At 44.4% G+C, this 286686-nt stretch overlaps 7 protein-coding genes and 4 long non-coding RNA genes across 20 annotated transcripts; 6 read left to right on the forward strand and 5 right to left on the reverse strand.

The window, feature by feature from the left end:
• Window positions 1-30356: 30356 nt before the first annotated feature.
• On the forward strand, window positions 30357-39724 carry SPATA24 (spermatogenesis associated 24). Its single transcript, XM_083435505.1, has 6 exons — window positions 30357-30525; window positions 33377-33442; window positions 34094-34224; window positions 35365-35435; window positions 36950-37052; window positions 38215-39724. Exons 1-6 carry the CDS (start codon window positions 30445-30447, stop codon window positions 38303-38305), a joined length of 543 nt encoding a protein of 180 aa, XP_083291631.1. The 5' UTR covers window positions 30357-30444; the 3' UTR covers window positions 38306-39724.
• Window positions 34659-68402, reverse strand: LOC310675243. 3 transcript variants are annotated; one of them, XR_014509985.1, is made up of 4 exons: window positions 68185-68402; window positions 56860-57121; window positions 47000-47473; window positions 34659-34903 (listed from the first exon to the last, which is right to left on the reverse strand). It is a non-coding gene; the product is annotated as an uncharacterized lncRNA (long non-coding RNA). The 3 variants fall into 3 exon arrangements; XR_014509986.1 differs by lacking the exons at window positions 34659-34903; window positions 47000-47473 and adding an exon at window positions 38070-38225 and having other exon boundaries at window positions 68185-68392; XR_014509987.1 differs by lacking the exons at window positions 34659-34903; window positions 47000-47473 and adding an exon at window positions 54642-54695 and having other exon boundaries at window positions 68185-68391.
• On the forward strand, window positions 47470-52804 carry PROB1 (proline rich basic protein 1). The gene has a single exon (XM_083435282.1). The coding sequence runs from the start codon at window positions 47788-47790 to the stop codon at window positions 52309-52311; it is 4524 nt and encodes a 1507-aa protein (XP_083291408.1). The 5' UTR covers window positions 47470-47787; the 3' UTR covers window positions 52312-52804.
• Window positions 68403-68449: 47 nt separating the features above from the next.
• Window positions 68450-83552, forward strand: LRRC63 (leucine rich repeat containing 63). 2 transcript variants are annotated; one of them, XM_083435356.1, is made up of 10 exons: window positions 68450-68548; window positions 69982-70095; window positions 71320-71805; window positions 75071-75217; window positions 79247-79440; window positions 80311-80409; window positions 80836-80972; window positions 81551-81634; window positions 82251-82490; window positions 83281-83552. In XM_083435356.1, exons 1-10 carry the CDS (start codon window positions 68473-68475, stop codon window positions 83480-83482), a joined length of 1779 nt encoding a protein of 592 aa, XP_083291482.1. In that variant the 5' UTR covers window positions 68450-68472; the 3' UTR covers window positions 83483-83552. The 2 variants fall into 2 exon arrangements, with proteins under 2 accessions (XP_083291482.1, XP_083291483.1); XM_083435357.1 differs by lacking the exon at window positions 69982-70095 and having other exon boundaries at window positions 68458-68548.
• A 1915-nt stretch (window positions 83553-85467) lies between these two features.
• Window positions 85468-101005, reverse strand: ESD (esterase D). 3 transcript variants are annotated; one of them, XM_083435473.1, is made up of 9 exons: window positions 100813-101005; window positions 97778-97853; window positions 96636-96724; window positions 93684-93782; window positions 92309-92433; window positions 91489-91608; window positions 90498-90596; window positions 88819-88986; window positions 85468-85681 (listed from the first exon to the last, which is right to left on the reverse strand). In XM_083435473.1, exons 2-9 carry the CDS (start codon window positions 97843-97845, stop codon window positions 85601-85603), a joined length of 849 nt encoding a protein of 282 aa, XP_083291599.1. In that variant the 5' UTR covers window positions 97846-97853; window positions 100813-101005; the 3' UTR covers window positions 85468-85600. The 3 variants fall into 3 exon arrangements, with proteins under 3 accessions (XP_083291599.1, XP_083291600.1, XP_083291601.1); XM_083435474.1 differs by having other exon boundaries at window positions 97778-97850; window positions 100813-100968; XM_083435475.1 differs by lacking the exon at window positions 96636-96724 and having other exon boundaries at window positions 100813-100922.
• LOC310675276 lies at window positions 94253-95869 on the reverse strand. Its single transcript, XR_014510021.1, has 2 exons — window positions 94967-95869; window positions 94253-94541 (listed from the first exon to the last, which is right to left on the reverse strand). It is a non-coding gene; the product is annotated as an uncharacterized lncRNA (long non-coding RNA).
• A 37-nt stretch (window positions 101006-101042) lies between the features above and the next one.
• On the forward strand, window positions 101043-115775 carry NHLRC3 (NHL repeat containing 3). 3 transcript variants are annotated; one of them, XM_083435456.1, is made up of 7 exons: window positions 101043-101241; window positions 105244-105390; window positions 107671-107821; window positions 108469-108669; window positions 110472-110563; window positions 111954-112066; window positions 114751-115775. In XM_083435456.1, exons 1-7 carry the CDS (start codon window positions 101134-101136, stop codon window positions 114977-114979), a joined length of 1041 nt encoding a protein of 346 aa, XP_083291582.1. In that variant the 5' UTR covers window positions 101043-101133; the 3' UTR covers window positions 114980-115775. The 3 variants fall into 3 exon arrangements, with proteins under 3 accessions (XP_083291582.1, XP_083291581.1, XP_083291583.1); XM_083435455.1 differs by having other exon boundaries at window positions 101096-101253; XM_083435457.1 differs by lacking the exon at window positions 101043-101241 and adding an exon at window positions 104250-104270.
• Window positions 115776-121102: 5327 nt separating this feature from the next.
• On the reverse strand, window positions 121103-146095 carry LHFPL6 (LHFPL tetraspan subfamily member 6). Its single transcript, XM_083435486.1, has 4 exons — window positions 145944-146095; window positions 141872-142504; window positions 123589-123687; window positions 121103-122046 (listed from the first exon to the last, which is right to left on the reverse strand). Exons 2-4 carry the CDS (start codon window positions 142266-142268, stop codon window positions 121928-121930), a joined length of 615 nt encoding a protein of 204 aa, XP_083291612.1. The 5' UTR covers window positions 142269-142504; window positions 145944-146095; the 3' UTR covers window positions 121103-121927.
• A 3070-nt stretch (window positions 146096-149165) lies between these two features.
• LOC310675262 lies at window positions 149166-152217 on the forward strand. Its single transcript, XR_014510009.1, has 3 exons — window positions 149166-149508; window positions 150545-151475; window positions 151850-152217. It is a non-coding gene; the product is annotated as an uncharacterized lncRNA (long non-coding RNA).
• A 4945-nt stretch (window positions 152218-157162) lies between these two features.
• On the forward strand, window positions 157163-231671 carry COG6 (component of oligomeric golgi complex 6). Of its 3 annotated transcripts, XR_014509979.1 has the most exons (21): window positions 157163-157370; window positions 158554-158697; window positions 160808-160879; window positions 162921-162979; window positions 164055-164166; window positions 168381-168463; window positions 168652-168722; window positions 170949-171042; window positions 172933-173061; window positions 173153-173244; window positions 175145-175209; window positions 176425-176516; window positions 177779-177896; window positions 181041-181172; window positions 182620-182787; window positions 187000-187107; window positions 188348-188401; window positions 191327-191406; window positions 193692-193972; window positions 194347-195039; window positions 195300-196185. XR_014509979.1 is itself a non-coding variant. In XM_083435352.1 (20 exons), the coding sequence occupies exons 1-19, from the start codon at window positions 157194-157196 to the stop codon at window positions 193837-193839; spliced, it is 1998 nt and encodes a 665-aa protein (XP_083291478.1). In that variant the 5' UTR covers window positions 157163-157193; the 3' UTR covers window positions 193840-193872; window positions 230957-231671. The 3 variants fall into 3 exon arrangements, 2 of the variants coding, with proteins under 2 accessions (XP_083291478.1, XP_083291477.1); XM_083435352.1 differs by lacking the exons at window positions 194347-195039; window positions 195300-196185 and adding an exon at window positions 230957-231671 and having other exon boundaries at window positions 193692-193872; XM_083435351.1 differs by lacking the exons at window positions 194347-195039; window positions 195300-196185 and adding an exon at window positions 197489-197674 and having other exon boundaries at window positions 193692-193872.
• Window positions 173710-175138, reverse strand: LOC310675271. The gene is made up of 2 exons (XR_014510016.1): window positions 174685-175138; window positions 173710-174172 (listed from the first exon to the last, which is right to left on the reverse strand). It is a non-coding gene; the product is annotated as an uncharacterized lncRNA (long non-coding RNA).
• Window positions 231672-286686: the final 55015 nt, after the last annotated feature.

A 286686-nucleotide genomic window follows, 5' to 3' on the forward strand; every position in this document is an offset into this window, starting at 1 on the left:
CAGCTTTTTTTGAAAAAATCCCTAAGCCGCGCGGTCACAATTTCAGCAAAAATCTGACGTTCTGCAATTCACTCAAAAAAGGTGCCAAAGTGTTGCAAACGATCCCCTGAAACCTTTTTCGGTGGAGACAGATGGGTTTTTATCATGGGAAACAGAATTAGCCCTCGACGTCTGAACACCTTTTTTTGAAAAAATCCCTAAGCCGCGCGCGGTCACAATTTCAGCAAAAATCTGACGTTCTGCCATTCACTCAAAAATGGTGCCAAAGTGTTGCAAACAATCTCCTGAAAGCTTTTTCGGTGGAAACAGGTGGGTTTTTATCATGGGAAACAGAATTAGCCCTTTACGTCTGAACAACTTTTTTTGAAAAAATCCCTAAGCCGCGCGGTCACAATTTCAGCAAAACTCTGACGTTCTGCAATTCACTCAAAAATGGTGCCAAAGTGTTGCAAACGATCCCCTGAAAGCTTTTTCGGCGGAAACAGATTGGTTTTTATCATGGGAAACAGAATTAGCCCTTTACGTCGGAACAACTTTTTTTGAAAAAAATCCCTAAGCCGCGGTCACAATTTCAGCAAAAATCTGACGTTCTGCAATTCACTCAAAAATGGTGACAAAGTGTTGCAAACGATCCCCTGAAAGCTTTTTCGGTGGAAACAGATGGGTTTTTATCATGGGAAACAGAATTAGCCCTTTACGTCTGAACAACTTTTTTTGAAAAAATCCCTAAGCCGCACGGTCACAATTTCAGCAAAAATCTGACGTTCTGCAATTCACTCAAAAATGGTGCCAAAGTGTTGCAAACGATCCCCTGAAAGCTTTTTCGGTGGAAACAGATGGGTTTTTACTATGGGAAACAGAATTAGCCCTCGACGTCTGAACAACTTTTTTTGAAAAAATCCCTAAGCCGCGCGGTCACAATTTCAGCAAAAATCTGACGTTCTGCAATTCACTCAAAAATGGTGCCAAAGTGTTGCAAACAATCCCCTGAAAGCTTTTTCGGTGGAAACAGATGGGTTTTAATCATGGGAAACAGAATTAGCCCTTTACGTCTGAACAACTTTTTTTGAAAAAATCCCTAAGCCGCGCGGTCACAATTTCAGCAAAAATCTGACGTTCTGCAATTCACTCAAAAATGGTGCCAAAGTGTTGCAAACGATCCCCTGAAAGCTTTTTCGGTGGAAACAGATGGGTTTTTACTATGGGAAACAGAATTAGCCCTCGACGTCTGAACAACTTTTTTTGAAAAAATCCCTAAGCCGCGCGGTCACAATTTCAGCAAAAATCTGACGTTCTGCAATTCACTCAAAAATGGTGCCAAAGTGTTGCAAACGATCCCCTGAAAGCTTTTTCGGTGGAAACAGATGGGTTTTTATCATGGGAAACATAATTAGCCCTTTACGTCTGAACAACTTTTTTTGAAAAAATCCCTAAGCCGCGCGGTCACAATTTCAGCAAAAATCTGACGTTCTGCAATTCACTCAAAAAAGGTGCCAAAGTGTTGCAAACGATCCCCTGAAACCTTTTTCGGTGGAGACAGATGGGTTTTTATCATGGGAAACAGAATTAGCCCTCGACGTCTGAACAACTTTTTTTGAAAAAATCCCTAAGCCGCGTGGGGTCACAATTTCAGCAAAAATCTGACGTTCTGCCATTCACTCAAAAATGGTGCCAAAGTGTTGCAAACAATCTCCTGAAAGCTTTTTCGGTGGAAACAGGTGCGTTTTTATCATGGGAAACAGAATTAGCCCTTTACGTCTGAACAACTTTTTTTGAAAAAATCCCTAAGCCGCGCGGTCACAATTTCAGCAAAACTCTGACGTTCTGCAATTCACTCAAAAATGGTGCCAAAGTGTTGCAAACGATCCCCTGAAAGCTTTTTCGGTGGAAACAGATGGGTTTTTACTATGGGAAACAGAATTAGCCCTCAAAGTCAGAACAACTTTTTTTGAAAAAATCCCTAAGCCGCGCGGTCACAATTTCAGCAAAAATCTGACGTTCTGCAATTCACTCAAAAATGGTGCCAAAGTGTTGCAAACGATCCCCTGAAAGCTTTTTCGGCGGAAACAGATTGGTTTTTATCATGGGAAACAGAATTAGCCCTTTACGTCGGAACAACTTTTTTTGAAAAAAATCCCTAAGCCGCGGTCACAATTTCAGCAAAAATCTGACGTTCTGCAATTCACTCAAAAATGGTGACAAAGTGTTGCAAACGATCCCCTGAAAGCTTTTTCGGTGGAAACAGATGGGTTTTTATCATGGGAAACAGAATTAGCCCTTTACGTCTGAACAACTTTTTTTGAAAAAATCCCTAAGCCGCACGGTCACAATTTCAGCAAAAATCTGACGTTCTGCAATTCACTCAAAAATGGTGCCAAAGTGTTGCAAACGATCCCCTGAAAGCTTTTTCGGTGGAAACAGATGGGTTTTTACTATGGGAAACAGAATTAGCCCTCGACGTCTGAACAACTTTTTTTGAAAAAATCCCTAAGCCGCGCGGTCACAATTTCAGCAAAAATCTGACGTTCTGCAATTCACTCAAAAATGGTGCCAAAGTGTTGCAAACAATCTCCTGAAAGCTTTTTCGGCGGAAACAGATGGGTTTTTATCATGGGAAACAGAATTAGCCCTCGACGTCTGAACAACTTTTTTTGAAAAAATCCCTAAGCCGCGCGGTCACAATTTCAGCAAAAATCTGACGTTCTGCAATTCACTCAAAAATGGTGCCAAAGTGTTGCAAACAATCCCCTGAAAGCTTTTTCGGTGGAAACAGATGGGTTTTAATCATGGGAAACAGAATTAGCCCTTTACGTCTGAACAACTTTTTTTGAAAAAATCCCTAAGCCGCGCGGTCACAATTTCAGCAAAAATCTGACGTTCTGCAATTCACTCAAAAATGGTGCCAAAGTGTTGCAAACGATCCCCTGAAAGCTTTTTCGGTGGAAACAGATGGGTTTTTACTATGGGAAACAGAATTAGCCCTCGACGTCTGAACAACTTTTTTTGAAAAAATCCCTAAGCCGCGCGGTCACAATTTCAGCAAAAATCTGACGTTCTGCAATTCACTCAAAAATGGTGCCAAAGTGTTGCAAACGATCCCCTGAAAGCTTTTTCGGTGGAAACAGATGGGTTTTTATCATGGGAAACATAATTAGCCCTTTACGTCTGAACAACTTTTTTTGAAAAAATCCCTAAGCCGCGCGGTCACAATTTCAGCAAAAATCTGACGTTCTGCAATTCACTCAAAAATGGTGCCAAAGTGTTGCAAACGATCCCCTGAAAGCTTTTTCGGTGGAAACAGATGGGTTTTTACTATGGGAAACAGAATTAGCCCTCGACGTCTGAACAACTTTTTTTGAAAAAATCCCTAAGCCGCGCGGTCACAATTTCAGCAAAAATCTGACGTTCTGCAATTCACTCAAAAATGGTGACAAAGTGTTGCAAACGATCCCCTGAAAGCTTTTTCGGTGGAAACAGATGGGTTTTTACTATGGGAAACAGAATTAGCCCTCGACGTCTGAACAACTTTTTTTGAAAAAATCCCTAAGCCGCGCGGTCACAATTTCAGCAAAAATCTGACGTTCTGCAATTCACTCAAAAATGGTGCCAAAGTGTTGCAAACGATCCCCTGAAAGCTTTTTCGGTGGAAACAGATGGGTTTTTATCATGGGAAACATAATTAGCCCTCGACGTCTGAACAACTTTTTTTGAAAAAATCCCTAAGCCGCGCGGTCACAATTTCAGCAAAAATCTGACGTTCTGCAATTCACTCAAAAAAGGTGCCAAAGTGTTGCAAACGATCCCCTGAAACCTTTTTCGGTGGAGACAGATGGGTTTTTATCATGGGAAACAGAATTAGCCCTCGACGTCTGAACAACTTTTTTTGAAAAAATCCCTAAGCCGCGCGCGGTCACAATTTCAGCAAAAATCTGACGTTCTGCCATTCACTCAAAAATGGTGCCAAAGTGTTGCAAACAATCTCCTGAAAGCTTTTTCGGTGGAAACAGGTGGGTTTTTATCATGGGAAACAGAATTAGCCCTTTACGTCTGAACAACTTTTTTTGAAAAAATCCCTAAGCCGCGCGGTCACAATTTCAGCAAAACTCTGACGTTCTGCAATTCACTCAAAAATGGTGCCAAAGTGTTGCAAACGATCCCCTGAAAGCTTTTTCGGTGGAAACAGATGGGTTTTTACTATGGGAAACAGAATTAGCCCTCGACGTCTGAACAGCTTTTTTTGAAAAAATCCCTAAGCCGCGCGGTCACAATTTCAGCAAAAATCTGACGTTCTGCAATTCACTCAAAAATGGTGACAAAGTGTTGCAAACGATCCCCTGAAAGCTTTTTCGGTGGAAACAGATGGGTTTTTATCATGGGAAACAGAATTAGCCCTTTACGTCTGAACAACTTTTTTTGAAAAAATCCCTAAGCCGCGCGGTCACAATTTCAGCAAAAATCTGACGTTCTGCAATTCACTCAAAAATGGTGCCAAAGTGTTGCAAACGATCCCCTGAAAGCTTTTTCGGTGGAAACAGATGGGTTTTTACTATGGGAAACAGAATTAGCCCTCGACGTCTGAACAACTTTTTTTGAAAAAATCCCTAAGCCGCGCGGTCACAATTTCAGCAAAAATCTGACGTTCTGCAATTCACTCAAAAATGGTGCCAAAGTGTTGCAAACAATCTCCTGAAAGCTTTTTCGGTGGAAACAGATGGGTTTTTATCATGGGAAACAGAATTAGCCCTTTACGTCTGAACAACTTTTTTTGAAAAAATCCCTAAGCCGCGCGGTCACAATTTCAGGAAAAATCTGACGTTCTGCAATTCACTCAAAAATGGTGCCAAAGTGTTGCAAACGATCCCCTGAACGCTTTTTCGGCGGAAACAGATGGGTTTTTATCATGGGAAACAGAATTAGCCCTCGAGGTCTGAACAACTTTTTTTGAAAAAATCCCTAAGCCGCGCGGTCACAATTTCAGCAAAAATCTGACGTTCTGCAATCCACTCAAAAATGGTGACAAAGTGTTGCAAACGATCCCCTGAAAGCTTCTTCGGTGGAAACAGATGGGTTTTTATCATGGGAAACAGAATTAGCCCTTTACGTCTGAACAACTTTTTTTGAAAAAATCCCTAAGCCGCGCGGTCACAATTTCAGCAAAAATCTGACGTTCTGCAATTCACTCAAAAATGGTGCCAAAGTGTTGCAAACGATCCCCTGAAAGCTTTTTCGGTGGAAACAGATGGGTTTTTACTATGGGAAACAGAATTAGCCCTCGACGTCTGAACAACTTTTTTTGAAAAAATCCCTAAGCCGCGCGGTCACAATTTCAGCAAAAATCTGACGTTCTGCAATTCACTCAAAAATGGTGCCAAAGTGTTGCAAACGATCCCCTGAAAGCTTTTTCGGTGGAAACAGATGGGTTTTTATCATGGGAAACAGAATTAGCCCTTTACGTCTGAACAACTTTTTTTGAAAAAATCCCTAAGCCGCGCGGTCACAATTTCAGCAAAAATCTGACGTTCTGCAATTCACTCAAAAATGGTGACAAAGTGTTGCAAACGATCCCCTGAAAGCTTTTTCGGTGGAAACAGATGGGTTTTTACTATGGGAAACAGAATTAGCCCTCGACGTCTGAACAACTTTTTTTGAAAAAATCCCTAAGCCGCGCGGTCACAATTTCAGCAAAAATCTGACGTTCTGCAATTCACTCAAAAAAGGTGCCAAAGTGTTGCAAACGATCCCCTGAACGCTTTTTCGGCGGAAACAGATGGGTTTTTATCATGGGAAACAGAATTAGCCCTCGACGTCTGAACAACTTTTTTTGAAAAAATCCCTAAGCCGCGCGGTCACAATTTCAGCAAAAATCTGACGTTCTGCAATTCACTCAGAAATGGTGCCAAAGTGTTGCAAACGATCCCCTGAAAGCTTTTTCGGTGGAAAAAGATGGGTTTTTATCATGGGAAACAGAATTAGCCCTTTACGTCGGAACAACTTTTTTTGAAAAGATCCCTAAGCCGCGCGGTCACAATTTCAGCAAAAATCTGACGTTCTGCAATTCACTCAAAAATGGTGCCAAAGTGTTGCAAACAATCTCCTGAAAGCTTTTTCGGTGGAAACAGATGGGTTTTTATCATGGGAAACAGAATTAGCCCTCGACGTCTGAACAACTTTTTTTGAAAAAATCCCTAAGCCGCGCGGTCACAATTTCAGCAAAAATCTGACGTTCTGCAATTCACTCAAAAAAGGTGCCAAAGTGTTGCAAACGATCCCCTGAAACCTTTTTCGGTGGAGACAGATGGGTTTTTATCATGGGAAAAAGAATTAGCCCTCGACGTCTGAACAACTTTTTTTGAAAAAATCCCTAAGCCGCGTGGTCACAATTTCAGCAAAAATCTGACGATCTGCAATTCACTCAAAAAAGGTGCCAAAGTGTTGCAAACGATCCCCTGAAAGCTTTTTCGGCGGAAACAGATGGGTTTTCATCATGGGAAACAGAATTAGCCCTTTATGTCGGAACAACTTTTTTTTGAAAAAATCCCTAAGGCGCGCGGTCACAATTTCAGCAAAAATCTGAGGTTCTGCAATTCACTCAAAAATGGTGACAAAGTGTTGCAAACGATCCCCTGAAAGCTTTTTCGGTGGAAACAGATGGGTTTTTACTATGGGAAACAGAATTAGCCCTCAAAGTCAGAACAACTTTTTTTGAAAAAATCCCTAAGCCGCGCGGTCACAATTTCAGCAAAAATCTGACGTTCTGCAATTCACTCAAAAAAGGTGCCAAAGTGTTGCAAACGATCCCCTGAAACCTTTTTCGGTGGAGACAGATGGGTTTTTATCATGGGAAACAGAATTAGCCCTTTACGTCTGAACAACTTTTTTTGAAAAAATCCCTAAGCCGCGCGGTCACAATTTCAGCAAAAATCTGACGTTCTGCAATTCACTCAAAAATGGTGCCAAAGTGTTGCAAACGATCCCCTGAAAGCTTTTTCGGTGGAAACAGATAGGTTTTTACTATGGGAAACAGAATTAGCCCTCGACGTCTGAACAACTTTTTTTGAAAAAATCCCTAAGCCGCGCGGTCACAATTTCAGCAAAAATCTGACGTTCTGCAATTCACTCAAAAATGGTGCCAAAGTGTTGCAAACGATCCCCTGAAAGCTTTTTCGGTGGAAACAGATGGGTTTTTATCATGGGAAACAGAATTAGCCCTTTACGTCTGAACAACTTTTTTTGAAAAAATCCCTAAGCCGCGCGGTCACAATTTCAGGAAAAATCTGACGTTCTGCAATTCACTCAAAAATGGTGCCAAAGTGTTGCAAACGATCCCCTGAAAGCTTTTTCGGTGGAAACAGATGGGTTTTTACTATGGGAAACAGAATTAGCCCTCGACGTCTGAACAACTTTTTTTGAAAAAATCCCTAAGCCGCGCGGTCACAATTTCAGCAAAAATCTGACGTTCTGCAATTCACTCAAAAATGGTGCCAAAGTGTTGCAAACAATCTCCTGAAAGCTTTTTCGGTGGAAACAGATGGGTTTTTATCATGGGAAACAGAATTAGCCCTCGACGTCTGAACAACTTTTTTTGAAAAAATCCCTAAGCCGCGCGGTCACAATTTCATCAAAAATCTGACGTTCTGCAATTCACTCAAAAATGGTGCCAAAGTGTTGCAAACAATCTCCTGAAAGCTTTTTCGGTGGAAACAGATGGGTTTTTATCATGGGAAAGAGAATTAGCCCTCGACGTCTGAACAACTTTTTTTGAAAAAATCCCTAAGCCGCGCGGTCACAATTTCAGCAAAAATCTGACGTTCTGCAATTCACTCAAAAATGGTGCCAAAGTGTTGCAAACAATCTCCTGAAAGCTTTTTCGGCGGAAACAGATGGGTTTTTATCATGGGAAACAGAATTAGCCCTCGACGTCTGAACAACTTTTTTTGAAAATAACCCTAAGCCGCGCGGTCACAATTTCAGCAAAAATCTGACGTTCTGCAATTCACTCAAAAATGGTGCCAAAGTGTTGCAAACGATCCCCTGAAAGCTTTTTCGGTGGAAACAGATGGGTTTTTGCTATGGGAAACAGAATTAGCCCTCGACGTCTGAACAGCTTTTTTTGAAAAAATCCCTAAGCCGCGCGGTCACAATTTCAGCAAAAATCTGACGTTCTGCAATTCACTCAAAAAAGGTGCCAAAGTGTTGCAAACGATCCCCTGAAAGCTTTTTCGGCGGAAACAGATGGGTTTTCATCATGTGAAACAGAATTAGCCCTTTACGTCGGAACAACTTTTTTTGAAAAAATCCCTAAGGCGCGCGGTCACAATTTCAGCAAAAATCTGACGTTCTGCAATTCACTCAAAAATGGTGACAAAGTGTTGTAAACGATCCCCTGAAAGCTTTTTCGGGGGAAACAGATGGGTTTTTACTATGGGAAACAGAATTAGCCCTCAAAGTCAGAACAACTTTTTTTGAAAAAATCCCTAAGCCGCGCGGTCACAATTTCAGCAAAAATCTGACGTTCTGCAATTCACTCAAAAATGGTGCCAAAGTGTTGCAAACGATCCCCTGAAACCTTTTTCGGTGGAAAAAGATGGGTTTTTATCATGGGAAACAGAATTAGCCCTTTACGTCGGAACAACTTTTTTTGAAAAAATCCCTAAGCCGCGCGGTCACAATTTCAGCAAAAATCTGACGTTCTGCAATTCACTCAAAAATGGTGACAAAGTGTTGCAAACGATCCCCTGAAAGCTTTTTCGGTGGAAACAGATGGGTTTTTTCTATGGGAAACAGAATTAGCCCTCAAAGTCAGAACAACTTTTTTTGAAAAAATCCCTAAGCCGCGCGGTCACAATTGTTGGTGAAAGCAGAGTTCCGTGCCCAGCGGAAGGATGAGGAGTACGTGCTGCATACTCTTGGTTGCTTTATTTACAGTTCAAAGCAGTTATATTACAGAAAGACATCTTGCCTCTGCAGGAGCAGAAAAGCATCCTCTCTCCTCGACAGCTTGGAGAGAAACACCACAGTGAAAAACAGGAAACCAGTGTACGTCACATCCAGTCTCCCTTTCCCGTGAGAAACTCCAACAGTACAGTACAGACTGTGGAATGTAAACACCTGTCTCGTGACAAGCCCTTTCGCTGCACAGTGAAGGAAAACAGAAACCAACATCCTCCCCCTTTCTGTGAACATCACTGGGCAGCGTGTTCGTACAATATCAGTACAAACCCAACTTCTGCACATAGGTACAGTGTTGATCCCTTGATACAATCTTGGATAATACATCAGCAGGAATTTTATTACCTGGCATATAGGACACCGTTACGAGTCCCTTCTGAATACATTCCCTAGCATGCTGCAATTTTAATTGCAAGTGCTTCGTGCTTTGCTTACAACCTTCAGACTTCAGCAAAGCCAAACATGCTTTGTTGTCCTGGTAAACCTGGATTGGACATTTGACAGGAATTTTCATATCTTTGCACAATTGTATCAACCATTCACAATCTTTAAGTGAATAAGACAGTGCATTCAGTTCAGCTTCACAAGTACTTAAGCTAACTGTTGTTTGCTTCTTGCATGACCAATCAAACAGACCCTGATTGTACATGTAGCAAACTCCAGACGTACTTTTCCTGTCTTCAGTGTCACTTCCAAAACTTGCATCTGCAAACATCTCAAGACCACCAGACTTCTGATTGTTAAATCTCAGTCTGTAATGCATAGTGCCTTTCAAATACCGCGCTATGCGTTTCAGAGCTTTCCAATCCTTGACACTAGGATTGTTGACTTGTCTGCTTAGCAAATTACAGCTAACAGCAATGTCTGGTCTTGAACATCTGGCAATGAAGTTTAGCTTGCCTAGCACACTTCTGTACAGTGTAGAGTCAGAAAATGCTTCTCCAGTGTCATCTACCTGATAACCTGTTGTCATCGGTGTGTCCACAGGGTTAGCATCCATCAGGTTTAGTTTGCTTAACACATCAGCAATCTTCCGTGACTGGTGTACTAGAATGTTACCATCTTGATCTCTTTCTATTTCCAGAGATAGGTAGTTGTTTACCTCACCAAGATCTTTCATGTCAAAGTGCTCTTTCAGTTGAGCTAGGGCGTTATTGTACATTGCGACATCTTTCCAAAAGAATAATAAATCATCAACATAAAACAAACAGTACAGTTTCTTTTGCCCCTCCTCTTTGACAAATACACATGGATCAGCTTTCCCTTGCTGAAAACCTAGAGAAAACAATACTTCAGTGAGTTTTGTGTGCCAACACCGTGCACTTTGTTTGAGACCATAAAGGGATTTCTTCAGAGCACAAACAAATCCCTGTTTTACCTGTACGCCATCAGGTGGAAGCATATAAAGTGATTCATCCAGAGATCCGTACAGAAAAGCTGTATTAATATCATGGTGACTAATGTGTAGATTTTCCTCTGCAGCTAGCTTGAGCATAAGCCTAATGCTTTCATACCTCACTGTGGGTGAGTAGGTCTCGTGATAGTCTTCACCTGGTACTTGTGCAAAACCTCTGGCTACCAATCTGGCTTTGTGTCTGACTATCTTGCCATTTTGATCAGTCTTCGCTTTGAAGACCCATTTGCTTCCAAGCAGTTTCATTCCTGGAACTACTGGAACTAGCTCCCATGTTTTGTTCCTTTCCAAGGAATCAAGCTCAGCCTTCATGGCATTTAACCATGGTTCAGCTTCCTTTGAATCCAAACCCTGGATTTCTTGGAAACTTGAAGGTTCAAATACCTTCTTGGAGCTTTTAACAGCTGTTACTGCTATCGTAGCAAATTCATCAGCAAATCTCTTTGGAGGTTTGCCTTTTGTGGCTCTCTGTGACCTACGAATTAGCCTTAAGTCTTCAACACTCTCCTCTTCCTTCTTAGGAGAAAAGCGACCTATTGTGAACAATGGTTCTTCCAATTCTTGATCAGAGCTTTCAGAGGGTCGCATAGAGGCTTTCGCACTCTTGAAATCCTCTGAATCACCCGATTCAGTTTCAGATTCAGACTCAGAACCTTCATCAGTGGGTGTGGGTTGTTGTGGTTGCTTCTGACTATCCTCAGTCTCATCACTGTCATCAGGATAACATTGGAAAATTCCCACATTCTCCCCCCACTTTGCATTGTATTCAACACTTCTCGTGAGCTTAATTGTCTTAGAGTCAGTCATCATTATTCTGTAAGACCCTTTCTGATAACCTAGAAAGATACCATGCAATCCACGCTTGTCTAACTTTGAATTTTGTGGTGAATGAACCCACATGTCAGAACCAAAAATTTTCATGTGTTTGATGTATGGCTTCTTGCCAAACATCTTCTCATAGGGGGTACAACCAATCGCTGAAGATAACCTGCGATTGTAACTGTAAACAAAACACGAGAGAGATTCGGCCCAATAACTCTCTGGAAGATTGGCATCATGCAGCAAGGTTTTTAACCCTTGAAGCAATGTCTGATTTGCCCGTTCCGCAAGTCCATTCTGCCATGGCGAGCGAGGACTAGACAAATCGTGTTGAATTCCTTTCTCAGTCAGAAAAGCTTCAAACTGCTGAGAAGTGAATTCTCCCCCGCGATCACTGAAAAGAGTCTTTATCTTCTTACCATGCACATTTTCCAACCAAGCACAGAATTCCTTGAACCTAGGAAAAGCCTCTGATTTCTGCTTGAGATTGTACACAAAAATATATCTAGAAAATGCGTCAATGAGAACCATGAAGTACCTATTTCCACCCAAAGAGGGCGCTAGTGGTCCAACCAAATCAGCATGAATAATCTGGTATGGTTCCGTAGCTTGCCTACTAGACACTTTACCTTTCGCAGCCATTTTCACCTTGTTTGCTGCGCATGCTTTGCACTTCATGTGGTACCTGCAGGGTCTAATAGTCATACCTTCAACCAAGGCAGGCATTTTAGATACTGCCTCAAAATGCAAATGACCAAATTTTCGATGAAAATCATGAATACATCCTGCATGCAAACTTTTGTTAGAACCTGCAATGCAACAAGTGTCATCCTGCACAACATCATCATAATACAAAACAAACAAACGATCAACATATTCAGCATGCAATTCATAGTCATTTTTCTTTGTGATGATGCACTTCTTGTTCTTGAAGGAAACGTCAATGTTCCGCTCATTCAGTTGTCCAACGCTGAGCAGATTATGTTTGGCGTCTGGCACGTAAAGGACATTCTGTATCGATAAGTCCAAACTGTGAAGAACAACAGTTCCGTAGCCTTTACTGGGAATAGTGTGGTCATCCGCCTGGTGAATCGCACCTTCCTGCGGTGTAAAAGACACAAAAAGTCTCTTATCGTTGCACATGTGGTGGGTCGCCGCCGAATCAACAACGAAGAAAGATCTAGACGTCTTCTGGACCTCTGCAACCTTTGGAGTGAAGCGTGAAACCATAGCCTTGTGCTGCGTTGTCCTAGACACCGGACCTTTGCCTTTGCCTCGGCCTTTTCCACGCGATGAGCTTTCGCTGCGCTGCTCTGTCTTGGCCCTGGGATATCTGCATTCCCTCTTCATATGGCCTAGACGTCCACACGAGTAGCATTTCACTGCCTTCAAAGCTTTGGCGCCATCTGGTGGTTCCACTGCACTATGGGATGACGTCTGTGAAGACTCCCCCTTGCCCATGCAGCTAGCACCCCGGCGATCTGCTTCATTTAACACCACGGCAGTAACAAAGTCCACTGTTAGCTGAGCTGTTGGCTGCACAGCAATCTGGGTTGCAACAGACTCCCAACCTGAACCCAAAGATTGTAGTATCATGAAAGAATACACAGCCTCTGGAAAGTTGAGTCCTCTCTGTTGCAGCTCATGTCTCAGATTTTGCATCTCCATCAGATGTAAACGCACATCTCCACCTTCAGCAAGAGCCATATTATGCAGCTTGTTAAAGTAAAACATAGTAGATCCAGCTTCTGTCCTTAAGTGAGCCTCTCTCAAAGAATCCCAAATTTCTCTGGCTGAGGTCTTATCACGCAATAGACAGAGCTCTTCTGGGGATACTATCAATGTAAGTGTTCCCCGTGCTTTGGAATCCTTAACTTTCCATGCATCTGTAACTGGAGCTGGGGGGGTTTCTGTAATGACCTCAAACAAACCCTCTTTCCGCAGAATTGCCTCTGCATACAAAACCCAGTCGGCATAATTTTTCTTGTTGAGCTTAGGAATCCCACAAGCATCCTGAAGGGCCATCATGACTCTGGCATTAGCCTTCAGCGTCATATATGCTGCTTTAAATCTTGCTGCGTCACTGCTGCACCTGCTTTATTCCAAAAGCGCACTTAAAAGTTACTTTCGATTTCCCCAGCATAGTAACTTGAGCCTGGGAGCCATTTTCCTATTCCCGGCAAAACGGCTTTAACAGTTCAAAGTCCAGCCATAAAGCCATTAACTAGAAGCTGGCAGGCTGCCCGGAGCAGTAGCAACATACCTCATCAATCATGTTTATGCGCAGAGCAGATTCCAATCCGATCTGTCCCTCTGCATTCCGATCCTTTGCCGGCACTCCGATTCGACTTCTGGAGCCCATAACCACGTGTTGGTGAAAGCAGAGTTCCGTGCCCAGCGGAAGGATGAGGAGTACGTGCTGCATACTCTTGGTTGCTTTATTTACAGTTCAAAGCAGTTATATTACAGAAAGACATCTTGCCTCTGCAGGAGCAGAAAAGCATCCTCTCTCCTCGACAGCTTGGAGAGAAACACCACAGTGAAAAACAGGAAACCAGTGTACGTCACATCCAGTCTCCCTTTCCCGTGAGAAACTCCAACAGTACAGTACAGACTGTGGAATGTAAACACCTGTCTCGTGACAAGCCCTTTCGCTGCACAGTGAAGGAAAACAGAAACCAACAACAATTTCAGCAAAAATCTGACGTTCTGCAATTCACTCAAAAATGGTGCCAAAGTGTTGCAAACAATCTCCTGAAAGCTTTTTCGGTGGAAACAGATGGGTTTTTATCATGGGAAACAGAATTAGCCCTTTACGTCTGAACAACTTTTTTTGAAAATATCCCTAAGCCGCGCGGTCACAATTTCAGCAAAAATCTGACGTTCTGCAATTCACTCAAAAATGGTGCCAAAGTGTTGCAAACGATCCCCTGAAAGCTTTTTCGGTGGAAACAGATGGGTTTTTACTATGGGAAACAGAATTAGCCCTCGACGTCTGAACAGCTTTTTTTGAAAAAATCCCTAAGCCGCGCGGTCACAATTTCAGCAAAAATCTGACGTTCTGCAATTCACTCAAAAAAGGTGCCAAAGTGTTGCAAACGATCCCCTGAAAGCTTTTTCGGCGGAAACAGATGGGTTTTCATCATGGGAAACAGAATTAGCCCTTTACGTCGGAACAACTTTTTTTGAAAAAATCCCTAAGCCGCGCGGTCACAATTTCAGCAAAAATCTGACGTTGTGCAATTCACTCAAAAATGGTGACAAAGTGTTGCAAACGATCCCCTGAAAGCTTTTTCGGTGGAAACAGATGGGTTTTTACTATGGGAAACAGAATTAGCCCTTTACGTCGGAACAACTTTTTTTGAAAAAATCCCTAAGCCGCGCGGTCACAATTTCAGCAAAAATCTGACGTTCTGCAATTCACTCAAAAATGGTGCCAAAGTGTTGCAAACAATCTCCTGAAAGCTTTTTCGGTGGAAACAGATGGGTTTTTATCATGGGAAACAGAATTAGCCCTCGACGTCTGAACAACTTTTTTTGAAAAAATCCCTAAGCCGCGCGGTCACAATTTCAGCAAAAATCTGACGTTCTGCAATTCACTCAAAAAAGGTGCCAAAGTGTTGCAAACGATCCCCTGAAAGCTTTTTCGGCGGAAACAGATGGGTTTTCATCATGGGAAACAGAATTAGAACTTTACCTCGGAACAACTTTTTTTGAAAAAATCCCTAAGCCGCGCGGTCACAATTTCAGCAAAAATCTGACGTTCTGCTATTCACTCAAAAATGGTGACAAAGTGTTGCAAACGATCCCCTGAAAGCTTTCTCGGTGGAAACAGATGGGTTTTTAGTATGGGAAACAGAATTAGCCCTCAAAGTCAGAACAACTTTTTTTGAAAAAATCCCTAAGCCGCGCGGTCACAATTTCAGCAAAAATCTGACGTTCTGCAATTCACTCAAAAAAGGTGCCAAAGTGTTGCAAACGATCCCCTGAAACCTTTTTCGGTGGAGACAGATGGGTTTTTATCATGGGAAACAGAATTAGCCCTCGACGTCTGAACAACTTTTTTTGAAAAAATCCCTAAGCCGCGCGCGGTCACAATTTCAGCAAAAATCTGACGTTCTGCCATTCACTCAAAAATGGTGCCAAAGTGTTGCAAACGATCCCCTGAAAGCTTTTTCGGTGGAAACAGATGGGTTTTTACTATGGGAAACAGAATTAGCCCTCGACGTCTGAACAGCTTTTTTTGAAAAAATCCCTAAGCCGCGCGGTCACAATTTCAGCAAAAATCTGACGTTCTGCAATTCACTCAAAAATGGTGACAAAGTGTTGCAAACGATCCCCTGAAAGCTTTTTCGGTGGAAACAGATGGGTTTTTACTATGGGAAACAGAATTAGCCCTCGACGTCTGAACAACTTTTTTTGAAAAAATCCCTAAGCCGCGCGGTCACAATTTCAGCAAAAATCTGACGTTCTGCAATTCACTCAAAAACGGTGCCAAAGTGTTGCAAACGATCCCCTGAAAGCTTTTTCGGTGGAAACAGATGGGTTTTTATCATGGGAAACATAATTAGCCCTCGACGTCTGAACAACTTTTTTTGAAAAAATCCCTAAGCCGCGCGGTCACAATTTCAGCAAAAATCTGACGTTCTGCAATTCACTCAAAAAAGGTGCCAAAGTGTTGCAAACGATCCCCTGAAACCTTTTTCGGTGGAGACAGATGGGTTTTTATCATGGGAAACAGAATTAGCCCTCGACGTCTGAACAACTTTTTTTGAAAAAATCCCTAAGCCGCGCGCGGTCACAATTTCAGCAAAAATCTGACGTTCTGCCATTCACTCAAAAATGGTGCCAAAGTGTTGCAAACAATCTCCTGAAAGCTTTTTCGGTGGAAACAGGTGGGTTTTTATCATGGGAAACAGAATTAGCCCTTTACGTCTGAACAACTTTTTTTGAAAAAATCCCTAAGCCGCGCGGTCACAATTTCAGCAAAACTCTGACGTTCTGCAATTCACTCAAAAATGGTGCCAAAGTGTTGCAAACGATCCCCTGAAAGCTTTTTCGGTGGAAACAGATGGGTTTTTACTATGGGAAACAGAATTAGCCCTCGACGTCTGAACAGCTTTTTTTGAAAAAATCCCTAAGCCGCGCGGTCACAATTTCAGCAAAAATCTGACGTTCTGCAATTCACTCAAAAATGGTGACAAAGTGTTGCAAACGATCCCCTGAAAGCTTTTTCGGTGGAAACAGATGGGTTTTTATCATGGGAAACAGAATTAGCCCTTTACGTCTGAACAACTTTTTTTGAAAAAATCCCTAAGCCGCGCGGTCACAATTTCAGCAAAAATCTGACGTTCTGCAATTCACTCAAAGATGGTGCCAAAGTGTTGCAAACGATCCCCTGAAAGCTTTTTCGGTGGAAACAGATGGGTTTTTACTATGGGAAACAGAATTAGCCCTCGACGTCTGAACAACTTTTTTTGAAAAAATCCCTAAGCCGCGCGGTCACAATTTCAGCAAAAATCTGACGTTCTGCAATTCACTCAAAAATGGTGCCAAAGTGTTGCAAACAATCTCCTGAAAGCTTTTTCGGTGGAAACAGATGGGTTTTTATCATGGGAAACAGAATTAGCCCTTTACGTCTGAACAACTTTTTTTGAAAAAATCCCTAAGCCGCGCGGTCACAATTTCAGGAAAAATCTGACGTTCTGCAATTCACTCAAAAATGGTGCCAAAGTGTTGCAAACGATCCCCTGAACGCTTTTTCGGCGGAAACAGATGGGTTTTTATCATGGGAAACAGAATTAGCCCTCGACGTCTGAACAACTTTTTTTGAAAAAATCCCTAAGCCGCGCGGTCACAATTTCAGCAAAAATCTGACGTTCTGCAATTCACTCAAAAATGGTGACAAAGTGTTGCAAACGATCCCCTGAAAGCTTCTTCGGTGGAAACAGATGGGTTTTTATCATGGGAAACAGAATTAGCCCTTTACGTCTGAACAACTTTTTTTGAAAAAATCCCTAAGCCGCGCGGTCACAATTTCAGCAAAAATCTGACGTTCTGCAATTCACTCAAAAATGGTGCCAAAGTGTTGCAAACGATCCCCTGAAAGCTTTTTCGGTGGAAACAGATGGGTTTTTACTATGGGAAACAGAATTAGCCCTCGACGTCTGAAGAACTTTTTTTGAAAAAATCCCTAAGCCGCGCGGTCACAATTTCAGCAAAAATCTGACGTTCTGCAATTCACTCAAAAATGGTGCCAAAGTGTTGCAAACGATCCCCTGAAAGCTTTTTCGGTGGAAACAGATGGGTTTTTATCATGGGAAACATAATTAGCCCTTTACGTCTGAACAACTTTTTTTGAAAAAATCCCTAAGCCGCGCGGTCACAATTTCAGGAAAAATCTGACGTTCTGCAATTCACTCAAAAATGGTGACAAAGTGTTGCAAACGATCCCCTGAAAGCTTTTTCGGTGGAAACAGATGGGTTTTTACTATGGGAAACAGAATTAGCCCTCGACGTCTGAACAACTTTTTTTGAAAAAATCCCTAAGCCGCGCGGTCACAATTTCAGCAAAAATCTGACGTTCTGCAATTCACTCAAAAAAGGTGCCAAAGTGTTGCAAACGATCCCCTGAACGCTTTTTCGGCGGAAACAGATGGGTTTTTATCATGGGAAACAGAATTAGCCCTCGACGTCTGAACAACTTTTTTTGAAAAAATCCCTAAGCCGCGCGGTCACAATTTCAGCAAAAATCTGACGTTCTGCAATTCACTCAAAAATGGTGCCAAAGTGTTGCAAACGATCCCCTGAAAGCTTTTTCGGTGGAAAAAGATGGGTTTTTATCATGGGAAACAGAATTAGCCCTTTACGCCGGAACAACTTTTTTTGAAAAAATCCCTAAGCCGCGCGGTCACAATTTCAGCAAAAATCTGACGTTCTGCAATTCACTCAAAAATGGTGCCAAAGTGTTGCAAACAATCTCCTGAAAGCTTTTTCGGTGGAAACAGATGGGTTTTTATCATGGGAAACAGAATTAGCCCTCGACGTCTGAACAACTTTTTTTCAAAAAATCCCTAAGCCGCGCGGTCACAATTTCAGCAAAAATCTGACGTTCTGCAATTCACTCAAAAAAGGTGCCAAAGTGTTGCAAACGATCCCCTGAAACCTTTTTCGGTGGAGACAGATGGGTTTTTATCATGGGAAACAGAATTAGCCCTCGACGTCTGAACAACTTTTTTTGAAAAAATCCCTAAGCCGCGTGGTCACAATTTCAGCAAAAATCTGACGATCTGCAATTCACTCAAAAAAGGTGCCAAAGTGTTGCAAACGATCCCCTGAAAGCTTTTTCGGCGGAAACAGATGGGTTTTCATCATGGGAAACAGAATTAGCCCTTTATGTCGGAACAACTTTTTTTTGAAAAAATCCCTAAGGCGCGCGGTCACAATTTCAGCAAAAATCTGAGGTTCTGCAATTCACTCAAAAATGGTGACAAAGTGTTGCAAACGATCCCCTGAAAGCTTTTTCGGTGGAAACAGATGGGTTTTTACTATGGGAAACAGAATTAGCCCTCAAAGTCAGAACAACTTTTTTTGAAAAAATCCCTAAGCCGCGCGGTCACAATTTCAGCAAAAATCTGACGTTCTGCAATTCACTCAAAAATGGTGCCAAAGTGTTGCAAACAATCTCCTGAAAGCTTTTTCGGTGGAAACAGATGGGTTTTTATCATGGGAAACAGAATTAGCCCTCGACGTCTGAACAACTTTTTTTGAAAAAATCCCTAAGCCGCGCGGTCACAATTTCAGCAAAAATCTGACGTTCTGCAATTCACTCAAAAATGGTGACAAAGTGTTGCAAACGATCCCCTGAAAGCTTCTTCGGTGGAAACAGATGGGTTTTTATCATGGGAAACAGAATTAGCCCTTTACGTCGGAACAACTTTTTTTGAAAAAATCCCTAAGCCGCGCGGTCACAATTTCAGCAAAAATCTGACGTTCTGCAATTCACTCAAAAATGGTGCCAAAGTGTTGCAAACGATCCCCTGAAAGCTTTTTCGGTGGAAACAGATGGGTTTTTACTATGGGAAACAGAATTAGCCCTCGACGTCTGAACAACTTTTTTTGAAAAAATCCCTAAGCCGCGCGGTCACAATTTCAGCAAAAATCTGACGTTCTGCAATTCACTCAAAAATGGTGCCAAAGTGTTGCAAACGATCCCCTGAAAGCTTTTTCGGTGGAAACAGATGGGTTTTTATCATGGGAAACAGAATTAGCCCTTTACGTCTGAACAACTTTTTTTGAAAAAATCCCTAAGCCGCGCGGTCACAATTTCAGGAAAAATCTGACGTTCTGCAATTCACTCAAAAATGGTGCCAAAGTGTTGCAAACGATCCCCTGAAAGCTTTTTCGGTGGAAACAGATGGGTTTTTACTATGGGAAACAGAATTAGCCCTCGACGTCTGAACAACTTTTTTTGAAAAAATCCCTAAGCCGCGCGGTCACAATTTCAGCAAAAATCTGACGTTCTGCAATTCACTCAAAAAAGGTGCCAAAGTGTTGCAAACGATCCCCTGAACGCTTTTTCGGCGGAAACAGATGGGTTTTTATCATGGGAAACAGAATTAGCCCTCGACGTCTGAACAACTTTTTTTGAAAAAATCCCTAAGCCGCGCGGTCACAATTTCAGCAAAAATCTGACGTTCTGCAATTCACTCAAAAATGGTGCCAAAGTGTTGCAAACGATCCCCTGAAAGCTTTTTCGGTGGAAAAAGATGGGTTTTTATCATGGGAAACAGAATTAGCCCTTTACGTCGGAACAACTTTTTTTGAAAAAATCCCTAAGCCGCGCGGTCACAATTTCAGCAAAAATCTGACGTTCTGCAATTCACTCAAAAATGGTGCCAAAGTGTTGCAAACGATCTCCTGAAAGCTTTTTCGGTGGAAACAGATGGGTTTTTATCATGGGAAACAGAATTAGCCCTCGACGTCTGAACAACTTTTTTTGAAAAAATCCCTAAGCCGCGCGGTCACAATTTCAGCAAAAATCTGACGTTCTGCAATTCACTCAAAAAAGGTGCCAAAGTGTTGCAAACGATCCCCTGAAACCTTTTTCGGTGGAGACAGATGGGTTTTTATCATGGGAAACAGAATTAGCCCTCGACGTCTGAACAACTTTTTTTGAAAAAATCCCTAAGCCGCGTGGTCACAATTTCAGCAAAAATCTGACGATCTGCAATTCACTCAAAAAAGGTGCCAAAGTGTTGCAAACGATCCCCTGAAAGCTTTTTCGGCGGAAACAGATGGGTTTTCATCATGGGAAACAGAATTAGCCCTTTATGTCGGAACAACTTTTTTTTGAAAAAATCCCTAAGGCGCGCGGTCACAATTTCAGCAAAAATCTGAGGTTCTGCAATTCACTCAAAAATGGTGACAAAGTGTTGCAAACGATCCCCTGAAAGCTTTTTCGGTGGAAACAGATGGGTTTTTACTATGGGAAACAGAATTAGCCCTCAAAGTCAGAACAACTTTTTTTGAAAAAATCCCTAAGCCGCGCGGTCACAATTTCAGCAAAAATCTGACGTTCTGCAATTCACTCAAAAATGGTGCCAAAGTGTTGCAAACAATCTCCTGAAAGCTTTTTCGGTGGAAACAGATGGGTTTTTATCATGGGAAACAGAATTAGCCCTCGACGTCTGAACAACTTTTTTTGAAAAAATCCCTAAGCCGCGCGGTCACAATTTCAGCAAAAATCTGACGTTCTGCAATTCACTCAAAAATGGTGCCAAAGTGTTGCAAACAATCTCCTGAAAGCTTTTTCGGTGGAAACAGATGGGTTTTTATCATGGGAAAGAGAATTAGCCCTCGACGTCTGAACAACTTTTTTTGAAAAAATCCCTAAGCCGCGCGGTCACAATTTCAGCAAAAATCTGACGTTCTGCAATTCACTCAAAAATGGTGCCAAAGTGTTGCAAACAATATCCTGAAAGCTTTTTCGGCGGAAACAGATGGGTTTTTATCATGGGAAACAGAATTAGCCCTCGACGTCTGAACAACTTTTTTTGAAAATAACCCTAAGCCGCGCGGTCACAATTTCAGCAAAAATCTGACGTTCTGCAATTCACTCAAAAATGGTGCCAAAGTGTTGCAAACGATCTCCTGAAAGCTTTTTCGGTGGAAACAGATGGGTTTTTACTATGGGAAACAGAATTAGCCCTCGACGTCTGAACAGCTTTTTTTGAAAAAATCCCTAAGCCGCGCGGTCACAATTTCAGCAAAAATCTGACGTTCTGCAATTCACTCAAAAAAGGTGCCAAAGTGTTGCAAACGATCCCCTGAAAGCTTTTTCGGCGGAAACAGATGGGTTTTCATCATGTGAAACAGAATTAGCCCTTTACGTCGGAACAACTTTTTTTGAAAAAATCCCTAAGGAGCGCGGTCACAATTTCAGCAAAAATCTGACGTTCTGCAATTCACTCAAAAATGGTGACAAAGTGTTGTAAACGATCCCCTGAAAGCTTTTTCGGGGGAAACAGATGGGTTTTTACTATGGGAAACAGAATTAGCCCTCAAAGTCAGAACAACTTTTTTTGAAAAAATCCCTAAGCCGCGCGGTCACAATTTCAGCAAAAATCTGACGTTCTGTTATTCACTCAAAAATGGTGACAAACTGTTGCAAACGATCCCCTGAAAGCTTTCTCGGTGGAAACAGATGGGTTTTTAGTATGGGAAACAGAATTAGCCCTCAAAGTCAGAACAACTTTTTTTGAAAAAATCCCTAAGCCGCGCGGTCACAATTTCAGCAAAAATCTGACGTTCTGCAATTCACTCAAAAATGGTGCCAAAGTGTTGCAAACGATCCCCTGAAAGCTTTTTCGGTGGAAAAAGATGGGTTTTTATCATGGGAAACAGAATTAGCCCTTTACGTCGGAACAACTTTTTTTGAAAAAATCCCTAAGCCGCGCGGTCACAATTTCAGCAAAAATCTGACGTTCTGCAATTCACTCAAAAATGGTGACAAAGTGTTGCAAACGATCCCCTGAAAGCTTTTTCGGTGGAAACAGATGGGTTTTTTCTATGGGAAACAGAATTAGCCCTCAAAGTCAGAACAACTTTTTTTGAAAAAATCCCTAAGCCGCGCGGTCACAATTTCAGCAAAAATCTGACGTTCTGCAATTCACTCAAAAATGGTGCCAAAGTGTTGCAAACAATCTCCTGAAAGCTTTTTCGGTGGAAACAGATGGGTTTTTATCATGGGAAACAGAATTAGCCCTTTACGTCTGAACAACTTTTTTTGAAAATATGCCTAAGCCGCGCGGTCACAATTTCAGCAAAAATCTGACGTTCTGCAATTCACTCAAAAATGGTGCCAAAGTGTTGCAAACGATCCCCTGAAAGCTTTTTCGGTGGAAACAGATGGGTTTTTACTATGGGAAACAGAATTAGCCCTCGACGTCTGAACAGCTTTTTTTGAAAAAATCCCTAAGCCGCGCGGTCACAATTTCAGCAAAAATCTGACGTTCTGCAATTCACTCAAAAAAGGTGCCAAAGTGTTGCAAACGATCCCCTGAAAGCTTTTTCGGCGGAAACAGATGGGTTTTCATCATGGGAAACAGAATTAGCCCTTTACGTCGGAACAACTTTTTTTGAAAAAATCCCTAAGCCGCGCGGTCACAATTTCAGCAAAAATCTGACGTTGTGCAATTCACTCAAAAATGGTGCAAAGTGTTGCAAACGATCCCCTGAAAGCTTTTTCGGTGGAAACAGATGGGTTTTTACTATGGGAAACAGAATTAGCCCTTTACGTCGGAACAACTTTTTTTGAAAAAATCCCTAAGCCGCGCGGTCACAATTTCAGCAAAAATCTGACGTTCTGCAATTCACTCAAAAATGGTGCCAAAGTGTTGCAAACAATCTCCTGAAAGCTTTTTCGGTGGAAACAGATGGGTTTTTATCATGGGAAACAGAATTAGCCCTTTACGTCTGAACAACTTTTTTTGAAAATATCCCTAAGCCGCGCGGTCACAATTTCAGCAAAAATCTGACGTTCTGCAATTCACTCAAAAATGGTGCCAAAGTGTTGCAAACGATCTCCTGAAAGCTTTTTCGGTGGAAACAGATGGGTTTTTATCATGGGAAACAGAATTAGCCCTCGAAGTCTGAACAACTTTTTTTGAAAAAGTCCCTAAGCCGCGCGGTCACAATTTCAGCAAAAATCTGAGGTTCTGCAATTCACTCAAAAAAGGTGCCAAAGTGTTGCAAACGATCCCCTGAAAGCTTTTTCGGCGGAAACAGATGGGTTTTCATCATGGGAAACAGAATTAGCCCTTTACGTCGGAACAACTTTTTTTGAAAAAATCCCTAAGCCGCGCGGTCACAATTTCAGCAAAAATCTGACGTTCTGCAATTCACTCAAAAATGGTGACAAAGTGTTGCAAACGATCCCCTGAAAGCTTTCTCGGTGGAAACAGATGGGTTTTTAGTATGGGAAACAGAATTAGCCCTCAAAGTCAGAACAACTTTTTTTGAAAAAATCCCTAAGCCGCGCGGTCACAATTTCAGCAAAAATCTGACGTTCTGCAATTCACTCAAAAATGGTGCCAAAGTGTTGCAAACGATCCCCTGAAAGCTTTTTCGGTGGAAAAAGATGGGTTTTTATCATGGGAAACAGAATTAGCCCTTTACGTCGGAACAACTTTTTTTGAAAAAATCCCTAAGCCGCGCGGTCACAATTTCAGCAAAAATCTGACGTTCTGCAATTCACTCAAAAATGGTGACAAAGTGTTGCAAACGATCACCTGAAAGCTTTTTCGGTGGAAACAGATGGGTTTTTACTATGGGAAACAGAATTAGCCCTCAAAGTCAGAACAACTTTTTTTGAAAAAATCCCTAAGCCGCGCGGTCACAATTTCAGCAAAAATCTGACGTTCTGCAATTCACTCAAAAATGGTGCCAAAGTGTTGCAAACAATCTCCTGAAAGCTTTTTCGGTGGAAACAGATGGGTTTTTATCATGGGAAACAGAATTAGCCCTTTACGTCTGAACAACTTTTTTTGAAAATATCCCTAAGCCGCGCGGTCACAATTTCAGCAAAAATCTGACGTTCTGCAATTCACTCAAAAATGGTGCCAAAGTGTTGCAAACGATCCCCTGAAAGCTTTTTCGGTGGAAACAGATGGGTTTTTACTATGGGAAACAGAATTAGCCCTCGACGTCTGAACAGCTTTTTTTGAAAAAATCCCTAAGCCGCGCGGTCACAATTTCAGCAAAAATCTGACGTTGTGCAATTCACTCAAAAATGGTGCCAAAGTGTTGCAAACGATCCCCTGAAAGCTTTTTCGGCGGAAACAGATGGGTTTTCATCATGGGAAACAGAATTAGCCCTTTACGTCGGAACAACTTTTTTTGAAAAAAATCCCTAAGCCGCGGTCACAATTTCAGCAAAAATCTGAGGTTCTGCAATTCACTCAAAAATGGTGCCAAAGTGTTGCAAACAATCTCCTGAAAGCTTTTTCGGTGGAAACAGATGGGTTTTTATCATGGGAAACAGAATTAGACCTCGGCGTCTGAACAACTTTTTTTGAAAAAATCCCTAAGGCGCGCGGTCACAATTTCAGCAAAAATCTGACGTTCTGCAATTCACTCAAAAATGGTGACAAAGTGTTGCAAACGATCCCCTGAAAGCTTTTTCGGTGGAAACAGATGGGTTTTTACTATGGGAAACAGAATTAGCCCTCAAAGTCAGAACAACTTTTTTTGAAAAAATCCCTAAGCCGCGCGGTCACAATTTCAGCAAAAATCTGACGTTCTGCAATTCGCTCAAAAATGGTGCCAAAGTGTTGCAAACAATCTCCTGAAAGCTTTTTCGGTGGAAACAGATGGGTTTTTATCATGGGAAACAGAATTAGCCCTCGGCGTCTGAACAACTTTTTTTGAAAAAATCCCTAAGCCGCGCGGTCACAATTTCAGCAAAAATCTGACGTTCTGCAATTCACTCAAAAAAGGTGCCAAAGTGTTGCAAACGATCCCCTGAAAGCTTTTTCGGTGGAAACAGATGGGTTTCTCTCATGGGAAACAGAATTAGCCCTTTACGTCTGAACAACTTTTTTTGAAAAAATCCCTAAGCCGCGCGGTCACAATTTCAGCAAAAATCAGACGTTCTGCAATTCACTCAAAAATGGTGCCAAAGTGTTGCAAACGATCCCCTGAAAGCTTTTTCGGTGGAAACAGATGGGTTTCTCTCATGGGAAACAGAATTAGCCCTTTACGTCTGAACAACTTTTTTTGAAAAAATCCCTAAGCCGCGCGGTCACAATTTCAGCAAAAATCTGACGTTCTGCAATTCACTCAAAAATGGTGCCATACTGTTGCAAACGATCTCCTGAAAGCTTTTTCGGTGGAAACAGATGGGTTTTTATCATGGGAAACAGAATTAGCCCTCAACATCTGAACAACTTTTTTTGAAAAAATCCCTAAGCCGCGCGGTCACAATTTCAGCAAAAATCTGACGTTCTGCAATTCACTCAAAAATGGTGCCAAAGTGTTGCAAACGATCCCCTGAACGCTTTTTCGGTGGAAACAGATGGGTTTTTACTATGGGAAACAGAATTAGCCCTCAAAGTCAGAACAACTTTTTTTGAAAAAATCCCTAAGCCGCGCGGTCACAATTTCAGCAAAAATCTGACGTTCTGCAATTCACTCAAAAATGGTGCCAAAGTGTTGCAAACAATCTCCTGAAAGCTTTTTCGGTGGAAACAGATGGGTTTTTATCATGGGAAACAGAATTAGCCCTTTACGTCTGAACAACTTTTTTTGAAAATATCCCTAAGCCGCGCGGTCACAATTTCAGCAAAAATCTGACGTTCTGCAATTCACTCAAAAATGGTGCCAAAGTGTTGCAAACGATCCCCTGAAAGCTTTTTCGGTGGAAACAGATGGGTTTTTACTATGGGAAACAGAATTGGCCCTCGACGTCTGAACAGCTTTTTTTGAAAAAATCCCAAAGCCGCGCGGTCACAATTTCAGCAAAAATCTGACGTTCTGCAATTCACTCAAAAAAGGTGCCAAAGTGTTGCAAACGATCCCCTGAAAGCTTTTTCGGCGGAAACAGATGGGTTTTCATCATGGGAAACAGAATTAGCCCTTTACGTCGGAACAACTTTTTTTGAAAAAATCCCTAAGCCGCGCGGTCACAATTTCAGCAAAAATCTGACGTGCAATTCACTCAAAAATGGTGACAAAGTGTTGTAAACGATCCCCTGAAAGCTTTTTCGGTGGAAACAGATGGGTTTTTACTATGGGAAACAGAATTAGCCCTTTACGTCGGAACAACTTTTTTTGAAAAAATCCCTAAGCCGCGCGGTCACAATTTCAGCAAAAATCTGACGTTCTGCAATTCACTCAAAAATGGTGCCAAAGTGTTGCAAACAATCTCCTGAAAGCTTTTTCGGTGGAAACAGATGGGTTTTTATCATGGGAAACAGAATTAGCCCTCGACGTCTGAACAGCTTTTTTTGAAAAAATCCCTAAGCCGCGCGGTCACAATTTCAGCAAAAATCTGACGTTCTGCAATTCACTCAAAAAAGGTGCCAAAGTGTTGCAAACGATCCCCTGAAAGCTTTTTCGGCGGAAACAAATGGGTTTTCATCATGGGAAACAGAATTAGCCCTTTACGTCGGAACAACTTTTTTTGAAAAAAATCCCTAAGCCGCGGTCACAATTTCAGCAAAAATCTGACGTTCTGCAATTCACTCAAAAATGGTGACAAAGTGTTGCAAACGATCCCCTGAAAGCTTTTTCGGTGGAAACAGATGGGTTTTTACTATGGGAAACAGAATTAGCCCTCAAAGTCAGAACAACTTTTTTTGAAAAAATCCCTAAGCCGCGCGGTCACAATTTCAGCAAAAATCTGACGTTCTGCAATTCACTCAAAAATGGTGCCAAAGTGTTGCAAACAATCTCCTGAAAGCTTTTTCGGTGGAAACAGATGGGTTTTTATCATGGGAAACAGAATTAGCCCTCGGCGTCTGAACAACTTTTTTTGAAAAAATCCCTAAGGCGCGCGGTCACAATTTCAGCAAAAATCTGACGTTCTGCAATTCACTCAAAAATGGTGACAAAGTGTTGCAAACGATCCCCTGAAAGCTTTTTCGGTGGAAACAGATGGGTTTTTACTATGGGAAACAGAATTAGCCCTCAAAGTCAGAACAACTTTTTTTGAAAAAATCCCTAAGCCGCGCGGTCACAATTTCAGCAAAAATCTGACGTTCTGCAATTCGCTCAAAAATGGTGCCAAAGTGTTGCAAACAATCTCCTGAAAGCTTTTTCGGTGGAAACAGATGGGTTTTTATCATGGGAAACAGAATTAGCCCTCGGCGTCTGAACAACTTTTTTTGAAAAAATCCCTAAGCCGCGCGGTCACAATTTCAGCAAAAATCTGACGTTCTGCAATTCACTCAAAAAAGGTGCCAAAGTGTTGCAAACGATCCCCTGAAAGCTTTTTCGGTGGAAACAGATGGGTTTCTCTCATGGGAAACAGAATTAGCCCTTTACGTCTGAACAACTTTTTTTGAAAAAATCCCTAAGCCGCGCGGTCACAATTTCAGCAAAAATCTGACGTTCTGCAATTCACTCAAAAATGGTGCCAAAGTGTTGCAAACTATCCCCTGAAAGCTTTTTCGGTGGAAACAGATGGGTTTCTCTCATGGGAAACAGAATTAGCCCTTTACGTCTGAACAACTTTTTTTGAAAAAATCCCTAAGCCGCGCGGTCACAATTTCAGCAAAAATCTGACGTTCTGCAATTCACTCAAAAATGGTGCCATACTGTTGCAAACGATCTCCTGAAAGCTTTTTCGGTGGAAGCAGATGGGTTTTTATCATGGGAAACAGAATTAGCCCTCAACATCTGAACAACTTTTTTTGAAAAAATCCCTAAGCCGCGCGGTCACAATTTCAGCAAAAATCTGACGTTCTGCAATTCACTCAAAAATGGTGCCAAAGTGTTGCAAACGATCCCCTGAACGCTTTTTCGGTGGAAACAGATGGGTTTTTACTATGGGAAACAGAATTAGCCCTCAAAGTCAGAACAACTTTTTTTGAAAAAATCCCTAAGCCGCGCGGTCACAATTTCAGCAAAAATCTGACGTTCTGGAATTCATTCACAAATGGTGCCAAACTGTTGCAAATGATCCCCTGAAAGCTTTTTCGGTGGAAACAGATGGGTTTTTATCATGGGAAACAGAATTAGCCCTCGACGTCTGAACAACATTTTTTTGAAAAAATGGGGTGCTCCCGCCAACTTAGCAGTTCGAAAGCACGTCAAAGTGCAAGTAGATAAATAGGTACCACTCTGGCGGGAATGTAAATGGCGTTTCCGTGCGCTCCTCTGGTTTGCCAGAAGCGGTATAGTCATGCTGGCCACATGACGCAGAAGCTGTACGCCGGCTGCCTCAGCCAATAAAGCGAGATGAGCGCTCCAACCCCAGAGTCGGCCACGACTGGACCTAATGGTCAGGGGTCCTTTACGTTTTTATGTATATTAAGCAGGCCCCACCCTTTCGGGGCTTTGCTCAGCTTTTGGAGAGTGATCCCACTGAGCCTTTAGTTTCAAGTTAGGTAATTATGGACAACAAACCTCTGGCAGATTTCTTTTTAACTTGCTTTGTAACCACAGAAAGTCACAAGAGTGCCGGAAAAAATGAAACGATACATTGTTTATCTCTATGCCAACATAGTGCTTTACCTTATGAGTACCATTTAAAAGTAAAAAAAAACAGTGATGGGGTGAGGGTGGAGGAGGATCTGAAGAAGAATGCCCCATGGTAGGAGCTGTGCAAAAGATGAATAATTTGGAACTGGAGTTCTGGATAGTCACAGGTCAGCGAAGAAAGCAAAAGTGAAAATTGTTGCAGTAACCAACACTTGTTGTTGTTGTTTAGTCGTTCAGTCGTGTCTGACTCTTCGTGACCCCATGGACCAGAGCACGCCAGGCACTCCTGTCTTCCACTGCCACCCGCAGTTTGGTCAGATTCATGTTTGTAGCTTCGAGAACACTGTCTAACCATCTCGTCCTCCGTCCTCCCCTTCTCCTTGTGATCTTTCCCAACATCAGAGTCTTTTCCAGTGAGTCTTCTCTTCTCATGAGGTGGCCAAAGTATTGGAGCCTCAGCTTCACGATCTGTCCTTCCAGTGAGCACTCAGGGCTGATTTCCTTAAGAATGGATGCATTTGATCTTCTTGCAGTCCATGGGACTCTCCAGAGTTTCCTCCAGCACCATAATTCAAAAGCGTCAATTCTTCGGCGATCAACCTTCTTTATGGTCCAGCTCTCACTTCCATACATCACTACTGGGAAAACCATAGCTTTTACTATACTATACTATACTATACTATACTATACTATACAGACCTTTGTTGGCAAGGTGATGTCTCTACTTTTTAAAATGCTGTCTAGGTTTGTCATTGCTTTCCTCCCAAGAAGCAGGCGTCTTTTAATTTCGTGGCTGCTGTCACCATCTGCAGTGATCATGGAGCCCAAGAAAGTAAAATCTCTCACTGCCTCCATTTCCTCCCCTTCTATTTGCCAGGAGGTGATGGGACCAGTGGCCATGATCTTCAACACTGTATTATCAACACTGTATTATCACTGTAACCAACACTGTATTATCACAAAACATGTTTATTTATTTGGGTTGTGTGTGTTTTTTAACCGCCCTTCATCACAAAGCAGATTTTTAAGTACGAGTGTGCAGAAACGTCCAGGTGGCTTTTTGCAAGGAGAAGCAACACAACTTGGCAACTGACTGACTTTTTAATAATTCCTACCTTCCCCAAAGATTACAAGGTAAAAACAAGGCTGAATATACATGATCAGCAGGATGGCAGCTTCGTGGATGAGTGGGGATTTCAACCCTGGTCTCACAGGTCCTACTCCAACGCTCAAACCTTTACACCACACACACACACACACTCTGTGTGTGTCTTTTTGTGAATGTTTGTCCATCCATCTCTAAGCCTGCATTAGGGGAATTACGGTTTTTTTTCTCTCAGAGCCTGCATTAGGGGAATTACGGTACTCGCTGGACTCTAGACAGAGCTCTGGCCCCGCCCCTCCCTTGTTCTGATGCGACTGGGCGGAAGGGGCGGGCGAAGAAGTCTCGCGAGGGCGAAGCTCCCGTGATTCACGTTCGGCGCCGCTGCGTGATTGGCCGGAGGGGGGAAGCGCGCGCACTTCCAACGGCCGGTGAAGGAGTGGGGGGGAGAAACAAAATGGCGTCGTCCGTGGCCTTCCAGCAGCTGCGAGACCTGATCGAGACGCAGGAGGCTCTGCTGGAGAGGCTGAGGCGACAGGTGGGGCTGGAGGCGCCCGGGGCGGCCGCGCCGTCTCTTCTCCCTCCAGTAAAGGGTTGTGGGAAGGGGCGCGCTGGTTCCCTTCGGCGGTCGCCGGCCACCGAGCTGGGCAGCAGCCTGTGGGAAACGTTGGCCAAAAGCCTCGCGGATGTAGCCCTCTGCAGGCCCACCCCCCTCTGTGCCTCCCCAACACTCTGCGCATAAAAATCCCTATTATTATTATTACTATTAGTTTAGACACTGAGCAAGAACTACCACTGCTGCAATTCCTACTCCTCGCCATTGACTGTATGGTAGTTTCATAAAGCCCTATCTGTTCAAAGGCAGTAATTAATAATTATTATTATATTATTATTATTGTTATTAAACAATAATATACGGTAATATTATTATTATCATTATTAGTTTAGACACCGAGAAAGAACACTGCCACTACTGCACGTCCTACTTCTTGCCTTTGACTACCATGCTTTACAGTTTCATAAAACCCTATGTGTTCAAAGGCAGTAATTACAGTGGTACCTCGGGTTAAGTACTTAATTCGTTCCGGAGGTCTGTTCTTAACCCGAAACTGTTCTTAACCTGAAGCACCACTTTAGCTAATGGGGCCTCCCGCTGCCGCCGGAGCATGATTTCTGTTCTCATCCTGAAGCAAAATTCTTAACCTGAAGCACTATTTCTGGGTTAGCGGAGTCTGTAACCTGAAGCGTATGTAACCCGAGGTACCACTGTAATAATAATAATACTAAATTTTATTTATTCCCCGGGCAGAGCGGGCTCAGGGCGGCTAGCACCAATAAAATCACAGTAAAAACATAATAGGAAAAAAAGCCAACCAATTTAAAATACAGGTTAAAATGCTGCCTCATTTTAAAAGTAGCCCATAGATCAAAACCATAAGGGGAGGGAAACATAAGGGTCCGACTGAGTCCAAACCAAAGGCCAGGTGGAACAGCTCTGTCTTGCAGGCCCTGCGGAAAGATGTCAAGTCCCGCAGGGCCCTAGTCTCTTGTGACAGAGTGTTCCACCAAGTCAGGGGCCAGTGCTGAAAAGGCCCTGGCCCTAGCTGAGACCAATCTAAGCACCTTGCGACTTGGGACCTCCAAAATGTTGTCATTTGTGGACCTTAAGGACCTCTGCTTGGCATACCAGGAGAGGCGGTCCCGTAGGTAGGCTGCTGAATACCAGTTTCTGGGAGTGCGAACAATGGAGGATTGTTTATTTCGTGCCCTTTCTGCTGGAAACAGGATTCTGGATTAGATAGGAGTTTTAGTCTGATCCAGCAGAACATAGGGAATTAAACATAGTGTGTGTGTTTGTATCTCCAGATAGAACCTCCAGCCTCAAAGGCAGTGTACCTTTAAAGACCAGTTGCTGGAGGGCAGGGATGACCATGTGGGTTTTCTAGCGCCATATAGCTGGCTGCTGTTGGAAACCAGATGGAAGGCTAAATGGACATTTGGTGTAATTCTGCAGGGTTTTTCATTATTCCATGTGTGCCGTCATGGCTCTGAAATGGAAGCAATTGCCTCCAAGAACACAATGAGATTATATCTCTGGTTTTATTTAAGGTGGTTGCCAAATTAAGATTTCAGCCAGGACCCTCAACATGATGTAAGGTAAAGGTAAAGAGACCCCTGATCATTAGGTCCAGTCGTGACCGACTCTGGGGTTGCGGCGCTCATCTCGCTTTACTGGCCGAGGGAGCCGGCGTACAGCTTCCAGCTCATGTGGCCAGCATGACTAAGCCGCTTCTGGCGAACCAGAGCAGCGCACAGAAACACCGTTTACCTTCCTGCCGGAGCAGTACCTATTTATCTACTTGCACTTTGACGTGCTTTCGAACTGCTCAGTTGGCAGGAGCAGGGACCGAGTAACGGGAGCTCACCCCATTGCGGGGATTTGAACCGCTGACCTTCTGATCGGCAAATCCTAGGCTCTGTGGTTTAACCCACAGTGCCACCCGCATATCTAAAATAAAGCACACCAGTCATATGTGTGTAGTGCTTGTTGTAGGAACCTCAAGGTAAATACTGCAATGTGTTCTATGTAAGGCTGCCCTTAGGCCTAGTGTAGAAGCTCCAGCTAGGGCAGACTGCTGCGACTAGGCTGCTGCTGCAGTTGGATGGCCAGGCTGCCCATATGCTACTGGAGCAGATTAAGGATTTTGGATTGATACACAGAGCCCTGAACAACTTGGATCCAGGATTGCCTGAGCCCTTATATCCTAGCCTTGCCCAGTTACCAAGAACACTCCTACAGGAGCTCAACTCAATCAGAAGTTGGGCAATTACTGTTGCTGGTCCCATTCTGTGGAACACTCTTCAAGCAGAGATTTGGCAGGCAACCTCACTTTTAAAGACCTTTCTATACCGACAAGCCTATGCAGTTGATTAAAAATCATGAAACTGCATCAGTGGCTGACATATAAGTACTTTTGTAAATAAAATTGTAGTTAGTCGTAAAATGAGCAGAAGCTGTAATGCAATAGCCATAAAACAGAGTGAGCCTATCTAGATAAAGATATACCTAGAGAGGTGAAGGTTTGGAAAAACAAAAAAATGAAACCGTGCCCCCCCAACTGTTTTTCTGTTTGTTGTTGTTGTTGGTTTGGTTGCTTCCAAAATGGGGACAGAAAAATAGGGTGGGGTGGGTTTTCCACAATTTTTTCTTTTTTCTGCATGCTTTCACATCTCTAGATATGCCTAAGCCCACTGCAATCAGTAGACATAGATTGACCTAACTCAGCATAGGATCAGACTGCAAAAATAACTAATATACATTCAGCATTCCCCCCCCCAATAGTAATTCACAAACAACTAATCTATAAAATATAACATTCTTTTAACAGATAGCAATGCAGAAAGAGAACTCTGTAAGCAAGGTGGAATATGAGGCTATTATAAGGAAACTGCAGGTATGTGGCCTTCATTTAATAATTTATTTCTGATATTTTTACTCTTTTGTTAAACATAATCAAGGCAGCAGTAGAGATTGCACATTCTCAAAGATTTGTGCAAGTTCCCCTGTAGATTCATGTCTTGTGACAATGTCGGTTTTTAATATCAGAAGTTAGTATCTGAATATTTGAGAGTGAGGGGACTCGAGTGGTGCTGTGGTCTAAGCCTCTTGGGCTTGCTGATCGGAAGGTCAGCAGTTCAAATCAGCGCAACTGGGTGAGCTTCCATTCCTCTGTCCCAGCTTCTGCCAAACTAGCAGTTCAAAAACATACCAATGCTAGTAGATAGTGCTGCGGCGTTTCCATGTGCTCTGGCACTCATCACGGTGTCCCATTGTGCCAGAAGCGGTTTAGTCATGCTGGCCACATAACCCAGAAAGCTGTCTGTGGACAAACACCGGCTCCCTCGGCCTGAAGCGAGATGAGCACTGCAGCCCATAGTCAATGTTTGACTGGATTTAACCAGCTGGGGTCCTTTTACTTTACACCAGAGTTGTGGCATATTTTCTTTGCCTGCTGATGCAGTTGAATACTTCCTTTTTTATAATGTTGGTTTACCTGTTAGGCAATCTAAGAACTTAGATTTTTCAACTGTATTCTAATTTACAGAAGGAAGAGGAAGAACATGCAAAGACGAAGAGTAATCTAGCGATGGAATCCGAACAGCTGGAATTCGCCCTTGGGGAGATTGATGTTCTGTCAAAGCAACTTGAGAGGGAGAAACAAGCTTTTGACACTGCGTATGCTTGTAGATTGGTGTGGGAGTCTCTGTGAAGAGAACGGGCTCAGGTTTTCTTGTCTAGAAAGGGGAGTTGGTGAAATGATAGTTACAGTTCCCCAGAAGACCACGGACTAGCCAGTTCCCAAGGGACCAGCCGCTGCCTCTCCCCCAACCTCTGAACAGCCAGGCACGTGCAAGAAAGGAACAGTAGCGGCTCTGGATAAAGGCAGCTCTATCTCTTTCTGCTCTTGACCACTTCGGGCAGTTCAGAGGCTGGAAGGAACGAGAAATCTGTATCCTAGCACCTGTTTCAACAACTGACCAGCTGCTCCCTGAGTCTTCATCCTCCATTATAAGCAGGTGCTAAGATTTAGCAACTGCTGGATAAGACCAGAGTATACAGCAGCAGGCTACGTGAGCCAGTAGCCTGACTGAGCTGGAAGTAGGGTTAGTATTGTTGGGCGTGCCAGAATTTTCCAAGCTAAGAGGCTTGTTTGCTGCAATGCTAAGCATGTTTTCTCGTAATTACGCCCTTGTAGAATTGCAGTCACACTGCGTGCTAGCCCTAGAGCAGTGTCCTCTACCATGATGTTTCGTTCAGTTCCCGTTTTTTTATTCCCACCACCCAACCCATCAGCGTTCTGTGCTCACTGAGAATATTCAAAATAAAATAAAATAAAAATTCTTTCCAGTAGCCCCTTACTGTTTGGGGTTTCCCCCCTTAGGGCTGGCTATCTATTTTTACTTCTGTAAATGTTAGTACTCCCTCAAGCCTCATGTGTGTGGATGGTTATTTCTGTGATGTTTTGGTTATACAAGGAACGGATCCACACTCTTGAGAGTGAGTTCAGTATAAAAGAGAAAGTTTGGATCCTGTGAAATGGTTATGTGGATCTTTTCAAGTCACTGCAACAACATAACAGAAGCTTAAAGGGGATCAGTGCAACGTACACACTTAAATCTGTAGCCTAACTAGCACTGTTCTACAGATCGGTCGGCTCCATAATTACAAAGGTCAAGTTTCCAAAGGTGCATAAGGGGCACGTATGACTTGCTCCTGATCATCTTATCTGACAGATAACAACATTTGAACTACTTATTCCAGCTGTATTTAAAGGTATTGACATGTGTGACTAAAATAATATTCCTTCTGTTGTAGACTTTCTCGGGTAAAAAGCAAAGTGCAGAAGGAATCGATCCAAAAAGACAAGCTGTTGAGCAAATGCGCTGGTAAATTCACTAGATTGTTTTATCGTCTCAGACTGAGGATTACTTGAGAAATTAACCCCTTTAGGCACTTTAGCCTGTGTGGTGTAGTGGTTAAGAGACTCGTAATCTGGTGAACCGGGTTTGCGTCTCCGCTCCTCCACCTGCAGCTGCTAGCAGGGTGACCTTGGGCCAGTCACACTTCTCTGAAGTCTCTCAGCCCCACTCACCTCACAGAGTGCTTGTTGTGGGGGAGGAAGGGAAAGGAGAATGTGAGCCGCTTTGAGATTCCTTTGGGTAGTGATAAAGCGGGATATCAAATCCAAACTCCTCCTCTTCTTCTTCTTCTTAAAAGGAATGCCTAAAAGTCTAATTCCTCAAGTAAAAATGTATACTTAAAAATGTTGGCAAGCGGGCAAGCTTGAAAACAGGTACACTATAGATAGATAGATAGATAGATAGATAGATAGATAGATAGATAGATAGATACAGTAGTACCTCTGGTTACGTACTTAATTCGTTCCGGAGGTCCGTACTTAACCTGAAACTGTTCTTAACCTAGAGCACCACTTTAGCTAATGGGGCCTCCCGCTGTTGCCGAGCCGCCAGAGCAGGGATTTCTGTTCTCATCCTGAAGCAAAGTTCTTAACCCAAGGTACTATTTCTGGGTTGGCGGAGTCTGTAACCTGAAGCGTATGTAACCCGAGGTACCACTGTATAGATATATAGATACAGATATGTTTGGCAGCAGCTCCCTATCGTCCTGCGCTCAGGGGCATAGATGCATTTGCCTCCACTTTTTCTGCACCTTGTGTATTCTGTCAGTGTCATGGGCCCCTCAGTAGGTCTGGATCTGGTTAGTGCCTAGATGGGTAACTACCCTCAGGCACTTAAACTGCTGGAAGAAAGGCAGGATATAAATGTAAGAAAATAAATAAATATGTCTATTTTTTTTATCCTGGGCACAGAATTCAGTTTCTAGAGCATGTAGTGTTGGGATACTGCCAGGGAGACAAAGTCCATCATGACTTCACGTCGTCTCCGGACGTCCATCGATCTCCCATAGACACGCAGTATCAGCAATTAGCGACACGAGCTCCAGAAATAGCTTGCCACATTCCAGAGCCGTGCACGCTCTTATCAGCAGATAATGCACAGCGAAAGATGCACTCAGGAGAGCATTATTTACAAGTTTATTTCTGTGTTGATCAGAACAAAGAAAAACATGACTGCCTGCTTCAGTGTTCCGGCTCCGAGAGAGAGAGAAACGAAAGCAAAGACACAACAGAAACATCCTGTGAAACAGGAAATGCGCAGGCTGTGACACAAACATCCTGCTCCCTTTTAAGGTGGAACGGAAATATCCTAACATGTAGTACCTATAGCATTACCTATTTGGGTTGACTATAACCGAACCAGGATAATACAGTTTGAGACTTTGCTGGTAATTCTTTGTACATAACTTTGTTTTGTGCCCTTTGATTTTGATATTTAGAAAGCAAAAGCACAAATCAGTGATTTCCAAATTCCTCCTACAGAAATTGAGACCCATATTCAAAAACAGGAAGACGTTCTGAACTACAAAGAAAACGAGATCAGGGAGCTGCAGAACTTCATCAACAACCAGAAGCAAACATTAAAGTAAGTATATGTTTTTATCGAAGACACTTTTACTAGATTCTTTGAAAATATGTAGGTAACTGAGTTAACTATTTCCCTTTTATTATTACTATTATTAAATTTATATATTGCCCTTCAAGAGATCCCAGGGTGGTTCACAAAATGCAATACAAGATAAAACACAAGTAAATAATTAAAACAAAACAAAACAATACCCACCTTCCCACAGATACATTTAAAGGCTGTAGGATCCAAGTATTTCTTTTCATTTTTAATCACAATTTTCCTCCGCCTGATGCTTCCCCAGATCTTGGGGTGTGGTGTGAAATAGAGAATATTGCTTACTGAGACATTTACACCCTTCCTTTAGAATCACTGTCAAAGTAGTTATTTTTACAGTTATCCTCAAACTTGTTTCGTACTTGTGGCATCCCCTCCTTTTTTGTTTGTGTGTATGCTTTCCTCCATTGCTTCTTCAAAGGTCCAGTTTGGATATCCCAATAAACTTCAAGGCAGAAGCTTTCACATCCATTAAAAAAAAATTAATGGCAGTTTAGCATTATGTTTGAACTCTAAACTGTGGTTAATTTTAATTGTGGTTTGTAGAAATAAACCAACTTCATAAGCCAGCTTTGTTGGTTTCTTCCCCTGGGGTATTTTCCTGCTTTCTTAACTGTTCCATTCTTTCTGGGTTGCTGTGCTGCTAGCGATTGCTTAGTACTGTAGCTGTGGTAAATGCTGATTATAGAAACCAGTGATCTGTTTGATAAGGCATGTGTTTCTAATGGAGTAGGTGGAAGCAGTAACTGATTTGAAGACCCCATGGCAAAGAATGGGTGGTATCTAGCTAAGTTTTACTCAGAGTAGGTTCATTGAAATTAATGAACATTAATCCAGCAGTCCATTAATTTCAGTGGGTCTACTATGAATAAATTTCGTTGAATACCACCCGGTGAAATTATCATAGGAAGTCCAACATTCTGTTTTTCTTTATCAATTGGTTGTATGTTGAAAGGATTGTTCAGGAGTCGGCACACACATAATAGCGTTGCATTTATTTTCCTGATATTTCACACGTGCCACAGATCAGTAAGTACTTAGATGTCTATTTTCACAAAGAAAATTGCATGGCAAATGTTCTTACAATGTGCTTTCTGGTTTTTGTTGTTGTTTTGTTTTGCAGGAAACAAGCATCTGAATTCAAGATACAAAAACAACAGGAAAGTTACATAGCAAAAGTGCTTGGGAGAAAGAACAAGAAGGATTTGAAATAACCGTAGAAGCATTCCCTCAAGTCACTTGATTCTAATCTTACTCTTAGATGTGTTGAAATAAAAAATGAACTTCTAAGTTTTTCCACCAAGAAATTACTCTGCCGGTAATTTAAGTGAGATATTCACCTCTAAATGCCAACTTTCCCTACTTCATTCTGTCCAGTGGGACCAATGTATGAACTACTGTACATCTTTAGGTGGACAAAGACTACTGCATTGGATTCTGTATATTTAAGCATAAGGCACCATCTTTTTCACCCGGATATGAAAGGCAGTCAAGACCCCAATGATCTTTAAAGCATCTGTGGGTTTTAATAAAATCACTACTACATAGTGTGGTAATTCAGTAACTATGTATTTATGGTACTTTAATTTGTTGTTCCTGGTGTGGGTGGGACTATGAGGTTACCATTGCAGCCATGTACATGTCTACTCAGAAGTAGGTCACACTGAGTTCAAAAGATGCGAAGGTAAGCGAGTAAAGAATTGCAGGAGCTCATTTCTAAGCTAGCACATGCCATTCAAGGCTGTCTATCATTTTCCTTCTTTAGCTGTTTAGAAACATTTTCAAGGAAAGTGGCAACAAATGGAAGAGAACAACAAATAGCTTCAAACAATTAAAAGGCTGCCACGTGGTATGTCTTCTCAAAGCCACACTCTTCTTTCCCTGGTTTTAATTTAAGATGAGGCTGCAGAGGGGGAGTCTTTGCAGATGCAGCTGGAAGCTTACGCCTTAGCTGCAAAGATTCCTCCCAAAAATGGGTCTTGAATTCAGCGCTGAATTTGCAGCAAGGATTGGATGGGAGCTCTAGCCAGTGGAACCAGGAGTAAATTAGGACCCCTATTGCACCTGATGGGGCCAGAGGTAACCCACGTCTGTGCTAGATACTCATTGGCGAGCGAAAGACTCTTGTGTACATGCGCCAGGGCATTTGTATCACATATTCCAGGATTGTGCTGCAGGCTGCAATCCTAAACACTATTGCTAGGAAATAATTCTTACTGAACTCTCTTGAACATCTGAGTTCCATGCATAAGATTGCACCAATCTTTATAGCTTCTCTTTGGCCCTTTCTGCATGATCTTTTTAAAAACATACAGTTGTTAGTTCTTCTTTTATCCCCTTAAACTGGTGCTTCTTTTGTAAAGAACATTTATTTTCCAAACACTAAAGTACAATGTTTTGTACCTGGGATTATGCACTGCCAACTCTAGGATTGGTATGTATCCTTTGCTGTTGTCCTTGTAAACTTAACCTGTTTATGTGGGTATTGTGGGAACCAATTATTGTGATGTTAAGTGATAGGTAAACTTTTTAGTTTGAAAACTCAACTATGAAACTTAGTGCTGTGTGTGTATTTGTATAGCAAATTCTTACCTTTCCAAAAGCAAAATAAATACCCACTTATCTTCTCTGAAGTACACTGACTGGATTTCTTGTTTTTCTACAACCCTACAACCTTTAAAGCCCTAAACGGCCTCGGTCCAGTATATCTGAAGGAGCGTCTCCACCCCCATTGTTCTACCCGGACACTGAGGTCCAGCATCGAGGGCCTTCTGGCAGTTCCCTCACTGCGAGAAGCCAAGTTACAGGGAACCAGGCAGAGGGCCTTCTCGGTAGTGGCGCCCTCCCTGTGGAACGCCCTCCCACCAGATGTCAAAGAGAACAACAACTACCAGACTTTTAGAAGACATCTGAAGGCAGCTCTGTTTAGGGAAGCTTTTAATGTTTGATATATTGCAGTGTTTTAATATATATATTTTTGGAAGCCGCCCAGAGTGGCTGGGGAAGCCCAGCCAGATGGGCGGGGTATAAATAATAAATTATTATTATTATTAGAAGAAGATTAAAAAAATAATAGAAGAGAGAGAAAATAGATGAAGTACTGAATTGTATTAGTCCTTTCTTAGCCTGCTAACCACATGTACTTGTATGTTTCAGGATACATTCAAAAACATTTGCAGTGTTTGAAGACCCTCTCATGTAGTTAATTTGAACATATCCAGCTGCCACTCACTTGTGTTCAGTGGGATTCTTGACTTTGTTATCACCCCGTTTGCCTTAAAGGGAAGATTTCTTTTTAAAAATATATTAAATTATTACTGTTAGGTCACCAACCTGGTGCTAAATAGGAGCTACTGAAGGGCAATTCCCTAAGGCATGTAACTGAAGTCTCAGTAGTCTGTTCTTATTGTTTTTGTCTAGCAGTCAGTAGGAGTAGAGTTCCATACTACTGATTTTACCCAAAAAATTACAATCTTTGGTTTTAATTTTTGTTTGCTGTTTGATTTTATAGAAAAGATAATAGATTGCAGGGGAGCCCATGCAAAAGCAAAACTACCACATTACCTAATTCATACTGTGGCAGGTGGGATTTCATATGATGGCATTGGTCAGGTGTTGACAGTACTATGTAAAGGATAACGTGATTGAGGTAACACTTTATTCATAAGAGGAATACCGTAGCAGCTACGCTGGGCTATGTGTAAAAGAACAGACATCTAGCCAGACACAAAGATTAGGAACATTAATCTGTTAATTACATCCCCAGCTGTGGACTGAGCTCATCAGTTGTTTTAAGGCTGGGCAGCACTGGCTTTTATTTAAGTAGTTCTGTACCACCATTTCACACATACAAATTGTATCACAAACAATACCCTGTTAATTTTCTGGTTCTGGTGGGGCTACCTTGTATCACAAACAATACCCAGTTAATTTTCTGGTTCTGGTGGGGCTACCTTGCCTACAACTCCTGGATTTCCTATTTCTTACTGTTGTTGTTGTTGTTTAGTCGTGTCCGACTCTTCGTGACCCCATGGACCAGAGCACGCCAGGCACTCCTGTCTTCCGCTGCCTCCCTCAGTTTGGTCAAACTCATGCTGGTAGCTTCGCGAACACTGTCCAACCATCTCGTCCTCTGTCGTCCCCTTCTCCTTGTACCCTCCATCTTTCCCAACATCAGGGTCTTTTCCAGGGAGTCTTCTCTTCTCATGAGATGGCCAAAGTATTGGAGCCTAAGCTTCAGGATCTGTCCTTCCAGTGAGCACTCAGGGCTGATTTCCTAGTGCCCTGTATATTTGCAGAGAAACAGTTTGGTTATGAACGCCTGGTTACCTTTTAACACAGGTTATGGCCCCATACCTGGTGAGGCTATAGAGTCAAAAATTCTCTTAGAAGATGGGTAAATTCCAAACGGGAATGAACTACAGCTGCTTGGTTCAGCCTCCGCTGGCTGATGTCCCAGACCTAGTGAATGCCTGGTATTTGGCACTGACTCCATCTGGAATGCCTACAGTAACGGGGAATTGACCCTCACAATTCATTTGGGTCTTGTACACTTGCACCTATACGAATATCTGTGTGGCACTTTTCACAGTGTATTGTTTTTGAGCCCAGCTTTTGGCAACGTGCCTTGAACAATACAGGCACAAGATTGTTGGCATCCGTCTGTCTTGGAAATGCACCTTTGGGGCATTCAGTCAAGCTGTTGGAAGGTTGCAGCGCCTGGGAGAGACATGTTTCATTGCAAGTGGGGCAGATGAAGGTGTTCAGTTTTGCTGCTGCAGATGCACCATGGCGTTCCTTCTCTCTGCTTTCCTCCCAGCAGTCATTCCTCCTCTGGTCACTGCTGTAGATACACGGACCTGACTGTCTATCTTCAGGCACTGAGATCGCCTGCAAGGGATTCCCACACAGGGTTGATGCTGCTAGCATTCATGTCAAGTTTGCAGACACCTTTGTAACAAAGCTCACATTTGGCTTTCAGTTTAAAGGGTTAATTGACACGCCACTTTTTCTGATTTTCATTTTTGATTTTTTTAATTCCCAAGACTTTAAATTTAGCTCCATTGGTGAACCGATCTGACCTAGCGTATCCAGTAGCTTACAGTCTTGGCATGCCCCCAGTGGATTAACACCTCCTGCTGTTACTTTGCTGATCTTTTTAAATAAATAAATTGGTTTACTGTAGTTTTCAGCAAGATCAGGTCATTGCAGCTTATTCTGCACATTTTTTATCTATCTGCAATGTCTTTGTTTGTGCTCCAGTTCAAGAATGGTTTTCTTTTGAACAGGAAAAAGGCAGGGGACTTTATTTATTTGACTTTTTTTATTTTGTGGATGTGGAATCTGGAAGGTTATTTTAGACTCTTTTAGAATCTAAACGCAACTCATAGCTAAGAATTAAAACAGGTTTGGCACTCTCTTTGGGATCAGACAGATTGGATCCCTCTACTGCGAATCGGCCAGCTCAGTCTGTGTTAGATATACTTCAGCTACCTTGGCAACATTTCAGTTTTGTGATGATGCTTGGGGAGTTGGATCGATGAAGCCTTCTGACATTTAGACACTGAAATATTCACAAGAACTCACGTTGCACTAATAGTAGGAGTGCTTCCAATGGTAATTTTAACCTTAATTTAGCAGCTGCTTGTCAATAAAGAGTTTTTGTTGCTGGTACTGCTGGAGTAAACTTCAATGCTCGGGAGTTATTTTGGTTGGCCCTGAAATAACTAAGTGCTTTAAGCTACTTGAGACAATGGGAAGTGAAAAATTAAATGATGCAAGGAAAGCATCTTTTTAAAGTGTGTTTAGTGGAGCTTACTTGGGCTCATGGGACTTGCTAGGGCTGGTGGAATTTGTAAATCAGCAACACCTGGAGGGACAAAGGTTCTCCACTCCTTTATATAATGAGATTATGGAAGTCTCCAGAACTGAGCTATAAAAGTCTGCATTCATTTAGGGCTGAGGGCTTTTGAAACCTTAAGTCATTGAGATCCATTTCACACACACACACACACACACACACAGAAAAACAATTTAAAACACATCTGAATATTTGGGCTGCAATGCAGTTTGATTTAGTCCACGCTGGTCTTTTTAACAGAGGAAGATATGCAATGATAGAAAAGGAGAAATGAGACAGTTCACAAAGATAAGAATTCTATGTGGGGCAAAAGTCAAGTTCAGCTTTGATACCACAGCAGTACTCTCACTCCTTGTGAAATGTGCAAAGATTATTCTCTAGGGACAGGCTTTCCAGCTCCAATATCTACCAGTGGCAGCTAGTGGGGGCAGGGAGGAAGGCAAATAAACTGAACATATCAATGGAAGTCATGAAAGCAGAGAGATAAAGAGCCACCTGATATTCAAGGACAGCAGTTGACCTCAGAAATACACGTTTTAGTTACCCAGATATTTTCCCAACAGGACCTGCATGACTTGCAGGCAGTGATTACTCAAAGCACCCATTTATTTCAACGTAATCTGCTGCCATGCAAGTATGTTTAGGATTGTAAGGTAAAGGTAAAGGGACCCCTGACCATTAGGTCCAGTCGTGGCCGACTCTGGAGTTGCGGCGCTCATCTCGCTTTATTGGCTGAGGGAGCCAGCATACAGCTTCCAGGTCATGTGGCCAGCATGACTAAGCCTCTTCTGGCAAACCAGAGCAGCGCACGGAAACGCCGTTTACCTTCCCACTGGAGCGGTACCTATTTATCTACTTGCACTTTGACGTGCTTTCGAACTGCTAGGTGGGCAGGAGCTAGGTTAGGATTGTAGCCTGTGCATTAAAAAAATACATCCCAAGGGTGCATACCCACAGAGCATCAGAACTGCTCATGAGTTAAGTCCTCCAATCAGCTTTGTGAGGAGGCATGCTGAGCTCACTCTTCTGAGTAGAGAGCTGGTGGTAAGTACTTTTCTGTGACTAAGCCACTTTTGGTGAACCAGAGCAGCACACGGAAACGCCGTTTACCTTCCCGCTGGAGCGGTACCTATTTATCTACTTGCACTTTGACGTGCTTTCGAACTGCTAGGTTGGCAGGAGCAAGGACCCAGTAACGGGAGCTCACCCCGTTGCGGGGATTCGAACCGCCGATCTTCTAATCGGCAAGTCCTAGGTTCTGTGGTTTAACCCACAGTGAATACAGTAAATAAAAGCCAGAATCAAGAATTTTAAAAATCAATAAAAAGAGATGAGAAAAACAAACAATAAAACTGAGGTTTTAAAAGCCATTAAATTAATAATAACATTATCACCAAATCAGGGCATCACTGTCACAATTACGTTAATATGTGCCGTATATATATTCGTATTAATCACTGTGAAGAAGAAACAGCCTTTTTTCCCTCTCCTGTGCATTCTTTTCTTCTTTTCTCTTTTTTTGCAGCTAGTGACAGTTGTAATACATTCAGAAGAGACAAATTTGGGGCTATGAGAACATGAAATCATTAGGAGACTAGGACCTTAATAAAATTTGACCTTGGTTTGTTGGCAGTTCATGCAATTCAAAATGAGCTTTTTCCTCATAGGAAAGTTAGAAAATGTCCCTCTAGGGCTGGACTAATCCTAAGAATATTACACTGACATCTAGAGATCTTAAAGATTTAGCCCTGTGTTTGAGAGCTTTGTGGGATAATGACAGCACCTTGAATGGTGCACAGAAGGTTACAGGAAGTCAGTAAAAATATAGCGGTGCTTATATAATGCTGTTGTCAGGCAGACAGCTGCATTTTGTGCCAAGCCTGGGCTCTGAGCAGTCCCAAAGGGCAGATCATGTAGACCACATTGCAAGTGTCTATCACCAAGGTTGTAATTATGTGAACGATTTTCGCAAGATCCATATCTGCAAACTAGCCAAAGCTTTCCCAGAGAAGATACCGTGTGTGAAAAGCTCTGTTGCCCATCTCCGTTATTTCAGTCTAAGGGGCAGCTGTGGATTAAGTGGGACACCAATCCTAAAAGGGGGCTGGCCGTATGACTTGTCTGCAATTCATCTCAGACTCCCTTATCTATCTAGTTTTGTTAAGTTGTGGGTGAACATGTCAGACGACACAGCGATTCTTCAAACAGCTCTTGTTTATTCACAGGCCCAGAACAGAACTGGGCTGAAGGGTTCAGCCAGCCTGCTTATATAGAGCTCCAGTACAACGTAACTGTAACAATTTTCTAAAACTATCCAATCACTGAACGTCACTTTCGATCCCTTATTTGCATAACTATCTACAGTATTCCCCTGCTGGCCCAGGGTGAGAACTTCAGTACATAACAAGTTTGTCTTTCAATTAGCAGATTGCTTCCCTTGATTAGAAGTGCAACCCAAAATAATTTTCCAGTGGTATCCTGACTTACCCCACAAAAGCTAAACAAGTTCTGCAGGGCAAATGTGTGCGGTGATTGGAAATGCAAAATGATAGGTGCAAACTTCATTCCTATTGGGTTACACCTCAAGAACAGAGCTATTGAAAACTGCTCCGAGGACCACACAGGGACTTCACACTTCAATCAGTTAGAGGTAAATGGGAAGGGGTGGAGAGATTTTCCAGCAGCAAATGGCCAGTTTCTGCTGTTGTTGTTATTATTATTATATATTAAATTTCTATACCACCCTTCATCCGAAGATCACAGAGCAGTTTATACTATAAAAACACATAAACACATACCATAATAACAAACGAAAACACTAATCCCTCCACACACAGTATTGTTGTGCTATCAGCTTCAGTCTTTGAAAGGAGACAGAGTTAAGGAGTAGAGACGAATGGAGGAGACAGAAATGGAAGTCTGAAGCAAGCAGCGATAATCAACACTGCAATAATAATAATAATAATAATAATAATAATAATAATAATAATAATAAATAATTTATTTATACCCCGCCCATCTAGCTGGGTTACCCCAGCCACTCTGGGTGGCTTCCAACAGAACACTAAAATACAATAACCTATTAAACATTAAAAGCTTCCCTAAACAGGGCTGCCTTCAGATGTCTTCTAAAGGTTTGGTAGTTATTTTTCTCTTTGACATCTGGTAGGAGGGCGTTCCACAGGGCGGGTGCCACTACCGAGAAGGCCCTCTGCCTGGTTCCCTGTAACTTGGCTTCTCGTAGCAAGGGAACCGCCAGAAGGCCCTCGGCGCTGGACCTCAGTGTCTGGGCAGAACGATGGAGGTGGAGACGCTCCTTCAAGTATAAAGGACCGAGGCCATTCAGGGCTTTCAAGGTCAGCACCAACACTTTGAATTGCGCTCAGAAACGTACTGGGAGCCAGTATAGGTCTTTCAAGTTATATGGTCTCAGCGGCCGCTCCCAGTCGCCATTCTAGCTAGAAGACTGGAGGCACAGCAACCATCCCAACCACTCCGGAAGCAGTAGATGTTGCCAGTCCACCTATGTTGCTGTGCAAGCAAAGGTATTAAATCAAGGGTAGCCAACATGGTGCCTTCTATTTGTTGAACTACAAATCCCATCATCCCTGACCATTGGCCATGCTGACTGGCACTCATGGGAATTGCAGTCTAACAACACCTGGCAGGCAATGCATTGGTTGTCCTTCGTCTAAGTCAGGGTTTCCCAAACTTGGGTCGCCAGCTGATTTTGGACTACAATTCCCATCATCCCTGACCTCTGTTCCTGCTAGCTAGGGATGGTGGGAATTGTAGTCCAAAAAACAGCTGAAAACCCAAGTTTGGGAAACCCTGGTCTGAGTGAAAGCTGTTGCCTTAAAGTGGGAATGTTGCGTTGCTTTTGAACCCCTCCGTCAACAGTATTAACAACTGTTAGAACTGCAGCCTTTAATCGAATACGTGGGAAACTCTTGCTTTAATTAATGTTAAATTATTTTAAGTTACAGGTAGGTAGCTGTGCTGGTCTGCCGTAGTCGAAACAAAATAAAAAAAATCCTTCCAGTAGCACCTTAGAGACCAACTAAGTTTCTTATTGGTATGAGCTTTCGTGTGCATGCACACTTCTTCAGATACCATGTTTAAATTATTTTAAATATGTGTACTTATCGAAGTTGCAGAGGGCAAGAAATCCCAGAATATGCTTTCCTCCTCCTCTCTCACATAGGAAGAAATGTGCCTTCTAAGATGGCACCAGCCCCAGCATAGACATGTCCTACCTAATTTCCTTCAAGATCGGTGTATTACACATATACAATTGTATTTGTTTTTAAGTGATGAATTTATTCAGCCATTTAGGTGATTAAAGGACTAAAACTTATTTTATCAGACAACAGCTGTAGCAAGCATGCTAACACGCTTGGATTTTTAATCTTTTATTTTTATTTCTCTAATGTCGCTGGTGCCTCCTGGAGTACTTTGTTCTGCAAGCCATAACGCATTTTGAAACTAGCTGCTCTGTATCTCAACTTCTGGCTGAGTTGCTCTGGAGAGAAGGAAAGCAAATATAGCCCTGATATTTTGTTTTCTGTTTACTGATGCTTGTGTTTTTATAGCACGCTGCATGTGTGTGTTTCTATTTTCTTCGGCATGCCTCCCTCAAACAGGCACATGACATAACCAGAGGTTTCGCTTTTTTATCATGACTGGATTAAACAGGGAGAGGGTGGAATATGAGCTTCGCCCAGAAGATCAAGTTCGCAAGTGTGAGTGGGAACAGACCCAGCTGCAACAGCGATAAAACAGGATCCAGACTTCCATTGTTCCAGCTCAGATCTGAATGGCTTATGCAGCGTAAAAATGTTCCCCTGCGTGACGAGAAGCAGTCAACTTTCTCCTGAACCTGATGGTCCGGACAGAGAACAAATCAACAACTACAGCTGCAGACTCCATTCTCCTCCAGAGAAAGACTGCCACGTTCCGAGCAATTCCAAAGGAGACCGCACCTCGGACACGTCTAGTTCTTCTTACCGTTCAGCGCCGGGTTCAGAGGAAGCGGAGAGTTTCAAGGACTGTGTCGAATTCTTTGAAGAAGCTGGAGATTGTCTTGAGGAGTGCACTTACTGCGACTCAGAACATGAGCAAGGAAGCGTAACAGCAACGCCGGTCCTTCCTGCAGCTCAGACAAGCCCTGCTGATAGGATTTCCAAGGTTACAGCCAGCCAACTCCATGGGACTTTGAATAGCTCCAGCGACGTCTTACGAGAGGGCCTGTGCGGCGCAAAAGGGAATACTTATGCTGCTACATCTGGAGGATCTCGAGCTCATTTTCCTTTACGCAGGAGCGAGACATATGGGGAGTCGTTGCCAGTCCAAGAGGCGAGAGCACCGAGCCTGCAGGCAGACCCCAAGGGTACTATAAAAGATCAAACCTGCAGAGACAAACTCTGTTCCAGTGGGAAGGAAAAGCAACAGGTTCAGATGCCAATCAAAGCTAAGAATAGCTCAGACCCAGTGTGCAGTGGTAGAATGGGGCTAGTCACACGGAGGCTGCAGCCAGGAGACAGCGGATCGAAGTATTTGGATCATCCTGCACAATTCAGTTCCGACAAATCCAAGGAAATGTTACCCAGTGCACGCAAGCCGAAGAAAAGCAGCCTTGGCAGCCGAGTGCATGGTCCTGTAAGTAGCAAACCAGCATGCCCCAAATATTTTGTTGAAAACCCCTGTGTTTTGAGTGACTCTGATGAGGCTGATAACGAAGTAGAGAAGCTTACTGCTCTGTCCTTCCAGAGTCTCTCATGCCCACAAGGCAGCTACCTAGATATGTATAGTTCCAGTAACAGGACATCCTCCAGCCTGTCCAATTCCTTGCCAGAAGATAGTAATGGAATGAACAGGTGGCCATTATGCAGTGATCAGAGGAAAACACTGGTGGCCGGCCACGCGAAAGGAAGCCGGCTATTCCCAACAGCCAGCAAAGCCCCAGATGCAGGACTGCTCAGTGGCGTCTTGGGGAAGGAGCACGCTGAGTGCATCGATGTCGCCCTAGAGACTGCTGATGGCAAAAAGAGCCTCTCTAAAAAGAGAATGGTGCCCAAGCGTCAGATCCAGTTAAGGCGGAAGGAAAAGAAGGAGGCAGGTTTTTGTGCTGCTGGGGACTGCGCTGCCCTCCAGCCATTCACACAACCACGAAAAGAGTCGTGTGTGAAAGCGAGAAACATCAGCGATGAGTTTAGGCTGAATTATAAGCAATTTCTGAAAGCCGCCTCTTTGAACAATGCTTACAGCAAAACGAGGGTGGCTTCCAGCCTGGTGAAAAACGTTTTGGCTAAAAAAATGCAGTACGAACACAGGATTAAAATGGAACAAGCGTCCGTCCGGGGGAGCTCAACCTCTTCTGTCCCTTCATCCATAAGCACTGACCTCCCAGGGGACAGTTTAGAAGGCAAGTCAAGTTCTCTGTCTAAGTCGGACTGCAGTTTTTCAACGGAGGATGTGCAGAGCCATTCCACCAGTGAGAGGTCAGAGCCCATCACAGTGAATCAAGACGGCGTGGACGCCTTGAGGCCAACGAAAGGAGTTGTGCTCAACGAGCAACTAAGGGAGAATGTCTGCAAACTGAAAGATACATTTAACGAGCTGAACGAGAGACTGAAGTATCAAGAAGTCACTCAGCTGAAAAGACTCCCCATTTTGGCAGACAGGGCTGTGAATGTCATAGAATCAAGCAACACCAGGAAGCAGGCCGCTGGGGTAAGGAAAGAATACAGGAGAGCCCGAGCTGTGTTTGAGTCCATGGAGGCTGATACGGAAAGCTTGGCTGCAGTTCCGAAATTTGCAAAGCCACAAAAGCCATGGCCAAATCTGAAGCAGCGAGCCATTCGTCAGAGCAAGCACACACAGTCAAAGGAAGAAAAATTCCCCCTGAAACCGAAAAGCCTTGTGGTACCCAAAGATACTCCCAGTAACATCTTCACATCCAAAACCAAAGAAATGAAACTCATCCCTCAGATCAAGAATGAGCATAATGTTCCAAATGCTTCTAGGCACAAATCTTTGGACAGAGTTTCCAATGAGCGGAGGCTGCCTACATTTCAGAGCATGAAACTTTCATCTGTGGCTTTTCCAGCTTCTGTCAAATCACACAGTGGTGAAAAATCAAATCCCCCAAAAACACCTCACACAGGGGAGACAATTCAAACGGAAAGCAAAGAGAAGGCAAGAATACATCAGCCCAGAGGTGTAAGAAAATTAGTGAAGGACACATATAATCTTGGCTTTAAATCTTCAGACAGCTCCAGTGTAGATCAGGCGTCCTATTCTGAAAGCAAAAGTGATAACAGCTTAATTGTGCTACCAAAGGAGCCCCCAGCTGTTTCACCTCTGTTCATACGCTGCACATCAATATGTCGGAAAGATGATATGCAAACAGCAAATAATGCACAAGAGAATAAGCAAGACCAAATTGGGGACATTGATGTGTCAACGCTTTCTCTACATGATCAGAGCACAAGGAGCAAGGAGTCCACTGATAATTCTAATCCCACAATACAGACACACGAAAATGTACCTGTATGTCATCCAGAAAGCAAATGTTCTTCAGTGGGTGAACCTGCAGTGCACATTACTACAATTCAGTCCAAGAAACTGGTTGAAAATAAAGAATTTCCGACGCAAGTTGAAAACAAACAAGTGCCTTATGAGCGGAGTGAATTAAATGTCAGGCCTTCTTCTACAACCGCCAAGAAAGAATCTCAACTTAATATTAAAGTCAACAGTTCTCTCTCCAAACAGTCACACAAAACTGAAACTGACTATTTTCCAGCTTCTAGTTGCTCCAGACTGGATGAAAGGACCATGAAAGATTCAGTGCCACAGTCTAAACATAGTTTGTTGAGAGAAACCCAAGATGCTGCTTCATCTGAGTCTCTTAGGATCCCATCTTCTACCTATGTACGGGAAATCACAAGGAGAGATAATGGCTATGGAACCACAAGCTATATTAATGACCCTTGCAAAACCCAAGAAGCTGAGTTGCCCTATCAGAAACATTTATCCAGCGAGTTCTTCTCAGTGGCTTCCAATAACCTTCTGAAAGATGAAAATATGTTTCCAGAATCTGGATCATCTCATGGAAGCTGTAGGTACCCACAAGCCATCAGGCCTCCAATGACAAGCACCCAAAATATTCACACCCAGACTCAAGAAAATAGTAATTTTGCAGATGGTAGATATGACTCTACAGTACAGGAAGACACCAGACCCTTGGACAAACACAACAGAATACAGTCTGATTGTGTGATTTCAAACAGTCCACTAGCACCAACAGAGTACACTGAAGGAATCAAGGTAATATCAAACTCCTCTTTTACTCCATCAACCTCTTATGGAAAGCTCCACGACCCAGGGTGTGACAACTTCAACAAACACCAGGCAACAAATGAACAGTATTTTTCAGCTACCCAGGCTGACAACACAAATTACTTAACGATTCCTGTGAAAACCCATCAATCTGAAGCGACTGTTAAACACCCAGCGCCTTTGAACACTGACAACTCTTTCACCTCCAATGTCTCCTTCCAGCCGAGTGGAGAAGCATCGGGAAATAAAATAAGCCATGAGCTTTTCCCACCAAAACAAATGGAGAGGAAGGCACCCTCCGATAACGTGCTATACAGTCACCCAAGCCATGGGCAACTCCCCCTAAGACTTGAAGAGTCTCCTAGCTTCACAAGAAGAAATGAAGGAATTTCGCCATCTGGTAAGAGTGCCCCAAGCCCAACAAGGCACTTTCATCCTCATCCTCCTCCTCCTCCTCCTGCTGCTGCTGCTGCTGCAGGTCCTCCTCCTCCTCCTCCTCCTCTACAGGGACACAGAAAAATGTTGGTTGATCCAGAGAGTGGAAAATGCTACTATGTGGAACCGCCGAGGCAGCCTCAATTAAAGATGCTTTATGACCCAGAAACAGGGCAGTATATTGAGGTCCTGATACCCCCAGTCCCACTATCGCCACATAGCGGGCTTTACCAGTCTCCTTTCTCACCAGTGGTCATGAATCCAGGAGGTTATGGACCACCTTATATGTCATACTCTGGGTTTCCTGGGTTCCCCCCTCCCCCTCCAGCGATGCCCCCCGCCAACCTGGATCTTCAAGACCAACAACCCGCTCAAGAAAATGCGAACCTCAACGAAAATTACAGCCATTTTTCGAAGAGCGATGTTCCTCCAGCTACCCAAACCGCCGACGGCAACTACATGGAGAGTTTGTACTATATTCCCACTGGAATGAATTCAAGTCCTAATCCCAACCAAACTTTATTTTCCCCACCTTCAAGTTCTGGTCCTTCTGGAACTGAAAAGGGGCCCTTCCTTAGGATGTGAAGGGCAGTGCGACAAGGGCAACTGGGAAAACTGTTTTTGTATTTCAGATAATTCTGTTCTTTTCTTTTTTTAAAGAAAGGTCAAACCCAACCTCCTTTCCTGGAATCTGTGAAAAAGGAATGAAAGGGAGAGGGAAAGCTTGGTTCCCTTTAGTTCAGTTTATTCTGCTGTTTGGGCTCTGAAGGACCCAAAAGAGATAATGGGGCTCCAAAAGTTTACAGTGCACCTCACTGGCTTAGTAAATTTGATTTTAATGTAAACATCCCTGGCAGTAAAGGGCCATATTCTGGTGCTAATTGAAGCCAATGGGAGTTAGGTGTTGACTTCAACGGGACCAGGATTCAGCCTGTGAGGTTGTCCTCCTTTGCAACTATCAAGTTTGTTCCTTAAGGCGTGCTAAAAGGTATATGATTGTAATGCTAAGTTTATTTCCTGAGGAGTCCAGTTAGCCAAAGCTCTTGACTCTTCTGCAGAAATTAAATGTTCATCCAAACTTTTTGAGATTTGATACTTTTGTATATTTATGCACGAATCAACAACATGTTCGGGCTTCCTTAAATTTTCATGGTACCTCACTTCACTTTTGCCATCAGAGCCCAGTCGACACTAGCATGTTTCTATCAGCGTAAATGTTTTGAAGATGGGTGGGGTAGAGATATGTGTAGGCAGCTGGGAACGGCAGACATGGCTTCTCCTCAGAGCTTCACATTTTGCTAGAGTTGTGCGCTGAAGAGGCTGGCTGCATCGTTGGCTTGGTAAGTGTCAAAACAAAACTTATTTGCTAGCCGTCAAGAGGGCCCGATGGAAAAGGAAAGCAGCATTTTTAAATATTTGTCTCGAAGAGGGCATTTCAGCAGGTGCCGATTGTCATGCAAGCTACACCTTCTGAAATCCCCTCTTCTGCGCAACTATTACAAATGGCCTCTTTGGGGCCACATCTATTTAAAGCACCATTGTACCTCTTTAGCTTCTCCCAAAGAATCCTGGGTTTGTTATGGGTGCAGGCAAATGTCTCTTTGTGAGGGGTCTCCTAGCAACTCCAAGCACCCTTAAACAACAGTTTCTGTAGTTCTTTGGTGGAAGCAAAGTGCTTTAAATGCATGTGGAGATGTGACATTGGTCTATGACCACTCTTGTCAGCCTCAGTACTCAGAAGGCAAGCTAGGCCCTTCCATGCAATATATGAGAGTGTTTAATGGAACAGAAGAAGGGAGCAGGCGCACACAGAATGTTTCACAGTCAATCATGGTTGACAGACTAAAATATATGTTTTGTGCACAAGGACAAAGCTGTGTACACCCTCTCAAAGGGTCTGGTGAGTGGCTAGATGGGAGATGTATGGAGAATTTATATGTGCATCTTGAGTTACTCCATAGAAGAAAGGTGAAATAAAAGTGTAATCTATTCTTTAAAAGTAAAAAAGTTCAGCACATTTAATTCCTAAACCTAATTTCTCAAACAGTGATTTAGTGAGTGTGAGTGAGTAAGTCAGTGAATAAGTGTGCAAGCCAGAGCAAAAATCACTGCTGCTTTGCTCCTTCTTTGGTCCTGTTGCTACGGCACTACCTAGAGGTAAGCTATGGTTTGGCTTAGCATTATGGGCAGACCTGAGCTTGTTATTTGTCTCTTCCAGAAAAACCATGAATGGTAAGCCAAGAAGAAAACCTTGGTTACAGTTTGTGGTTTTCTAGGAACGAGGCAAACCGTGAGCTCTGGTTTGTGCGTAACCCTAAGCCAAACCGTGATTTAGCTTCAGGGAGCACAGCAGCAAGGCGACTGAGGGAGATGAGAAGCAGCCGTGATTTTCACTTTATTCACACTAAAGCCATAGTTTGGCTTAGCATTAAATCTAAACTGGACCCTCGTCAAGAAGACTCCACTGAGGAGCAAACTGTTGACGTCTGTTTGGTATTAGTCTGGTAATTTGCACAACTGAAAAGTATTTCACAAGTTAACAACAATTGTTCCAGAGACTTCAGAAAAGAGTTTGGGATTAGTAATGCTTTCATTGTCAAGTTACATCTGGGAAAGTGATGGCTTTGAAATGGAGTTAGACAAAGGCTAGCAGTGGCTACTAGTGGCTACCATCTGGTTGGCCACTGTGAGAACAGGTCGTTGGATGGGATGGACCATTGGCTGGGCTTGCGTTTTTGTAAAGGGTCCCTGGGGTGAGCTGCATGATTGTGAAGCCGCAAGCCTACAGGCTACTCTTTTCTCCCTCTCTGCAGACTACTGTAGCACAGGAAACAAAGGGGAGGAGAGGACTGAGGGGGGCTCTCAGTGGCAACAATATCTGAAGCCACAGATAAAGGGTAGAAGTAAAATCAAGCCAGGTGCTGCTGTCTGTTCTTGTTGTTATCTCCTGCCCAGAACAGTGAACCTAGCTGCAAAAGTTAGGGTAGGGTCCATTAGGATCAGGCTTTCCCTTGCTTTTCTCACTATGTGGTAGATCCAGAGGGCCTGTTTGTAAAATTACTGTATTTTTCACTCCATAAGACACACTTTTTTCCTCCTAAAAGGTAAGGGGAAATGTCTGTGCGTCTTATGGAGCAAATGTGTGGTCCCTGAAGCCGAATTACCCAGGGGCAAAAAGCAAATCGTGCTTCTTCTTTTTTTTTTTTTTTTTAAAGAGGGAAGGGGGTGTTGAAACAAAGCCGCTGAGCAGCTGATCAGCAAGCGATCAGGAGGGGAGATAAGGGACTCTAGCGATAAAGGAGGCTGCCTGGGAGGGGGGAGGTAAAAGCACATGGATCCTCAGGATTTTTGCATTGGGTCACCCCAAATTCACCATCAGATCACATAGCATGCCCATGGCTATAGCCGGCACAAAAAAACCCCACGCATCCACTGTTTCGTGGGGCCGCAATGGCACAAAAACGTGGTTACAAAGCACGGATCCACATGGCTGCTCAGGATTTTTGCATTGGGTCAACCCAAATTCACCATCAGATCACGTAGCATGTCTGGGGCCACAGCTTGAACCACAAAAATCAAACATCCACTGTTCAGAATATTTTTTTTCTTGTTTTCCTCCTCTAAAAACTAGGTGTGTCTTATGGTCAGGTGCATCTTATGGAGCGAAAATACGGTAACCTCTCTCCCCTCTTTGCTGCTTAGGGGTTTCCAAGTCCCAACGTTGACAGCACCCTTGTGCTTTTAAGAGACTTCCACGAGGTCTGGCTTCTCTAATTCTAACACAGCAGCAATGGCAGAAACTCCACAATGAGCAGGGTTTTCCCTGCTCTGCGCCTCTTTTATGCAGAGCTGCCTCATCTATGCAGTTGTCACCTTTTGTTCCACTCCTGCTTCTTTTGCTTTTACCTGCATTATGAAATTCAGTTCTTTGTGTCTTTAGGGTAGGGGTGGGGCAGACATTTGATGCAGTTCACATTTCAAGGCAAATCGACCCAGATCACGCTTTTCAAAACAATAAGTAAAGGTAAAGGTACCCCTGCCCGTACGGGCCAGTCTTGACAGTCTTGACAGACTCTAGGGTTGTGCGCCCCTGCCCGTACGGGCCAGTCTTGACAGACTCTAGGGTTGTGCGCCCCTGCCCGTACGGGCCAGTCTTGACAGTCTTGACAGACTCTAGGGTTGTGCGCCCATCTCACTCAAGAGGCCGGGGGCCAGCGCTGTCCGGAGACACTTCCAGGTCACGTGGCCAGCGTGACGAAGCTGCTCTGGTGAGCCAGAGCCGCACACGGAAACGCCGTTTACCTTCCCACCAGAGTGGTACCTATTTATCTACCTGCACTTTGACTTGCTTTCGAACTGCTAGTTTGGCAGGCGCTGGGACCGAACAACGGGAGCGCACCCCGCCGCGGGGATTCGAACCGCCGACCTTTCGATCGGCAAGCCCTAGGCGCTGAGGCTTTTACCCACAGCGCCACCCGCGTCCCAAAGCAATATGCAAATGGAAATACAGCCGTCCTTCGAAATTTGCAACAGTGCAGTGCAGTTCTCCCGCTAAGTAATGCTTATAGCTGTGCATATACTAAGGTAACATGTGAGTAAATATGCACATATTTGCCAAAATAAAAAATTGCATTGCATTCAGGGAAAATATACCGTATTTTTCGCTCTATAAGACGCACCAGACCACAAGACGCACCTAGTTTTGGGAGGAGGAAAACAAGAAAAAAAATATTCTGAATCTCAGAAGCCAGAACAGCAAGAGGGATTGCTGCACAGTGAAAGCAGCAGTCCCTCTTGCTGTTCTGGCTTCTGGGATAGCTGCGCAGCCTGCATTCGCTCCATAAGACGCACACACATTTCCCCTTACTTTTTAGGAGGGAAAAAGTGAGTCTTATAGAGCAAAAAAATACGGTAAATATTGGGGGGGGGGGAGGGAGCACGCTTTGCAAAAATGTGTGTTAGCACTAATATGCCGATGAATTTTCATAGATCCATAGAAGTGTAGGCCTGGAAGGGCCCGGGAGCATCACCACGAAGACTTCTTAGATAACGAAACCCCAAAACCAATGTGGGGATTTGGGGGACTGAGCTTAAGAATGGGAAGATGAGAAACTGAGAGAACCCAAAACTTACAGATGCAGCTACCCCAAGTTAAGGGGCGTGAGCAGAGCCAGGCAGAAAGTGGCAACCCTGCTTGTCCATCCGCATGCTTCCTCCCTCACGCGAAGACGCCCTGCCAATGGCTCAGCTTCTTTCCAGCACGGCTTTATGACTCTCAAAACTGCAGGGTGGGCAAGAATGTAACAGCTGAAGCTCTTCCCAGCATCAACGGTGACCGCGGTGAGGGGGAAACGGCAGCTGTTATGTTTCTGCCAGTCATGAAGACGCAAGAGACCTGCCAAAACAAAAAAGGCGAAACCCTAACCCTTCTTGAACTTGATTTTTTGCATCGCCTGCTCTTTGTTCCTCTGTGTGACTCCATTATCGCTCATTGCTCCTTTACGTCCTTGCATAGGAACCAACTCCGAGGGGCTGAGGTACCTTCTCCCCCCAACCCCCAATAAAACATCTGAGGGGGGTCCCCAAAGGTGATGGTGTTGTAAACAAAAATTGCCCTTTTCCGTTATGGGGTATCCAAGAGCCCATATAGAGTCCTTAGGTAGGTTCCCTATTGGTAGGAGAAAATACAGTGGTGCCTCGCAAGACGAAAAGAATCCGTTCCGTGAGTCTCTTTGTCTAGCGGTTTTTTCGCCTTGCAAAGCAAGCCCATTGACGGAGTAGCGCTATTAGCGGTTTAGCGGCTATTAAAGGTTTAAGGGATTAGCGGATTAGCTGCTAAAAGGCTATTAGCAGCTTAGTGCCTTAGAAAAAGGGGGTGGGGAGCGAAAAGAAAATCGCAAGAACTCACAAGACGTTTTCGTCTTGCAAAGCAAGCCCATAGGAAATTCGTTCTGCGAAGCACCTCCAAAACGGAAAACCCTTTCGTCTAGCGGGTTTTCCGTCTTGCGAGGTATTCGTCTTGCGGGGCACCACTGTAACAGAGGCCAACCAGAGAATATTGAGAAGTAAAGCAGCTAGTAAGCTTGATCTTTATTGATCTGTTGCAACAGGGTGCTCCTCTCACCCGCAGGAGAGGAGGAGGAACCCAGAACAATGGAGCACAAGGCCTTATAAAGACTTTTGAAATTGCCACCCTGTAACCTAAGACCACCCCCCAGATCCATCATACCTACATCACAGAAAAGGTGGTCTAAAACAGAAATTTGAATGTTGTTTTTCCTGTTTACCAGGTTATCTGATTGCCTTTCCTGATAGTCTGTCACCCATTAAAATGCTGATTACTCCTGAGACAATGGGAAGGCTCCCTGACTCCCGCCTCCCTCCTTGCAGGGAAAACATTTGGTCAGTTTGGGAATCAAAATGGTTTCAGGTCGGTCTTCCTGTGCTGATCTATGTACGTGCTTGGTTGGTACGCTTATGAACATTACCATGTATCTAAGACCTCAAAATTCCTATCACAATGGGCATTGCCATTCAAATGACGTATGTGCACTGTGTAATGTGATCGATTATGCGAAGCGGGGGCCCATATTTTATTCAAGTTGGCACTGTTGGGTCCTTATTTTTCCTCCTATAGTCTACTCAGTCCTGTTTGCTCCTTCAGCATCTCTGGCCTCCAGTACAGGAAAGGATAACCTGTGGTCCAGCCCTCCATATATTATTGGACTACAACCCAAATATAAGCCGCACACGAATATAATCCACACCTTTGAAATTAAAGTCGGAAAAAGAAAAAAAAGACAATAACCGAATATAAACCGCTCCCTTAAAATTCCGCAGGCACTCACACCCGTTCCGTTTTACTGTATGTCTGTTTCAGCAGTGATACCATAAAAGCCAATTTTTGTAAGGTCGAGAATTTAAGCTGCACTTTAAAGTCAGAATTTGGGGGAATAATGTGAGGCTTATATTCCGGCCAATACAGCATTTAAGACATTTTAGCACCACCCTTCAGTTTTAACAAAAGTCTTAGGGTGCTTTGCTCAGTTATAAAAACAGTATCAAGGTGTTTGGGTGTGAGGGATGTGCTTAAATATACAAAATGTAGCAGAACAGAAAAATTTGATCAGTGGTTTAGAAAACAAATCAGCAAAACCATCAGATTTAAAGCCAGTTTAAGATGGCATGCTGGGGGAATTTGACCCAAAATTCAAATTCACTTCAAAAATCCAGTGCACGTCTTACTTGGAATAGAAGGGCTGGGCAGGGGGCAGTGTGTTTTTGTGTTCAAGTAAGAAATCCTAGTTGGATTTAATGAGCAAGCATGCCTTAAAAATTGGATGGGGTGTGTTAAGTCTGCATTTCTTTACTGGCTTCTCTAGAGCATGGACTGGGTTCTCACTGCTGCACAGCTTGCATGTGACGTTTTGTCTGAGGAGGTTTATTCAGGGAGTAAGACTTCTTAGGTACATGCATGACAATTTAAAATACATGAATCCAGGTCATACTATTGCCAGGTGAAGCCTAATTCTCTGAGATGACTGGCCAATGTTCAGTTTGGGGGCTTTAAAAAAGGTAAAGGTAAAGGTACCCCTGCCCGTACGGGCCAGTCGTGTCCGACTCTGGGGTTGTGCGCCCATCTCACTTAAGAGGCCGGGAGCCAGCGCTGTCCGAAGACACTTCCGGGACACGTGGCCAGTGTGACAAGCTGCATCTGGCGAGCCAGCGCAGCACACGGAAACGCCGTTTACCTTCCCGCTAGTAAGCGGTCCCTATTTATCTACTTTGCACCCGAGGGTGCTTTCGAACTGCTAGTTTGGCAGGCGCTGGGACCGAGCAACGGGAGTGCACCCTGCTGCGGGGATTCGAACTGCCGACCTGATGATCGGCAAGACCACAGCGCCACCTGCGTCCCCTTGGGGGCTTTACTTCCAGGTAAATGCAGGAAAGGTAGAGGAAATTCAGCTCTGCAGCGAGGGAAAGCCTTCGTTACAAAGCAAATCCTATGAATGGCTGCTCAGAAAAGCACACTTATTTTAATGGGACCTACTCTCAGGTAAGGGACGCGGGTGGCGCTGTGGGTTAAACCACAGAGCCTAGGACTTGCCGATCAGAAGGTCAGCGGTTTGAATCCCCGCAACGGGGTGAGCTCCCATTGCTCCTGCCAACCTAGCAGTTCGAAAGCACGTCAAAGTGCAAGTAGATAAATAGGTACCGCTCTGGCGGGAAGGTAAACGGCGTTTCCGTGCACTGCTCTGGTTTGCCAGAAGCGGCTTAGTCATGCTGGCCACATGACTTAGAAGCTGTATGCCAGCTCTCTTGGCCAATAAAGCGAGATGAGCGCCGCAACTCCAGAGTCGGTCACGACCAGACCTTAATGGTCAGGGGTCCCTTTACCTTTTTACTCTCAGGTAACTATGCACAGGACGCCAGCTTTAATAGTTCAGTGTGGATTTGGAAGTGTAGACATTTAGTTGGTTTTTTAAAAAAGAATTGTAAAATGGAAAGACTTCACAAACTAAAAGAGCGGGGGTGGAACATTTTGTTTCGGAACTGCAGGTATATGTTGCTTCTGTGTGTGAGAAGCTACGGAGTTTCTTCAAACTTCATCATCCATCAAAGGGGCAAAAAGAACAGCTACCACCCATATTAGGTTCTGAGAATGGTGAAACCTCCCCAGAAATCCAGTTGATTTTGATTTCAGGCAAGTTGACATTAGGAGGCACAGAGAGGTGAATTAGAGCTGCAGAGAAGGTGAATTAAAGTGAGGAGAGTAAAAAGAGGAGACAAAAAGGAAATACCAGCAGGTACAAAGGAAGCAGAAGGTGAGAAAAAGAAAGGATAGAAATGTTTGAGAAGGTAAAGAGAATGTGGAAGAAGACATGAGGAAAGGGGCAATAGGGTGGTGATAGAAAGGATAGCAAAAGAAAGTGAGATGAGAGCAAGTATTGTAACAACGGGAAAAAGGACTGAGAATTTTGCAATGAAGCAAAGAGAAGGCAGGAGGTGAAAGACCCCAGAAATCAAAGAGAGGATGCAGTTATTAAACAGGTTCAAAAGTCTGACCAACAAAATAAATGAAATATGGGTTCACTTGTACTGGGGGGAAAATAGCACACTAATATTTTTGTGTGTGACAGGTGGTGAGGTGCTAGCACTGTGATGCAGAAATTAAATGGGTCCCAAATTAATGAGTCAAGGTCAAAGGTGGGGGTTTTTTTAATCCTCTTTCCTTAGCCCCTCCCCATCCATTCTTTCTCTTCCCCAGTGGTCATCTCGAAATTAACACCAGAGGTGGCATTAGAAGCTGAATGTCACTTAACAATTACTTGTCCTTAATAACAAGTAAAAATTAGATAATTATTAAAAGCAGCCCTCTGAGATGTAAGATTATTAAGTGTTTTTGCAAAAATATTAAGTGTTTTTGCAACCCCAAAAGGAGCCAGAGAAGGGAGGGAAACCCAAAACCACACCCCAAAATGACCAGGCTTGATCTTAAGCAAATCTAGATGGCTTGGAGCCAAAGTAGGTACCACTCCCACCATTAGCAACTGGTGTGAATGGCTCTTCAACAGGAAATAGTAGGTGTCAGAGAAGGACCCCCCCCCCATGGGAATGAGGCAGCCTTAACCCTTTGTCCCCTGTTGTAGTCACTGGAATAAAAGCTCTCATGTACCCTAATGGATGGTGTGTTTCTCATGCAACTCAAGTAGTGAGGGTGGCTCAGAGGTGCCACTGGGAGCTATCTTCTGTATCTCGCTACCCATACACAATCTGCTTGTGGCTGTTGATTCAGGATTCATGGATACTAAACCTGCATGGGGAATGGGCAGCAAGCTCCCTGTTAAATTGTGGGTGAACATATCAGACGACACAGCGATTCTTCAAACAGCTCTTGTTTATTCACAGGCTAGAAGAGAACTGAACTGAAGGGTTCAGCCAGCCTGCTTATATAGAGCTCCACTACAATGCAACTGTAACCATTTTCTGTAACTATCCAATCACTGAATGTCACTTTCAAACCCTTATTTGAATATGTGGACCTGAGTGAAAACTATCTACAGTATCCCCCTGCTGGCCCAGGGTGAGAACTTCAGTACATAACACTCCCCCCTCCTGCCCCTCTGCCAGAGGTGAACTTTGGTAATATGGCGCCCAGAGCACATGCAACATTTGGTGCACTCCCTAAATATTTATTATTTTCACAATAATTCATTTTGGTACAGTTGCTTTTCATGGATATTCTCGATAGGTATCATATAAATATAGGTATTGTTGTTGTTGTTGTTATTCACACCCTTGGCTCATCACTCTGTGCAGGAGACTCGCCCGCACCCCCCAAAATCTGGTGCTGCCCCAGCCATCTACACAAATTCCTTGGAAAGACTGTAAAGGACCCCAAGTGCATACAACTTTATGCATGGAATGCTCAGTGCACAACACAATGAGGAACTTGCCTTCCTGTATTGACAGTTGTGTGTGCAAAACCCCTTTGTTTGTATGCTTGCATGCTGCAGGGAGCAACCTTCCGCAGAGAGTAGGTCAGAGATGTATCTATGGATACTGGAAGGACTGAAAGGGGCTAATGTTATTCTCCAGGAGGCTGGGGAAAACCTGCCAAGGCCTGCATATCAGTTGGCTGAAGAAGGCAGAAGAGCAAGCCAGGCTAGGTTTTGTTTCCTTGTTTTTATTTTTCCAGACCAGCTGGCAGCCCCGAGGTGGGAGGCACAGTCCGTTCAACTCGCTTTAGAACAAGTAGCAGAATCTCTGGGAACTTCGTGTTCTGCGTAGTTAAGTCAAAGGGGTGTTTTAGAGCTCTGGAGTGCATTATGCTGTCAGCATGCACCCGAAAACAGCATGAGGGTGCATGGCGGCGCCGGCTTCGCACTGCAGGCTGTGTGTTGGATGGTTCCTTAATGATGATAAATACTTGCAACCTGCTCTTCAGTCCCCAAGAATTCCAGGGCAGCTTATGGTTAGGTAAAGGTAAAGGGACGCTTGACCATTAGGTCCAGTCGTGACCGACTCTTGGGTTGCAGCGCTCAACTTGCTTTATTGGCCGAGGGAGCCAGCGTACAGCTTCTGGGTCATGTGGCCAGCATGACTAAGCCGCTTCTGGCGAACCAGAGCAGCTCACGGAAACGCCGTTTACCTTCCCGCCGGAGCAGTACTTATTTATCTACTTGCACTTTGACGTGCTTTCAAACTGCTAGGTTGGCAGAAGCAGGGACCGAACAAAGGGAGCTCACGCCGTAGCAGGGATTCGAACCCCCAACCTTCCGATCGGCAAGTCCTAGGCTCTGTGGTTTAACCCACAGCGCCACCCGCATCCCTAGATTGAGGCATACTAATAGTCAGTTAATTGTTATCCCGTTCTTCTGCTAAAAGTAAGCAGAGCAGTATAAGGCATGATCAAAAAACTAGGTAGAATAACCAGTAAAAATGCTGATAACAATCCTTTATCCAAGGTAGCTGGATGAATTTTTCTCAATTCTTTCATGGACTAAGACAGTAATAGAAAATATATGCAGGATCAAACCAAGAGCTAAGATTAAATTAGGCAGAGGAAGCCCATAAATTGGGAGTGGGAGGCGTCACGAGAGCAATTCCAGGGATAATCCGACAAATAGGTCTGGCTGCTGTTATGGTCTGAGAAAAGAAATCAGTGCAACACATTTTCCAGGTACCAACAGCTAAGTGACTGTCTCTCTTGCTGTGTCCTGGAAGCTGAGCTTTGCCAGGATGCTAATATACATGGATTGCTATTGAGTATAAGAGGGAGTAAGGAAACCTAGCCCTGATCTTCTAGTTTAACCTTTCTATAATAATTCTTACATACCCGCCAACATTTCTCTAATAAAAATAGCAGTGTCCTATTCCATCATTCATCATCATTTTACTATATATACCCTCCCATTTCACTAGGTTGCCCCAGCCACTCTGGGCGGATTCCAACATATATAAAAACATTTAAAAAGAAACATTTAAAAACTTCCCTATACAGGGCTGTCTTCAGATGGTTTGGGGGGTCAGGTAACTCCATACCCACCAACATTTCTCCGATGAAAATAGGGACATCCTAAGGCAAAGCAGGACATTCTGGGATCAAATCAGAAACCAAAACAGTTTCTGTAAATCCGGGACTGTCCCTGGAAAATAGGGACACTTGGAGGGTTTGTTATTAGCTGTGTATTCTCAGTACAATTGAGATATGTTTTGAATGTAATTTTTACTTTGCTATGGGCTGTCTTCAGCCCCCAACCACTAGTTTAGCTAAACCCTGAATGGAACATGCTAAGTTTCTCAAATGTTACAGGCTGCATCTCTTTCTTTGCAATGCCTCTTAGCATCACTCTTTACATTTGTTCTGTATCGCTCTCTGTGTGTACACAGATACATATGCATGTATAATTCTGCCAACTAAGAACATACTTTATGCATCTGATGGCCTCTAGTCCACAAAAGCTAATGCACTGCTGTGAGAAATCTATTAAGCTGCAGTCCTAACCCTACTTACCTGTGAGTAAGCCCCACCTAATTCAATGGGACTTACTTTTCTAACTAGATATGGTTAGGATTCTGCCGTTGCTCTTTCATGTGCTGCAAGAGTCTTATTTGTACTTTCTCAAGTGTTAATTGAACCTATTTATTTATATTTTGTTTGCGGTGCAGAAACCATTTAAAAAAAATTGTTACAGATATTTTTGGTAGGTTTTGAATGGGTTCATGTACTTTGGGAAGTGGAGCTGAGATACCGACTGTGAAGAACAGGAAAGTGAATAAAGAATATCATTTTGTAGTACTGTATTTAAATGATAGGCCCTCATAGTTTTTTGGGATAGCATCTAACGGAATTCGTTCTTCCTCTTAAGTGTTTTACTGCATGGCTGAACAGTAGCAGGTTGTTTTACAATGCTGGGATATAGTTAACAAGCTCAGTGTTTGTTCGGAGGATTGTCATATCTGTGATATGCAAAAAAAAAATATTGTAGTGACATGCAATGTTTATAAGATTTCTTATGTTTCTACATCTTTTCTTCGTCCTTGATAAAGGTCATAAGACCCAAAGTAAAGCAGGTATTTTATATAAAAACAGAAAAGTCTATTTTTAAGCTTGAATGGAGACTGTAGTCTGACAATAAAGAATTTATATTGTTTTAGGCTACCAACTCAGCTGTTTTCTATGGACAAAAAAAATCATGCTTGGAGCCTATGTGAACTTAGGGTTGTGCCAAGCATTCATCACTTTCAATTATTAGGTCAAAATAAATAATTGTAGTTTTCCGTCTATAAGACGCCCCCATGTATAAGACACCTCCTATTTTTGGGGACTCCGATTTAAGAAAATGGGGGGAGATGGCCAAGAGTTGTTGAGTGTTGACCTTTTTTTTTTTTTGGAGTGGGTTGCCCACAATTTTTGAGGCTTTTTTGGGGGGGGGATTGTCAAAAATCGCTCACCTTCAGCCGTCAATCGACCACGCTATTGCCACAGAGCCAGCCTATCGCAAACAGCCTTTCACACAGCCACCAATCACCTGCATTATTGCTGCTGAAAATCTTGCGCCTGCAACCAGTCACCCAATCCCCCTCTGCACTACCCATGTGTAAGACGAGGACAAATTTTAAAGCTAATTTTTAAAGAAAAAACCCTAGTCTTATACGCGGAAAAGTACGGTATTTTCTACCCAAATACACCAGCAGTACAATCCTATACGTGTCTACTCAGAAGTCTAATGGAGTTCAACTGAACTTTCTCCCAAGTAAGTAAATATATAGGCATTGTAGCCACCGTAACCTAAAAGACAAAAATGGGGGTTTGAGAAGGGTCAGTTGCAGGGGAGTGAGAAATATCCCTATTTTCACCTGAGGATGTTGGAGGGTGTGCTGTCAGTTAATGTGACCTGGTTGCTCTTTCACAGATTTGAACAAGGAAAAAGGAAAGTCGCGTGTAGAATCGAGGCCATGCTTGTTTGTTATACACGATGGAGCTGAGAAGAGCACCTCTTTAAGACCTAACCACTAATAAACCTAAAAATGACTGCAGCAGCAAACTTTGTGCTTGTGCCAGAATTAACAAAACTGCACATATCTGGCGCAAGGGTTGTGCTTGCTGATGGGTTGGGTTTACAACCTGCATTCCTATGCTGATGTCTATCCTAAGATCAGATGCTCCTGGCCTTGATAGATCAGATTAATGGAATAAGCAGCAGGAGGGAGGACCAAGCCACCCATTTACTATAAATACGTCTTTCAGTTCTGTGCTCAGGATTTTGCACAACTAAAAGCAGCCTCGCACCACACCCTGCCCAAAATGCAGTGAAATCAAGCAGGGCAGAAGAGGGGTTTAACCTTTTTGCACCAGGCTGGTCTCCAGCTGAAAATCATGCTAGTCAGTTATTTGCTCCGAAAGATGCTAATACAGTGGTAAAAAGGTAAAGGTAAAGGTACCCCTGCCCATACGGGCCAGTCTTGACAGACTCTAGGGTTGTGCGCCCATCTCACTCAAAGAGGCCAAGGGCCAGCGCTGTCCGAAGACACTTCCGGGTCACGTGGCCAGCGTGACATCGCTGCTCTGGCTCGCCAGAGCCACACACGGAAACGCCGTTTACCTTCCCGCTAGTAAGCGGTCCCTATTTATCTACTTGCACCCAGGGGTGCTTTCGAACTGCTAGGTTGGCAGGCGCTGGGACCAAACAGCGGGAGCGCACCCCGCCGCGGGGATTCGAACCGCCGACCTTTCAATCGGCAAGCCCTAGGCACTGAGGCTTTAACCCACAGCGCCACCCGCGTCCCTCTAATACAGTGGTACCTCGGGTTAAATACTTAATTCGTTCCGGAGGTCCGTACTTAACCTAAAACTGTTCTTAACCTGAAGCACCACATTAGCTAATGGGGCCTCCTGCTGCTGCTGTGCCGCCAGAGCACAATTTCTGTTCTCATCCTGAAGAAAAGTTCTTAACCTGAAGCACTATTTCTGGGTTAGCGGAGTCTGTAACCTGAAGCGTATGTAACCTGAAACGTATGTAACCCGAGGTACCACTGTAACAGCAAACTGTGTCTGTGTGTAGCCAGGATTTTTGCTGGGGGGCGTGCAGACATTTTTTGGGGGGCAGAATCTCAGTTAGCTATGCATTTTATTGATTTTTATTTATTGGGGCTGCCCCCTGGCTACGCCCATGTGTGTGTGTTAATTTTCAGCAGGGAAAGTTGTGTGTTTGGATTAGGACCACTGTGACAGTTTTGGAAAAAGGGGCTTTAAAATGCATTTAAAGTAACATGTAGTTTGAGTATCTGGCTCATACACACCCTCTACTGTCCTGAGTCCCCTTACTGCATATGAAACATAATATTTGTACTACTAAACTTGGCTGTGTATTTATTTACACACACTCTCTCTCTCTCTCCCTCCCCTGTCATGCATGATTCATTCCCAGACTGAAATGAAGAAGGAAGATAGATCTCAGGGTGTGGGAGAGGCTGGGTATAAATAAATTCAATTAGCCTTGTTCAAATGTTATGTAGGGTTAAGGCATATGAGTAAGGGAACTTTGGAGCCGAAGGTTCACTGTAGCTGCTATTGTGTTGGCTGCCGTCCCTCTGGAAAGAAGTGTTCAATGAGCTTTCAGTCCGGCAAATTTGTTGGAATAAATGCAAGTTTCTTTAAATACTTAAAGAATAAACTCATGAGAAGGGAACCAGACTAAAGTTTTTCAGAAGTGATATTTAAAACTATGTCATCATCCAGCCTTGTAGATGAACCCACAAAAACTACTACCCTGGGAGCAGGGGAATGGTTGATAGAGGAGGGATAGAGAATTCTGTCCCATCTGCAGTAAACCACGGCATTTCTATAGCAGACACAAAGGAAGAATCGAGCTCTGCTGCACCTTCACCAGTAAAGGGACCCCTGACCACTAGGTCCAGTCGCGGACGACTCTAGGGTTGCGGCGCTCATCTCGCTTTATTGGGCGAGGGAGCCGGCATACAGCTTCCGGGTCATGTGGCCAGCATGACTAAGCCGCTTCTGGCGAACCAGAGCAGCACACGGAAATGCCGTTTACCTTCCTGCTGGAGCGGTACCTATTTATCTACTTGCACTTAGATGTGCTTCCAAACTGCTAGGTTGGCAGGAGCAGGGACCGAGCAACGGGAGCTCACCCCACCGCGGGGATTCGAACCGCCAACCTTCTGATCGGCAAGTCCTAGGCTCTGTGGTTTAACCTACAGCGCCACCCGCATCCCTACCTTCACCAGTAGGGTTGGACAAACCTGCCAAAACATTCAGTTTTCCTGACTGTAAGTTCAGTTTTCTACACCAGCTGGCAATTCATTTATTTTCTTAAAGGCCAGTGGTAGTTGTGTTTACTATGGCAGGCTGTGACCTCTTGTGAGAAACATGCTTCCCTCTGCCACAGTTTGTCGCTCCTACAAATTGTACTGGCTGTTCGCTTCGCTTACCCAACCCCTGGGGTGTGTCGGTACACATGCACATTCTCTGTAACTTGCCTTCTCTGTACCACAGGTTGTCCGAATTTGTGCCAGTGGCCCCATCAAATCTCTTGACTGCTAATGAACCAGAGCTGTGCCATCTCTTACATGTAGTGGCAAACGATTCCTCAGCATAGGATGGTTCCTCCATCAATCGTACTGATTCCTCCCCTTGTAGTTCTTTGTAGAATGGAATGGTCATTCTCTAGCCAATCAGAAGGTGGCTCCCACCTTGTTTGTTAGGACTCGTCTCCAAGGATGCCAAGCGACCTTCCTCAGGTGTTGTCTCTGACAGGTCCAGTGAGTCCAGCAAAACATCTATGTCTTGGCCATGGTAGGAAAAACAAAAATGGCGGCCGAGAGGTCATTAACAAGTTATTAATTAGAATCATAGAATCATAGAATCATAGAGTTGGAAGAGACCACAAGGGTCATCGAGTCCAACCCCCTGCCAAGCAGGAAACACCATCAGAGCACTCCTGACATATGGTTGTCAAACCTCTGCTTAAAGACCTCCAAAGAAGGAGACTCCACCACACTCCTTGGCAGCAAATTCCACTGTCGAACAGCTCTTACTGTCAGGAAGTTCTTCCTAATGTTTAGGTGGAATCTTCTTTCTTGTAGTTTGGATCCATTGCTCCGTGTCCGCTTCTCTGGAGCAGCAGAAAACAACCTTTCTCCCTCCTTTATGTGACATCCTTTTATATATTTGAACATGGCTATCATATCACCCCTTAACCTCCTCTTCTCCAGGCTAAACATGCCCAGCTCCCTTAGCCGTTCCTCATAAGGCACCGTTTCCAGGCCTTTGACCATTTTGGTTGCCCTCCTCTGGACACCTTCCAGTTTGTCAGTGTCCTTCTTGAACTGTGGTGCCCAGAACTGGACACAGTACTCCAGGTGAGGTCTGACCAGAGCAGAATACAGTGGCACTATAACTTCCCTTGATCTAGATGCTATACTCCTATTGATGCAGCCCAGCATTGCATTGGCTTTTTTAGCTGCCGCGTCACACTGTTGGCTCATGTCAAGTTTGTGGTCAACCAAGACTCCTAGATCCTTTTCACATGTACTGCTCTCAAGCCAGGTGTCACCCATCTTGTATTTGTGCCTCTCATTTTTTTTGCCCAAGTGCAATACTTTACATTTCTCCCTGTTAAAATTCATCTTGTTTGTTTTGGCCCAGTTCTCTAATCTGTCAAGGTCGTTTTGAAGTGTGATCCTGTCCTCTGGGGTGTTAGCCACCCCTCCCAGTTTGGTGTCATCTGCAAATTTGATCAGGATGCCCTTGAGTCCATCATCCAAGTCGTTGATAAAGATGTTGAATAAGACCGGGCCCAAGACAGAACCCTGTGGCACCCCACTAGTCACTCTTCTCCAGGAGGTTCGAGTACACCCAGGGGCGGCTGTGGGCAGGATCCCTTCCAACTCTAGTGTTTGATGATTTTACATTCTCTCACACACAGAGAGAGGGATGGAAAATCAATTATTTAAAACCAATCTAAAGTTTCACCCCAATTTTTCTGTGTAAGTGCTGCAGGGATGTGGATGCAGCTGCATCAAAGAGTGTCCACATAGCAGATAGTTGATGCTAAGGTTGTTTTTTAAAAATAATAATTTGGTGCTAGGTTGAAAGTTGTGGACATGTGTCCTATAAGGAAGAAAATCTGGAGCAGTACTGAGTACAGAATGTTTGAAGAAAGCTAAGCTTCTGCGTCTCTGCATTCTCATTTTTAAGAACAAAGTACACTCACGTTTCTCACGCAGTTCTACAACAGGATTATAAATCCAGGTCCATGTCTGAACCTAAGTTGCTTCGGAGACCTTTGTCCCCAAAGAGGAAGACTGAACGGGCTGGACCAAGCAGAAAGGGCCGTAAAGGTAATGTGGCACAATGGGTAACCTAGGATTGGGCATACCATTGATTAACCATGGTCTAGTCAATGGTTTGAGGGACGCGGGTGGCACTGTGGGTTAAACCACAGAGCCTAGGACTTGCCGATCAGAAGGTTGGCAGTTCGAATCCCCTGCTCCTGCCAACCTAGCAGTTCGAAAGCACGTCAAAGTGCAAGTAGATAAATAGGTACCGCTCTGGCGGGAAGGTAAACGGTATTTCCGTGCGCTGCTCTGGTTCGCCAGAAGCGGCTTAGTCATGCTGGCCACATGACCCGGAAGCTGTACGCCGGCTCCCTCGGCCAATAAAGCAAGATGAGTGCTGCAACCCCAGGTTCGGCCACGACTGGACCTAATGGTCAGGGGTCCCTTTAACTTTTATTCACTGGTTTACAACTTGAAACTTGGGCAGTGCTCTTCTGGGCATCTATGCCAAGAATGAGTCCACTGTGATCAGTGCAGCTCATTTCTTGGTATGGAGGGAGGGATGTCTGAGAAGAGAGTTCTCCCACCGCTATAGTGCCTTCTCTCCAAAAACACTCAAGGAAGGCACAAAGCACATACTGCTCAACTGGCCCTATTTAAGTGGGACATCCCGGAATTACAGAAGCCATCCCTGCTTCTGACTGAATCCTAGAATGTCCCATTTTTGGGTTCAGCACTCTGGTGCAAGTTGGCGGGCTCGTGCCAGAGCACTGAACCCAAAAGTGCTTATTTTCTGGTCTTGCACCACAGCACTGGACAAAAATGACAATGTTTGTTTTCTGGTCTCATGCTCTGGTCCAAGCTTGCCGGCTCCTGTGACAGCTTGGGACCGAAAAAATTAAGTGTCCCAATTTGGATCAGCCAGATGTTGGAGGATATAAAAGCAGGACTGAAGAGAGTGGCTTGAGCCCCAACAGAGGCCTAGACAGTTGCATTTGGGCCCTGAGCCTGATATTACCTATCTATGCTTTAACACAGCACTCTTAACAAACTGCAATTTCCCAGAGAGTGCCATTTTCTGGTTTGCCTCAGGCAGCAAAATGTCTCGGGCCAGCCCTGCTTTTCACTTCTTCAAAAGGCATTGCAAATTACTGTCTTTTTTTAAATAAGGAAGCAAAATTCCCTCTCCACACCCAAGGCTGAGTTAATTCTATTTAGGAAACATTAGTTTGCACTTTAAATAGCCTGATTTTTCTTTTTGTGTACAACTGTCCTGTTTCATTACAGGTGCTCATGAGGAAGGTACAAAATTCAAAGGAAAACATGGCACTGATTATGGCCAGCTTCATTTGCCTGAGAAGAGCCAAGCAATTTGTTTGAGTTTTCCAGACTTTGGTTCTGAAATCCAAGTTCCAGCGAATATTGAGAGAACGTTTATTATTCCTTCACACCCTAGTGGTCCTCCTAGCTTCCCATTGCAAAAACGCCGTGTACCCTTAAGGATGCAAATGCCATTTCTAGGAGATTACCGGCTGCTTTTACGAAGAGATTTTATATTGAAAGGTCTGGCTATAGTCGCCACTCTTCATGTAAAATGCTTGGACGTTGAAACTACAAGGCCAATTATTTCCCGCCTTAACTATGAAGTACTCACGAATGAGCTGTTTGCTAGGGAAAGAAGAGGCCCAAGAGAACTCCATACTATACTTCTCACAAATGCAGATCTGCCTTTTCCTGAACCACCAAGAAAATCTGAGAGACAAATGGAATTAGGTACAGTACTGTATGCTACAGTTTTATGAATTCTGGCTTGTTTTACACACTCACATTTCTGCATATTCTTTCTCTCCTGTTTTCAATTAATGCCATCCCCAAAGGTCTGTTTCTGTTCTCCAATGCATAGCTGAAAATTTGAGTGGCAACACTGAATTTTACTCTAAGAGAATGTCAGAATTGATATTTTTTTAAAAAAGTGAAAAGGAAAACTCTGCACATTTTCACGCTTACATTGGATTTGATCAGGACTTTCAGGGTCTTCAAATCTCCCACTTAGTCTTCATTTTTAGATCTTTCCCACATACAATTCAGACTGCATTTTAGCACAAAACTCTGCTGTTTTTCAGCATGGTAAAGAATGATACAAGCTTGTTGTAGTAATGAAAACTCTAATCAATTAGGTGTGTAAGAGATCTCCTACTTGGAGATTTCTTACAGTGCAGCCCTAAGGAGTCTGGAAAGTACCGTAAATCCCATTAGGTTCAAAATGGGACTTTCTGGAATGGTAAAAGCGAACATTTTTAAGTAATCATAGGTTGTATGAGGTCTGTTTAATTGTAAATCAACATTTTTAGCGACTATAGCATGCGCTTTCGTAAAAGAATGGTGTAACGTGCCAGGGGGAAAACTTGATTTTAGGATCAGTGATGTAAATCAGTTGTGAAAAGGAAGCAGAGATAGTTTCACACCTCTGTAAATCCGTGGAAGAAACTCCACCAGCAATAAACCAGGCCATGTCGGAGGTCATGCCTCTCCTCAAAATGTGCAGAGATAAAGCAGAAATGCTGAGCCGAAGGCATGCCAGGACTTTTAGTGGCACAGTGGAACTTCCCCACCTTCTCCTATCTCCATGGGACCCATAAATCTGCTTGATGGGGAATGAGAAAGAGGAAAACTGAGAGCAGCCAGAGAGCAAAGACGAGAAGATGAATTGTCAGAACGCTTTCTGTCCTGCTTGGAAAATGAGCTGTTGAAGGGGGTAGAGATAAGAGGGTGCTGCCCTTTTAAGGCAGCATCAAAACAAAGAGTGGGGGGCCCTCACACTTATAGCAAATAGGAAAGGAACAAAAAAATTAGAGACAAGGGCGGGGAGACATAGTAGCAAGTCTGTATCAAGAGTTTGGTGGAACAGAAGGGTGTAAGGAAAGTAGGGGTCGGAATCAGGATGAAGGGAGGGGGGTTATTGTTTTGCTGGTTTGATTTACTTATTTACTTCTTTTTATCCTGTATTTTAGGGACGCGGGTGGCGCTGTGGGTAAAACCTCAGTGCCTAGGACTTGCTGATCGTAAGGTCGGCGGTTCGAATCCCCGCGGCGGGGTGAGCTCCCGTCATTCAGTCCCAGCTCCTGCCAACCTAGCAGTTCAAAAGCACCTCTAAGTGCAAGTAGATAAATAGGGACCGCTTTATAGCGGGAAGGTAAACGGCGTTTCCATGTGCTGCGCTGGTGCTGGCTCGCCAGATGCAGCTTTGTCACGCTGGCCACGTGACCCGGAAGTGTCTTCGGATAGCTCCGGCTCCCGGCCTCTTGAGTGAGATGAGCGTGCAACCCTAGAGGCAGGGTTACCTTACCTTTATTCTGTATTTTATTCTGTGAACCGCCCTGAGCTCTTATGATGATAGGCAGTACATAAATCTAATTAATAATAATACCAATAATAATAGATAAGCTCTGATGAGAAGGGTTTCTGAGCTCTTGTAGCAACTGTTCCACTGAAGTAAAAGTATTAGTGCTCTGAGGATTCTCTACAAACAGTCAATATAATATTAGGCTGGATCTACACAGATATAAAAAATGCTTTGAAAATGCTTTAAAAAACAACACGCGCTCACCAGCGCCATCTAGTGTCACATTTGTATAATGCACTTAAAATGCACTTATAGCTGAGTCCTCAATCTTCTTTCCTGATGATTTAAATTAACCTGCCCTGTAGCAGAATATAGAAGGGTACATACATTCAGTTTGGTACACAAAGAGCAGGATTTCAGACCTTCCAAGTGTCCTTATTTTCCAGGGACAGTCCCGGATTTACAGAAGATATGCCAGTTTCTGATTTGATCCCAGAATGTCCTGCTGTTCCATAAGATGTCTGTTATAGGAATTCTATGGTTTTATATATATAAAATAAATGTACATACATGGTTTAAGGGACGCGGGTGGCGCTGTGGGTTAAAACACAGAGCCTAGGACTTGCCGATCAGAGGGTCGGCAGTTCAAATCCCCGCGGCAGGGTGAGATCCCGTTGCTCAGTCCCTACTCCTGCCAACCTAGCAGTTTGAAAGCACGTCAAAGTGCAAGTAGATAAATAGGTACCGCTCCGGCGGGAAGGTAAACGGTGTTTCCGTGCGCTGCTCTGGTTCACCAGACGTGGCTTAGTCATGCTGGCCACATGATCCGGAAGCTCCCTCGGCCAATAAAGCGAGATGAGCGCCGCAACCCCAGAGTCGGCCACGACTGGACCTAATGGTCAATGGTCCCTTTACTTTTACCTTTACCAATAGAAAACCTACATAAGGGCACTATATAGGCTCTTGGATAAAGAGGGATAAAGGAGCAGTTTTTTCTTATAACAATGTACCTATTTTCAATGGTGAACTGTTGAAGTGTATGGAGATATGTGACCCCCCCCCCCCAAGATATTAAGGGTTTTTAATGTCTGATGTTTTATTGTGTTTTTAATATTCTATTGGAAACCACCCAGAGTGGCTGGGGAAACCCCGCCAGATGGGCGGGGTATAAATAAATTATAATTATAATCATAATCATAATCATAATCATAATTATAATTATAATTAACTATACAACCTTTAGAAGACATCTGAAGGCATCCCTGTATAGGGATGTTTTTTAATGTTTAATGGGTGGCATAATAATAATAATAATAATAATAATGGAATAGGATGTCCCTATTTTCATTGGAGGAATGTTGGACGATATGGGATTCAGCTTAGGAACTCCCATTAGCAGAAACCTTGGACAAGGGCTTCCATCTGTGTTATAATGGAGTTTGCCCCCCCCCCCCCAAGCTTCCTAAAGATAGACCCCAGAACAGCATGTGGTAGGGGGGATAATTCCATGTGGGAACCAGACAGAAAATTTGTAATAATGCAACACTGAAGTCCACCCCCCAAGTGTTTTAAAAGCCTAAACAACAACCAACACACACATCCCAAGAGACACTGATGTTTTGCAAGGGAAGATCGGAAGATATTTATCTCCATATAAACAGAATCCATTCTAATTTGACTCACAATGTTTTTCAGAAAGGTTACTGGAGGAGAGACTGGCGGAGAGACTGGGAGAAAGACTGGGGGAAAGACTGGAAGAAAGACTGTCTCTCCCTGCAGAGGAAAAAGAATTGATTATTGAGGAGGTAAAACCGAGAAAAAAGAAAAGAGTGACTTATGCAGGTAGAAACCATTTTTATATACTCGTGTGTATGTATGTGTGTCCTTTAAAAAGAACCGTTCCTCTTATTCATCTAAAAGCCTTGATGCAGCACACACACCAATATAAAATAAGGTAATAAACAAGCTTTACTGGAAACAGTTGATGATAGACGTGATCAGTGCATAGCTGTCAACTTTCAGATTTGAAAATAAGGGATCAGCAGCCTCACCTGCCCCGGGGACAGTCTATGGGATATCTAACAATCCGGGATAGCAGCGGGAAGCAGCGGGAAACGGCGCTGGAATAAGGGAATTTCCAGGGGGGAAAGGGACAGCTATGGATCAGTGAGCTGTCTTAATCAAATTTTAAACATCATGACAATTCACTAGTTCAGAATCTACAAGCATTTTACTAAAGGTTGCAGCTGCTGCTGCAAACAAGACAGAATTATATGCCATCTAGCAAATAAGCTGCTTTCAAATATATGCTGTGTGTCCTTGCATTCTTATGTAAAGTGAGATGTAAATCTTTAATTTGGGGGTGAATATTCTTGGCAATCCAATTAGCAGGGAAGTAAACTTTCCATCAAGGGATGTGGGTGGCGCTGTGGGTTAAACCACAGAGCCTAGGACTTGCCGATCAGAAGGTTGGCGGTTCGAATCCCCGCGACAGGGTGAGCTCCTGTTGTTCGGTCCCAGCTCCTGCCAACCTAGCAGTTTGAAAGCACGTCAAAGTGCAAGTAGATAAATAGGTACCACTCTGGTGGGAAGGTAATTGGTGTTTCTGTGTGCTGCTCTGGTTCACCAGAAGCGGCTTAGTCATGCTGACCACATGACTCGGAAGCTGTACGCCGGCTCCCTTGGCCAATAAAGCGAGATGAGCACCACAACCCCAGAGTCGGCCACGACTGGACCTAATTGTCAGGGGTCCCGTTACCTTTACCTTAACCTTTCAATCACAAGCCCTCTGTAAAAACACAATACTTTTTTCTACTAAGCACGGGTATCCACAACCATACTTGTCGGCTTACGTTCTGCATATTTATTTCATTAAACATAGCATACACAATTGTATTAATGAAATAAATCATAAGCTTTATGTTGCTAAAGCAGTAAAATAATGAGGTTTGGTAAGAAAGTAAGTTTTCCATATACAGTGGTGCCCCGCAAGACGAATGCCTCGCAAGACGGAAAACCCGCTAGACGAAAGAGTTTTCCGTTTTGGAGGTGCTTCGCAAAACGAATTTCCTATGGGATTGCTTCGCAAGACGAAAATGTCTTGCGAGTTCCTGCGATTTTTTTTCGCTTCCCACCCCCTTTTTCTAAGGCACTAAGCTGCTAATAGCCTTTTAGCAGCTAATCCGCTAATCCCTTAAGCCTTTAATAGCCGCTAATAGCCGCTAAACCGCTAATAGCGCTAATCCGCTAATGGGCTTGCTTCGCAAGACGAAAAAACTGCTAGATGAAGAGACTCGCAGAACGGATTCTTTTCGTCTTGCGAGGCACCACTGTATTTCAGTTCCTTTCCAAATTTCCACATGTTTTTCCCTGAGGGGAAACGCAGGATGAGAACAATGGCTTCAAAATGCCCAGAATTTGTGCATCTCTAATTCAGTCTCTCACATGGCCACTTTCCCCTTGCCTTGTGCTGCTGTGCGCTACTTGTTGGAGTGGAAGATCTGCTATAAATCCTGAGGGAGTTTCATATGTAGAGCAGGCAAGGGGAAAGTGGTAAAAAGGTGCTGTAAAAAGGTAAAGGTAAAGGACCCCTGACAGTTAAGTCCAGTCGCAGACGACTCTGGGGTTGTAGCGCTCATCTCACTTTACAGGCCAAGGGAGCCGGCGTTTGTCCGCAGGCAGTTTTTCCGGGTCATGGGGCCAGCATGACTAAGCCGCTTCTGGCACAACGGAGCACCGAAACCAGAGCAGCGCACGGAAATGCCGTTTTACCTTCCTGCCGGAGCAGTACCTGTTTATTTACTTGCACTTTTAGGCGTGCTTTCAAACTGCTAGGTAGCAGGAGCTGGGACCGAGCAAAGGGAGCTCATCCCATCACGGGGATTCGAACCGCCGACCTTCTGATCGGCAAGCCCAAGAGGCTCAGTGGTTTAGACCACAGCGCCACCCGCATCCCTAGTCAATGCTGTACATCTACATCTCATGAATGGGGTGTTAGCACATACATTGCTTTGCAGCTGATTAGTACCAAATGCCACACTTCTGATAGCATAAACAGAAGCTAGTCAGCCCAGTCAGCTAGTTAGTCACAAGGCACAACTTTGGCCAACCCACGTATTGCTAAACTGTGTGCTGGATTACTAAGAGATCAGTCTGTTATCAGGGGTGGGTTAAGGAAAAAACAGCTTGAAGTGAAGAAGTGGCAAAGACCATTATGAGAGGAGAAGAGTTGGGTTCAGCTAAGTCCTATTCAGAGTAGACCTGTTGAAATGAATGGACGAAGGTTAGACATGTCCATTAACTTCAATGAATCTGCTCTCAGCAGGGCTAGTGTTGAATATCACCCAAAATGATTTGATCTGTGCTATATATAGGGCTGTAACATGCTATGACTGAAAGCTGGAGGAGCAAATGACAGCATTTGTTATTTCTTATGCTATCTAATGCCTGTTACATTGTTCACAATTTATATTTTAATTGTTGTCCTTGTTGGTACCTTAAAGCAGCCGCAGCTATATGTTGTTAGGGTGCAATTCTAGTCATCCTGGACAATTGGCTATGCTGCCTGATGCTGATGGGATGCGTACTCCTACCAGAACAGTTGCTTTAAAGAGATGCTACTGTCCTTCTCGTGGGACGCAGGTGGCGCTGTGGGTTAAACCACAGAGCCTAGGACTTGCCAAGGTCGGCAGTTCGAATCCCCGTGACAGGGTGAGCTCCCGTTGCTCGGTCCCTGCTCCTGCCAACCTAGCAGTTCAAAAGCACGTCAAAGTGCAAGTAGATAAATAGGTACCGCTCTGGCGGGAAGGTAAATGGCGTTTCCCTGCGCTGCTCTGGTTTGCTAGAAGCGGCTTAGTCATGCTGGCCATATTACTGTACGCTGGCTCCCTCAGCCAATAAAGCGAGATGAGTGCCGCAACCCCAGAGTTGGTCACTACTGGACCTAGTGGTCAGGGGTCCCTTTACCTTTTTACTGTCCTTCTCACTTAACAACCTGCACAATGTTTATTGCATTCTCTTTTTTTCAATTGAATTTGTATACCAAATTACAATCTTGATTCGCTGAATATCAGATATTTAAATACTCCAAGCATAATGAAGATTGAGAAGCTAGAGCAGGGATCACAAACCTAAGGCCCATGGGCCAGAAGCAGCCCGTGGAGGTCATTTGACTGGCCGATGAGCTGCCCCCGAACTGAGCACACTGCACTAAACCGGCGCAGTGCAACGTGGCAACTCGCTTCCACGGCACTGGAAATCGCGTCTGCACATGCACAGACGCTGAAAATCGCATCTGTGCAGATGCCAAAAATCGCAGGCGCATGCATGATCCGGCCCACAAAGGGATCTCCGTGGGTCCAATCCGGCCCAGGCAAGATAAACCTTGCTGACCCCTGAGCTAAAGAGTTATGGGAAGATCCTTCCCTGTCAATATGTTCAAAGAAGGTAAGCGAATCTGCATCAGAATTCTGAGATTTAGCCTTTCCTTAGACCACATGTCTGTGTCTGGTCAAGAGTTTTGACAAAGTGGTGTTTCAGACATTGCTGAACCATCAAATGTATCCCTGTTGTGTTTTATGACTTCCTTGATATTGTATGTGAGCTGGAACTGGTCTGTGACCGAAATAATAATTGCATTCATTGCTGAACCATGTCTCACACATTAAAGTGTAAGGAGACTTTCAATAACGGGCAATAACTAATCTGGCAGCCACTAGTAACATTAAGGCTATGTTTTTGCACGTGACTGAGGGGTTGACATCGTTATCTAAAGAGAGAAGAGCCAAAGAGGAACCAGAAACATGTTTTGTCCAGTGATATTTGAAAGTAAACACCCAGGTTAACCATTTTGCATTCCCACCACATATGCAGGAGCGAGATTTATTTCAGAACTAGAACCTCAGCTGGATTATGAACCCGAGCTGGATTATGATGACTCACTTATCTCCGGTATGGGAAGCGAGCCAAAATTAAATCTAGAAGAGGAAGAGACTGAATCGATGTCAGCAGCTTACATGGCGGTACTCTCTTGCCTAATGCATAGAAGAACTGGGCTTAGTCTTAAGGTAATTTCCCTAAAAGTGTGACTGTGTTGCCTTTGACAGTCTTTTCTCTGAGGCACTTACTGGGGCCTCCAGTGGGATTTCCATTTTATCACCATAACAGTCCAAGAGAAGTTAAGCCAAAGGTCACATTGGGAGGTCTATGGTACACTGAGGATTTGAGTCTAAGTCTTCCCAATCAACCACAAATTTATAGGCTACAAAGAGCTACAGAGTGATTTGCTAGACTTCTTTACCCTGTTCTTTATAGAAAGACAGAGTAAAAGTGCTGTTCACACAGAACTCCCAAGTCTGTAGAGCGTGGGGTAGGGACCTGGTGCCGTCCAGATGTTGCCAAACTCCAGATCCCATCAGTGCTGCCAAAAAGACAATGGAAGAAGGGAGCTGTAGTCCAACAACATCTGGAGGGCTAAACAGTCCCCATCCCTATCGTAGAGACTGTGTGAAGTAGTGTGTGCAAGACTACGGGTGCCTGTCTTATCTCTGAAACCACTTCAGATCAACGTTTTACATTCAGTGCCAGGGTTGGCCCTATATGAGTAGTCAAATATGCATGATCACATCGTCAGTTTGAACATGGTTTCCACAGATCAGAAAGGTCTAATCCCTGGTAGATAGTACATCCACAGGCTGCATTCCAGCATATCTTTTAAAGCATAGGTGTATATTATTTTGAATCAAATATGCTGCAGATACCTCCAAAACTGTTTCACCCAATGCATGGAGCGGTTTCCAGGGATGGAAATAGACATGTATTAGCCTGTTCCCTGTTGCTGCTGTAAGAAAGCAGTTCTTTCTTACAGCAGATTATTTATAGAAAATATAAATCTCATGCAGGTTGTCCCCCCTGCCCTTTCTGTGTTTTCTCCGTAGGCATTTTTTCTATTTCAACTTCCAGACCTCTCGCCTTTGGCCGGCTTTTTACTGTACCTTAACCTGTCATTTAACTACTTGTACTTCTTTCCTACAGAGGTAAGTGTGACTGTGGGACATAACAAACAAACAAAATCCTGCCTTGTTTTTATGCAAGTAGCAGGGAAGACATGGCTCCATGCATTATGTGGTGGTTTGACGGGAGATGGCAGCTATCTGAGAGGGTTCTAGTCCCATCTTGGCTCATTTTCTGACAGCAGCAGCAACAGGAGAGAAGCTATGCATCTGCAATTTTCTCAACATGCTCCAGCATACTGAACGTTCACAAAGAACCAGAGTTTATTTGTGACATGCAACCCAAGGTTACTTATCTTTCCTCCTAAGCTGTCCGTTCCCCAGTCACACTCCAAGTCTGTCAACACCTTTGCCCTCCACTTAGAAGATCAACCACCCAGCCTTGGCTTTGTCCCCAGTTTTCTTCATTTTATTGCATTTGCCCATTCAATTTTCTTTTTGATCCCACAGGTATTTTATCTTAAACACTTGGAAGTGCTAAAGCTCCGAAACAACCCCATCAAATTCATCCCAGAAGATATTTGCCGAATGAAGAATCTTAAATTATTGGTTATGTCCTTCAATTTGCTGACTACTCTTCCAGCTGGGTACGGTAGTAGTGCTTTTAGTATCACAAAAGCACAAAAATCACCTGAAAAATACAGCGGTGTGATTCATAAACACCAGCAAACTTAGGGCACTCTGTGACATCACAGAGATTACTCCAGTAATTTTTAAAACTCTATGGTCCTTAACCTCTTCACATACTAACTCGCATTTTGACTCAAATCTCCCACACTAAAGTCCACTTCTTCACATGTAACCACTTGCATCAGTCTATTTGTGCCTGAAGTAGACTATCGTCCACAAAAGCTTTCACCATAACAAAATTATTTGAGATGCCACCAGTCTCTTTGCTTTTATTTACCTATCCGCGACTTAAAAAAAAACCTCTGCCCATTCCTAGGAACTATAATCTTTATCGCATTTTTTTGTGCAAAACAATCCGTCTTTTCAACAGTAACAAATTGGAGGACAAAGAAAGTAGTCTCTTGGTTTAGTGAGGCTTTCTGTGGCAATTTTAGGCCTCCTGAATTACTCAGCACGTATTAGCAGCTGAATAGGTGAGTGATGTGCCGAGTTTCATATGCCTTTGATAAGGTGTGTATTTGCTTTCTTTCTATAGGCTATTTTCATTGCCCAATCTGCAGGGCCTCGATGTTTCCTACAATGAACTTGAATCCATCCCTAATGAAATTGGAAAACTCAGGTATATATTTCAGTCTCCAACTGATTTCTACCGTTTTAGTGTCAACTGTCTGGGGTTTCCTGATCAGATTTTCAAAGCACAAACTCTTGTACCAGCTCTTATTGCAGTGGGACACATTCCATTCTGGGCAAAGTTCACCACATTCCTGTGGTGAGCAGAGCCAGAATCAAAAGTGGGTAGAGCAACAAATGTGACTTTTACCTTCGTACAGTAGGCTAGTTTTACCCTCACTCACACACCCATTGTCAGGGACTGGTTGGACTGGAGGAATGTTGTGAGGAACCAGCTGGGGATGCCAACTGCTTGGTGTAGTGTGGTGTAGTGGTTAAGAGCGATAGACTCGTAATCTGGGGAACCAGGTTCACGTCTCCGCTCCTCCACATGCAGCTGCTGGGTGACCTTGGGCCAGTCACACTTCTCTGAAGTCTCTCAGCCCCACTCACCTCACAGAGTGTTTGTTGTGGGGGAGGAAGGGAAAGGAGAATGCTAGCCACTTTGAGACTCCTTCGGGTAGTGATAAAGTGGGATATCAAATCCAAACTCTTCCTCTTCTTCTAAAGTTGATGAGACATATGTAAGTGACCTGTGGGGTGTCTTTTGGTCTGTGATCCTTTAGAAACCTAGCATATCTGAACGTAGAAGGGAATCTACTGTACGTCTTGCCTTGCGGGCTGCTGAAGCTCAAGCTGAGCTGCCTTAAGGTGGAAAACAACTTCTTGCACGTCTACTTCTGGGATGAAATCTGCCGCCTTGAGCCACAACGACTCACTGACATGGCCGCCTTTTGTTTTGCCCAACACAACCTTTGGAGAGTGTATCGCAAGATCCCGAGGGACATTCACGAGATATTGCTCAAGTAAGTAAGGCGGGGACCTCCATCACAACCACAGGCTTTAAGGGAAACTTTCGATGCAATAGCAGTCAGTCCCCAACCCCTGCGATAACTATGTGACCAAAAAGGTTTCCTTAGGGGTTCTCACAGCCCTGTGCTGGAATAGCACCCACTGGTCCAAAAAAGGTTGGCATCCCCTGTATAAAGATAAGTGGGGGTAAGGTACATGCAATGTCTTGAACAGGTGCGCCAACTCCATGGGGATGAGGCCTCTACAGCCCCCCACAATGTCTGCCGGGACGGGGCTCAGTCCACCAAATCTTGAGAGGGCAGAGGAGACCTGGCAGAATGTCACCCTGGGCAGTGCATTCAGAAGACTCCACGTGGACCAGTGGGGCTTAGCGGGCATCCCTGGCTGGCCTCTCCCAAAGCCACAGTCATCATGCGTGCCACGTGCAACATGTTTGACATCACGTGCATGCACATCACATGCGTGGCGTCAGCCCCCGCAATGTCGGGCGCGACTCAGTGTTTCTGAATGTTCAAGACCACAGGCACCATCTAAATGCTACTTATTAATAAAAGTAGAATATTTCTAATGGGTTTCAAGCGCAAGCTCTGCTCTATAGGTAGACAACATGGTGCTGGCCAGATATTTTGGACTACAACTCCCATCATCCTTGGTAATTTGCCATGCTGGCTAGAGGTGCTAGGGTTGTAAGCCCCACATTGGCCAGCCCTGCTGTACATATTTTTCTCAGTACGTTAAATGTAAAGAACACTTAACATTTCTCTCTCTCTCTCCACATTTTAGCTTTAAAGCCTGCGATTGCTGCACGGGACCCTTGTATGGAAAAGGCCTTCAGTTCCCTCGCATTTTTAGGAATGTCTATGGGCTTAGGCTTCCTTATCTTTTTAGTGCCTGCTCGCCAACCTGCTATTCAAATTATGTCGCTGAAGCTGTTGCAGCTGCTGAAGCTGCGGCAGCTACAGATGCTGCAGCTTCAGTGCAATAGATGTCAATATTTTAACTGACTGAAGCTGAACTGGCAGTCTGTCGAATAAAGTGCCAAACACTGAACTGTACACAGGTCTGTGTCCTGGCCTGTTGATTCCTTTTTTTTAATTTGTTTATACACTTTTCCATTTCCATTTTATACTTCATACAGTGTTTTTGTCTCACATTTTCCCATGTAGACTTCCCAACTTATCCCTTACCGGCATTCAGGATTTGGCTGCAACTCATTTAGTTCTTCCCTACTTTACTCCTATCATTTTTTCTTCTTTTTCTTTTCTTTTGTTAACTGTTGTTCAAAAATGCATCCCTACTTGCAAAGCAGTTTTAATGTCACATCTTTTAAAATATTCACTAAGATATTCCCACTCACCCTTTATTTTCCTCTCATCCAAATTTCTTATTTTAGCTGTCATAGTGGCAAGCTCTGAAAATTCTATCAACTTGTACAGCCATTGATCTTTTGTTGGGATGACCTCTTCTTTCCAATATTTTTGCGTAATCTATTCCTGCAGTTGCTGTTGCATATAAAAACAGATTGTGAGCTTCCTTTGGTAACTCCTCACCTATAATAGCCGATAAAAATGCTTCAGGTTTTTTTGGGAAATGTAAATTTAAACATTTTCTTAAGTTCTTCATAAATCATCTCCCAGTAATTTTTTGCCCGTTTGTGATGCCACCACATGTGTATCGAAGATCCTTCCATTTCTGAACTGGCCTCATGATTCCAATGTAGCTGCTTTGAGTGCAAAAATTAGTTACAGAATAGCCAGTACTTTATCTTTCTGCACTAACGTTTCCAGTAAAAACTACTACACCATATTTTGCTTCATAATCCTGATGAATATTTACACTGGATACAGAGTGCTTTGCAGTTCGCATTGACCACATAAAAACTGCAAATGCAACTGAACCGCACAGAGCAGCAGTGTATGATTTTAACCTTAGGAGAATCCATACTTCCATCATTAATGAAGGACACCATATCTACGCTTTTAACATCCTGATTCAAAGTACAATGGGGTAGTGAAAAAGAGCAAAAAAAAAATAGATTCTGTGTCTGACATCAGCCCAGTTTAGTGGAAGGACATGTGTAAAACGGCAGTTGTTAAATAAAAATGAATAAAGTTGAATGGTGCACAGTAAAACTGAGTGACATGTATTCAGATTCTTGTTCAATGGTGTTATCTTGCAGCTACTTTTAAGGAGACTAAACTATGGGCAGCCAGCAGCTCTCTCACATATATAGAATCATGGATTTGTAGAGTTGGAAGGGACCCCGAAGGTCAGTTGCTCCAATGCCCTGCAATGCACACATCTCAACACGCGGTCCCCCATCCAGTTGGAAACCATGCCGCACCCTGCTTAGCTTTGCAAATGTGCTAGCAGTTTTATTGCTGTAGTAAATGTCTGTTAAACCATAGCCACCCTCACAAGGCTTCCCCAGCACCCTTACTGTGCCAGGGCAAAGCTGTTTGTGTGCTGTCAGTGGGTATACTGAAGGTTACTTATTGTAGGATGACTATGATAGGACATCACGTATAAGCAGCCCAGGATGAAGACATTACTGCTGTGGGGGCAACCACATATTTGAAACGGCAGTGGGGAGAAAGGGAGGGTAGATTTGGGGGGGGGGGAGGTTAAGGCACTACTGTATTCAGCAAGCCTCTCACATACTTTACAAGCTCAAAAATGAATGGGGGGGGGTATGATTCTGTGTGTTCTACCAGGCAGCCTAAATTCTAGTTTTGAATGCAGGATCCAAAATACCACTTTCAAACTATCTTTCCCCCCTGTTACAAGCAGCCTTGCGTTGACACACACAACCATGAGCAAGCCCCACACAAACAGGGGAAGATGTTTGCCAGTTCTATAGTTTGGATAAAGCAGTGTAGCTATAATATAACTAGAAATGCTTTCGGCTTAGAATGGTAGCTTTACAGTGATATTCCCAAACGTGATTAAATTAATTCACATCAGACAAGGCATATTCCAAGTGTTTATTCTGAGGCATAAAATCAGGACTTCATTTCAATACACTGATTATTCACGTACTTTTTCGTTGTTAATTTCCACTGATTATCTTCCAATTGTTTCGTACTGTCAGGAGATACTCAAGTCAAGCATTGAGGTATTTTGCGTGGTGCCTGATATGGTCATTAATGAATGTTGCTATAAAGTAGTAACTGTGATCATAGCCCTGGGAAGGGGAAAAAGAAATCAAATGGTCAAATCTGTAGCCAACATGTCTTCAAAAGCATTGTTTTTTACAGCACTATTCAGAGGCAGCAGTACTCAAGAATGAAGTAGCTGGAAAATTCGCCTTGGGTTCAGCGTACGCATTCAGTGTAATAAATTATCTAACCATCATCTATCTCTCTGTTGACAGAGGAAGGCATCATCTACCTTTAAAGGAAACTTGCCAGAACAACTTAAGAATGTGCCCTTGTAGAGTGACAGAGGGATATAAGTGTACATATTGCACAGTATTGCAATCCTTTGGTACATTAAAGGTAAAGGTAAAGGGACCCCTGACCATTAGGTCCAGTCGTGGCAGACTCTGGGGTTGCGGCGCTCATCTCGCTTTATTGGCCGAGAGAGCCGGCGTACAGCTTCCGGGTCATGTGACCAGCATGACTAAGCCGCTTCTGGCGAACCAGAGCAGCGTACGGAAACACCGTTTACCTTCCCGCTGGAGTGGTACCTATTTATCTACTTGCACTTTGATGTGCTTTCGAACTGCTAGGTTGGCAGGAGCAGGGACCAAGCAATGGGAGCTCACCCCATCGTGGGGATTTGAACCGCCGACCTTCTGATCGGCAAGTCCTAGGCTCTATGGTTTAACCCACAGCGCCCACAATTCAAGAAAAAGGGTTCATCCTGTTCAGTAATGGCTGGCTGTGGCTCTCCAGGGCTTCCAATAAGGGAAGGTTCCCAACCCTACCTGGAGAAGCCGGGGATTGAAACTGCATGCAGAGCAGAACACAGGAACTCAGGAAGCTGCCTTATCCTGATTTACATCACCGACCCATTTACAATGGCTGGTAGCAGCTCTCCGGGGTTTCAGAAATGGGATCATGCCGGCTTTAAGGTTCTTGTATTAATTTACAAAGCCCTGAGCAACTTAGGTCCAGGGTACCTGAGGGATTGGCTGAAACCTTGTATCTCAGCTCAGTCAGGAGCATTGTTATTCATTCCCCAAGCTGGTGAGGCTCGTTGGAGGACAATGAGAAACTGAGCCTTTAATGCCATCAACCCAGTCCTATGAACACCCAGAGGGGAGTGGGTGTTGCTGTGGCCTAATCTGCTGAGCCTCTTGGGCTTGCTGATCGGAAGGCCAGTGGTTCGAATCCGCTTGGCAGGTTAAGCTCCTGTTGCTCTGTCCCAGCTCCTGCCAACCTAGCAGCTTGAAAGCACACCAGTGCAAGTAGATAAATAGGTACTGTAATGGCAGGAAGGTAAATGGCGTTTCCGTGTACTCTGGTTTCTGTCACAGTGTCCCGTTGTGCCAGAAGCGGTTTAGTCCTGCTGGCCACATGATCCAGAAAGCTGTATGTGGACAAACGCTGGCTTCCTCTGCCTGAAAGTGAGATGAGCACCATAACCCCAAAGTCGCCTTTGACTGGACTTAACTGTCCAGGGGTCCTTTACCTTTTTTTACCTATGAACACCCACTCAAGAGAGATCCAGACACCACCTTCTTAGCCAACTAGTAAATGCCTGCTGAAAATGTTTCTATTACACAAGGCCTATGCAGGTTTCCTGCAGGTTCTGATGGGGGTCTTTTTAACTACTGTTCATGGATCCTCTTCCATGAGGAAAAACTGTTTTTATTTTGTCAAGCCGTCAGGAATTAACAAGTAGCATTTGTTTGTTCGTTTACTGTTTGCTCTTTATTTGTTTGAAAGTGTTTTGGGTTGTTTTGCTGATTTATTTTTAATTCTTTAAAATAATGTATCATTCTTTATATTGGTGTAGTGGGGGTTTTTTGGGATGTGAGTGAATGAGAGAGGGGAGCAGACAATATCTAAATAAACCTGAAAATGATAATAATACTGCCTCAGGAGGCAAAAAGAAGCATCATCAACCTTTACTACTGAAAATTTAACACAAGACACAAAACGCTTAGGCTTTAAGGTTTTAATAATAATAATAATAAATTTTATTTATACCCCGCCCTCCCCAGCCAAAGCTGGGCTCAGGGCGGCTAACAACAATCAAAACAATCCAACATTCTAAAAACTTTCCACCATAAAATCAATCAAAAACAAATTGATGGCAACCAGCAAGCAAGACCCTGTGCAGATTGCCAGAGGAGGGGGTCAGGCTGAGCCCTGACCAAAAGCCTGGTGGAACAGCTCTGTCTTACAGGCCCTGCGGAAAGATGTCAAGTCCCGCAGGGCCCTAGTCTCTTGTGACAGAGCGTTCCACCAGATTGGTGCCACAGCCGAGAAAGCTCTGGCTCTAGTTGAGGCCAGCCTAACCTCTCTGAGGCCTGGGACCTTCAGGATGTTTTTATTTGCAGACCGTAGGTTTCTCTGTGGGGCATACCAGGAGAGGCGGTCCCGCAGGTACGAGGGTCCTAGGCCGTATAGGGCTTTAAAGGTTAAAACCAGCACCTTAAACCTGATCCTGTACTCCACCGGGAGCCAGTGCAGCTGGTATAGTACTGGATGAATGTGATCTCGCAGTGACGACCCCATAAGGAGTCTCGCTGCGGCATTCTGCACCCGCTGGAGTTTCTGGGTCAGTCTCAAGGGCAGCCCCACGTAGAGCGAGTTACAATAATCCAGTCCGGAGGTGACCGTTGCGTGGATCACAGTGGCTAGGTCAGGGCGAGAGAGATAAGGAGCCAACTGCTTAGCTTGGCGGAGATGAAAAAATGCCGCCTTTGTTATAGCTGTAATCTGCGCCTCCATAGAGAGGGAGGTATCGAAGATTACACCCAAACTCTTAACGGACGGTGCTGGCACTAGTTGCACCCCCGCAAGAGATGGGAGTTGCCCCCTCAATCCCATATCGCCCCGTCTCAGCCAGAGGACCTCTGTCTTCGAAGGATTTAACTTCAACCGGCTCCCACGAAACCATCCAGCCACAGCTTCCAGGCATCTGGTCAGTGTGTCTGGGGCCGAGTCAGGATGGCCATCCATCAACAGATAGAGTTGGGTGTCATCAGCATACTGATGGCAACCCAGCCCAAAACTCCGGACAAGCTGGGCGAGGGGGCGCATAAAGATGTTAAAAAGCATCGGAGAGAGAATCGCACCCTGAGGCACTCCACACACCAGGGAGTGGCGCAATGACAATTCCCCCCCAAGCGCCATTTTAGGACATTACCTGTTGCATTCTGAAGACCACTGGGATTTTGTGCTCTGTGCAGGCAGCAATGAAATTATCAGGCAGCAATTGTCCTGCTGTAAGGAACTGGTCATCTTTGCCTTGATCAATCAGAATGTCCAAAGAGGGGCCTTTGTAGGACTTCACAATATGTGTAGCATCGTAAGCCTGCAACGGATATAGATACATTCACTTCTAAAAACTGCAGCATCCAGACAAGAGGTTATCCATAGTGACCTTTCCTCCACACTTTCCAGGCATAATCTGCACTTTAAAGCTCTACGTCTGATTGCTCTTTGTAGGCTTCAGAGCTTTCCCTGTAAAAACCGCTCTTCAAAGCGAAAGCAGAGCAAAGGGCAATCCACAGAAAATTCGAATTGCCGTTCATTGCACTTCAGCTTTAAGGAGTGGGTTTTCGCACAGAAACCAGTGGGGGGGGGCAGTGCTTGGATATGCAGCTTTAAAGCATGAGCCTGTGCCTGAAAACAGCAGGGCAAAAGGTAAATGTGGATAAGCCCAAGATCTCACAATACTGGAAAAGCAATGACCAACAGAAAGAATCACAATTCCTATCCAATTTACAGTCAATTCCAAATTCAAATGCAACGCTGACCAGGCTCACGTTCAGTATTCATAACAAAATAAAATAATTTAAAATTAAAAAATCCTTCCAGTAGCACCTTAGAGACCAACTAAGTTAGTTATTGGTATGAGCTCATACCAATAACTAACTTAGTTGGTCTCCAAGGTACCAACATGGCTACCTGCCTGTCTTCAGTATTCATATAACACACACATTTATTTTGCAGTGGACATAACAAATAGAAAGTCAACAGCAGATAAAACGATTTATGCTGATGGGTGGAGTTTCGGACATTCCTTGGTAACAATGACATCACTGTGAGCAACAAAGTGGACTTTTAAGCGTAACAGCAGCAGCCAAAGAGGCAGATTTGCTATAGAGTGAATGTGTTCAGGAGCTCGTTTGCCCTTCCCCATGAAAACTTAACTCTGCCACTATTTCCTAGCCTGTCTTGGAAAATGTTCTGCACCAGAGATTGGGAGCAGCCAAGGAAAGTAACACAATTCTGGCTTGCTTGTTCTTTATGAGCTACCCCATTTTCTTATTTTTCAACTCCAACACGGGAGAATGCTGGAAACATTTCTGCCAGGAACCACCATTCCTCTCGCACTCCAGAAGGCTTTACAGTGTTACAACCACAAGAATGAAATGTAGAGGAGTAAGCAATGCCAGCAAGGGCGCTTCCTTGGGGGAGTTGGGGGGGCTAAGGCCCTCCCATATCTAAGGAGAGGGCCGGGCCCCCTCAAAATTCCATGGCGACTATGCACACATGCCACGCAATGTGCTCACCTCACTTGCACACGCCGTATGACATACTTGCCTCATGCACGCAAGCTGCACCACGTTAAATAAATCATGGCGTTTACCTAATTTTAAGACCTGGTAAGGAACAGACTATTGTTAATATGTCCTGATATGTAAAACCACAGAATCCGAAGAGGGTGCGCTTTCTTTTTCCCATGACTGTATAATTTTATACCCCTTTTCAAGACTGCACCCAACCTGCCTTGCCTTTTTAAAAAAATCTATATTCATGAAGCAGTTTGATGGCGCTTCTGTGGTTATTCTATACCATGCTGATATTTCCAGTACATACCTCCCATTTGGTTACATCCGACCCCAGGTATCCACTAAAAGCTTTCTTCCCCCACGGGCACTGAATTGGGTTGCAGATTGGTGCAAAGGCTGAAACAGACTAGTTAGAAATGGAAGATTCGAGGAAAACAAAGCAACTGTGTTAATATCTGAATCTAGATTTCCCCCAGCAACTATCAATTTTTAAAAACTGCATTTGTAAAGTTGTAAAAAACAGCATGGTTCTAGAAAACAGCTGCTTATTTTCACCTTTTGTCATGTGTAGGAAAGGACAGTGCAAACTCATCTTGTCCTGGTGTACGGACATGTATAGACATAACACAATTTTTATTTACTTTATTTGTTTCTGTCCCCATTTATCAATATATCTTCAAAGGATTGTGCCATACTTCAATTTGCACCGCCTATTAATTGTAAACATCCAGAATGCCAATCTACTATATACAGTGGTACCTCGGTTTTCAAGCATCTTGGAAGCTGAACGTTTCGTTTTTCTAACGCCAAAAACCCGGAAGTAATTGCTTCCATTTTCGAACACTTTTCGGAAGTTGAACAGCTTTCGCTGAGTTTCCCTCCAATTTTCCCCATTTAAATTGCAGACTGCCCTTTGCGCCTCAGTTTTTGAACGTTTCGAAAGTCGAACGGTCTTCCGGAACAGATTACGTTTGAAAACTGATGCACCACTGTATTTTGGAAAGTTGTTTGATATGTATTTGGACATCTCTTAAAATAGCATAACTAAATTTTACATGATGGTTCCTGATATCAAGGAGCAGGTTTTTGTCTATGTTTGGATACAATCAGACAGCAAGATGGTGCACTGACCCTTTCAAAACTGCACTGAATTTGACCACTGATTTAAAAACCGCACTGATAAAGGTGATTGCATCTCTTACTTTTTCAGGGTAAATTTTCTTAACATTATCTCTCTTTGCATCATTATCTAATTCCTTTACTTTATTCGATATACATTAAAGAATTCAGAATCTTACCTTGTATTTTCCGGGATTCTTCAGAGCGAGGATTAGCGCACCATGACCCCCCATTGAATGGCCGGAAATAGAAATCCTCCCAGAGTCAACTGGGAAATTGGCATTTATCAGATTAGGTAACTGGAAGACGTCAATGGGAAGGAAATAGATGTGAGTATATTAACATTTTGACCTACACTTTATCAAACCTTTGCCTTTGTCCAACACATTATCAAACAGCAGCACACATGCTGCCCAATAAGCTTTCTGTGGAATATATTGGCTACAAAGAAACAGAGAAACTATCAGTAAACTACTCAACTTGAGGAGATTTTACTCTAACAGTTTCAGGGGTCTTTGCAAGTATATGAAGGCAGAGCAAGTTTAAAGAAGCAATGCTATTGCCTGCACACTTAAAGAGACACCAGGCCTTTCGTTTGACTTTGGTGATGTTGGGCAAAGTTAGGGAAGATGGTAAGAGTTTATAAGGAATTACAGGGTACCATATTACAGAATTTCTCAGAGCAGAAAATTAGACCCTCAGAGCTTGAGTGCAGGTGAGAAAATGTGTGAGAGGAAATGCAGGACAAATTTACAGGTGTCTTATTTTCTCAGAGACAAAGCGCAAGTACCAATGCCAGATCTTGCCAATACGGACACAGTTGGGTGTCGGATTTTTCTTTCTGAGTCCAGAAGGATACTCATATGTATCTGACCATCAAACTTACAGTAGAAGGATGGGGGAGAAAAAGTTGGGGAACCCACACCTTGTATTATATCCCATTCTATATTTACATCAAGAGAATTGTACACAGGCACAATTAACCAAGCCAAAAGTCACCTCATCCTTTATGTACGAGTACATGCGATAATTCGTTTTCCACGGATCTTCAGTGGCATCCACGTAAAAACCAGCTCCAGTGCCAAAATCCCAGCTCTCATCTTCTCCTTTAATATTGCATCCACCTACCATGGAAAGAAAGTCTACGTTGATAATCACCATTGACAGCAGAGGAGTGGCACTTTTCCTTTATGTTCAAGGGGCTTTATGTGCATGCCTCTCTTTGCTTGGCAAAGGGTTGCCAGGCAGAACAGTCTACCTGGTAACGAGGAACACCTTGCACATTTGGATGGACTTTATTAGATGAAGAGCTAAAAGCGCATGCAACTGTCTAGCCAATTGTGGGGAAATAAAAGGCAGATCTTAAGTGTGTGCTGTTCCCCACCCCACCGCCCAGGAGAAAGATGCATTTACAGGAAAATCTGCTTATCAATACTGTATCTGTGCTGATCTGGCAACTACTAGAACGGCACAGGAAAACATCTGTTGGTTAGGAAGGCCCAACAGAGACTCCATTTTCTCAGGGTCTTGCAAAAGAACAATGTTAAACAAAAATTGATGATCTCCTTCTACCGGGCCACAATAGAAAGTGTCCTTTCATACTGTATAACAGTGTGGTACGCTGGTTTGACAGCCACAGACAGGAAGTCCCTACAGAGGGTGGCGAATACAGCACATGACATCATGGGCTGTCCTCGGAGTTTGCTAGATGACATTGTGGGATGACATCAGGAGAGCAAGGAAAATTCTTAGGGATGACTCACACCCTGGCCAGCACTTCTTTAATCTCCTACCTTTGGGCAGGAGATACAGAAATATAGTCAGCTGCACCAACAGGTTAAAGAACAGTTTTTATCCATGGGCTGTTGGGCTGCTGAATGGGGAAAAATAGTGGTGTACAGTGGCAACTTGGGTTAAGAACTTAATTCGTTCTGGAGGTCCATTCTTAACCTGAAACTGTTCTTAACCTGAAGCACCACTTTAGCTAATGGGAGACCTCCCATTGCCGCTGCGCTGCTGGAGCACAACTTCTGTTCTCATCCTGAAGCAAAGTTCTTAACCCGAGGTACTGTTTCTGGGTTAGCAGAGTCTGTAACCTGAAGCGTATGTAACCCGAGGTACCACTGTAATTGACTTCCGACAAGCACACAGAACACAAACAAGATTGAGTGTAGGGGGGGGGGGTCGTTTAATTTCACTGCACACAGGTGGTGTAGTGACAATAAAGAATTATTATTATTATTATTATTGATACAAATGGACAAGATTCTAGGATTGTATACAAAGTTTGGCTTAACTTACTAGTAATACGCACAGCTACGTAACAGCAATAATTAAAAGCAATTAATTTGATGTTCATTGGCCTAGCACTTACGTGGGCTGGTATCTGGGGCAACCACAACAAGGCCTTGTTCAGCTGCAGCTTGATGGAAACCTGCTTTCGTTATGAAATTTTGTTCTGTGCACGTTAATCCTGAAAAGACAGAAGAGCATTGTAATGGCAAGAGCACTGCCAATAGGGTTCTGACTCAGAAGCTATCCAAGTGAGCGTGTTTTAGCCCAAAAGTAAGAGGATGCACTTTCCACTTTGAACCATTGTTTATATCTTTTGATATTGTTGGGCCTAAGTGTCTAAATTGATTAGCCTCAAAGTATAACTTCAAAAAAACGAATTCCCCCATCCTCCCAGTGATGAATGTTTATATAACAGGGTTTTTTGTTGTTGTTCCAGGTTTTTTCTTTCAGAAAGATTCCAAACATTTTTGCCACTCATTTAGCTGTTTCCCTAGCTAAATGTCTCCCCTAGGAAGAACTGGAAAAGATAAGTAAACCTAGGAACAACAATCGTTTTAATTGCTGTTATACAACTAATTAAGGACAGCTTCTCCCCTTTAATTTTCAGGATTTCCTTACATAAAGGGCCATAACATGCCACTATCAGCCTGTTTGTTTATAATCTGGATTCTCAGATATATAAATTGCATGTGGCAAAGTGGTATATTCAAACCACTCGATTATTTCTCTTCTGTTCTTTCGGTGGAATATGATGGAATAAAATATCTGATTTTTTACAATTTATTTGTAATTCTGCCACCATGCAAAAGTTATTCAATTACGGTTTAACTGCAATTAAATTTTCTTCATTACATTTTTTATCAATGTACCAGTAGACAAAGAAAACAAAAAAGACATTGTGTTGACAGTGAATATTTTTTTTTATTATACATAAGGTCTCATTCATTGCTGAAGAGTAAAGAAAGTTCCACTACCATGAAATGCTACCATGTTTAAATTGATCCTAATAATACCAGTAGCAGGAAGCTAAGAATTTCCACAGGCACATATAAGAAGGGAAAACAGATTTTTATGAAAAGTTCTTTCTTTGCAATCACACTGACCAATTTACTGCTAGTTTTTCTGACTGTGAAGTTTGCCAGTTTTTGGAGTGTCTTCCTTGAGTGGCAGATTTTAAAAGAGCCTACCAATTTTTAGCAATCTTCATAAGGGCAGTTCCTACCAAAAAGTAGGACATGACAAATAATGCTCTGAGGGCTGCTAGTTAGGGAGAGCAGTGCCAAAGTTGGAACAGGGTGTGCAATCCATTAGACTATTACAAAAAAATTGTAAAACATCTTAGACAGAATAAACATCTGGAACTAAAGAACAAACCCACCACATATGGGTGAGTGACCGTCTATTCTTTGTTAATTACCATATGTGGTCTATAAATACCTTAAAGGGCTATGTGGCACCTCATTAGTCATACAGCACCTTTCTCACTGGAGCAAGATGCCACCTGGGTGTGAACTTCAACACTGATTCTCTAAATTCTGGCTGAAGCAGTGTAAGGAAACCTTCTAATTTAACACAAAAGCTTAAGTCTCTTAGGGTGTCAGATTTTGTCCGGCGCCTAACAGCATCTTGCAGAAAGAGATGTGCCACAAATTATCTTATCTATAAGCCTTTATTGAAGCTCAGCTGACAGCAAAAGCAAGGCAGTCTGGCTTTATCGCTGAATCACACATGTATCTAGATCAGGGCAGTCCTGCTTTCATACCAAGTGGACCACAATAGCACTCAGTCATGGAACCTGTGGACTGCAAACTGTTTTGCCACATGGAGCAAGGAGAGCAAGTCAAAATTGAAACTCCTTGTGCTGCCTTCCAAAAAAAAAACCACAAATAAGCAAGGTGTTGGGCTTTGGGAAGGAGGTATGAGGCTCTGGCAAGGGATGTGGGTAGCACTGTGGGTTAAACCACAGAGCCTAGGACTTGCCAATCAGAAGGTCGGCGGTTTGAATCCCGCGACAGGGTGAGCTCCTGTTGCTCGGTCCTTGCTCCTGCCAACCTAGCAGTTCGAAAGCACGTCAAAGTGCAAGCAGATAAATAGGTACCACTCTGGCGGGAAGGTAAATGGCGTTTCCGTGTGCTGCTCTGGTTCGCCAGAAGCGGCTTAGTCATGCTGGCTACATGACCCAGAAGCTGTACACCAGCTCCCTCGGCCAATGAAGTGAGATGAGCGCTGGAACCCCAGAGTCGGCCACGACTAGACCTAATGGTCAGGAGTCCCTTTACCTTTATGAGGCTCTGGCAGGGTCCCAGAGCCCTCCCACCTCCTTCCCAAAGCTGGGAAAGTGCTAACAAGGTTTTGGGAAGGAGGAAGGAGGACTCTAGGACCCTCTCAGAGCCCTCACACCTCCTTCCCAAAGCCTAGAGCCTTGCTTAGCCAGCTTTGGGAAGGAGGTACGAGGGCTGGAGGGGGGGAGCATAAAATGGTGCAGAGGGCTGCCAAAAAAGGCATTGAGGGTTGCGAGTTGGACCAACCTGATCTAGATGATAATCTACAAAAACACTTTGCAATCTTATCTGGGCTATAAGATTGGCGGAGGGGAGCCTTCTTGCTGTCTCCCTGGCAGGTGCTGCTCCCCGTGTAGGGATGCAATATAAGGCTCCCTTGGTATGAAAATTCCCTTTTCCTAGTGGTACAGACAACATTTTTGGTAAGCTTCTGTCACTTCCTCAAGACACTTTTGTTTCCCCAGGCTTCAGACTTATGGTGGGCCCATTTAGCTTGCTGTGATATATGGAGTTTTGACAATGCGGTTTCGTAGAATTTATGTTTTCATTTCTTTTAAACATATTTTATTATTTTATTTGTTGTTTGATCTCTTTCTGGAAAGACTTTGTGATAATTTTTTGATGAAAAGTAGTATACGGATCTCTGAAATAACTATAAGAAGCCTACTGAAATCACACCTACAACATGTTTGAATTAATTTTAACCACCTTTGGCAATATCTTTTTCAAGGGCACTTCAGATTACTCACCTGAGAGCCAGTACAATACAGGGCATTTTTCAGTTTCTGCTTTGGGTGGCAGATAAACCCCAAACTTCATTTTGCATTTCAGCTCAACGCTGTTGACAACAAAATGCAGTTAACATGGACTAACGAAACTCGACAAAATTAATGTCGTTTATAAGAAACCGCAACTTCCAATCAGAGTTGCCAGAGGCTAATACTCAAGCCGCATGCTTTATTTAACTACTTAAGAGTGTTCTTGCTCCCCCATGGAAATCAGTGCAACTAATTCAGTCAAGGCAAGTAGAGGCAGCAGACAATTGGAGCTGCCACAAGAAGGGACAGGGTGCAGATTATCAAAGAGGGTCTACCTGAGCATCCAAGAACGCAAAAGGAGACACAGAGGGACTGAGCATAGAGACTGAAGGGACAGAGTGGAGTACAGTGGGGTGGGTGTGGCCAATCTGCGGCTCTCCAGATATTGGACTACAGCTCCCATCATCCCCGCCCATTGACCATGCTGGTTGGGGCTGATGGGAACTGGAGTTCAACAGCATCTGGAGGGAGACAGCTTTCCCACTCCTGCAATGGACAACTGGACTTTCACTGAAAAAGCAAGGAAGATGTAGTGATGGTTAAGCTACTAAAAACGTAACTGACATTGAAGAACAAAAAGATGTTTTCTCAGTACTTTGGTATGACACCAAAGCCTAAATATCAACAGAACTGCTATATGCAAAATTGCTGTCTGCCAAAAAAATCAGGAAGAGGCAAAAATGAATATGCATTTGTTTAGTAATTAGCTGTTGTCCAGCCCCAAGCACATGGGTTATAGATAGTGGGTAGGTTGCACCCAAAGGCTTCTGCTGTGGCACAGGGCAGGTGCAGGAGAGGGGGAATACCCCCTTGCACTAGTGCTAATCCTCGCACTAGCGTTTTTATTTAGTATTTTTATTTATATTGCCCTGTGGGTATAGGCCTGCAGCATAAAGGTGCTATTCAGTGTTATTCCTACTCAAGAATAGGTCAATTCAAGTTAATGGACATGGCTAACTTAGGTTCATTCATTTCAGAGGGTCTACTCACCTACATAGGACTTAGCTAAATACAACCCTAACCCCAGGGTTGTAAAATATCCTTAAAAAAAATTTCATGAATAAAACATTTACCTGTCATGCTCAAACACTTTCTGAAAACCACCAAAGCATTTATTGCTAGAAATTTCTTTCAAGGCCATGATCTCCGCTGGAAAGAAAGGGGGAAAACTGTTTTAGAGTTGTACTTATTTATTAAATTTGTAAAACACGCTTCACTACATCTAATGGTATTGAATTCCATAGCTGAATTTACAGCAGCTAACAAGAAGATAATTCAGGCTGAAAGTATATACACTTACCTGGGAGTAAGTTGCATTAAACTCAGGTGGGCTTACGTAGGAGTAAGCATGCATGTAAATGCACCATAAAGCTTCTACAACAGATAAAGGATTTTTCCTACCAACCTACAGTTTTTCTTCACAATGCCATCACCCCTAGTTATTCATAACACACAGAGAGAGACATTCTTCAATATATAGATTCAGATTTCAGAAGGCAAAAAACTGAGACATAACTGTGTGCTGTATTTGGGAAGTTTGCCTTTGTTTTCCTGATTTTACAAGCCTGTGTGGCAGAGCCTAGAAAACAGGGTTTCCTTTCTTGGTTCCCAAACTGGTGCCCAGACTTGGTGCCCAGTCTAAGGTCAGTGGTCAGTTTGAGCCAATAAGATCTTTCTCCCTTAATCCAAGGTGCAGCTGGAGGTGGCTGTGCCACTGAAGAGAATTCCAGGACTCAACTTTTACTATTCTATCACATGTTCCTAGCATGGGAGGGGATCTGGAACTGAGCCTGCCAAACTCAAATCGTTCAATTAACCTTTGGCCAGGTTGGAAAAGATTTTGCAAGGACAGGAGTTGTAGTAAATCAGTTTGAGAAGTTGCTGCCAGGGAGTTGAAATTGTGCTGTTTGAGGGCAGGGGAGCATTTTACTGCTTGTGCTCTTTCACGCCCTTTTATTGCCACATATGGTCAGGGCTATCATTAGGCCAACCAGACAACCACCTAAGGTGCAAACCTCCTTTGAGGGGCACAGTTTTATGCAGATTAGCTCATAAATTTCCGACAATATTTTATTTTTAGTTTTTATTTTGAAGAAGTTTATCATTTCTACAAGATGTTCATTTTTGAAAATTGCAGTGAGCAATTTTTGGTGTGCGTGCAAATCGATAGCCTTGCCAAGGGCATAAAATAGCCTGGCAGTGGGCACCGGGCATGGTAACGTATTGTTAAACCTGCATTTTGAAATATTTGTGATTTTTATTGTGGGTTTGACTTTGGTTGGAAATCCTTTCAGGGCTTCTTATCCAGCGGGAATCAAAGAACCGTAGCGTTGCAAGGGACCCCGAGGGTCATCCAGCCATACAGGAATCTCAGCTAAAGCATCTGTGACAGATGGATATTCATGCTCTGCTTTAAAACCTCCAAGGAAGGAGAACCCATCACCTTCTGAGGGAACCCACACCATGGTTGAACAGCTCTTACTGTCAGAAAGTTATTGTTTAGTCGGAAGACCCGGGGTGTGTGCGTGTGGTGCTACGGGTCACTGTGTCTGCCTTCTTTTTTATATTTATCACATTTGTATACTGCTGTTCATGGCATAACAAAACAGAATACAGTGGATGCTCGGGTTGCAAACGTGATCCGTGCGGGTAACACGTTCGCAACCCGCAGCTCCGTGTGTGCACACTCAAGGGTTGCGATTTGGCGCTTCTGCGCATGCCATAGCTGTCAACTTTTCCCTTTTCTTGCGAGGAATCCTATTCGGAATAAGGGAATTTCCCTTTTAAAAAGGGAAATGTTGACAGCTATGGCGCATGCGCAAAGCGCGATTTAGTGCTTCTGCACATGCGCCAAAACCCGGAAGTAACCCGCTATGGTACTTCTGGGTTTGGCGCGGTGCGCAACCCGAAATCGCACAACCCGAAGCGTCTGTAACCCGAGGTATGACTGTAGAAGCACAAAATATGTAATAAAAAACGAGAACAAAAACCCGAAACGAACCAATACCACCCCCACTCCCAAAGGTCTGGGGGTTCGAGACCCCCTTGGGGACAGCTGTGGGCAAAAGATTCCTGCATTTGCAAGGGGCTGGACTAGATGGCCCTTAGGGACCCCTTCCAAAACTACAATTCTCTTAAGTATAAAGGGAAGTGTAAATGGAATAAACCTAAACTTTGCCTGGCCAGCAGTGGACAAACTGGTTCTGTTAAGTTGTGGGTGAGCGTATCAGACGACACAGCGATTCCTCAGACTGATCTTGTTTATTCACAGACCCAGAACAGAACTGGGCTGAAGGGTTCAGCCAGCCTGCTTATATAGAGCTCCACTACAATGCAACAGTAACTACTTTCTGTAACTATCCAATCACTGAACGTCACTTTCAATTCCTTATTTGCATATGCGGACCTGAGTGAAAACTATCCACAGTATCCCCCTGCTGGCCCAGGGTGAGAACTTCAATACATAACAGGTTCCTTTATTAATTCCCCACAACTGTTTATATTCTGTTTTTTCTTTATATTCTTTTTTCTTTTCCTTTTCATTTTATTCTTTTTCTTTTACTATTGTTAACTCTTTTTTGTTACATTTATGTATGAAAAATAATAAATATTATTGTGGGGGGGAGATTAAATAAATAACAAAATGTTCGATAAGAAAAGTTAGGAAATATGATTATGACTGTGATATGGCTTTATGAAATAATGATATTGGAAACTACTATATATAATCACTAAGAAATTCAGATGGAAGAGACTAGAGGAAGTCAAGTAATATGTTTATGAAAATGGATTTTAATTAATTAAGTTTTAGTTTATGTAGTGATTTGATGTATTTTATGCTTTATATTCTTTTTTTCTTTTCGTTTTATTCTTTTTCTTAACTCTCTTTTTTTGTTATGTTTATGTATGAAAAATAATAAATATTATTGTGGGGGGGGGGAATTAATTCCCCAAAACTGACCGACACACAACACACACACACAAAAGCAAGCTTTGCAAACCGCCTCAGCCACAGGCTGCGTCTGCCCGTCGAAGTGAAACCGGCACCAGGGAAAGCAATGGCGGTGTGTGGAAAAGAGGGAGCTATCCTTTCCCTGGAGGCACTTACCGTCCTCCCCAGCTGCCTTTCTGAGCTCCGCAGGTGGGTCAAGCGACACCAAAATTCCCTCAATAAGTTGGCCTTGCCTCTCTCGACGAGGGTCCGTTTGCTTTTACCTCACACACGCGCGCGCGCGCGCTCTCTTTCTCTGGCGCCGCGGGGCTTCATGGGAATTGTAGTCCCTCCGCCATGGACTTCGCCTTGCTCCGAGCGACGGGAGGACTCCACCTCCCAAGAAGCTTTGCTCCGTCCCGAACGCGCGCGCCTCTCTCGCTCGCTCTCGTGGCGGGGGGCGGCGGCTCGGCTCGCGCCCGCGGAGGCTCCTCCTCGATGGCTGCCCGCCGCTATCCCCGGCTCTGCCGCCTTTTGGCGGGCCTCGGAGGGGCCGCCTCGCTGGTGCTGCTGATCAGCCTGTACACGGCGGGGTCTGAGGTGCAGGTGGGTTGGCAGGTACAGAACGGCCCGCCCTCCGCTCCCGCGCCGCGTTTAGCAGGGTCCCGTGGGTCACAACAGCCCTGTGAGGTGGGCCAGGCTGAGGGAGCGACGCCCAGGGAGCTTTGGGCCCGAGCCAGGGTCGGAGGTGGGGGGCGGCCCTTTTCCCTTCACAGCTGTGTGCTGTGTGAATATGCCTACATCTGTGGGGAACTAATCCAAGGTTTCGCAAACTTGGGTCTCTAGCGGTTGTTGTTTTGGACTACAACTCCCATCATCCCTAGCAATAATAATAATAATAATAATAATAATAATAATAATAATAATAATTTATTATTTGTACCCCGCCCTTCTGGCTGGGTTCCCCCAGCCACTCTGGGTGGCTTCCAACCGAATATTAAAATACAGTGGTCTGTTAAACATTAAAAGCTTCCCTAAACAGGGCTGCCTTCACATGTCTTCTAAAAGTCTGGTAGTTGTTCTTCTCTTTGATATCTGGTGGGAGGGCGTTCCACAGGGTGGGCGCCATTACCGAGAAGGCCCTCTGCCTGGTTCCCTGTAGCTTTGCTTCTCGCAATGAGGGAACTGCCAGAAGGCCCTCGGCGCTAGACCTCAGCGTCCGGGCAGAACGATGGAGGTGGAGACGCTCCTTCAGGTATACAGGACTGAGGCCGTTTAGGGCTTTAAAGGTCAGCACCAACACTTTGAATTGTGCTCGGAAACGCACTGGGAGCCAGTGTAGGTCTTTCAAGACCGGTGTTATATGGTCTCGGCGGCTGCTCCCAGTCACCAGTCTTGCTGTCGCATTCTGGGTTAGTTGTAGCTTCCAGGTCACCTTCAAAGGTAGCCCCACATAGAGCGCATTGCAGTAGTCCAAGCAAGAGATAACTAGAGCATGCACCACTCTGGCAAAACAGTCTGCGGGCAGGTAGGGTCTCAGCCTGCGTACCAGGTGGAGTTGGTAGACAGCTGCCCTGGATACAGAATTGACCTGCGCCTCCATGGACAGCTGTGAGTCTAAAATGACTCCCAGGCTGTGCACCTGGTCCTTCAAGGGCACAGTCACCCCATTCAGGACCAGGGAGTCCTCCACACCAGCCCGTCTTGTCAGGATTCAACCTCAATCCATTAGCCGCCATCCATCCTCCAACCGCCTCCAGGCACTCACACAGGACCTTCACCGTCTTCACTGGTTCTGATTTGAAAGAGAGGTAGAGCTGGGTATCATCTGCATTTTGATGGACACCCAGTCCAAACCCCCTGATGATCTCTCCCAGCGGCTTCATATAGATGTTGAAAAGCATGGGGGAGAGGACAGAACCCTGAGGCACCCCACAAGTGAGGGCCCAGGGGTCTGAACACTCGTCCCCCCACCACCACTTTCTGAACACGCCCCAGGAGGAAGGAAGGAAGGAAGGAAGCTAGCAAGGAAGCTAGCTAGCAAGACCAGTGCTCAGGGATGATGGGAATGGGAGTCCAAAAACAGCTGGAGACCCAACTTTGGGAAACCCTGTGACCTAATCGAGTACGATTTCTTTAATGGGGAGGCAGCTTGGATGAAAAGTGTTTGGGGTGTGGTCTTGTATCACAGCTGTCCATGGAGGCGCAGGTTAATTCTGTGTCCAGGGCGGCTGTCTACCAGCTCCACCTGGTACACAGGCTGAGACCCTCCCTGCCCGCAGACTGTCTTGCCAGAGTGGTGCATGCTCTAGTTATCTCCCGCTTGGACTACTGCAATGCACTCTGTGGGGCTACCTTTGAAGGTGACCCGGAAACTGCAATTAATCCAGAATGCGGCAGCTAGACTGGTGACTGGGAGTGGCTGCCGAGACCACATAACACTGGTCCTGAGAGATATGCATTGGCTCCCAGTACGTTTCCGAGCACAATTCAAAGTGTTGGTGCTGACCTTTAAAGCCATAAATGGCCCAGTAGACCTGAAGGAGCGTTTCCACCCCCATCATTCAGCCCAGACACTGAGATCCAGCGCCGAGGACCTTCTGGCGGTTCCCTCATTGTGGGAAGTGAGGTTACAGGGAACCAGACAGAGGGCCTTCTTGGTAGTGGCACCCGCCCTTCATATGTGAAGGAAATAAGCAGCTATCTTCTCTTTAAAAGACATCTGAAGGCAGCCCTGTTTAGGGAAGTTTTTAATATTTAATGCTGTATTGTTTTTAACACTTGATTCGAAGCCGCCCAGAGTGGCTGGGGGAACTCAGCCGGATGGGCGGGGTATAAATAATAAATTATTATTATTATTATCCAAGTCCATGGGAAACCAAGCCATGTTTGGAGGATATTTGTTCTGTCTGAACTGGCCCTGAGACGAACCAGAAAAAGGGCATCTCAATCCCCACTAGGGAAGAAGGGGTGAGTGAAGATTTACAAGGGGCGGGGCATAAAGATCTACATTGGGATCTGTTGCCAGTGTGGATCCTGCCACCAAAGGCATTCACCTCACCTTGCCTCATGGGTGGGCTGGCCCTGCAGACTATACAATAGTCCGTATTACTGAAAAAAATGTGTTTTTAGTTGGCTGTTAAATGATCAATCTGTGGGACGTAATACTTCAGGATACATATTAGTATTTATATCATCCCCCCCCCCTCACGTTACATGAGAACTGCACTGTGAGAATGGACTGTTAGTTTGGAAGGGTCATGAGGCTACCAAAATAAACTTGCACTTTCTGAATTTGTAAATAAAAACAAAACTAAGGGCTTTTAAAAAAAAGAAAAAGCTCTAAAAGGGCCTAACAAGAACCGGTGAGTTTTCGGGAGGTATGGAAAGCTGCTTATGGCAGTTGAACTGAGAAAAAGGAACAGAAATTGTTTACTGTATCACACCTCAGCCACTAGGTTTGTATGGCTAAGAACAGTTGAAGGGTGGAATTTGGAGTGCTGGTTGAAAACAAACAAAAATAGAAAGGAAAATGGAGGGTAGGGTGAAGAGAGGGGTTTGACCTACTCAAGTCCCTGACAGCTTAGCTGTTAAAACATTCATGTTTTGGACTGGCAGCCCTCTAATGCAGTATGGTATGTCAGAGGAGGGCTGGATGTAGGGGGAAGGAAAAATATGTATTTTACCACTTCCCCATTCCTGAAACTTCTCCTTCCCTTTTGAGGCCAGGGGAGCATTGCCATCTACGCAAAACCTGTAAATGAAATTATCCAAGGATTTGGGATGTGGTGTCATCATCAGTACATTGGTGATGACCAGTTCTGCTTCTCTTCTTCATTAAATCTAGATGAAATTATGGAACCAATGTCTGGAATCAATAATGGATTTGGTAAGGGCCAGTAAACTGAAGATCAATCCAGGCAAGATGGATGGCAATGAGGTTTGCAGTTTGGAGTTTTACTTCTGACCTCACCTTTGGAGGCCTGAATGGTTTCTGTAGCTTGAAGTACATTTCACCAGCTTGACTGGTTTGCCAGCTGCAACCCACTCCTAACCACAATAGCCTGGACATGATTATCCATGCTCCAAAGAACGCAAGTGCCCTGTTTACTCCATCCTATTTACCACAGTGGCCAACCATAGGCCTGTGAAAAGTCTACAAGCAAGACATGAGGACAGTCTCACTCTCCAGGGGCTGATGCTCAGAGACATGGTGCCTCTGATCGCTGTTTGTCAGCCTAGCCTACCTGACAGGGTTGTGAGAACAAAAATGGGAAAACCTCAGGCATGCAGTGCTTAGAACAAGGATGAGATAAAAATGTGATAGATAAACGTTAAATACAGTAGTACCTCAGGTTACAGACTCCACTAACCCAGAAATAGTGCTTCAGGTTAAGAACTTTGCTTCAGGATGAGAACAGAAATCGTGCTCCGGCGGCGTGGCAGCAGCAGGAGGCCCCATTAGCTAAAGTGGTGCTTCAGGTTAAGAACAGTTTCAGGTTAAGTACAGACCTCCGGAACAAATTAAGTACTTAACCCGAGGTACCACTGTACTGCTCTCTGGAGATGGCTCATTTAACAGTAATTCTTTTGCCATTTATTTTTAAGGTGTTAAGTGAGTTGACTTTCTTCCCTCTCTGGAGAAGAGAGAAGCCACTCTACAAGCTTGATGTAAACTGGCCTTTGATTCCTTTTTCTGGTCAGACATTTTGTGTTGCTGTGGATGACGTCAATGGATTAGTATACGTGGGACAGGTAAGAAAAGACATTCCTCTGACCAGCAGAGTTGTCCAGTGTGTAGCTTCGATTGTTAGCAGTTCCTGTTTTTACAGCAACCAGACTAGGAACTCTTGCATAGAATACTGGGTGGGGGCTCATCCTTCAATGTCAGAAAAGTCCACATTTCTCTTTATATTTTTCCTTGCTGAATGCATGTGGATCTGTTGAGGAGAGCTTTGTGAGAGCTTTGTGAGGAGCAGACATTCTCATGACTTTTTTCCAGTGTGGGTGAACTTTTTCCATACTGAAAAAAAAATGCCAAAAAAAAAAAAAGTGTAGTGGCAAGAGCTGCCTAAAGGAGTAAATGAATGCTGTTGCTTCTTTCGCTATAAAATACCGTCTTTTCTTCAAAAATTTCCATAACTTGGCATGCTATTTTAACATTCATATCATGTTTACTCTGGAGCTTAGAAGCCTAATGCTAGAATAGGAAGCCAATTGTCATTCCTCTCCTACATTTCCCCTTTACACTCCACTTTTCAGTCTTTATGGTTGACCAAGATTGTTCATTATAACAGTGCCAGTGAAGAAAGCCACAATTATTTTAAGCAGATGACATCAGCAAGTCACTAGGATATCTCCATTAATGACCATTTTCTTTCCAGTGTAGGAAATGCTGGGCTGTGTCTTTGTACTAGGAATTGTGCTTTTATTCTCATGGCATTATGTTTCCCAAAGCTTGGTTGGTCTAAATGGATTCAGAGGCTGAGAGTTCAGCTTTCCTTTTTCTGTAGATCTGGCTGCAAAATCAAGAAAGGCTTTTAAATGTGCCACAGTTCCTCTATACTTGCCCTGCCTATCTGCTGCACATTAGTTCTATTCCATAAGGTGGCTGCATTCTGTCAGACCCTTCCCTCTGCCTTTCTGCCAGTTCTTTGTTTAGTTTCTCACACCTAGACTATGCTTGATCTCTTGTATCCCTGATCTTCCTAGAAACCTTCTCTTCTAGCCTGCATATCCTGTCTCTTTGCTTTCTTAAAAACACACACACACACACACAAAAAAAAAAACCTTGCAGCATCTTTTCCTCAACAGTGCCTTAGATCAGGGATTGCCAACCCGATTAGCCTGCAAAAGCCTTCATTGGTGCCCCCAGGGAGGAGCCCCAGAGTCGGAGCTTTCATTTTAAAAAAAGTAAGTTTCTTGCCCTCTTAAAGAGAAAACTCTGAAGCAAAATGGGAAGATAACTGTCTAAGTGATTTCTGTGAAATAACCAAGCCTGGCTCCTCCTGCCTGTCAGTGGTTTTAGCCAATAAGTGAAGTCAGAGCTGCAACTGATGATTGAGTTGTTTGATGGGCAGGCAATAGGGTCCTAAAGAACTTCTGTTTCCCCTTGTCTTTAATGCACTTTTCTTTCCTGTGTCTTATTTTCCAGGCAGAATTTCAACAGGTTATGCCTTTTCTCACATGGAAATACGATTATGGGGAAAGTGTCACTGTGATTGTACACTGTCCACTTTTGTGTTATGCCATGACCATCTAGATTAAACACTTTTACTCCATTCTTTAGTCAAAAAGGCTATGAGAGTGGCTTTACAAAGATCTTTAGGCTTATAATCTACAATACATGGCACACAAGGAAAAAGAGATGGGGAGGGAGAGGAGGGAAATCACGCTCATGCATCATTTCCTACAGTTCTTAGAATGATCTCTGGGATGGAGGCAATTCACATAGCCTAATGGACTAACGCCTTTTACTAGGTGACAGTTGAGAGGGGGCTAAAGGCAGCTGTTTGGTTGCAGTACAGTGGTACCTCGGGTTACATACGCTTCAGGTTACAGCCTCCACTAACTCAGAAATAGTACCTCGGGTTAAGAACTTTGCTTCAGGATGAGAACAGAAATCGTGCTCCAGCGGCACGTCGGCAGCAGGAGGCCCCCTTAGCTATAGTGGTGCTTCAGGTTAAGAACAGTTTCAGGTTAAGAACGGACCTCCGGAACGAATTAAGTACTTAACCCGAGGTACCACTGTATATGCTGAGGACAAAAATCCACTATCCTTTTGTACCTCTGCATTAAGATTCAGTGAAAGGAAGCCACTGATCAGTTTTTTCCTTGCATGTTTACCAGACATAACAATACTTGGTGGAGCTAATAAGATTTGTGAGACTATATGTATATGTATATGCACATGTATATGTATGTATAGGCAATAAGGAAATGTTATGGAAAAATTCTGGAATTTCATTCTGCAAGATAATAATAATAATAATTGAGATCTGATTGGTTCTCTGTTATCTTTATACACTTTTACAGAGAGGTGATGAAAATGTGCCTAAGGTTGTAGTTTATACCGAGGATGGCTATTTCTTACAAGCATGGAATGCTTCCATTGAAATGCCTCATGGTATCTTTGTGCAGAACACACCCAATGCATCTTCAGTGTGGATCACAGATGTTGGAACTGGTATGTGGAATGATTATTACTAAATAACACCAGAGTGAAACAAAATAGTGTGCTTGTGATGTTTTATGTTAGACGTAAATTTTAGAGGCTGCCTTTCCACAAAAGAACTTGTCTCCATGCTGTCTCATGATATAAAACATGAAAAAATAACACAACAGTCCATTCTAAGACACAAAGGTGAAGCGAGGCAGACTGAAATAACCAGACCGTTCATGTGCCTCTCCTTGCAGTTCCTTCCTTCAGCAGCTTGCTCTTGTATGTTCTTGGGCCTGATATCCAACTGAGTGTTCAATTTAACTACAGTACAGCCCACACAAAGCGCCTAGTACCACCAGGCCATCATCCTAAAAGATACAGCTCTGCACCTGTGCAAATCTTGCAGTTTGTACAAGTTCAGGTGATTAAAAAAGGGAGGAAGATGTTTCTTCCTGGGCGTTCAGTAGGCTGAGGAACAAGAACAGGTTCATGGTAGAAGACCAAGGGCAGTGCACACAGCACAGAGGTTCCACACTTGGAGAACAGTAAATCCAGTTAATGTCCCCTCCACTTTTTTCCCAATTCTTTACAACCTCACTCCTTTTAAAATTATGGTGTTCACAGAGAAAATGTGATCTTACTGAAATATGTCTATTTCCTTCTTCATATAGGCGAATATGGACACACCATTAAACAGTATAGTCCTTCAGGTGAACTTCTTCAAGTCATAGGTACTGCAGGTAGAGCAGGTTCTGGTACAAATCCCTTGCAGTTTGACCAGCCAGCAGAGATTTTTGTGGAAGAAAGCGGAGACATCTACATTGTAGATGGTGATGGAGGACTGAACAACCGCTTGGTCAAATTGACACCAGGTAAGTGAATGAACGTGAATGGCCTATATGTGCAACATTCAGAATTGCTTGGATGTACAGCATCCCCGCAACGGGGTGAGCTCCCGTTGCTCGGTCCTTGCTCCTGCCAACCTAGCAGTTCGAAAGCACATCAAAGTGCAAGTAGATAAATAGGTATCGCTCCGGCGGGAAGGTAAATGGTGTTTCCGTGCGCTGCTCTGGTTCGCCAGAAGCGGCTCAGTCATGCTGGCCACATGACCCGGAAGCTGTACGCCGGCTCCCTCGGCCAATAAAGTGAGATGAGCGCCGCAACCCCAGAGTCGGCCACAACTTGACCTAATAGGCAGGGGTCCCTTTACCTTTTTACAGCAATAGGGAACCTCCAGCCACCAGGCCTAATCAGCCCCAGCTTGTTTGGCCCCCAAGCCCGTTTACAACAAGCTCTCCCCACCTGCCATCACATGTGATGTCAGGTGTGCGGCACATAAAAGGCACAGGTGCCAAGGAACAATTGGGAGTTTAAAATGCTCTCCCAATTGTTCCTTAGCAAATGGGGCTTCTGAATAGCAAATCCCTTTGAAGTCCATTTGCAGGTGTGGTTTGGATCCAAACCACACCTGCAAATTGACATATTTTCCTCTGTGGGCCTGCAGAGCTAGTATGCAGAGGGGAAATGTCTTTTTGCAGGTACAATGCCTGCAAATGGGCCAAGCAAGTCCTGCCGTCAGTGCCAGTCAGCTAGGCAGCCTGTTTGAAATTGTGAGCTGGTTTCATAATGACATACTAGACAAGTAGGTGTCTCCACCCACGTGTCAAAATAGCCTCCAGGGGGTGGGGAATTTCCCAGTGCCTGCGCTAGTGGTTTGTTTTTGTTTTTGCTGTGTTCTCCTAATTTATGTGACTATCATTTCTGTATTTCTTGAGGTCTTTTGTCTCTCCCATATGGGTTTACGCTTTAAGGGCTCTGTTAATTGCAGCATTTGAAATTTCGGTAGAACTTCCACAGTCCGGCTATGATAGAAGGAAATGTGTTTTTTACAGTATTTAGAATATGTTCCTCCACTCTGTTTTTAGGAAGAGGACAGAAAGTTACCCTGTTTTTGAAATCACTAAAGAATTAGAAAGCTGTCGCTGACTTAAACCCTCGTACTTATGGGACCGTCTCTCCTGATATGTCCCGCAGAGGACCCTAAGGTCCATGAATAATAGTAGCTTAAAGGTCCTGGGCCCTAAGGAAGTCAAACTATCCTCCACTAGGGCCAGGGCTTTTTCAGTGAGGGCTCCAACCTAGTGGAATGCTCTGTCCCATGAGACTAGGGCCCTACAGGACTTTATCTCCTTCCGCAGGGCCTGTAAGACAGAGCTATTCCGCCTGGCCTTCAATTTGAATTAGCCTGATCCTCTATTCCCTTTTCCCTTTCCTCTTCTATGAAGAAACCCTTTCTGGGACCCCACATTTAAATTCTTACCCACATACCTCCTTGCTGGCCCTAGTAGGACCAACTTGGCCAGTTAGCCCAGGTGATCATTCGATGTCTATTGACTGGGGTATTTTTTCCCCAAAAATGACCCCTGAATTTTTGAATTTTATTGATATTGATGCTGCATTTTATGCTGTATTCTGTGCTGTTTTATGCTGTTTTTTAAGTTGCATTTTAATCAATGTTTTAATCAATATTTGCTGTTAGCCGCCCTGAGCCCGGTTTTTAAACCGGGAAGGGCATGGTATAAATAAAAATAAATTTATTTATTTATTATGACGTAATGCAGATGTTTTATTATAAAATGCACAGCAATATATGGTGCTTCCTTTCTACCTGCAGACTTTAAGACTCTATGGCTGCATGGAGAAAATGGTTCTGGCACTGCACAGTTCAATATCCCACACAGTGTAACGGTGGATGCTGTCGGACGGGTAAAGTAGCCGTGATCGCTGTAATATAGTTTTATAAATAGCCATCATGACCAGGGCTTGAAATTTTCTCACTTGAATTTAAACTTCCAGTAAATTTACTTGCAGCTTTCAATGAAGTGTTGAGGACCGGTGCTTTAAAGTTTTGGGGCTTTCTCCAATCTTTTATGGCATGTTTCTCTCCCCCGCCCCTTCCTTGCCTGTGAATGAAACATTCCATGCTATTTTTCATCAATGAGTTTTAATTAAACCAAGAAACGAGTGATTCCATGTTAGCATTTTTTTAATAATAAATTTTTATTGGAAATTTTATTTACAACTTAACACAAACCCCCCACCCCCCCCAACACAGAAATCCACCCCCATCAGACACAAGCATAACAAACAACAAGCATAATATACAACAATACACACAACCAAATAAAAGACTTCCTTTATCTTGTTTCTGGCATCCTTATTTACTTCTTATAAGCTGTTTTCCTTTATGAATAATTATTAAGATTTTTCTAATTATACCTTAAATATCCACAATGTCTCCTGCAGACATTAATCGAAACAAGTCCAGGTATGAATTTCAGGGCACTGTTTTGTGAAGTGTTCTCTGCATTTCCCCCGATTCCATGTTAGTATTGTAGGGAAGTACTGGACCAACGTTTTAACTGAAAAACTTACAATTTTCATGTAGAAGGAAAACACGTCTATGATTTTCCTTTGTTTTCTAAACTTAGAAACAAATAATAATCTAAAACAAACGTTCACTTGCTATGAACAAGCTCTGCCTGCTTCTGGGAGAAAAAAACTAGGAGGCTTGGCTTAATATTAACTGCAGACCCACATTAGTGGTTTACTGCTCTTCTTCCAACCGCAATCAAAAGCCGCTCTTCCTGCCTTAACACTCGTGTCATATAGGTATGTTTATTTATTTATTTATTTTTATTTTTAAATTCAATTTTTCCAATACAAAATTTATACAATTCATACATCTTTTTTTATATCCATTCTCAGTTTGACTTCCCTCAACTTGACTGATACTCCTTCCCTTCTTAATTTCTTACACATTTCTAAATCCTTACTTCCATTATTTTTATAAATTAAATCTTATTTTACTCACATTCTAACATTTCTTCTTACAGTGCTTCATTAAAGCTTGCAAGCGTTATGTCATATAGGTATGTTTAGCAGGAAGCTAGGATTAAAGAGCGCGTGCTGTTCTGCAGGTATGGATTCTTCCCTAAAGAGAGTTCAGTAATGTTGGCGAGATCCTATACCAGCCTGCTCAGAATGGCAACATGTAGATCCCCATTTCATGTGATATTAAACATCGTAGAGCATATGCAGGATCGCTGAGGTGGTGTTTAAAAATGGCTGTGAACAGATTTTGTATTTTCAGTAGGTATGGGTTGCTGACAGAGCCAACTGGAGAATCCAGGCTTTTCAGAAAACCACAGGGGAATGGTTGGGCTGTTGGAATAGCTGCTTTACACAAGATGGCCCTTCTTCTGTCAGGTATAGTATCTGTAACTTGCATGCAAATCTGGGTGGTGGGTGGAAGGGGAGACTTTTCAACTGAGCAGGGCTCATGTTGATTATGGAGAACGCCTTGGTTTGTAAGGTGATGAAGAGCTCCAGTGCCAGTGTTAGAGCCATTTTACGTGGCATAGTGGGTGTACCAGTATTTGAGCTACTGTGTCCACTGGAGATACCGTATTTTTTGCTCTATAAGACTCACTTTTTCCCTCCTAAAAAGTAAGGGGAAATGTATATGCGTCTTATGGAGCGAATGTAGGCTGCGCAGCTATCCCAGAAGCCAGAACAGCAAGAGGGATTGCTGCTTTCACTGCGCAGTGATCCCTCTTGCTGTTCTGGCTTCTGAGATTCAGAATTTTTTTTTCTTGTTTTCCTCCTCCAAAAACTAGATGCGTCTTGTGGTTTGGTACGTCTTATAGAGCGAAAAATACAGTATATCTCTGCCTAACAGTGAGATGAAAATGCCAGTGTGTTTGGTGGTGCTGTATAACTTTTACACTGGCTTTCCTCAATGTATCCATCTGGCTCGAAAGATGAGAGGTGGCTCATTAGTGCATCCATCCAAATAATTTTGCATGTTGTATTTCCATAACTTTGCACGAATATCAGATGCTAGACAGATGGTAGATGTTGCCTTTTTTGCGGCCCTTTTATTATCGGAAGGGTTATGGCATGCAAAAGCTTGATTCGGCTGCCAAAGCCTTAAATTAGGCTTTCTAATGGGTGCCTGACTTCTATTTGGATCAGATCCAGCAATTCTGTAAGTGGAATTCTGCTCAAGAAGAAGAAGCTCCTGGCATCTGCAAATAGAAGAGGAAAAGTGATTTTCACAGTACCCCTTGGAAATCTACTCTGCAGAGGAGTGGGTGCTGGCATTTGTCCAGGGGGCTAGCTACGTGCAAGATGAGGAATACGCGAAAAATCATTATTATCATTTATTAAATTCCTGTACCACCCTTCATCCAAGGATCACTGAGCAGTTTAAAACCACAAAAATACATACCATATAAAAACCACAAAATACAATATAAAAACCACAAAAATACATACTATAGTAACGAACGAAAACAATGCCCCCCCCCCCAGTTTAAAAGGCCATTGATTGATTAAGGCTTATGAGAAAAGGAATGTCCTCCCCACTTGCTCCAAGGCCTTTCTGCGAACTGAAGGACTCCTTCCGTGAAAAGAAGGGCACCTTTAGATCCTGCTCATCGGGATCGGGCATTTCCACCATATTTGAACAGTCTGCAGCCATTCAAATTTTACCCCACACAAGCATAATACTGGTTCTGTTCACTTGCACTCGCAGCTGTATGGAAGCTGCTTCCCCATGGGGTAATTCCATGCTGCTTTGGAAATATAGGAATGAGGCTCTCGCATAAGTGTGGTCTTTTCCTTTCATTCATTGGGATATGTGTTCATAGAAATGACTGTGGGTCTAATGAATTCTGATTAATGGTGGATTGTGCCCATCTAGTCTGTGTAAAAGTCTTATCGTGCAGGTTGTGCAAAAACATTTTTTGTTGTTAACTAAGAATGTTGAGGGGGACATGGGTGGCGCTGTGGGTTAAACCACAGAGCCTAGGACTTGCCGATCAGAAGGTTGACAGTTTGAATCCCCACGCCGGGGTGAGCTCCCGTTGCTCGGTCCCAGCTCCTGCCAACCTAGCAGTTTGAAAGCACGTCAAAGTGCAAGTAGATAAATAGGTACCGCTCCGGTGGGAAGGTAAATGGCGTTTCCGTGTGCTGCTCTGGTTCACCAGAAGCGGCTTCGTCATGCTGGCCACATGGCCTGGAAGCTGTCTGCGGACAAACACCGGCTCCCTCGGCCAGTAAAGCGAGATGAGCGCCGCAACCCCAGAGTCGGTCACGACTGGACCTAATGGTCAGGGGTCCCTTTACCTTTAAGAATGTTGAGATTTGAGTTTAGTGCCAAAGAACCTGATGACTGGAAGGGGCTGTCATTCATGGAGGGTGGGATTATGACAGTTCCACCCCCCTTCTTAAAATACTGTATTTTTTGCTCTATAAGACTCACTTTTTCCCTCCTAAAAAGTAAGGGGAAATGTGTGTGCATCTTAGGGAGCGAATGCAGGCTGCACAGCTATCCCAGAAGCCAGAACAGCAAGAGGGATTGCTGCTTTCACTGCGCAGCGATCCCTCTTGCTGTTCTGGCTTCTGAGATTCAGAATATTTTTTTTCTTGTTTTCCTCCTCCCAAAACTAGGTGCGTCTTGTGGTCTGGTGTGTCTTATAGAGCGAAAAATACTGTAAGTCTTAATGGGTTTTCAAGAATAATGAAATAGATAAGCAGAAGAAGTAAGTTATCTACTGAATAAAATATGCTGATGCACTTCACAAACTGCAGTTTCCTATTCTGTCTGAACCCTGATTCCCTGGCCAAAAACTGGCTCAGAAGGCTCACAAAATCCTCCAGATGACACCAGTAGGATGAATTTGGGATTATCAGGAGACCCCCCAGATCAACTTTTCAGGTGGCATGAGGGATATGCAAACAGAAGGTAACCCCCCCCCCAAATGTGAGCAAAAGTGCATTATGTTCATACAGTACTGGAGGATTTTAAATAGGATTTAAAGGATTCTCTTTAAATAGTCTCTCTCTCCGCTTCTCTCTCTCTCTCCCTCCCTCCCTTCCTCCTGTAGATTAACTCCAGATCAAAGGTATATGATCGTCGCACATATAAATATTGACAGGGTGTCAATCTTGGCTGCCCCACCGGTAGGATCAATTGAGGACTGTGTTGTGATGGACACAATTCAGCTTGCAAGCGAAGTTAAGCCCCATCTTGTGGATGTCAGCAAGAAAACTGGAGCAATTTATGTAGCAGAAATTGGAGCCCAGCAAGTACAGAAGTACGTGCCTTTATACTGACAGCATCTTTCACACGGCACAAGGGACTTCCAGAATATTTCCTCTGTTGGATTGCTGTCGGCTGTGTAACACAAGAACTTTTGGATTAACTTTGTTCATTTGAAGTGCACATTTGTTTCACTTTTTGTGCCTATCTCAGGGATTTTAAGTGGCGGCAATTTTTGTGTTAGCTGGTTTTTATAGACTTGTTTGTTTTTGTAAGTCAGTGTCACCAGCGCTGCTAATTTTAAATCATACAAAAGTAAATTTACCACCGCACAAACTGCTAGAAATGCTAGTTTAATGCAGCTTCCATGAGTCATCCCGTGATTGGGAAAAATTTCTTCTTCATGGAGTCAGAATTTTCCGTTTATTTGTAGCAGATTATCTCAGCTAAGGAGCCTGATTGCTTCTTTCCTGTGAATGGAGGAAAAAGAGGCTGGTCTGGTCTGTATGGGAAGATCCTAGAAGATGACTGTGCTGCAAAACAGTCTTGGCTATGCTTATCTCTGGAAATGTCTCCTCCAAGTATGAAAATGCAAGGTCTTTTAGCAATCCTCTTCTCTAGGGAGCCTCAGTTAGCTTTCCACCAGAGTGGTATCTTTTAAAACTCTCTTGGGACTTCTGAAGCTTTGTGAATGACCAAGAAATTCAAGTTTGTTTACTCCTAAAGCAAACTGTCATGTTGTGACTACTCTTACTGTTTGGGGTATTCTTTACATTCCCACTTTTGCGTGTATGCTTTGTTGTGTGAGCCCGGTTTGGCTGGGGAGGGTGGGGTATAAATAAAAATTTATTATTATTATTACTTAGGAAATTTGCAGAATCTAAAAATACCTTTCTTCCATTTTCCTGGAATTGTTTTTTATTATTTGTAAAGCACCCAGTTCAGACTAGTGCTGTAAACATTTGAAGAGCCCCCTCTGCGTTTTAAGGGCTGCTTCATCCTCTATTCAAAGTCTTTGGTGTCCCACCTAAAGGCTATTCCTCAAAAGGTTATGTGAATGCATATATCAACTGGAGAACAGAGATTTGACTGCAGCACCTTGTTTCCTTTTCCCCCCTTTTCTGCCTTAGGCCCACTTCAATTATATGGCAGAAAAAGTGGGATTGGTAGCAAGTGGAACTTCATGGCACTTCAGTTTAACCTCTGCATAGGTTGCCTGAGCCTGTGGACTGCCCTCAACCCTATTGGCTAATGTTGCCCCACCTTTGAGATCCTACATTTAACAGAGCATGTTGAACTTACCGTGAAGTGTGTTTCTGGTCAGCAGAGAGTGGAGCATGCAGGAAAGAGTTAACTCCTCTAGAGTTAGCACTGATTGGCATGATTTGGTCCTGCTGAGCAACAGGAAGGGGAAATACCGTATTTTTCGCTCTATAAGATGCACCAGACCACAAGACTCATCTAGTTTTTGGAGGAGGAAAACAAGAAAAAAATATATTCTGAATCTCAGAAGCCAGAACAGCAAGAGGGATCGCTGCGCAGTGAAAGCAGCAATCCCTCTTGCTGTTCTGGCTTCTGGGATAGCTGCGCAGCCTGCATTCGCTCCATAAGATGTACACACATTTCCCCTTACTTTTTAGGAGGGAAAAAGTGAGTCTTCTAGAGCAAAATATACGTTAGTTTTCTTGCAACCGATCCAACACCCAGTAATAACAATACTGAGAACAGTTCTGTTACAGTAGGACTGAACTGGCCCCAGACATTGAGGAACTTAACGTAACAGAGAGAATGGAGGAGGTCTCTGGGAGTTCCTGTTCTAGGCTGATCAGAGGAGCGAGACCCAAGGAGCCTTAAGGTCTGATCTGGGTGGAGCTGCTTGCTACACTACCCCATTCATCCTGAGTGGGTACGGACTTAGGCTACTCCCTCCAAAGGCTGCATTGGCAGAGGCATATCTGTTCATCTTGAGTGTCAACGTGGAAGGGAATCCTTCTCTAGGGATGCACTTCTGTGGACCGCAGTATGGTGGCTGCCCCTTGATGGAGTGGGCAGTGATACTCCTTGGGAGAACTCTAGCTTTTGAGGTTGAATCCTGACGAGACAGATTGAGGTTGAATCCTGACAAGACAGAAGTACTGTTTTGGGGGGACAGGAGGCAGGCAGGCGGGTGTAGAAGACTGACAAGACAGATTGAGGTTGAATCCTGACAAGACAGAAGTACTGTTTTGGGGGGACAGGAGGCAGGTGTGCGGGTGTAGAAGACTCCCTGGTCCTGAATGGGGTAACTGTGCCCCTGAAGGACAAGGTGCGCAGCCTGGGAGTCATTTTGGACTCACAGCTGTCCATGGAGGCGCAGGTCAATTCTGTGTCCAGGGCAGCTGTTTACCAGCTCCATCTGGTACGTAGGCTGAGACCCTATCTGCCTGCGGACTGTCTCGCCAGAGTGGTGCATGCTCTGGTTATCTCTCGCTTGGATTACTGCAATGCGCTCTATGTGGGGCTACCTTTGAAGGTGACCCGGAAACTACAACTAATCCAGAATACGGCAGCTAGACTGGTGTCTAGGAGCAGCCGCCGAGACCATATAACACCAGTCTTGAAAGACCTACACTGGCTCCCAGTATGTTTCCGAGCACAATTCAAAGTGTTGGTGCTGACCTTTAAAAAGCCCTAAACAGCCTCCGTCTAGTATACCTGAAGGAGCATCTCCAGCTCCATTGTTCTTCCTGGACACTGAGGTCCAGCGCCAAGGGCCTTCTGGCGGTTCCCTCGCTATGAGAAGCCAAGTTACAGGGAAGCAGGCAGAGGGCCTTCTCGGTAGTGGCACCCACCCTCCCATCAGATGTCAAAGAGAACGCCCTCCCAGCAGATGTCAAAGAGAAAAATAACTACCAAACTTTTAGAAGACATCTGAAGGCAGCCCTGTGTAGGGAAGCTTTTAATGTTTAATAGGTTATTATATTTTAGTGTTTTGTTGGAAGCCGCCCAGAGTGGCTGGGGGGACCCAGCCAGATGGGCAGGGTATAAATAATAAATTATTATTATTATTATTATTATTGATGGAGAAAGCCCCCGGCTCAATGTTGACGTCACCGACAGGAATACAGTGGTACCTCGGGTTAAGAACTTAATTCGTTCTGGAGGTCCGTTTTTAAGCTGAAACTGTTCTTAACCTGAGGTACCACTTTAGCTAATGGGGCCTCCCGCCTCCGCCGCTCGATTTCTGTTCTCATCCTGAAGCAAAGTTCTTAACCCGAGGTACTATTTCTGGGTTAGCGGAGTCTGTAACCTAAAGCGTCTGTAACCCTAGGTACCACTGTATAAGTCTTGAAGGAGAGCTCCTTGAGCAGGATGTATCCTTTCCTTTGCTGTCAGGCTTTCAGGCAGCTGCAGATCAGCATGAACATGGCAAGCCTCTCATGTATGGGGCCTTGTGGGAGTTCTTCAAGCACTTTACTTTTCGAGAAAATGAATGTTAGTGTCAGTCCTACCCAGTTCGGTTTGGCAGCCTTTGCAAATGGATATCCTACTTTCAAGGTACAGGCTGACATTTACACTCATCCTGTAAAGCCACAGCTATGAAAGATAGATGAAGAGGAGTACCATATATAAATTTAGTAAGTACAGTGGTACCCCGCATGACGAATGCCTCGGAAGACGAAAAACTCGCTAGACGAAAGGGTTTTTCGTTTTCTGAGGGGCTTCGCAAGATGGATTTTCCTAAGGGCTTGCTTCGCTAGATGAAACGGCCCTGCCTCTCCTGTCATGGCGACGGTCACTGTACGCACGCATGCTCGCTTCCCCGCTCCTCCGGCTCCCTCCCACCTTCCGGCTGACGACTCCTCCGGCTTCCTCCGACCTTCCGGCTGACGGCCGACCTTCCGGCTGCCTCGCGCCGCTGCCCACCCCCCTTGCGCGCTCCTCTGAGAGAGCCATTGCCACCAGCAGCCAGCGTTGCAGCCGGAGTCACGCTCCTGAGCCCCGCCGCCCTCCAGCAGCCGCGTCGCGCGGTGGCCACAAGGCGCAGGTGAGTCCGAGGTACCGGCTGCGGCAGCTGTCCTGCTTCTCCCCCCCCCTCCCCGCCGTTGTCAGTGTTTAAATGCAGTGGTGATTCGCAAGACGGAAAAACTCGCACAACGAAAAAACTCGCGGAACGAATTAATTTCGTCTTGCGAGGCACCACTGTAATAATAAAAAATAAAGGAGGAAGGGAAACTCAACCAGACGGCTGAAGTATCATAGAGAAGACATTTATTTACAGGTTCTAAAATACAAACGATATCGTACATTTCATATTATATTACAAAGATGAATATTAAAATAAACAATACAGCACAATACGTCAATAAGTACCTAGCTATTAGTAACAAAAGTTGGAAGATGCTTGTCGTTGCTCTTGCATAAGTCATAATAGTCTACTGTGCCACACCCACAATTCTCACTGGACAGAACCGTCTCCCTTCCTGCCCTTCATAGAACGTCCCTATCTAAAAGGCTACATACGCTGAGTAAAATATTGCATTTCGGTAAGAAACTTGGAAAAACATTGAGGTTAATAAAATGTATATAGGTCTGAAAAGGCCATTAATAAAACATGAGAACACGTGTACACAGATTATATAAAATACTGGGGGGGAAATGGCCCTTTAGTCCATTAGGGTTTTTGTTTTAGTTTAAAACGTGGTATAATACTGAAATTCATACGATCTAGAGCAGAGCAAAACAAAACAGAAGTGCAAGGAGTATTGATCGCAATTGCTCTGCTCCACAGTGATTTTCTGCGAGTGGCTCATGGCCCGAAGCAGTAATGAAAGTAGTGGTCTCGAAACAAAACTATCCAAGTAAACAAAGAAAGACTTGTCCTCTGTTGCTATTTCTTGGTCTTGTGCAACATCGAGCCGCACAATCTGTGCCAAGGAGAATGCAGACCTTGCAGTGGGCAATGCCCGCGTCTCCTTTTCACATGAAAACTACTAGAGCAGAAGCAAGTCGCTTGCATTTCCTTTGTTGCTACTTTTGATGAACATCTGAAGCTGTGCAGCGAAAGAAGGAAACGAGAAGCAGGAGAGGACATACAGTGGTGCCCCGCAAGACGAATGCCTCGCAAGACGGAAAACCCGCAAGACGAAAGGGTTTTCCGTTTGCAGAGGCGCTTCGCAAGACGAATTTCCCTATGGGCTTGCTTCGCAAGACGAAAATTGACGAAAATTTTTGAGGTTTTTTTCCGCTCCCCAACCCCATTTTCTGAAGCGCTAAGCTGCTAAAAGCATTTTAGCAGCAAAACCACTAATCCCTTAAGCCTTAAAAAGCCGTTTTTAGCCCTTAAACTGTCAATAGCGCTAATAGTGCTAATCCGCCAATGGGCTTGCTTCGCAAGACGAAAAAACCGCAAGACGAAAAGACTCGCGGAACGGATTCTTTTCGTCTTGCGAGGCACCACTGTACTGGTCTTCGTTGCTTCTCTATGGAGTGAATGCAATGAATCAAGAAGAGGAGAGCGTAAAAAAGCATGCCTGAAGAGGAAGTGTATATAAATGGGGTCTGTGGATGTATATGTGCTGTGCTTCGAGGTATGTGTGCATGAATTAACATGGAGGAAGGTGGGGCCGAACAGGCAATCCGTGAGCATTTCCATCTGTGAATGAAGAGAAACCTATGGTGCATAGGTGCGATACTGTGTGAGAAGAACGCCAAATGTACACTTTACAAAATGTCTGCAATAATAGAGTAACGCCCCTTTTTTTGCATCGTGGAATTGTGATGGTGGGATGGAACCAAGCTCAATTCTCCCCACCCGCTATGCCAAAAAAGACTCTACTCACGGCCACAATCCATTCCTGAGGCCCATCTGGAAGTCGAAACGGGTCGCTGGGAGAGACGCCGTTGTGCGCGGGTGGCGATTGCCTGCTCCTGCGCATATGCGAACGGCAATCACCACTCCTGCGCATGCGTGAACAGAGGCAAACCTGCCGGTTATTTCTGGGTTTGCCGCGGACGTTGCGCAAAATGGATGCGAGCAGAGGCGAATGTAAGAAGAGGTTTGACTGTACACACAAATACCTGTAAAAACATATGCAATGTGTACTTTGGCCATATTTCTGCAGGTTACGTGAAAGTAAAGGAGCGAGTTAGCATGTGCATTTGTGAAAGGAGAGAAATGACTTGATGTGGATCTCTGTGCTTTTTTATATATATATATAATGATGAAAGCCCCTTAGCTGCTTTGCCTGAGTATCAGAGCCTTCCGCAGTGAGCTACTACTACAAACTGCTTAATGGTAGGCAGACAGGCAAACAAGTCCAATTGGCTAGAGCCTGGTACATTGTAAAAAAAAAAAATCTCCACATAATCTGCAGTTAGGTGCCGTGTGAAGGAAAAAGTGTCTGTGCAAAAGTAGGCAGATGTGCTTTACAGGAGTCACGTAACAAGTTTCATAGTTAAGTTCACAAAATTAAAACCGCATCAGATTGGCTAATACTTTTAAGGCCTCAAAATAGATGCCATCCACACACACACACACAAGGCAGGTGCTGTAGCTGTGAGCCGACGTGGCTGATCATGTCAGAGAAATCACGTCAGAAAAACCGTGAAGAAATGCCCCCTTTATGTCCAATCCCCTGTCATGTTAAATAATATTTTATAAGGCTACATCCTTGTCTTCCAGCACGTTGTTTTTTCAACCCTTTCAACTGAAGCACTGCTTAAAAACCCTTAATTTCCTCCTCTCTACACATAAGAAAGTGAATACTTCCCTGCATTTTCTACTACACCACAATAGGCTAGGAATAAAGTGGTTAAGAGCATAAGCTCCATGAAATTCCTGGTTTATACCCCTAAGTTACAGAAAACCCCACTGTTCATTCAGTGTCAAACGTCACTGATTCTTGTTTGTATTGATCTGGCTACAGTGAAGAACAGATTGCACCTTTCCAAGAAAGGCTTACATGCACATTTATTTTCCTCTCTCACCCCCCCCCTCCAAATCCCTAAACTGGTTCTCTTTGTGCTGCGTCTTTCGGGTCTCAGTAAGGGTACTGTTTCTGCTTCTTGCCAGAGAAGCAGGCCAGCCAAGTGCAGATCAACATCGCAGCAGCAGCTCCTCCTCCAGTACAATAGTAAGCCCAGCCAATTTCACAGGTGCCTACAGGTAAACAAAAGACAAAGGACAATATTAGATGGGTTTCACCATTATTATTTTTCTCCCCCCCCCTTTAAATTAAAAATGCAAACGGCAATTAATTCAAGGAAACACTGCAAAGAACAAATAAGAGGTGCATTTTTGTTACAAGGCCTGTCGTTGTTTTGGGTGCGCGAATATTAAAACGGGACTTTTCTATCCCAATAACGTCAAGACGGAGAATTATGCACAGCTTCCCATTTCAGTGGGGGGGACATGGGTTGCAATGTCCGCATTGTGTACAAGCTGGTGTCTTGTCACTAGGGATGACCCAAAAGCTAGAATTGCCAGATGATGAATGCTAGTTTTAGGAAAAAGACGCTATGTATTCCTTAGAAATAGGGATGCGGGTGGCACTGTGGGTTAAACCACAGAGCCTAGAACTTGCTGATCAGAAGGTCAGCAGTTCGAATCCCCGCAACGGGGTGAGCTCCTGTTGTTCGGTCCCTGCTCCTGCCAACCTAGCATTTCGAAAGCACGTCAAAGTGCAAGTAGATTAATAGGTACCGCTCCGGAGGGAAGGTAAACGGTGTTTCCGTGCGCTGCTCTGGTTCGCCAGAAGTGGCTTAGTCATGCTGGCCACATGACCTGGAAGCTGTACACAGACTCCCTTGGCCAGTAAAGCAAGCTTAGCGCCGCAACCCCAGAGTCGGCCACAACTGGACCTAATGGTCAGGGGTCCCTTTACCTGTACTTTATTCCTTAGAAATAATAGGCAAAAATTGCATGTCGTCTTATACACGGAAAGCAGAGGGTGATTGGTGGCAGCAGCCAGCAGGAGATTATCAGCGGTGATTGGTTGCTGCAGTGAGGCCTGCTGACAACTGGCTGCAGCAATTGGTTGGTTGATTTACGGCAGTGAGGAGGCGTGCATGCAATTGGCTGTGGTTGCGTCGAGTGGGAAGGTCGAGCGATTGGGGTTGGTGACCACCCCCCAAAAGAAGAAGAGGAGTTTGGATTTGATATCCCGCTTTATCACTACCCTAAGAAGTCTGTAACCTCGGGTTACAAACACTTCAGGTTACAAACTCCGCTAACCCAGAAGTAGTACCTCGGGTTGAGAACTTTACCTCAGGATGAGAACGGAAATCGAGGCCCCATTAGCAAAAGCACACCTCAGGTTTAGAACAGTTTCAGGTTAAGAACGGACCTCCGGAACGAATTAAGTTCTTAACCCGAGGTACCACTGTACTACAATCCCAAATCACCCATCTGCAGCCTCATGGTGTTCTTGCAGACCTCCCAAGCTACTAGTGGGAGGAGACAGGTACCATACCACAAATCAAATACAATAAAATCTTGGCAGTTTCTCAAGAGTAGACAGCAGGCAGACCTTTTACGCTGTAACAGGAGGTTTGGTGGCAACTGTCCTAACTTTGGTGGCGGCGGAATTTCAGTGGTCAGGGCGACAGAAAGGCTTAAGCAGATCATGCAAAGTGCTTCAGCGGACTCAGTCAAAACCGTTAACTTTATTGAAACCTGCTCCATTGGCAGCCGCTTACTTACCCAGCTCAAACTGGTTGGAAAGGTAACCACAGGTCTGCCGGACTTCTTCACTGTCCCAGCCCAGAGGATAAAGAGCACAGCCAGAACCAATTAACAAGCCTGCAGACCAAAAGAAAATGGAGGTCAGGGAGAAGGCAGCAAGAGCTCTTCAGAGAATTGCAAATCAGGGAAGTTAAGCCTTTACAAAGCTGATTTTTCATAAAGAGCAAGCTGAGTGGATACCTTGCTAGCTGCTCATCTTTGAAGAAGCCAGGTGGAGCTTCTGTTACAAATTATTCCAATTATTATCTATTGTATTTACAACTCTAGCTGGAGGTTCCCAGGGCAGTAAATGTTGCCCAGAGTATCATGTATTAAGTATACTAGGGTATGTTGTGCCAAAGAGTATAGCTTTTTTCAGTCTGCGGCAATAATGTTCAACCAGCCTTGGGAGAATACCGATTCATTTTTTGGCCAGTTCACTTGCAGATGCAGATTCTTTCCTGACTCAATGCACACATATTTTATTTATACTCCGCTCGCACAACTATGACGTGGCTTGCCCTTTAAGTCTTCAGCCAGGGCTTTGGAAAAACATGAGGAATGAGGTATGCTTCTGGATGTGACAGTAGGATTCCTGACTCTCTCCCTGCACAATTAGGAATAATCTGTTTACCAGACTGGCCTTCCTTGTCAGTGCAATTATTTACAAGCTGGTGGATGTCTGCTCATGAAAGGCTCATAAATCACACAGCAACAGACTGGAAAACAGCAAGCACACATTTTGCTGGGGATAAAACAAAGGCAAGAAACACAAAAATCCCTGAGGGAGTTCCCAAAGTCCGCTTCGGAGGAGGGAAATGTTATTGGAATTTCATTTTTAGCTTAACCAAGCAAGATCTGGAAGGTAAAGGCCCACATTTAGAATGAAAATAAGCAAAAACTTGGCATGTGTCACTCACGGCTAGGCATGTTTACTTGGAACCGAGCTTCACTGTTTTCAGCAGGGATCTATTCTCAAGTGTGTGCCTCACATACGAATGCTTAACACTAAAAAGCAAGCTGCGTTACAACAATGGTCCCTTATTGAGGGGCGAAGGAAGGTAGACTGCTTGGATGGGTTTTCAAGGTGTGAGCTTAAAATGAGGGGAAAAACATATGCATCCCACTTTGATGAGAATTCCATGCACAATTCCTCACAGGAGATGGTTGCGCATAAGGAATGACCTTTAAAAATCTGGCAGTTCTAGGAATATCCCCCCCCCCCAAGCTCTTAGGCTTCCAAGCAAATTTGCAAGATACTTATATTTTGGGAGTGCTGCCTGGAAACTGCTTCCATCACGGTTCCAGCTGCTCAGTCCCACTCCTCTCACTCGGAGGAACTTGGAGGGAGCTGTTGCCTGGCAATGGCCTATGAGAAAACTTGAAGACAGTTCCCATCTTGTTTGGAGTGAGATCCAGAAGCTCAGGCCCATTCCTTTGCCTCAGAGAAGTTTGGAGAGAGCTCCTGTCTTCCAACTAAGGACATCGGAAAGGGCAGGAAATGTTGCCTGAATAATCCTAGGTCCCTGTGGAGACCATGGGGCGCACCCAACCAAGTCATCCTCTTCGGACAAGGACTTCCATTTGCGCAATGGGACTTCCCGTCCCTCTCCTATCCTTGCGTGAGAGGCAGAGAGAGATTTTACTTTCTTGGGCTCCATGATCACTGCAGATGGTGACAGCAGTCACGAAATTAAAAGACGTCTGCTTCTTGGGAGAAAAACAATGACAAACCTAGACAGCATCTTAAAAAGCAGAGGCATCACCTTGCCAACAAAGATCCGTATAGTTAAAGCTATGGTTTTCCCAGTAGTGATGTATGGAAGTGAGAGCTGGACCATAAAGAAGGCTGGTGGCCGAAGAATTGATGCTTTTGAATTATGGTGCTGGAGGAGACTCTTGAGAGTCCCATGGACTGCAAGAAGATCAAACCTCTCCATTCTTAAGGAAATCAGCCCTGAGTGCTCCCCGGAAGGAAAGATCGTGAAGCTGAGGCTCCAATACTTTGGCCACCTCATGAGAAGAGAAGACTCCCTGGAAAAGACCCTGATGTTGGGAAAGATGGAGGGCAAAAGGAGAAGGGGACGACAGAGGACGAGATGGTTGGACAGTGTTCTCGAAGCTACCAACATGAGTTTGACCAGACTGCGGGAGGCAGTGGAAGACAGGAGTGCCTGGCTTGCTCTGGTCCACGGGGTCACGAAGAGTCGGACACGACTAAACGACTAAACAACAACAAAGATGGGAAAGCATCAAATTTTTGTGGAACTGCACACAATATATTTCGAAAAAAATCCCTTGCCTGCGCAGAGAAGTGACCAATCTACTATCTGATCCTCTGCCTAGAAGCAGCTATAGGTATCAGATCACAACTCTTTATTATTGAATCAATTATTTCTGAACAGCAGGGAAGCAGGAATTAATTTAGTAATATACATTCATGGCTTGCAAAGAACGCAAACAACTCCATATGAGGATAAAAGGCCATGCCAGTAACTGCTGAATTGATTTTTTTTAAGCCCCACTGGCACCAAAGCTCCCATTAAATTGAGTTTTTCTTTCTGCAAAACGAATGTCAGGACTCTATAAAACCCTTTGCTTGTTGGATATCAAAGTGGTGATTAAAGATTCTGCAAACATTCATAATTGCTTCCCAAGTGACCATAGTTCATAAAGATGTCTTATAATGAGTATTCACCGCAGAGTGTTCAGTGCTCCAAATTCGTAATAAAGGTTACATTTAATACCAGGCTCTTCTCAAATTACATTCAAGAGTCGTTAATTAATACATCTCAAATGCAGTAAAAATGGACAAAAAACCAACACTCCTCTGGTAATATAACAGAACATTCACAGCAGAGTCAAATCGTTAAAAGTATTTTAAAAGAAGGGGGGGAGAGAAACACTGGGCTCCATTAGGAAGCAATTCCGCAAAATTAAGGCTGCTAAAAAGAAGATCACACTTCACATCCTAGGCCAGTCAGTATTTCTGGAACTTGGGTCTCCAGCTGTTTTGGGACTAATAATAATAATAATAATAATAATAAAATAAAATTTTATTTATATCTCGCCCTCCCCAGCCGAAGCCGAGCTCAGAGTGGCTAACAACAGTAAAATAACAGAGCATTCTAAAATCAATTCATTATAAAATCAGTTCAAGTCAAATTAATGGCAACCATTGGGCTAGAGTTCTGTGAGGATTGCCAAAGGAGGGGGTAAGACTGTGCCTTGGCCAAAGACCTGGTGGAACAGCTCCATCTTGCAGGCCCTGCGGAAAGATGTCAAGTCCCGCAGGGCCCTAGTCTCTTGTGGCAGAGCGTTCCACCAGATCGGGCCACGGCTGAAAAAGTGATGGCGCCCGCCCTGTGGAACGCCCTCCCACCAGATGTCAAAGAGAAAAACAGCTACCAAACTTTTAGAAGACATCTGAAGGCAGCCCTGTTTAGGGAAGCTTTTAATGTTTAATAGGTTATTGTATTTTAGTGTGCTGTTGGAAGCCGCCCAGAGTGGCTGGGGAAACCCAGCCAGATGGGCGGGGTATAAATAAATTATTATTATTATTTACTGCTGGCTTGCTCCCAACAGGGATGTTAGGCCCTTCTAACTGGGCTACAATTCCCATTATCCCTGACCACTGGCAATGTGGGCTGAGGCTGATGGGAGTTGGAGTCCCAACAACATCCAGAGGTCCACAGGCTGCCCTGGTAGATGCAGACAGCATTTGAAGCAAGGCCTCGTGGAACATTTTAATCAGAGTCAAGACATTCCTTGAGAGCACCAGATTCCAAGGCACTTTGGCTGTCATAGATCAACAGCAGCCCCTGGGGCTGTGTCTGGAAGTGGGTAGCCCATGTCGTTGTTGTGTAACAGCTTTTATTTGCTCCTGCCAGCCCTCTCTCATCAGGACACGGGCCACTGCGCTCTGCGCTAGAACTCCTCAAGGGCAGAGTCATGTCGAGCTGATTGCATACATTCATCATGTGCAGCAGACAGATAAAAACCCCATCACGCGAACAGGGAGAATGCCATTTCTGTTTCTTGACTCCTGGGCAGATGTGCGTGATTTCTGAAAGTATACGGCTAGTGCATTTTTTTTATTTTTATTTTTGCCACCATGCAATCCCTCCCCCACCCAAGTGAATTTCGAGGAACAACAGACCGCTTTCCTTCCGTCAAAGAAACATCCAGCTCTGGCTGGCTCATGGCTTGCGCGCCTGAGCAGCGCTCACTGATGCTGGGAGCATATGGGCCGAATGCATGCGCAATGCTTGCCCGAGGCTGGCTTCAGTGGAGAGGCAGATTATTCTGATCCCCTGATATAGTTCTGCAAGGATAGGAATCTCCTCCGTCAGCAGTTAGGCACAGTGGATGACTCCATGTGTGCAGAGTGATGTACACACACACACACAATTGTTAAATATGTCATTGCTTCTCAGGGAACTCATTGCAATATTCCTAGTCACATGCTAAGCACCACTGCCCAAGGACTCCTCCCCACCTGACCTGCTATAGGGTTCTTTTTAACTACTGTTATCTGAATGTAATGCGCACCTTTTTTGCCAAATTACGTCACAAAAACTAGGGTGTGCATTAGATTCGATGGCACATTAAAGGTAAAGGTAAAGGGACCCCTGACCGTTAGCTTTTGAACTGCTAGGTTGGCAGGAGCAGGGATTCGAACCGCTGACCTTCTGATCGGCAAGTCCTAGGTTCTGTGGTTTAACCCACAGCGCCACCCACGTCCCTCGATGGCGCATTACATTTGGGTAAATACGGTAACTCTGCAGAAACTCTTAACACTCTGCAAAAAGCGTGTTAGTTCTTTGGGATAAAGAAAAACATAATTGCCCTATGTGAAAAATGAGCTTCAGCAGCTGAGATGTCTGAAATGGTAGGATTTGTGCCTCAGGGTTCACGCTGACGGGCTTGTGCCCTCTGACACAGAGATTTAACTTCTAGACCAGCCTTCCCCAATCTTAGGAGTTGTTGGACTATAACTTCCATCATCCCTGAACTTACTGACTAGGGATGATGGGAGTTGTAGTCTAATGAAATCTAGGGACTCAAAGATGCTGTTCTAGAGTGTCTGGGGAAGAGGGCTGAAACTTGAAGAATGGCAAACCCTAGCAATTCATAGCAACATTTTTTTCACGGCACCCCTGTAATCTCTCCCCAAGGCAAAATAAGGACAGCATTTACCTGGGACAGATACCATAAAATCAGGCCTGTAGCTCAAACAGAAACCACAGGAGGAAACGAAATTTAAGAACCTAAGGCAGTTATAGTGTACCCTTCCTAGGTAATTGCCACAATGGCTTCTTAATGATATATCTGAAAGCGTAAATGGGAGACATGATAGAGCGAAGTCAAGCTGCGACACTTCAAAGAGGAAGCACAGCTCACTTGTTCTTCCAGGTTATGTGCTTCCACATAACATACGAAATCAGCCAGGTGCAGAGCTTCAGAAATGTGGGGAAAATATGCAATTTTCCTTTAACACACTTTCTGCTGATCTTTTTTTGGCTCACACCACAATCTGTAAAGGTAAAGGTAAAGGGACCCCTGACCATTAGGTCCAGTCATGACCGACTCGGGTTGCAATGCTCACCTCGCTTTACAGGCCGAGGGAGCCGGCGCACAGCTTCCGGGTCATGTGGCCAGCATGACTAAGCCACTTCTGGCGAACCAGAGCAGCGCACGGAAACGCCGTTTACCTTCCCGCCGGAGCGGTACCTATTTATCTACTTGCACTTTGACATGCTTTCAAACTGCTAGGTGGGCAGGAGCTGGGACCGAGCAACGGGAGCTCACCCTGTCGCGGGGATTCGAACCGCCAACCTTCTGATCAGCAAGTCCTAGGCTCTGTGGTTTAACCCACAGCGCCACCACAATCTGTATCCAACCCCAAAGAGATCTGCATTGCATCTCTGACAACACAATATCCTCTGTGCGTCACGGCACAGAACCTCCAAGTCTCCTGAGGCCTTCACCTTGCGAACAAGGCCCCCTCCTTCCACTCAGCCTCCCATCTGGGTAGTTTGCAGAGTAGCAGCTGGGTACGGTTGATTAGTGCCAAGAGGGTTACAGGCTTCCGTAAATCCTTTTATACACCTGTGAATGCGAGATGCCTCCTAGGGCAACTGGCAGCCATGGGAGCCACACCTGAGGCTGAGTTGATGCTTTGCAGCAAGAATCCAAGTATAAACTGTCAAGAAGGGTAAGAAGGAAGAACAGCTGACATAGAGGTTCATCAACAGCTTCCTGGAATATATACATGTTCATCATCCCATAGCCTGGACTGAGACAACAAGCTAGAAAGTTATTTGGCATTCTGTCTTACAATCAAAGTGTAGAGAACCCAGGCTTGATCGTTTTATGATTTACAAACAAATCTGGGGAAACGGCACTCAGATGAGCCAAAAACATTTCTGAAATTGTGACAGCCTATGTCTACATCGACTTATGCTATAGGGGGAACATCTGATATTGTCTACACAGACTTCCATCATAATTAGGTAATCCGCTGCAATTTGCTTACTGGAGGAAAAACAAGAGGACCATTAAGTACAGTGGTACCTTCAGGTTACACACTCTGCTAACCCAGAAATAGTACCTCGGGTTAAGAACTTTGCTTCAGGATGAGAACAGAAATCGTGTTCTGGCGGTGCGGCGGCAGCGGGAGGCCCCATTAGCTAAAGTGGTGCTTCAGATTAAGAACAGTTTCAGGTTAAGAACAGACCTCCGGAACAAATTAAGTACTTAACCCGAGGTACCACTGTACACTTTTTCTAAAAAGGACTGACAATAAAAAATAAAAATTTGAGCAACATTTTCTGAGCTGCTCACATAGCATATTAAATAATACATATTTCATAAACTCGCATCTATTAGCTTCAAAAATTCAACTGGTGTGGTTTCGTTGCCTTTCCATGCAAGAAACACTACAAGTTTAATATCTGCCAGGCAGCCATTAAAACCATTGCTGGAGAAATACAAGCTGAGCTAGAATGTATATCACAGATCAGTGTCAAGAAGATGCTAGCTTGGTTAATGAACAGAGTCAAAGAAGCTGTTAGTAGCATGAAGTCTTGCTTTTAAAAATGGAAGTATTGTCCAAATGATAATAAAAAGTTAACATAAACTTTGGCAAAAAAAGGCAAGTAGCAATAAGGAATGGGAAAAAGAACGCATTGCTAAAACATTAAGACTAATAATACCGCCCCCCCAAAAAAACCCTATTCAAATACATTAGCAGCCCGAGGTCAGCTAAGGAAGCAGTTGGACTTTTTGGGACAAGGGACTCCAAGGTATGCTAATGGAAGAAAATAGTTTTAAATCAGGGATCAGCAAACTTTTACAGCAGGGGGCCGGTAAACTGTCCCTCAGACCTTGTGGGGGGCCGGACCATATTGTGAAGGAAAAACAATGAATGAATTCCTATGCCCCACATATAACCCAGAGGTGCATTCTAAATAAAAGCACACATTCTACTCATGTAAAAACACACTGATTCACAGACCGTCCATGGGCCAGATTTAGAAGGCGATTGGGCCAGATCCAGCCCCTGGGCCTACCTGTGCGCTAAATAAAATCTTTGCATCTGTCTTCACAGCAGAAGATGTAGGGCAGATCCTTGGGCCTGAACTAATTTTCACAGAAAGTGAGTCTAAGGAACTTAGGGAAATAGTAGGGACAGCAAGCAAAGTTCTAGGCTTTTTTGACAAAATAGTGGGTCTGGATAACATCCACCCAGTAATTATTATTTTTTGAAATTTATTATTTGTACCCCGCCCATCTGGCTGGGCCTCCCCAGCCACTCTGGGCGGCTTCCATAGAAACCAAAAATACACTAATATATCACACGTTAAAAACTTCCCTGAACAGGGCTGCCTTAACATGTCTTCTGAATGTCAGGTAGTTGTTTATCGCTTTGACATCTGCTGGAAGGATGTTCCACAGGGCGGGCGCCACTACCGAGAAGGCCCTCTGCCTGGTTCCCTGTAACTTGGCTTCTCGCAGTGAGGGAACCGCCAGAAGGCCCTCGGCGCTGGACCTCAGTGTCCGGGTAGAATGATGGGGGTGGAGACGCTCCTTCAGGTATACTGGGCCGAGGCTGTTTAGGGCTTTAAAGGTCAGCACCAACACTTTGAATTGTGCTCGGAAACGTACTGGGAGCCAATGTAGGTCTTTCAAGACCGGTGTAATATGGTCTCGGCGGGCGCCCCCGGTCACCAGTCTAGCTGCCGCATTCTGGATTAGTTGTAGTTTCCGAGTCACCTTCAAAGGTAGCCCCACGTAGAGCGCATTGCAGTAGTCCAAGCGGGAGATAACCAGAGCATGCACCACTCTGGCAAGACAGTCCGCGGGCAGGTAGGGTCTCAGCCTACGTACCAGATGGAGCTGGTAAACAGCTGCCCTGGACACAGAATTGACCTGTGCCTCCATGGACAGCTGTGAGTTCTTATTCTTAAATAACTCAAATGTGAAACTGCTGATCTACTAGCCAAAACATGCAACTTGTCCCTAAAATCAGCCCCTCTCTCTGAAAACGAGGGGCGGGCGGGGGGAGCCAATGTAAAACACCCATTTTTTAAAAAAGGGATTCAGAGAGGGGATCTGGGAAATTACAGGAAAGTTAGCTTAATGTATTTTCTGGGGAAACTGGTGGGAATCACTATTAAATATAGAAGAACAAGCCCTGTTGAAGCAGAACCAGGAAGGATATTGCAGAGGTGTAAAAGGTGCAGAAAAGGGCAACCAAAATGACCAAGAGTTTGCAGAAACTGGGGGAGGGACGACAACGACTGCCATATGTCCAGGTTTTCAAAAATTCAATTTTTGTTTGGGGGGGTAAACTCATGGAAGTTGTGATTAACAATGACTGTGCTGCCGCCAATTTACCTGTTCAACTTCTTTTTTTAGTTGCCGTTTTGAAAATAATGATTTATATATCGTTATTTGTTTTATTGATGATTTAAAAATATCTTTTAAAAAATCTTTTAAATGGCTTGTGCTGCATTTGTGGTATTCTGCTGTTTTTCAGTAGATTATGGTTATTTATTGTTTGTAAGCTGCTTTGAGATTCAGCTGAACAAAAAGCAGCATAGACATACAATAAATCAAATCCAATTTAGAGGCAGGGCTTTCCTTACATTCTTAAAAGCTGATTTCGCCTGTAAGCTGGGATACAGCTTTCCATATTCTACGCTTGTGCCATCCATCCCATAATAGATGCCAGGAGCCCATGCAGAGACAATCTGGCCATTCTCACACCATTTGCAATCCCAGAAGATAAGTGGTGTTACTCTGCTGCAGCAAAAATAATGACGAGTCCTGTGGCGCTGGAAAAGTGGTACCCTGAGAACGGCAAGACCGGAGGGATGGGAGATAAATTCCTAAACAAAATAAAAAAATAAAAGAGACTAAAACGTTTAGTATGGCATGAGCTTTTGTAGGCTAGAGACCCTACTTCATAGGTGGGGGTTAGATATATAAATAAAGAGGCTGTGACTCATTCATGGCTAATAACACAGTGGTACCTTGGGATGCCTGTTGTCTTTGTCCATGGAGTTTTCTTGGCAGGGATACTGGAGTGGCTTGCCGGTCAAAATTGGGAAAGGAGTACGACAAGGCTGTATATTGTCTCCCTGGTTATTTAACTTACATGCAGAATTCATCATGCGAAAGGCTGGGCTGGATGAATCCCTAGCCGGAATTAAGATTGCTGGAAGAAATATCAACAACCTCAGATATGCCGATGACACAACCTTGATGGCAGAAAGTGAGGAGGAATTAAAGAACCTTTTATTGAGGATGAAAGAGGAGAGCGCAAAATATGGTCGGAAGCTCAACATCAAAAAAACGAAGATCATGGCCACTGGACCCATCACCTCCTGGCAAACAGAAGGAGAAGAAATGGAGGCAGTGAGAGATTTTACTTTCTTGGGCTCCATGATCACTGCAGATGGTGACAGCAGCCACGAAATTAAGAGACGCCTGCTTCTTGGGAGGAAAGCAATGACCAACCTAGACAGCATCTTAAAAAGTAGAGACATCACCTTGCCAACAAAGGTCCGTATAGTAAAAGCTATGGTTTTCCCAGTAGTGATGTATGGAAGTGAGAGCTGGACCATAAAGAAGGCTGATCGCCGAAGAATTGATGCTTTTGAATTATGGTGCTGGAGGAGACTCTTGAGAGTCCCATGGACTGCAATAAGATCAAACCTATCCATTCTGAAGGAAATCAGCCCTGAGTGCTCACTGGAAGGACAGATCCTGAAGCTGAGGCTCCAATACTTTGGCCACCTCATGAGAAGAGAAGACTCCCTGGAAAAGACCCTGATGTTGGGAAAGATGGAGGGCACAAGGAGAAGGGGACGACAGAGGACGAGATGGTTGGATAGTGTCTTCGAAGCTACAAACATGAGTCTGACCAAGCTGCGGGAGGCAGTGGAAGACAGAAGTGCCTGGCGTGCTCTGGTCCATGGGGTCACGAAGAGTCGGACACGACTAAACGACTAAACAACAACAACCTTGGAATGCAAACGGGATCCGTTCTGGAGCCCCGTTCGCATCCTGAATGGAACACAAGACGTGACGGCGCATCTGCGCGTGTCGCTTTCGCCACTACCTCACATGCGCGTGACGTCATTTTGAGTGTCTGCACATGCGCGAGCAGCGAAACCTGGAAGTAACACACTCCATTACTTCCGGGTTGCTGCGGAGTGCAATTCGAACGCGCTGTCTACTCTGACCGGCTGTTACTCTGACCGGCAGTCTCAGGCAATTTGCCCCATCAGCTCCTTCTGCTTCCTTTTATTTGGATATGCCAGGAATTGAACCTGGAAAAGCACGGGCTCCATTTGCGCTGAGCGGCAGTCCCTCCCCAACACACCTCTTTGTTCTGGCACTGACATGTTGATCTCCCTTTTCTTTCTTTTCGCTCCAGCTCCCTTCCCTTCCCCTTCTGTTGTCTTGTCTTTTTGAGTTTGTAAGCCTGAGGGCGGGGCCTCCTCCTTCTTTTCATTTATGTACCCTGCCTGTCTGGGCACTGTGTGCTGAATTTTAATTGCGGCGAGATGCTTTGAGAGATTTCTTTTTTTGTCTGAAAAGCAGAATAAAAATATAACAAGGGAGAGAGGGAGAGAAAGAGAGAGAAAGAAGGAAGGGAGAGATGTCTCATAACAGAGGCAAACACTCCAACACAGAGCAAACAAAACCACATATGGACGGCACATTGGGCTGTGAGTGTTCCTCTGCCCTTCAGGCACTGTAATGAGCCTTCAGGGGATTTTCCAATATGTGCATCTACAATGCTTGCAGAATAAAAAGCTGCTATTAGTAGCTTTGCTATAGAATGCTCAGGACTGGCTGCCTTGCCTATGTACTCTGAATGCCATGGAACAGGGGTAGGCAACCTAAGGCCCATGGTCCGGATCCGGCCCAATCGCCTTCTAAATCCGGCCCGTAGATGGTCTGGGTATCAGTGTGTTTTTACATGAGTAGAATGTGTGCTTTTATTTAAAATGCATCTCTGGGTTATTTGTGGGGCATAGGAATTTGTTCATTTTCTATTTTTCAAAATAAAAGGTCTGAGGGACGGTGGACCGGCCCCCGGCTGAAAATGGTTGCTGACCCCTGGATTAAAGCTTCACCTGATGAGACGCAGCCCTGAAATTTGGCACACGGGTAGCCCAAAGCGCTCCGACAATTAAAGAAATGTGTGCAAACTTATAATAATAATAAATTTTATTTATACCCCGCCCTCCCCAGCCAAGACCGGGCTCAGGGCGGCTAACACCAAATATAAAAACAATTGATTGAAACGCAACTTAAAAACAAGATTAAAATACAACTTTAAAATGCAGCCTCATTTCAGTAGGAACTCAAATCAAAAACTTTTTGGGGGATGAAAACGGCAAGTCTTTCATTTATTCTACACGAAGCACCCAACATTTGGGCCGTCTCCAGCAAGCAAATTGGACCAAGATGTTTGGAGCCGGGGGTTTTTGTTACGTCTTTTTGACTTGAATTTGCAGGCGGAGGGGCGCTTGAAGTGTCCCTCCACATATGCAAAGCCTGCATTCTGCAAAAGGCACTTGGGTTTGCCTCCTTCCCTCATGCAAATCCTGAACTTTTCATTAGGGTAGCCATGTGTTCCCCACGAGCTACAGCTCTGAAATGTGCTTCAGAGAGTCCAAGGCTACCAACTCCTCCTTTTAGGTAGCCTTGAGGTGGGAGGCATTTTGGGGGGAAAGGAATGGTGGATGGCACTAGGAAAGTGTTTGGAAATAGGAAGATATTTGCACTTGGGCAAAAAAGAAATTTGCACTTGGGCAAAAAAAATGAGAGGCACAAATACAAGATGGGTGACACCTGGCTTGAGAGCAGTACATGTGAAAAGGATCTAGGAGTCTTGGCTGACCACAAACTTGACATGAGCCAACAGTGTGACGCGGCAGCTAAAAAAACCAATGCAATTCTGGGCTGCATCAATAGGAGTATAGCATCTAGATCAAGGGAAGTAATAGTGCCACTGTATTCTGCTCTGGTCAGACCTCACCTGGAGTACTGTGTCCAGTTCTGGGCACCACAGTTCAAGAAGGACACTGACAAACTGGAACGTGTCCAGAGGAGGGCAACCAGGAGGCCATGTTTAGCCTGGAGAAGAGGAGGTTAAGGGGTGATATGATAGCCATGTTCAAATATATAAAAGGATGTCATATAGAGGAGGGAGAAAGGTTGTTTTCTGCTGCTCCAGAGAAGCGGACACGGAGCAATGGATCCAAACTACAAGAAAGAAGATTCCACCTAAACATGAGGAAGAACTTCCTGACAGTAAGAGCTGTTCGACAGTGGAATTTGCTGCCAAGGAGTGTGGTGGAGTCTCCTTCTTTGGAGGTCTTTAAGCAGAGGCTTGACAACCATATGTCAGGAGTGTTCTGATGGTGTTTCCTCCTTGGCGGGGGGTTGGACTCAATGGCCCTTGTGGTCTCTTCCAACTCTATGATTCTATGATTCTATGAAATTTGAGGAAGAGGGAAGCTGGAAGCCACATTTGTTCACCTTAGAGAGGGAGGGATTAGCTCAGGGGTTAGCAAACTTTTTCAGCAGGGGGCCGGTCCACTGTCCCTCAGACCTTGGGGGGGGGGGCTATAATTTTTGGGGAGGGAAATGAACAAATTCCTATGCCCCACAAAAAACCCAGAGATGCATTTTAAATAAAAGGACACATTCTACTCATGCAAAGACACACTGATTCCCGGACCATCCTTGGCCCGGATTTAGAAGGCGATTGGGCCGCATCTATCTACCTCAGGCTATGCTCTATCTTTGTCACCAAACTCTGAGTATAAATCGCACCCTGTATTAATTGACATTGTTTTTTGAGATATTAGTGGCCATGTGATTTTAGCTTATGAATTTTATTGTTTAATGTCTCGATTTGTATATTGGGGTACTTTTATAGCTCTGTTTAGAGTACGCAATGTTTTGATAATATAAATGTTTTAAGTCTTTTGTATCAATCCGGTATATTTTCTTTTAATTGTCGAATGATTCTGTGTACATTTCGGCAGCCTTTGGCTATGTGCAATAAAACTGACTGGCTGGCTGGCATCTGGCCCCTAGGTTGCCTACCCATGGATTAGTTGATATGCAAGTGAGATATGAAAAAGCCAATCTAGAGAACGAGGGAAAGGGAATAGAAAAGCTTGCTAGGGAGGCTTCATAAAGGAAACAACTTTTAAAGTCTCTCCTCTTACAACTTGCTACGTGAGCAGTATCAAAAACAGCAAGAGAGCTCTCCTGTTGTTTTGGCTCTCCAAATTTAGCAGTGCAGCGGCCTGCGCAGGAAATAGCATTTATACCCCTTTTCTCTCTCTCTGAACCCATCCTCCTCCCGGCCTCAGCCAACTTTACATCAGAGGCGTCCCTGAGTGACTCTCTCTCTCTGGTCTCAATATCAAGCCCTACAGTGAACTGCCTGTCCCACGCTAGGGAGGGCAGAGAGAGCAATGGCCCACAAGGGGCACGGATGTGGGTTGCCATGGGAGCAAGCTACCCCTGTTATTTTTCATGCAGGCCGCAGCACTGCCACCGCCGCACGTGCAAGCGCTGAAGAATGGCAGCACGGCCAAGCAAATCTGCTCCACAAAATGGAGCGAAAGCCTGAGTTTGCACCACTTTGTTTTCAAGCGAAACCAGCAACCTCTGGAATGCGTGAGCCCATGCAGGATAAGACAGCACACAGCCAAATATTTCCTTTTCGCAATACCCAAGGGTCTATCTGCTCGCAGATTTCTGTTTTCCAAATCTCTCACTTGACCCCAGAGTGTATCCAACCAAGTATGGTTTTCACTTGCGAAACCACATGCCGTAATAAGTAAGTCTGTGTTACAGGCTCTTGATTTTTAATTTTTTATTTATTTTTGCTAATATTAAGTAATAATGCTATTCTTCTAGAAGCGGGCTGGTAGTTCGGAAGTTATTAATAAGGATTAGGCTAAATCCAGACAAAATAAAAAACCCTTAGGTTAAATATTTTTAAAGGAGCTTAAAGGAATGATTGTTGCATAACTATTTAAAGCATGCATTGTATTTCAACATCAGTAGAACTGGAAGAGAAAAACTTCATTCTCCTATCTTAATGCCACTGTTTTTTCTCCTGTGTAGGTGTCGGCCTTTTCATGAGAAGCACAATTTCTCTTTCATGAGATGTTAAAGAGACCCTCCTAACTTCCTCTTCTCAAATTCCTCTTTTTAGATGTCATGTATGTATAATTGGACTTGTATGAGGTATGTATTTGGATACACATTTCTGAGCACTTCTCCACGTTTTTGAAAATACGCAAGCATTTGAACTCATGGTTCCCAAATTCTGCCACGTTCCCCCATTCCACACACATCCCACTGAGCTACAGGTTGAGAACATCAGGTAGGGAAGGCCTTTTGCTCCCAATTCCCTGGGCATCGCCTAACAGATTATCATTAACAGGGGTTATCATTAACCAGGGTTGCCTTCCTCACAAGACTATTGATTGGTGCTTCTCATTCAGGGGTGTTGTCTGTGGATGATGTTGTGACTGGAGGGGGTCTTTGGGTGGCCGCCATAGTTGCTGCAATTGTCATGCTTGTGGCATAGCTAGTCTTCGGACAAGGGAGCCTAGGATACTTGCTAATCTGCACAGGTGCAACTTCCACCTTAGTGTGTTGTAGAGTAGGGTTGCTTATCAGTTTAGCTTAGGGTTACCAGATGTTCCCGGATTTGCAAATCTGTCCCTGGACAAATTCCGTCCCCGGAATGTCCCCAGATTTACAAATCCCCAGAAAATGTGGCAGCGCCAGCCTGGTAGCACAGTTGGCTCTGGCTGGCTTCAGGATCTGCTTGCTGCCACCACCACTGCCGAGGGGGAACCAGGGACGTCCGGCGGTACAGATCTCCTGCCCCCTTCTCCCTTTGTTTTGACAGATCAGGGGAGGCTCAGGAGTTGCAGGCAGGCGGCCGTTGTCCAGGAGGGGCGCAAGGCGTGCGGTTTCTCTGCCAGGCAAGGTGCAAAACCCTTCTTTCACACCCTGTGAAACATAAATGTGCAGAGTTTTTTAAAATCTGGGAAACCCTGCGACTCCCAAGATCAGTCAAAACAAAGGGGGAAGGGGGAAGGAGATTGGGGGAGGCTCAGTTGCCCAGTTTTTTAAAAACTCAGAATATTTACGTTTCACAGGTTGCGAAAGAAGGGCTTTGCACCTTTATACAATACCTTTATACAATATGCATGTGTGCTTGGGCCCAGGGTCTTTTGCCTCACCATCCTCACTACTGACTCCCTGTTGCTACTCAGCTTCGGGGGGGGGGGGGGGAGTGTCCCAGATTCATTGAAAAAAATCTGGTAACCTAAATGGTGAAATTTGAAGAGATACCCATTATAACATGCAGAAGCCCTAAAACAAACCGGACGGTGTGAGGTCCATATCCTGAATTCATGTCAGACCTTTCAGCTAAACAGGCCTGGAGACCTCTCATTGCTAGAGATGCAAAACTAATTATATAACAAGATTATTTGGTGACAGATTTAAAGCACTGGGGTCCGGTAGCTTCTTTTGAATTTTAGTGCCTTAAAGCACAGAAACAGAGATTGAGAGAGAGAGAGAGAGAGAGAGAGAGAGAGAGAAAAGAGCAGAGGAGAAGAATCTTCCTGTTCTTCCTGTTTGCCCAGATAAACTTCAAATTGCTAAGCTTGCACATGAGGGTACAGCGCTGCGTCACTCTCCAAAAAACAGCATGCCTACAACAACATTCTGACTGTGTAACCATTGTGTAGGACAGGCTGAAGGACAATCACAGGAATGCAAAGCATTGTTAGATACTGTTCAATTAACAGAAAAAGTTAACTGGCCACACATAGCACAGGACAAGGCAGTCTGGAAATCAGACACTTTTGCAGCTTGCAGTCAAAACTCAGGACATGGAATTTATGTTACAACTGAGGGCAATGCTCAGTGCAAGTAAAGCCATACACAAAACAGAATATTGAACTGCGGATGTGGCATTCATTGCCTCTTCAACAGTGTAAGGGGGCTTCTGGTGGATTTTTCCACTGCCCTAAATCGAATAGAGATCTAATTTAACAGCCTTTTTTCAACTTAAATTTTGTAAACAAAGTTAAAAATGCATGCCGTCTTGAATTTTATATACTGTGTTACTATCTGAAGCAATACCCCAAAGCCAAAAGTAGCTGAAAGGAAATACTGTGGGGGGGGGGGGTGTGAAATAAAATGCACTTAGCGTGCTTTGCATATTATGAAATTTGAAGATTTGCTTGGAAACTATTTTTAGAATTACTTGTAAATATTTCAAGACACAACAACTAATAGCACACACTTCCCTGACATTATTTAGATTTTAAGAGGGAAAGTGACAGCACTGAAAACCACTGCCGGTAACTGCTGGAGAAGCTGTAGACATAATTATAGGTACGTCCTCTAGACAGTTACCAAAAAAACTGAACTACAACTTTGATTTTAGATTTGATTAGTACTGCACCCATTCCAGTTGTCCACCTTGACTTATACCGTGTTCATTTTCTTAATGTCACTAAGGAAATGCTACCGCTATCTACCAGTGCATTTCGAAATAATAAAAAATGGGGGGAGATTACAGAAAAATAGTAGTAGGGGGGATTATGCAGAAAATGTTCTGCCTCCACACACCCCATGACTACTTTGCATACACTTTAATCAGGCTTGGATTGGTGAAGAAAATGAACCACCAGTAGCAGCCGGAAACATGTCTCTGTCATTTGTTAGCACCCTCTGGCCTGGTTCATCCTGTACTCAAATTGCAACCCAGAGTTTTCCGCAAAGATAGGTATCTTCAAGAATGCTAGCTAAGGTGGAGGCAATGCAGCTGTTAGGGAGCCAGAATCACTCTTCTCCATTGCAGGATCACAACTTTACCACAAACACAAAGACTACATCGTAAGAACAGGGGAAATTGGAGTTTTTGATCAAGTTTTTCCTTCCACAACAGCAGCTGCAGAGGTTGGAATTAGAAGCAGTTGTGGAGTGGAAGGAACACAAAGAAGCAGGGAGTGCTGTTGCCACAAAAAAAGAGGAAAAGCTAAAATTAAAACCATATGGTCAGAAAAAGTAAAACCGAGTATCCAAGACACTTTTTTTTTTAAATAAAAAGGAGAGGGAAAATATGCAGGATCTACCTACAAAACATGATATGAGCTGCAATCCAATATGTGTTTACCAGTAAGGAAGTCTGCAACTCTACACATGAACCTGACTGAGAGCAAAAAAGTCCTAATAAAACACAGAAGACCTTATTTCCCAGTAAAATGTGGATACAATCGTGCTGCTTGCTTGCCTCATTAAAATCAATAGGGCTTTCTTCCAAACAAACATTAGGACTGGGCGACCAGTCAAATACCCTTTTCCTGTACATACTGTAATGGCGGAAAAAAGGAATCTGCCACTTCATGAGCCGTAGCTTAGGACTAGCTCTGAAACAGCTCCGTTCTTCCATATTGTAAAAAATAAATAAATACAGCACTGTAAAAGCAGCACACTTGCTCGTTTGAGTGTTTAGAAATCGAGATGTGCTGAGAGCAGCCTTTCCCATTCCTAACCGAGTGCAAATTTAACGTACAAATATATTCAAGCCGCAAAGACAATTCCGCAAGGAGAACAACATAGGCACTGTTTTCTGTACTGGCGGAAAGGCGGGTTCCGTGGTCAAAAGTTCACTGTTACTCACCGCCCAAGAACTGGAGTCCTCCAGCTACCCTGCCCACAGTCCTGGAGATAAGCTCTGACACGCAGCAACCCATGAGTGCCGTAAGGGCCACCAGGAGGAGGAGACCGCAGCCCAGACCTGTCACCACCGTGCAGATCCTCCACTCCACGCTTGGGATGGCCTGGAAGGATGCATAGCGTCCACACTGTTCCACCATCACCGTGATCTGGAGGTTCTCGTCTCGTACTGGATAGGAGCATCTCCGGAAAGTGCCAAAGGACACCGATTTCTCCAGCTGAGAGCCCAGAAGCCAGTAAGGCATGAAGAAGCCCACGCAGGAAACTCCGGCACAGAGGAAGGAGAAAAAAGCCCATACTACCCCAGTACAAGTAAGGCTAGACGCCATTTTCCCAGTCATAGCTCCCCGCCCCGCACAGCCGTGTCAAAAAAAGGAGGCCGGGGACACGATTTCGCCGTGAGGGTTAGGAGGACATTTGCGCAAATAACCCAAAGGCCTCTAGTCTCGGTAACATTGCGGTCCAACAGAATCTTCCGGAACAGTCATCGTATTTGGTTCTTTTATCATCCAGAGTCACCTTCCTGGTGCGGTGGAAAGTTTTCTCACTCTTCTCAATGCCTTCTGCCCTGTATTAGCTGTGGTGGTTGTAATAAGAAGCAGTCAGGGAGTGGGGGGGGGGGGAGGGAAGGAAAGGACAAAGGGGAAAAAATATTATCAGCAAATAACATCAACTTGCTCCTGCAACAAAGGAATGGGGAAAGGATACTGGGATGGGAGTGGAATTTTTCAGCATGCGGGTGGTGCTGTGGGTAAAACCTCAGTGCCTAGGGCTTGCCGATCGCATGGTCGGCGGTTCGAATCCCCGCGGCGGGGTGAACTCCCGTCTTTCGGTCCCAGCTCCTGCCCACCTAGCAGTTCCAAAGCACCCCTAAGTGCAAGTAGATAAGTAGGTACCGCTTTATAGAGGGAAGGTAAACGGCGTTTCCGTGTACTGCGCTGGTGCCGGTTCACCAGAGCAGCTTCGTCACGCTGGCCACGTGACCCGGAAGTGTCTCCGGACAGCACTGGCCCCTGGCCTCCTAAGTGAGATGGGCGGACAACCCTAGAGTCGGACACGACTGGCCCGTATGAGCAGGGGTACCTTACCAATTCCAGTTCTGTGTGCTGCTGTTTTCAAAGCAGAGGGGTAGGGGGTTGTGTGAATAATAATAATAATAATAATATTTATATCCCACCCTCCCCATCTGAAGCCGGGCTCAGAGCAGCTAACAACAGTAAAATAATACAACATTCTAAAATCATTTCATTATAAAATCAGTTCAAATCAAATTAATGGCAACTATTGGGCTAGAGTTCTGTGAGGAATGCCAAAGGAGGGGATCAGAACAAAACAAAATTTTATTCATTTTATTTATTTTTATTTACAGAATCAATCAGCAGACTCTCTGCCTGCTCTGCAACAGCTCAGTCAGCCGTCCACCCAGGGCAGCAAACAGACACACACACACACACGGAGACCTGTGCTTTTGACAGCATTGTGATGTGCAGAAATCAGTAGGGGAAGCCTTTCACATAGGACAGACTTCATCACCTGCTAATATCTGCACATCTGGTGGCTGTGGAAGGCAGAGTTAGAGAGGCCGGGTGAAAAGTTGGCAACCCCCCCCCCCGCACCCGCCTCCTGTAAGACAGGGGTCAGAATCAGTGTTTAATTGCATGGGAATCAACAATAGAACAGCAAGGTGATGTCATTTCTCAGAGAACAACTGGGGTACTTAGGAAATAAATCAAAAGAAGGTGGTCTATATGACTGCCTTTTCCCTGCTGCTCATGGATGAGCAGAGGGCCAGGTGGGGCCTTTTTGGGTCCTAAACAAAAATCTGCCCTTGCTTTTCTTCACAAATGTAGAGGGGGGAAATCTGTTACCAGGGCAGAATAAACAAGAGGGGCTTAATTATATTGACTGTACTTCAAAGTGGTGAAAAACAGGCAGGAGAATGAAAGGATGGGCTTGATGGAATTTGGCAACCTTGTGGAGAAAACTTGGCTAATGCCCCTTCCCACAAAAGCGAAGCAAATTAAGACCCAAGGCATACAGTGGAGCCTTCTTTAAGGACCCCACCCCTCCTTTTGTTTTTGAAGCATCTACTTTGGTGGCTAGGGACGCAGGTGGCGCTGTGGGTTAAACCACAGAGCCTAGGACTTGCTGATCAGAAGGTCAGCGGTTCGAATCCCCGCGACGGGGTGAGCTCTTATTGCTCAGTCCCTGCTCCTGCCAACCTAGCAGTTCGAAAGCACATCAACGTGCAAGTAGATAAATAGGTACCGCTCTGGCGGGAAGGTAAAAGGCGTTTCTGTGCGCTGCTCTGGTTCGCCAGAAGCGGCTTAGTCCTGCTGGCCACATGACCCGGAAGCTGTACGCTGGCTCCCTTGGCCAATAAAGCGAGATGAGCGCCGCAACCCCAGAGTCGGTCATGACTGGACCCAATGGTCAGGGGTCCCTTTACCTTACTTTGGTGGCTGCCTAATTTCAAAAATGCTGAGAACTGGGCCAAAACAAACAAGATGAATTTTAACAGGGAGAAATGTAAAGTATTGCACTTGGGCAAAAAAAATGAGAGGCACAAATACAAGATGGGTGACACCTGGCTTGAGAGCAGTACATGTGAAAAGGATCTAGGAGTCTTGGTTGACCACAAACTTAACATGAGCCAACAGTGTGACGCGGCAGCTAAAAAAGCCAATGCAATTCTGGGCTGCATCAATAGGAGTATAGCATCTAGATCAAGGGAAGTTATCGTGCCACTGTATTCTGCTCTGGTCAGACCTCACCTGGAGTACTGTGTCCAGTTCTGGGCACCACAGTTCAAGAAGGACACTGACAAACTAGAACGTGTACAGAGGAGGGCAACCAAAATGGTCAAAGGCCTGGAAACAATGCCTTATGAGGATCGGCTAAGGGAGCTGGGCATGTTTAGCCTGGAGAAGAGGAGGTTAAGGGGTGATATGATAGCCATGTTCAAATATATAAAAGGATGTCACATAGAGGAGGGAGAAAGGTGTTTTCTGCTGCTCCAGAGAAGCGGACACGGAGCAATGGATACAAACTACAAGAAAGAAGATTCCACCTAAACATTAGGAAGAACTTCCTGACAGTAAGAGCTGTTTGACAGTGGAATTTGCTGCCAAGGAGTGTGGTGGAGTCTCCTTCTTTGGAGGTCTTTAAGCAGAGGCTTGACAACCATATGTCAGGAGTGCTCTGATGGTGTTTCCTGCTTGGCAGGGGGTTGGACTCGATGACCCTTGTGGTCTCTTCCAACTCTATGATTCTATGATTCTATTCTATGATTCTGTAATGGTCAGAAATCCCCAGGGCTTCCAGACAACCTGTTTATCCAGCATTCATCCTCATGGGTGCTTAGACGACGCAGGGTATTTCACGAGCATTCGTTGGCGGGGACTTTAGACGACGTCGCCTCCAAGTTCCGCTGCGATCCTCTCCACCCCACACCACCCCCCGCCACTTTCCTTACGGCAAGAAATCCCATCTTCGGGGAAACTTCCCATTGCGCAACCCGACTTCGCCGGCACGCTTTCCAATCCCACCCCCCAAAACTGGAAGCGCCCCTTTCTCGGAAGAATGCGTGAGGGAGACAACTAGAGCAGAGCCGCCTTTGGCAAAGCCTTCAAAGGCGGAGGGGGCGGTGGGGACACCCCCAAAGCCACCAAGCCGTGGCTTTTATCGCAACGCCAACGTGGGTGCAAGCAGCAGCGCCCAGTGGCCAACTGGACTTGCTGGGAAGTTTGATCCCGCCTGTCCCGAGCACGTCAAGGAATGGATCCAGGGCCTGGGATTGAGGGGTGGGGATCGGGGTGGGGTGGGGTGGGGGGCCCGTCCCCCCCTTTGGAAAAACCAGCAGCGCGCCCCCTCCCAGCTTTACGCAGCAGCCCTTCTCCCGGGCCGCTGTGCGCGCTGCCAGCCCGGGGCGTTGGCGAGGGTCCTGGGGGGCTTTGGGGGGGGGGTCCGTCTCCTGCCCGCCCCCCCCCCCCAGGACAACGCGACTCGTCACTAACCTGCCGTCCCCAACACGGGCCCGCATGGACGCTGCCAAGTGCGGCCTTTCTGGGCACCCGAGGAGGAGGTGGAGGAAGCGGTGCCGCCGTTCCTCCGACGATGCTGCTTTCGCTGCCGTCGCCGGGCAGGGCTCTAAGAGGCGTGGGCGGGCCGGGGCAGGGTCCCTAAATCCCGGAGCTCCGCCCCCTGCCATCCCGAGAGGGAGGGAGGGAGGGGGAGAGGGAGAAAGGGGAGGGGGATGCCTGGCGCGCAGCCTTGTAAGGCGAAGAAGGACGGGGAAGCGAGACGCGCGCCCTCGAGGAGGCGGGAAGGCAGGGGCGCATCTCCAGCAGCGCGCCAGCTTATGGGGGGGGGGGAGAGATCGCGTTGAAGAATATTGGGAGGGGGTGTCAATCACCACCACCAAATAGTTACCCCGCCGAAAAAAGCGACGGGGGGGGGGGTGAAGCATGATGACCTCGCGATGGATCGATGCTTTCCCATTTTGCAGAAACGCATTGCCTTGCGCTCCATCGTGGAACGAGTCGGCTGGAATGAATGGCCGGGGGGCGCTGGGGTTTGGAAACGTTGTTCCTGGCTGCTGCTGCTGTTGCTGGCAAAGGGGTACCCAAGGATGGTGGGGGTGGGGGGTGGGAAGAAATTCTGCCAACCTTTCCCCCCCCCCCCCACACCAACTTCATTAAGAAGGGGACCCCGACATTGGGGAGCCCCTCCAAAGCTGCGCCGGAGTTCGGCAGTCGTTTTGCAGCGCTCTGGGTAATTGAGGGGTTCGTAGTGGGCACCCACAAGTCTAACCTTGTCCAAGTCGCTTCAAACCGGTGCCAAAGTTTGGCAGAGAAAACCCCATGTTTTGCAGCGACCTACACACTCAGTAATTGATAGCTATCACCCTAAAACCCAACATTGTCCGATTCATTTCTGGACATGGGTGTAGCCAGGATATATTGTGGGTGAAGGACCAAGATATTGGTCACGCAATTGGTCAGTTAAGCATTTTTATTTATTTACTTTATGGGGGGCAGCTGCACCCCCTGGCTGTGCCCATGGATCCCCCTTTTAGAAACTAATGGTTTGAAAGATCGGTTAATAACAATTAATAATGCATATTATCTTAATTTAGTAAACAATGAAGGCGCTGTGACATTTTTCAACATACCCATTTAGCATGCCCGAAGAGCTGTGTGGATAAATATGTGTTTACTATAGACCTGGAAAAAATGGAATTACAGCTTTGAATGTTCATTTAACACGGATGTTGTGTTCATTCCAGTTGTCATGGACTTACCTTGAAGACCAGAGATTGAATCCCATCACTCAATCAGCCGTGAAACTCAATGGGCGATCTTGGGCCGTCCACCATCTCTTAGCCTCACCTACCTCAAAGGGTTGTTGTGAGGAGGAAATGGAGAGGAGGAAAAGAACCTTGAACACCAGCTTCAGCTCCTTGGAAGAAAAAGAGCATGGTATATACCGTATTTTTCACTCTATAAGACGCACCAGACCACAAGACGCACCTAGTTTTTGGAGGAAGAAAACGAGAAAAAAAATATTCTGGATCTCAGAAGTCAGAACAGCAAGAGGGATCGCTACGCAGTGAAAGCAGCAATCCCTCTTGCTGTTCTGGCTTCTGGGATAGCTGTGCAGCCTGCATTCACTCCATAAGACGCACACACATTTCCCCTTACTTCTTAGGAGGGAAAAAGTGAGTCTTATAGAGCAAAAAATACGGTAAATGTAATAAATAAATAATAGTCAAATATAAAATGTCATTCACATTTTTCAGAGGACTGTTCATAGGAAGAACATATATTTATGTACCTCTAGCATGCTCAAATTGGTACAGGTTTTCAGCGCCTTCCCATTTTTATTTTGAAGCAATGTAAGGGAAGTTCAGAGGGACACAGGTGGCGCTGTGGGTTAAACCACAGGGCCTAGGGCTTGCCAATCAGAAGGTCGGCAGTTCGAATCCCCACAACAGGGTGAGAACCCGTTGCTTGTTCCCAGCTCCTGCCAACCCAGCAGTTTGAAAGCACGTCAAAGTGCAACTAGATAAATAGGAACCCCTCTGGCAGGAAGGTAAACGGTGTTTCCGTGCGCTGCTCTGGTTCACCAGAAGCGGCTTAGTCATGCTGGCCACATGACCCGGAAGCTGTATGCCGGCTCCCTCAGCCAATAAAGCGAGATGAGCGCCGCAACTCCAGAGTCGGTCACGACTGGAGCTAATGGTCAGGGGTCCCTTTACCTTTTTAAGGGAAGTTCGTGGTATTAGTTGTCACATCTTAAAATGTAAAATAAAGTATGTCCAATAAAAAGTATGTCCAAGTAATTTTTAAAATTTGTTTGAAATTAACATATAAACCACATTAAGTATGCTTTCTGTAAGTTGGCCCTAATTAAATATTTTAGTTCATCTACATTGGCTAATGGGAGGAGGGGTCAGAAATACTGCATATAAAATTAACATGGCACTTGTTTAGTTTTTAGTTTTTTTAGTTTATTGAAATTAAGTCAAGCATGCTACATCAGATCTCTCATCAATTTAGAGTGGAGATAAAAATTCCAGGGGGGGAAATCTTGGTTTTCTTTTTTTCATTCAAAATGTTTCAGGAAACACACACAGTCCCTCCCAGGCCAAGCAAAATGACAGGTTTGACCTGCCTCTTTGGCATCCCATATGTAGGTTTGTTAGTTAACACAAAAAAGCTGTTGAGCATGAAGTTACCAGCATGGATTCTGTGCGTGTTTCTACATGCCAAGTTTTAAAACAGGTGTAGGAGGGCGCACTTGAAACACTGTACAGTATGCTGCTTTGAATATGCATACCAATTTTTAAGTCTGATATCACTCTCAGCCTTCAAATCGCATTGTCTCATATTTTGACATCTTGCCTGGCCCCTTTTGGAAGTGGGGATCACACCTTGAGAGAAGTCCAGCAGGCATGTTTACGTTTAAAACATCAATCTACGTTTTAGGTATGTATGGAAGTGAGAGCTGGACCATAAAGAAGGCTGATCGCCGAAGAATTGATGCTTTTGAATTCTGGTGCTGGAGGAGACTCTTGAGAGTCCCATGGACTGCAAGAAGATCAAACCTATCAATTCTGAAGGCAATCAGCCCGGAGTGCTCACCGGAAGGACAGATCCTGAAGCTGAGGCTCCAATACTTTGGCCACCTCATGAGAAGAGACGACTCCCTGGAAAAGACCCTGATGTTGGGAAAGATGGAGGGCACAAGGAGAAGGGGAGGACAGAGGACGAGATGGTTGGACAGTGTTCTCGAAGCTACAAACATGAGTTTGACCAAACCGCGGGAGGCAGTGGAAGACAGGAGTGCTGGCGTGCTCTTGTCCAGGGGGTCACGAAGCGTCGGACACGACTAAACAACAACCAGCTTGAATCCCAAATCTATTTTCAAAAACAGGAGAGAGAAATGTAAAACAGGTGGTAAACGCAGCAATTGAAGTGAGACCTCTTCTTGGATAGTGTTTTTTCCTAGCACATTGAAGCCCACGGTTGATGAGGCAGTTCTGCTGGCCAACCCCGCTGACATTTCATTGTGCCTGAGGTAAATTCTCAGCTGACAGCTGCATTAAATGGGAGTCAAAACCTGCCACCTGAGCTGGTATTTTTAGCTTGTTTTGGGGTAAGATCATCTTTGACTTGGGATCAAATCTGGGAAGGGGAATATGCTGGACTTTTTTTTCAGCCGGAACTCTCCGGAACTCAGTTCCGGCATCTCTCAGATGGGTGCCATTGCCATTATAAGAGAACGAGGGTGAGTTCCAACACCTCTTTTTCTGATCAAGTGCTCCTGCCTGCTGGCCTGGAAGATAGCTAGGGTGGGCTCTCTCTGACTTGTCTATTTCTCTTTGAGTGCAAATGTACAAGTAGCAGCTAGAAAAAGGAGCTCCTCAGGGCGTTACCACATTATCTATTTGCTGAGCATTCACCCTGATTTGTTTGCCGGGAGCTTAGGTGACTGTGGGCTATTTAATGAGCGATCCACCTGATTTGTTTGCGAGGAGACTAAGCGAAATTGTGTAAAAGTGTTAGCCCATGCTTCGCACTGCATTTCCCTGATTGCAAAAAGCCTGGTCTTTTGTTTGTTGCACAAGAGTTCCCAATCAATTATAATTGTGTGACTTATAATTGTGCCCAAAAAATGGAAGCAAGAAGAGTTACCAACGATTGAAGAATGGAGGATGAAGTTAATGGACTATGCAGAATTAGATAAACTAACTGGAAGGATTCGAAACCGGCGAGACCAGAAATTCACGGAAGACTGGAGTAAATTTATGGACTATTTGAAAAGTAATTGTGAAGAACAGACGACATTTGTAGGGTTGCAAGAAGTTTTGTGAGGAGTATTATTAGAAGTATTGTAAAAGTGGACAAGGGGGATGATGATTTGTTAAGAGTTGTAAAGGCAATATAAAGTTAAATGCATAAGAAGTGGTTAAAACGGTGGATCATCAGAGGTGCTGATGGAAGTCTAAAAAGATTGTATAAGTGATAAGTTTTGTGGTACATTTTATAATTTATATGTTAAAATTAATAAAAAATATTATTAAAAAAAATAATTGTGCGACTTGAAATTGCAGGAATATGTGATTGAATCCCACCTGAAAATAGCCATCCTTCTGGAAGTGGCCTCACATCCTTTTGCTAAAAAACAAAAACAAAACAGGAGAAAGGAGAAAGATGCCTACTGAAAATGTCAGTATCACTTCACCCCAATTGACAGGTTCTTATGCTCAGCCACCGGATACACACAGCTTTGTTTGCTGAGATCTCAATCATTCATCAGCCCAACAGATAGGTGGTCTTGTGTGTGTGATCATCCAAGAAAGCGGAGTGAGTTTAGGAAAGCAAACATTTGAGAGACACTCCACTCTAAATGCGCTCTCACAAGGAAGTGTCATTTTCCGCATGGCAACGTTCACAATGTGAACTGCGGAAAGTAGTTCGTCCCATAATTTTTCTGCGTGCCATGAACATTGTACACACACGCACACAAAAAACGCTTCTGGAAAAGCGACAACTTTGGTTGTTTCCACACTCGAGCTCTTGAGGCACTGCTTTTCTACAATTAGAAAAGATGTGCTGTTCTTCAGTTCTTTGTGATGCCAAGGTGAGACATTTGCCGTAAGGGTTGTTGGTGTGACTACACTTGCAAGGGTGACGAGATCATTAAAAGTGATGAGATAGGTGACACTTCTTTACACATCAGAGCACACGAGAAAGCCTTTGAGCACGGATGTGAAAGGAACAATTATTTGAGGCTGAACAGATGTCTGCACAAATTGTTTATGCATACACCATTTTCTGGAGTTCTATAATCCATGCTGAAAGACATGATGAAAAAGCAGCTTGCTTGAAGAATCAGGTTTTGCCAGTCAAACTCTGTAGGTGGCCTGGTATATTCTGATGAGGTGTCTCTTCAACTGGATGCAGAAGCAGTATCTTAAATTTGCCCCTTTGGTAGATAAATTGTTCGGGAAGCAGCTATCGTTTTGCATTGCCATATTGTAGGTAGGAGGGACGTGGGTGGCGCTGTGGGTTAAAGCCTCAGTGCCTAGGACTTGCCGATCGAAAGGTCGGCAGTTCGAATCCCCGCGGCGGGGTGCGCTCCCGCTGTTCGGTCCCAGCGCCTGCCAACTTAGCAGTTTGAAAGCACTCCTGGGTGCAAGTAGATAAATAGGGACCGCTTACTAGCGGGAAGGTAAACGGCGTTTCCGTGTGCGGCTCTGGCTCGCCAGAGCAGCGCTGTCACGCTGGCCACGTGACCCGGAAGTGTCTTCGGACAGCGCTGGCCCCCGGCCTCTTTGAGTGAGATGGGCGCACAACCCTAGAGTCTGTCAAGACTGGCCTGTACGGGCAGGGGTACCTTTACCTTTTTATTGTAGGTAGGCAGTTTCAAAGATTCTGCGAAACTCTCATGCTCAGCACCCACTAACATTATTGTGCCTGACTGACAGTATTGAACTGCTGGATTATGCTATTTTTGATACACCTCTTTTGGGCAACAATTCTTGAATGCTCCTAACAGTACAAAGCAACATGGCCGATTCATAGCTCAGGATATGTGCATTACATGCGTGGTGACTGGAAGGTACCAAAGTGTGGTCAAGAATGAGGAAAATGTACAAGTGACTAGCTCTGAGAACACCTTCTATGACGATGCTGATGAAAATTGGATCTGCCCTGCAGGTGAATAGTCACAAAAGCATGACTTTTGATACTGACTTGAGCCAGCAAACCAAAGCCTAAGTTATTGTTACCGTATTTTTTGCTCTATAAGACTCACTTTTTCCCTCCTAAAAAGTAAGGGGAAGTGTGTGTGTGTCTTATGGAGTGAATGCAGGCTGCGCAGCTATCCCAGAAGCCAGAACAGCAAGAGAGATTGCTGCTTTCACTGCATAGCGATCCCTCTTCCTGTTGTGGCTTCTGAGATTCAGAATATTTTTTGTTTTTGTTTTCCTCCTCCAAAAACTAGGTGCGTCTTGTGCGTCTTATAGAGCGAAAAATACGGTAATTGTTTAAGATGTAAAGTTACATTCATATTATCATGTTTTATGTTTATTGTGGCATTATTGGGGAAATAGCAATCTTACCCCCAACGTTTTTGGCTCTTTGTACATATGATGGACAGGCAGGGACATGGGTGGCGCTGTGGTCTAAACCACAGAGCCTAGGGCTTGCCAATCAGAAGGTCGGCAGTTTGAATCCCTGCAATGGGGTGAGCTCCCTGCTCCTGCCAACCTAGCAGTTCAAAAGCACATCGAAGTGGAAGTAGATAAATAGGTACCACTCTGGCAGGAAGGTAAATGGTGTTTCCGTGTGCTGCTCTGGTTCACCAGAAGCGGCTTAGTCATGCTGGCCACATGACCTGGAAGCTGTCTGCGGACAAACGCCGGCTTCCTTGGCCAGTAAAGCGAGATGAGCACTGCAACCCCTGAGCTGTTCGTGACTAGACCTAACGGTCAGGGGTCCCTTTACCTTTACATATGATGGTCATACCTCTACAGTAGACATTAACTGACAGAAAGCAATTGCAAAGTTGCTAAAAGATTTCAAATTGTTAGGGCTTAAACCGGGGCCAGCCCAAGACATTTTTGTCCTTGAGGTGAACAACGAAATGGCTCTCCCCTGCCACCAGGGAAGAAGGGGTGAGTGTATATGTACATCAGGATGAAGGAGTGGATAAATATCTCCATTGGGAACAGGACTGGGGATCAAATCAATCTTAATCAATGGTTGAAGTGGGAAGTCCAGGAGACACCAGAGGGCAGTCCCTAGGAGTGAGAGGAGGAAGAAGAAGAGTTTGGATTTGATATCCTGCTTTATCACTACCCGAAAGAGTATAAAAGCGGCTGACATTCTCCTTTCCCTTCCTCCCCCACAACAAACACTCTTTGAGGTGAGTGAGGCTGAGAGACTTCAGAGAAGTGTGACTGGCCCAAGGTCACCCAGCAGCTGCATGTGGAGGAGTGGGGAATCGAACCTGGTTCACCAGATTACGAATCTACCACTCTTAACCACTATACCACACTGACCAGCAGCACCTCTTATTTCCTGAGAGGCCACTGTAGAGGCAGCATGGATGTTGCTGAAAGGAGGTGCGAGATATGGCCTCAAAGGACAGCTCTACAGCTGTCCGTGAAACTCTCATGCTCAGCACCCACTAACAATTTGAAATCCCTATTTTCATCAGAGATACGTTGGAGGGTCCATAACTTTTAGTGTCACAAGCTGGTGTAGTAACCAAGAGATTGATTAGGATGTCTCTGGTCTGAATTGTGCTTTTGGTATGAACGTATTAGTTAGCTTTAGGCAAGGCCCTCAAAACCCCACTCCCAGTGCAAGGATAATAATACAGATCTATTTCACAGGGTTAAGGTAAGAATTACTATATAATACACGTGTATACTCCAGAGCACTATATAAATGCTAATTCTTCTAGAGAGGTAGCTGTGTCAGTACGCTGCAGCAGAAGCAAATCTTACTTTGAGCACCGTAATAACTGGCAAATTTATGGTGGCAGAACCTTTCATGACCCACTTTGAGCGCACTTTGTCTAGAGTGAAACAAGTCTCTTAATTAAGACTTAATAAAAAAACAGATATCACATAATGTGCAACACAATATGCCACTACAAATAATATATAACCCAGAGAAAAAAATATACTATTAATACAGGCCGTTCCTAACAATGAATATACATATTTGTGTGTGTGTGTGTGTGTGTTCTGTTCGGTTTTATTCTAGTAATTATTGTTCCATAAAATGATGAAGAGAGTCTGTTTTTCTTTACATTTATTGGCTTGAGGACTGCAAATTATTGAATGCAAAGTATGTTAACTATGGAGACAGCAATTTACCAGATTTTTCTAATCTAATCTCTGGATTTCCAGGAGAATGCTGTTAGGATATTTCCGTTCCACCTTAAAAGGGAGCAGGATGTTTGTGTCACAGCCTGCGTATTTCCTGTTTCACAGGATGTTTCTGTTGTGTCTTTGCTTTCGTTTCTCTCTCGGTGCCGGAACACTGAAGCAGGCAGTCATGTTTTTATTTGTTCTGATCAACGCAGAAATAAACTTGTAAATAATGCTCTCCTGAGTGCATCTTTCGCTGTGCATTATCTGCTGATAGAGCGTGCATCGGTTCTGGAATGTGGCAAGCTCGTGTCGCTAATTGCTGATACTGTGTGTCTATGGGAGATCGTTGGACGTCCAGAGACGACATGGAGTCATGATGGACTTCGTCTCCCTGGCAGTATCCCAACAAATGCAACATCTCTCTTAACCAAGAGATGTTGTTTGCAGATGATGTGGTCTTGACAGTGCACTCTGAGGAAGCTCTAGTGAGACTCATCAACTGTCTTGTGCAAGCCTCCATAGAGTTTGGCCTTGCCATTAGCCTGTCAAAGAGCAACATCCTGGGTCAGGACATCATCAGAACTCCATGCATCAGCATTGGTGACAAGTGTATTGGCAAGGAAAATATGATGCTAACCATCAATACAAAGATGAAGGTCTATGATAAACATAACTGTACAGAACAATCTTAAATTTGCAGAGGAATATATCCTTTGGAATTATATGCTCAAGACATGGAATCTAACAAAGGGACAATATGCATGGGCTTTTCGTGTCCTTACTATGGCAAGAAGACGGGTATTGATGAACTGGGAAAATAAAAACGCAGCTCTCTTTAATGATTGGATTAAAGATACGGTATGTATAAATTCACTACACGTGAACAAGTTGCGCACAAACATAGACTTCCCATGGACAAATTTAACAATTTTTGGAATTAATTTTTGTAAATACCATATTAGATTAAGGTCTGGTTAATTACAATAACAACTCCCCTTTTTGTAATGGACACAATATCTTTTATTGTTCTGTTTTGTTTTCTACATGGGTACTATTTCTTCCATATGTGCTGTCTAAGAAAGATCTGGAGTGTTACATGGCAGGACAGCCTCAAACAAAGATGTGTTCTCCCAAGCCCACATTCCCAGCAAGTCCAGTCAAAGGCAACTATGGGGTGTGGTGTTCATTTCATTTTCAGGCTGAGGGAGCCGGCGTTTATACACAGACAGATTTCTGGGTCATGTGGCCAGCATGACTAAACCGCTTCTGGCACAACGGAACACAGTGACAAGTGCCAGAGAGAACAGAAATGCTGTTTACCTTCCCGCTTCAGCGGTACCTATTTATCTACTTGCGCTGGTATGCTTTCAAACTGCTAGGTTGGCAGAAGCTGGGACAGAGCAACGGGAGCTCACCCCATTGCAGGGATTTGAACTGCAGACATTCCATTTAGCAAGCCCAAGAGCAGGGGTCAGCAGGGGGCCGGTCCACTGTCCCTCAGACCTTGGGGCGGATAGCGGACTATATTTTTTTTTGGGGGGGGGGGATAAATAATTCCTATGCCCCACAAATAACCCAGAGATGCATTTTAAATACAGTGGACACTATGGTTGCGAACGTGATCCGTGCGGGATGCATGTTCGCAACCCGCAGCATTTGCAACCCGCAGCGGTGCATCTGCGCATGCGCAAAGCGCGATTTAGCCATAGCTGTCAACTTTCAGATTTGAAAATAAGGGATCGTCAGCCTCGAAAATAAGGGATCAGCAGCCTCACCTGTCCCGGGGACAGTCTACGGGATATCTAACAATCCGGGATAGCAGCGGGAAACGGCACTAGAATAAGGGAATTTCCCGCAAAAAAAGGGAAGGTTGACAGCTATGGATTTAGTGCTTCTGCGCATGCGTGACCCCCGAAACCTGGACGTAACCCGTACTTCCAGGTTTTGGCGGGTCCGTAACCTGAAAAAACGCAACCTGAAGCGTCTGTAACCCAAGGTATGACTGTAAAAGGACGCATTCAACTCATGTAAAAACACGCTGATTCCTGGACCATCTTTGGGCCGGATTTAGAAGCCAATTGGGCCGGATCCGACCCCTGGGGGTCAGTTTGCCTACCCATGCCCAAGAGGCTCAGTGCTTTAGACCACAGCACCACCCTCCTCCCTCATACAGTGGTACCTCTAGATACGAACGGAATCTGTTCCGGAGCCCCGTTTGCATCTAGAAGCAAACGTAACTAGCGACGGCACGTCTGCGCGCGTCGCTTTTCGTCGCTTCTGCACATGCGCGTGACGTCATTTTGAGCGCATGCGCCGAAACCCAGAAGTAATGCACCCCGTTAATTCCGGGTTGCCGCAGAGTGCAACTCGAACACGCTCAACTCAAAGTGTATTCAACCTGAGGTACCTGTACAGTGGTACCTCGGGTTACATACGCTTCAGGTTACAGACGCTTCAGGTTACAGACTCTGCTAACCCAGAAATAGTACCTCGGGTTAAGAACTTTGCTTCAGGATGAGAACAGAAATTGTATGGCGGCGTGGCAGAGGCAGGAGGCCCCATTAGCTAAAGTGGTGCTCCAGGTTAGGAACAGTTTCAGGTTAAGAACGGACCTCCGGAAGGAATTAAGTACGTAACCAGAGGTACCACTGTACCCAGCTTTCCTTGTTGGACTACAACTCCCAGCATCCCTAGCTACCAGGACCTTTGGTCCAAAAGCAGCAAGAGACCCGAGTTTGAGAAACAGTGCAGGGCGGAACTCTTTGTCTCCGGCCGCGGGGAGGTGGAGGGAACCGGTGCAGCGACGCTCCCGGTCCGGGTGACGGCGCCGCCTCCGCCACGGCGGCCTCAGGGCAGGAGGGAGAGAGCAAAGATGGCGGCGGCGGCTGAAGACCAGCAGCGGCCGCTGCAGCCGTTCGCGGCCGGGGCTGCTGCTTCGTCGGCGGGCGCTTCCTCATCCTCCTCGCAAGGGTCGTCTGGAGGCCCCGGGTCCAACCCTCTCTCTCGCAAGCTCCGCAAAGTGCTGGAGACGCGCTTGGAGACGGACAAGGTGGGCGACCTGTGGTCAGTCCTGCCGTATCTGAGAAATAGGCACCGGCTTTGCGAATCAGAGCCATAGGGAAGGCGTCGTTCGGGTGGTTTCTTTTCTCTAGGGTGGTTCTTTAAAAATGACTGGCTTAGTTGACGGATTCCCCTTTTCTAGCTGGTTAGTGAACAACAGCCCAGCCCTAACCAGGTCTACTCAGAAGTAGGCAACGAGGGGTTCAAATTGATTAAATTATAAATGAGACTTTTTTTTTAAAGACCATTGAAAAGGCAGGGAAATGTAATGAAGTAGAGAGGGATCCTTTTTCCCCACATATGGTGGTCCTGTAAAGGAATCAGGGAATTCTGGGAAGTAATTTACAATGAATTAAAAAGATTTGTTAAAAAACAAACAAACAAACAAAAACCCCAGCCCAAGACAACCCTTTTGGGAACAGTAACAATAGAAGTCCCTAAAAAACAAAATTATTATATGCCACCACTGTGGCTAGAATCTTATTGGCATGGAGAACGAATATGGTACCCACCAAGGAAGAGTGGCAGTTTAAAATGCTTGAATGAGCTGAATTGACAGGCGTTACTGAATTGACTGAATACATCAGCGGTGTCCAGACTTTTTTCAAAGAGGGCCAGATTTGATGAAGTGAACATGTGTGAGGGCCGACCAAAGAAGTTGTTGACCTTTTTTTTAGGATTAAAGTTACTGAGCTTTTTTTTAGGATTTCACTCCAGGAAATAAACTGCCAGGGGCAGGATTAAACCAACCAGCGGGCCAGATTAGGCCCCCCAAACAACAGACTTGAATGCGTGGAATACATCTTTTGCAGAAAGGAATGAGCATTCCCATCTGGAACCCCTAGTTGAATGCAACTCAAGCTGGACTGGTGCCCTAGAATTGGTCTTCACAATAGAGGACAGAGTGTAGCTTTACTTGCAAGTAATTAGTTGATTGAGTTGACTATGGAATAATTATATCAAGTTGATGTTTATATTCAAAAATATGTTGAGTATTTAATCTATATATTTGCTATTGTAAACTATATTGTAAAGATACTTTCGCGTTGTTAAAATGTGATTTATCTGGAAAACTGACGCTGTTTTCTGTTGTCTTCTGATGTGTGTCTTTTTTTAAAAAAAAGTCCATTTTGTATATGAACTGTCAACATGATCTTTATATATTTTTATAGGAGATGTTAGAAGCGCTCAAGGCTCTTTCAGTCTTTTTTGTAGAAAATAGCCTGCGTACCAGAAGAAATTTACGCGGAGATATGGAACATCGCAGCTTAGCTATAAATGAAGAATTTGTCCACATCTTCAAGCAAGTGAAAGAGGTATGCCATTTTTATGCATTAATGCTCTAAATGTCCAGCAGGAAGCTGACAGTCAAGGGCCTCTGTAAACCCCCCTATATGTCCCTGAGGCAAATGACTGGCTGGTAATTCCATTGCTTGGTTCTCTTCCCCTCTACTGTACCTTCAAATCGGAACCAGTGAAGGTGGTGAAGGTCCTATGGTAGTGTCTGGAGGCGGTTGGAGGATGGATGGTGGCTAACAGATTGAGGTTGAATCATGACAAGACAGAAGTGCTGTTTTGGGGGGACAGGGAGCGGGCAGGTGTTGAAGACTCCCTGGTCCTGAGTGGGGTAACTGTGCCCCTGAAGGACCAGGTGCGCAGCCTGGGAGTCATTCTGGACTCACAGCTGTCCATGGAGGCACAGGTTAATTCTGTGTCCAGGGCAGCTGTTTATCAGCTCCATCTGGTACGCAGGCTGAGACCCTACCTGCCCACGGACTGTCTCGTCAGAGTGGTGCATGCTCTGGTTATCTCTCGCTTAGACTACTGCAATGCGCTCTATGTGGGGCTACCTTTGAAGGTGACCTGGAAACTACAATTAATCCAGAATGCGGCAGCTAGACTGGTGACTTGGAGCAGCCACCGAGGCCATATAACACCAGTCTTGAAAGACCTACACTGGCTCCCAGTACATTTCTGAGCACAATTCAAAGTGTTGGTGCTGACCTTGAAAGCCCTAAACGGCCTCGGTCCAGTATACCTGAAGGAGCGTCTCCAACTCCATCGTTCTGCCCGGACACTGAGGTCCAGCGCCGAGGGCCTTCTGGCGGTTCCCTCGCTGTGAGAAGCCAAGTTACAGGGAACCAGGCAGAGGGCCTTCTCGGTAGTGGTGCCTGCCTTTGGAACGCCCTCCCACCAGATGTCAAAGAGAAAAATAACTACCAAACTTTTAGAAGACATCTAAAGGCAGCCCTGTTTAGGGAAGCTTTTAATGTTTAATAGGTTATTGTATTTTAGTGTTTTGTTGGAAGCTGCCCAGAGTGGCTGGGGCAACCCAGCCAGATGGGTGGGGTATAAATAATAAATTATTATTATTATTATTATTATTATTATTATTACCTGGCTAATTTGTGGAGAGATAAAAGAAGCACACAAGATATTATGGGGAAACTGGATTAGACTTGGTTGTGGCTAAATATGTTCATGTTCAGAAAGCAAAAAACAACCACATTGGCCAAACAGGGAACTTGTTAAGACAATCTTGTTAAGAGTAAGATGAGAAGTAGAGTGTCTTGTTTCATGCATACACGTTGGGTTCTAGAAAAAATACTGACAGCTATCCTTTTCCTCCACTTTTCTCTATCAAGGGGTGCCTCTCTCACTGGGCACTCTCATTGGCCACAGTTCAACACCCGCTATGAGCATGTTCACAAAATCTATATAAAATACTACCAGATCTCCATTTGCCACCACAAATTTTCTTTAGATATTACTATTGCTGCCTGCTTTCCTGTACTACAGACTTACCTGGGAGACAGCTTCATTGAAGTCAATGAGTCTTACTCCTGAGTAGACGTGTATAGAGCAACACCGTTAGTTGTATCTCTGGAGCTATCCAGCACTTGTTGTTAAGCACGAATGCTAAAAGTGTGTACCGTGGTACCTCGGGTTACATATGCTTCAGGTTACATATGCTTCAGGTTACAGACTCTGCTAACCCAGAAATAGTACCTTGGGTTAAGAACTTTGCTTCAGGATGAGAACAGAAATTGTGCGGCGGCAGCAGGAGGCCCCATTAGCTAAAGTGGTGCTTCAGGTTAAGAACAGTTTTAGGTTAAGAACAGACCTCCAGAACGAATTAAGTTCTTAACCCGAGGTACCACTGTAATGCTTTCTTATACTGCTGCGCATCCAGTTTCTCCCAACGCTGAAAAACCAAATCTGGAGCTTCAGGGAGGAAGAATCATTGGATATTCTTATCAGTGATTGTATCATATAACAGTGAAGATTATGTTTGTTAGGGAAACTGTCTGATAGTTCTGGTGTTTCAGAAAATGGGGGGGGGGGGGAGAGAGAAATGTGGAATACGCAAATCTCAATATGAGTTCTAGTGTTTTAGGCTACTTGTCTGTTTCTGTGCCCTTTCAGGAACTTGAAAGCATAAATGAAGATGTGAAGTTTATGAGCAACTGCTGCCAGGATATGACCAATCACTTGAAGGTAAAGAATGGTGGTGTGTGCAGATGTGGTCATTTCTGGCACACTGGGACGTGGTAGTTTCAACAGCACAGTACTTTCCCCCAGTACAACACATAGAGATCACTTTTGATCCCAGTGTGAAGATTTCTTTTTTTACAGCCATAGGAATTCTAAGGCACAAAAGGATCCCCTGCATGAAAAGAGGTCCCCATTAATTTCTATGGCAAAAGCAGGTCTGTGTTTGGATCCCTTCACTGTTCAGGAATCTACTCCATCTAGTAAAATTAATAGGACATTTTGGATGCATAAGTGCTCTCTGTGCATGCTATTCTGAGCTTGTGTGTATGTAAATCACCCAGGTAACATCTCTAAAACACTTTTCCTATGAATCATTATGATCAGTTTGATGGGATCATCAATATTGTTGTCAGGTGATGCTTTTAGTTGAGATTCCTACATTTCAGGGGGTTGGGCTAGATGACCATTGGCGTCCCAGCTGAACAACTCTATGATATTTTTTTTTTAAAGTAATATTTATTAGAGGTTTAATGGTTACAGAAAAGAAAAAGAGAAAAAAAACAATAGAAAATTTAACAAACAATACATCAAAAATAGAAATAAAAAACAGTACAACAGAACAAGAAAAAAACAAAAACATTTTAAAAACACATTCAAATTTCATATCTTTATCTTTCATTTGCTTGTTTCCTCGACTTCCTCACACCTCTCTTTTTTGTATTCTAGTTCAAATTAGCTAATTCAGCAAATCCTTTCCCTCTTTCTCAATTTTTTGTTCTATAATTTATCTTAACACGATCTAATTTTAAATTTTCCACTTTAGCCCATTAACAATCAGTTTTTGCATAATTCTTAATAACATTTCTGCTAAAACCATATAACTTCGATTTTTATCCCACCCTTCCTTTAATGGGTTCCCTTTTTATCCACACAAGAATCCTATGCGGTAGATTCGGCTCGGAAAGGGTGACTGATCCAAGTTCATGTCTTAAGTGAAGAGTTGAACCTACATCTCCACAAACCCAAACCAGCACTCTAGCACACTTGCTACACTTCTGTATTGCACTGGGCCCTAGTTCTAGTATTAGGAAGACAGTACTAGGACTTGCCGATCAGAAGGTCGGCGGTTCGAATCCCCGCGACGGGGTGAGCTCCCGTTGCTCGGTCCCTGCTCCTGCCAACCTAGCAGTTTGAAAGCACGTCAAAGTGCAAGTAGATAAATAGGTACCACTCCAGCGGGGAGGTAAATGGCGTTTCCGTGCGCTACTCTGGTTCGCCACATGACCTGGAAGCTGTGCGCCGGCTCCCTCGGGCAATAAAGCGAGATGAGCGCCGCAACCCCAGAGTCGGCCATGACTGGTCAGGGGTCCCTTTACTTTTACCTTACAGTAGACATGCAACTTAAGCACATTTACTTTGTGCACATTTACCTGCTTGGAAAAAAGGGGGTTAAGCAGGCATCCGGAAAAAGAAACTTTGCACCCAGTGTGTTTTGACTATGCACCATTTTGCCTTTATGCACTATTTCTGGAATGAAACCACTGTGTATGTTGCGGGTCTACTGTATATAACAGGGGTCAGCAAACTTTTTCAGCAGGGGGCCAGTCCACTGTCCCTCAGACCTTGTGGGGGGCTGCACTATATTTTTTTGGGGGGGGGGGGATGAACAAATTCCTGTGCCCCACAAATAACCCAGAGATGCATTTTGAATAAAAGGACACATTCTACTCATGTAAAAACACGCTGATTCCCAGACCTTCCGGCGGCCGGATTTAGAAGGTGATTGGGCCAGATCCGGCCCCCAGGCCTTAGTTTGCCTACCCATGGTATATAAATACAGAAGGTGCATATATTGGGTTCTGCCTTTCTGCCAGGTTAAGAAAAATGTAACTTTCTTTGTTTCTGAATCTTAACTGCCTTTCTGTTCACTGTTCTACTGTGCTTAAATGACTTATAATTTGGTTGAAACAGCAAATGAAAAAGTAGAAATATACCTTAAGACCTTAGTGGGGTTTAACTGTAATTATTCTGGTCTGTACTCCAGGCAACCAAGGAGCAAACCCAGGATTTAATAGAAAAGACAACTAAGCTTCAAGCAGAGAAGTATGTATTTGCCCCTTTTTTTATATTTATGTCAAATTAGAATGCTTTTCTGGATTCTCCCACATTTGTACTGAATGAAGTCACCTTCGGGCTGCTTCCAGTGGTCATTTTTATTAAACTGTTCTTCAGATGTTTGCCATGGGATATGCATCTTTCCCTTTTTCTAATCACATAATTTTCAGAATGAAAGAATTTCGCATTAACTTACTTTGCATAATATTGTGTGAGCATTGAAAGTTCCTCCTAGTATAGTTTCTGAACTTTAAAGAAGTATGGTTCTTGGACTTTTCAGTGTCTCAATAAGAATGGATATCTATTCACTACTATTTAAAGTAGACACGATAAGTATCAGGCTATGTTCAGTAAACTCAGTTACGCAATGTAATTTAAAACAAATTAGCTCAGTAATTGAAATTGCCAAGAATGCAAAGGAGTGTAGCAAGTCATTTTTTTTGTTAGAGGCCCAACATCTAGCTTTTACTCACTGAGTACTGATATGTAAGTAAAAAGCTGGTTAAATGACACTCAAGTAGCAGTTTCTTGCAGATGCTTAATTTATTAAGTGGGTATTATTTTCCTGCTTGTTGCATCATTATATTGTTGGATGATTCAATGTGAATCACTGGGGCTACGAATTTAATACACTGAAGTGGCATAGATTGCTGGATGTCTTTCTTCAGTGGATTAAAATTCTATTTCCAGGGTGCTCTCTCTCCCCCCCCCCCCCCGGCGGGAAGGTAAACGGCATTTCCGTGCGCTGCTCTGGTTAGCCAGAAGTGGCTTAGTCATGCTGGCCACATGACCCGGAAGCTGTACGCCGGCTCCCTCAGCCAATAAAGCGAGATGAGCACTGCAACCCCAGAGTCAGCCATATCCGGACCTAATGGTCAGGGGTCCCTTTAACTTTACCTATCTATATATTCTATTTTGAAGTAGTGATGTATAAGGCTCATTCAAGACAAACGTTTCTGGGAGTATACCCCAAAGAACTCATTGGGACTTACTTCTGAGTCAACACACATATATGACTGTGCTAGAAGTATCCCATTTTCAAATTTCAACCTTTTAATTGCAGCCAAAGGTTAGAACTGAAAGCACAGATAGCAGATGCTTTCATAGCAGAATTCCAGCTTTCTCCAGAAGAAATGAATGTCCTTCGAAGCACAAGAGATGGGCCTGTTACAGAGGTAAGTACCATGAGCATGCACAGCGATAATATTCTAGCTTTCGCACTTGAGGTGGAACCTTTCTATTCCATTTACCTTGTATTTCATATTGTGCCTTCCCTATAGCTCCTAATGTATCATAAAGAGTTGTTAATATGATCAAAACCGAGTATTTAACCCAGACATTCACCAGCACTTTCATACTAAAACTCATGGGCTGCACCTCACAACGGTTGGCTGCACCTCACAACGGTTGGGAGGAATGTTTTTGCCAAAAAACTAAGAAACCTCATCAGGAGGGCTTTAAACTGACTAATGTGGGGGAGGGAGACAGTGCTCCTGAAGGTAGGAGTCTATTAATTGATGAAGATGATCATCCAAATGTCATAGACCAAATGGAGCAAACAGCAAGCAGACCTAGTGGTGGGAGGAAAAAATCCTTAAATAAGAGACACGGGGGAATGACTAATGGACTTCAATGTCTGTACACAAATGCACAAAGCATGGGAAATAAACAAGATGAGCTTGAGCTCTTGGTACAGCAAACTAAATATGACATAATAGGCATCACTGAAACCTGGTGGGATAAGTCCCACGATTGGAATGTAAAAATGGAGGGATACAATCTATTTCAGAGAAACAGACCAGACAAGAAAGGAGGAGGAGTGGCGTTATATATCAGGGATGTGTATACCTGTGAAGAGATCCAAGATTTAGAACCTCAAAGCCAAAGTGAGAGCATTTGGGTCAAAATTAAGGGAGAGAAGAATAATAGTGACCTCATTGTGGGAGTTTACTATAGATCCCCAAGCCAAACGGAGGACATAGATGATGCCTTCATGGAACAGATGGCCAAGCATGCAAAAGGAAGGGAGATAGTAGTAATGGGGGACTTCAATTACCCAGATATTTGTTGGATGTCAAACTCAGCCAAGAGCATAAGGTCAAACAGATTCCTCACTGGCCTTGCAGACAACTTCATTGTCCAGAAAGTGGGAGAAGCAACAAGAGGAACAGCCATTTTAGATCTGGTCCTAACCAATGTCGATGACCTGGTTAATGGGGTAGAAGTGGAAGGATCATTAGGCGCAAGTGATCATGCTCTTCTGAAGTTTACTATACAACGGAAAGGAGCAGCCAAGCATACTAGGACTCAATTTCTTGACTTTAAGAAAGCCGACTTCATAAAACTTAGGGAAGTGCTGGGTGAGATCCCATGGACAGTAATACTAAAAGGAAAGGGAGTTCATGATGGCTGGGAGTTTGTTAAGAGGGAGATAGTAAAAGCACAACTTCAGGCAATACCAATGAGACGGAAACATGGAAGGTGCCTAAAGAAGCCAGGGTGGCTATCTAAAGAACTTTTAACTGAGTTAAGATTAAAAAAGGATGTGTACAAAAAATGGAAAAGGGGAGAAACCACCAAAGAGGAATTCAAACAAATAACCAGCACGTGTAGACACAAAGTCAGAAAAGCTAAAGCACAGAATGAACTCAGGCTTGCTAGAGAGGTTAAAAGCAACAAAAAAGGCTTCTATGGGTATGTTCGTAGCAAAAGGAAGAACAAAGAAACAGTGGGGTCACTCAGAGGAGAAGATGGTGAAATGCAAACAGGGGACACAGAAAGGGCTGAACTCCTCAATGCCTTCTTTGCCTCAGTCTTCTCCGATAAAGAAAACAATGCCCGACCTGAAGAATTTGGAGGAAATGATTCAGCAGAGGAAACACAGCCCAGAATAACTAAGGAGATAGTACAAGAATACTTGGCTAGTTTAGATGTATTCAAGTCACCAGGGCCAGATGAACTGCATCCAAGAGTATTAAAAGAACTGGCAGATGTGATCTCAGAACCACTGGCAGTCATCTTTGAGAATTCCTGGAGAACAGGCGAAGTCCCGGCAGACTGGAGGAGGGCAAATGTTGTCCCTATTTTCAAAAAGGGGAAAAGAGAGGACCCAAATAATTACCGCCCAGTCAGTCTAACATCAATACCAGGGAAGATTCTGGAGCAGATCATTAAGCAAACAATCTGTGAGCACCTAGAAAGGAATGCTGTGATCACCAATAGTCAGCATGGATTTCTGAAAAATAAGTCATGTCAGACGAACCTGATCTCATTTTTTGACAGAATTACAAGCCTGGTAGATGAAGGGAACGCAGTGGATGTAGTCTACCTTGATTTCAGCAAGGCATTTGACAAGGTGCCCCATGATATTCTTGTAAAGAAGCTGGTAAAATGCGGTCTTGACTATGCTACCACGCAGTGGATTTGTAACTGGCTGACTGACCGGACCCAAAGGGTGCTCATCAATGGTTCCTCTTCATCCTGGAGAAGAGTGACTAGTGGGGTGCCACAGGGTTCTGTCTTGGGCCCGGTCTTATTCAACATCTTTATCAACGACTTGGATGATGGACTCAAGGGCATCCTGATCAAATTTGCAGATGACACCAAACTGGGAGGGGTGGCTAACACCCCAGAAGACAGGATCACACTTCAAAACGACCTTGACAGATTAGAGAACTGGGCCAAAACAAACAAGATGAATTTTAACAGGGAGAAATGTAAAGTATTGCACTTGGGCAAAAAAAATGAGAGGCACAAATACAAGATGGGTGACACCTGGCTTGAGAGCAGTACATGTGAAAAGGATCTAGGAGTCTTGGTTGACCACAAACTTGACATGAGCCAACAGTGTGACGCGGCAGCTAAAAAAGCCAATGCAATTCTGGGCTGCATCAATAGGAGTATAGCATCTAGATCAAGGGAAGTTATAGTGCCACTGTATTCTGCTCTGGTCAGACCTCACCTGGAGTACTGTGTCCAGTTCTGGGCACCACAGTTCAAGAAGGACACTGACAAACTAGAACGTGTCCAGAGGAGGGCAACCAAAATGGTCAAAGGCCTGGAAATGATGCCTTATGAGGATCGGCTAAGGGAGCTGGGCATGTTTAGCCTGGAGAAAAGGAGGTTAAGGGGTGATATGATAGCCATGTTCAAATATATAAAAGGATGTCACATAGAGGAGGGAGAAAGGTTGTTTTCTGCTGCTCCAGAGAAGCGGACACGGAGCAATGGATACAAACTACAAGAAAGAAGATTCCACCTAAACATTAGGAAGAACTTCCTGACAGTAAGAGCTGTTCGACAGTGGAATTTGCTGCCAAGGAGTGTGGTGGAGTCTCCTTCTTTGGAGGTCTTTAAGCAGAGGCTTGACAACCATATGTCAGGAGTGCTCTGATGGTGTTTCCTGCTTGGCAGGGGGTTGGACTCGATGACCCTTGTGGTCTCTTCCAACTCTATGATTCTATGATTCTATGATTCATGGGCTAAGCATATTAAAGCTGAAATCTGTAAGTTAAACATATTTGTTACTGAAGACTTGTGTTCATCTGTTATATATTTAAAGAGCCTGACAAGCATTCTCTATATGCTAAGCCTTACTTCTTCGTTATGAGTTATAGGTTATGAGTTTTTAACTGCTTATAGGTATATTTTTTGTTTTAGTCCCATAATTTTGTGTCTGCATGATTCCCTGTTCTACCTATAAAAAAATCAAAATACTATCAGCCATTTACACACTCTTTCACACACACTCTTCTAGTCCTACAAATAAAAAGGAAGAAATAAATCTTCAAAAAGTGAAAATCCTGGCACACAAAGGCTGTTGAGGTTTTTGACAAAGTTGTTGAGCTTTCTTTAGTTTTGCCCAAAGTTGTTGCACTTTTTTTTAGTAAAATCTAAAAAAAGAGAGTGAGTGTTTTTGAGCTATTTCTAAATGAAATTTGCCAAAATCTCCTCTATTGGCATGGGCTGCCATATGTCCGGTTTTTCCTGGACATTTCAGTGATTTCCACCTGGACACTGTTTGCAAGGGCTGAGTACTGGCTGTGTTCGCGAAATTGCGTTATGTATGGCAAACCTGCTTCCTTGAAAGGATACAATATGACTTAACTCATAGACCATGCCTAGTGGTTTTCTTTAAATGTAGGCAAAAACATACCTTGATGTGTATTTGGAGAAATTATGTTTGGGATGGTGGTTCTGAAGGAAAAACTCTTGTTTTAGTATTAATAATAGTATTGCAGTGTTTAGCACTGAGATCTTGCCTATCCTCCCACTAGAAATTCCTTTAACTGCAAAGTTTGTGGCCTATAGTATAACGATCTGGGAATATTTCTGTGTGGACAGTTTGCTTTAATAAAATACCAGTGACTTTCAATCTTGTGTTTGCTAGGACTTTTTTAAGGTATTGGGGAGAGTGAAACAAATTCACAACGATGTCAAGATTCTTCTGCGCACAAACCAGCAGAGATCAGGGTGAGTTCTCACTGAACAACTACAAAGCAATGGCTGAAGTAGTAGTGATCATTCAGTTTAAGCTGTATAAAGTGGGCTGTGAATATATTTGGAACGGGGAATTAGCTCTAAAGATTATTATGTGTTTAAAGATTTTTTTATTTTCATAAAACACTTTTTAAAAGCATGTAATTGTTTTAAATTTGCAGCCTAGAAATTATGGAGCAGATGGCTTTGCTTCAAGAGACTGCTTATGAGCAGCTTTACCGATGGGCTCAAGGTACCTTAGTTTTTTGGGATAATGCTTTTTCTTGAAAAGATGCTTATTTAAAGAATGTTAGCAGTGCTTGATATTAACCACAAGGTGGCAGTCTTGGAACACCTACCAAATTCTATAGCCTCAATTTATTCATTACATTCATGTTTAATCCTGGGATATATATTTTTTGTTAATGTGTAAGATTAGCCAGTACTATTTGGTGCACCAAAATCATTATGGTTTTTGGAAACATTTATTTTGCTGTATTTATATATTGTTTTTCAGGAGGACTTTGCATGCATATAAATACATAAAATTATTAAAACAGTAAGCACCAACAACTACACAATAAAACAAAACAGACAAATGGGAGGTCCTCGCTGCGGGATCACATTCACCCAGTGCTATACCAGCTGCACTGACTCCCGGTAGAGTACAGGATCAGGTTTAAGTTGCTGGTTTTAACCTTTAAAGCCCTATACGGCCTAGGACCCTCATACCTACGGGACTGCCTTTCCTGGTATGTCCCACGGAGGACCTTACGGTCTTCAAACAAAAACATATTGGAGGTCCTGGGCCACAGTGAGGTTAGGCTGGCCTCAACCAGAGCCAGGGCTTTTTCGGCTGTGGCTCCAATCTGGTGGAATGCTCTGTCACATGAGACTAGGGCCCTGTGGGACTTGACATCTTTCTGCAGGGACAGAGCTGTTCCACCAGGCCTTTGGTCAGGGCACAGCCTGACCCCCTTCTTCGGCAATCCTCACAGAACTCTAGCCCAATGGTTGCCATTAATCTAATTTGAGCTGATTTTATAATGAAATGATTTTAGAATGTTGTATATTTTACTTTTGTTAGCCGCTCTGAGCCCAGCTTCGGCTGGGGAGGGTGGGCTATAAATAAAATTTTGCTAGTATTATTATTATTATTATTATTATTATTATTATTATTTATTATATGTTTGCAGTCAGCCTAGCAATACCAACTGTATCAGCATTATCTCTTCTTTTTCCCCTATCGTTCAGCCACCTACCCAGCCCACCACAGGAGTAGGTTAATTTTACAACAGGAATGTTTTAATAATAATAAAATTTATTACGGTCCCAGACCAGATTCACATACCATACTAAGCAAACATAAAACACAATAGAATTAAGTTTGAATTGACAATCGAATATGACAATAAACAATAGGAATATGACAGCCATTAGAAATGTGGTTTAGGTCTTAGTCTCTAAAATATTACCTAGAGTTTGCATCTGAGGCCTTAGTCTTTGTAATAGCACAGCTTGTTCCCTGTGCTTTATGGCAGCTGGAATGTTGGAATGTTTTAATGTTCTAATATTTTAAGCTCCCTTATTAGCCCCTAGGCATCCTGATCCAAGACCTGCTGATTTGGAAATAACCCTGTATGACTCAAAATGACAGCCCTGGGGCAGGACTCCTAAGTTTAGTCTCCTAGGCCTTGAGATGAGGAGTTTTAAAATACTGTATTTTTCGCTCTACAAGACGCCCCCGTCCACAAAACGCACCTAGTTTTAGAGGAGGAGAACAAGAAAAAAATATTCTCTCCCTCTTCAGCGAAGTGGCAGGAGAAACGGAAGGGGCTCTTCGCTGAAGGGGTGCTGCGCAGCTTTCCCTCGCTGCACAGCGCCCCTTCAGCGAAGCGGCAGGAGGAACGGAGCCCCTTCCATTTCTTCTCCCGCTTTGCTGAAGGGGCGCTGCGCAGCTTTCCCTCTCTGCACAGAGCCTGAAGAGGTGCTGCGCAGAGAGGGAAAGCTGCGCAGCGCCTCTCCAGCAGAGCGAAGTCAGAACAGCAAGAGGGATCGCTGCACAACGAAAGCAGTTATCCGTCTTGCTGTTCTGGCTTCTGGGATAGCCGTGCCAAGCCTCTTCAGGCTCTTTGCAATGCAAAGCCTCCTGAGCGCAGCGGGAGGAGCGCTCCTGCTGCGCTCGGAAGGCTTTGCGTGGCTATTGCTGAAGCCAGGAGAACAAGAGGGATGAGTGCACACCGATCCTTCTTACTCTCCTGGCTTCTGGGATAGCTGCGCAGCCTGCATTCGCTCCATAAGACACACACACATTTCCCCTTACTTTTTAGGAGGGGAAAAAGTGCATCTTATAGAGCGAAAAATACGGTAAGCGTTTTAGTTACAAATAGGATTGCAACAACGTTCGTTTATTATTTTTAGAACGCTGTAAAGATCAGAAACATTGCTTACTATTGGCCTGATCTTTTCTTCTTTGCAGGCGAATGCAGAACTTTAACCCAAGAATCCTGTGACATTTCTCCAGTTCTAGCTCAAGCAATGGAAGCTTTGCAGGACAGGGCCGTTCTCTATAAGTAGGTTGCCTGTCTTAGTCGCAGAACATAATGTCACCAAGATTAATATTCTGGGGGCTTCATCCTTCTGACCACAAGGTAGCTTAAAAAGTTCATTCATTGTGGAATTGAATATTTCAAGGCGTGGGACTTTCACTCCACTCTACATCTTTTGTGCTAAAGATTTGGGATAACTACCTATCAAATCATAACAGGGAACATGTTATGTTGTTATGTTATGTTATGTTAGGTTAGGTTAGGTTAGGTTATGTTATGTTATGTTATGTTATGTTATGTTATGACTTTCCTTTTTTCAGCAGCAGTTGACTGATTTTTAAGGAATGTTAGCAGTGCTTGATATTAACCAAAAGGTGGCAGCCTTGGTACACCTACCAAATTCTATACCAGGCATAGGCAAACTTGGCCCGTCAGATGTTTTGGGACTACAACTCCCATGATCCCTAGGTAACAGGACCAGTGGTCAGGGATGATGGGAGTTGTAGTCCCAAAACATCTGGAAGGCTGAGTTTGCCTATGCCTGTTCTATAGCATCAACTTTCTTTTCGTTTAATGAAATGCCTTGTTGAAATACATCCTAGTATTATTTCTACATTTTTATGTCTTTATAACACAAAGGCAAAGGGTGGCGCTGTGGGTAAAACCTCAGTGCCTAGGGCTTGCCAATGGCATGGTCGGCGGTTCGAATCCCCAAGGCGGGGTGAGCTCACCGTCTTTCGGTCCCAGCTCCTGCCCACCTAGCAGTTCGAAAGCACGCTTAAGTGCAAGTAGATAAATAGGTACCGCTTTAGAGCGGGAAGATAAACGGCGTTTCCGTGTGCTGCGCTGGTGCTGGCTCACCAGAGCAGCTTCGTCACGCTGGCCACGTGACCCGGAAGTGTCTCCGGACAGCACTGGCCCCCGGCCTCTTGAGTGAGATGGGCGCACAACCCTAGAGTCGGACACGACTGGCTCGTATGGGCAGGGGTACCTTTACCTTTACCTTTTAACACAAAGGCACAGTTCACATGTAACATCAGACTCTGATTTAGTGGTAGTTGGATGAACGTCAGCAAGTTGAAGCAGAACATCAGATTCCTGTAATCCCCTTGCCTTCTCTACCCCCCCCCCCCCGCCCCAAATAAAATAGCTGGGCATTATCAGCACCACACCCTGACCAACTGCGCTATACCTCTGTTAGCAAACTTATTTTCATGGGTTTAAACAAGGACCCCTGATTGAAACCTAATGCTAAACTGGTGTCAGGCAGGCTTAATTTGGCCAATGTGTTGCAGGCTCCCTCCCCTCTTTTAAAAACCCTCTGCCACCAATATAATACAGTGGTACCTTGGTTTATGAACTTCATCCATTCTGGAAGTCCCTTCTTAAACCAAAGCATTCTTAAACCAAGGCGTCCTTTCCCATAGCAGCAGGGGACTCAATTTACAAATGGAACACACTCAACAGGAAGCGGAACATGTTCTGCTTCCAAGGCAAAGTTCACAAACCAAAACACCTGCTTCCTTGTTTCCAGCGTTTTTAATCCAAGTTGTTCATAAACTAAGCTGTTCTTAAACCAAAGTACCACTGTAGTTGCTTATGTTAGCTTCTAGCTTCGGTGGTCATTTCCCATCTGGAACCGCAGATGATTAGCTCATCCACATAGAATTTAATCAGGGAACCTATTGTCTTTTGAAACAAACCACCAGATCCTGTGTTGGGAGGCTGAGGCATCGTACCGACCAATTTCACGCCGTGAAAAGTATTTTTGGAGCTCAATTGGTGAATTATTCAGACAGTTTATTTCTGTGCATAGCATACTTAACATTCCCATAAAGCAAGGCACCTTAATGACTGTAGTGGCAATATAAAGCACATGCATTTTAATAAAGTGCCTCTTCATTTCCACTGTAGATACACTCTTGATGAGTTTGCAACAGCCAGAAGAAGTGCTGTGGTCCGTGGTTTTATCGATGCTCTTACTAGAGGCGGTCCAGGAGGAACCCCCCGGCCTATCGAAATGCATTCCCACGATCCTTTGAGGTACAGCGGTCACGGAAGCGTACACTGCACAGTGCTTTTGCTGCTAGAATAACCATTTAATGCAGCAGGATGTTTTGGTTTTTGGTTTTAGATATGTAGGAGACATGTTGGCTTGGCTGCATCAGGCTACTGCTTCAGAAAAAGAACATCTGGAAGCCCTGTTAAAACATATCACTACTGAAGGTATTGCTCAATTTCAGGAAATGTGTGTTTTAAATCAGTTTTTTTTGGTTTTCATACATATATCATACATTATTCAAACATAACTGAACAATCGTTGTATAAATTCCCCTCTCTCCCTTGGCTTCCCCCCATTTCCGTTTTTGGTTTGTTAAACCACTTGTTGGATTCTGCTGCTTATATATAGTAGTGTATTATCATATTGTTGTCTTTCTTGTTCTCTCTAATTACATTATGTACGTTTATTTAAACCCTGCCAAAGAGTCCATACTTTTACATTGTTTCTGCAAATATGTTACAAAAGGTTCCCATTCTTTTCCAAAGTCACTATTATCTTTTTCACGCAGTTTATCTGTCAATTTTGTTAATTCCTCATATTCCATTAATTTTTCGTGCCATTGTTCTTTGAATGGTATTTCTCCCATCTTCCAGTTTTGTGCTATTAAAATTCTTGCTGCTGTTGTTGCATACATAAATACCGTATTTTTCACTCCATAAGACACACTTTTCCCCTCCTAAAAAGTAAGGGGAAATGTGTGTGTGTCTTATGGAGTGAATGCAGGTGGGAGACTCAGCTCAGCGCTCCCTTTAAAGATCCGTATGGTGTGTGTGTGTGTCTCTTGGGGGCTTTTCCCCAGGAGGGAGAAGGAACTGACGGGCTGCCCTTCTCCCTCCTCGGGGAAAAGCCTTCAAGCGCCACACACACACTCCACGCAGCTCTTTAAAGGGAGCGCTGAGCAGAGCCTGGGATGCATACAGGCTCTGCTCAGTGCTCCCTTTAAATATTATTTTTTCCTGGCATTCCCCCTCTAAAAACTAGGTGCGTCTATGGAGCGAAAAATACGGTAGTGTCCTCAATTCTTTCTTCATATCTTGCCCTAAAATACCCAACAGAAAAGCTTCTGGTTTCTTTACAAATGTTATTTTAAACCTTTTTTTAAAAAAAATTATTAGAGGTTTAATAGTTACAGAAAGAAAAAGAAAAAAAACAATAAAAAATTTAACAGACAATACATCGAAAATAAAAAGAAAGACAAAAAAAAAATACATCAGAACAAAAAGAAAAACAAAAACATTTAAAGACACATCCAATATTTCCATATCTTTACCTTTCATTTACTTGTTTCCTCGACCTCCTCACACCTCCCTTTTTTGTATTCTAGTTCAATTAGCTATTTCAGCAAATCCTTTCCAACTTTCTCAATTTTTTGTTCTATAATTTATCTTAACACAATCTAACTTTAAAATTTCCCACTGTGGCCCATTAACAATCAGTTTTTGCTTAATTCTTTATAACATTTCTGCTAAAACCATATAACTTCATTCCAGCATTCTTCTAACATTCATTAATTTTGCAATATTTCTGTAAATATATTTTAAATTTTTTCCAATCTTCTTCCACCGACTCTTCTCCCTGGTCTCGGATTCTGCCATATTTTAAACCTTTTTTTCAATTCGTTATAGATCATTTCCCAATAATTTTTTACAATCCCACCACATAGGAAATGTGTATTTGGAATCTCCAGGGAAAGATGTATGTGGCGATAAACATGTGCCAGTGTGCTTCAGCTGATATTTGTTCTGTGTAACTGGGGTATGGGGGCATGGAGGATTGTAAAAAAAGTGTTGGCAAGTCCAAGCTGTGCACAGAAAAATGTCGAAAGGAAACAAGTTGGATTTGGGCGGTTTTATATACATAATCATTTTATTTGTGTGCCGACTTTCCATAATTATAACCATGCTCAAGGCAGCTTATAGCATGAGGGGAAAATATACACAATTCTCACAGAATCTGTGATGTGTTAGAGCTGCCTAGGTGTGACTTTTTTCAAGGGAGCGTGTGGTAATGGGAAGCATGGTTGCTGAAATACCTCTGAATAACTCTTGCTATGTTTCCTTTCAGGAGTGGAAAAAAATATGCAAGAAGTGATTGGACACATCACAGAAGGAGTTTGCCGGCCTCTGAAGGTAGGTGGAGTATGTTGGTTTATGTGTGCCCTTGAAATAGGTAAAGGTAAAGGGATCTCTGACCATTAGGTCCAGTCGTGGCTGACTCTGGGGTTGCGGCGCTCATCTCACTTTATTGGCTGGGTCATGTGGCCACCATGACTAAGCTGCTTCTGGCAAACCAGAGCAGCGCACGGAAACGCCGTTTACCTTCCCGCCGGAGTGGTACCTATTTATCTACTTGCACTTCATGCTTTCGAACTGGTAGGTTGGCAGGAGCAGGGACAGAGCAACCAGAGCTCACCCTGTTGCCGGGATTCGAACCGCCGACCTTCTGATCGGCAAGTCCTAGGCTCTGTGGTTTAACCCACAGTGGCACCCGCATCCCCATTGGAATAAGACTGCATTTATTAACAAGGTGCATTTTCCCATATAGCCAATAAACAAAGAGTGGAAAAAGCAAGAAAAAGCAGGACAAAACTTGTTGGAAACTTGTCCGTTGTTCTCGTTATATATTTCATCAAAACAATACTGGCTTCTTCTTTCCCTAAATTATTTCGTCATGATGAATTTTCCAACCTCATTTGAAGCAAAACTTTTATCGTTTCGTGCCTCAAGTTACTGGTCCCAGTAAAACAGGCATGATTAATGGGAGGGCCAAGACTGCAGCCCTGGTTTCCTGCTGCTGAATACTGGGATGGGGCAGCGGCAGGATGAGGGCATCAGCAGAACCAATCCAGCAGTTCTGCTGCCGCACCCATACCTCCCAACCCCCACCCCACCCCTAATGTCTTACCTGCTTGAAGACAACATAAAAAAAGTAAAGGGACCCCTGACCATTAGGTCCAGTCGTGGCCAACTCTGGGGTTGCGGCGCTCATCTCGCTTTATTGGCCGAGGGAGCCAGCGTACAGTGTCCGGGTCATGTGGCCAGCATGACTAAGCTGCTTCTGGAGAACCAGAGCAACGCACGGAAACACTGTTTACCTTCCCGCCGGAAGCTACTTGCACTTTGACATGCTTTCGAACTGCTAGGCAGGAGCAGGGACCAAGCAACGGGAGCTCACCCCGTCGCGGGGATTCGAACCGCCGACCTTCTGATCGGCAAGTCCTAGGCTCTGTGGTTTAACTCATAGCGACACCCGCGTCCCTTTTGAAGACAACATAGACGTTGTCTTCATAATAGGATGTGAAAGATTTCTGCATAACTAATGTTTGTGTCAATCTATTTTATCAGGTTAGGATTGAACAGGTGATCGTAGCTGAACCAGGAGCAGTCCTGCTGTATAAAATTTCTAATCTTCTCAAATTTTACCACCACACCATCAGGTAAACGGAAACAAAAGAGAAAAGCAAATTCCTTGCTTTGCATTACAGTGTTTAGAATTTAGAGTTGGTTTTGCGTTGAGGAGGAAAATAACAAAGTCCTAGTACTGCTTTTAGTAAGTAAGAAATCTTTATTTTATTAAAAAGATAATCTCTATACTATTTATAACTTGTATTCGGAAAAAAAATATTCTGATGTTATCACAACAAAACCCTTTCGATGTGCTTTCAGTTCATTTTGCTCCTTGTTTAAAATTACACCCCTGGGCTCCTGCCCTCTTCAAGCAATGATAGTACCATTATGCTCAGCTTCCAAGGCAACTAGTCAGACCATAATTGGCCATTAGAAAAAGCATCCTTTTGCAAAACACTCAGCTTTGAAGTTGTGCTGCTTTTCCAGTTTTCCTGCAGAATTTCCAAAAGGAGAATAGAATCATGTCAGTTCACTTTACTTCAAAGCCATGTATTCATTGATGAGAGCAAGTACATGTTCCACATTAAACCAGCTGTTATAAGTTATGGAACTCAGTAATATCAGCATCTAGCAGAGCCATGGGAACCCTCGGGCCCTCCATTGATTTCAACTCCATTCAGCTCCAAGCAACATAGCCAGTAGTCAGGGATGATAGTAATAATCCAACAACATTTGGGAGGCCGCACGCTTCCCACTCCTCAGAGTTTGGTGGCCTCTTGCCTTTAAAGGTAAACTGACCCCTGACCGTTAGGTCCAGTTGTGGATGACCCTGGGGTTGTGGCGCTCATCTCGCTTTATTGGCCGAGGGAGCCGGCGTACAGCTTCCGGGTCATGTGGCCAGCATGACTAAGCTGCTTCTGGCAAACCAGAGCAGTGCATGGAAACGCCGTTTACCTTCCCGCTGGAGCGGTACTTATTTATCTACTTGCACTTTGACGTGCTTTCGAACTGTTAGGTTGGCAGGAGCAGGGATCGAGCAACGGGAGCTTACCCCGTCGCAGGGATTCGAACCGCCGACCTTCTGATCTGCAAGTCCTAGGCTCTGTGGTTTAGACCACAGCGCCACCCACGTCTCCTCTTGCCTTTAGAGAACACCTAAAATCACTAGGCAATATATAGGTTTCCTTTACTTACTAGGTGATACTTTTTACTTACTTACTAGGTGATACTTTTTCAGAAGACATTTTGTAGCATTTTATTGGGCTAAATAGCTGGACTTTGATATACAGTATGTCTGCTTTGGTTATCGTGAAATTTCTTACTGCCTCTCTTTCTGTCTCCCAATTTCCAGTAATATTGTGGGGAACACCGCAGCCATGCTGTTAACTACAATGGAAGAGATGCATGTCTTGAGTAAAAAGATATTCTTCAACAGTTTGAGCCTTCATGCAAGCAAACTGATGGATAAGGTCTGTTTCAGGGGTTAGTCAACTCTCCCTTCCCTACTTCTTCAGTTGTAGGTTCTGTAGCATTGTCAGTGGACCCTCTGTGCAGGTATCAAGCTTGGAAGTCCAAATTCTGTACTATCGAAGTGATCGCCAACTTCGCTGTTGGCTTTTGCATTTCATCTGTGCACCGTTGCCTTCTTAGCACCATGTGAAACTCCCTGGTCCATCAGCACCCTTCGCTGCCGAGTATCGCCTATGCTGCTCACCAGACTTCTCTGCCCTTTCCTCATTCTGCACCTTCCCCCTTCCACTGGTCAATACCGTTTACTTCAGTGCCACCTCAAAACTGGCGCTTAAAGCCTTTTGCACTAAAAGAAGTGAAACGAGGCCACTGAGTGACAAACTTAGTATACTTTGCTAAGGAACACCTACCTGAAATGAACGCAGGTCAACAAATCAGTAAACTCACACCGCGTATATTTGCGTTGGGACGCTAAGAGTAAAAGTTGCCAGTTATTCTCTAACTGCCACTACTCAGAGCTCATACATTCTGGTGTAGTCTGTCACTGCTACGCCATGTTGACACTTGGGATCATAGTTGCTGTTACCACCATCGCCGATCCATAGTGGTCAGCAATGGTGGTAACAGCAACTATGATCCCAAGTGTCTACATAGCGTAGCAGTGACAGACTACACCAGAATGTATGAGCTCTCACTATGAAAATCCAGCAACGTTTTTACATCAGTGGTCTAGTGTGCAAGGTGTTTCTCAGTTCTGTCCTGGTGCTCGCACCAGAAATCAGGGCGGGAGGTAGGGAGAATCCTTCGCCCTTTCGTAGTCCTCTGTTTTTGGCCCTGATACGCAAAAGAAAGCTGAGTCAGTGTACTGGATTTCTTGCTACTTGCCCTCGTCCCTTCATGCACTCCCCGGCACCTGCTCCCTTTTTGAGGCATAACTGCCGTGCTCCATAAGACGCACCTGACCATAAGACGCACCTAGTTTTTAGAGGAGGAAAGGGGGAAAGCCCCGTTTTTGGGGGGATCATCTCACAGTTGTGCAGCTTCTTTTGCAAAGGGGAAAAGGCCCACTTTTTTGAGGGTCAGCTCAAAGTTGTGCAGCTTTTGCAAAGGGGGGAAAACCCCTTTTTTTGAGGATCAGCTCAAAGTTGTGCAGCTTCTTTTGCAAAGGGGAAAAATCCTGTTTTTATGGGGTTCAACTCACAGTTCTGCAGCTTCTTTAGGAAAGGAAAGGGAGCCGTTTCTACAGTTTCCAGACACATAATCTAATCAGCCAGTCACATGTCGCTGGGGAAACAAACAGCCTCTGCCTGCAGAACATTCAACAATGGAGGCCTGGGCAAGGGGGCGGGGCTGGAAAGGGACCCAGCGATCGACCACACATTCACTCCATAAGACACACAGACATTTCCCCTTTTTAGAAGGAAAAAAGTGTGTCTTATGGAGCAAAAAATACGGTGCATTTCAGATGGTTCAGTTGTTAGCTGCTTCTAGTTGCTGAGCGTCCTGGTGACCACCCACGAGCTTCTCAGAGTACAGTGTTTTCTGTTGGGATACTGCCAGGGAGACAAAGTCCATCATGACTCCATGTCGTCTCCGGACGTCCATCGATCTCCCGTAGACACGCAGTATCAGCAATTAGCAACACGAGCTCCAGAAATAACTTCCCACATTCCAGAGCCGTGCACGCTCTATCAGCAGATAACGCACAGCGAAAGATGCAGTCAGGAGAGCATTAATTTCAAGTTTATTCAGCGTTCGTCAGAACAAAGAAAAACATGACTGCCTGCTTCAGAGCTCCGGCATAGAGAAACGAAAGCAAAGACACAACATAAACATCCTGTGAAACAGGAAAATACGCAGGCTGTGACACAAACATCCTGCTCCCTTTTAAGGTGGAACGGAAATATCCTAACATTTTCATAGGGAGTCTCACGGCAGATCAGCCAATTTTAAGGAACGGTTTTAGGCTTGCAGTAGACACGTGTGTGGTGCACAATTCCGCCAGGACAATTTCCTACATTAAAACATTGGCTCTTCACCAGTTCACGTGCATCTCCTCAGCTAAGAAATTCACACAGATTTTGTTGATGGGCTGTTCAGGATAACAGAGCAGTTCTCATACGCACTGTGGACAGAGAGCTGTGGTTTTCACTCTCCCAGCATCTGAAAGTAAGGTTGAACAAACACCAGGCCCACACGTCAGAACGAGACCTTGGCTGAAAAAAAAAAAAGAAGAGGATCTTTGCTGGTGGTAAGCAATGCAAAGGGATTAGGTTGTAACAGAGCTATGGAAGGCAGAGGGGCTGGATGTGGCTGTCGCCCCCTTGAAGGGATGCCACCATGGGATGGACAGACATCTGATACATGGTATAGTACACTGATGTGCTTCCTGTATGTTGACAGGCCCACAACATGCCCTTTATATAGGGAGTTTCCAAGCTCTTTACATAGCAAGGTTCATGCTCAATCAATCATCCATAATAATAATAATAATAATTTATTATTTATACCCCGCCCATCTGGCTGGGTTTCCCCAGCCACTCTGGGCGGCTTCCAACAAAACACTAAATTCAATAACCTATTAAACATTAAAAGCTTCCCTAAACAGGGCTGCCTTTAGATGTTTTCTAAAAGTTTGGTAGTTGTTTTTCTCTTTGACATCTGGTGGGAGGGCGTTCCAGAGGGCGGGTGCCACTACCGAGAAGGACCCCTGCCTGGTTCCCTGTAACTTGGCTTCTCGCAGCGAGGGAACCGCCAGAAGGCCCTCAGCGCTGGACCTCAGTGTCCGGGCAGAATGATGCCCCAGACACAACTGCATCCATTCGGTTAGGACTTTCGTGTGCATGCACACTTCTTCAGATACACTGAAACAGAAGTCACCAGACCCTTATCTGTAGTGGGAGGGTGGGGTTGGGTTTTTCTCAGACGGGTAGTAGGAGATGGGTGATTGACTCAATGGGTATGGTAAACCTGTTGACGACTGTTAACAACTTCATTAGTCCTACAGGAAAAAGCAAGGGATAGTATGCAGATGACCAAAAATAGCTTTAGCGTATGTAATGAGACAAGAATCCAATATCTCTATTCAGACCAGGTCTCTCCATAGTTTTCAGTTTAGTAATAAGTTGTAATTTGTTTTGTAGGTTGAACTGCCGCCTGCAGATCTTGGCCCAAGCTCTGCACTGACTCAGACCCTTGCTCTGCTGCGGGAGGTTCTAGCATCGCACGACTCTTGCGTCATTCCTTTGGATACCCGCCAAGCTGACTTTGGGCAGGTAAATTTGGTTGAAATTGCAAGGAGCCACAGCAACTTGAGGGAGGGGCTTTGGGGGGATGGAATGACAGAAACCATGATTCAGACAATTAAATTCCACGCTAGGTTTCCCAATGGAAAAAGAGGAGAAACACTGCTGGATCCGTGGCAGTTTCTAATTATAGCAGAAGTGGCATTGGAAAGGCCTGGAAAGGCCTGGAAACGATGCCTTATGAGGAACGGCTAAGGGAGCTGGGCATGTTTAGCCTGGAGAAGAGGAGGTTAAGGGGTGATATGATAGCCATGTTCAAATATATAAACGGATGTCCCATAGAGGAGGGAGAAAGGTTGTTTTCTGCTGCTCCAGAGAAGCAGACACGGAGCAATGGATCCAAACTACAAGAAAGAAGATTCCACCTAAACATTCGGAAGAACTTCCTGACAGTAAGAGCTGTTGGACAGTGGAATTTGCTGCCAAGGAGTGTGGTGGAGTCTCCTTCTTTGGAGGTCTTTAAGCAGAGGCTTGACAACCATATGTCAGGAGTGCTCTGATGGTGTTTCCTGCTTGGCAGGGGGTTGGACTCGATGGCCCTTGTGGTCTCTTCCAACTCTATGATTCTATGATTCTGCGTAGATCAGGATCAAGAATAGACAGTGGTGAGCAGCTCCTGCAGTTGTGTCTGGGGCTCTACTGCGAGAGGAAACGTTGTTTTATGTTTGGCAGCAGAGATGTCTAACAATGTCACATGGGTAGATCATGTGACCTAGCCCCCACCTCACCTCGTTGAGTGCTGGAGATTCCTCCTCTCTCAATTATTCTCTGTTTTTGCACAGGACAGGTCTTCTCCTTGCTGGCTCTCCCTTGACCTCAGGCCTTACCTTTTCCTGTTTACCTCATTTTAAGTGCCATCTTCGCTGTTTCTCTTCTGTTTAAACAACAGCGATGAGCAGTCTCAGCTTTATTCTGTGGCCCTGTGACGTGACCCTGAGCTTGGATGTCCACCACGCAAGGCACCCCAGACAGTTGCTTGTTGCATTGAAAACCAGGGAGCTGTTGCAGCCTGCCTTGTTGCTGTGCTGCTCCTGATAGGAAGCTGTTGGAACGTTTGGTTTAAATATCCATCTTCCTTGTAATTCGAACCTGCCTTTATCTCTGAGCAAGGCTTGGACATCATAAGCAAGCATCACCAGTTGCCTAAGCTGTTGCGTCTGCATCGGGCTGGCAATGACACTTGCGCAACTTCCCTGTGCAACATCCTTTTCAGACTTTTAACAAGCCAGCTGACTGTGCAGTAGACAGCGCTAATGGCTGGCAATGCTTCTTTGTAGCGCCTGAAGCTCCTTTCGGAGGCAAATGCCATTCCCCCCGTTTCAGCCTCATTCCTCCGCTTTGGGAGATGTAGAGAAAGGGGAATGGACAAGAATTCTCACCAGTTACAGCATTTTTTGCACGCTCTTCTTCCTCTTAGGTTCTCTCTTGTGTCCTGGATCCCCTGTTGCAGATGTGCACTGTGTCTGCCAGTAACTTGGGGTCTGCTGACATGGCAACTTTCATGGTGAATTCGCTTCATATGATGAAGACAACGCTGGCTCTGTTTGAATTCACAGATAAACGGCTAGAAATGTTACAGTACCAGGTAAACGTCCAGTCAACCTCCCAATGCTTTCTTTGCTATCAAACATTATTATTATTATTATTATTATTATTATTATTATTATTATTATTATTTATATCCTGCCCTCCCCAGCCGAAGCCGGGCTCAGGGCGGCTAACAACAATAAAATAATACAACATTCTAAAATCATTTCATTATAAAATTAATTCAAATCAAATTGATGGCAACCATTGGGCTAGAGTTCTTTGGCCCTAGCCAAAGGCTTGGTGGAACAGCTCTATCTTGCAGGCCCTGCAGAAAGATGTCAAATCCCGCAGGGCCCTAGTCTCTTGTGGCAGAGCGTTGCACCAGATCGGAGCCACAGCCGAAAAAGCCCTGGCTCTGGTTGAGGCTAGCCTAACCTCTCTGTGGCCTGGGACCTCCAAGATGTTTTTGTTTGAAGACCGTAAGGTCCTCTGTGGGACATACCAGGAGAGGCGGTCCCGTAGGTACGAGGGTCCTAGGCCATATAGGGCTTTGAAGGTTAAAACCAGCACCTTAAACCTGATCCTGCGCTCCACCGGGAGCCAGTGCAGCTGGTATAGCACTGGGTGAATGTGATCTCGCAGCGAAGACCCCGTAAGGAGTCTCGCTGCAGCATTCTGCACCCGCTGGAGTTTCTGGGTCAGTCTCAAGGGCAGCCCCACGTAGAGCGAGTTACAATAATCCAGTCTGGAGGTGACCGTCGCCTGGATCACAGTGGCTAGGTCAGGGCAAGAGAGGTAAGGCGCCAACTGCTTAGCTTGGCGGAGATGGAAAAATGCCGACAGGGAATGTCGTATGTTTCTGTGTATCGGACAAGGTTCTTTGACTCAAATATCATGTCAAAAAACTGGGGTTGTCCAGTACACGGATAGTGGTAGGAGCGCAACTTCCCCCAATGCCGCAGCAAGCGGGAAACACTCCCTAGATTGTTTCCCGCGCGCAGTGGCATGGAGGAAGTTGTGCTCTCACCAACTGGCTGACTGGGGGGAGCGCAACTTCCCCTGACCTAGGTAGCGTTTCCTGCCCGCGGCGGTGGGGGGAAAAACTCAACAACTTTGGTCCATCTCCCCTCATTTTCTTAAAATTGAGTCTCTAAAAATAAGGGGGGGGGTCTTATACCTGGGAGTGTCTTATAGATGGAAAAATACGGTAAATGTGAAACAAGCTACTCAAAATGTGTGTATCTTCACAGCTTTGTATGTCAAGTCAACATACAAATGTGTACAACCACAGAAACGTAATTTGCGGGAAGCTACAACAAAACAGAGGGACGCGGGTGGCGCTGTGGTCTAAACCACTGAGCCTTGGGCTTGACGATCGGAACGTTAGCAGTTCAAATCCCTGCGCTTGGTCCCTGCTCCTGCCAACCTAGCGGTTTGAAAGCACGTCAAAGTGCAAGTAGATAAAAGGTACCGCTCTGGTGGGAAGGAAAACGGTGTTTCCGTGCCCTGCTCTGGTTCGCCAGAAGCAGCTTCGTCATGCTGACCACATGACCCGGAAGCTGTACACTGGCTCCCTCGGCCAATAAAGCGAGATGAGCTCCGCAACCCCAGAGTCGGCCACGACTGGACCTAATGGTCAGGGGTCCCTTTATCTTTACCTAAGACAAAACAGCAGTAGTGAAGCAGGTAAATGCTTCACCCATTCCTTACAATACAAGCTCCTTTTTTTTCTTTACATGAAGGAAAGGCACCACATACAAACTACGTATATTTTCCCTCTGTGTTAGAATCTTTATTTTTAAATGCCCTCCCTCTTAATATTCGGGTTGGCTGATTTTTTGCATTTCCTAGGTTTTCCTAATAGAGTCCTGATGAGGCAGGGATCCAGTGGAGCTTAGGGAAATGATAGACAGGTACAATCAGGCATCATTGTGCAGGCCTGGGAAGTGATGCTTGAGTTGCAGAGTTCACCAGACTATCTTCGCCATGCATTTAAATTTGTCAAATCCTATTTACAGCAGCTGCCCCTCCTTAGAGCCTTGATAAGCTTTGTTTCGATGGGCAGTGCATATTACGGATGAATAAACGGAGTGAGACGCCGTTCTCCAAATGCACCCTTATTGCGAAAGTGGATTGGATGGATTAGTCTCAGTTGTTGTTCTTTAGTCGTTTAGTCGTGTCCGACTTTTCGTGACCCCCTAGACCAGAGCACGCCAGGCACTCCTGTCTTCCACTGCCTCCCGCAGTTTGGTCAAACTCATGCTGGTAGCTTCGAGAACACTGTCCAACCATCTTGTCCTCTGTCGTCCCCTTCTCCTTGTGCCCTCCATCTTTCCCAGCATCAGGGTCTTTTCCAGGGAGTCTTCTCTTCTCATGAGGTGGCCAAAGTATTGGAGCCTCAGCTTCAGGATCTGTCCTTCCAGTGAGCACTCAGAGCTGATTTCCTTCAGAATGGATAGGTCTCAGTACTGTTCCCAAATTGCATCCTTTTTGGGAGATTGTACTCCTGTTCAAAATCTGAGTGAGGTTATTTTTATTTATTTCATTAAATTCGTACAGCACTTGATGTGTAAAAAACAAAAACAAATCTCAAAAGCAGTTTGCAAAAGATAAAGCAAGATAATCAAGAAATATTTACTATCGTACTTTAAAAAGTTAAAATGCGAAAACAGATTGGAATTATCAAATGGGTATGTATGGTTCTGGAGGTGGATTATGCCCATATTTGGGGGGGGGTGATGTATGTGCTAGTCCTCCATCTGTTTGCAACTCAAAACAAAATAAATCCTATTTGGCCTACTTTGCATATAACAGTAAGCCAAAACATGGCTTAGCAGCAAGGGCCAGCAAACCATTTCAGCAGGGGGCCGGTCCACTGTCCCTCAGACCTTGTGGGGGGCCAGACTATATTTTTTGGGGGGGAAATGAACGAATTCCTATGCCCCACATATAACCCAGAGATGCATTTTAAATAAAAGCACACATTCTACTCATGTAAAAACACCAGGCAGGCCCCCCCCCCCAAATAACCCAGAGATGCATTTTAAATAAAAGCACACATTCAACTCATGTAAAAACACCAGGCAGGCCCCACAAATAACCCAGAGATGCATTTTAAATGAAAGGACACATTCTACTCATGTAAAAACATGCTGATTCCCGGACCGTCCGCGGACTGGATTTAGAAGGCAGTTGGGCCGGATCCAGCCCCCGGGCCTTAGTTTGCCTACCAATGGCTTAGCACAACAAGCATGGGCTCCATGTGAGGAGATTTCAGCCTCTTTAACTCCTCCCTGGTCATTTTGAAACTATGCTACACTGAGCCTAAACCATGGTTTGGCTTGGATTTTCATCCAGATCAGGGCTCATGGCTTGACTCTTTCCAGACAAACCGTGAGCTGTAACCAAGCTTTACCATATGGTTGACAACCTGTGGTTTGTCCGGGAGAGCTGAATCATGAGTCGGGGGGGGGGTGTTTGGCTTTTTGCCTTGGGGACAGTCCAAACCCCTGGGCAGCAATGGCAGGACTTACTGGAGCATCACAGCCCTGCCACTTGCACTAACCAGGTTGGGAGGGCAGGGGTGTGTGGCAACGCATCTTTACTATGCTGGTTTCAGATCCAGGACCTTTCTTTTCCCACCCCATTTTTCCTCCAGCAGTAGCTTCCATCCACCTGTTGGTTGTGAATATGCATTGGAGCATTCACTGCTCTGACTCCCCAATGGGCAGCAGCCACTCAGACCAGCCAATGAAAGCTGGTTCATCTGCTGTTTAGGGGCAGATGGAGGGAAACCTCTGTTTCTTCAAAATCTTTAGTATGGTGGATCAAGTTACAGTGGACCCTCCGGATACGAACTTAATTCGTTCCAGGAGTCCTTACGTACCCCAAAAAGTCCGCAACACGAGGTGCCACTTCTGCGCATGTGCGCGGCGTAATAGAGCGCTTCTGTGCGCAGCACGCAGAGTGCTTCTGCGCATGCATGCACGGCGAAACCCAGAAGTATACACACTTCCAGGTTTGACGCGTTCACAACCCAAAAGTTACGTTATCTGAAGGTAACATAACCCAAGGGACTACTGTATTATTATTATTATTATTATTATTATTGGCCCATATGTAATGCGCTTTGAATGCACTTAATTTCGTAACATAGTCAAGTGCTTCCATTGCATTCAGTGATTTTCTTCCGAATTGCTTTCGCCGACAAGCTGTTTCTTTAGTTACCATTCCGATAAGTAAGAAATGTCTTCCTTCCGTCTTTTAGATTGAAGCGCACTTGGATACCCTTATAAATGAGCAAGCTTCCTATGTATTGAATAGAGTGGGCCTGAGTTACATCTATAACATTGTACAGCAGCACAAACCAGAGCAGGTAAGGAATAATTTGGGGGGAAAATGCGTATAGACCACTTCTGTCCCAAACTGCGAGTAAATAAAACGGTTGTGGTGCAGTTAAGATGTAATCTGATTTATGTGTCAAGGGTAGTGATGTTAAATTCTCAACAATAATCTTTTGGAGAATATTCTCGATTAATGAGAATATTAGAGAATTTTCATTTAAAATAGAATATTCCTTTTAATGCATTGGAAATGATATAATTAGTTAATATACATGTTTATTCATGGGTAAACTTGTTCAGATGGCAACCAAAAACTGTACAGATACTTTTATTCAGTGGGGCAATGCAGTGAGTTCACATCTTTGATTTTTTGCACCAAGCTTGAAATTGAAAATTCAACGTGAATGACTCACGTTAATCACTAAGCCTGCCGCTAACCGTATATTTACCATCAACTTTGAATTCTAATTATGTTGAGTGTGTACGAAATGTAGCTTTTAAAGGAATGTAAAAAAAATCTCAGGTCCACTACATGAGTACGTTCTTTAATAAGCATATCTACAATGAGAATAAGGTCACACCAAAATAGAAAAAAGGCTATTACATATAGTTCAAATACATATGAATTCAAATGTTCATCAAATTAAATGAATAGCATTTTTTAAACTAAAAAAAAAAAAAAGTTTTCTGTAGCTCACATTTCAGAACTGGCAATGGTGAATGACACAATGCCCAGTAATGTAACTGGATAAAAAAAAAAACATTATTCATTACTTACATTGGCAATATTACAGCTTGACTTCTTATTTACTAGATTTTTTAAATGTGGGTTGTCAAACTGGTTCTTACATTAGAATTTACAGTTTGTGGAGAGAATTCTCCGGAGAATATTCTCGAGAATATTCTCATGCTTAATTTTTAGGGAGAGAGATGGTGTCTAATGTATGTAATCCTGCACACTCATTCACACAAAATCAGTACAAGATACATCACATGGGAACTCTGATCAACTGATCAAATACGTTGAATTGCAAATACACATTTACTGTATCTGGATGAGAACCAAAGTGCTACTTTGGGCCTTTGGGCATCATTTTCCTGCCCCAGCCCTTTGAACAGCAGAAAAGCTACTATTGAAAGCCCCCTCAGTTTCAAAAGGGGCTTGCTGTGTGGCACAGAGGTGCCTTCTTTTTGAGATACACAAACCAACGGCACTCCTTAACAGTGATGGTTAAATATTTATTTGTTTGCTTACCATTGCTGTGTTTTTAGGGTCCCTTGGCAAATGTACCCAGTATGGATTCCATGTCATTAAAAGCTGCAATGGTAAGATACTGGAATTTAATTTCTAGCTGTATTTGGGTTTTTTTAGGTGGGGGGAAGTAATTATTAAATAGAAACCAGGGCAAGAGGAGGCAGGGGTAAACAAGGAAGCAATGCACCCTTTTTTCCAATGACATGTGCTTTGGCTCAGTTAGGGTATGGGGATGATAGGGGTATCTTCATAGTCTCAAGAAAGTTTAGAACTGAATGACTTGCCTCTCTTCCAGCTGTTCCACTCCAAATCAATAAATGGGGCTGTGAATGAACCTTGAAGTATGCCCTCGTCATTATTTTTTTGCAAAAGTTGAGCCAAATTGTGCATTCGCTTTGGTTTTATTTTGATGTTTTTCAGAACAATATTTTCGTTGTGCTAAGAGGCCTGAAACACTGCAACATTGCATGAAAATTAAACTATCCCATAAAGTTTTAATGAGACACCACATTGGTGCAGATAACCGAAAAGAATGTTGGCTGTTTATTTGTGTGGTTTTTTTGACACAAACCCTTAGCACAGAAAATTGCTTTGACTAAAGCGAGCATATTCAGTGGTATCTTATGTATCTTATGTAAGGCCATGTAAGAAAGATACCGTATTTTTTGCTCTATAAGAGGCACCAGACCATAGGACACACCTAGTTTTTGGAGGAGGAAAACAAGAAAAAAAATATTCTGAATCTCAGAAGCCAGAACAACAAGAGGGATCGTTGCACAGCGATCCCTCTTGCTGTTCTGGCTTCTGGGATAGCTGCGCAGCCTGCATTCACTCCCTAAGACGCACACACATTTCCCCTTACTTTTTAGGAGGGAAAAGGTGAGTCTTATAGAGCAAAAAATACGGTACTCAGCAAATTCTATTCTGGTGTAAGGTTCTGTTGTATCATTTTGAAATATGTCCAAAAGTTGTTTCTAGTAATTGATAACAGTGGCATTGGTTTAATTTGAGCAGCTGAAATAGATCAGGCTTCCTCAACCTCAGCCCTCCAGATGTTGTAGGCCCAAAATGATCCCTAGATAGCAGAACCAGTGGTCAGGGATGATGGGAATTGTAGTCTCTTTTTTTAAAAAAAATAATATTTATTACTTTTCCAACAATTTAAACACTACATAGAAGAAATAAAAATGGACAATACAATACAATACAAAAACACTACATAACACTAACACCTAACACTAACACATTAAACTAACAAAACAAAACAAAAACAATTTAAAACACATCAAACAATTTCAATATCTTATCTTCCATTCACTTATTTCAGCAACCTCCTCACACCTCCCTTTTTGTATTCCACTTCTATTAATTATTTCAGCAATTCCTTTCCATCTTCCTCTGTTTTCTATCCTATAGTTATCTTAAGACATTCTAACCTTATTTTTTCCTTTAACACTCTATTAATCTATTTAACACTCTATTAATCTATTAACCTTATTTTTTCCTTTAACACTCTATTAATCTATTTTCCTTTAACACTCTATTAATCCTTATAACATTTCTACTAAAGCCATATAACTTCATTCCTACTTTGTTCTAACATTCATTAATTTTACAGTATTTCTGTAGATAGTCTTTAAACTTTTTCCAGTCTTCTTCCACCGACTCTTCTCCCTGGTCTCGGATTCTGCCAGTCATTTCCGCCAATTCCATATAGTCCATCAACTTCATCTGCCATTCTTCCCGGGTGGGTAGATCTTGTGTCTTCCAATACTTCGCGATGAGTATTCTTGCTGCTGTTGTTGCATACGTAAAAAAAGTTCTATCCTTCTTTGGCACCAATTGGCCGACCATGCCCAGGAGAAAGGCCTCTGGTTTCTTCTACTTACCTGACAGGGGAGACACCTTGATCAGGAATTGTAGTCTCAAAACATCTGGAGGGCCGAGGTTGAGGAAGCCTGAAATAGATGATAGACTTGCACACACAGGCATTAAGAGTTAGGGTTAGGGAGCAGGGGAGAAGCAGACACAAGGAAGAGGGGCTCCTGACAGGGAGGACAGGCTAGGATACACAGCCCTGCTTCCCATCCTCTTGTGCATGAACAGCCCTCAAACTCAGACCTCCACCATAGATGGAAATCAAGTGGAGCAGGTAGCCGTCTCCAGCTGCCCATAGTCCCATCCTCTTGCTTCCCTGCTCTTTCGGTGCCAAATTTAGACACGGAGCTAAACGCATTGTTCTGAAACACATCAGGGCTTCCCCCAACCCCAGTAAATAAAGGTATGTGGTGGGGTCTGATTTTCATAAGGATCACAGCAGGCAGGGAGGAGAAGGTCAACCACCCCAGTCACAGCCATTAGTTCCACCATGAAGCTTCTGTCAGCATTGCCCTTGAGCCAGTGCCACTAACTGGACTCATCCACTTCAGCCCCGACTGGGCTAGGCGAGCTGGGTAGCACTTCCAGAGACCACCTTCTGCACAGGAACAGGTCAAAGTGCTGTGGACTCACAGCTTAGAGCTGTGAGCACCGGATTCACTTCCAAAAGTAGACAGTCGTCGCACAGCAGAGTCTAGCAGAGTATATAAACAACTCGGAGAGCAGCTCTGTAGAATATTCTCTTTATTATATAACTACAACTATTATATAACTATATACAGAGCTAAATGAGCCTAAGCATAAATGAATGCTAAACCGCATTGAGTGCCTGCAGCTGCTCTTAGCAGCAACCTTATCTATACACAGGATCTCTAACACTCAGTCTCTCTCTCTCCGACACACTGACTTATTGACTGACTGACCGACTCTTTGATGTGGTGCTGGAGCAGAATAAGTAGAGAGCAGAACACGCCTCCTCCTCTCTGCAGAATCAGCAGACTCCTCAGGAGATTCTTGGATATGGGAGGGGTGAAATCTCCTCAGCTTCTCTCTTGATTCCAGAAAAATTGGGTGAGATGCTTAGTGCCTAATGCCTGTTCTTCTTCTGTTTGCGTTAGGTCCAGTTTGATCGTTATTTGTCGGCTCCCGATGGACTGCTAATGCCACAGATAAACTTTCTTCTAAGTGCTACCGTGAAGTAAGCGTTTTGGCTTTGGGTTTGATTCTTTGGTTGTAGATTCTGATCCAAATCAGAATTCATCATTCCATGTAATAATAATAATAATAATTATACCCTGCTCTCCCCTGCCGGAGCCGGGCTCAGGGCAGCTAACACCAGTAAAATTACAATAAAAACATAATTTTTTGGGGGGGGCAATATAAAATACAGGTTAAAAATACAATTTAAAATGCACCCTCATTTTAATAGTATCCCATAGATCAAAACCAGAAGGGGAGGGAAACGTAAGGGTCAGACTGAGTCCAAACCAAAGGCCAGGCGGAACAGCTCTGTCTTGCCAGCCCTGCGGACCCTAATCTCTTGTGACAGAGCATTCCACCAGGTCGGGGCCAGTACGGAAAAGGCCCTGGCCCTAGTTGAGACCAATCTAAGCACCTTGCGACTTGGGACCTCCAAAGTGTTGTCATTTGTGGACCTTAAGGTCTTCTGCGGGGCATACCAGGAGAGGCAGTCCCGTAGGTACGTGGGTCCTAGGCCGCATAGGGCTTTAAAGGTCAAAACCAGCACCTTCAACCTCTTTATAAGCCACAGTTTGGCAGTGGGCATGCACAGACCCAAACCGGCAGTGTCTTTAGAGTTTTGACCAAAGTCCTCTTGCCCCTGTTCTCTCCACCCTCTTGGTTGACAATTTTGACAGTTGCATCAGAGGATGGCAGCAGGAGGTTCTTGGAAGGACCTTCATCTCAGGACTGCTTGGCCCAAAGTCCTTCCCTTGCAGTCAGTGTTCATTATCCATTATTGAGCTGGTTGTGCCCATCATTTTGTTTGCTCACCTCCCCATCCTCCTCCTGCAACTAGTCAACTGTTTGGGTGGCAAAGGGACAATGCCCACAGCATGCCCTCACCCCCTTTGCTGGGAATTCCATACTGTGCCTATGTGGAGACATAGAGGGATTGATTTCACCATCACACCAAGGGGTTAGCTTTAAACACTTTGAGTGCTGATGCGATTGCCACCTTTTGTGTGGAAAAAGCGTGTCAGAATTTGGGTGCTTTGAGACACTTTTTCCTTTGCATATTTCTGATGTGCTCCCCATGACCCTGGTGACTGAAAATAAGGCCAAGGTATTTAAAGACTTTTAACTTGTTATATCAGCTGATTATCCATATAGTTTCTTGAAAACACCATGACTTTAGTTTTCTTGTAATTCACAGCCAGCTGTTCTCTTTGGCAGTATCCGGAGAATGCCCTCATCAATCTTTTTAGGCCCACTTTTGTTTGAGATAGAAGTACCGCATCATCTACGGATAATAATATAGGGATGGCTTTTGTGGCCAATTTAGGGGCATGATACTCTTGGGATGTTAAACTCTGGACATTATCATTTATATATAAATTAAACAGTGCGGGAGCCAGGATACAACCTTGCTTTGTGGCTGGTACGGATCCTGTGAGCTGTCATTTTGTAGAGCAACGCACTTTCAGCACAGTGTTTTTATATAGATATTTAATCAAGAACAATATTTTATCTATACTGGAAGAGTTCAACTTGTCCCACAGTCTTACACGAGAAATTGAGTCAAATGGCAGCTTTCAGATCAATGAAATATAGCACAGCACCCGGTTTCTTAACATACTTATTTATAAAATGGGCTAGTACAAAGCAATCACACCAATTAACTGCTGATCACTTGAAGCCCAAATTCCATCACTGTGATTTTAAAAAATGGAGAGCTATGAAAATCCATTGGGGTGGGAGATGATTTTGCTTTCTTTCCAATGGCAATTAGCAGTGCTTTGCAGCTGAAATAAAGCAATTGGGCTCAAGAGAGGGCAGACTGCAGTTTGTGGGTCTCCCAGTCCTCCCTCCTTTCTGCACTTTCCTCCCTGACGGCAGTCTGCCCTCTGATCCCCAGGTCTGCAAGAGACGCCCACTTGCTCAGAGTTCTCCCACGGTAGCTTTTGGGGAGGAAAGGGCACTGGCACTTTCTTACCCACTACAGTCAAACCTTGGTTGTTGAACATAATCTGTTCCAGAAGCCCGTTCAGCTTCCGAAATGTTCAACAACCAAGGCACGGCTTCCAATGGGTTGCAGGAGCTTCCTGCACATCAGACGTTCAGCTTCCGAAAAACGTTCCAAAACCGGAACACTTACTTCCGGGTTTGCGGCATTCGGGAGCCGAAATGTTCCGAAATGGAGGCGTTCGGGATCTGAGGTTTGACTGTACTAATTTCTGCAAAGGTGCAGAAGTATGCAAAGAGATATTTTGTTCTCAACACTGTGTTTTTGTTTTGTTTTAGACAGCAGATAATAAAACTGTCCACGGAACTAGTCTGCAGAGCCTATAGCGAAGTATATTCAGCTGTAATGAATCCAGACAATGGCTATAAAGATCCGGAAACGATATTGCCCAGATCTCCTCATCAGGTTCAAGCACTTCTCTCCTAACCTTAGCCAAAATGGAGTTTCTCACTGTTTAAGGTCAGAATATTTTCATGCAAGTACAAGATAGGCAATGATTATTTCTTTCTGTTCTTGAAATCTTGGTGGAAGTTTGGGTGGATGTATGCTTGGGACGCGGGTGGCGCTGTGGGTAAAACCTCAGCGCCTAGGACTTGCCGATCGCATGGTTGGCGGTTCGAATCCCCGCGGCGGGGTGCGCTCCTGTCGTTCGGTCCCAGCGCCTGCCAACCTAGCAGTTCGAAAGCACGTCAAAGTGCAAGTAGATAAATAGGGACCGCTTACTAGCGGGAAGGTAAACGGCGTTCCGTGTGCTGCGCTGGCTTGCCAGATGCAGCTTGTCACGCTGGCCACGTGACCCGGAAGTGTCTGCGGACAGCGCTGGCTCCCGGCCTATAGAGTGAGATGAGCGCACAACCCTAGAGTCTGGCAAGACTGGCCCGTACGGGCAGGGGTACCTTTACCTTTACCTTTACCTTTATGCTTGGGCTACAGCTGTGTAGAAAGTTAGTCTGATGAGATCCCATTGACTTGAACGGGATTTCTGCCGCCTTATTATGTGCAGTACTGTAGACATATTGGTAGACAGAGGCAAGAGGAATTTTCAGATACTAAATTATTTTCATGTTGTTATAAACATGAAAATGGCTTCTTTGGGAAAGAAAGAAAATCCCCGTTAATTTTTTTTATGATTAATCATGTACACCCAAAAAGCTTCCAAGTTCTAGTGATTTAGTCAATATTGGGTTTTGTTCCACCATTCTTCCGCTAACAGTTTGGAGGAAGAGATATCAGCGTTGCGAACAAAAGGAGACGGTTTGGATTGGATACGGGACGAATGTGTGGATGCTTCGATGTGTTGCTTTCTGTCATGGATACTCTCAGCAAAAATAAAAACCCAAGTCTAATCTTTGAAGATCTAATTTATATCACTGGCTAAATACTATTAGGTTTTTGCCATGTATCCGTTACCCAGTTGATGGTTGCCTGGGAGTAAGTCCTGTTGAACGCAGTGGAACTCAATGCACTGTTAATAATGTAAGCAAACCGTGCTCCCATCAGATCCACATTGGTCTGTGACACCTCATGATATCCACATCGGTGACTATTGCACCGTGGAGAATCAGGAAAGTGTGTATACAAACCTGACTTTAAGAAACCTGAAACTTAACCTGCCTGGTAAATACAGTGGTGCCCCGCAAGACAAAATTAATTCATTCTGCGAGTTTTTTCGTTCTACGAGTTTTTTTGTCTTGCGAAGCACCAATGTGTATTGACGGTTTCCCATAGGAATGCATTGGCGGTTTTTTAAAAAAAGGCGCAAGACGTTTCGTCTTGCGAAGCAAGCCCATAGGGAAATCCATCTTGCGAAGCAGCTCAGAAAACGGAAAACTCTTTCGTCTTGCGAGTTTTTCGTCTTCCGGGGCATTCGTCTTGCGAGGCACCAGTGTACCATTCCCCTGAGGGTACATGTCTTTTTAGTTTGGCGTTTGTACTGATTGGAAAAAAGTGAATAAAAACAACAACACCATTCCCCTGAGGGTCTTCCATTGATCATTTTATAGAATCATAGATTTGTAGAGTTGGAAGGGACCCCAAGAGTAATCTAGTCCAACCCCCTGCAATAATGACTCTTGATCCTGTTGGTTGTAGTCAGAGCTGTCTTTCCCATAGGGCTTAGTGGTGCGTTGCGCCAGGGCGCCGGCCTCTCAGGGGCACTCCAGCCAGTGGGGGAGCTGCGCAGCTTTGCTGGTGGCTTCCACTTTCCCTGCACGCCTGCCAGCTGCGCCCCGTCAACCATATGGCTGGCAAGCATGCAACTTGCCTCCCAAGCCTCAGCGGGAGGAGAGCAATCCTTGCAGAGGCTTAGGATGGAAGCTGCGCCCTGCCAACTATATGGCTGGCAGGCACACAGTTTCCCTTCCAAGCCTCTGTGGGGATCGCTCTCCCAAGCGGCATGGGGAAGAGTTGTGGCCCCCCCATGGCCGGCAGTGCACAGCTTCGCCCCCCCAATCTGTGGTAATTTGGGGCGCTGGGTGGATATTTGTACCCAGACGCCTCATCTGCTAAAGATGAAAGATAGCCCTAGTTGCAGTCCTGTACACAATTACCTGGGGTATGTTCCTGTTGAACTCATTGGGGCTTGCTTCATGCATAGAATTGTACTGTTAATATCAATTACGTTTCTAGGGTTGTTGAACACAGAGAAATCTGCAGTCGGTATTTTAATTTAATTTATGGGTTGGGTACTTCCAATTGTCTTTAAACCTGATCAAATGAACTAACAAATGTTTCATGCAACGGATCAATGATTAAAGTAAATAAAACACATAACTGTGTGTCTAATATGTCTGGAAAAACTATAACAAATCTTAGGAAGGTAACCTGGTAAGTGCTAGTTTAGGTACCTGTGGGAAAACAAACATGGGTAGCTACAAAATTTAGAATGTCAGGAAATTCACATTAATAAGTAATGCTACTTAAAAGTAAATAATATACCGTATTTTTCGCTCTATAACACGCACCAGACCATAACACACACGTAGTTTTTAGAGGAGGTAAACAAGGAAAAAAATATTCTAAACGAAATAGTGGATATATGATTTTTGTGGTTCATGCTGTGGCCAAAGACATGTGATCTGACAGTGAGTTTGGAGTAGCCCAATGCAAAAATCCTGAGGATCCATGTGGATCCATGCTTTGTAACCATGGAGGAGGGAAGGAAGGGGAACCATGGATCCTCTGCTCACGACTGCAGCAGAATGCCCGCCACCCGCAGGCATTCGCTCCATAACACGCACAGACATTTCCCCTTACTTTCTAGGAGGAAAAAAGTGAGTGTTATGGTGCAAAAAATACGGTAATTTCTCCCACTTGTTGCTGGTACACCTAGAGCTGGTTGGTTCCAAAGATTTGTTCCAAAGGGGATATGAACATGTGCTGCTTCATGGAATCCATTCCAATTTTTAAAAAATTATTTTCGATCGGGGTGAACTCCCTTAGCTCTTACTGCTCCCAGGATTAGCTCACAAAGAACAGGGTGCATTTCCACCATCAAAACACAACTGTGGGGTTATGTGGACACTGTTTTATGTTAATAGTGCCACCCAACTGGCATCAATGCACTGTTTGGGTACTGTCGCCACAACTGCTAATTCGTTGGATCTTTCCGCTCGTTTTGCAGTGCACAGAGTACCAGTTTAATTTAGCATCAGTGCCGTAGACCTGATCAGCTTCACTTTCGTAAGCCAATGAATAGCTTTTAATCTGGGGAGGTCAGGAGGATGATAATAACGATGCCGATAAAATTAATAATAGGCTTCAGGGGAAATAAAGAATGTTTTCCTCACTTCCTTTGGCTTAGATGTGTTTCTGTACAGAGACTCCCAGCTGCTGGAACAGTGGAAGTTTTGCCTTTGTCCGCTGTAGGATGTTGTAAATAAAATGTTTTTCTGAACTTTGAATACCAGCAGTGGGCATAAAAAATTTCTAAAGAGGCACTGACGTTGTTGGAAGCAGATTTGGCACTACTAGTGCAAAGCTTATCAGCGTTCGAGGGGCCCTCTAAATACATTTGTAAATGACTAGCATATATGGAAGTGAGCAATTTCCTGTAAATCAATGTACTTTGCTTTAGACTTTGACTTCACAACACGACTACCCTTGAAAACAAACGACACACTCATTATTTTTGACCTCAGCATGAAGAATCGTATGCCGCTCTCCCCTCTTCAATCTTGTACTAAGAGGAAATTTCAATTAAACTTCAATTAGACTAAATAAACGGTATAAATGGAAGACCTGAAAATATAAGCCCTGGACAAAATAAATCTTTGGATGCCTTAATTAATAGCTAAAGAACAAATGCTTTTAAAGGTAAGTCGGAAATTAAGAGCTGTATGGTTGCTGTTGACTCTTCTGTTCCACTCCTGCTCTTTGAGTTTCAACAGGGGCTTATTCTGTCCATTAGGGGAAGGAAAATGCAGTCAGCATACGGCTATAAACATCCAGCAACAAAATGAAGAGCCAAAGCCTATTAGCTTTCCTGAGAGCAGGCTAGGGTTCTTTTCCGGTAGAAGTACACTGCTAGATACGGTTCCCATATAGTTCAGGAAGTCAATGGTTACGTCAACTTGCATGCATAACAGGAGTTTAAATAAAGAGCCCGGCATTTTTCATCCATTTAATTTGTTTATTTTAATGCCATCCCAGAAAGCTGGGGCTGGCGAATGGAAAAAGCATTTAAACCCGCGAACAATATAAACAAAATCAGTTTTCGGGCACTAAAATTACATGACAATTCACTAACCGGTCATCAGCTTATCCCTGACCCACACAAGCCAGCACAAAGAGATAAGCTTCTGAAATATGCTCTCGCTTGGAAAGCAGCCAGTTTTCCTGGAAGTGGGTGTTCCATAAACAGAAGATACTTCTTGGTGCATTTTAGCTGTTTGAACATTGAATCGTTACAGGGGCAGCTTCGATCACCCTGGGATTGTGAAGTAGCCTAGGTAATGGTCCCGAAACGGTCTAGACTGTTTTAGGGCTTTAGAAGATCAACAACAGAGCCTTGAATTGGATAAGAAATTCAACAGGAGCACATGTGTAATATGCTCTCAGCATCCCTCCCATTTTAGGAGACAAAGAACCTCACTGTGCACTGGTTGAAGCTTCTAAGCAGCCTATGATGACCAGATAACAAATCTTAAAATGACCAGATGCATGGCTTTAAGTTGCCAGGTGCCATGTCTGACCAAAAAATGGTAGCCTACTCAGGAGACTTAAGTCAGAGAAAGATGGTTCAGGCCATCACCCAACCCAGGCATTGCGGATTCGGCAATTAATCTTGGAGCTAAAAGGTAAAGGGACCCCTGACCATTCGGTCCAGTCGTGGCCAACTCGGGTTGCAGCGCTCATCTCGCTTTATTGGCCAAGGGAGCCAGCGTACAGCTTCCAGGTCACGTGGCCAGCATGACTAAGCCGCTTCTGGCGAACCAGAGCAGCGCACTGAAACGCCGTTTACCTTCCCGCTGGAGCCGTACCTATTTATCTACTTGCACTTTGATGTGCTTTCGAACTGCTAGGTTGGCAGGAGAATCTTGGAGCCGGCCGAGACTATTGGCTTGAGTGACCAGAGGTGACTGGATGTTATCAATCACCGCCATCCCAACCATGCCACACACGCACGTCGTCTGTCAGTCATCATGACTCTGTGTCTGCAAGCACCTGCTGTCGGGTCACACTTACCCAGCTTTCAACTATGACCAGCAAGTAAGATAAAGAGCATGCTGCTCACATGACATTTATTTGTGAGGGAGTGCCCAATTAAAAAAAATAAAATAAAGATTTTCTTGGTTTACAAAACTACATGCCTTGTCGCTCTTTTCAAGTTGTACAGTGCTTTCTACAGATCTTTCACATTTGTTATGAGACATTAGTGTTGAGTATACAGACGCGGGTGGCGCTGTGGGTTAAACCACAGAGCCTAGGACTTGCTGATCAGAAGGTCGGCGGTTCAAATCCCTGCGACGGGGTGAGCTCCCTTTGCTCGGTCCCTTTACCTTTTATACAGTGTAAGGTCAGGACGAAGAGGGGGGAAAAGGAAGGGTGGTAGTGAAATTTATATTTTTTGCAGTGTGTGTGGGGGGGTTGTGTCAGTGTCAACTAGATAGCTTCTTTTTCTGTTTGCTTGTTCCGTTTCCTTGGTAGTGAGAGAGGTTGGGGGCCCAGGGTGTGGTTGGTTGGTTGTGTTTGGCTACAATGAGGTTTGTTGGGTCTTGTTGAGGCTTGTTGGGTCAGGTAAGCCAGATGGATTCGTATGCTGTCGGTGGGTTCTTGTTGTCTTGTTGGGCTATGTATGTGATAAATGGGAGCCATATTGGGATGAAGGCGTCCTCTTCTATTTTTTTTTTTATATTTTTTTTATTAGGTATTTTATAATTATAAAGAAAAAGAACAATGAGGGGGGGGAAATACATAAATTCAACAAACAGTACATTGACAACAAAAAAAAGGAAAAAAGAAAACAATACAACATAAGAAAAAAAAACAAAACAAAAACACACATCCAAATTTTTATATCCAAATCTTTCGTTAGCTTATTACCTCGACTTCCTCACACCTCCCTTTTTTGTATTCTAGTTCTAATCTAGTTCAGATTTTGCTAAATGCAAGGTGCATTTCTGCCCCATCCCTTGGTGGTAACTGCTTTGCTTTTTTAAAAAAACAACAACCACCAGTTGACTGACATAATAGTCCATCGTATTACCAGTTTTTAACCTAACTAGGTCAGTGTTAGGTCTGGTTAATACCTAAATGAGATGCATTACATATAACAGGTAGGAATCAGCTAACAAGGCCTGCTGGTGGAAGCCTGTGCAAGGACTCCTGCTAGCACAACAGGGCTTCCCCCCCCTCAAGCTCCCCCCCCCATTGGATTTGGGAGAGTCAGGAGGTGTATTCCATGTGTCATCTGTCATGCTGAAATTCTTGGCTAATGGAATGATTGCCTAGAGCTATGGTGAATTATTTCCCCCGTACTCCTATAGCAACTCTCAGTTCTGACCGCTAGTTTGGATGCCCATGGTTGGAAAAGTTTGCTTTCAGACCTCTCTTGCCCTCGTGATCCTGGCAAGGAAAGCACACTGCTGTTGGCTCAGCCTCCTGATAACTTTCCCCCTTGTTCTCGAGCAGCCAAGAAGAGAAGGAACTTTAAATTGCTGGGTGTTTGCTTCCGTCTCCTCCTCAACGTCTTGGCTGCTTTCCCCTGCTACTGACTTTGCAGGTGGTGATATGTGGAATTGCAGCGAGGGTGGGGTGTGCCCTTGATTTGGGGCATGGAAATTGTGTGCAATCAGCAAAGCAGAATGAGACATCTCTCCAAGTAGCATTCATCATCACTTTGTTAGTGTCTGAATGATTTCCTTGGGTGAGAATCATACAATTCCCCAGCTTTGCACAGCTGCTGTTTACAGCAGCCCAGAGAACAACGATCTGTTTAATTTCAACCATATTGGATTAAGAATGGCTGCCTGTCTTCACCCTGAAGTGTAGTAGAAGTAGATTTGGCACACACTGCGTTCCAAGTCATTTGTTTCCAGAGATTTGTTTATTTTTTAAATAATATTTAATAGAAATTTAATAGTTACAGAAAGAAAGAAAAGAGAAAAAACAATAAAGAATTTAACAAACAATACATCAAAAAGAAAAACAAAAACAAAAAAATACATCAAAACAACAAGAAAAACAAAAACATTTAAAAACACATCCAATTTCCATATCTTTACCTTTCATTTACTTGTTTCATCGACCTCCTCACACCTCCCTTTTTTGTATTCTAGTTCAATTTAGCTATTTCAGCAAATCCTTTCCATCTTTCTCAATCTTTTTTTCTTGTTGTTCTATAATTTATCTTAACACAATCTAACTTTAAATTTTCCACTTTCGCCCATTAACAATCAGTTTTTACTTAGTTCTTTATAACATTTCTGCTAAAACCATATAACTTCATTCCAGCATTCTTCTAACATTCATTTATTTTGCAGTATTTCTGTAAATATACTTTAATTTTTTCCCAATCTTCTTCCACTGACTCTTCTCCCTGGTCTCGGATTCTGCCAGTCATTTCCGCCATTTCCATGTAGTCCATCAGCTTCATCTGCCGTTCTTCCTGGGTCATTTCTTTCCAGAGTTTTGTGTAGGGTTTGGGTGGGAGACATTCTGCTCCAATCCTGAATTTCTGTCTTTGTCTCTTACCATTATTGATCTATACTAATGTTTTGTTGCTATGCCATATATAAAGGCACCAACATCATTTCATTGCAGAGAAAATACAGTTCATGATCGGGCTGCATATATATAATTGCCATGATTTCTACAATCATGTAAGAGCTGTTCGACAGTGGAATTTGCTGCCAAGGAGTGTGGTGGAGTCTCCTTCTTTGGAGGTCTTTAAGCAGAGGCTTGACAACCATATGTCAGGAGTGCTCTGATGGTGTTTCCTGCTTGGCAGGGGGTTGGACTCGATGGCCCTTGTGGTCTCTTCCAACTCTATGATTCTATGATTCTATGTAATTCGAGCTTTGTCAAGAAATCACTTCGGTGGGGAACCTTTTGCCCTCCAGATTTTGCTAAACTATCGCTACACAGGACCTCCATTCACACTGCCCAGGCTTATGCCCCAGAAAGGTCACTTTGGCACTGCTAACACAGCACAAACAATGCAGGAAGCAGCAGTTACGAGTTACCGGTCTCTGCGGCCGCAGCAGGCACTGTGATTCTCCAGCGGTTTGACTTTGCTCCATTGTCTCTTGAGACAGATGGATGCCAACAACCAGGAGTCATCATTCCTAGCAAGCATGGCCAACTTTCAGGGTTTATAAGAGTTGTAGTTCAACAACATCCGAAGAGCCACATGTTCCCCACTCCGGCCATGACACATCAGAGAAATGTAGCTAAATTACATCATCATCTCACCCAAAGAACAACCAAGAGGGAGAAGAAAAAACAGCTTCAAACTTAACAAAAGCATAGGTAAAGGTAAAGGGACCCCTGACCATTATGTCCAGTCGTGGCTGACTCTGGGGTTGCGGTGCTCATCTCACTTTATTGGCCGAGAGAGCCGGCGTACGGCTTCCGGGTCATGTGGCTAGCATGACTAAGCCGCTTCTGACGAACCAGAACAGTGCACGAAAAAGCCGTTAACCTTCCCTGCTGGAGTGGTACCTATTTATCTACTTGCACTTTGATGTGCTTTTGAACTGCTAGGTTGGCAGGAGCAGGGACTGAGCAACGGGAGCTCACCCCGTCGCGGGGATTCGAACCACCCACCTTCTGATCGGCAAGTCCTAGGCTCTGTGGTTTAACCCACAGTGCCACCTGAGCAATATGTTAAAAATACCCTGTGCTAAGATATTTCTAGTGCTGTTTACAAATGGATCATGAGTAAATTCAGTTTCCCGCAGCATTTGCATCTACCAAAACTTGACTCCTGCTGAGTGTAGCAAAGGCTACTTTGGCTGGAGAGAGATCGGCCGTACAAGAGAGCTATCTGTTTACACAGCTACAACCAGAAGTAGCTCTCCTCATCCCAGTCACAATCTTCAAACACTCTTTCCTTATCTCTACATGGAGATGGACATTTTTCACCACCCATGTGAAAAGTTCTTGGGTATCTTACTCCATGAAGATTGTGTTGCCTTCGGAAAGTTGCACGGTGGTGGTGTCTCAGATCAGCACTGTACCAGATGTTTGGCCGTGTTTCTCAACCAGGTGAGTAGGGTGATTGTTTTCAGAACAAAAATCATTCAGAGTAGCTATACTCGTCCATATGTGTCACGGAGTTGAAGCGGTTTGAGGAACAGTTAGTCTTACTTTCAGCCTGTCACTAGATGGTGCCAAAAATCCATATTGGAACAAAGTATGTCAGATTTCAGCTCTGCATCAACTCTAATGCTGTGGAAAAGGGCTGTCCCCCAGGAGATAGCTGCAGAAGGCATTAATCTCCCTATTCTTTGCAATGCGGTCAGTCCTCCAGATCTGGAAAAGAATTGCCTGAGTTCTGTCTCAGCCAACGTGTTCTGTCTGCACCTTCTCTGGCTTTCATCACGAGTTCTAACTGTAACATGGGAACTTGAGAATACTCTGCTCACTGTACTATAGTAAAATGGGGTGGGACCACTAGTGAGTGGGGTGCTTTCTCAATTTGTTACCAGGCGGGTGAAGTTTACACATAAGAGAATCTACCCTCCTTTCTACCCCAATAATTTGGATGATAGTCTTTCATTTTCTGCCCTTAAAGCCCACCAACTTCTACCTGTTGAAAGTTGGATTTCTTTCATTGCTGGAGTGATATTTTCTAAGTAACAGCCTTTATTTGGCAACATGCCCTTTGTGGATTCATCTTTTCCTTTTTGTATTATATCTCCAGGGTCAGATAGAATCAGGATGTCTGGAATGTCTGTGCCTGTTGCCACAAGTTTCCTTCCTTATTTCCCCAAAGCAGCCATCTTTCCAATGATTCCCTGCTTTGCCCTGCTGTTCATATGTGGCTGAAGGAATTAGACCGGTGTTTCTGAAACCTGTTTTTCCAACTTTTTTTCAGACTACAATTCCCATCATCCCTGACCACCGATCTTGCTAGCTAGGGGGTGATGGGAGTTGTAGTCCAAAAACAGCCAGAGACCCAAGTTTGGGAAACACTGAATTGGGCCAATGCTGTGCTGAAAAAGGAACAAATCTCATTTCCATGCACTGCTGTCTACAGAGTGCTGTCATAGATGGCTGAGGGGCGGACATGTTTTTCACCTTTCTTGGGCTAACGCTTCTTGAATTAATGAAAACATCTTGGTGTCTATTTGCATGAAGTAGCCATCACAACTTGACAGTGATGTGGCGTGGAGGGAGGAGGGAGGCATCTGTGTGAACCACATCAGCACGGAGGCCAGAGACCGTCTTCAGAATTGGGGAGGTACCTGCAGTAAGCAGCCAAGCAATATGGCACCTGAACACACTCGCTGGGTTCCGCCCAACTTTTGGGGAGCTCAGCACATGGATGTGACATACTTCCAAGTAGGGTTGAAAATAAGTTGCAATGGGGATCAATTTGGGACTCCCACAACCAGCTTTACACAAGGCTTTCAAATAATTGGCCAGCCCTCTCTACAAAGTGTTTGGATTTCTGAAAGTTCATTTCATTTACCGTATTTTTCGCTCTATAAGATGCACCAGACCAAAAGACGCACCTAGCTTTTGGAGGAGGAAAACAAGAAAAAAAAAATTTTGAATCCCAGAAGCCAGAACAGCAAAGGAGTTCAGGCTGCAGATTGTTGTTGTTTAGTTGTTTAGTCGTGTCCAACTCTTCGTGACCCCATGGATAGCTGCGCAACCTGCATTCGCTCCAAAAGACGCACACACATTTCCCCTTTTTAGGAGGGAAGAAGTGTGTCTTATAGAGCGAAAAATACGGTATGTTCTGCCTCTCAGACTATGCCAGGCCCATAAAGCGGATCACAGAGCCACCGCCGAAAACGCAATGAAATTAGCAACGTTAAAATCCGTTCGTCACAGAGAGTTAAGGAGGGCCGGATACAAACGTAAGCCATAAAATAAATACATGTATAAGATTTACATGTGATCCTCGGTTAGGCAATCAAACAGCTTTAAGCAGTCCTGGAAAACACATTGCATTCAGCAGTCGTGCTTTAAATTCAATGTGAAGAAAAAGCAGAGTCTAGCCTGTTCCATCCTGCAAGCAGGGGATAGATACAGGCATGGGGTTACCATGTAGTAACCACACAGCCTGTTAATGTATTTCTGATATGATTACAGCTCAACAAATAACTTCTCAGTGGAGCAAGAGGCAAGTCACACCCACAACTCTAGTATAAACAAATCCTCAGGGGGCAAACGTATGTTGTATTTAAACAGGAATTCAAGGGGCAGGAGACCTAAACTTTGATCCTGCGATGTTGAGCAACACGCGCTTGGAATGCTCCCTCTCCGCGCCCCCATTCTGTTTCAATTTGTTTTTGAAGCTGATCTCCGTTTCTCGAAGGCCGCCGTGTCCCGAAGGCACATTGTATAGGCACCCAGAAGAAGGAGGTAGCGGCTTAGGGCGCAAGCAGTAGGAATATGTTGCAGAAATGCAATGCAAAGCGAGGCTACCAGCGGCTAGCGAGAAAAGCAAACAATGTGTTTTCGCAACGCGCTGCAGCCTCCCTGCTTAAGACACTGGAAAAAAGGTCACAAGTGCATTATTATTTTTTTAGCCATTGTGCAAAAGCGATGATCCAGTGAAAATTGCCTGTTACCATGTGACGTTGGAGAGGGCAGCACTGCTGCTATTGGGCCATTTAAAGTTTTGCAACAAGATAAATATCTGGCTTTCCTTGGAGCGCCCTGCTCCTTCTCAGGAATTGTACAGCAGGGCAGGGCAGCGCCTCCAAATTCTTAAAATGCAACAGCAACACTAAATTAACAAGATTTGCAGAAATCAGAACAGGCGTGGAGGCATCAATCATTAATTGAATCGCAACGAAAAGCCCGGTTTTGCCTTTGATTCCTGTTCAGCCACGTCCTATACAGCAGCCGTGTTTACAGTATAATGTAAGGACAGAATATTGTATTCAGCTGTGCAGATCAGAGTTTTACATTATTTGTGGAAGACAGGCTGTTCCTACCTACGCAAATAGCTATAGACTGAGCAGTGCGGGATTTCACTGATCATATGCAAGGATTATTTACATTTCGTAAAGCTAGTTGACAGTTCGCAGTTTCATCATCTTCCTCTGCAGAATGTCAACAAATCTCTAGTCTGAGTAATCTGGAATCTATGTGCTGCCGCCTGGTCAGGGGCCAGGATACCACAAGGACTGCCTTTTCCTATATAAGAACTAGGTCATCTTCTGGGGCCTCTGCCATCTGAGGGCACCACAGGTCAGGGCCTTTTCTAGGTTGGCACCTAAGTTGCAGTATTCTCTTCCTAGGAAAATGTGCCTAGCTCCTCTCAGCAAAGGAGTTCAGGCTGCAGATTGTTGTTGTTTAGTCGTTTAGTCATGTCCGACTCTTCGTGACCCCCTGGACCAGAGCACGCCAGGCACTTTTGTCTTCCACTGCCTCCCGCAGTTTGGTCAAACTTATGCTGGTAGCTTCGTGAACACTGTCCAACCATCTCGTCCTCTGTCGTCCCCTTCTCCTTGTGCCCTCCATCTTTCCCAACATCAGGGTCTTTTCCAGGGAGTTTTCTCTTCTCATGAGGTGGCCAAAGTATTGGAGCCTCAGCTTCAGGATCTGTCCTTCCAGTGAGCACTCAGGGCTGATTTCCTTCAGAATGGAGAGGTTTGATCTTCTTGCAGTCCATGGGACTCTCAAAAGTCTCCTCCAGCACCATAATTCAAAAGCATCAATTCTTCGGCGATCAGCCTTCTTTATAGTCCTTTATGGAAGTGAGAGCTGGACCATAAAGGCTGCAGATTAAGGCCCTGCTATTTCAAAGCACATTCGGAATCAGCACGCCATCGGTTTTCCTGATGCTGTGTCTGGCTTTGACATACTTAAGTGTTCTGTTTGATTTTTAATTGCATTGTAGAGCCTAGTGGAATTGCAATATAGAAATACAGGTGTCTCCCCCCACTTAACATGCAATAGACTCGTGCGCAACTGCTTATCTGCGTGGTGCCGGAAAATAAATAAATAATTTAACTCAGCCCCAGAAATGGCGAGAGAGAGCTGCAGCCGCGTCCCTGCAAGTCCTTCGACCTCCAGCAGGCCCCAGAGTTTCAACTCCAGATATTTTGGTCTGGATTGGGGAGAGTGTGGGAGAGAGAGCTAGAGAGCAGGGAAAAAACATGGGTGTTTGAAGGCTTTTGGAGGGTGTTCCCCACTTTGCACAATTTCAGTTATGCATGCGGGTGCCCAGAACGTAACCCCCTTGTACTTCAATTTTTAAAATAAAATGCATTAGTTACCGTATTTTTCGCTCCATAGGGCGCAACGCCCCATAGGACGCACCTAGGTTTTTTTTGGGGGGGGGAATAAAGGGGAAAAAATTATTCCCCCCCCAGGTGCGGAGCTGGCGCAGGGGAAGCCTGAGGTTCCCCCGACCCCAGCCCCGAGAACAGCCTGCTATCCGCAAGCCTAGGGAGCCCGGCAGGAAGTCGCGCCGGTCTCCCCAGGCTTGCGGAGAGCTGTGTGAAGCCCGGGCGCGCTCTTCAGCGCGCCCCAGGCTTCGGAATGCAGGCAGCTCTGCGCAGCCCTCGGGAGACCGGCGCAAAGTCGTGCCGGTCTCCTGAGGGTTGCACAGAGCTTCCTGAAGCCTGGAGAGCGAGAGGGGTCGGTGCGCACCGACCCCTTTCGCTCTCCAAGCTTCAGCAAAAGCCTGTATTCACCCCATAGGATGCACACACATTTCCTCTTCATTTTTGGAGGGGGAAAAGCGCGTCCTATAGGGCGAAAAATACGGTATATCTTCGACGGTGGCACACTCTGGTCTGGATACAGGAAGGAATCGGACCTATATATGTTTAAATCAGAGTAGATGGAATACTATGGCTAATGTCAGCTGGCAGTTTTTGTTGTTGCTCCTTCCTTCCTTCCTTTCTTCCTTCCTTCCTTCTCTTTTCTTCCAATAAAAAATTGAGGGGGAAATCAGACGAGGCTGCAAACTTCGGAACCTTTTTTCAGTTCCATGGCTCAAACCTGAAACATGGGCCTTGCTTCACCATTGCAGAACCACTTTGCGAAAAGACATCCATTGAAAGTTTGTCCTATCAATTTTTATAAAACCTCCGCTTTTCTTTTTAGAAACTGACTTTATTAAGGGCCCTGCCCCCAAGGTAACAGAGTGGGCGACAGTGACCTTGCCAGCCTGAGCTTTTTTTGATCCTGTGACCCTTCTGTTGAAGTCATAGTTGATGGAAATGTTTCTGTCACATTCTAAATTCCTGGGTTGTTTGTAAATATTGCTGACTGTACCGGATCAAGTTGTTCTGAGAGTTTAGCCACATTTCCTAGTTTGTCTGGACTGGCTACTTTAGGTTAGCAGACTTGTTCCTTCACATTTCGATCGTAGTGTGCTTTGCTGCCCATCTGAAATGCATCTGCACCACATAGAAGCACAAAACGAAACTGATTCTGTCAATTCTGGTTTCTCCCAGTTCAGTCTGCCCCACTTCTGCGTCAGTTTGCATTTTTAAAAATCCACATGGAAGTTTGTGAGAATTTTAGTGTGTGTTACCCATATTTTATGGGACACGGGTGGCGCTGTGCTCTAAACCACAGAGCCTAGGGCTTGCCGATCAGGCGGTTCGAAACCCCGCAACAGGGTGAGCTCCCATTGCTCGGTCCCTGCTCCTGCCAACCTAGCAGTTCGAAAGCATGTCAAAGTGCAAGTAGATAAATAGGTACCGCTCCGGCGGGAAGGTAAACGGCGTTTCCGTGCGCTGCTCTAGTTCGCCAGAAGCGGCTTAGTCAAGCTGGCCACATGACCCGGAAGCTGTACGCCGGCTCTCTCACCCAGTAAAGCGGGATGAGTGCCACAACCCCAGAGTCGGCCACGACTGGACCTAATGGTCAGGGGTCCCTTTACCTTTACCTTATGTCTCTTTCAGTGAATGAACTCAGAAGGCATCACTGTAGTGGGTGGATTTTTGGTTCTCAAATTTCAGTGGCACACACTGTGACACACACACACACACCGCCGCCTCTTGCACTCTGTTCTGCATCATTGTTGTGGTGCCCCCTGTAGGGCCAGTGCTCAGAGCGGCTGAACCGGTTGCACTACCCTAAAACTGCCTCTGAAAGAGGAGTCCCTCTAATGTACAAATAAAAAGTATGATAGTAGTTTCATTGGTAGATACAAGCATTGCCACACAAATGACGTGACCCTTAATGGCGAGAAGCAAATGTTCCTTTATTCCTAGCAAGGTAAACAAGGTGTTTCAAGACATCCTGCACCTGACCCACGTAGATAACAGCAGATAATAGTTTAACCGATTACAGAAGCACTAGTTGCAGCTCGCATAGGCCGGGATTCCCCTTGGTGTTCATAGCAGAGGCAGTAAGGCTGCCATACGTCCAGATTTTCCTGGACATTACCAGGATTTCAAATTGCTAGGATTTCAAATTACCCGGAAATTACCAGGATTCCGGAGGGAATTTCCGAAATAATAATAATAATAATAATAATAATAATAATAATAATAATAAATTTATACCCCGCCCATCTGGCTGGGCGGCTCCCAATCAAGTGTTAAAAGCAATACAGCATTCAATATTAAAAACTTCCCTAAACAGGGCTGCCTTCAGATGTCTTTTAAAGATAGGATAGCTGCTTATTTCCTTCACATCTGATGGGAGGGCGTTCTATAGGGCAGGCGCCACTACCAAGAAGGCCTTCTGTCTGGTTCCCTTTAACCTCACTTCTCGCAATGAAGGAACCACCAGAAGGCCCTCAGCGCTGGATCTCAGTGTCCGGGCTGAACGATGGGGGTGGAGACGCTCCTTCAGGTATACTGGGCCAGGGCCGTTTAGGGCTTTAAAGGTCAGCACCAACACTTTGAATTGTGCTCGGAAACGTACCGGGAGCCAATGTAGTTCTTTCAAGACCAGTGTTATGTGGTCCCGGCGGCCACTCCCAATCACCAGTCTAGCTGCCGCATTCTGGATTAATTGTGGTTTCCGGGTCACCTTCAAAGGTAGCCCCATGTAGAGCGCATTGCAGTAAGTGGTGGTGCTTTGTCCTGGATCTTAGACAAGTCAATCAAAAAACCGTGTTTTTGTAAAAAACGGAAACACACAGCAACAATTCAAAAAACTTTCACAAATTTTGGTGGTTTCCATAAAAAAAGCTCAACAATTTTTGAAATATGGCAACCTTAAGAGGCAGGAACCTTTCAGCAACCAACTTAAATGAAGACTACAAGCCTGAAGCACAACCACCCCAGAAGGATCATTCCCTATTGGTTCAGCCTGGATGACTGTTTCTCAGACAGTGAGTCAGACTCCATCAGTGGTCCTTGGACCACTTTCAGGTTATCCTCAGTGCCCCAGCCTGCCCTGCGCCTCCTCCCTTGCCTGCCACTCCCCATAGACATGCCGTAGCCTTTTGGGCTGGACGGATGCCAGGACCAGCAACTCCTTGCATGCTGAGTAAAGGTGGCTGGGAGGCAGAGGAATTAGCAGGGGAGGCAGGAAGATAGGAAATCTGAAAGTGAGTAGTATGAATAATAAGCTGTTGCTCTATAAACTGGGAATAGAAAGGAAGGGGATGCGAGAGGAATGTTAGAGAAAGAAGTGAGTTAAAAGGAGAGATGAAACTGGCAGTGTGAGGGGGAATAGTACAAGGTCAGAGTGAAAGGAGGAGAGAAGGAATTACAGGCGATGGGTAAAAAACAACAACAATGGTACCTCGGGTTACATACGCTTCAGGTTACAGACTCCGCTAACCCAGAAATAGTACCTCGGGTTAAGAACTTTGCTTCAGGATGAGAACAGAAATTGTGCGGCAGCAGGAGGCCCCATTAGCTAAAGTGGTACCTCAGGTTAAGAACAGTTTCAGGTTAAGAACGGACCTCCGGAACGAATTAAGTTCTTAACCCGAGGTACCACTGTACTTGTGGGAGGCATGTCAGGGTGGGAAGGGAAAATATAGAAGAAAACGCTTTCTCCACTTTGGACCAATAAATTCTGCTTGAAGTGGGGTAGGGGCTGTTGCAATGCCTTCCCAAAAAGGTCTGTCGTTAGCTTGAGGAAAACTCTGTGCCACAAGCGAAATGCTGTGGTAAGGACTTTAACCATTTCCAAAGCTGGATTAGTAGTAGAAGATGATAACTGCCAGCTGATTACGCCAAAATGCCCCTGTTAAGTTGTGGGTGAACATATCAGATGACACAACGATTCTTCAAACAGCTCTTGTTTATTCACAGGCCAGAACAGAACTGAACTGAATGGTTCAGCCAGCCTGCTTATATAGAGCTCCAGTACAATGCAACTGTAACAACTTAGAATCATAGAATCATAGAATCATAGAGTTGGAAAAACTATCCAATCACTGAACGTCACTTTCAATCCCTTATTTGAATATGTGGACCTGAGTGAAAACTATCTACAGTATCCCCCTGCTGGCCCAGGATGAGGACTTCAGTATATAACACCCCTATCCGCCTCCATTTTGTGGTTAGCTCTGCCTCTTCACCAACGTTTTGTGACTGGTGGGCTGTAGTAATTTTCAGCTGCCTCAAGTGAGCCCTGGGGGAAGAAAGCTTGAGAACCCTTGCCCTAGAAGAACTAATCTGAAGCCTCTGCTGATGAATGGTTAGAAAAATAGCCCTTATTCCTAACCTTTAACAAATCCCTGACTCTCTATAATGTGCAACTAGTCCTAGTCTTGAATTTCCATAGGTAGCATCAGGAAAGGGGTGTTTGTCTGCTATTTGCCTTTAACAGATCTCTTGAGACCTGGTTATTTTAGGCTGTCCCTGGGGTTATATTCCTTCAGTTCTACGTGACCACAGTTATGGGTGTGTAAAAAGCAAGAGGGGGTGAAGAGGAAAGTCATTTGGGTTTGTAACCTGTTTCTAAATATATTAGCACAGTTGTTTGTTGTTAAAGATTGCTAACAGTGACGTGGCTGAGGAAGTAGATTAATGCTAAATGCAAAGGCAGTTGCAGTGAATATGGACCACAGTGTTTCTCCTCATGACTGAACCAAAGGCTAAAACCAGCATTATCATTCCTATGAATTTTGCTATTTGAGACTAAAATTCAGTTAATTTATAAGTCACCATGTAGCTAGTCAGTCATCAGAATCAAGGAGTGTACCAGTTCTGTTCTCTAAAGATTTCCCTATTGAGGGGAGAACCTGTTTGGGTGGGAAGACTTTAGGCTTGAGCAGGGATAGGAATTCGAACTCGCACTAGTTCCACCCAACCTGGCCAGTGGCCAGAGATAATGGGAGATGGGGGGCCACCAGGGGGCGCATTGGAAGATGGCCGACAATAACATCTCTCCGACCCACACGAGGTAATTAAGAGGCTGTAATGGGAGTGTGCAGCCTCCCTTCGTTGCCCCAAGGGAATGGGGAACGCTGCCTTGCCTGCTGTGTCCATAATTCACCCCCAGATTCGAAAGAATGGGGTGAGGGCACTAGGCACATAGCCCTCGGGTGGGTCCGGCTCTCCCGGATGCTGTCTCTGATTGCACACTGGTTTGCATCAGCTCGAAATATATAATTGGAAAAGAAGCAAATGCACATATTTCAAGTGAAGAACGGGAGTGAAGACTGCTAACTGAAGTGACCTCTGTGAAATGATCTAATGGAATACAACATGAAGAAAATACACCAGGTTTAGTATGCCGGAGCGGGACTGTATGGGGGGGGACTTTTTTTCTTCTATGTGATTAATCAATAACCCCTCCCCCAAAAAACCCGTCGTATAACCGACCTAAGCAGGATGATTAAAAACTGTGGAAATGATTTACTACCAAAAGTTGGCTTGTGAGATCGAGAAAAAGAACAAGGGCTTTTGATGGCGCAGCAACAAAAAGGGAGTCGCCATTTTGACAGGTCCTGTCGAAAGATTCAGGATTGGGAGGAGGAAGCTTTGTTTTCATATTGGATTCCTGATAGAACCTCCTCGAGGACTGAGAAAGAGAGGACAGACCTGTGAAAAGTTAAGAGTAGACAGCAAAGAATGTTTTTCTTTATGGAAGCGATGAAATACGGTAGCTGAAATATGACCCTTGGACAAACGGAAAAATCCACACAGGAATACAAATTTGTTTCATCCCGCTTATGGAGACTATCAGAGGCCACAATGACAAAGAGAAAGGAAAAATATATGAAAACAACTAGAAGAGATGTGGAAAACAGCAAGAAAGGATTGGACAGAATTGTGAACACTATTTGGACAGATTTGTGGACTTTTAAAGCAGCAGCAACAAGAGGATTGGATCCCTTTCGGAACTTGAAATATGGGTACCCCCAACAAAAATTTAAAATTAGGCTCTGTAATTCGGAATTTATGTGATTTGATTTGATTTGATTTGATTGGTCTGTTAATAAAAATTATTTTTTTAAAAAAGAGATTATGGGAGACGGAGTCTAATAACATCTCTGGACAGCCACAGGTCTACAGGTAGCCTTGATTGGATGTTGTGGTTGTTACTAGGACTAACCCTGAGGACCAACAGCCAGAACCAGATGTAAAATAGTCACTCAGCCTGGCAGATTCGCACTTAGAATTAAGCAACAGGTTGCCTATGAGTGTATTCACAGCCTGGAAATATGTTTTCACTACCAGCAATTTTGATTAAAAAAAAAATCTCATAAAAATTCAATAGCATTTTAGTGTAGATTTCTTCTAACAAATACATTTTTGTATGCAGTTTTGACACATTTTTGAAAGTAATTTTCCTTAATATAATGCATTTTCGATTGTTATTTAAAGCAACATATTCATTTTTATGCACACTTTCCCCTGATGTATGCATTTTTGTAACCACTACTTGGTTCAGTAACAACGCCTCAAAATTCAGGTAAATGTGAATTTTGAAAGATGGCTGTGCTTTGGTTCTTATGTTGTTTTGGAAAGTTTGAAACCGATTTAAAAGTGAACTGAAATTTAAATGTGAACTTCATTGAATGTCCTCCCCCCCCCCCATTCCTCCTGTCTCCCCAAACTTTCTTCATTTCCACTGTCCAATTTAGCAAGAAAATGAAGAAGACACTTCACTATTTCTGTTGTCAAAACAGCCGAGATCCAGATTCCCTTGGCTATCCCCTGCTAATCACCCAGAGATCTATCCGTAGAGTCTGATCTTCATTTTGCTCAATGTCGTTGCAGATCCCAAAAAGCAGATTTTTGTGGAAGACAAAAATTGGCTCAGTCTCTGTTCCTTTTTTTAAATTACTTTTTTATTCAAAATTAAAACAAGACATATTATCCAGAAACATATCATCCTTATTTCCCCCCCCATTTTTCCTCCCCCGCCCCTCCCACCCCCACAAAACCCACCCCCATCCCCCGACTTCCCTCAGTTCCAGTCTTTGATTTCTCTAAAAATGCTGTTTTCTGCATGTTACACAGTTGGATAGATCCTCAAACTATTTAAGTAATAATTATCAATAAAAAGTTTGTAAATGTTTATTCAAAACCAGCCAAGGAGTCCAGTTCGCTTTGTTGCGTCTTCAAATACTTTGCAAAGGGTTCCCATTCATCTTTAAAGTCACAGTTATCCTTGTCCCGTAGCTTGCATGTCAGTTTTGCCAGTTCTGCATAGTCCGTCAATTTTTTTTGCCATGATTCTTTAGCTGGGGTCTCTTCAGTCTTCCATCCTTGTGCTATTAAAACTCCCGCGGCCATTGTCGCATACATGAAGATGTTTTTCAGCTTTTTTGGCAGATCTTTCCCTACAATCCCTAATAAAAATGCTTCATGTTAAATGGAACATTTTCTTCAATTTGTTATATATCATTTCCCAACATTTTTTAATTACCTTACAATCCCACCACATTTGATAAAATGTCCCCTCCTTTTCTTTATACTTCCAACATATATTTGAACTAGTTTTGTACATTTTCCCTGACTGCACTGGTGTTGTGTACCATCTGTAGATCATCTTCATGTAATTATCCTTCAATAATAATAATAATAATAATAATAATAATTTTTATTTATACCCCGCCCTCCCCAGCCAAGGCTGGGCTCAGAGCGGCTTACAAGCAACAATAAAAACAAGTTAAACGATTACAACTTAAAAACAAAATTAAAAAATACAACATTAAAATACTGAAACATTAAAATATTAAAATATAGCCTCATCGCAGAAGGAGAAGGAAAAGAAAAAAGAAAGAGAGGGAGGGAGGGAATCAAATTGGCTCCAAGCCAAAGGCCAGGCGGAACAACTCTGTCTTACAGGCCCTGCGGAAAGAAATCAGATCCTGCAGGGCCCTGGTATCATGAGACAGAGCGTTCCACCAGACTGGAGCCAGAGTTGAAAAGGCCCTGGCTCTGGTTGAAGCCAATCTAACTTCCTTAGGGCCCGGGACCACTAGGGTGTTGCTATTTATGGACCTTGAGGCTCTCCGTGGGGCATACCGGGAGAGGCGGTCCCGTAAGTACGAGGGTCCTAGGCCGTGAAGGGCTTTAAAGGTCAAAAGCAGCACCTTAAATCTGATCCTGTACTCCACCGGGAGCCAGTGCAGCTTGAAAAGCACTGGGTGAATATGCTCCCATGGCAGGGACCCCGTGAGGAGTCTCGCTGCAGCATTCTGCACCCGCTGGAGTTTCTGGGACAGTTTCAAGGGCAGCCCCGCGTAGAGCGAATTACAGTAGTCAGGCCTGGAGATGACCGTCGCATGGATCACTGTGGCCAGGTCGGGGCGGGAAAGGTAAGGGACCAACTGCTTGATGCGGCGAAGGTGGGAAAATGTCGCCTTGGCTGCTGCTGTAACTTGCGCCTCCATGGAAAGGGAGGCGTCAAGGATTACACCCAAACTCTTAACGGAAGGCAATGGCACTAATTGGGCCCCCGCAAGAGAAGGGAGTTGGTCCCTCATCCCCATGCCATCCCGACCCAGCCAGAGGACCTCTGTCTTAGAAGGATTTAGTTTCAATCGGCTCCCACGAAACCATCCAGCCACAGCTTCCAAGCATCTGGTCAGTGTGTTCGGAACAATCTGTAAATTTTAAATCAATTCTCCATAATTTTTCCCAATCTTCCTAATGGCCATTTTTGTGCACTTACAAAAGATTGAAATGTTCTAGAGGAGGGAAGGGGACATGATGGCTGGAGGGCCCTTGACTTCTGTTGTTGATGGGGCTTTGGAGAAAAGGAACACACATAATAGCCTGCCATTGCAAACAGAATCTCTCCCAGTGTGACCTCCTTGAGCAAACAGATTATAAACAGAATCAAAACTTTTGAGGTCAACCATAAAGATGAAGGCGATGCAGAGATACATCAGGTCCTTCTTTAAAAATAAATAAAGAAAATAATAAACTAGGGACTGGCTATTTTCTATCTAAAATAGATCCATTATAGGCAAAGAAAGCAAAATGGACAAGCTTTTAGCTTACTAACTCTCCTGGAAATTGACTGCTAATATAATTTCCTAGCAGTAGCAGCAAGAGTAGATGGCTGACTAAATCCACAGCATTATGTTTGCTAAGTATAATGTATTAATTTAAATAAAATCCAGCAGCCATCGCACAGTGAAGTTCAACCCTCCTTATCATTAAAAGTGACAACCCCCCTCGTAATAGATTGTGCTAATTTTCTAGATCAGGAGATCACGGATGTAATTTAGAAACAAGACTTGAGACAAGAATAGCTCCTCCGCTGAGCTTTGTAAGAAATGCAGAGATTTTGGCCCCTGACATCTCTAACAAAGTCTTTAATTAAAAATTATTATGAATATTGCCTCATCCAGTAAATCAACATATCAACAGTTTCATAATTATGTCCCCATTCTTTGGTTTAGGGAAATTGATTGCATATAATTTCTGGCTTCTTTAAAAAGAAGGCAAGGGTTGCTTTTAAACTTGCAACGTCCTGTGTTGGTTTTTATACCTTAACAATAAAAAAGAAGTGACAATTCATTTCAGTGGTGGTTGTATTTAAAACAACAACAACAACAACAACAACAACAACAACAACAACAACTTACTGTTGTGATTGTGGTTCACACAATGCAAGCACAATAAAAAAATAAGCAAAAAAGACCTCTAAAATAACACTTCACACCTTACAAGAAAGATTTATCATATATACATAAATGCCACCAAGTACCCTAGGGACACAATACTCAACAGAATTCAGGTATGGCTATTTTCTGACTTACCAAAACAACTGGGTATTTTAAAATATATATATATCATGATAAATGCAGATAAGGGATGAGAGCAATGGGCCAAATTGAATCATAGAGTTGGAAGAGACCACAAGGGCCATCGAGTCCAACCCCCTGCCAGGCAGGAAACACCATCAGAGCACTCCTGACATGTGGTTGTCAAGCCTCTGCTTAAAGACCTCCAAAGAAGGAGACTCCACCACACTCCTTGGCAGCAAATTCCACTGTCGAACAGCTCTTACTGTCAGGAAGTTCTTCCTAATGTTTAGGTGGAATCTTCTTTCTTGTAGTTTGGATCCATTGCTCCGTGTCCGCTTCTCTGGAGCAGCAGAAAACAACCTTTCTCTCTCCTCTATGTGACATCCTTTTATATATTTGAACATGGCTATCATATCACCCCTTAACCCCCTCTTCTCCAGGCTAAACATGCCCAGCTGCCTTAGCCGTTCCTCATAAGGCATCGTTTCCAGGCCTTTGACCATTTTGGTTGCCCTCCTCTGGACACGTTCCAGTTTGTCAGTGTCCTTCTTGAACTGTGGTGCCCAGAACTGGACACAGTACTCCAGGTGAGGTCTGACCAGAGCAGAATACAGTGGTACTATTACTTCCCTTGATCTAGACGCTATACTCCTATTGATGCAGCCCAGAATTGCATTGGCTTTTTTAGCTGCCGCGTCACACTGTTGGCTCATGTCAAGTTTGTGGTCAACCAAGACTCCTAGATCCTTTTCACATGTACTGCTCTCAAGCCAGGTGTCACCCATCTTGTATTTGTGCCTCTCATTTTTTTTTGCCCAAGTGCAATACTTTACATTTCTCCCTGTTAAAATTCATCTTGTTTGTTTTTGCCCAGTTCTCTAATCTGTCAAGGTCGTTTTGAAGTGTGATCCTGTCCTCTGGGGTGTTAGCCACCCCTCCCAGAAAAAGAAAGAGAGGGAGCTCTTTGAAAGGATCCCATATGTCGCTGTTGCCCTTTTCCTACTTACCCACTTTTAGAACTACTGCTCACTAGTTGGGATTTGAGAGGAATTCAATTTTGTTTGCATTTTAATGAAAAATTAAATAATTTGCACTTCTCAAGCCAATAAGCAGAGTGAACTATAGCTTGCCTCTGAGATTTGCATTTCTCTGAATCTTGCGATGCAGTTCTCTAGCCAAACAATATGGAGAAAAGGGCATATATTGGGGGGATGCATCTATTGGTGAAATTAACAAACAAAAATGCATTACATTACGGCAATGGTTTTCAATCAGTGTGCCGTGGCACCCTGGGGTGCCCTGAATGATGGTCAGGGGTGCCATGGGCAACAATGGCCTCTGTCCCTCTTTCCTTTCCTGCCTCCTCTTATGTCTTCTTGCATCTCTCTTCCTAAGGCGTGCACAGCAGTTGGTTGCAGCAGCCCTGGCTACAAGCTCAACAAACCCCTGTGTTGCAAGCTAAACACAACACAAGCAACACAAAGACCAGTATACTAGATAGCACTGTAATTCTTCTTGCATAATATACATAATTTAGTACAACAAAAACAAAATGTGTACACTTGTAAATTCTCTAATATATTTGAAATCAAATGAACACACATCTGTCAATCTTGGAAAGTCCGTAGAAGTATAAGTCTATAGTTGAATCCTTATGACCACTGTTCCTTGTGCATTTTTCTAATCTATGCATTGTACTGAAGACGATTCCAGCGAAACAGTCAGATTATCTGGGATCACTGTCCTACGTTGTTATTCACTTACTACTTTGGCACCATGAACGCCTAAAAAAGTTTTACCGCTTAGCCCACAGGATAGCATCTATTACTTTGTTTCAACTATAGACTTATTATACTTCTACGGACTTTCAAAGATTGACAGACATGTGTTCATTTCATTTCAAATATATTAGAGAATTTACAAGTGTACACATTTTGTTTTTGTTGTACTAAATTCGGTAGTGGCGCCCGCCCTGTGGAACGCCCTCCCATCAGATGTCAAAGCGATAAACAACTACCTGACATGCAGAAGTCATCTGAAGGCAGCCCTGTTCAGGGAAGTTTTTAATATGTGACATTTTAGTGTATTTTTCATCTTTGTTGGAAGCCGCCCAGAGTGGCTGGGGAAACCCAGCCAGATGGGAGGGGTACAAATAATAAATTATTATTATTATTATATGTATATTATGCAATAAGAATTGCAGTGCTATCTAGTATACTGGTCTTTGTGCTGCTTTTGTTGTTTGTTCTGGCTACAAGCTCAGCAGGCGAGTGGTGCCTCGGGGGCTGGTCAGAGGGTGCTGATTGCCAGGAGCTGAGGCGACCTTGGAGTAAGCAACCAAGCGGGCAAGGGAGCCAGTCCGCCAGCCCTTGCTGTTGGGAATGGACAGACAAGAGGGAGGCTGGGCAGGCAGGCGCTGTGCTGGCCTTTCTTGTGCTTCCTGTGTGCCAGGCTGGCCTGGGAGCTGAGTGCCCAGCACCAAAGGGGAGCCTTTCTGCCATGCAGGCCAAGCGGAACCCACTGCTGCTACTGCTGCCTCCCAAGTTAAGGTGCTGGCCTCATATTCACCTGTGGCCAGTTTCTGTTGGACCACCAAGGCTGGGACATCCTCTTCCCATGCCCCCATGGGGCAGTGTGAGGAGGCACCTCTCTTTGGGGCAAGGGGGGCAGCTCAGAGGTGAGAGGTGGCAGCAGCGGCTGCCCAGAGGACTCCCAAGAAGAGGGGAGAGGCTGAGGAAACACTCCACAAGGGAGGGGGTTTGAAAACGTGTGAGAGGCTGCCAGCTCTGCAGGCAAGCTGTGACATAACTGGACTCCTGAGCCCCACAGGGATGCCGCAGAAAGAATGTACAGTGGTGCCCCGCAAAACGAATGCCTCGCAAGACGGAAAACCCGCTAGATGAAAGGGTTTTCCGTTTTTCGATGCGCTTCGCAGGACGAATTTCCCTATGGGCTTGCTTCGCAAGACGAAAATGTCTTGTGAGTCTTGAGATTTTTTTTCGCTCCCCACCCCCTTTTTCTAAGCCACTAAACCGCTAATAGCCTTTTAGCAGCTAAGCCGCTAAGCCTTTAATAGCCGCTAATAGGGTTTAATAGCCGCTAAACCGCTAATAGCGCTAATCCGCTAAGCCGCTAATAGGGTTGCTTCGCAAGACGAAAAAACCGCTAGACGAAGAGACTCACGGAACAAATTAATTTCGTCTTGCGAGGCACCACTGTAGTTGGTCAAGGGAGCCGTGGACTCAAAAAGGTTGAAAACCTCTGCATTAGGGGGAACTTGCTTTGCCAAAATGTGTAGATTGCTAAAAACTGCATACAGAAATGTGCTTATTAAAATAAATTGGCACCAAAATGCTGATGAAATTTCAGATTGACGGATCGCAAAGTTCTGCGGAAATGTGGAGAACTGCATTTAAGCCTGGGAAAATAAGTAGCAAAGAGAAACAAAAACTGACAGATTCATCCACCTTTGTTCACTGGTTTCCACTCCCTTTTTGTCTTGGTTTCTTCGACTTTGCCCTGTTTTGCATGACCATTGTGTCTTGCCCAGCCATGGAAGGGTTAGTGAACACTGTCATGTTCAGCATATTAGTAAAGAAGTAGAACTGTGCCGGTGTTTTGAGTTGAAATAACTAAATCTGTGTTATTAAATACAACAAATTATTAAACCTCTGCTAGCACACAGGTGTTGCATGTCCAATTCTGCTTTGACCCAAGGTAACCTGAATTAAGCTCCTTTGGGTAGGAGATTTATAACCCCAAATGTATCCATTCTCTTATTTAACATAAGAGTCAGTCTAAAGGTACTGTATATGGCAACAGGGCTAGTTTTGAGGAAAATAAGATTGATGAAAACACGGTGGCGTGTTTTTGACACATTCTTCCCATAGTTATATGGGACTTTGAGGGAATAATAAACACATTTTTTGCTTTTGTTAAGGCATTGCCCAAAACACAATAACCCTGGATTGTTGAGTCTACATAAGACTGTAAACATACCCTATTAGCAAACAATACATTGAATAACTGTCTTTGAGCGACCTTCAGAAAGTAACACAATGGCTCAGATTACCTATTATCATTGTGTGACCCTCGTGGCTGCCATTCACATCAAGAGGCATTGACTTGCTGAAGCAAAAGGTTCAAATGCACAGCTACGTCCATTGCAGAGTCTAAAAAAGCAAAGGCAACAGACCTTGCGGTACCATCAGCACCTACCGTATTTTTCGCTCCATAAGACGCACCTGACCATAAGGCGCACCTAGTTTTTAGAGGGGGAATGCAGGGGGGGGGGAATTATTTAAAGGAAGCGCTGAGCAGAGCCTGTATGCATCCCAGGCTCTGCTTAGCGCTCCCTTTCATGAGCCGCGTGGAGCGTGTGTGTAGCTGTAACAGACAGGCTGCCCTTTTCCCTCCTCGGGGAAAAGCCCCCAAGAACCACACACACACACTCCGCGCAGCTCTTTAATGGGAGCGCTGCTATCCCTGGCATTTGTGGGAGGTGGTGTCACTTCTCCCATCTTCTGCAAAAGCCGTGCACTCTTTAAAGGGAGCGTGGCTATCCCTGGCTTTGTCCCTTCCCCCACCTCCCGCACGCGGCTCTGTCCCTTCCCCTACCTCCCGCAAGAGCAGCGCTCCCTCTAGCTGTTCTGGCTTCTGGGATAGCCACGCAGCCTGCATTCACTCCATAAGACGCACACACATTTCCCCTTACTTTTTGGAGGGGAAAAGTGCGTCTTATAGAGCGAAAAATAGAGTATATCTGTTCTCTATCCCTATACCTATACCCTGCCAGGTATCACTCAAGATGTGCTTGCTGGTGAATTCTACTGGCAAATTTAACCATCTCAGCCCTGAGATCTACAGATGTATGGTGGTATACAAATTAATAACAATAACAGTGGTAATGATAATGATAATAATAATTGCTCCACTCTTTTTCTTATACCTTACTGGCTTAGCTTGCATTGGCGAGAGGACTGACTGACATGAATGACCCAACCCTATCATCCTGAATGCCTATGTGAATATGAATATGTCCTGTTTCCATTCTGTGTGCAGAAGTCCCTAAGGTGCCCCTGATAGAGCAGGGGCGAGGGGCATGTGTCCTCCAGATGTTGCTGAACTACAACTCCCGTTAGTCCCAGCAAGCTTGGCCAATGAGCAGGGATGTTAGTTGTAGTTCAGTAACCTCCGAAGAGCCAAAGATTCCCCAACCCTGAGATAGGAAGACTTTCCCAGCCTTATATGGAGATGCCAGAGACTAAACTTGGGACCTGTTGCATGCAAAACAGGACCTCCACCATTGAGCTGAGGCTCTTTCCAGTCAACTCATCAGCTACATCTGGGATGCGGGTGGTGCTGTGGGTTAAACCACAGAGCCTAGGACTTGCCGATCAGAAGGTTGGCGGTTTGAATCCCCGCAACGGGGTGAGCTCCCGTTGCTCGGTCCCTGCTCCTGCCAACCTAGCAGTTTGAAAGCACGTCAAAGTGCAAGTAGATAAATAGGTACCGCTCCGGCGGGAAGGTAAACGGCGTTTCTGTGTGCTGCTCTGGTTCGCCAGAAGCAGCTTAGTCATGCTGGCCACATGACCCGGAAGCTGTACGCCGGCTTCTTCGGCCAATAAAGCGAGATGAGCGCCGCAACCCCAGAGTCGGCCATGACTGGACCTAATGGTCAGGGGTCCCTTTACCTTTACATCAGCCACACACAGGGTAGTGTAACTTACAAGATCCATGGGTTTGTTCAGGGTGTTTTGGTTATCTTGGTTGTAGCTGCGCAGGGACTCTCTGGGTGACCCCTTCAAACTGGACTTCAGTAAAATAGAAGACGTAGCCCTGATTTGGAAGGCCTTTGGTGGGCAAAGGGAATCAAGTGAAACCTACTTCAGCTAAGGCTGGGATCCCTTGGTGAATCACCCTGCCCTGTCTTGGAACTGCCTTGCGGGCCTTATTATGGACTCAATGAGCTCTTAATTAAAATGTAACCGCACTTAATTAAAAAGAAAAACCCTGTTGAAATCTTCACAGGGTTGGCACTTGTGTATGGGCCTGGTTAGGCATTGTTGCTACAGCCTGTGATAACGTACTGTTTGCATCATTTCCCAAAAACCTCTCCGGGGCAAAACCTGAGAAGCATTACGAGGAGAATAGTTGGTTTCTGGAGAAATGTGTCTTAAGTTAGTAAGAAATACACACCAAAATCGGTATGCTTTAAAATTCTGGGAACTAGGTGTTTAAAATCCTTGAAGTATCCTAGAAGCAAGCGTCAGAGCAATAAAAAAGATTAATGTATTACTTTCCCTGGATGTTTGTTTCTTGGCTTGTAACTTCTGCTCTCTAGATAAGTGGGAGGGAAGAAAAGGAACTCTATTAATCAGCCTGAAGTTGCAGTCAGTGCTCCAGAGCCAAAGTAGTTGGCAACGGAGAGTGCCAGACTTTTATGCTTCTCCGGTGCAATTCAGGTCTCGCAAGGCCATTGTGCCTGTTCCAAACCAGGCTGAATTAAGACAAAAGAAAAGCTTAGGAACACTAGAATCGCCACAGAGAACTGTCCGGAGTGACAAACATGTTGCAGTCAGTAGCGGACAGCATACCAGGAAGTAAAGGAGAAGGGGCATGGGTAGCACAGTGCACACACATAGAATCATAGAATCATAGAGTTGGAAGAGACCACAAGGGCCATCGAGTCCAACCCCCTGCCAAGCAGGAAACACCATCAGAGCACTCCTGACATATGGTTGTCAAGCCTCTGCTTAAAGACCTCCAAAGAAGGAGACTCCACCACACTCCTTGGCAGCAAATTCCACTGTCGAACAGCTCTTACTGTCAGGAAGTTCTTCCTAATGTTTAGGTGGAATCTTCTTTCTTGCAGTTTGGATCCATTGCTCCGTGTCCGCTTCTCTGGAGCAGCAGAAAACAACCTTTCTCCCTCCTCTATGTGACATCCTTTTATATATTTAAACATGGCTATCATATCACCCCTTAACCTCCTCTTCTCCAGGCTAAACATGCCCAGCTCCCTTAGCCGTTCCTCATAAGGCATCGTTTCCAGGCCTTTGACCATTTTGGTTGCCCTCCTCTGGACACGTTCCAGTTTGTCAGTGTCCTTCTTGAACTGTGGTGCCCAGAACTGGACACAGTACTCCAGGTGAGGTCTGACCAGAGCAGAATACAGTGGCACTATTACTTCCCTTGATCTAGATGCTATACTCCTATTGATGCAGCCCAGAATTGCATTGGCTTTTTTAGCTGCCGCGTCACACTGTTGGCTCATGTCAAGTTTGTGGTCAACCAAGACTCCTAGATCCTTTTCACATGTACTGCTCTCAAGCCAGGTGTCACCCATCTTGTATTTGTGCCTTTCATTTTTTTTGCCCAAGTGCAATACTTTACATTTCTCCCTGTTAAAATTCATCTTGTTTGTTTTTGCCCAGTTCTCTAATCTGTCAAGGTCGTTTTGAAGTGTGATCCTGTCCTCTGGGGTGTTAGCCACCCCTCCCAGTTTGGTGTCATCTGCAAATTTGATCAGACCCACACGCCTGTAGGAAGGCCAGATTGCTGCGGTGCAAACATATAGGCAGAGCCAAACTCACTGCTGCCTCAGTGAATAGGATTTCCCTTTAAAAAAGGAAAAAGTTGACAGCTTTGCTCCTGCCCCGCTCAGCAATATATACCACAGCTTCTTTGGCTGCATATAGTAAGGGTATTTAAAATGAGAGTTGTCACATTATCCTCTTTTTTACTCTTCAAAATATTGCAACCCTCACCATAAGCAACATGGCAATGGAATCAAATAAGAGCAACTAAAAGTGGCAGCAGAATACAGATTAGCAGAGCAAAGCAAATCTGCCCAATAGGCCAAATATCTGTCTGGTGTTTTTTTTAAATTGCCTATTGGCTGAAGAAAGCCATCAACAAGGAATCTAGGCAAGCCTCCTTTGCATAGCTGTCAAGTGTCCCGTATTTGAAGGGACAGCCCCTTATTCCAGTGCCATGTCCTGCTGCTGTCCCTTATTGATGGATGTCCCTTAAATGTCCCTTAAATGACGTCCCTTAAATTTCAAAGGAAGCAGCTCCTCTCCCTCCCTCCCTGCTGGCCAGGGAGGAGGGAGGCTCCAACTGTGTTGCTTGGTTGTGTTGCTCACCCAATAAGAAGTCTAAGAACGTCTGGGGGGTGGAGCTTGCATGCCTTGTGTGTGGCTAGTTAATGCAAGCTGAGCGGTTTTTTGAATGTTGGACGCCATTTTGTTGCACACGCTGCTGCAAACTTTGCAGTGCAAAGCCAGGCCGGGGAGCCATCTTAAGTTGAGGCTGCATAGGCTTTGTGGTGCATGTGACTCAGATTCTATTCAGTTGAACCTCTGGTTACAAAGTTGTTTGGACAGTGTTTTCGAAGCTACCAGCATGAGTTTGACCAGACTGCAGGAGGACAGGAAGACTGGAGTGCCTGGAACAGGTGAGGCTGCAGGTCCCTTATTTTGGCTGCTGGTCCCTTATTTTCAAATCTGTAAGTTGACAGCTATGCTCCTTTGGCAGGGAGTTCCAAAGTCTGGACCCAGCCACTGAGGAGGCCCTTTGACTCAGAGTTGAGCTGATGTCATAATGAGCGATGGAAGGAATTTTCCTCCAGGTCTGATAAACTGATGAACTCATGGATTTTTTCCCTATGACGGGCGACAGATAGCATGCAACTCATTTGCTTCAGGCACTAGAGGAGTGGGACAACAAGCTTGTTCTCAGTTATTACAATAGAAAGTGAGTTATGAAGTTTAAGAACACAGGACTTTTATGGACTTTCCCCCCTGCTTTATAAATGTGCAGTTGTTTGTCATTTATTGCAAGGAATCCTGACGTCCTCTACTTCTGTTCCAAGGAAATGACTGCTCCCCATTATTCAAAATACATTATGTTACTACGGAAGTGTTAAGGATTTGATATAGCCTATGGAGGTTATAAAATGACCCACAATGTCAATAGTAGAGTGATCTAAGGATGAAGACATACATAATATTGTTATGAGCTCGGGTGGGGGGTGTCAGTCTGGGTCCCTTCCAGTGGCGGACCTTGGGGTCTCAAAATTCAGCAGAACCCTGTGCGACGCCAGAATTTGGTACGTCCCTGTCTCTCGCCTTCACTTACAGTGGTACCTGGGTTACATACGCTTCAGGTTACAGACGCCGCTAACCCAGAAATATTACTTCGGGTTAAGAACTTTGCTTCAGGATGAGAACAGAAATCATGCTCTGGCGGCGTGGCAGCAGCAGGAGGCCCCAGTAGCTAAAGTGGCACTTCAGGTTAAGAACAGTTTCAGGTTAAGAACGGACCTCCGGAACGAATTAAGTACTTAACCCGAGGTACCACTGTATACCTCATGGTTGCAGTACTGCCAAGACTCTATGCCAGAAACCCTGGAGTCAGAGGTCAGAGAAGTGTGTAACAATATAAACAGACCTCATTGCTAATTCTTCAGCATTGCAAGTGAAATGAATGATCCAGGATTTAGTGCAGAGATAATAAATGGAAAACCAGGTTGGAATAGTTTGAGTAGAGTGTAGAAATCAGAAGCAAAACTGATGAGGATCAGTGAAATATGAGGCCTTGGAAAAGGAGAATCTGCTCCAGAACTTTAAGGAAGTTAAAAAAATAGAATCACAGTAGTTAGCAAGAGATTAAAGATGTGATGCACGGTGGAACAGCTTCCGAGGGCCAGAGTAGCTGCAGAGAGGTTTTCCATGCTCATTTGGGGAAATATAGTTACATGAAGGGACGCGGGTGACTCTGTGGGTTAAACCACAGAGCCTAGGACTTGCCAACCAGCAAGTCAGCGGTTCGAATCCCTGTGACGGGGTGAGCTCCCGTTGCTCAGTCCCTGCTCCTGCCAACCTAGCAGTTCGAAAGCACGTCAAAGTGCAAGTAGATAAATAGATACTGCTCCGGTGGGAAGGTAAACGGCGTTTCCGTGCACTGGCCCGCTTCATGCTAAGTCATGCTAGCCACATGACCCGGAAGCTGTACGCCAGCTCCCTCGGCCAATAAAGCGAGATGAGCGCCGCAACCCCAGAGTCGGCCACGACTGGACCTAATGGTCAGGGGTCCCTTTACCTTACCTAGTTATATGAAAGGCGAATTGGCAGCAAGTGGCAAAACCCTTACTCAGGTAAATGAAGGAAACAAGCGAAAGGCTCTAGTAAGCAACCTTTAGAAAACCATGAGCATGGTGTGGCCAAAGACTGTGTGCACATTGATACTTTATTTGTGGACAAAGACATTGAGCCTCTATGTAAGGCAGAACTGCTCCCCTCCCAGCTGTTTTGGACTACAATTCCCATCAGCCCCCAAGCTAGCAGAGCCATGCTGGCTGAAGCTGATGCAAGTGGTAATATAAAACACCTGGAGAGTAGAAAATTGGAGAAGGCTGAGATAAAGGGTGCTTGCACTCTGGTGTGAAGGCCACATCACAGCCAAAAGGGTTTCCCTGCCCCTGCTCAGGATTAAGTTCCAGACCTATGGGCTCAGAAAGCCAGTTTCTCATGAAACGTGAAGATATCTGAGCTGGAGTTAGTGGAACTGTTTGGTAAGCAGAACATATCTTCTTATTTTCCTGGAATTGTTATTGTAGGACAAGACCGCTGTCCCTGGGATCCTGGGCTGTCATTTTCATGCGCAAACAATGTGTATAGACATTTGGCCTTGGTAACGCGAACAGAATGCAGTTTTATGCATGATATAGAAAGATATGACGAGGCCTAAATGTTTTCTTTCCTTAAGAACAAGCAACAGCCTTGGGAGGAAGCTGTTGCGGGCAGAAGTGAGGCTGAGGAAGGTGTGGCTTTGCTTGACCCTCTGCTCCTCTGGTGTTTTCCTACTCCAAATCTCATCTGCTCCCAGCTGATTTCTGCTCCAGGCTGGGTTGGTGCATAGCTGTCAACTTATAGATTTGAAAATAAGGGAGCAGCAGCCAAAATAAGGGATTTTCAGAGCGCAGGTATGTTCGACTTCTGAGCCCCTCCGAGCCAAAGGCAGGAAGCCCAGCCCAGCAGCCAAACGAAGCCTCAAGCGGTGGTTCCAACAGCACAGCAACCCGGCAAAAGGGATGCAGCAAGGAAAACCAGTGCCACCTCTCTGCTGCGAAGCGCTGAGCAAAGGCGAGTCCCCAGGCAATGTGGCCGATTTGATCGGCACAAGGCATGCAAGCTCCACCCTCTAGTCGTTCTTAGACTCCTTATTGGGTGAGCAACGCAGCCAAGCAACACAGTTGGAGCCTCCCTCCTCCCTGGCCGGCAGGGAGGGAGGGAGAGGAGCTGCTTCCTTTGAAACCCAGGAAATTTAAGGGACATCATCAATAAGGGACAGCAGCGGGACACAATGCTTGGATAAGGGACTTTCCCGCCAAATAAGGGACGGTTGACAGCTATGGGTTGGTGTGCAGAGCAGCTTTGGGGGGGGGGTGATTTGGAGTGGGAACACAGCTGGCAGGGAAAGGGTGAAACACCCTTCTCCCCAACCACTCCTCTTGCAAAACCTCCACCTCCTGAAGGTGCTTTTCCTTACAGAGATAGAAAGAAAAGACTCCTGTGGCTTCCTTATATCCATGTGCTCTCCTTCTTGGAGCTGACAAACATAGCAAGCATGACATTCGCAAGCTGGCCAGTAGCACAGAAAAAGCCTTTCCTGGCGGAATACCCTCCTCCAGTTCAGTGTTTTGTCATGCCCTCAGTGGAGAGGGGCCTGCTGAGGCACGCCTGGATAATACTGGCTCTCTTGGAAGTAAACAAATGTGCTTATTCTTATATCTTACACAGCTTAAAAGCCAATTATCCAGCAGCTCAGCTGGTACCAACACCTTCATTTTCTCTTGAGATTACATTTTTATCCGGACGTTGCTGCACTTAGCTCTTGTCAGTGGCCCATAGATGCTCTTGATGGTAGGCAAGGCGTAAATCCGCTTTCTCAGGGTCTACCCGTTAATGTCTGGCAAGACTGCTTAATACTGTGGTTGAATGTTGTTATTGTTTAGTCGTTTAGTCATGTCCGACTCTTCATGACCCCATGGACCAGAGCATGACAGGCACTCCTGTCTTCCACTGCCTCCCGCAGTTTGGCCAAACTCATGCTGGTAGCTTCGAGAACACTGTCCAACCATCTCGTCCTCTGTCGTCCCCTTTTCCTTGTGCCCTCCATCTTTCCCCACATCAGGGTCTTTTCCAGGGAGTCTTCTCTTCTCATGAGGTGGCCAAAGTATTGGAGTCTCAGCTTCAGGATCTGTCCTTCCAGTGAGCACTCAGGGCTGATTTCCTTCAGAATGGAGAGGTTTGATCTTCTTGCAGTCCATGGGACTCTCAAGAGTCTCCTCCAGCACCATAACTCAAAAGATTGAATACCTGCGGTTAAAGATACAAGTTCTGGTGGTTGTTCAAAAAAGAAAAATTAAGGGAGGATGGGTTTTGTTTTTTCCTTTCTAAAAATAGGCTGCCAGTACTCATATGGGTACAAGCATTCCGGCACAAGATGGCTGCCATAGGCACCAAAAATATGAGTGGTGCATTAAGTTAGCTGCATCTAGACTAAACGTGAGGGCAGCAGGCTAGCTTGGGGGTGCCTAAGGTAAGTTATGCGACCCACATGGCCCTGTCCACTTCCCACCTTTTGGCACCTGCTGCCTGAGATGACCACCTCATTTGGTCCCCTGGCAGTTACCTCAGGCGGCAGATCCCGAGGTGCAGGAAGTGGGCAGACCTGGGCCAGCCTGCCGCTCCCTCCTGTCTTATTGTGAGGTGAAGGAGAAGCGGTGTGCTCACCTGCCCAGCCACAGGTGCAGCAGCAACACCAGGAGGAAGAGTGGGTGGAAACCAGTATTGAGGCACCCACCTGCTTCCTCCTCCATCTTAGGGGACAGTGATGGTTGTTGAGGCCTGGCAGCAGCAGCATCAGTACCATCTTGCCTGCAGAGGTTTGTCTGCCTTCTCCTGCACTTCAGCCTTGCCAGCGTTTGGTGTAGCACTCGCCTTGCAGTTTGGGCCAGCGGTAGCTCAGTCCTTGTTCCTGCCTTCACCATAGTGCCCTAAGATGCTCTTCAAACCTATCAAGATCCTTGCTTTTTTCTCATATGTATATATGTGTGTGTGCATATGTATGTTTGGGGGGGGGGCTACTTGGTTGGGAGGCATCTGTTTGAGGGTGGCATTTAATAATAATAATAATAATAATAATAATAATAATTTATTTATATCCCGCCCTCCCCAGCTGAAGCCGGGCTCAGAGTGGCTAACAACAATAAAAGTACAGTGGTACCTCGGGTTACATACGCTTCAGGTTATATACGCTTCAGGTTACAGACTCCGCTAATCCAGAAATAGTGCTTCAGGTTAAGAACTTTGCTTCAGCATGAGAACAGAAATCGTGCTCCGGTGGCGCGGCAGCAGCAGGAGACCCCATTAGCTAAAGTGGTGCTTCAGGTTAAGAACAGTTTCAGGTTAAGTACGGACCTCCGGAACAAATTATGTACTTAACCCGAGGTACCACGGTAACACGGTTTACATAAAATCACAATCAATTAATTGAAATGCATTCTAAAATCAATTCATTCTAAAATCAATTCAAAAACAAATTAATGGCAACCATTGGGCTAGAGTTTCCTAGAGTTTTCTTATTTCCTATAAGTGTAGACATATTCTCAGTGTGTATATATGTGTGTCTGAGCATCACCTGTTTTATGTGAAATGGGTATTTTGTGGTGCCCCTGACAGTTTATTATATTTCCAAATGTGTCCCTAGGCCTGGAAAAAGATGGGGAAGCCCTGACTTTTGGCCCGCCAGCCAAATCCAGCCAGCCTGCAAACATGGAGGAAGCAGAATGGGGTGAGTTGAATGTGGGCTGAGAGAAACAATGGAGAAGGCTGGTGAGGGGGGAGGAATATATAAAAATAGATGTGTCAATAAATATATAGATATGATTCTGCACAGACAGTTGACTGCAGAGTATTGCTCAGCTTGTTTGTTCTTTGCTCTTTTAGCAAAGCACCATTTCACGGTTGCTTGGCGCCTTCGTCTTCTATCCTTTAGTAATGGGGACGGATTAATTTGGAATCATGGGCCACTGAGCTGAGAGCTCAGGTGTGTCAGAAATCGCAGGTGGCTGGTGCTGACTAGACAGCAACTGAATGCACAATTCTTTGATTAGGCTCCCGGGAATGGAGTAATTAGCAGCGATGAATATACCACAGCTTGCCTTCTACTGCCTCATTAGCTGCGACACCAATGTTGCTTTTAAAAGCTTCAGGGAGCGAGGGGGCAAGTGTAACTTCTCACCCAAGCTATTGGAAAGTTGAAGTTCATGAGGGCAAGAGTGCTGGCGTAAGCATTTTCGGATTTCACCAAACGGGCCTTCGTGGCCGCTGGCATTAGTTGCTACGTAGGGCCCAGGGAGCTCTAAATCAGGGGTCAGCAAACTTTTTCAGCAGGGGGCCGGACTATATTTTGAAAAAAATAAATAAATGAACGAATTCCTACGCCCCACAAATAACCCAGAGATGCGTTTTAAATAAAAGCACACATTCTACTCATGTAAAAACACCAGGCAGGCCCCACAAATAACCCAGAGATGCATTTTAAATAAAAGGACACATTCTACTCATGTAAAAACATGCTGAGTCCCGAACTGTCCGTGGGCCGGATTTAGAACGCAGTTGGGCCGGATCCAGCCCCTGGGCCTTAGTTTGCCAACCCTTGCTCTAAAGCTAGCTGCGAGCCTCACGATAGCAGACTTTGGTCAGGCTGTTAAAAGGATTTAAGATGTATACTTTAAAAAAAATGAAGTAATGGACTTTAAACATTGAAATCAAAATCAAAATGTTCTTGTATTGCCATTGTAGTACACTTGTTCCCCTAATGTGCATGTGTTAAAACACAAAGCCTGCACTTCTTACAATGGAATTAATGGCCTTGGGCCCAGCGCATTTGCCAAAATCCGACGCTGGGAAATGTGTGGGCAAATGGGGAGTTCATTTTTCCCAGGATTGAAAAGTCTGTACTGGGAGAATGCCTGCCACTCATATGTCGCTTATCCAGGTGAGAGAGGAAAATGGAAGGTTTTATTTAGGCCTCTCCTCCCATGCCCACCCCCCAAAAACAACCCCAAACAGATAGATAGTTCTGTTCAAAACAATCTAAATGTGATACATGACGGCATTGGACTTTTCAGCCTGGGAAATTCATGCGCAGTCCGGCCTCAATACACAGGTCTGCCGGTTGGATTGGAGGAACTGAGTTAAAACTTTTATATGTAAGGCAAGGGGCATGAGAGATCAGGCATAGATATGTCACAAAATATCATGCGCTCTCTATATATTTCTGGCCTTGATGTTGGGAACCAAGGACAGACATGATACAATTATGCTGTCCCGCAGGCTTCTTAGTTTGCCACTGTGAGAATAGGATGTTGAGCTAGATGGGCCGTTGACCTGATCAAGAAGGCAATCCTTATGTTCTTAAGTTCTTAGTATAATCCACTGAAGACACCTGGGATGATCTCATTCTCCCATTCTATGCTCTCCAACTACTCAAACGCTGCAATTTGCTCACAGGAAAAACTCTCGCATTATGGATGTTTTTCTGGAAAGGATCACCCAGTCTTGCTTAGAAGTATTCAGTGGGTCTTACCGAATAGTAAGTGTCCCTAGGGTGGCAACTTCAGCCTGTAATTAAATGGTCTTGCTCAGTATCCTTGCCCACATAGACACACAGAGAAACATCAACGTATTGTTTGAACTTAAAATACAGTGCGTCGTTGATGTTCTTTCAACCTGAATTCGCCTCCCTAGATATTTAATTTCACCAGGGCTCCTGTCTCTTTAAGAGACAGGGCTCTGTCTCTTTAATAGCTGTGTGGAAGAGCAATTTCAGCAAGTTTCACCTGCTGAAAGAATTCTCTCTAGGAAAGATCCTGGAGCAATGTCTATTTTTCACATGGGGGTAATGCCAACATTGAGAGGATTTTCATCAGGACTATGGTGAGGTATGTGGTCTAACCTGCAGCTTTTTTGGGGGGAGGAGGGGACACTACACATGTTAAATGCATTCACATATTTACCATTAAATAATAATAAATACTACTAATAATAATTTATTATTTATACCCCAGCCACTATGGGCGGCTTCCAACAAAGTATTAAAATACAGTGGTCTGTTAAACATTAAAAGCTTCCCTAAACAGGGCTGCCTTTAGATGTCTTCTAAAAGTCTGGTAGTTGTTCTTCTCTTTGACATCGGGTGGGAGGGCATTCCACAGGGCGGGAGCCACTACTGAGAAGGCCCTCTGCCTGGTTCCCTGTAACTTAGCTTCTCGCAACGAGGGAACCACCAGAAGGCCCTCGGCACTGGACCTCAGTGTCCAGGCAGAATGATGGGGGTGGAGACGCTCCTTCAGGTATACTGGACCGAGGCCATTTAGAGCTTTAAAGGTTAGCAGCAACACTTTGATTTGTGCTCGGAAACGTACATGTAGTTTTCTTCTGAGAGCTCTGTCAAGGGAGGACTATATGACCCCACTACCAACACATTCTGGAGCCTGAATCTAGAACATGAAAGTTCTCCACACAACACACAGACTTCTTCTCTTTTCCCTCTCTGAGGTCCACTGAAACCCTCTTAACCACAAGTGGCTGGGGCAACCCAGCCATATGGGTGGGGTATAAATAATAAAATTATTTGTTGTTTAGTCATTTAGTCATGTCCAACTCTTCTTGATCCCATGGACCAGAGCATGACAGGCACTCCTGTCTTCCACTGCCTTGCGCAGTTTGGTCAAACTCATGCTGGTAGCTTCGAGAACACTGTCCAATCATCTCGTCCCCTTCTCCTTGTGACCTCCATCTTTCCCAACATCAGGGTCTTTTCCAGGAAGTCTTCTCTTCTCATGAGGTGGCCAAAATATTGGAACCTCAGCTTCAGGATCTGTCCTTCCAGTGAGCACTCGGGGCTTATTTCCTGAAGAATGGATAGGTTTGATCTTCTTGCAGTCCATGGGACTCTCAAGAGTCTCCTCCAGCACCATAATTCAAAAGCATCAATTCTTTGGCGATCAGCCTTCTTTATGGTCCAGCTTTCACTTCCATATTAATTGTTATTATAAGAGACAGAATCTGACCTAACTGGAGCCCATCACAACCTGAAGCAACCATAAAATAATCATCTCACCTCAACCCATTCCGACTCCGTAAAACAAAAAGGAAAAAGCTCTTGCCCTCCTCTCAGCTTGTTCTTCCCGACAGCCCCCCAACCTGTCAGCACCCTTAGGCACCCGTCTCTAGGCGGCAAGATCCTTCTGCAAGTCTGCTGGGCCCAGAGGAGCAGGTATAGCTGTGTTATCCCCTTGGCTGCCCTCCAGAGTAAACAGAAAAGCGCCCATCAGCAGCACGAGAAGCCGCTGTTACAGCTGCAGTTTTGGAGCTGCTGTGAGCCTGGGCATGTTTACTCAGAAGCAAGCTCCTTAGCGTTCAGCGAAACCCACTTCCAAGCAAGGGAGCGCACGTCTGCAGCCTTGGAGGCAATGGCGGCCTATCTCCAAAACAGCTGTTCCCGTGGTATACTGCATTCCCTTAATCATTCTCAGAAACAGCAGCACTCTGCTTCGACTAGAGACAAGGTGGAATTTTATTTGGTAAGGACTGTGAGTAAAATTAACCAAGATAATTACGGGGTTGCAGTTGAAGGCCAAGCCACCACTCATAGCGCACAGAAATGTAACGCAGCCACCACAAGCCCAGGGATCACGTGAATCAGCACTAAGGAATCCTTGTTCCCTTAGCATGCTTGCCAACCTCAGTAGAAGGTTTAGAGCACAAGGGAGGGATGTGTGTGAATCTAGCAATTGTCTTTGTCTGCCCCAGCTGTTGTGGCTTTTGCAGGCACCTATATTTTTATATTTCTGCCAGCAGTTGTTAATCTCTCCTCAGTTCCTGTGCAGGAAAAGTTTTTTTTAGGCGTCTCCACCCCTAAATCGGGTTCTGGTGATGAAAAGAGCTCTATAATCTGAAAGACAGGCTTTGCATTGCAGGTATCTTAGCGAACCAAGACCTGGTCTCTTGCAAAACGTTGCTTAGACACGGTTTGCTTTTGTTTAATTATAGGACAGGGCTTGCTAACTTTTAAGATCTCATGTCTGAGTTTCCGATTTTTTCCTTTTTGAAAATCCAAGACAAGTTGCAGAAGGAGATAAATATCTCCACTTAAAGGGCTTGTTGAAAAGGGAAGGCCTTCGCTAGGCACCAAAAAGACAATAAATACCAAAGGCTTTTTTGACCCTAGAATGCCTTTTGGAGTAGCCGTGTAGGACACACATCCAATAAACTATCAGTAAATACTGGTCAGTCCTCATTGGACAAAATTCCTCCTGCGTTTCATAGTGTTGTGAGTTGTGATGGGGAGGAAGTAGACTGTATGCAAGATCCTTCTTAACCACTGGATCCAGCAAGTGTTAAAATATAATCCAGACTAGCTTCCTTTGCTGAGATGATACATATTGTTATCTGGCCAAATTCTCCAAATTTTGCAATGCAGTTCTTCAGCCAAAAACTGTGTTGAAGGACATATTTATCCATTATATATTTTGTTATCCCAAAATTTGCTAAGTAAACAATTTAGACTGAGCATTCTAGCTAAACTGCCTTAGTTAATATCAGCCTTCTCCCTTCATTCCATTCCTATCATGGCCACCTGAGGTCCGTGGCTATCTTGCTTGGTTTAACAGGCCCACAGCTTTTAAGTCTTGTTCAAGCCACAATAAACTAGCATTTTGGCATGCCTGGAATGCAGCGGAAGAGTACGGATGCCAGATAAACAGGATAATGTACTCTTACTGCCCCCACCCCAGTTGAAGAAGCAAGCACCAGTGAGATTTTCAAAGCGTCTGGCATCAAGTAGATGCTAGTTAAAAGTCACTGGGTTGTGAAGGGACGGTGGTATTTCACAGAGGACCAGTTAAACACCATTCTCTAAAGCAGGGGTCAGCAAACTTTTTCAGCAGAGGGCCTGTCCACTGTCCCTCAGACCGTGTGGGGGGCTGGACTATTTTGGGTGGGGGAATGAACAAATTCCTATGTCCCACAAATAACCCAGAGATGCATTTTAAATGAAAGGACACACTCTACTCATGTAAAAACACGCTGATTCCCCGACTGTCCGCAGGCCGGATTTAGAAGGCGATTGGGCCAGATCCGCTTAGTTTTCCTACCCATGCTCTAAATAAAGAGACAGCGAAGAGCCACAGGATAAAAGTTGTCAACCTTTAGTTCCTAAGAAATATCTGTCACCCTTTCCCCCTAATAAATATTGTTTCCCCTGTTATGTACTGAAGTTCTCACCCTGGGCCAGCAGGGGGATACTGTAGATAGTTCAGGTCCACATATGCAAATAAGGGATCGAAAGTGACGTTCAGTGATTGGATAGTTACAGAAAGTTGTTACAGTTACATTGTACTGGAGCTCTATATAAGCAGGCTGACTGAACCCTTCAGTTCAGTTCTGTTCTGGCCTGTGAATAAACAAGAGCTGTTTGAAGAATCGCTGTGTCGTCTGATATGTTCACCCACAATTTAACATCCCCTTTTATACTCTGCACTGGTGGCAGACATTAAATAGTGTTGTTTTTTTCTTCTTGTACAGCCAATGACCATTTTGCAGGGAGTTGTGTTCTTGACCTCAGAGCACATAGAAGCCCATTTCACCCCCTTTTCTGGGGGGCATGGTCACATGCCAATTGGACTTGCCTATAACGGTTGTTGCCTGCAGTGATGGGGGCGCTGAACCCATTCAGTGTCTGCCCTGCCTCTCTTGCGGGTGTAAAACTTCTGTAAGGAAAATATATCTTATCTGTACTAAAACAAGATCTGAAACGATTATCATTTTTGTTCAACTGAATATTAGTTAGTTGGCGTTGCGCTGAAAGTGGTGTCAATAGCATTCTGCTCTGTTTGCTGTTTGATTTTCACACACTCCTTGGCTGATTCGCCTCCTGGGTTACTGTAAGCTATGTGCTTTAAGCTGCACTAATTACCCGCTTTGAAATGTGTGTTCCTTTCCCACCTCTGCAAACTACTTAACTGCTTTTAGGTACTGTTTACATTTTGAGTACTGTATCCTATTAGTTAAGTAGCTTATTAAGCTATCATTTTTTCCAAAGACCATCTCTTCATTTAGGCTCTGCTGATTTCACTTTCTTTGCCAGGTTAATTTTAGCTGTCCACTTTGTTCTGGTATATTGGGAGAGAGGCAGTTGCTGAATTGGAGAAACCTACTAAATTAGTCCGAGACCAGGGAGAAGAGACGGTGGAAGAAGATTGGGAAAATTTTTAAAATTTTATTCAGAGAAATATAGCATAATTAAGGAATATTGGGAAATGGTGGAATGAAATTATATGACTTTAGTAGAAATATGATAAGGATTTAAGTAAAGACAAATTTTAAGATTTTGATGGTAAGATAAGGTTAAAATAAATTAAGACAACTAAACGATAGAAAGCAGTGAAAGACGGAAAGGATTTGCTGATTTAATTATTAAATGGAATACAAAAATGGGAGGTGTGAGGAGGTCGAGGAAATAAGTCAATGAAAGATAAGCTTAAAGATCGGAGGAGTTTTTCTTTTTTTGTTTGTTTTTAATTGTGTTGGTGTTTTTTGTGTTTTGATGTATTCGATGTATTGTGATTTTGTTTCTGTTCTTTATTATGTAATTTTGTATCTTTCTATCTTTCTTCTTTTCTTATCTCCTCTCTTTTCTCTCTTTTCCTCTTTTTTTCTTTCTTCTATGTAATTCTTAAAAGTTCAATAAATATTACTTAAAAAAAAAAAGAAACCTACTAAATTAGGAGGGACTTCACATCTTTATGGTTCCTGCACATTGATTACATTTGCCACTGAAGTAAGAAGTAACCACAGACCTCAGGAAGGGCAGTCCTATCCATCATAGCCCCGTGAGCATTTCTTTGATGAGGGGGGCACCAGCGCCCTCCCAAGACATTTTGGCACCTGAGGCGAACCACAAAATGGTGCCCCTACCCGCCAGGGAAGAAGGGGTGAGTGACGATCTACATCAGGAACAAGGGAGGAAAATAAAGATCTACATTAGGAACAAAGATGGCAGATCAGCAGCAGCGCCTATTGGCCAAGAGGTCACTATAGGGGACAGCCAAGTCGCTGGCAGCTCTGTGATGGAGAAAACAATAATTTCATAAAGCTGCATCATTTTGATGATCCATTTTCTTTTGAGCCTATGGCCTAGCTAGCTAAACTGAAAAGGCCCGTGCCTGCCTGCCTTTTACAGTACAGAACCAGCTTCCATTAGGTACTGTATGTGGCGAATGTTCGTTCCAGAACACTGGAAGGCATAAACTGTTAGAATCTATGGTGGCCATTGTATGCCTGGAATAAGAATCGGTTGGGCATGGCAATTGTGATTAATCTTGAATTGTTTTGTAGACAAATGAAAGGGATACACTTGTACCTCAGGTTACAGATGCTTCAGGTTACATACGCTTCAGGTTACAGACTCCACTAACCCAGAAATAGTACCTCAGGTTAAGAACTTTGCTTCAGGATGAGAACAGAAATCGTGCTCCGGTGGCCCGGCGGCAGCGGGAGGCCCCATTAGCTAAAGTGGTGCTTCAGGTTAAGAACGGACCTCCGGAACAAATTAAGTACTTAACCCGAGGTACCACCGTATGGGAAGGCATTTGATGATTAGGGAAATCAAAGTCTTAATAGGGAAAGAAACTGAAAAATGGTCATATGTAATCACATGGTATTATAATGAGGGCTGATCTGAAGAGCCAATTTTTTTATTGTTCCAGGATGTATTAAGCATGTATTAAGATTGCTGTGTGCAATCTGGAGGCGTATAAAAAACATTGTTTCGGGTGTGGTTCTTTGCAGCCTCCTCTTTATTTTTGAGGCTGTCCCTATAAGCATTTGTATTTCAACAACTTGGAGCCTGCATCCTTTTGGGTTTCTGGGAAGGATACCTCCAATCTAGGGAAGGATACCTCCAATCTAGGATTTGGGGAGTGGATTTGAGGAGAGGGCAGGGAACACATAGGAAGAGCAGAGGGAGGGGAACTTTCATTGCACAAGCAAAATCCTTGCATTATTGGGTTTATTTAGTTTAATATAACCCAAGATCTCCAAGCGGTTTACAAAATACAATGCAATTCATTTTTAAAAAACACGATTCATTTAAAAAAACCCCAATAAAAGCAAGCATTAAAGACAAGTTACATACAAAATACCACATAAAACTTACCTGTTTAAAAACAATACTAAAATCACATGTTAAAATTCCATGCTAAGATTACATGCCTGAAAGACCTTGACAAGTTCCAGAATCCAGCATTATGCTTCCCTATAAGATTTGGTTTATATTTATATAATGCTTTTGAAGGTAGAAAACTTTGCTTGTTGTGTTTACAGACACAATGCAATTCATTTCTTAAAAAAAAAAAAACAAACCACCCAGCAAACCAGCATTTAAACATTCACATGTGTGCAGCCAAGTCTCACAGTCAATTTTACTAAATTGCAGCCTATAAACCTGGCTCTGGGCCATTGGTCTGCCTCCAGTTTTGTCCGATCTTGCAACTGTTTTTGAGAAGTACAGGCAAGCTAGTAAGGAAACATGACAGCTCTGCCCGGATGCCGCCTACTCCAAGTATACAGTTCCAGTCAGTGAGAGTTTAAGCCTTCCACAAGACTTTTAGATGCTCTCGTTGCCTTGGAGAATGATGGTGCTTCCATTTTTGAGTGGGATTCAATCGCATACTGGCAAATTCAGCTTGTGCGATTATATGTGATTAGGAGGTCTTGTACAATGAATCCACTTATCATAAAAATAAGAATCTAAAAAGAAGTCAGGACACAATATAATAGATTACCGTATTTTTCGCCCTATAGGACGCACTTTCCCCCCTCCAAAAATGAAGGGGAAATGTGTGTGTGCCCTATGGGGCGAATGCAGGCTTTCGCTGAAGTCTGGAGAGCGAGAGGGGTTGGTGAGTTCCCGCCGGGCTCCCACGGCTTGCGGAGAGCTGCCTCTATCCCGAAGCCTGGGTGTGCTGAGCAGTCGTGCCCGGGCTTCGGGTAGCTCTGTGCAAAAAACTAGGTGCGCCCTATGGGCCGGTGCGCCCTATGGGGCGAAAAATACGATATATGGAAAAATATTACAGCAAGAAAATAATCGTAACAGGCTGACAAAAAATACTCAGCAGTAGATATTACAACGTGAGATAATAATATAAGGTAATGAAAACAACTTATTAGAGTAAGAAAACGCAGTTGGAAAGAGAGTACGTAGATAGAAAACCATGGAAAGAGTGGAATGGGAGTAAAAGTTAAGATATATAAGAGTTGAATAAGTCAGAGGAATAAGTTAGATTACCATTATTAATTCATTCTCTCACTCTCTCCCCATAGAGGGAGGTAAGCAACCTGGGTCCCATAGTACTCTGGGAGCCCCATTCTCTGTTCAGATTACCTGATGGAGGAATTGTGGCTAGGAACTTTAAGGTTTTTTTAGATGTGTACAACTCACTACACAAGTGTTCCAAGATCCAGTTACCTGGATTATCTGAAATATCCCCAAATTTGGCGGTCAATTGTGTAGAGCTGCTGTGCATTAAGAAAATGTTAGCCCCTCAGATCTTAAAGTGTGAATGTATCATCTGCCCACCTAGAAGCCAGTTCCCCAAATCCAAGATCAATGAAGGAGAAAAGAGATTGAGATTAAAGCCAAATTCAAAGGAAACTCTAAGAGAGATTAAATTATATCAAGTGGAATATATGCAAATGGTAAATCAAGAGATTGAGTGGAAGATTAGACAAATGAGACAGAGAACTTTTGAATCGGCAAACAAGTGTGGGAAATTATTGGCTTGGCAAATTAAGAAGAGACAAAAGCTGAACACAATAACAAATTTAGAAGTGGAAGGAAAAACTATTCAGAACCCTACAGAAATAAGGACCGCTTTTCAAAAATATTTTAAACAGCTTTACTCTCAACAACCCCAGAAGGAAGTAGACATAAAGAAATTCTTGAAAGTGAACGGGCTACCGAAAATATCTCAAGAGAACAGATTGAAATTGAATTATAGCATAACAGACCAAGAGGTAGAGAGTGCCATTCAGAATATGCAACTGGGCAAGTCTCCAGGACCTGATGGACTGACTGCTAGATATTATAAAGCACTGAAAGACTGGCTAATTCAGCCATTGAAAGAAGTTTGTAACAAAATACTTCAGGGGGAGAAGGCACCAGATACATGGAAAGAAGCCTTTGTTACACTTATACCAAAGGTAGAGACCCAGAAACACCAACTCAAAGACTACCGCCCAATATCATTACTTAATGTGGATTACAAAATTTTTGCAGATATTTTGGCTAGAAGATTCAAGAAGGTTTTAATAGAGGAGATTCATAAGGACCAAGCAGGCTTTCTCCCAGGAAGACATCTATCAGATAATGTAAGGAATATAATAGACATTTTGGAATTTCTACAAGAAAAAATAAATACTAAGGCGGTTCTAATATTTGTGGATGCGGAGAAGGCCTTTGATAATATCTCTTGGAGTTTTATGAAGAAAAATCTCCAAAGTATGGGGGTAGGCCAGGAGTTTGAAAATGGTATAGGTGCAATCTATTCTGAACAAAAAGCTAAGTTAATTGTAAACAGTGTAATTACCGAGGAGTTCAGAATAGAAAAAGGTACGAGACAAGGTTGCCCAATTTCTCCTTTGCTGTTTATATCAGTCCTGGAGGTGTTGCTGAATATGATTAGAAAGGACCAATTGGTCAGAGGGATTCAGGTCGGAGCTAAACAATATAAATTAAGAGCATTTGCAGATGACCTAGTTTTGACATTACAGGAGCCAGAATCCAGTGTGAAAAGAGCCTTAGAACTGATCCAAGAGTTTGGTCGATTGGCAGGGTTTAAATTGAACAAAACAAAAACTAAAGTTTTGACAAAGAACCTAACAGAAACTGAGAAAGAAAGATTTCAGAATGAGACAGGATTGGCAGTAGTGAAAAAAGTGAAATATTTGGGTATTACTATGACCGCGAAAAATGGAAATCTATATAAAGACAATTATGAGAAAAGTTGGTCGGAGATAAAGAAAGATCTAGATATATGGTCTAACTTGAAACTCTCCTTAATGGGTCGTATTGCTGTGATAAAGATGAATGTATTGCCAAGAATGTTGTTTTTGTTCCAGACACTGCAAATCATAGATAAGATGGATTGTTTCAAGAGGTGGCAAAGAGATATATCTAGATTTGTCTGGCAGGGCAAAAAGCCAAGGATAAAATTTAAAATATTGACCGATGCAAAAGAAAGAGGGGGCTTTGCCCTGCCAGACCTGAAACTTTATTATGAGGCGGCAGCCTTTTGTTGGTTAAAAGAATGGCTACTTCTTGAAAACACTGACATGTTGGATCTAGAAGGATTTAATAATGTTTTTGGTTGGCATGCATATTTATGGTATGACAAGGTTAAAGTGCATAGAATGTTTAAAATCCACATTGTTAGGAATGCATTGTTCAAAGTTTGGATGAGGTATAAAGATTTGCTTGAAACCAAGACCCCAAGGTGGTTGTCCCCAATGGAAGCAAAAGCACTAAAAAAGCTCAATATGGAGGCAAACTGGCCAAAATATTGGGAGATTTTAGAACAAGATGGAGACAAATTGAAACTACAGAGTTTCGACAAATTAAAAAGTAAAGTCCGAGATTGGCTCCATTATCATCAAATAATGGAAGCATTTAAAATGGATAGAAAAATTGGCTTCCAGGTGGAAAAATCAAAATTGGAGACAGAATTGTTAGAACCCAAAACTAAGATTTTGTCAAGAATGTATAACTTGCTACTAAAATGGAATACACAGGATGAGGAAGTGAAATCAGTGATGATTAAATGGGCACAAGACTTGGGTCATAACATAATGTTTGCTGACTGGGAACGGTTATGGACCACTGGTATAAAATTTACGGCATCTAATGCCCTAAGAGAGAATGTAATGAAAATGATATATAGGTGGTACATGACACCAGTCAAGCTTGCGAAAATTTACCATTTGCCCGATAATAAGTGTTGGAAATGTAAAGAAGTTGAAGGTACATTCTTTCACCTTTGGTGGACGTGCCCTAAGATAAAGGCATTCTGGGAGATGATTTACAATGAGCTGAAAAAAGTGTTTAAATACACATTTCCGAAGAAGCCAGAAGCCTTTCTCTTGGGCATGGTTGGCCAACAGGTGCATAAGAAAGATAGGATTTTTTTTATGTATGCTACAGCAGCAGCAAGAATACTTATTGCACAGTATTGGAAGACAGAAGAGTTACCCACTCTGGAAGAATGGCAGATGAAAGTCATCGACTACATGGAATCAGCAGAGATGACCGGCAGGATTAGAGACCAGGGAGAAGAGACGGTGAGGGAAGATTGGAGGAAATTTAAAGACTATTTACAGAAATACTGCAAGATAATGAACACTTGAAGATATCGGACTGAAGGTGACTGGTTTTTAGCAAGAAAGGTGAACAGAAAAAGATCCAAAATTTAGATTGAAGGAAATATAATTATGGGTCATGGATTTAAGATGATGAGAAAGTAAATTATGATAAAGGGAAAGAATTTGCAGACAGAACATTTGATTTGGAATACAGAGTAGGGAGGTTGGGGGAAGTCGCAGAAACAAGTAAATGCAAGGTTATTATGAAGATTTTTTTTTAATTTTCTTTATTTTTATTGTTCATTATTGTTGTTTTTGTGTTTTATGTTTGTGTATTTTTTCTGTGTTATGTGTTGTTTATGCTGTTTTTTATTGTTTATGTAAAACTTAATAAATATTTATAAAAAAAAATAAATAGAAGCCAGTTCCCCAAATCCATCCCATTCTAACATGACCCCCAAACCCTAGACATATGCAGACAGGTTTGACTTAGTGCTCCGTAGATCCCTACTGAGTTATGCAGGACAAAGTAGAAGGCCTCCAACCAGTGGGGAAATTTATTTTGTGCTGTAAATGGCCACCCATTCATTTCTGTGAGAAAGGGGGGCACCTTGGGGGCAACAGGGTGGCAGTCATCTTCACTGGAGAACAGTCACGCTGCTTAAGAAACCCTGCTGCAAGCATGGAACTGTGCTCACCTGTCAAAATTGGCCCATGGTGTGTTGGAGATGAAGGCTCTGACCAACAGGCTAGTTCCCCACCACTGAGACACACGCTTCTACCACGTTGTGCAGAGTCTCAACATCAACAGACGGTCTGCTACATACACACGTCTTTAGGTTGGGTTATCCTTGCCTTCCCCTGCCCGATAGATGTTTGATTTTCTCTTGCTTTTACAGTGGTGCCCCGCAAGACGAATGCCTCGCAAGACGGAAAACCCGCTAGACGAAAGGGTTTTCCGTTTTTCAATGCGCTTCGCAGGACGAATTTCTCTATGGGCTTGCTTCGCAAGACGAAAATGTCTTGCGATTCTTGAGATTTTTTTCCGCTCCCCACCCCCTTTTTCTAAGGCGCTAAGCTGCTAATAGCCTTTTAGCAGCGAATCTGCTAATCCCTTAAGCCTTTAATAGCCGCTAATAGCGCTAATCCGCTAATAGGGTTGCTTCGCAAGACGAAAAAACCGCTAGACGAAGAGACTCGCAGAACGGATTAATTTTGTCTTGCGAGGCACCACTGTACTGTTGTTCTCCATTGGAGGATATAATAGGTAAAAGTAAAGGGACTCCTGACCATTAGGTCCAGTCGTGACCGACTCTGGGGTTGCGGCGCTCATCTCGCTTTATTGGCCAAGGGAGCCTGCGTACTGCTTCCGGGTCATGTGGCCAGCAGGACTAAGCCGCTTCTGTCGAACCAGAGCAGCGCACGGAAATATGTTTACCTTCCCGCCAGAGCGGTACCTATTTATCAACTTGCACTTTGACGTGCATTCAAACTGCTAGGTTGGCAGGAGCAGGGACCGAGCAACAGGAGCTCACCCCGTCGCAGGGATTCGAACCACCAACCTTCTGATCAGCAAGTCCTAGGCTCTGTGGTTTACCCCACAGCGCCACCCGCGTCCCGGAGGATATAATAGAGTTAAAATCGCAATAAAGGTCAAAAGAAAGTGCTGCCCAGTTATCTCACCCGGGTTGACACACACAGACCAAAGAAAGTGATCAAAAGAAACAGAATAATGAAGCCAGGCAAATGGCCTAGAACATGGGTTGGCAAACTAAGGCCCGGGGGGCCGGATCCGGCCCAATCACCTTCTAAATCCAGCCTGCGGACGGTCCGGGAATCACTGTGTTTTTACATGAGTAGAATGTGTCCTTTTATTTAAAATGTATCTCTGGGTTATTTGTGGGGCGTAGGAATTTGTTCACCCCCCCCATATAGTCTGGCCCCCCACAAGGTCTGAGGGACAGTGGACCGGCCCCCTGCTAAAAAAGTTTGCTGACCCCTGGCCTAGAAGGTGTGTAGAACAAACAACTGCCCCAAACACAGCCCGGCTATTCTGAAATGTCACGTGTCTAGATCCATCGCAACACAATGATTTTGTGCCTTCTAGAATATATATTTGCAATTCATGCATTTTCTTTCTTTTTTTTTAGGATTCTTATTATTATAAGAAAAATGAAGTAGCCTACCCATCTATTTTAATTTGTTATCATTAGGTTTACTATGGAATTTCTCTTGTCTGGTTTAGAAGAGGAAAGGGTGTGGAAATATGAGGACTGCTGCTGTGCCTCCAATGTTTTTTTTTGACCCGCAAATCTTTTATTTTCCATTTCATCACACTGCGTCCATAGATATGCATCAAATATGACCCATTTACTTATCATACCAGAGAGACCTGGTATCTTTAAACGCAGACTAAGCCCACATTTGTTTTTTTCTCTTTCGGCATAGCACAAATGTTAGCATTTTAAAAGTTAACGGTATAGGTCCCGCCCTCTCAGTGGCTGCTCTGCAGTTTGCAGACATCATTACAGCCCAAGGAAGCAACATGTTTGTAAAGGTCAAATCCCAGAAACGTCAGGAATTCTTTGCCAATATAAAACCATTGCCCTCCTTCATCACAGAGAGCCAGTGTGGTGTAGTGGTTAAGAGCGGTAGACTCGTAATCTGGGGAACCGGGTTCGCGTCTCCACTCCTCCACATGCAGCTGCTGGGTGACCTTGGGCCAGTCACACTTCTCTGAAGTTTCTCAGCCCCACTCACCTCACAGAGTGTTTGTTGTGGGGGAGGAAGGGAAAGGAGAATGTTAGCCGCTTTGAGACTCCTGAAGGGGAGTGAAAGGCGGGATATCAAATCCAAACTTCTTCTTCTTCCAATAATAAATGCCTTCCCATTTATGCAGACAGTGGCAAGCAATGCGACAGGTGTCGATGCAGGTGCTCAGACATAGGATAGCAAATCTAAGCTTTCCACATCAGCCCCGAAAGTAGCAGCTCATGGGGTGGTGCAGGTATATAATAATAATAATAATAATAATAATAATTATTATTATTATTATTATTATTATTATTATTTATTATTTATACCCCGCCCATCTGATTGGGTTTTCCCCAGCCACTCTGGGTGGCTTCCAACAGAACACTAAAATACAATAACCTATTAAACATTAAAACCTTCCCTAAACAGGGCTGCCTTCAGATGTCTTAGCTCCAAGCAATAACCCAAAATATGAATATTTATTACAGTTTCCAGTGGCCAGACAACATGAACTTTCATTTTCCATTTTGAGGGAGGGTGGCAGAAACCCACACTATTCAACAAAGCAAAAATGTGTTAAATGGTCTGCACTAGCTGACCATTAGCTATCAAGTCGAGTTCAAGGTTTTATTGTTGACATTTAAAACACAGACAACTTGGGGGCAGAACACCTAACAGACTGCCTCAGACTACCCCAGCACATACCTGGCAGGTCTTTTAAGATCTTCAGATGACACCCTGCTGGTCATTCCTTGACCAGCGAATTGTGATAATTCATGAGGTGGTGACAGTAGAGACCTTTAAATGCTTATTAAAAACATATATGTTTACCCAAGCTTTCCTGGACCTCTTAATTTTCAATTCTCAGTTTTATTTGCTATGGCATACTTTTGTTTTGTTTATTACCTTGTTTTTATCTAGTTTTTAGGATCACTATGGTTGTATTTTTATTTTTATTTTTAGTATTGAATTTTGTCCATATAAGCCAGTAACAGAATAGAACTTGGTAAGACAAACATATAATAAACTAAACTGAACCAAATCATGGTAAGTTACCTTGAAGAAATGATAAAGCTGCCCCCCCACCATAAATTGTCTGAATATTTTAATTATCATTATGGTATAAATGCTTTAATAATTCAATAAATATTAAGTTCTGGGCTCTTGCCTTGGAAACCATGGTCTTGGCATGTGTTTGGAGCAGGGCAAAGAGAAATCTGTATTTTGAAACAGAAATGTAATTTAGAAGTTGTCGTGGGTGTAATTATGCCCTAACGGCCACTCTGATATAATCTGACACATTTTCTAAACAAAGAATAATTTATTGTTATGTTTTTAAGTGTGCCTTTTTAAAAAGGGAAAAAAATATTTTAGGTAGCAAGAAGACTCTATTTAGCTGCAAATCATTGTGCTTGATGAAGTCATTGGTGTGCAAGGTGCTTTATGAAATTTCTGGTGTACAAACAGTGCCTTGTTTTGACTCGGTTGGTTTTTGCTTGGTGGTTTAAATCAGTGGTTTTCACGTGATATTCAGCAGGACAGTGGAGTTCCCATGAAGCTCATCAGGAACCACTTGAAGAAAATTAGTGAGCTTAGACCAGCGCATGAGTTGATATACCTGGATTGCTTTTCTTAAGATGACGTGTGCTTCTAGCACACTGTGCTCCTAGAAGTTCTTCCGTGAAGCAAGTACTCTGCTACAGCTCTGGATATTTCAGCCATTCCCTTTTCTTTCTGTTAACATTTCAAGCACACGGGAATAACCTGGTATTACACACACACACACACACACACACACACACACAGAACAACACTTTGATTTTGATGCCATACACAGTCAGCTGTTGGCATGGTCAAGCATCTTCTAGGGTCCTCTTGCAACACAAGGTTTAGTGCTAACTAGGCCCATTTATACTCTCAGTGCAGATTCAAGGTACACAAAGGTGTTACCTTTTGTTGTTGTTGTTCTTGTTGTTGTTGAGTCATTTAGTCGTGTCCGACTCTTCGTGACCCATGGACCAGAGCACGCCAGGCACTTCTGTCTTCCACTGCCTCCCGCAGTTTGGTCAAACTCATGTTTGTAGCTTCGAGAACACTGTCCAACCAACTCGTCCTCTGTCGTCCCCTTCTCCTTGTGCCCTCCATCTTTCCCAACATCAGGGTCTTTTCCAGGGAGTCTTCTCTTCTCACGAGGTGGCCAAAGTCTTGGAGCCTCAGCTTCAGGATCTGTCCTTCCAGTGAGCACTCAGGGCTGATTTCCTTCAGAATTGATCGGTTTGATCTTCTTGCAGTCCATGGGACTCTCAAGAGTCTCCTCCAGCACCATAATTCAAAAGCACCAATTCTTCAGCGATCAGCCTTCTTTATGGTCCAGCTCTCACTTCCATACATCACTACTGGGAAAACCATAGCTTTAACTATACAGACCTTTGTTACCTTTTAGCGGATCAATATTATTTGTTTTGTGAACTCAGCAGCTACACAGAAATTATTCATCAGGCCGGAGTAGGACAGCACATCGTTCCCCCCCGATAATTTCAATGGGACACCGGTTAAATGTTCTCTTTTTAGGGGTTTGCTATCTGGACAATTAAAAAACACCTAGCTGGCCTGGTGTTTGTAGATGCTGGTCACGCACAGGAAGCTTTTTCTATAAAAGAGTCCACTGTCTGAAAATAATGGGATTTTGAAAGCAGCGAAAAACACTAGAAAGGATTGTGGTTTAGAAAAAAAATGACTTGGAATAAAGGTCCGAAATATTGTATGGCTTTGAAAAAGAATCTTTGCTCAATTGTGCCGCTTTGCCTCAGACTCAGTGCTTTGTTCTCTGCACTTTTGACACAACCAGCTGCCTCGGGAAGTTCTATTAAAAGCTGCACAGGCTTCCAGGCTGTAACAGGCACCAAAGTCCATTTGTGTTGACAAGTCACATCGCTTGAATGAGTCTGTGAGTCTGAAGAAAAAGTTCCTTCCCAACATTCTTCACTTCCTTACAGACCTCTCAACTGCTAAAACACTGTTTGTGGCTCTCTACGTTATTCCTTTCCATGATAGGGACGCCACTGAATCACTGTGGAGCTTTGGCTGTCGATTCAATCGCATACACATTCCTGGTTGGTGCAGCAGAAATGCTGCCAGCACCGTTGGGACTAAAGAGGTCACAGTCTGCGTGAGGCTCACACAAATGTAGCAAGAATTTGTTATGAATGTGATTTAAGAACGTGAGCAAGAGATGCAAACTAACCAGAGGGAAAGGCAAGGGAGGGAGGAATAGCTGAACTGTGACCTGGGCTGCGTGAAAGTAAGGTTACCATAATTTTTTTCAAAGAATCCGGGGACACTTTTTTTTTTAAGAGAGAAAAAAAGTTATATTTTTTAAAATTAAGAAGTAATATCTTCTCTTCTGTGGTCTCCTCTGTCGCGCGGTCTTCCTCTGGGCCCTGGCCTGCTCTCTTGGAGCGCTAGCCGCCATGGAGTAGGCTCAGGTTGGGCCATGTGTCCTTGCCCTCCTAGTGCTCTCCTACCTCTCCTTCTCAGCAGCGGCGCAGCAAGTCAGGGCTCCCTCTTTTTTCTCCTTTCTCTTTCTCTTCCTTCTCCTCCTCTCCTCCTTCTCCCTTCGTTGGCTCTGGGGTTTTCCTCCCTTGGAGCGCCGCTGGGCAGTCGGCCGGGTGGCCAGGCGCACTCGCTCCCAGCTCAATTTGGGTCGAGGGGGGGTGTCAGCGGTTTCCCCAGTTGACACACCGGGTGTCCCCGGTTCCCCTTCGGCGGCAGCAGCAGCAGCCCGGAGCCAGCCTGGTAGCGCAGTTGGCTCTGGCTGGCTTCAGGAGTTGCACTCTGCCGTGGCGCCTGCCATTTTGCCTTGCCTGAAGTCCTCATGTGATGTGTCTTGTGCCATTGAGCCAATCACGCAACATTCATTCCCTAGTAATCAATCTACAACACTTAAAAGATAATTCCGGGGGCATTAAATGAAATCTGGGGACAGATTTGTAAATCCGGGGACTGTCCCCAGGAAACAGGGACGTCTGGTAACCATATCTTAAAGAGCCTAGATGGAGTCCAGAGGGAGGAGGTCTTTCCTTCAGTCTGCATGCATGAACCCCCCCCCCCAGATCACCCCCAAGACACTGCATGGACAATGCTCCCACCATTCAGGAGCTAAGGCTGCTCTCCATAGATGGCCATGGAATGGTAGCCAGTTTGGAACTGATGTTCCTGACCGTGGAAGCCATTCGCATGCTTGAAATGCTAGGCTTTGTGGAGCAGCATCTGTGCAGTTGGGGGCGCAACTGGACATTATGAGACATGGTGCTGGCACATCGCTCTTCCAATGTGGCCTCTGCTGTCTTCCCCTCTCAAATTGTGCTCATGGCACATTTACTCTAATGCCAGGTAGACATTATCCATCTCTGAAGTATATTTTCTGCTGTCACAGAGAGGATGAAGAAGCCAGTCTAGGTTTACGTGCTTCAAGATTTCTGATGGAGAGTGACTGCCTTTTAAGATCTAGGTTAAAGCAAAATTCAAATCCGTTCACATCGCTGCAGTTGTTTCTGGGTTTTTGGTTGTGGTGAGCAGTCAGGCAGAGGCAAATAAATACTCAAGTAGAATGAGGAGGTGAAGGAGGAACTTCGAAAAAGTCACCGTAGGGTGTTTTCTCCCCCCCTCCACCGGGCGCTCTCTCTCTCTCTCTCTCTCTCTCTCTCTCTCTCTCTCTCTCTCATCTTCTCTTGATGTGGAAAACATATGTGAGTCGCTTCCGCACAACATGGTAGACTGAAAGCTCTGAGGTCACCATGTTGTCTACTTCACTAGCATAGGAAAAGGTGTGTAATGGCAGATTACACCGAAACAGCTTTCCTCTAAATCTTTCTGTTGCCTTTTGTAGAGAAGAGGTCACATGGGGATCACTGCCTCCTCGCTCCTGCTGCTACTTCATCATCAGGCTGTTGGTAAACAAAACAGATGCAACATATAAGTAGAAATGGATGAATCTGTTGTTTTCTGTCTCTCGTTTTTCTAATAACATTTCTTCACCTCCACGTTTTCACATCAGCTTGCAATTCCTTTTGCTTTTTAAAGGACTCGTGAAAACCCATCAGTGAATTTCTTCGGATAGACTTTCAATTTTGCCTATCATGCAGCTTCCTCATATATAATGCATTTTGTATGTTATTTTCATGAATACATTTATATGGACCCTTTATTCTTGTGCTTGTTAATTGACTGGAGAACTGCGCTGCAAAATTTGGAGAAATGCTGATTTCAAAGGCTGTCTGTGTTTTGTTTTTCTTACTGTTTCAGAAAGTGTGATTTAAGTACTGTATTTTTCGCTCTGTAGGACGCACCAGACCACAAGACGTACCTAGTTTTTAGAGGGGGAAATAATAATAATAATAAAAATCCCCCCCCCCAGCCCCAAAGAGCAAAGAAGCCAAGACAGCGAGTGGGATCCATCCCACTGGCTGTCTTGGCTTCTGCCATAGCTGCGCAACCTCTCTAGCCAGGAGCTAAACCTCTCCAGCGCAGCTAAAGAAGTGTGGCTAAAGAAGTCAAGGCAGTGAGCAAGATCCATCCCGCTCGCTGCCTTGGCTTCCTCTTTAGCCTTGCACAGCCTCTCCCGGTTGGAGGGAGAAGGCACTGACTGGCAGCGTCAGGCCCTTCTCCCTCCTAGGGAAAAGCCCGTAAGAGCCGCGCGAAGCTTGTGTGCGGCTCTTGGGGGCTTTTTCTGCCTGCCTCCCCCCTGCATTCGCTCCATAGGACGCACAGACTTTCCCCCTTAGTTTTTCAGAGGGAAAAAGTGTGTCCTGTGGAGCGGAAAATACGGTAGGTTTGTGTTTAAATGCAATTTGAAACAAATTTCTCCCTCCAATCCTATATACAAGCAGCAGATAAATTGCAGTAGGATTCTACCCAGCATGCACATGGCCTAAGAAGTACTAAAGGTCTTATATCTACAAGGGAGCCCAAAGGCTAGGCTGCTTAGTAAGACAAAGATCAGGGAGAAGGAGGGGCACTGTGGCTCAGTGTTAGAACATCTGCCTTGCATGTAGAAGGTCCCAGGCTCAAATCCTGGCATCTCTAGGGTTGGGAGAGACTCTTGCCTAAAACCCTGGAGTGCCACCGCCAACCAGGGCAGACAATACGGAACTAAATGGACCATTGTTCTCACTCATAGTAAGGCATGTTCCCATGACAGCAACACTGGCTTCTTGCAGCCCTCACCACTGCCTTTCTAGGCAGCAAGGGTGTGTGTAATATGCACAATTCCTGCCACACCTCCAACAGATGCTGTGAATTAATTAATACGTTTCCCGCAGAGCATAGTGTGTTAATTACTGTTGGAATTGGATCTGATACAAGTTTCCCCATTAAGGGCATGCACCGTTGATGTTCTGGAATATTATTCCTGACAGAGTTCCAAGATTTCGATGTTATCCTAAGATGTGTGTATCTCTGGCCTTATTTTGGATCTGGAAGCCTGCCAGAAAAAACAGTGGCAGATGCACTCTATGAAGGCAGACAACACATATCCGCCCCCATAATGGGGGGAGGAAGCCTGGGGGGAGGAAGCTGCAGACCTCCCCACTCCGGGCTTGGAGGGAGGGAGGAAAACACAAAACAAGAGGCTCTCTTCAGCATGGCAGAGCCCTGAGAACTCACATCCATTTGAGCAATAAAAAGGTAAAGGGGTAAAGGGACCCCTGACCATTAGGTCCAGTCGTGGCCGACTCTGGGGTTGCGGCGCACATCTCGCTTTATTGGCCGAGGGAGCCTGCGTACAGCTTCTGGGTCATATGGCCAGCATGACTAAGCCACTTCTGGCAAACCAAAGCAGCGCACAGAAACGCCGTTTACCTTCCCGCTGGAGTGGTACCTATTTATCTACTTGCACTTTGACGTGCTAGGTTGGCAGGAGCAGTGACCGAGCAACGGGAGCTCACCCCGTTGCAGGGATTCGAACCGCTGACCTTCTGATCGGCAAGTCCTAGGCTCTGTGGTTTAACCCACAGCGCCCCCTGCGTCCCTATTTGGGCAATAGAAGAGGGTTAAAATGTCCCACCCATGGCCACATAGAATGGAAAACAGCTACGACCCAGCTTTTTTCATTCCTTCATCCAGGACTAGATTCCCATTCTATCGCCAATGATAGGGCTAGATTCCTATTATATCACCAATATATTATAACCAATGGCTGAAATAAATGGTTTCTCTCAAGCCTAATTTCAGCAGGTGTGGGGACAACGGGAGAGATGGGGTGCTGCAGGTGATCATGGAAGGCCTCTGTGGGTGAATGTGTATCCACCAGCACCATGTTGCTTGTGACCCATGGTGTAAGGCAGTTTCATGCCTTCCAAAGACTAATGTGAAGAATATTGAGATAGGGCTGAGTTTTGGACATAATGAACTTAGGGATTCCATAGTTCTTGGTTCTAGGAGACAGGACTAATGTCCTGAAACCTGCTGGGCAATCTAGGTGGTAGATGGTTTTAGATGCCACTTGTTAAAGGTAAAGGTAACGGGACCCCTGACCATTAGGTCCAGTCGTGGCCGACTCTGGAGTTGCGGCGCTCATCTCGCTTTATTGGCCAAGGGAGCCGGCGTACAGCTTCCGGGTCATGTGGCCAGCATGACTAAGCCGCTTCTGGCGAACCAGAGCAGCGCACAGAAACGCCGTTTACCTTCCCGCCAGAGCGGTACCTATTTATCTACTTGCACTTTGAGGTGCTTTCAAACTGTTAGGTTGGCAGGAGCAGGGACTGAGCAACGGGAGCTCACCTCATCACGGGGATTCGAACTGCCGACCTTCTGATCAGCAAGTCCTAGGCTCTGTGGTTTAACCCACAGTGCCACCCGCATATTCCACTTGTTAGAGCATTTTAATTTGAGCTACAAGAAAATGTGTAGAGAATTCTTCTGGAAAGGGTCGTGTGTTTCTTCTGCCTCCCTGTTCAGTGCAGGATATGAGTCATCAAAGAGGTTTTGATGAAATTTTAGATTCAGGTGGTGCAGACTGAGGGCCAGAGAGCTAGTTGGAGCTCTTGAAGATTTCAGGCTCTCTTTTGAGGTGTTAAGTTGTGAGCCTGTAAATAAATGCAAATATTACAAAATGTCAGTCACCTTGTGCCAAAAGAGACCAAATCCGTGTTACCACATACGTAAAACATCTGAGGCACAGAGACGTAAATTTACATAAAATAGGCATATGCTAATTTATACGTGCAGCTGCAGATTTACAATTTAAATGTCACAGGCGACAAGCCAACTCATTTTGCATCCAAATCGGCCCAGATCAATCCTTCGTATCACTTTTCACTCCACCCTAGGTCACCGCAAATCTGTTCTTCTTCAGTTAATTTTCCACTAATTTATCTCCCAGCATATCCTGCTCCAAGTCAATTAAATTTGCCTTTAATTACCCCATTCATTTGCTCCCAGATCATCTCTAGGTAAAGTAATCTTAAATAAATTTATTTCCCCAAATTAATATCTCACCCAGATAGCTCCCTCCGTTCAATTATCCCTGAATTCATTACTCAACCAGAAACACATGGGACAGTTAGAAAAGAATTTCCAGGGCCCACCCCTGAAAATACCTCATCTGGGTAACTATCTGCAACACTTCGAGTTTCATGGTCACATAACAACGCAACGCCTCCTGTCCCCCAATAATTTGGTCTCACTGTCATGCAGACCCAATTCAAGAGGCAACATCTGTGGGAATGAAGGCAATGAAGTTATTTTTAATCTGTCAAATTCAATCAGTTTTCTGAAATCCAAAATGTTATGTACTGAAGTTCTCACCCTGGGCCAGCAGGGGGATACTGTAGATAGTTTTCACTCAGGTCCACATATGGAAATAAGGGATTGAAAGTGACGTTCAGTGATTGGATAGTTACAGAAAGTGGTTACAGTTGCATTGTAGTGGAGCTCTATATAAGCAGACTGGCTGAACCCTTCAGTTGTGTTCTGGCCTGTGAATAAACAAAAGCTGTTTGAAGAACCGCTGTGTTGTCTGATATGTTCACCCACAACTTAACTCAAAATTTATTTTATATGAGCTGCCTTTAAAACAACTGGTAAGGTGTAGCTGTGAACCACTGAATGTAACATGGATTCCTGTGGCTTATTTAAAGAGAGAGAGCATATTCCAGCAGACATGTTTTGCCTTTACTGATGGTGTCCAGTTTCAAATTGACTGAAAATGAAGGATTCTCAAATGACATTCAGTGTTTGGGAGACTTAAAGTGTATGCTGATCTGAATCAGCTTTGCACCAGCCTAAAGCAAAGTCATTTTGAGGAACTATAACGTGTTGGCAAGTTTCTAAAGCATCACTGCCAGTAACAGAAACCAGCCAGCTGCAGCTGCCGGGGGGGTCAGACGCTGTGCCCAGTTACATCACTGTGTGGAGAGCAGCTGCCAATCAAACTACTGCAGAAACATGAACAAGGTCTCAGGTCTGGCCTACACATGTGCAACAGCAAAACGAGAGGGTAGAATGTACTCTACCCCTTAAGGCTCTGTGACGTTACCTTTCTAAATGCTTGCCTTCATTTAAACACACACACCTTGTAAATAGGAGGTTGATTGCAGGTGAGGAGAAGGCCCTCACGTCTTTGGGATGCTGTCAGATATTGTTACCCTGGCCGGGTGCTCAGTAACAGCAGCCTAATATCCGCATTTTTGCAAAATACATTCCCCTAATATAACACATTTTTGAATGCTATCTTCACTAATACGTGAATTTTAATGCACTCTTTACTCTAGTGTGCATATTCTGTTACAAAAGTTGGGTGCCACCCCCACTCCCTGCTGAACGATAGCAAGATCCCAGGAGGTTCCAGGCACTCATCTGGGGGTCTGTGTTCCTTTGGGGAATTGAGACATGGTGGAGATTGTTGTAGCTTTAAGAAATATGGTTTCTTCACCTACAGTGGTGCCCCGCAAAACGAATGCCTCGCAAGACGGAAAACCCGCTAGACGAAAGGGTTTTCTGTTTTGGAGGTGCTTCGCAAAACGAATTTCCTATGGACTTGCTTTGCAAGACGAAAATGTCTTGCGATTTCCTGCGATTTTTTTTCGCTCCCCACCCCCTTTTTCTAAGGCACTAAGCTGCTAATAGCCTTTTAGCAGCTAATCCGCTAATCCCTTAAGCCTTTAATAGCCGCTAATAGCCGCTAAGCCTTTAATAGCCACTAATAGCGCTAATCCGCTAATAGGTTGCTTCGCAAGACGAAAAAACCGCTAGACGAAGAGACTCACGGAACGGATTCTTTTCGTCTTGCGAGGCACCACTGTATTTACACCTTCACTCTGCGTGGAGGGAGTCCAGATCTTACAGCATGGCCATTTCACGAGGGGCTTGTCCCCCACAGCACTGCAGCCATGGAATCCAAGGCATCTCAACCAGCCAACCTTCAGCCAGCCTGCCCAAGATGGAGCCCAGTCTTTTCTCTCCCGTCTTCTTCCCAGAACACCTTGCTCAAAAGCTCTCTTCTCCTGTCCCTTCAAATTCCGTCCCCCCCCATCACCTTGGCAACATCTGTCTCCCCAGGCCAAAGAATTTGTCTGATGTCCCATTGACACCTTTTGTCATGTTAACAGATTTTCTCTTCACCAGGCCAGCCAGGCTGGTTTGCATAAGTCAGCCCTGGGATTCCCTGTCTGGCACAGCTCTGCAGCTGGTATTTTCATCCATATCTCAATCAGAATCATACCATTTGTTAATTGCTAGGGTTAGGGGGTTTCCCGCCCCCCACAGCTTTTTGATGGGGAAGAAAAGTTTCTTTCCTAGGACTAAACAGCAGCTTTGGGACAGGGTGGGGCAAGGGGAGCAATTTTCATGACACAGTTTTCTGTCTCATATTTGAAGAAGGCAGACTGCTTAAAAAATAAATAAGATCAAATAAAAATCAAAGTCAATCCTATTGCATTCTTTTTATTGGCCTGAGTTTCTGCTCGTGGTTCAGTCTCTCTCTGTAAGCCTAGACTTTGCCTTTTCTCATCTTCTGCAGAAGTGTGGTTTGAGTTTCACAACCACTTGTATGAGGAAATGCAGTTTCTGTTTCCACTTCCCCCAACCCTCCTCCACCTCCCAAGGCTCTGTCATAGGCTTTCATTTCTGGCTGCAAAAAATTAACCGGTAGAATTAATTTCTGATGCACATTGGACAGGAAAACAGATACACTATGACCAGCTCCCCATTCCACCCATAATGGCAACCGCTGAACTTCCATTCTTCTCAGCCCTGAACAAGATAGACCTGGACAATGGTGTGAATGGGTCAGCCCAGAGTCTTCCTTCAGTGAGCCCTTACAACAGTAATGGGGGAATCTGCAGCCCTCCAGATTTTGCTGGGCTCCCCCACCACTCCCCTCAGCATCAGCAAGCACCAATGTTCATAAACCACTGGGAGCCACAGCTTCCCCATCTTTCTTATGATGAGCAGGGAGGGGTAGCCACAACCCACAGACCTTGGTTATTAGGTAATGGAGGCCTGTTGTGAAACCCCACCAATCAATCTGGAGGAGCATGAATTGAATGAAGCATACATACATAAGAGGGACGCGGGTGGCACTGTGGGTTAAACCACAGAGCCTAGGACTTGCCGATCAGAAGGTCGGCGGTTCGAATCCCCGCGACGGGGTGAGCTCCCGGTCCCTGCTCCTGCCAACCTAGCAGTTCGAAAGCACGTCAAAGTGCAAGTAGATAAATAGGTACCGCTCCGGCGGGAAGGTAAACGGTGTTTCCGTGCGCTGCTCTGGTTCCCCAGAAGCGGCTTAGTCATGCTGGCCACATGACCCGGAAGCTGTACGCCGGCTCCCTCGGACATTAAAGCGAGATGAGCGCCGCAACCCCAGTGTCGGCCACAACTGGACCTAATGGTCAAGGGTACCTTTACCTTTTTACATACATACATAAGAATTGCAGACTCGGGAGTAAAAACACCACCCCTTCTTTCTCTTCTCTCCTTCCCTCTCTGCTTCTGTTTTGTTCAATAGCTTGCCTGAGAACTTTTGGAGAACTTGAAAACTTTCTCATGGCTTTATGACATATTAGTTCCTCCTAATAATGGCATTATAACACTGTGGCTTTGAGATTTTCCTCCTCCTTATGGGCCATTATGTCTTCCTCCTCCTTTTTTTGATGAATCCCATTTTGTGTCTTTTTAGATATATTTTTATTAAATAATTTTAACAAAACAAATTATCAATCAATATAACCAATTACAGCCCCCCTTTTTATTCCCTCCCCCCTCCCCACCACCAAGGCCTTCCCTCAGCTCCCCTCTGATTTATTTACACATATTATTCTCTGCATGTTATTAAATTGAACATATCATTGCCTTATCTATCATATATTCTTCTAATAAATTTGTGGATGTTTATTCCAAACCTGCGAAGGAGTCCATATCATTTTGTTGTCTTTTTAGATAGTTTGTAAAAAGTTCCCATTCTTCCTTGAAGTCACGGTTGTCCTTCTCATGTACAGTGGTACCTCAGCTTAAGAACTTAATTCATTCTGGAGGTCCATTCTTAACCTGAAACTGTTCTTAATCTGAAGCACCACTTTAGCTAATGGGGCCTCCTGCTGCCACTGCGCCACCGGAGCATGATTTCTGTTCTCATCCTGAAGCAAAGTTCTTAACCTGAAGCACGATTTCTGGGTTAGCGGAGTCTGTAACCTGAAACGTCTGTAACCCGAGGTACCACTGTAATTTATATGTCATCTTTGCCAACTCCGCATAGCTCATCAGTTTTTCTTGCCATTGTTCTTTCGTTGGGATTGATGAATCCCATCTTGGCATTGGAAGTATGGTGAGAGGACATGGCAGAACTTTGCCCAACCTCCCCGCTACCAGATTCATCCCTCAACCTCTGAAAATGGGGTCACGAAGAGTCAGACACGACTAAACGACTAAACAACAAGGCCTAACAGGGAATGCTTCACATAGTCAGCTGAATGCACTTAGAATCCAGGATTCCCATCCATGGAGAATATTCTGAGGACATCCCAGCAAATGTAAAAAGGACCTTGCTTCTTCCTTTCCTGTTCAGTGCAGGAGGTTTGTGGGGGTGTTGGGGGGGGGACTGATAGGAACACTGGAGGGGCGCAGCTGGCATGCCACGGCCCGTCCATAGTTCATTCCCACATGCATTCTTCAAACTCTTGAATAGAACTATGGTCGAAGTGTTGTTGTTGTTGTTTAGTCGTTCAGTCGTGTCCGACTCTTTGTGACCCCCTGGACCAGAGCACGCCAGGCACTCCTGTCTTCCACTGCCTCCCGCAGTTTGGTCAGACTCTTGTTTGTAGCTTCGAGAACACTGTCTAACCATCTCGTCCTCTGTCGTCCCCTTCTCCTTGTGCCCTCTATCTTTCCCAGCATCAGGGTCTTTTCCAGGGAGTCTTCTCCTCTCATGAGGTGGCCAAAGTATTGGAGCCTCAGCTTCAGGATCTGTCCTTCCAGTGAGCACTCAGGGCTGATTTCCTTCAGAATGGATGTGTTTGATCTTCTTGCAGTCCATGGGACTCTCAAGAGTCGAAGTGTTAGCAACCATAAAAATGGAGGCCTGGGATATGATTCAGAACACTTGCAAAGGGGCTTTTCACTTCTCTGTTCCCGATAAAAGTGCCTTCCTTTGCATTGGAGGATATTTCTAAAGCTGTGTGTGTGTTTTGTGAGGGGAGGATGTCAGTTAGCAAAAGTTGCTGACAAAAGGAGAAGACTCAAAAGCCCCAGTCCATATGCAAATTTCAGTGTGCAGCCGCATGTTGAGATACCCTTTATTGAGCCATTAAGTGTGGTTCAAATGGAGGTGGTGGTGGGGATGTTGAGCAGGCTTTCAGGTATTCTTGAAAACGAAGGTTGGAATGGGGTGAGAATCTTTCGGTTTGAATTTTAACGTGAACCTACCTGATTCAGACTTCCTTTGAAAGTCACATTTCTTTGAATTGCGTGACACAGTTCTCCAACCCCCCCCCCCCAAAAAAAAAGCAAAGCAAAAATTAGAGGAAGCGAATACAAAAATGCATTGCATTAGATAAAACTGGCTGCAAAAGAATGTGTATATGAGATGAACGTGGTTGCAAACATGTGCCCATTTGGAAACGTGTGCAGAAACACACTTTTTGTGCAGACTTTTAAAAAAGAATTATTTCAGCAAACAGGTGCAGAAATCAGTCAAGCAGAATTTAAGACTAGGGAAAGCAAGAGAAACCAAAATTTGTTCTAGTTTTTGCTGTAATTTTTACTGCCTGCTTTTTATTGCTACTGGCTGTTGCTCTGGGGGGGGGAGGGTCTGAATTCTAATATCTCCTCATTTTTCGATCTCCCTTTGGGTTGATGGTGGTTGTTTTTTTGTGTTGTTTGTGTGTGCATATTCCCTAACCATAGTGTGCTAACGGTCAAGTCAGGAAAAGAAAATCTGGTTTTTCAGTGTATACTTACCGATAAAATGAGGTCTCTAATTTGTATCAGTGATTGTAGGAGTCAAACATGCAAATATTCAGGTGACACAGTTCTGCCACAGTCCTGTAACTGTTCTCCTGCCCTGATGCCTGGTATATAAAACAAAGCACTTAAGCAGTATTAAGGAATAATTAACTCTCAGCTTGACTATGCTGTAAAGTTAAAGTGACCCCTGACCATTAGGTCCAGTTGCAGACAACTCTGGGGTTGCGGCGCTCATCTCGCTTTACAGGCCAACGGAGCCGGTGTACAACTTCTGGGTCATGTGGCCAGCACGACTAAGCCGCTTCTGGCGAACCAGAGCAGCGCACGGAAACGCCGTTTACCTTCCCGCTGCAGCAGTACCTATTTATCTACTTGTAGTTTGACGTGCTTTTGAACTGCTAGGTTGGCAGGAGCAGGGACCAAGCAACGGGAGCTCAACCCGTCATGGGGATTCGAACTGCCGACCTTCTGATCAGCAAGTCCTAGGCTCTGTGGTTTAAGCCACAGCGCCACCCATGTCCTGACTGAAGTTAAAGTCCCCTTTCAGGATCACCATGTGTGTGTAATTCTTCATTATTCCCAATCAACTAAAATCTATAAAGTAGGAGCGGAGTGTGTCTCGCGTAGTTTACACAGCAGCAGATGCATTTCCTGCAGCAAATGCATAAATGTAAACAACAGGTGTACCACAATGCGTCCAATCGTGGCTTTGTGCTAGGTTTTGCACCTCCTCAGGAAAGGCTCTCAATTTTCACCTCTTCCTCCTACCTAACAATAGTCTTCCACATCATATCTTGTAGTATTTTGGAGGGATCCAGTGGGTAGGTTGGATCAGCAAAAGAAAAATTTGGTGCACCACACTGTGAGAGCCAAAGTATTTTCCACTACTGTAGTGCAAAGCCATTATGGGATGCAACACTGTTTGTTTGTTTGTTTGCTTGCTTGCTTGCTTGCTTGTTTATCACCCCACACATTCATTTTGGGGTGTCATAGAATTCCGATGAAAACAGGAGCGAGAATTGCTGGTGTTCACTTGTAAGTCCCATGTCTGGAACGGAAATCAGTCTAGTGACTACAGTCAGTATTTGCTGCTGCTGTTATTTTCAGTCCACAAATGATACATCACATTAATGATGTGTCTGTCCACCCCCGTCCCCAATTTGCACTCCATTTCATTTGCTTTGAAACAAATGGTGTGGAATAACATACTCATCATGTTATTAATGATGCCGTTAATTACGTAGATGTAGATAAGCTTTATTGTACTAGCCAAAGGCCATGGCAAAACCATGCAGACAGTATCAGAGAGACCATTAATCGTGGGGGGAAATTCCTGAAGCTGAGCTGCAGCAGAAAGAAAACAGCGCTGTTTGTGATACATATTGTGCGGAATGGAAATTGCTGCTTTCTTACACCCAACCTTCAACACATCTGTGTTTTCAGGTGTGTTTTCTGGGGGGGGGGGGACTGGCATAATTTCCAAAACAGCTCAGAATGCAGAGCCTGCCTGTTGAGGAACCCCCAAAAAACGTTTTCTTAAGCTTCCAGAATGCCTGCCCACTCCCCAAACAACACCTGCTATCACCCCTTTAAAAAAGTACCAGATTTATTTCCACTGCAGAAGGGGAAGGTGTCTGCCTGAGTTATTTTATACTCCTAGCTCTGTTAGGGAGAATTTTGCTTTTCTGATTGCTGTGCTATCCTACATGGAAGTGAGAGCTGGATCATAAAGAAGGCTGATCGCCGAAGAATTGATGCTTTTGAATTATGGTGCTGGAGGAGACTCTTGAGAGTCCCATGGACTGCAAGAAGATCAAACTGATCCATTCTGAAGGAAATCAGCCCTGAGGGCTCACTGAAAGGACAGATCATGAAGCTGAGGCTCCAATACTTTGGCCACCTCATGAGAAGAGAAGACTCCCTGGAAAAGACCCTGATGTTGGGAAAGATGGAGGGCACAAGGAGAAGGGGATGACAGAGGACGAGATGGTTGGACAGTGTTCTCGAAGCTACCAGCATGAGTTTGACCAAACTGCGGGAGGCAGTGGAAGACAGGAGTGCCTGGTGTGCTCTGGTCCATGGGGTCACGAAGAGTCGGACACGACTAAACGACTAAACAACAACAAATGCTAGCCCACACTTATCTCATCATGGGCTTTGAGTTACTCCAAAACAGTTGCAATCTCCCTTCCCATAGTCCAGCTCCATTGATCACTGCACATATTGTGTGGGGTCAACCTCTCCTTTTTCAACCCCCCCCCCACACTGTTGTCATTGCTCCCCACTGGTCCGCAGTTCAGACAGGTGGCTGCTTAGCTCGGTATCTTTCTCCTTTCTTAAAAGATGTTTATGAAGTTGTCGGGTTCCACATGAGTTAATATTTAGCCACGGTGGAATGGTTTTGACACATCACTGTGACTAACTCTACGGGAAATGAGCAATAAGGCGATTTGCTTTCTGCTAGAAAAGCAAGCTATATCCAGCACCCTCATTGTATTCTAAAGTGGTTAAAGACTGGAAAATTTGCATGCATACTATTAGCAATCATTTCTCAAGAACAGATCCAAAGCAAAACATACCAGAGGAGATATTGGTGTTGGCATCAGAGATCAGGGATGTGAACGGCGCTAAGCTATTACTTCAAAAATAGCCAGAAAGCTTTTTAGTGTGCATCATTTTTTGGAAGTAGCCGTACTGAGTTCAGTGAGGCTTATCCCTGCGTAAGTAGGCATAAAATTGCTTTGAGTACTCTTGGGACTTAACTTCCAAGTACGGGTGAAACTCGGAAAATTAGAATATTGAGACCCTTATGGAGGGTCCCAATGATGGCTTTCTGCACAACTGTCAGGTCAGCAGCCGTCCCCATGATTGTTCTTCCTACTGAACCAGACTGAGAGACCATTTAAAGGCTGACGGAACCCATTGCAGGTGTTATGGATCGACTAGCTACTTCACCTTTTCACGATATTCTAATTTTCTGAGATTGTTAATTTGGGGTTTTCATCAGCTGTACCCCATAATCATCACAATGATAACAGATAAAGGCTTGACATATCTCGCTTTGCATTTCATGAGTCTATCTCATATATTAGTTTCACCTTTTAAGTTGAATTACTGAAATAAATGAACTTTTCCACGATATTCTAATTTTCCGCGTTTCACTTGTAAGCAGGCGTAAGATCAAGTTGTTAATGTTATTCAGGCTATCACAGTGATTCTGGTGGCCATCTGTTAGAGGCTGTGTGCACATCAATCATTTAAAGTACACCCCCCCAAAGAATCCTGGGAACTCTGCTTTGTTAAGGGTGCTGAGAATTGTAGCTTTATGGGGGTAAATTACAGTTTCCAAGATTCTTGGAGGGAGGATATCTAAATATGCTTTAAACAATTCAATAACCAGCTTCCAAGGAATTTGCCATGGTGTAAATGGTTAAACCACAGAGCCTAGGACTTGCCGATCAGAAGGTCGACGGTTCAAATCCCTGCGATGGGGTGAGCTCCTGTTGCTCGGTCCCTGCTCCTGCCAACCTAGCAGTTCGAAAGCACATCAAAGTGCAAGTAGATAAATAGGTACCACTCTGACGAGAAGGTAAACGGTGTTTCCGTGCGCTGCTCTGGTTCACCAGAAGCGGCTTAGTCATGCTGGCCACATGACCCAGAAGCTGTCTGCGGACAAACGCTAGCTCCCTCGGCCAATAAAACGAGATAAACGCTGCAACCAGTGGCGTAGCGTGGGGGGTGCAGGCGGGGCCGGCCGCACCGGGCGCAACATCTGGGGGTTAGGGTTAGGGGGCGCAAATCCACGGGTTAGGGGGCGCAAATTACTTGCCTTGCCCCGGGTGCTGAAAACCCACGCTACGCCACTGGCTGCAACCCCAGAGTCGGTCACAACTTGACCTAATGGTCAGGGGTCCTTTTACCTTTATCTCAAATATATGGGCTACATAGCTTCTTTTCACTCTGATACTATATATAGAAAATAAGATATATAAGTAACCAAAACTTATATGAAGACTAAACCAGACAAATGTGTGTAGAAGCGTTATGTTTTCGTCATTTATTCCGTTACAAAAATCCTTCAGGGTGCACCATTTTTGGGATTTGTTGCCAGTGTAGTGTGAATCTTCCAGGGTACGTTGGAAAGCTCTCTCCCCTCTAAATGTGAGGGGAAACAAAGGCAGGCAGACACAAAGCTGACTGGACACTAAGCCATTTAGGAGCAGGTTACCAAAGGGAGCAGCTCACCTTGTGTTTTTCCGCTTGGCGACTGTGCATCTCAGATGAGGCACTGCTGAAGGTACCACTGAAGGCCCAACAGGTGTGCTTAATTTGTACATGAAACCAGGCTTTTAGTGTTGCCATACCAGCCCTCTGGAATCAGCTATTAGCTAGACAGGTCTCTGCCATCTTTATGTCTTGTTGCCTCCAGAAGATGCTTTTGTTTGAGAAGGCTTTACCCAAGGTGTGACCCAGTCGTTTATGGAATATTACCTGTACATCTCTATACATCAGAAGGCTGATCGCCGAAGAATTTATGCTTTTGAATTATGGTGTTGGAGGAGACTCTTGAGAGTCCCATGGACTGCAAGAAGATCAAACCTCTCCATTCTGAAGGAAATCAGCCCTGAGTGCTCACTGGAAGGACAGATCCTGAAGCTGAGGCTCCAATACTTTGGCCACCTCATGAGAAGAGAAGACTCCCTGGAAAAGGCCCTGACGTTAGGAAAGATTGAGGGCACAAGGAGAAGGGGACGGCAGAGGACGAGATGGTTGGACAGTGTTCTTGAGGCTACCAGCATGAGTTTGACCAAACTGCGGGAGGCAGTGCCTAGCATGCTCTGGTCCATGGGGTCACGAAGAGTCGGACATGACTAAACGACTAAACGACTAAACAACAACAACTGTTGTTTTGGGTTGTTGTTTTTTAAGAGTTTGCCTGTATGCTTTTATTTGTTTTGGAGTTTGTAGGAATTCATTTTGTCTCTTGCGCACTACTTTGAGGGCCTAAGGCTGTGAAGCAGTTTATATATTTGTAAGATAAATAAAGGCCAGCAAGCCAAACTCCTCCAAATGTTTTGAAAGATACGGCTAGATTACATCTAAGATTTCCCCCCCGCAAGTTAACTAGAGATAGATATTTGTTTGTTAAAAGAGAGAGAGAGAAATAAATAAATAAAAGCAAAGCATGAGTTGATAGCAACTTCTCCAGATTCTCTTCTTACTGTGCTTTGGCACAATATCAGCCCTGCCAAATTTCTAGCGTGCTTCAGAGTTTTATTCTAAAACCTGAATTTCTCATCCAAATATTCTCCCTGCTTTCACACTCCCCTGCCACCCCCTAGCTCTACCTGGGTCACTGCAAAAAGTTCATAATTGTAGATTTTAAAAAATTGAACCTTCCCAGGAGCTTTAAAAGAAGAAAGGTTGTTTCCTTTCGCCATGTGTCAGCAGAGCATGTAGTTAAGTCTCCTAAGATTATAATGAGAGAGGATATATTAAGCAATTACAGTAATAGCAACCTTGTTAAGAATGAGTTACCTGATATGAGATGGAAGCAATAACAGTGCGCTGCTGGATACATGTGCAGGCTTGTGTTGTTCCAGAGTTGAGCACCTGCAATTCACCCACAGGATTAACCCACTGAGTCCCAAGAGAAGCCCAAGTGGCGTGTTTTTCCCCCATGAGCTTGTGACTAATTCAGAGCAAAAAGGTTGTAAGCACCTCTGGAGCTACCACATTTCCTTTTTTTATATATATAATTTTTTATTAGTTTTTTAACATATCATTTTCAACAGTAATTAAACATACTTTTACATCTTATTCAATTTTTTTGACTTCCATCAGTCCTGTCTGAAAATTTTCCAATCTAATCTCTTAGTATGCATTTCTTATTTTCCCTGTTACATTTCAAACTCATAACCAATATCTCTATCTTTTTCTACTTTGTAACACTTCGTATATTTCTCCTTACAAAACTTCTTGTAGTCCTACTAGCGTAATTTGTTGATTGCAGTTGCTCTTCAAATAATTCATATACTTCTTCCAATCTTCTGTAAATCTCTGGCCCCGCAGGTTTCGAATCCTTTCTGTCATTTTGTCCAATTCTGCATAGTCCATTAATTTCGTCTGCCATTCTTCTTTCATCGGAATTCCTTCTTGCTTCCATTTCTGGGCTAACAATACTCTTGCTGCTGTTGTTGCATATAAGAACAGTTTGACATCTTGTCTATTAATGTCTTGGCCTATAATACCAAGTAAAAATGCTTCTGGTTTTTTTAAGAATGTATATTTCAACATCTTTTTCATCTCATTATATATCATTTCCCAGAAGTTCTTTACTTTCTTACATTCCCACCACATGTGATAAAATGTTCCTTCTTTTTCTTTACATTTCCAACATTTATTATTTGTCTTATACTTTTTAGCTAATTTCACTGGTGTAATATACCATCTATACATCATTTTCATCATATTCTCTTTCAAAGCATCACAGGCTGTAAATTTTATCCTTTCATTCCACAACCTTTCCCATTCTTTAAGCTGTATATTATATCCAAAGTCTTTTGCCCAGTGTATCATTACCAGGAGCTACCACATTTCCAGCACGTGTTCAGTAGGGCATCAGGATCAGGCCCCTTTCCTATTTCCTCCAATCCGTTTATTTATGAAAAGAGCCTAGAGCAAGAGTATCAAACATGGTGGTCTCTAGATGTTGTGAGACCCCAACCCACATCAGCCCCAGCCACCAAAGCCAACAATCAAGGGTGATAGAAGTGGTCCACTGCCCCCCCCCCTTGGTCTGTCAAGACCAGGCAGGCAAACTCGGCCCTCTAGAGCAGGGACCGAGCAACGGGAGCTCACCCCGTCGCGGGGATTCGAACCGCCAACCTTCTGATTGGCAAGTCCTAGGCTCTGTGGTTTAACCCACCCGCATCCCATTGGTGGGAATACATCTCACCAAATTTAACCTGGCAGCTGGTCCATTTCCAAGCTGACCTGGCCCCATCATGCTACTGCTTTGTACTCAAGAACAAGTGAAGAGGCAGCAATAGCAATGGGGAGATCTAGAGGCCTCTGGAGTTCATCAATGGACTCTTGGGTGCAACATGGACTTTGGGAAGTGCCCAACTGTGGTGGCTCCTGACAAGTGGCCCTGTTTTCACCATATTCTCCATGTTCCTCCTCTACAAAAGGTCTGGAGCATGGCTATATGAAAATTGGCCTTTTCTGTGGTGGCTCCCGTTCATGGAATGCTCTCCCCCAGGGAGACTCACCTGGTGCCTTCATTACATATCTTTAGGCGCCAGGCAAAAACATTTCTCTTCCACCAATTGGTTGGCAGGTTAACATTCTATGACTTTTAAAATGTGTTTGTGGAAGGATTATTGGTTTTGTTTTTTATAATGTATTTTGTATTCTCATTCTCTATTTTTTTGTTGTGAACTGCCCTGTGATCTTCAGACCACAAATGGTGGTAATAATAATAATAATAATAATAATAATAATAATAATAATAATAATATAACAACAACAACAACACTTTGCAGTATAATATTTATACATCTCATAAGATACACGCACATATACATAAATCAGCAGAGTGTTTGTTTTAATCAGAATCTCTTTGGCACAAAGTATGACATTCCCTTTTGCTAGCCTTATTATCTCTTCCCTTGGGCTTAGTCCAGGCTTCACAAATTGGCAGCCTTCGTACTTTCATCAAACCGTGACTGCCAGATCATCTCAGTCCCAGGGCTTTGATCCTAAGCACGCATCCTTGAAAAGTAAGTCTCGCTTGCAGTCAGTGGGACTTAACTGTTGATGAGTAAATGTGTTGAGAATCTGGTTGTGAATCAGCACTTCTTAAGTAAGGGAGAAGGAATGAACCCACCTGAAGCGATGGCTGGGCACAGAGAGAGACTGAATCTATGCGGCAAATGCAATCCTGTCCCCTTCAGAACAGAAAGAAAGTACCGTATTTCTTGCACCATAACACTCACTTTTTTCCTCCTAGAAAGTAAGGGGAAATGTCTGTGCGTGTTATGAAGCGAATGCCTGCGGGTGGCAGGGGGGATCTGCTGCAGTTGTGAGCAGAGGATCTATGGTTCCCCTTCCTTCCCTCCTCCGTGGTTACAAAGCATGGATCCACATGGATCCTCAGGATTTTTGCATTGGGCTACTCCAAACTCACTGTCAGATCACATGTCTGTGGCCACAGCATGAACCACAAAAATCATATATCCACTATTTCGTTTAGAATATTTTTTTTCTTGTTTTCCTTCTCTAAAAACTACATGCGTGTTATGGTCTGGTGCGTGTTATAGAGCGAAAAATACGGTAACCAAATTCTAATTAAGCACAACCAAATCGAAGAGCAGTGACGAACGTGTGGCATAGGAAATATGAATGATGCTGCTGGAGTAAAATTCCTAATACTTCTCCCAGAGATTAAACCCAAAACGGGAAAGTACCAGCTCCATAAAATGTACATCCCGCGACCCAAGTGAAAGGGTGAAGAGAAGAATTTGAAACAGCATAAGCCCATTTTAAAAAAAGTAACATTTATAACGAAGTGCTGCAGATGTTGAATATTCATCTGCTATCCTGACCTACATACCAAAGCTAATGCGTCAGCGTTTTGCTGGATCCATGTGAGCAGACTGGTTATTCAGGAAATACAGTGTGTTTTTCCATAGCGTATATACAGTACAGTCGTTTCATATTACCTTCCAACCCTCCACATCCTATGCGACAAAAATGTGCAAGAAGCGCGCTCGTTCGGAGAAAAGCCCAAGAAATGGGCTTCGAAACAAAACAAAACAAAAATCACTTAGCAGTCCTAAGGCAAACTGTCTCTCGACTTGCTGGCACATGTATTTGATCACTCAGGCAAGCGCCTGGGAAAACAATTTCCCAGGAGCAGATTCTTATGTGCACTGGCTGCACTATGCTGATGACACATTGGCACACGCACCGCGGTGTGTGCATTGCTGTGTAGCTTCCCTCACACGCTCAGCAAAAATGCGGCTAAAGGCTGGTAAGCACAATTTAAGGCTGGTTCACGTTGGAGCAATCTTCCTTCACAAACACTTCTGTTTGCATTCGAGCCTGCCTCCTCGCTCTGTCTTTCTAGCTAATGAATGCAGATGGACATCACGCTGAGGGGCAGAATCTTTTTCAGCCTGAGGGCCACATTTCCCTCTGAGCAACCTTCTGGGGGCCACATGCAAAAGTCGGCAGATGTCCCGGTCCATGCCGTTCAGTAATCGCACAGCTCAAAGTTGGAGTTAACTCTACATTAACAAAAACACCATCTCCACAGACTTGGCTGAGTCTCAGGCCTAATGAGGACAGCAGCTCATTCCAGGTGCCCTTACTACATGAAAATCAGTTGCTGAGACTAGAAGTCGCTGTCTCCTCACACCTGTCCATGTGTCCCCCTCTGCTCCAAGGCTTTTTCCAAGCGGTGGGAAATTACGCCTGCGTGCAGCCAATCTCTCCTCTGCCTAAGGTGAGGAGGAAAAAGCAATCCAGATAGAATCATAGAATCATAGAATCATAGAATCATAGAGTTGGAAGAGACCACAAGGGTCATCGAGTCCAACCCCCTGCCAAGCAGGAAACACCATCAGAGCACTCCTGACATATGGTTGTCAAGCCTCTGCTTAAAGACCTCCAAAGAAGGAGACTCCACCACACTCCTTGGCAGCAAATTCCACTGTCGAACAGCTCTTACTGTCAGGAAGTTCTTCCTAATGTTTAGGTGGAATCTTCTTTCTTGTAGTTTGTATCCATTGCTCCGTGTCCGCTTCTCTGGAGCAGCAGAAAACAACCTTTCTCCCTCCTCTATGTGACATCCTTTTATATATTTGAACATGGCTATCATATCACCCCTTAACCTCCTCTTCTCCAGGCTAAACATGCCCAGCTCCCTTAGCCGATCCTCATAAGGCATTGTTTCCAGGCCTTTGACCATTTTGGTTGCCCTCCTCTGTACACGTTCTAGTTTGTCAGTGTCCTTCTTGAACTGTGGTGCCCAGAACTGGACACAGTACTCCAGGTGAGGTCTGACCAGAGCAGAATACAGTGGCACTATAACTTCCCTTGATCTAGATGCTATACTCCTATTGATGCAGCCCAGAATTGCATTGGCTTTTTTAGCTGCCGCGTCACACTGTTGGCTCATGTCAAGTTTGTGGTCAACCAAGACTCCTAGATCCTTTTCACATGTACTGCTCTCAAGCCAGGTGTCACCCATCTTGTATTTGTGCCTCTCATTTTTTTTGCCCAAGTGCAATACTTTACATTTCTCCCTGTTAAAATTCATCTTGTTTGTTTTGGCCCAGTTCTCTAATCTGTCAAGGTCGTTTTGAAGTGTGATCCTGTCTTCTGGGGTGTTAGCCACCCCTCCCAGTTTGGTGTCATCTGCAAATTTGATCAGGATGCCCTTGAGTCCATCATCCAAGTCGTTGATAAAGATGTTGAATAAGACCGGGCCCAAGACAGAACCCTGTGGCACCCCACTAGTCACTCTTCTCCAGGATGAAGAGGAACCATTGATGAGCACCCTTTGGGTCCGGTCAGTCAGCCAGTTACAAATCCACTGAGTGGTAGCATAGTCAAGACCGCATTTTACCAGCTTCTTTACAAGAATATCATGGGGCACCTTGTCAAATGCCTTGCTGAAATCAAGGTAGACTACATCCACTGCGTTCCCTTCATCTACCAGGCTTGTAATTCTGTCAAAAAATGAGATACATTTCAGACTGTGTATTTAGGTAAAGGTAAAGGGACCCCTGACCATTAGGTCCAGTCATGGCCGACTCTGGGGTTGCGGCGCTCATCTCGCTTTATTAGCCAAGGGAGCCAGCGTACAGCTTCCGGGTCATGTGGCCAGCAGGACTAAGCAAACCAGAGCAGCGCACGGAAAGGCAATTTACCTTCCCACTGGAGCGGTACCTATTTAGCTATTTGCACTTTGATGTGCTTTCGAACTGCTAGGTTGGCAAGAGCAGGGACCAAGCAACAGGAGCTCACCCCGTTGCGGGGATTCGAACCGCCGACCTTCTGATCAGCAAGCCCTAGGCTCTGTGGTTTAACCCACAGCGCCACCCATGTATTTAGCTGCTGGTATATCACAATGATGAAAACCAGATACCGCCCAACCCCAACAAGCAGAGCCAGGCAGCTTGCCAGTGCCAGCCCTACCATTAGGCAGAGTGAAGTAGCAACCTCAGGCAGCAGGTGTCAGGGCAGCAGCAGGCCTCATCCTTCCCCCTGGGTCACTTAAACCTGTCTCTCCTATGCCTTCCATGCTAGCCTGATGCCCTCATGTATAGTGGAGGATGTTGCTCCCCACCTGGGCGGATGCTGTATGTGGAATGGGGTGGGTGTGACCTTGTCCGTCACCTCAGGCAGCTAAACGTCTTGGGTTGGCCCAGGGGCTTGCCATGTGATTAGACTCCAGTGAGAATTGAGCATTATTACGGGACATAAATTTCTGACTATTTGGGTGGGGGAAGTGTTTGTGTTTTGGAGATGGAAAACAATGGAACATCCTAAAATAAAGTTATGGCTGGTTGGAACCCTGAACAGGGGCACACTACACTTTATTATTGTAAAACTAAATCAACACAAAATATTATTGTAATAATATGAATGGCATGGGAAGAGGAGAGGGAGAAAGAACACAGATTCCTCTGTCGTCGTAGCATATGGGGTCACATCATGAGGCTGACCTCTGCTTGCATTAAGGACAGGCCAAAGAAAGTCCTTCGTTATACAACGTACAATTAAACCTATCGAATTCGCTGTCACAAGATGCTGCGACAGCCTTTGGCTTAGATGGCTTTAAAACTGGATTAATCTTTATCCTCCATGGATTTGTGTCGGACGACAGGTATTCGTTATGGCATCTATATGGAATGCTCCTGTACAGGAGGGGAATTGGCTCTGAAGAATACTGGCGTATGTTGGGGACAGAGAGAGATCAGAAGGTGGTCATCACCTTCATGTTCTGCTCATGAGCTTCCCAGAGGCATCAGACTGTAGATAACAGAAGACTGGACTGGACTGGACCAGAAAGGCAGCCCTCACGCTTCTGAACTGCCATATCAAAGCAGTGCAGCCTCATAATCCTTGAGAAAAGGCAGCCAGACCAAACAAGGCAGCCTTTGGCAGTTTAATTTTAGAGTATATCATTCTTGTTGATATAATTCACTGAGCAATCCACCAAAAAGGCAAGGTATTACAACCCACAAATGTGAGCTCCCCAAAATAGCCCGTCTGTTCCCGATAACCAAGAAAAGGAGGGCAGAATAAACTCGGGAGATAAAGAAATCTCCTCTTCTGGAACTGATGTCAAAGAGTAAATATATTCTCTCAGGCTGGTGGTTGTCCAGGAACCACCCGGCTGAGATCTTACATGTCTGGCACGTCTAAACAAAACACTACCATTCCGAGCCACTTTCTCCCTGCCGCCCACTCTAAATAACAAATGGAAGTCGGTTTTGGAGGCTGGAAAATGGTGCCGCCTCTGGTGTCTGGTTTTCCCAGTAGTGATGTATGGAAGTGAGAAGGCTGATCGCCGAAGAATTGATGCTTTTGAACTATGGTGCTGGAGGAGACTCTTGAGAGTCCCATGGACTGCAAGAAGATCAAACCTATCCATTCTGAAGGAAATCAGCCCTGAGTGCTCACTGGAAGGACAGATCCTGAAGCTGAGACTCCAATACTTTGGCCACCTCATGAGAAGAGAAGACTCCCTGGAAAAGACCCTGATGTTGGGAAAGATGGAGGGCACAAGGAGAAGGGGACGACAGAGGACAAGATGGTCGGACAGTGTTCTTGAAGCTACCAACATGAGTTTGACCAAACCGCAGGAGGCAGTGGAAGACAGGAGTGCCTGGCATGCTCTTGTCCATGGGGTGGGGTTACGAAGAGTCAGACACGACTAAACAACAACAACTGTTGTCTGGAGTTCATGTTGCTTCATGGTAATGCTGCGGTCGCTTGCAGACAAGTTGTTTGTTGAGCATCCATGCTGATGGGTTCAAGTTTGATGATGTTGCCTACTTATTGAGCATTTGTTCCGATTTGTTTGGGTAGATGGTGATGCATCAAGGCAAGTGCCATTTTGTGTATTGCAGAATACACAAGAAAGTATACATTTGCTGCAAAGAGACCCAAAATTGAAGTTAGTGTCAGTGACGCCAGTGTTTTTTTATTGCTAACCTTCACCTGACTCCAGCTGCTGACAACTGATTGGCAATGGTCTCTCTCAGTCTCCCTAGAGATGGCAAAGATTGAACCTGGGGTTAAGTGAAATTTCATAAAAATTGGGATTTGGAAATCCGTTAAAAGGACATGAAATGAAATTCAACCAAGGGGAAGCGAGGAAGTCACTTAACAAAGTTACTAAGTGTAATTTTCAATAAGGCTATGATTTATGTTTGTTTGTCTTGTGTGTTTGTTTGTTTATAATATTGTGAAAACCAATGCAATTTTTGAAAAAAGAAAAGAAAAGATTGAACCTGGGGTAGGGGTCAGCAACATTTACCACCCATGGACCGGATCACTCCCACGGAGATCGTCTGTGGGCTGGACTGGCGCAGCGCGATACCGGAAATCGCGTCTGCGCATTGTTTCTGCGCATTCCCAGATGTCGAAAATCATACCTGCACAGAAGTGATTTTCGGCGTCTGGACATGCGCAGATGCATTTTCCGGTATCTGCGCAGATGTGACTTCTGGCGCCGCTTGGCGAGACCCCGCCGGTCTAGAACAGCGTGTGGGGGACTCACCAAGCGAGTGGCTCGGTTCAGGGGCAGCTCGTGGGCCGGTAAAATGGACTTCGTGGGCCACATCCAGCCCATGGGCCACACGTTGCCGACCCCTGACCTGGGCCCTTCTGCATGCAAGGCAGCTGCTGTACCACTGTGCTACAACTGGATTCCCTTCCTTGTTGTGCTCAGGGTTTCCCTACCTGGCACTGATGACAAATAATAAACCTGTTTCTTTCTTGCTTCATGAAAGCTGACTTCATCCGCCAGCGAGGAAGCGGTTAAAGTAAAACCAGGAAAGCTGTGACCCGTTGGAAGGGAATTTTCTGATGCCTGAGGGCCTCAGGGGCAGGGCCTGTGATTCAGGGCTAATCATACCAAAGCCAGCACAGCTTTTCGTTCTATTTCTGTGCCTTCCATGCAGCGCCGAAAAGGTTTCCGCATTCAGAAACGAGATACGAAATCATTAAGTGCACTTTTTCAAAATATGCTCTGACTGTATGTTTGACACTAGGATTTCCTCCTGACTACAATAGAGCTGTCCCAATGCAACCCTTGCGTGTCCGTGTTTGTGTTCCTGTGGAAAGTAGTTGTAGCATGAGCCATATTTGGCGAGGGAGAGAACGAAAGGGTGGAGTTGCCCAAAGTGTAACTCTTGGGGAGAGGGGCAGAAGTGGACAGTGCATCTCCCAAACGAGGGGAGCTGTCCCGAGTCTTGTCGCAAGGGAATTCCTCTCCATCGCTCCAAATGGGAAGCTTGTTGTTGCTTAGTCATTTAGTCGTGTCCGACTCTTCGTGACCCCCTGGACCAGAGCACGCCAGGCACTCCTGTCTTCCACTGCCTCCCGCAGTTTGGTCAAACTCATGCTGGTAGCTTCGAGAACACTGTCCAACCATCTCGTCCTCTGTCGTCCCCTTTTCCTTGTGCCCTCCATCTTTCCCAACATCAGGGTCTTTCCCAGGGAGTCTTCTCTTCTCATGAGGTGGCCAAAGTATTGGAGCCTCAGCTTCAGGATCTGTCCTTCCAGTGAGCACTCAGGGCTGATTTCCTTCAGAATGGAGAGGTTTGATCTTCTTGCAGTCCATGGGACTCTCAAGAGTCTCCTCCAGCACCAGAATTCAAAAGCATCAATTCTTCGGCGATCAGCCTTCTTTATGGTCCAGCTCTCACTTCCATACATCACTACTTGGGGGAAAACGGGAAGGGGGACAACATTAAAGTCCTCTGGTGTGCTTTAAGTAGCGATGGACAAAATTGCTCACTCCCGTTTCTCTCAGCTCCCCACATTCCCACATAAGTTTTGGGCTTATTGTTTTTAGAGCCTTACTGAAAATTCATCAGCATTGTAATGTGAATTTTTTCTCCTGATATACACAAAAGTGTGCAATTTTGCTAGTTATATCCATTTCCCCAATATTCATATTTTCCCAAATATTTATTTCCCCACACAAATGTATGCATTTTTATGCACACTTTGCCTTATGACAGGCAACAACCACTTGGCGCAGAGGTAACGTTCCTCCAAGCAGGGGACCTGAACTCAGCTGTCATTTGTTTAAAAAAGTAAGTCGAGCAGCCATTGTAAAGAAAGTTGGAAAGCAGATTTAATTTATAATAATAAATAATAAAGCAAATTTAATTTATCATAATAGCAAAGCAAACTATGTAGGCAACGTTCTAAGGCTTATTAGGCAGATATGGAGGTGCTGCTGGTTCAAAGGATACTTAGTCCTTTCATCACTGTTGGTAATTAATCAGAAAGAACACATGTGAAAAATTTCCTGTATCTTCCCTGCTGTCTTCCAACAGGAGCAGCTTGCAGTGAGAGGAACAGGGACAAAGCAAATAAACACATTTTGCTTTTAACACCTGTGTGACTGGCACAAATTAAAAAGGATAAGCAGTGGCGTAGCATGGGTTGTCAGTACCCGGGGCAAGGCAAGTAATTTGCGCCCCCTAACCCGTGGATTTGCGCCTCCTAACCCTAACCCCCAGATGTTGTGCCCAGTGCGGCTGGCCCCCCCTGCACCCCCCACGCTACGCCACTGAGGATAAGCATTTTCTAGTACGAAAAGACAATTATGGTGAAAGCATCACCTGCTGACATTCTGTATGTCCAACATCTTATTACTGGCGTGTGGCCCTGATTTACTTTTGGATCCTACACTTCAGCACAACAGCTTGTAACATTCTAAATACTGGTTATTCTTATTACTATTTTACCAAGGACAAACTTTTTATGATCTAAAAAAAGTTGATCTTTTTTTGTGAAAGGAGAAACGTGAACTGGATCGGTTTTCTTTTAGGACAGGATGAACGTGGAACTTGTTCCTTTAAAAAAATGACTTTTCAAGCATTGTGGTTATTATTTCTTCCAGCCCCACCAACCAGTGGCTGCAACCCTAGACTTTGTTGAGAGGGAAAGTAGCATATAAGTACAATGAAGTACAGATACCCTTCTGTAAACCCTTCTGAACATAGTGGGACTTCATTCTGAATAAACATTCCTAAGATGGAACATTAGCATGCTTTCTGAAGCTCTGTATAAATGTTATAAATATTATTTATAAAAGTTATAAAAGACAACTGAAGGCAGCCCTCTTTAGGGAAGTTTTTAATGTCTGATGCTGTATTGTTCTTAATATTCAGTTGGAAGCCGCCCAGAGTGGCTGGGGAAACCCAGCCAGATGGGTGGGGTATAAATAAATTATTATTATTATTATTATTATTATTATTATTATTATTATTATTATGCAAAGCACTGTTAGAGCACACACCTGTTCAGAAGCCATGTTCATTAAAACACAGCCAGTTCCTGAAAGAATGAGAACATATCTGTATATGTCGCAAAGCCAGTATAGTAACAGAGCAACAAAGTTCTATGGTTTTATTTTATGACTCGCTATTTATTCAGCACTAAAGAAACTGTGTGCACATTTCTGGAACTCTTGCTCAACAAAAATAATGAGTTTCATTCCTTGCACAATCCTTATGGGAGGTGTCCTTTGGTGCATCTTATTTTATGTCTTTATCTGCATTTTGACCTTCATATTCTAAGGTTCTAGGAAAGCCTATTTCATACATACACACATAATTTGGATGCCGCCAATCTACAATTCAGACAGCTGGCAACGTAGAAAGAATTATATGTAACTGCAGGATAACAAATGTAGTCATAAATAATGAATAAAACACTGAAAAATACACAACCAAACCAAACAGTTTCCATATACAGTGGTACCCCGCAAGACGAATGCCTCGGAAGACGAAAAACTCGCAAGACGAAAGGGTTTTTCATTTTCTGAGGTGCTTCGCAAGACGGATTTTCCTAAGGGCTTGCTTCGCTAGACGAAACGGCCCTGCCTCTCGTGTCATGGCGACACGCACACTCGCTTCCCTGCTCCTCCCGCTCCCTCCCACCTTCCTGCTGACGGTTACTGCCTCGCGCCGCTGCCCTCCCCCCTCGCGTGCTCCCCTCAGAGAGCCGTTGCCGCCAGCGCCTCTCTCTCCCTGGAGTCGCGCTCCTGAGCCCCGCCGCCCTCCAGCAGCCGCGTCGCGCGGTGGCCACAACGCGCGGGTGAGTCTGAGGTACCGGCTGCGGCAGCTGTCCTGCTTCTCCCCCCCCTCCCCGCCGTTGTCAGTGTTTAAATGCAGTGGTGCTTCGCAAGACGAAAAAACTCGCATAACGAAAAACTCGCGGAACGAATTAATTTCGTCTTGCGAGGCACCACTGTAAATTACAATATGTCCCATCATCACTGCCCAGGGAGGATACGTAAACTATGCTAATGGTATAAGCCTAGGAATGGATTGTCCCGCTGTGCTCAGTGGTGTGTACTCCCTATAAATGTGGTTGGGATTATGCCTAAATGGCAAAAACAAAACAAAACAAAACTACGATGCAGTAGGCAGGCTAAACAATGAGGACTGGAGAGTAGAGGCATCTATCGTAATCCACACGTTCCCCCCCCCCCAAATATTGTGCGTTTTTGTACGTTATTTTCACAAGTATTTGCATTTTAACATGCACTTTCTCCTAAGGGTGAGAGATGGGAGAAGGTGTTTGTCTTGCCCAGGTGAGCGATTGGGAGGAAATGATGGAAGGGTGGTTTGTTTGTTTTTTTGGCTTTTCACTTGTTGGATTTGATTTAATTGTTGTTTAATGTTCCAGAGTTTTGCCGAAGTGATAATTTTACGGATGAAGAGATGTGCTGAGTGCTGAATGAGTGGGTGTGGGTGTCTTCAGGGTGGCTCCTTTTTTTGTAATATTCCTGTGACTTATTTGCATCCGAACCTTCTTGGCTCCGTGAGCCAGATCTAAAGTTGACTGGTGGGCGGGGCCTGGTGCCTGCTGCAATATACAGTCATACCTCGGGTTACAGACGCTTCAGGTTGCGTTTTCTCGGGTTACGGACCGCCGAAACCCAGAAGTACTGGAACGGGTTACTTCCAGGTTTCAGCAGTCGTGCATCCGCAGAAGCACCAAATCACACTTTGCGCTTGCACAGATGCGCTGCTGCGGGTTCTGAACGTGGGTTGTTATTTATTTATACCCTGCCCTCCCCGGCCAGAGTCAGGCTCAGGGCAGCTAACACCAATAAAATCACAGTAAAAACATAATAGGGGGGAAATTTAAAAAAATTAAAATACGGGTTAAAATGCAATTTAAAATGCAGCCTCATTTTAAAAGTAGCCAATAAATCAAGACCATAAGGGGCGGGAAACATAAGAGTCAGACTGAGTCCAAACCAAAGGCCAGGCGGAACAGCTCCGTCTTGCAGGTCCTGCGGAAAGATTTCAAGTCCCGCAGGGCCCTGGTCTCCTGTGACAGAGCGTTCCACCAAATGGGGCCAGTACTGAAAAGGCCCTGGCCCTAGTTGAGACCAATCTAACCACCTTGTGACTTGGGACCTCCAAAATGTTGGCATTTGTTAAGGTCCTCCGTGGGGCATATCAGGAGAGGCGGTCCCGTAGGTACGTGGGTCCTAGGCCGCATTTCTGAGTTATTTGTGGGGCATAGGAATTCATTCATTTTTATTTTCAAAATATAGTCCCCCCCCCTCCCAAAGGTCTGAGGGACAGTGGACCGGCCCCTGCTGAAAAAGTTTGTTTGACTTTATCCCGGAGGTACATTCCATTGCCTCTCAAGTTTGAATTGTTGTGAGTTTGGGGCCGGGGTGGGTTAGGCTGCTTGTTTGAGTCCCTTCTAATTCTTGGATCCTCGGGGTATAAGACTGTAGCCTTAGTACCTGCTGATAGACCAGCTGTGAGGAACCTTTCTCCCTGCAGATGTGGCTAAACTACAGCTCCCACCACCTCTAGCAAGCAGGGCCTGTGGCCAGGGATGATGGGAACTGTAGTTCAGCGCCATGAAGGAGGCCAGAAATTCCCCACACTTGCACACACACACACACACACACACACACACACACTTACACAACCTAACAGTGATCTCGCAATAGACTGGAATAGTAACCTACTTTCCATGACCTGGCTACACCTAAGGGTGGAATGCACAGAAGAAAACAAATCCCTAAAATAGCAGAAAAGCAAATCAAGCACTGTGTTGGGCCATTCTGCTTTTAACCGCTAGCTGATGGGCAGAAAATGAGGGTGATTAAATAAGGAGAAAAGAGTTTGCTTTTTACCTCTGCACGCCTTTCGAAGAAGCAAGGATTATTAAAAAATGATAGCAGTTGTGAGTAGAGAACCAGGGATTCCAAGCACATTCAACTCCAAGGTTGTGATATGCCAGGGAAAAAACAACACAATATTCCAAACATAGCAGAATTTATTGTTATTTATTAAGGATTATAAATGATTTGAGGGGGTATCTATCTTTCTTTAACCGGCTCTTTAGAAGACACAATTAAAAGTACAGTAATAGTAGTAGAAATACCTAATCATAATCATTATTAGGTTATTTAATATATTTGCTATTGTTAAGGTTTTCAGATTGCCTAATTTTGCTCACATGCAAATTTTTTAAAGTACTGATATAATATGGAAAGAATGGCAAGGGGAGGAAGCCTGTACATTGTGACCCACACACTTAGTGCTCATCTTGCTTTATTGGCCAAGGGAGCCAACGTACAGCTTCCGAGTCATGTGGCCAGCATGACTAAGCCGCTTCTGGCAAACCAGAGCAGCACACAGAAACTCCGTTTACCTTCCCTCCGGAGCGGTAACTACTTATCTATTTGCAATTTGAGGTGCTTTAGAACTGCTTTGTTGGCAGGAGCAGGTACCGAGCAATGGGAGCTCACCCCGTCGCAGGGATTCGAACAGCTGACCTTCTGATCGGCAAGCCCTAGGCTCTGTGGTTTAGACCACAGCACCTCTTGCGTCCCTTTTAAAGTGCATTACTTCCCCCCAAAGAATCCTGGGGACCATAGTTTGTTTAGGATGTTGGGAATTGTAGTGGGATGAACTACAGTTCCCAGCAGTAGCAGCCTGTACAGCAACATAGATGCATCACCGCTGCTCTTGAGGCACGGGGAGCTCAGGACTGGGCTGGGGAGTCAATCCGACGTCTCAGCCATTAGATACCTAGGCTGCCGCCGCCTCTCCCCTCTCCCCTCTCCTTCCAGTAAGCACCAGCAATGTACTGTGGGAGATCAGCAATACCCCACCTTTGCCGCCACGTGAGCCACTTACTGGTGCCCAGGTTTCTTGGGCTAGATGGGTGCTTTGAATGTGCATCATCAAATGTATTGTATGTTTGCAGCCTAAGTGTCTTCAGCAGGGGAAAGTGCAATTCTATGATACGAGGATAAAGCGTGAGACTGTCAATTGCAGGGTGAAAAATTCCTGCATCGCAGGGGGTTGGACTAGATGATCCTCAAGGACCCTTCCGATACTACAGTTCTATGATCTACGCTTGTCATTCATTAGAAATCATTTTCTGCAGTTGGCTCCAAGAACCACAATTAAGAGCAGAACTTGCACATCAACTAAACAGTGCAAGGGGCAATTCTGAGTGGGCGACCTCCTCAGGCCCAGTGGAGTTAAAAACACTTTTTTTAAAAAAAATAATATTTATTAGAGGTTTAATAGTTACAGAAAGAAAAGGGGGGAAAAACAATAAAAAAATTGACAATACATCGAAAATAAAAAGACAAAAAAGAAATACATCAAAACAACAAGAAAAACAAAAACATTTAAAAACACATCCAATATTTCCATATCTTTACCTTTCATTTACTTGTTTCATCGACCTCCTCACACCTCCCTTTTTTGTATTCCAGTTCAATTAGCTATTTCAGCAAATCCTTTCCATCTTTCTCAATTTTTTGTTCTATAATTTATCTTAACACAATCTAACTTTAAAATTTCCCACTTTGGCCCATTAACAATCAGGTTTTGCTTAATTCTTTATAACATTTCTGCTAAAACCATATAACTTCATTCCAGCATTCTTCTAACATTCATTAATTTTGCAGTATTTCTGTAAATATACTTTGAATTTTTTCCAATCTTCTTCCACCAACTCTTCTCCCTGGTCTCGGATTCTGCCAGTCATTTCCGCCAATTCCATCTAGTCCATCAGCTTCATCTGCCATTCTTCCCGGGTGGGTAGATCTTGTGTCTTCCAATGCTTTGCGATGAGTATTCTTGCTGCTGTTGTGGCATGCATAAAGAAAGTTCTGTCCTTCTTTGGCACCTCACCACTCCAGATCAGCTTTGGCAAACTCACCACTCCAGATCAGCTTTAGGGAATCAGAATGTTGTTGAAAATGTGATTGCCCAGAAAATAAAAAAGAGGGTCACATTTTGTAATAAAAACAATGCCTTCCCTCGGGGGGGGGGGGGTGGACTTTATTCAGCTCCCATGAAAAATAAAGTGCAGTCAAAAATAGATCAAAGCGAGAGTCTGCAGGAGTTGCATACTTTGCAGATTGGTCATAGCTCTTCTCTTCCCAAATCAACAGCCAATTGGATTGTGGTTGCTTGAGACTGACCAAATTGCTTAGCCACACCAGGCATGCTTGTTTGGGGGGTGGGGGTGAGATTTCAAATTCAAAACATCTCGCCACAAAAGCTTAAGTGAGAACCCGACAGCGGCAGAGGAACGTTATGTGTAGAACATCTGTTTCCACGTAATGTTTAACGCAGCCCCAAGACACTCTGGCATGGACGGCAGCCTCCTGGTATGGAATGCTTAATAGTTGGGCCTGCTTTCTGCAGCTCTTGCATGCAAACTGATCTATTTTGCAGCAGTTTTGATCCGCGCAAACAACTCGCTTTCCCTTTTCAAAAGGGGGAAGTCGCTCAGAAAAATTCTAAAGATTTCCCAGCCAACCAGGGCTGTGCCTACCCTGTCTGGCATCAGGCGGCCATCCAGGTCTGGGTGGCGTTTCTGCCCCCAGGAGGGGGCTCAATGGGGCCATTGTTTTTGCCCAAGCAGCTGCCCTCCAGCTTACAGAATTGGCTACCCACTGCCCGCCAAAGGCAGGCAGTGCTGTGCGAGCTCTGAAGGGCAAGGACACAAAAGGCTCTTTGGTCGAGGCTGTCTAAATGGCCAGGAAGGAATCTTGATTCACAGGAAAACCTTGCTGCAGCCTGAGCGCAGGAGAGGCTAATGTAACTGCCTGGCCATCCTCTGCTTTAACTCTGTTTAAAACATCTTTGTGGCTATTAGAAATGCTGGGTTGGTATACTTAGGATCCTTCCTCCTGCAGCCTAGCTCCTTCTCCCTTTCCCCCTTTATTTTCTTGTCCAATTCCCTTCCCTTCCCCACCCCCTCCAAAACAAACCCCACTTGATCTTTTCCCCACATTCCTTCCTTGGAACGGAGAAGCTCTGAGCGTTTTGTGTGCCCAGAAAATGTACCACCTAGCGCGACAATGAAGCTCCTTTCAGAATGCAAGCAGCCATTCATAGAATCATAGAATTGTCGTGTTGGAAGGGATCTGAGGGTCATCTAGTCCAACCCCCTGCAATGCAGGAATCTCGACTAAAGCATCCACGGCAGAAGGCCAATCTCTGCTTAAAAACCTCCAAGGAAGGAGAATCTACCACCTCTCACGGGAGTCTGTTCCTCTGTTGAACAGCTCTTACCATTAAAAAAATTCTTCCTGGTGTTTAGTCAGAATTTCCTTCCTTGAAATTTGAAGCCATTGGTTTGAGTCCTAGCCTCTGGAGCAGGAAGAAACAAGCTCCTGCCAACCTAGCAGTTCGAAAGCACGTCAAACTACAAGTAGATAAATGGATACCACTCTGGTGGGAAGGTAAACGGCATTTCCGTGCGCTGCTCTGGTTCGCCAGAAGCGGCTTAGTCATGCTGGCCACATGACCCGGAAGCTGTACACTGCCTCCCTCAGCCAATAAAGCGAGATGAGCGCCGCAACCCCAGAGTTGGTCACGACTGGACCAATAGTCAGGGGTCCCTTTACCTTTACGTTAGAGTCTAGAGCAAAATGCTTCCTCGCTTCATATTTAAAGTTTTCTGCTTTTATCACTTTTAAACCTATTTCCGTTGGTCGCTTTTGTTTGTATTTTTGATCCTGTGTTCTCACAAGTCACAAGATAGCTGATTATTGGTAATATCTGTTGATTTTATCATAAATGAATTACCGAACATCTGTGGTAGGTGTAGGGATAGGTGCAATTACTGTGAAATCAATGGTTGCTGTTTTGAATTTTACTGTTATTTTCCTTAGTGGGTCGTGCAAACTGCTGTTCTGCATAGTGCTTTTTATAGGGTAGGGCAGGGGGCACTGAGGATGAATTTATGGACCCAAGTGAGTGGTGGCTCAAAAAGGTTTGGGAACCACTGAAGTACATTGTCTACCACGCTTCTTCCACTTTGCATCCTTATTAAGGACCTCACTTAGGATACCACCTAAAATTCATCTCCAACTATGCTAATTTAAAAATTGGCCATGTTTCTCTTTCTTGCTGACTTTCTGACTTAAGGAACCAAAGTGTTTCGCTGAAGGCTGATGGGAGATGTAGAGAACTGCTGGTTTTTATTTTATTTTAAAATGGGGGGTCGGCCTTTTTGTGTTCCATCACCCTGGTAAAGCGGGAAGCGATAGGTTTAATTCTATTAAAACAAAACAGGCAAGATAATGAGATACATTTCCGAGAAATCAGTAAGAAGTCCTTATGCATAGTTAACTAATAAAGCCACATTCCTAAATAACAAAAGAAAACAATGGCTGATAGATTTTGCGTTATGAACTTGAGGGGCCTGAAACTGAGATACAAATAGATGTGTTCTAAAACTAACCTGAGCCAAAGCTTGTTATTGAATTTAGCCAACGAACTTTGGAGTCGAGATCGAAGCAAAGATTTCCCGGTTGCCCCAGATGGGTCATGTGCGTGGCTCATGAGTCATCGCCGTGACAGTGGTGCTGACTCACTTGCAAGAAAACAAAGGTCTTTAAGTTAAAAGGGTGCTTAGATAGGAGGTGGCATTCCCCCCCCCCCCACTTTCTGGCCATGATCCTGTGATTTAGCAGGTGAATCATCCTTTATTTATATCTGAGGAAAGACTTCACCAGCTAGCTAACTGTTCAGAAAAAAAGTGGCACCCCTAGAAGCTAAAGGGGGGCTGCTACTCAGTTTAACGATCTGACAAATGGTTCCGTTCATCATAATAGCCACTAGGGTTGAGTGGCGGTGGTGAAGAGACCATGGAGAAAGATGGAAGAGCCTAGGTGTTCAGAGAGAGGCAGCTGTATGTTGACAATTTTTAATCATGGAGATGGAAGTCAGAAAGGTGGGATGAAGGGTCAAGGCAGGGAAAGAAGCAGTGAGAACATGCTTCTGTGTGTTTCCTAAACTTGGGTCTCCAACTACAATTCCCATCATCCTTGACCACCGGTTCTGCTAGCTAGGGGGGACAGCAGCTGTCATCCAGGAACAGCTGGAGACCCAAGTCTGGGAAACACTGATCTATGTGAACCAAGGGGGTAGGGCACATGGCCCTCCTGATATTGGTGGACTACAACAGCCATCATTCCTGACCATTGGTCATTTGGCTAGAGATGAGGGGAGCCAGAGTCCAATAGCGTCAGGAGGGCCTCGGCTTCCCTCCCCATGGTGGAAACCATTAGGACCTTTCAATATAGCAGTTCTGCGTATCCTTTTTGGGAGCATTTGAGGGGGAAACAAGGTAACCTGCTAGCCTATAAGACAGGGGGCTGGACCACTTGGTCTGTGGGACTCCTTCCAAACCTAGGATTCTGTGCCCATAGCTAATTGATACAGTGAATTGGTCCCACTCTGTGTGTGAGACCCATCAAGGCAAAAGCAGCCAATCGGCTAGCTACTATGTGATTTGCCAGGCAGTTGTCAATCTCCTGTCCTGGTTTTGCTCTCCCAGACAGACTGCAGAAACCAGGTGGACCATCAGACACGGCTGGTGTGATACAGATTGTATATGTTTGCATTTAATGCACACCCCAGGACTTGCCGAGCTCTGTAAACAGCTCTTTTAGTGCAGCAGAGGGTGTGAGTTGAGAAATGAGATCATTGTTCCTTTAAACCTCATGAAAACAAAAGTCACTTTGAGATGATACCAGCAGGCTGTTGACATGGGGAGTGCCCATCATGCTTTTCGGCTGAAAGGTAAAACTAAGGTCAACTCACTAGGTCCCTTGCCTATTGTTGTTTCCTCCCCTCTGCTCCTGAGTGCAGTTCTTTGCCCCTTTTGGCTCTCTCTTCACCTTGAAAGGGTCTTAAATTAAATACACATGCAGTAACAATGGAAGAGGGGGAAATGGAAAAGTTTCTCCCTACTCAGCCCTGCAGGCAGGAACAAATGGCTGAAACAAAACTTAGAGTGCTCAAGTTTGCTGAATGTATTGTCCATGAAAACTGGCCACATGCTGGGTCCCTTGCAGAACCAAGTACATGTGGATATTAGGTAAAGGTAAAGGGACCCCTGACCATTAGGTCCAGTCATGGCTGACTCTGGGGTTGTGGCACTTGCTTTATTGGCCGAGGGAGCTGGCGTACAGCTTCCGGGTCATGTGGCCAGCATGACTAAGCCGCTTCTGGCTAACCAGAGCAG

Source organism: Podarcis tiliguerta (genome assembly GCF_965153285.1).
Source record: "Podarcis tiliguerta genome assembly, chromosome: 3".
Taxonomy (NCBI): domain Eukaryota; kingdom Metazoa; phylum Chordata; class Lepidosauria; order Squamata; family Lacertidae; genus Podarcis; species Podarcis tiliguerta.

What these genes read in the sequence shown, in the direction of transcription:
- SPATA24 (XM_083435505.1), top strand. Translation starts at nt 30,445, where the DNA reads ATGGCGTCGTCCGTGGCCTTCCAGCAGCTGCGAGACCTGATCGAGACG. An exon ending in AAACAAGCTTTTGACACTGC is followed by an intron (nt 34,225 to 35,364) that starts GTATGCTTGTAG and finishes CTTCTGTTGTAG; the next exon opens with ACTTTCTCGGGTAAAAAGCA. An exon ending in AACCAGAAGCAAACATTAAA is followed by an intron (nt 37,053 to 38,214) that starts GTAAGTATATGT and finishes TTTGTTTTGCAG; the next exon opens with GAAACAAGCATCTGAATTCA.
- PROB1 (XM_083435282.1), top strand. Translation starts at nt 47,788, where the DNA reads ATGTTCCCCTGCGTGACGAGAAGCAGTCAACTTTCTCCTGAACCTGAT.
- LRRC63 (XM_083435356.1), top strand. Translation starts at nt 68,473, where the DNA reads ATGCCAAGCGACCTTCCTCAGGTGTTGTCTCTGACAGGTCCAGTGAGT. An exon ending in GAAAAGAGTGACTTATGCAG is followed by an intron (nt 75,218 to 79,246) that starts GTAGAAACCATT and finishes CCACATATGCAG; the next exon opens with GAGCGAGATTTATTTCAGAA. An exon ending in TGTACTTCTTTCCTACAGAG is followed by an intron (nt 80,410 to 80,835) that starts GTAAGTGTGACT and finishes TTGATCCCACAG; the next exon opens with GTATTTTATCTTAAACACTT.
- ESD (XM_083435473.1), bottom strand. Translation starts at nt 97,845, where the DNA reads ATGGCCTTGAAAGAAATTTCTAGCAATAAATGCTTTGGTGGTTTTCAG. An exon ending in AAAGTGTTTGAGCATGACAG is followed by an intron (nt 96,725 to 97,777) that starts GTAAATGTTTTA and finishes TGTTGTCAACAG; the next exon opens with CGTTGAGCTGAAATGCAAAA. An exon ending in TGCCCCAGATACCAGCCCAC is followed by an intron (nt 92,434 to 93,683) that starts GTAAGTGCTAGG and finishes TTTCCATGGTAG; the next exon opens with GTGGATGCAATATTAAAGGA.
- NHLRC3 (XM_083435455.1), top strand. Translation starts at nt 101,134, where the DNA reads ATGGCTGCCCGCCGCTATCCCCGGCTCTGCCGCCTTTTGGCGGGCCTC. An exon ending in GATCACAGATGTTGGAACTG is followed by an intron (nt 107,822 to 108,468) that starts GTATGTGGAATG and finishes TTCTTCATATAG; the next exon opens with GCGAATATGGACACACCATT. An exon ending in CTTGGTCAAATTGACACCAG is followed by an intron (nt 108,670 to 110,471) that starts GTAAGTGAATGA and finishes TTCTACCTGCAG; the next exon opens with ACTTTAAGACTCTATGGCTG.
- LHFPL6 (XM_083435486.1), bottom strand. Translation starts at nt 142,268, where the DNA reads ATGACTGGGAAAATGGCGTCTAGCCTTACTTGTACTGGGGTAGTATGG. An exon ending in AGGACTCCAGTTCTTGGGCG is followed by an intron (nt 123,688 to 141,871) that starts GTGAGTAACAGT and finishes TTTGGTCTGCAG; the next exon opens with GCTTGTTAATTGGTTCTGGC. An exon ending in TTCCAACCAGTTTGAGCTGG is followed by an intron (nt 122,047 to 123,588) that starts GTAAGTAAGCGG and finishes GTTTACCTGTAG; the next exon opens with GCACCTGTGAAATTGGCTGG.
- COG6 (XM_083435352.1), top strand. Translation starts at nt 157,194, where the DNA reads ATGGCGGCGGCGGCTGAAGACCAGCAGCGGCCGCTGCAGCCGTTCGCG. An exon ending in AAAACATATCACTACTGAAG is followed by an intron (nt 173,245 to 175,144) that starts GTATTGCTCAAT and finishes GTTTCCTTTCAG; the next exon opens with GAGTGGAAAAAAATATGCAA. An exon ending in GAGTTTGCCGGCCTCTGAAG is followed by an intron (nt 175,210 to 176,424) that starts GTAGGTGGAGTA and finishes CTATTTTATCAG; the next exon opens with GTTAGGATTGAACAGGTGAT.